The following is a 219,227-nucleotide window of genomic DNA, read 5'->3' as shown; positions in this document are numbered from 1 at the left end:
AAAATATTCTGTTCTGTGAGTTGAAAGAGTTAATTTTTCCTATTCCTTTCACATTGACTTCATAATCATATTGGAATAATGAATTAAATGCTATGTTTCTACTAAATGCTGCAGATATTGATATACGTATAACAGTGTTTTGACAGCATCTGTATGGAATACCTAAAAATCAGAATTTTTCAGAATTTTACTCTGAGAAGAATTGGGTGGGTTTTTTTTATTCTGATTCAGCATGAAAACAAATGTTGAAATATTAATGTTTCCCCAAGCGTGGAAATTCGCACTGGTTGCAATTATAATTATCCTAAATACTTTTGTTTCTGAAGCCAAATAGAGCAATAGCAGCTAGAATATGCTGGCCTACATGTTGTAATCTATTGAAATTCACATCTTATGCGTTTTATTTGAGCATTTCTCCTTAATTTTTTACTTTCTTACTGTATATGCAACTTATGCAAGACATATTTATTCTAAGATAGCTTTTAGCAATTTAAATATTTTTCCCTATTGTTTCTAACATCAGACATTTCAGCAGTGGTATCTTAGCAAAGCATAAGATGTCTGACTTTTTAGGACAACATTTGTTTGATCTGTTCCCTTCTTGGTTAGGTTATGAAATTAGAGAATAGGCTATTGATAACCAAAGAAAAATATGTATGGAAAGCTTAAGATTTTTCCAGTAAACCACTCAATTATGAGCTCAAATATTTTTTTGTATACTAGACTTCTTTTCTTAGGTATTGCCTCTTTTTTATGACTATGTCTAGAGATATTCATATCCCCAGGTGAGACCTGAGAGGATTTAAGGGGAAGAACACACCATCTGGAACATATTTTCAGTTTATGCATTTACAACATGATTTAGCTGTACCCATCAGCTCTGCAGCTTGGCTTGGGCTGCGCAAGTTGACTGGTGTTTTTCTAGCTGCTGTCCCATAGGATTTATGGTTCTGCAGTCCAAATCAACCTTCCAGTTACCTGCAACCCCACTGACAATTCATGATGTTGTATGAGGTCAGTTGAGGATATAATTTGTAGTTATGTGGAATCATGTGATGCCTTTATTTCCCTTATTTATTTTTTTTTTTACCTATGGTCACTTTCTGGAACAAAATCATGGCTTAATTACAGGGGCCTTATGATCAGTGAATAAATTGGAGACCCAAAGGCAGCGTTGCAGTGACTAGTGATAAAGTAGAAGAGTCATAGTTTGGATAATAGATTTTCTACATTTACATTTCAGTTGTCACTGGTTTTTTTCTGCCCTTGGGAAACCTGCCCCAAAAGCAGACTGCCCACTCTTAGGGCTGAAAAAGGCCCCAAGGATTTAGAGGATGAAGGATTGGCTCCTGTCTTGCTCAAAAAGACTACTGGAGAGAAACAAGGCCTTTTTGTTAGGGTTGATGGAGAGAAATATTTGGTGTTGGAAGGTCATTCTGGCTGCTGTTTTATTTTCTGTTTGTCATCTGTTTTTACAGACCTGAAAAAGTGCTGAGTATTTCCAGCCAGCCCTCCCTCTCCATCCTCCTTCCTACAGTATTCTTGAATATTCTGTGCAGCTCTGCCCTTTCATTTTACAGTTGGGTGTCATGTCCAAAGAGAATCAAAATCTACTGAGATGCAATCCATGGACTTGCTGGGCTTTGATTCTTGGCCTTCTTGCATTATCAGAGAAAATTCTCAGCCTAAGGAATTTATATAACTGTTGAAAAGATAATAACAGCTGCAAATTGGCTTTTCCTAGCCATAGAAACATAGAATCACATCGAACATTTCCAAGGATCACAACGAGTACTAGGCCTGGAGATAGTTGAAATAAGGGCCATAAGACCATGCAGCCTCTCTCTCCTTCCTCGAGCTGGACTGTATCCACTGGGGTTTTGTCATTCTGTGATAGAGAAAGTGACAGGTGAAGTTGAAACTTCATTTCAAACCTTTAACTTCTCATGTCACTTGACTATACCCTTGAAGGAAAGTGATTTATGATGCTGGTGTTGCCTTCCTTGCTCTACCAGGAGATGAAGTGATGCCTGACAGGGATATCCATCTTCATTGCTGATATTTTGATTGGAATTGGTGGGCGCTGAAGATGCAGGAGACAGTGACTGTGCCTTTCAAAATATTAGGAGGTGAAGAAATATGCTTGAGGAGCTGGCAGATTATCAGAGGGAAAAAAAAATTCAAAGAAAGAAATCTCTATCAGGAAACTGGTGTTTGTTTGCTGACTCTACTAATTAGTCCATAGGGGTTTTGTCATGTAATTGTCCCTGATCTTAACAGATACATTTCTTTCTAGGTACATAGTAGGAACTGTTTCTTAGTTTGAATATTTTCAATTGGTTTTTTTCCCTAAGCAAGTAAAAAAGGACACTGAAATACAGGCAAAGCCTAAGATTTTGAAAATCCACTAAGTATCACAAAATACAGGAGGATTTCTTCTGCTTCCAAGACTGGTGGAGATGGGTGGCAATTGGGAGTGCTTGGTATTCTGATAGTGGCCCTCCTCCCTTCACAGCCAGCTCCTCAGAAGAGTCACAAGATTGAGACATCAGAGTGTGGGTTTGGGTTTCTCTGTAGAGAGGTCAGAGGCAGCTGCCTCAAGCTTCCAGTGCAGGTACAAGGCAACAAAGAAAAATAAACAGAAGCTTTGCAGAGAATGGACTGAAGCAAGAAAATATAATAAATAAATGTAACACACATTTTTCTAATTTCAAAACTTTGCCTAGGTGGGCTGGTAAATAAAACCAGTCAATCTGTGGAGTGATTCCTAGACAAGAAAATGAGTTAATATGCAGCAGAGTATAGAGCTGGTGTGCACCATCTCTACCTGCTCATTTGTTTTCCCCTGACACAAATATTTCCTATATCATCACCAATGATAATTTCTGGAGGCACTAGACAGAGGTGATAAAATCACTCCATACTTCAAATACATGTGATTTTTAGTCACTAATAATTTATGTTAGTTTTTTTTACTGGTGGCTACAAGTTATCAAGAAATGTGTCATCTGGGTAGTGAAACTTATTCTCCTCTCATAAATGCAGAATAAACCTGAAGTGAGTAGTGTGCCAATGATGCATAGTAAATGTAATTGAAGATAATCCAATTTCTATTTGCAGGCACAATGCTAATACTGAAAGAAGAGTAAAGTTCCCCTTTGTGCAGGAGGCCTGAATGCACCAAAAATCACCTCCTGAGCACTCAAAATTATGTACTTCTTGTCCCTCTCTAGAGGTGTGAACGAATTTCATCCAAAGGATACAAACCAACCACATAAAACCATATCCAGTTGTTTTTCTTTGCTACTGGAATCATTGTAGTTTGTATAAATGTAAACTGGCTGGTCTGAGAATGAAAAAAACCAACTAACAACCAAGCTTAAGTAAGTGTACTAAGTAGGCACATCATCCAGTGCAATGATCAGAAAAATGGCTTGAAGATTTTTTAGGGAAAACCATTGAAACTATCAGTCTAGTGTATAGTAAAAAGCTCAAATATAATAGATTGCAGCAGATTGGTCTGCGTAAGCCAGAAATCAGCAGGGAGCACATCTGATTCTTGGTATATGGAAAATCACTTTTTTTTTTTCTGGGAAAAAAACTGAAGCTTCTATACAATACACTCAACAGGTGTGTTTATTTTCACCTATGATGCAGTTAGCAGCTTGTGTATCAATGTGTACATCAAGTGTTTGCTTTTCGAAAATTATAGTGGGTATTTTTGTCTTTTCAGAAAACCCATTGCAATACATACTGTGAGCATAGGGAATGACACAGCAAAAACAAGAGAGAAGTAATCAGCATGGTTTCCTCCCCCCAGCAGGAATAAATCATTATAACTATAAATCACACAAGTTATTACAGGGCTCACACATCCCTGAAAATTCCAAGTAGCAGAAGCAGATAATTAAAGAGGAACAGTTGAGACCAAGCCTTCTATTTAAACTGTTTCAAGAACTCATTGCAAATACCTTTCTTTTCTTTCTTTTCTCACTCTCTTTTAAGTGGCAAACAAATGTAATTGGAAAAAGAAAGTGCACCAAAAATATTACTTACAAATTGTCCTTAGCAGCATAATGGCCTAATTGGTGAAGGGGTGATGCAGTCCTGGAATATGGAGAATGGCACAGATGGAGAGCAGTTGTGTGTGCTGATGAGAGGGCAGATGCTCTCAAAGGCATTTTGCAGCATTAGATATCCTGGCTCGTCTCCATCGGCAGTACCGATCTCATCACTCTCGGCACATGAAGAGATTTCACCCTCTAATATCAGGGCTGCATGGCTGTAATGATGTGCATCAGTGCTGGAGACAGCCAAGACAGCCCAGGAGCAGAATTTTAGGAAAACATCTAGAGCAGTTGTCATCTGTATTTTCATATGACCTTGCAGTTCAAAATAGGGTAGACAGCAGCCTGGCATGACTAGCTGATTCTTGTGCAGGCCTTAACAAGAACATCCCTTGTTGGTGGTTCACTTATTACTCATCCTTTAGTCTCTGCCTAGTTTACACTTGCAGTTTTGCTCTATAAATATATGAAATACTCTTTGTATCGACACCTCTTATCTGTCCCTGAACTATAGATCCTGCATTCTTCCATATGCATTTCTGAAGCTGAGTAAAAATTTTATTTTCATAACATCATGATTTAAACTAACTTTTTGATTAGCAGCAGGAACAGTCAATAATTAATTAGGAAAAATATATTTTTTTTTACCTGCAGGTAAAAAAGAGACCATTTCTTTGGGTCTGATTACAGGCAAATTGGTGCACTTTTCTGTAAACAAACTGTATTTTGATGAAGCAGTAAAGTTCTCTTTCACTTCATATTATCTGTATTAATTCAACAGCAGCAAGAAAGGTGGCATCAGATCCTTGATTGCTATTAATGACATACTGTAAACAGTTGGTTGCAAGACAATGCAAAACAGGGGAGCAATTGATATCGTGACAAACAGAAACCAAGGGAAGCCAGATACGAAATGTAGTTTTTATCTTGGCTTCTCCTTGAGAAAAAAAAAAAAAGAACTAAACAAACAACTCAACAAAACAACTTAAACACAATGAATTGGCTGTTAATAGTCTCATAATTAAGAAGCAAAACCCCAATAAAAGTCAGCCTGGCCAGAAGTGAAAAGGGTGCAAGACCCAACATGCAAGTTGCAGGAAACCCCCTTGTTTTGCAATTAGAAACCCAGCTAGTGAAACTGTGAGCATAAAGCCACTCATGCTGTACATAATGTATGGTGTTGGTTGCTTGTTCTTCTTTATCATGAAGTAGTAATAAAGGCTTCTGGATTTATACTTTGGATGGATAAAAACTTGTTTGTTAGGGCTTGCAATTTGACTGTATGGGTACCAGGAGAATTTTGACTCCATTGCCAGTTTTTTTTGTAGCTAGTAAGTGCCATAACCAATATAACTCCTTTATTCAAAGTAGTAAGAATGCCATAATGTGATTTATATACAAAAATCCCTACTCTTTTGGGCAAAGAAGTAACAGCATAAACCAATACCTTTAAGCACTTCTCTATTGACTCCTGGGTGCAGGAAATGCCATTCCCCTTCCAAAGGCTTAATACAATTTGAAAATGTTATTCTACTCTCCTTACACATAAATGTGCATATACATTTGCAATGTATATGTATATACTTTCTTTTTTTTTATTACTGAAGTAGTCTAAACTCACTTTAGTAATCTAGATTTTAGATAAATCCATTTTGAAGTGAAGTTAGGGAGTAGGAAAACATCTTCTAGCTGGGATTATGGAAAAAAATGTTCTGTATTGATAAAGCAGCTTATCCTATACTTATCAATTAACAGAGTGACAGTTCTGAGTGTGCGATGGTATTTTTGCAAGTTTCTAGAAAACAAATAGCATAGCTTTAAGAAGTAGGTTTAAAGATTGCAAGTCATCTCTTTAATTGTTGGTTGGTTTGGATTAAGGCCTTTTACTTGATAAAAAATATTGTTATAAAACTGTTTTAAAAGCTTCTTATGCATGCAAAATATCTATGTCATTTACACTTGAATGCATGGACTTAGATGTACAAAAACACACAAACACCTCCGAACTCGAACTAAGAATTTTATACATATACAAGCAGCACTAGCTGAGTCCTTTAGGTTAGGTTTATTGACATTAAACACTGAATGTAAATGGCTGATATTACTGAAACAGCAGCAGCAGATTAGGACATAATACAAAGCCAAGACTAATCCAGAATCTGAAATGCATCATTTCTAACCACTGCACCTCATGGGAATTTGAATTTCATCAATCAGGCTCCAGCAATTTCAGCTCTCAGGAAAGCCAGAGGACTGAGAATTACCCACTTGGTTACATATTTGAGAATATCTAGTGAGAGATTTTAAAAAATGGTCTGTGTTTCATTCAGTACTGTCTCAGCAGACTGGGATGTGATGATGTTGAATCAAACGGCCGTCTTAATAGACTTTAAAATTAAATTATCATAAGTAATGGATTATATATAATCGAAATAGTTTATGACCTCTAAAAAATATGAAGACTAATATCATATGGAAAATTGGAATCAGACATAGAATCATAGAATATTTCAAGTTGGAAGGGCCTGAAAGGATTATTGATTCCACCTCCCTGCTCCTCGCAGGACTGCCCAAAAATAAACCATGTGACTAAGAGTGTTGTCTAGATGCTCCCTGAACTCTGACAGGCTTGGTGCCATGACTATTTCTCTGGGGAGCATGTTGCAGTGATCAATCAAAACTGAAAGTGTGTTCTTAACAGCTGTCAGGATGAGCCCTTGGCTTTTTCCATCCTTTAAATTATTTTTATAAGCAGAATGAATTTTCTTTGATAATTTCTAGGGCGTACATTCTAGAAGGTCAAACTACAATTCTGGAACATTTTGCACTTCCTCACAGACAAATATTAGAGAAAGTGTAAGGTGTGAACCCTTCTGAATCTTCTCTGCAGTTGTTCTTCAGGCAATTTGGCATTGATCACACTATGATTTGCTTTTACACTGACAAAAATGAGATGAAGAATGAAAAATAAAGCTCAGTGTTTACAGAGACTTGGATCATCCCAAGGACAAGGAATGAGAAATGCCTCCTCAGACATCACGTCTCCTCTTACCTTGTCCATGCCATATGCGAATTTGTCCTCAAGAACAGCAGGACTTATTATTTTATTTAAATTTTCCCTTTAACGTTATAATGTTGGGTCTGTTTCTTGGCCATGTGAGCTTTTCACACAGTTCCTTTGTGCTGGGTAAATTAATGTAATGCTATAGAATAGCCGAAGTCCAAACCAGTAGTGCACAAGCCGAACATAAACAAGTTATATAACACTGCAATCATTCATTTATTAAAGTAAGTGGAAAATTCAAGGCATACGTAATCTTTTTGGACAACTGACAGGCAGGTGTGATCAAGAGAACAGAGAATCCAGTGATTGTAAGCAGATAGAGAGACAGGTTTGTCTGGGTGATTAGAAAGTAAAGTGAGATGGAATTGGGAAAAATGGGAGAATTTGCTGTCCCAGGACAAGGAGAAGTAATAGTGCAGAGATTGCTGAAGGGGTTAGAGGAACAAGCTGCAGCAGTAATAAGTGTCTAGGGAGATTAAGGAGACAGGACCCATTGACAAAGAGTAGTGGGAAGCATCTGTGCCAGAGGGAAGGGATAAAAGAAAGGGTAAAGTGGGATTAAAGAACCATCAGACCATTTCCTACTCTCAATAATCCCCCAGTATATTTGATAAAGAAGGGAGAAAGATAAGATTGGGCCCCGGACATGTCATGCTCAGGTCACCATTGCATCCCTCCTGTTTGTGGTCCACCTCTCAGCACACCTCTGCCTGGGGTCAGCAAGGGGCAGCTGGCCCCTGCCCCAACGCTGTCACAAGACAGATGTTTTACTGCACCAGGCTTTTCAGCTCCACTTGCCTTCAAACATTTTCACCCTACAGACCAGAAAGTTGCCCATCTTCACCGTTCCCACTGCATGATATGATCTAGGTTAGCAGTGAGCTGGACCATTTTTTTTTAGCAAAGTTAAAAACAAAGTGAATCAACCTCTAGGCTTTCTCACAGTTCTTATCTTCTGTCACCTGCATGTCTCCCTTTGCATCATGTTTTGGCCTGATCTTCCCTCCAGCTTGTTCTGCACATCTCTTTACCCATCACTGCATTTGCTCTCTCACATGCCACAGTCTTAGAGACCGGAAGCTGGAAAAACCCCAGTCAGTCTTTAGAAACATCAACAAAAATAAGAAATGCTCTTCCCATGCTTGGGGGAGCACTGAGGAAAAAACCTGCTCCAGAGGAGCCAAGTGCAAAAGCAGTGTGGGTCCTAAAGAGATGTGTAAGAATCCAGTTTAAGAAGTCAATTGTTGCAACAGGAATACACATGGAAAAGTATCTTCACACTGATGTGAGGCACACACAGACTGGGGAACAAAGCCAGGTCACTTCAAGCTGGATGGAAAGTTCACAACAGGTATGAATTGCCCTCTTCTGGCAGCAGCAGGTGCCTCCACTGACTGTCTAAAACATCAGCCACAGTCCCAACCTCATATGCATGTGCATGGGGCACAATCCTTGCCACTTGGCCAATTCTGTCCAACTCTGAAGATCTTGAACTCCATCTCTCAGCTTCCTTGAACTGGTCACTCATCCATCGTCAGTGTGAGGACACCCTGCTTGTGGCATGAAGTCTTCTGCTTATCTATAGCTGACATGCCCAAAACCAAGACTCTCATGTCTTTAAAGGATTCAATCCCACTGTTTCCTGAAGCTGACTGGCCAGCTGCAACAGCAGTGCATGTAGTCATCAGGGAAGTGCCCACAAGCAGCACAGATGAGACCAGTGCACTGTGCTTCCAAACCTTTAATGCCAACAGTAGCGGTGTTGTCATAGTCCAGTTTGGATAAGGGGATGGGCAGGATTACACGTATCTGAAAACTGGTCTGCTGCTATATTCTCCCCACAAAGCTTGCCTTGTGCAATATTATTTTAGGTGGCACACAAATATTCTTGCAAGCAGATGCAACAAAAATACAGGTGCAGATCAACTCACAGTTTTTGAGGTGTGATTCTGCTTTATTATTTCCTTCATATAGAATGGTGCTAACCACACTTCTGATGAAAAATGTGTTTATCTTACAGTATTGCTAAGGAAGAGATCAAAGACATATGGAGAACCTGGGTGTCATGGAAAACTCTTGCTTTGGACCATAATAATCTTCCTGTCTGTTGGCTGAACCCTAACAAAATACTCTTAGCTATGGGTTGGGCACTGTTGCATAGGGAATGCCACAGGTACTTGCCGACATCCCTGTACAAACACTGAAATAACCACATGGCAGTTACTGACACTAGATGTTTTTTAACACAAATGAGCTAACTGTCAACAAAGCCATTTCTATAGTGGCCATAATTTTTGATGAAAATCAATCCCTTGATTTCACTCTCTGTGGGGTTTTGTTTTTATTCTTTCTTTATATTTGTTTCGCAAATATGCTGGTTCTTATCCCTGAGTGTTTATCATCCCTTGTGCGCAGGATTTTGTCAAAGGGCTTTTGAAACTTCATGTATGTTAATCAATCAGTTAATCTACTTAGAGACATTTTCCAATAAATCCAGGAATTACATAAGAACTGATTTCCACTGCTGAAATAATGCTGGTTGCATCTAGAATTTCCATATGTCTTGTTCTTCTTTAAGCCAAGTCAAGTTGCCATGTACAGTTGAAGCCTGTTAATACCCCTGCTCAATTCTAAATATATGTAGTATTTTTAAGTGTTTTGTGATAGAAGTTTTTAACAAAAGTTTGTGTATTTTTGTTAGCAGCTCACCTGCTTTATATTTAGGCCTCCATGTAAGTTTTGTGGGTAAACACATATTTTTGAGATTTTTTAATTCTTTTTTTTGGCACATCTTCTGACTCTTAAGTCTCTGAGTCTTGACTGAGCTGCAGGGGGGATGCTCAGAACTTACCTGATATGGAGAAGGCATATGAGGGAAGGGGAATGCAAACCCAAACCAGATAGATCCTGAAAATGTGACATACACTGAATACTTAGATATACAAATACAACAATTGCTACAGAGATGGTTGATTAAAAAAAACAACTCAGCAGGAACAATAAGCACACTATGCTTCTTGCATAATAGCTGAGTGGTTTGACATTTTGGGGAAGAGGGGAAGTTGTCCTTATTCCAAGACTCCACTGCACTTTAGTCCACATTTCATCCTGTTCTCTAGTCTAAAATGTGTAGATTCTTCAGGGAATAAGGATTTGAACATTGTTGCCTCATTCCCATTACTTAAAAGCTAGGCTAAAAAGCCCTCAGATTTCTTTTCTTTACTGAGTTCCTGAGTGTCACCTCCTTATAGCCACAGTGGCAATTCACTATTTTCTTGAAAAGTGGAATATCTGAAAAAGGCTGAGAGGGGCCAAATGCCATCCATCCCCCTTCATGGGAAACTGCTGTAGCATGGTTCTGTCACACAGAAGGTTGGTCTTAGAACAATCCACTGTCTATCTTCCCCAGTGTTACTGAAGAACAGTGGGCATCAGATGATCGCCCAGAGCAGAGAAGCCTGCTCTCAGTCCCTGGGACTTTCTACTCTGTAGCTTGCAGAAACCTCTCCCTTTGGCAAAGTTTCTTTCCCCTTCTAAGTAACTGACCCTCCCCAAGCTACTACAAAGGCTGTCTAAGAGTTTACTGCTCTGTATAATCCTGCTATGCTCAAGTGTCCAATATTAGGCAAGATGGTGTCTAGTTTGAGGGTACCTAAAATTACTCTTCTTGCATAGAGGAAGGGAAAAAAAAGCATATGTCAAAAAAATAAATAAAAGCAGCCTGTCAGAATTGTCTGCAGGTGGAAAAAAACCCTACCATGAATTCCAGATGCAATCCCAACTGACTGTTTCCCAGCACTGCCTATTACTGTGAGCAACTCTCTGCTGAACCTGAAAGCTCCTCAGGCATTTAACTATATTCACCCACACATGTTAAGGAGGTCCTGTTCTGGGAAGATAGGCACTTATCTCTTGCCTCAAGTCCCAGTACAATCCAGCTTAGGAAGACAGGCATTTAAATCCCTTCTAGAAGCCTGAAAAATTAGCAGCAGTCAGAATTACGTCTGGCTTTTTCCGACATGGGCCATCAGCTTCCACATCGGTGCAGAGGGCTGAGAGCATGACTTGAGCTAAGCACAGGAGTGCAAGTGTACATTTTACCATTAAAGAGGGACTGATGTGTCACTGACATCTTACAAGACTACCCCAAGTATTACACCATGCTTAGGCAAAAAACATCAGTCGCTCCTTCTGTGTGTGGATATGAGGAGTTGTTTGCTCCAGTTCTCATCTCAAGAGGAGAAAAAAACAAGGGGAGCAAACTCACATGTGGAAAAGATATGTAATGCAGGAGACAAGGAAAACAAAGCATAACCTTGTAACTGGTCACCCTGTGCCAGAGAGCATCTGGAATGCTAGGCCAACCTTGGGTTTTTGTCTTCTGTGATGTGGCCTTGTGCCTCATGTGTTCCAGGCTGCATAGGCGCTCAGCTGCAACACCTACCATCCACACTACCCGATGGTTGCTGATTATGCCATTCTGCTGGGAAGTTGGAGCTCAGGGCTAAATTAGTCTAAAAACATCACCCACTTCCTTTCTTACAAGTTTTTGCATCTTTATGTAAAATGTGGGTGGAAGCACTGTGATCTCATTAACGTCAGTCCTGCAGTAGGGATAGAGAGGCTGGATCCTGTGTCGATGGAGTGTTAGGAGTGTTTCAGATGGGTTTCCAAGAGGATATCAGTGCTCTAGATGCAGGCTGGCTTTGCTCACTGGCACTGTGAGTTCACTTGCAGTCAATGGAAAGAAGGAGGCACTCTAAGTGCCTCAAAGAAAGCTGTCATTTTCTGCAGGTCTTCAGAAGTGCCTCTCTCTGTGTCCTCTGCCCATACAGCAAACCTGAGGAATTAGATTGCTCCTTTTGTCCCTTCCAGAGCTAAGACACCTAAACTTTCATTGAGGTAATACTGTCTCAGTGAAGTATCTAAAGTAGATGGATGAGATTCCAGCCTGAATACTTGAGGCTTTGCAGTAAATGACTGCAAGAAAAAAAAGTGTCAATAAGGAGATGCAAGCTGTTGAAAACCAAAGAAAAGAAAGTATTGATTAAAATGAGGCTGTATTAGAAGACTGATTTAAAAATAATCAAAGACTACAGCCTTTTGTATTTACTTTCATTCCTCCTCCATGCCCCGTAAGCCTTTAGAAAAAAATAGTTTAATATATTGCTGGAAAAAATTTTCCTTATCTTTTCTGTGAGGCTGTACTCATAAACTGTGGAGGGCTGAAAATCATTGTAACACACTGAGAAAAAGCAGTGGGTCAAATAAGACTGTAATATTAACCCATCAGATTTCCCTCAGTCTAATTCCTTGGATAGCATTGTCTGAAAAAAAGACAGAGAAGTATTTATTGCAGTAGCTTGAATATGCATCAATTTATTTTATTATACTAGAAAACATGAGAAAGTATGGTTTATTTATATACAGATTGTGTAAATACACTGTAGGCAAGTTTCACAGTTTAATGTTGAAAGAGCTTTCATTAATGGTGTAGTTCTGAGAAAAGGATGTAAAGCAACATAAAAGAGTTGAGATTTGATTTTTACAGAGATAAGTTGAAAGAATAATTCACCTTTAGTAAAAGTGTTTCTTCTTTCATGTTGTTTTATGTGTTGCTCTTTCTACTACTCCATGCATGGTTGCAGAAAATATACATTAAGAATGAATCCCTCATTGATGTGACTTAATGATGTCTATCATTTATGTTTGCCTAATTCTATGTGTTAATAAAAAAAATAATAATCACCAGAGATCCATAAAATTAAATGGTTTGTTTTGTCCCAGAGCAACAACACACTATGCTTTTACTTTATGTGCATTTCTGACAGAAGATATGAAATCAGTTCTGCTGAGCAATGTAATCTGATACTGAAAAATATGTTGTTGTTTTTTTTTAGAAAGTATAGAGTGGGTTGTTTTTTGGTTTTTTTTTTTTAAGGCTAGGAGATTACATTTCAAATACACTTCCAGAACTTTGTATGGCTCCCCATCTTTCTGAGACAAAAAGTTACCTGAAGGTTTGAAACTGAATTTATCGGCCAACGTCCCCTATTGTTCAATGACCGATATTTGGTTTGTATCGATACTGAGGCTCATCTGCATTTTTGAAAACCCACCAGTTCTGTGAATGAAAACCACGACATCAGGACTAGGCACTCTATTCCTATAGTCGAGACCAGTCACCTACCAGAAGAACTGGTAGACAGGACCCACATTTCTGTCCTGAGTACTCAGACTAAGTTCTCAAACTAAGGCTGAGGACACAAAACTAACGAAACTTTCGAGTTACAACATGCGATATACCAGTTATCACTGTAAAGAAGGTATTCATCAGACAGGTGTAAAATTCCGGCTCCTGAGGTAGGAAGGCTCCGTACTCTGAACTACTTTCGGAGAAATCGGTACCTGCAACTGAGACTTCGAGAGGGGTGAGCCAGAGGGATGCCCGAGGTGACGGGGCCCTGCCCAGACCCAGCGATGCCGTGGGAATCCGCAGAAGCCCCTCATTTGTGCCAGAGCGAAGGGAAATGGTGAGACAACCCGATGAGCGCTTTCAGACACGGGATCCTGAAACAACGCCGGGTGCCCCACTCCGCCTAGGCACCGACCGCTCCTAGCTGTCACAGACCTGGAGGCAGGAGTCTCTGCGCCCCAACCCGGCGGCCTCCCCGGGCGGGCTGTCACGCCGCCGCCCCCGCCTCGCCCCTCGCTGCTGGGTCGCGCACGCCGCCCCTCTCCGTCTCCCCCTGCCCAGCTGCTCGGCCGTCCCGGCGGGGGCTGAGCCGCCGCGCCGTCGCTGCTACCGCCGCCGCCGAGGCCGGTCCGCCCGCCGCCGCCCCTTCCCTTCCCTTCCCCCGCCACCGCACATGCCCAGAAGGGCGGGAGCCGCGGCGAGCCCGGGCGCTGCGGTGACAGCGGCGGCGCTTTCCCTTCCGTGGGTGGGTGGGGGCCGCGCCGCGCCCCCTGGCCCGGCCCGGCCCGGCGGAAACAGCGCGCCGGCCGCCTGCTCGCCCAGTGCCTTCCCCGCCGCGCCCCGAGCCCGCTGCCGCCGCGGGGCGGGAGGCGGCCATGTCGCTATTGTCTGCGCTGGTGCCCTTGCTCCGGGTGTACTGCATCGGCCTCCGCGTCATCCTGCACCAGCTGCGCCGCCGCTTCCAGCCGCGCTGCGCCCCGGCCTCAGGTGAGCACCGCAGCTGGCGCCGCGGGGCGGGGCGGGGCGGCTCCGGGCCGGGGGGCGGCAGCCCCCGCCACGGAGAGGGGAAAGTTTGCCGCGCCTCCCCTCACCCACCACGGGCAGGCGGCAGTTCCGGGGCCCTGGGGCCGACACCGCGCGGCCCAGCCGGGAGCGGCCGGACAGTGAAGGGAAGGGAAGAACAGGGCAGCCACGACCTTGGCTGTAACGCGGGGTGCCCGGGCCGTGCCGCATCTCCCGCAGCGGGGCAGGGGCTGAGGCACCGCGGCGGCCCCAGCACGGGCGCCGCCGCCGGACTCCTCCCCTGCTTCCCCTCGCCGGCCGAGCAGGACCCGCCGCCTTCCCGAGGGCAGCGGTCCCGGGGGGGCTGCGACTGGCGGGGCGCCCTGCCCCTCCCCGCCGCACCCCGCCCTGGCTCCCGGCACCAGGCCCCGGCCCCACCGCCCCGTCCGGCCCCCGGGCCGCGGCCGCCCCGGACGCGAGGCGGGGCGGGGCGGGGGGCCGGGCCCGGGACGGGCGCCTGGCTGCACGCCGGCCTGACTTGTGGCCTCGGGAGGCGGCGTGGGGGCTCCGTGGGCCGGGGGTCCCCGCTTCTCCTCTTCCTCTCTTTGGCTCTCTGACAGTGTCTCCTGAGACTCGGCTCAGAGCCGCGCGGGCGCTCCCTCCCTCAGCCCAGGTAGGTGCTTGGAAGGCGGGTAGCGGCGGGCAGCCTTCCCCGACCCGGGCGCTCCTGCCACCGCCGCCCGCTGTGCCACCACCCCACCGGGACCGCCGCTTTCGGCTTCCCTGTCCCGGCTGCTTCAGAAGGGGAACATACCTGTACTCCAGAAGCTTAGTATTTGATACCGTCTGACAGTCGCTGATAGCCTTTAAGCTGACAAGTGAGTGACACTTGTAGCTTTTTCTAAGGGACGGTCAGGTTAGTCGTGGATTTGAGAAGTTAGGTTTTTGCACTTTTCTGATTTGGATCAACAGCGTGATAAATGCTGACTTAGGGGAAACTTTGTCAGAAAAAGAATGATCTGCTTACATTACTCTTGAAAAGTAAAGTGTTTCTAAACTTACAGGCTTAGAGCAAACTGTGAGTTTGGGCAGATGTTATCGTCAGAGCTGACCATATAGCTGCATTGATGTCCATGCCTTTAACTTTTGCTCTTTATCAGCAAGTGAGCCTTTGTGGTCCTGTCGATAGTTTTAACTAGAGGAGCAGTAAAAAAAGTAATATTGCAAGGGCCTAGTGTTTCAGTAAGGAATTCAGGCAGATGAGAACATTGGTATAGAGAGTATCTAAAGTACTAGGAAGGTGATGGAAGAAGTACACCACACATTAGGAGCTTATTTGTTCATTTTATCACATGTCACATCCCTGGGTAGTGTTTTGTCTACTTTTTTTTCATTCCTGATTCTTCTGCTGGGATTCCTTTTCTCATTCTCAAAAGGCAGCAACGAAACCCTCAAACAAATGAGAGGACCCTGGTGACAAAAACGGCAGATGTGCATATGGTTTGAAGTCATCTGAGCGTTTTTCTAGCATTAGCGTTTCTTGGCAGAGGAAATTTGGGTATTTTGCCTAGGGTGTGTAACACTTTCCAGATCTTTTTTCGAACCACAGAGAAACAGCATGACGAAAGTGTGACCCAGTGTTTTGTTGCACTGTGCTCTTTGCTGCTATTGAAAAAAAAAAGTGTTGAATTTGGAAATGCCAGGGAAAGGCAACAAAGATCCAACCTAGGAAATGTCACTTGCCTAAGTGGGAACAAGGCAGATTTGACAGATGTGAAAAGTTTTCTTTGAGCCCTGACTTGGGATGTTTTTTTTCCAAGGGCAAGTGGTTTCTTCCTCAGCTAGTTGTTCGTACGCAGTTCCCTCTTGGCAGTTACCTGCTGCCTTGCTTTCACTCGCTGTGTCCAGCTGTTGTTTAAAGTGATTCACCTTAACAACTGGAACCCTTTTCCCCAGCTGAACCATTATTAACTTCAAAACAGTGATGTCAGTGCAACAAAAAGCAAAACTCTTGTTATAACAAATTTGAATCAGTAAACTACAGTTCCTGTAAGAAAACCCTGAGTAGCTTTTTCAGATGGTAATCTAGGTGTGCATGTTTAAAATTTTCTGTATCTTTTTGAGGGGTTGTCCATAACTCTCAAAAGTGAAGGCATTTTATTGTCAGAGTGCCTTCCTGGGATGAGCTTGGAGTGGCAAAGGGGAGCTGGGAAGGACAGGACAGGGAGATAGAGATAGCCATTCCTCTGATCTTGGCTTCCTTGGCCCCACTTTCCATCTCAGAGTTCCCACTCTGTGCAGCAGCGCTGCAGATATCTCTTGGAAGATTTAAAAGAGGGACATGTCTGTCCTGGCTTGTCCTTTAGCTCTGTGGATGAGTGAAAGGTCTCAGTGCAGCCCTTCTGCCTCTTAATTTTCCAAGAAAAACTTGGTTTCTTATCCTTGTGAAGAAGTGCTCAGGAATTTAATCCAAGTAAACAAAACTAGTTTCACTTTTATTTTTCCTTATTCTAACTTAAGAGTTGCGTGCTCTTGGCACGTGTTCTTTTAAAAGTAACCCATGTATTCTTTCACATCCTACTAGAGTTAATCTGCTTTTTATTGATGGAATTCAAGACTTTTTTTGGGGAAAGAGTTTGAGGTCTGAAATCTAGGTTCAGTACAAAAACTTGGTAATTGTTTTGCGTTGCAAGCTGAAAAAATGGTAACATTCTCTATTCAAGTGAATATTCCCGACACAGAGTAGGGAAGTTCACCTGAAATTCTGATCTTGAAGCTCAGGGAAGGAAAATACAGAGCTGAAACTACATACAGGGTGTGCAGTCAGCGATTGCTTCACTAACTAAAATCAACATAGAAGAAAGTGCAGAAATAAAGGGGAACTTCAGTTAAACTTAAAAATATTTCTCCAAGTAATAATTGCATAAACAGTATAACTGCTAATATGTAGTTTTATTGTTCAGTGGTTTAAATTATTAATAATTTTCTTAGAAATTACTGCTTGGACTTCTTTGCAGTGCTTAATCTTGATTAATTGGAAGGAGGAAAAAAGCCCTGCATGACTAAAGTTCTTGATTAAAACAGTTTTTTAAAAACACAAATCTAATCAGTGGATTGATAAAAGATAAACTAATATTAATTGTGACACCAGGATATTACCAGTGGAAATGTGATCACCAAAAGTCATTCTACTGATAAGAAAAATGGTTCATATAATTAAAATCTTCTCAGGGAATTTATTTGGCATCTTCCTCCTGCATTTTTTCTTCTACTGTACATACTTAATTGAAATTTGGTAGGGGAAACCTAAATCCTGAGTGTTATGTAGTACTTTTGAAGTCTTTGTAGTTAAATTTGGAACCTGTAATGCCTGTAATGTGTAGAAAACTGTATCTGAAGATAATGGTTATGTGGATTAAGTTAAAGAGACCTAAAAGGTGACTCCTGTTCTTTTTAAAAGTGACTGAAATTTCATACTTTTTTTTATTTCCTCAATTTCTAGTTACTCAATATCCTCATTTGTACCAAGTTTCTTTACAGTTAATTGTGAAATGTTGATTTAGGATCATGCATCTCTTAATTTTGATTCATATTTTGAGGGTTCTTTATAGGAGCAAAGCGTAGTGAGAGCACTTCCTGCTCTAAGTTGTGTGAGCTCCAGGTTGTAAATCATCCAGAGGTGGGTAGAGAACTGACCAAGTAGGAAGGATTGATGGCAGGCAAAAATGCAGTTGCATCAAGCAGTTAAACCCTCTCCCCACGCATGCCCCTAAAAATGTTGTTAAGTTAGTTTCAGGATGAGGAATCACTTGCTTTATGGTTGCCCCTCTGCTGACTGAGGCAGAGGCTGTGGGACGAGGATACTCACAGGGTACCATTGCTGTGCATGCACTGGGAGGCAGAGGCGAGGCTGTAGGGTGTCTGCACACCCCACATTTTCTCACATCCCCACGCTTTGTCTCACAATCCAAGTGACTGTCATGCTGGTTTTGGAGCAGTTTTGAAGCTGAGCCCTGTCTGCAAGGGTAGCATGGCTGTGCTCCACGACACAAGTCAATGCTAGCATTAATCTTTTAGCCCAAGGCCTGCCCTGGAGAGGGAAGTCATGGGTTTATGTTAGGAGAATGAGACAGGGGGTCTGAGAAGCGAGAGGAGACAGCACAGCCTGCCCCAAGAGCAGCAGGGATGAGGTGCTAGGGCCAGAAAGTCTGGACTCTTCCTCCTCCTGTGGCAGCAGAGTTCACTGCAAAGCCCACAGAACTGATCCTCTCTGCCAGCTCTTAGAAGCCTTGGTCCCAGTACTGGTGGTGTTGGCCAGCTGCATGGAGGAGGCAAGGGAAAGAAACAGCAGCTTCTCCAGAGGTGCTCTCCTGTGGGTGGGAATTCAGGATTGCTGTTGATTTTGCCAGGACTAGACTATGAACACTGTTCCACTGAAAGTGGAAAAGTTTACCTCTTCTTGAAGTAAAATGAGAGGTGTGGGGTTTTTGATTTGTGTTTGTAATACCAGTTATGCTGTATAACACTTGATGAGAGGCAGAGATGATGGGAAGTTTGAGCTTTTACTAAAGGCTGTATTATACTGGCATATCCTTAGCTGTGGCAATGCTACTCTGGGCCACTATTGCCAAGTGCCTGATATATCACAAAATGAAAGCAAAGCTGTGACATACATACAGAATGAAGAGTGGGGTGAGTCTGTAACACTCCCATAAATCTGAAATAACTTCTACTTTGTCAGTTGGTGATGAACTTTTTATGATCTGAGGTGTGTCATACTAATTTTAAATATTAAAGATGCATCAACTCTTTTATTTCAGTGCCTTCCTCTTTACTTTCAGGAATTGCCAGGTAACTGCAGAGGAAACTATAAGATTTAATGAAATGCCATGACCCTCTGTGCTTCCAGGAGACACCATGTCGTGAATTGAAACAGAGGAGTCTAAAAGCTATGATGATTTGTATCGATATGATATGTTAGTGCGCTATCTGATGGCATGTCAGGGTTACTTCATTACACATTACACCACTTGGTCTTTCAAAATCATCAGTTTTTGTGGGATTGCATACCTTGGTGCTGTTGATATGCACATGTTTGGAATTAGGCAGCATTACCATGTTGAATCAATAGTTTATCCTGGCAACTTAAAGGCACAGAATGAATCACAGTAGAAGGCATGCTAGTAGGCAGAACATTGCCCCTCCCTCAGGAAAAAAATGCGAAGTGTCTACACCCAGAAGTAAATCTTAAGAACAAATCCAATAAAATGCTTGCCCTGCATCTCTCATTCTGCTTCTAAACCAACAGCTTTGTTTAGATAAGTATGTTTAGTATTGGTTAACCTGTCTTTGGTTTTCCATTCAAGACTTCAGAAAATGTTGCAAAATACCAGCTGTAGTTCAGAGGGAAAACTGTCTTTCCTTGCAAATATTCACCAACAGCAGAAAGCACCCCAGAGAAGCTTGCACATGTACTTTTTTATCTTTTTTTTTTTTTAAATATTCCCTTGCAGCAATATGAAAAAGTCAGTTCTTCCTGCCCTAACCAGCCAGTCTTACCACCTGAGGATTTCTGGGCTTGGGCACAGGTGCAGCTCCTGAAGAGCAGAGAAGTAGCAATGCTATTTTTTTCAGTCTAATGCTCCTCATGTTCCTCTCCTGTTCTCTTTCTCTGGATTTTTGTGAAGGGGGCTGCATCCATATCTAACTAATATCTTCCTTCTCCTTCCCAATGCTCCCCAAGGCCCTGGAAAAGGGCTTGTTACTGTCATGGTGATGTGGAAGAAATAGAGAAGTGTCAGGGTGCAATTGTACTGTGCTATGACTTGGCTTTTTGGTGTAGTGAGATCAGTTCTGGTGGGTGCCAGCTGCCAGCACTGTTCACAGAGGCACTGTAGGCCTCAAGTTGCAGTTGCATGTGCCTGCGCAAGAAGTGTTTTCCTGTGCAGATATCAAGATACAGATTGCCAACTTGCCTTATCACCACACTCATCTCTAGTGTCATCCCCTCCCAAAGGCTCCCTTCTGTAGCCTTTTGAAGAAAATGCAGCAAAATTATTTTCCAGCTGATGTGGATATTAACATTTATTAGTGCTTCCCTGTCTGCTTTTCCTGTAATTATAATACACTGTTACTCCAGGAACCATGGTTGTGAACTAGTACTTCAGGAGATGCCTTTGATTTCAGAAAGAGGAAGGGATAGGTGTCAGACACGTATTGTTTATCTGCATGTAGGTTCAAGCTCCTTTACCTTATATTTCAGTCCAAAAACATCTTTACATTTGAGAGGAGCAGATTATTGCCGTAATTTGCATCACAGATTCTTTATTATGGTTTTTTTTTTAAAGCAAAAGCTGGAACGGTTAGATCAAACTAACAAAACTTCTTTCAAAATAAACAAATAAGAAAACCTTTGCTCCTTCAGTATCAGGTTTCAGTTGGAATAAATGTTAACAGCAAAGTTCAGTAATTCTTAGGCAAGAGGATGTTGGTCTAGTTCTAACTAAAGAAGCAGGAAAATGCTATAGCATATGACCAATTTTTGTGACAGTAATTTATCAAGTCTGTGGTGGTGGTTACACTTTCTTTACCCAGAATTAGGAAATTCCAGAAAAAAATATTTACTCGGATCTTCTAGCTCAGTTTTGCAGAATAATGGGCTGTTTTAAAACCTCTTTTAATTTCTGATAATCCAATGGGCTTCTTGTAGGTCACACTTCCTGAAAATTTCATCTTTAAATTTGCAGATATAATTAGTGAGTAGGTTTCTTGATACTTTCACAGAAACGCTGATTTCACGTAGTTGAGTGTGGTCAAACTTGTGCTTTCTCATTGTATCTTTATCTTACTGCCTTTATCAGGTACTCATTAATGAGTGAAGGATCAAAAGGTGGGACGGTGGCCAAGAAGCAATGGAGAATAAAAGTTTAGAAGGTTCCCCATCTGACCTAAAGTTAGTGGCTCATCCGAGAGCAAAGAGTAAAGTGTGGAAGTACTTTGGGTTTGATACCAATGCGGAAGGATGCATATTACAGTGGAAGAAGATCTACTGCCGTATTTGCATGGCACAGATTGCCTATTCAGGAAACACGTCCAACCTTTCCTACCACCTTGAGAAAAACCACCCCGATGAATTCTGTGAGTTTGTGAAAAGTAACACTGAGCAAATGAGGGAAGCCTTTGCCACAGCATTTTCAAAAATCAAGCCGGAGTCATCACAGCAGGTTGTTCAAGATAGCCTCATTATGAAGACCTACCAGAACTATGAAAACAAAAAACATCAGGAGCTAACATCTGCAGTCATCAGCTTAATTTGTGAGGGCATGTATCCAGCCTCCATCGTTGATGAACCTACCTTCAAGGCCCTCTTGAGAACAGCGGACCCCAGGTATGAACTTCCGAGCCGGAAGTACTTCTGTACAAAAGCGATTCCTGAAAAGTACAGTGCTATTAGAGAAATTGTGCTGAAAGAGCTGACTGAGGTTCTGTGGTGTGGCATATCCACAGACATGTGGAGGAGTGAAAACCAGAACAGGTCGTATGTAACCGTGGCGGTTCACTTTCTCAGCAGCAGTCCTGCCAACTGCCTGGCTGTGAACTCGCGGTGTTTGAAAACTTTTGAAGTACCAGAGGATAACACTGCAGAGACCATTACAAGAGTCCTTTATGAAACATTTATTGAGTGGGGGATCAATACAAAAGTGTTTGGTGCTACAACAGATTACAGTAAAGACATTGTAAAAGCTTGCTCTCTCCTAGATATTCCCGTACAGATGCCTTGTTTGGGCCACACTTTCAATGCAGGAATACAACAAGCTTTTCAGCTCCCCAAACTCTGCAACCTTCTTGCCAGGTGCCGAAAGCTGGTGGAGTATTTTCAGCAGTCTACGGTCGCAATGTACATGCTGAGCGAAAAGCAGAAGCAGCAGAATATTCTCCACTGCATGCTGGTAAGTGACCGTGTTTCCTGGTGGGGAAGCACGCTCGCTATGCTGCAGCGCCTCAAGGAGCAGCAGTTTGTCATTGCGGCTGTTCTCGTGGAGGACAGCAACAACCACCACCTCATGCTGGAATCCAGTGAGTGGAATACAATCGAAGGGCTGGTGGAGCTGCTCCAGCCTTTCAAGCAGGTTGCAGAGATGATGTCTGCTTCCAAGTACCCGACGATAAGCATGGTGAAACCACTTCTCCATATGCTTCTGAATACAACTCTGAACATCAAAGAGAACGATTTGAAAGAAATCAGCATGGCAAAGGAGGTGATTGCTAAAGAGTTGTCAACCACCTACCAGCACACACCTGAGATAGACATGTTTCTCAATGTTGCAACTTTCTTGGATCCCCGCTACAAGAAACTGCCTTTTCTTTCAGCCTTTGAGAGGCAGCAGGTGGAAAACAGAGTGGTGGAAGAAGCAAAAAGCCTGCTGGAGAAAGTAAAAGAAAATAGCTTTAGAACTGAGGAGAAATTCTTCACTGTTTCAGAAGAGCCCCCTATGAAAAAAATCATCATCTCCTCTACTCCTCCTCCTACTAGTGTCATCAACAACATGCTTGCAGAGATCTTTTGCCAGACAGGAGGCGTGGAAGACCAGGAGGAATGGCATGCTCAAATCGTTGAGGAGTTGAGCAACTTCAAGTCACAAAAGGTTCTTGGTTTGAATGAAGACCCGTTGAAGTGGTGGTCTGACAGACTAGCACTGTTTCCAGTTTTACCAAAGGTTCTTCAAAAATACTGGTGTATTCTGGCCACGAGGGTCTTCCCTGAACGCCTTTTTGGTTCTTCTGCTAATGTTGTGAGTGCAAAGAGAAACCGGTTAGCCCCAGCTCATGTGGATGAGCAGATCTTTTTGTATGAGAACAGTCGCAATGGGTCTGAGGCAGAACCGGAGGACGAAGATGAAGGAGAGTGGGGTTTGGAACAGGAACAGATTTTTAATTTAAATGACTCGGTAAACATAAACAATAATTTCTTTAATATTCGAGACAGTGGGTTTGTTTAACAGGACTGCTGCGGTACATTTAATGACAAAGAAAAGAGGTATTTGTCTTAAGTTACCAAAAATTCTTCTGTTTTATGCTATGAATGCTGTAAATATTGAACTGTTGTAACAAACTTGATTTAGCTTCCATTGTCTGTGTTTTTCCCACTGTCTTAAAACATGAATGACTTGTGATCAAACAGCACTGAAATTAATGAGGAAATAAATTCTACAAAGACCGTGGTTTCTGACTGTGGCCCAGATTTCAGAAAGCACTTATCCATGTGCTTCCTTTCCACTTGTTTCATTAGGAGACAAACACATGCTTATGTGCTTTCTATCATAAAATTATTTTCCTGAGTTAGGACCTTGAGGAAGTTTTTAAAATTTATGCCTCCATTTGTAAATCCTGTGTGACTCAGGATGATAGCTTTAAATTTTGGATTTTAAAATGTTTTTTAAAATCCATAGATCTGAGCAGTGAATATTTTTAGAATATATTGTTGGTATGGAATGAAAAAAATCTTGAGCCTGATTTTCACTACCTCATGTCTTAGGTCTGGTCTATGCTAGAAAAGTTCAGCCGGTATAATTCTGTTGGTAGGAGACTGATGTGTTATTATTTTAACTGATACTGTGCTGGCATAGGCTGTAGTGTGGATGCATTTATACCAGGATAATTTATTTTCCTTTCCAGTGCTGTGTAAATGGTATAAACACTTAAACTGGTATTACTGTGTCCACATTAGTCCGGTTTTACCATTTAACTGCAGCTAAATGGCAAAATTGGTTTCTTGTTTGTTTTGCTTTGTGTCTAAGCAAGCCCTGATTGTAGTCTCTTGTGCTTTTGCAAAGTGGGAACCAAGTGTGGGGTTGAGACCGTGTTGTGTTACCTTGACCTTGTGCTGATGCCATGTGGTGTGTAGCAGTCAAGGCATCAGCACTTTGGTTAAGGGAGAGAGGGAAGGAGAGGGCAGGGAGACGTCTACAGGCCACGGGTCTAACGGTTTGTCTGTGTTATAAAATCCTTAACCTCTTCATTTTATGGGGTCTTTGCCCAGGGTAGCTAGAATATTTTGTTGGCAAGAAAAGCAAAATAAAAAGCTTTAATATTATGTAAATATATTTAAAAGAAGGGGACCCCTCCATTTTCTCTGATGTATTTAGTGAATCTTTAAAATTGTTTTTTTGTTATGTTAGCACTTAATAACTTTTTTTCACCTGTCTCTTTTCGATTCAGTTTGTAGAGTGGACTTTGGTCCTTTCCAGTCTAATGTTTGAGTACTGTTTCCGATTAGTTGTATATTGTAACTGCTCCCTTTGTGTCTCCAAGCATAAGTTTTTTAAGCCCTTTTGAGAACTTGACAAACAAGTAAAAAGAAAGGAAACCAACCTGAGACACCTCCCCCCCCACCCCGCATCTCTTGTGAAATACTGCAGTCAAACATGATCAGAGTTCACGCTAGACACAAAGTTGGATGCACCACATTTTTTTTCTGAGATGCTGTGGAGGACTCTTGGCATTTTCCAGTTACAATCAAGGTTTGCTTGGGGTTTTATTTCTGTTACTGGTGTCTCACCCCCCCCCACCTCTGTGTTAAGTCTACAACTATGTTGAGCAATATCTGTCTGTTACTCTTCTGGAGGAAGAAAGTTGGGGTTTTTTCACACTGTGGCACCCATGGACATTGGGTTGTAAAAAGGGCACAGACAGCAGGAACATACAGAAATGAGAATGGCAATGGAATTGAATCTATTGCCAAACTGTTTGTTTATGGTTTGGTTTAATCGCTTTTGAAGTTTGAGGCCCCTGTGTTCTTTGTAGGTGGTGGGAAGGGATGGGTGAGTGAGGAGGAAGAACAGAGGTTAGGCTGAAGGAACAGTGAAGTAAGTAATTGCAACTACATAAATGGAATTTTTTAAGCCTGGGAAAAATGCAGTCAGCAGATGGTGGAGCCTGTATTTGGCTGTTAGTAAGCCTGGGGTTTCACTTTCCAGCCTCCTGAAAACTAATTTGCACTTGTACACTCACTGTGCATCCTATTGAATGTTGCTATTCTCGATGTCCACTAAAGAGGTGTTATGTTTTCCAAGGTGCAAAACACAGGCTTGACCTAAAATCCCACAAGTATGTAGGCTATCTGTGAGGGCAACAAAATCAAATTATGGAAGGGAGCAAGATACCTGAGCTCCTGTGACACCCAGGAAGAGCTCTTGGTTTCTATGGTCATCAATTGCATCAGCTGTTACCACCACTGCAAGCCCTCCCTCCAGGACCTACACAAAATCTGCTGGATCTTATCTTATATAATTGAGCATACATACATGAGCATAATTTAAAGCTGTGCCCTCACAATCTAGGCAAAGCTCAGAGTACCCTTGGTCTGCACTTGGCCTTCCCCTGTTGGCAGTATCCATCTTCATCCTCCTAGGGCTGAACGTAAACAGCGATGCTTACAAGCAGTTTTACTGAGATCAGTGCAATGCACTACTCTCTTCCTTCCAGCTTCTTTTTATTTTTTGGTATCCAAAATAAAATTGTAGTCGGTTCAATTGATGTGTCTCAGCATTCTTTTAAAAAAAGGAGAAGAAAAAGAGAAAAAAAAAAAAAGAGCAAAACCATTGTTAGTCTTATCCATTGTCTGTGAGATTTTTTTATTTAATGTTCTAAGCCTGGAATATTGTTAAATAAACCAGAAAAATAAGTTAGTTACTAGATTATTTGTCTGATGTGTGGTCATATCTGCAGCACTTTATGACTTTGAACTCTTCCACGACAGGGGGAGGTTGTATTCTAAGGATTTAAAGCTATGCATTTATTTTCCTTTTGATCCTGTAAGTTATTTTTTAAAAATGCTGTACAAATCTTTTGGATTAAAAAAAAAATGAGGATGAAAAATGTTGGAAGTTTAGATGGTTTCTCTCACTTAAATACGTGTGGTGTTTTTCATTTATTGACAAGATTTTCTGTTGTTTAGTTGGGTGGAGAAGGAAAATTGAAGAGCTGTTTTAAATATTGCTACAACTTGAGTTAACCCTGGTGTTACTGCCAAGGGTGGGCCCAGAACGCATTTCCTAATAACGCTATTAAGTCAACTTTATGTTTGTGTTTCTTGACAGCTACTTTGAATCCATGGCCTAACCTTTCCTTTTCAGTACAGCAGAGACATCTTTTTGGAGGGGCAATAGAAGAACAAACTTCAGCTTTTGAGTACTTTCATGCTAAAAAAAGTGAATTTTTGAACAGGCTGTCAAAGTGTGTGTCAAAAAGAAGAATTGCCTTTATCACCAACTAGCTGTTGCCAAATCAGGATTAAAACTTAGTGGGCTAGGTGAGGTTTATTGGAGTAACAATATAACTAAAGGGAGTTTTGTGTTCCTGACCAACCTCCCTCTGCTATAAGGGATTATGTGAAGACAAAGAGAAAAGCCTGAACCATGCTGAAGTTGAAAAGGTGAATTTTTCCGGCAAACAATGTCTGAAGTGCTTTCATTTAAAGGAGGGCAATAATGTTCTGTATTATTTATGGAAAGGGTGTATTGTTTTAAGTTTCTAATGCAGCAGTCTATTAGATTAATTTCAAGCATTTTCTTTTACCGATGTCATGGTGTCCAATTAGATTTATAGGCATATTTGTAAGCAGGCAGGAATATTAAAAGCAAAAGAAACACAAATTGGTTGTTTGTAATATTTTATAGGATTTCTGAAAACTTAAAAGTGACATGTGGTTCTTGATTTTTATCCTTTTCACATGACAGCTTAAAAAGAAGGGGCCGCCTGAGGACATCATTTCTGAAGGAGGGGAAGTGCATGGGTATGAACACAGAAGTAGTGTGTTTTACATATTCCATGACAACTGGGGAAAGGAAACTTTATGCTAGAAAAATTACATTTTGGTCTCTGTACACTGTCTTCCACTTTCGGTAGTCTCCATTTCTGAAGATCTGGTGATCCTGGTTCTGGTGGCGTTATCTAGTCTAGACTGCCTTTTTAGCTCTGCTGAAAGGATTCTCAAGGTCTCTTAAGTTTTATGGTTTGTTTTTTTTCCTTTGGACCATACTAAACGGTTTGTCTTGCCTTATCTCCTACAAATTAATGTTCTGCTAAATTCAAAACATTTTTGTGAGACATAGGGAAATTATGGAAATTGGTTTTGCTTTTTTAGTAACATTTGGTGCTGTAGAGAGCATTTAAAGATACAGCTTCATTTTATGTCTGCCTTAAGAGCACATCAGTAAAGCATGTCTTAATGATACTATTTAAACTGTAATTTCAAAACATCTCTGCAGTTGCAGTTTATAATGCTGTTGTTATTAAGTAGAAAAGAGTTTCCTTTAGATAGAACAATAAAAATCAATTTCATATATTTTTACTGTTATTGCAGTCCCTTTCGCTGCCCCTGCAGTTGGGGGCACAAAGGAATGGAGTTTAGCATTAAAAAAATGGAAAAAAATTAAATAGTTGCAGCAACTATTTTCAAATAAGAGTCCCTCAGAACTTGGAATTGTTAAAATATTAAGATTTTTTGAGCATTTCTGCTGGCATTTCCACACTGAGTGGTATTGATTTTTCTTGCTGCCAAAAGATCACAAAAGTGGTGCTTGCCACCTGCAGTGCTTTGAAACGGTGATCAGATGTAACTTTTTTCAGAGGTTTTGAAAATACTATTACCTGTTACACACGTGTGCTGATTTCCTTGCATCATGATTTCTTATTTCCAGTGACTTTAGTTTTACCAAATCCTCTCTCCTGTCTTCTCTCCCTGACCCTGCCTGGGCAGAATGCTGGGAAGCAGCAGGAGAACTCCAGCTTCTCTCTTAGAGACTACTTTGAGACCAGATAAATTTCAGTTTAAAAAGAGTTTAAACTAGGTTCTTATTCCAATTCACAGGGGCTACAGCACTTGTGCTGTGGTGTGAAAAGGCAGAGCCAGTGATTCTTCTTCCCACAGTGATATACACTGGGATTCATGACTCAATTGGACCAAAATTGCCTGTGTAGGAAATATGCTGGGGAGTTGAGCTCAGCACAGCTAGGAAACTACATTCAGAGTCAAAGGCATAATAGGCATGTGAGTGTAGAAACAGTCTCTGTGCTGCTCTCCTTAGATAGAGGTTTAAGGTAAATACCGTAGCAAAGATACTGGTTTGTGCTCTACCCTGAAGCTGTTCCTGGGAAATTTTTTGATTATTCAAATAGTTAGGTGTTTAATGCTGACATAGGAAAGAGTGTTCTGTATCATTTAAATATATATTTTGTATAGACAATAAAGCTTTTTGATAGATATTTTGGGGGTAACATTTACAGTGGTTTTCCTGGAATAAATGCCACGGTTAGAGGTACACCAAGATTCAGCTATCAGAAGCAGTAGGGCAGGCATACTTTAATTTGAAATAAATGAGAAATGTTGTCTTTATTTTAACAGACTTAGGTGGAAGACAATTAAAATGCATCTGTAAATGTTTGTGATGCCCTCATAATTTAGATATATCTGTAGAGAATTAATCCATTTGTTTTGCTCAGTTCACTGAAAATATGACTGTATTTGTCCATAGATGCATGTGCATGATGTCATGTTCAACAGTGTTTCCCCAAACAATGCAGAATAAGGTTGTTTTTTAAAAAGGCAGTTTCTTTGATTACATACAATATTCTGTCTGTTCATTGTCCCCAAGTACTTGCAGTTAGAAATGAAAAACTCATTTTTTATTTCTCCAGTGGTTACTGCTTTGCTTTTAAATTTGAGACATTTTGTGTATCACAGTGTCTTTACAGACACTGCAGCTGAAAGGGTTTCATTCTCCCTTTCTTTTTGCTTTTTTTGTTTGCTTTTTTTCTCCTGAGTTATCAGTGAGGTTTACAGTGATAGGAATTTGCAGTCATAACAAGGAAGATGTCAACTCAGCATCAGGAGAACTTGTGCTAGAAACATCCTGTCCCGTGTCATGAATGCAGTGCTCCAAGGGAAACTTTCATCTTCTCAAACACGACCTTCTGATGTGTGTGAGAGAGAAAAATAAAGTGCTTTTGTAAGCAATGTACAGTTCTATGTTATGGGTACATTTTGGTGTGAGTTTGTGCTCTGGGGTGCACTCAGTGGTTTGGCACCAAATAAAAGTTTATTGAGCACACGGCAGAACTTATATGAACAGAAGGAATTTAATAACAAATGTGGAAAATGCAATTACTTTACTTAGGGGAGCAGATAGGAAGTGGGTCCATCCAGAGGAAGTAACTGAAAGAAAACTGAAAGAAATTTTATCAGGAGTCATCAGTTCCTGTCCAAAATCCTAATAGCATTTTAAAATGCTAAATTACTAACCTTCTTGTAGCCTGACATTTTAGAACTCTGTAAAACAATTGTTTTACACGCTTTTTGGTGTTCACATCCTGCTGGCATGTGAACTTTTTTAACTTCAAAAAACTCCTGCGCTCTCAAATGGCCAGGGAGGAGTTCTCATTAATGACATATTGGGGAAGAAGGGAGATTCAAGCTATTACTATGACCTGGCCTCCAGCCTGTGGAAGTGTGGGCCAAAGGGACTGTTTCTGGATGATATTTTGACACGTTGATCTACACAGACAAACATTCACACACAGTCCAAGAACTTGCCACTGATCGTAAATCTGGCTGGGCCCAAGGGAGCGAGTGCTGTGGTGAGAAAAGCAGTCCTGTGGATGAGTGGAGCATGTTCTAGTCCCTCATTCTATGTCCCACTTTATTTCCTGTGCAGGCAGCAAGTACCTTGGTGCTGCTCCTTGCTGTGCTGTTTGCTGTGTGCCTCCTGTATTTCAAGTGTAAGAACAGGAGAATGTGACTTGCATGTTTTCAAGCCTTGGTGAATGCAGGCTAGAAGTTCACCTGCACTGTTCACGATTTGCTGCCTGGTCTGCATGAGCAGTGGATTGAGGATAATACGGCATTTACCCCGTGGTGCTGCAAATGCAAGATTGGCACTGCTGCTCAGAGATTCCTGTGTACCTGCTCAGAGAAAGGAAGTGGGAAAAGCACAACTTTGTGTGTGTTGTATATGAAGGTATGACTCAAAGCCCAAGTGGGTTTAAAGTGCTCACATAAACAAGTTCTGCTGTAGCCTTGCAGACAAATTGCCTTGCACATGCTCTGTCCACATCACCCCACCTCCCCTTCATCAGTGTTCACAAAGATTTCACAGTTCTTTTTGGAGAGATAAATTCAGAGATAATACGTGAAACTATTTGTCAGTTGTTAAGACCATTGCAATATGATTTTTTGTGCCTTTTTTGGCAATGCATGCTAGAGCTGATGGATGATAACATTTTATCCCAGAGGCAGCTCTTCCCTGCAGTGAGGGAATCATCTCAGTCTGCAAAGTTGATCTGTTGGCTGAACTTCTGCCTTTTCTCTAGGCTGTTTAGGAAAGTTGCTGTGCACTGCAGAGGGAAAATCAGATTCCTCCAGAGTGTTTTCCCTGTGTTTTTGTGTTGCTGGGGCTGCTTTCTGGTCTGCACATGCCTGAAGGAAGGGGGTGGGACAGGGCTTTTGCTGGGATTCTGCTTCTTCCCTGGGCTGATTGGCCACCTCTAGAAGAAGATTGTGCAGAAGGTAACACTACTGGGTGATAAGTTTGCAAACACCAGGACTAAAAATGATTTGTTCATTTTATATTTATATTTAGGCTAAGATTAAAATGATACAAAATGTGGCCTTAAAAGGAGTCTGCAGAGTCTATGCACTAACTCCTTGGCTTATGTGTCTAAATACAGATTTAGGGATCTTATCTCCAGAAGCAATTAATTTTGCATGCTCTGCCTTCTGAACCTCTAAAAATGCCAGCATCACGAGTGTGTCTCTTTTAATATCTTTTAAATAATGATATTTTGGAGGGGACTGTGTATGAAATGCAAACCACAACTTTTTATTTTACATATGTCAATTTTGTCTTCTACTGTGCTTCTTAGGTTAATATCCATAGAATTATTCTGTCTGAAAAAGCTATTGAAACACTTCAGATCCCAAATGTAGGTGAGCTTCAGAAGTAAGAGAAATATTCTCCCCCACAATTCATAAGCTGGAAGGCCTAATTATTCTGTTGTTGAAAGAGGCAATTGTAACCACATTTTACCCAAATATGGGAGAATGTAAAGTGTAAATATTTACATTTTTTAGTAATTCTGTGTAAAAGGCTTAAATGTAAGCACCTCATTTTGTGCCCTTACCTGCATCATAGCAATATGGAACCAGACCCATGGTATTTCAGAGAGGGTAAAAGTGAAGGAACAAGCCTCTTTTACTTAAGTCATCCTTCTGTGTGTGAGATGTTTCAGTTTCAATGATTTAGTCATAACAAACATAAAATCAAGTTTCAGCAGATGTAAATGAGCATTCTATTGCGTGGATCGTCCTTCCTCAGTAAAGAGGAACTTGGGCTGCTTTGTTAATGTAAAACAAAGGAAAGGAGGCAAATGGAACACTTATAGATGGAAGGTTGGGTGTTTGCTTTTTGCTCATGCAGCTGAAGCAGTGATGGATTTCAGAGCCAAGTGATGGATTCCGTCTGTGCATTTCAGTCTAACGATGGGCAGATGGTATCTTTGCAAGGGATATATGGTCTTTGTCTCCAAGTCAGCACTCTGCCAAGCAATGGCTGGTTGTGCAAATTCAAGTCAGCACTCTGCCAAGCAATGGCTGGTTGTGCAAATTCAAATTTCTGGTTTCTCTTTTCTTCTGATTAAGAGTCTCTTAATCTCTGCAGTTTTGGGGTTAATTGGCCCAAGATCTTCTTTTTTAGGTGATAAAGCAAACTGTTAGCTTTAGCATCTCTGGTGCTTATGATGAGATGCTGCAACTCAAGAAAATGAGCTAGAAAATGTAATTGTTCTTTTACATCATAAAAAATGTTGTTTAACCAAATACCACTCAGCCACACTTCAGCTGGGGGCACTGGAGGTTGTAGAAACTCAGCTGAGGAATGTAAGAGCTTTACTGACAGGGCAATTGGGTGGATTAAGGTCTTGAGTCACGCAGGACTTTGTGTGGACTCCACCATGAGACTACCTGTGCAGGACCCAGAAGTCTTGTCAGAAGGCAGGTGGAAGTAGTCACCTAAGTATACCCCAAGATGGTATTTTTAGAGATACTTTTGTAGTATCTAAATACTAAGTCAGTTTTCTTAGACCATCAAGACCATGTCAGTTTTCTGGGACCATGCTGTCCCACCACAAATGCTTTACTTGGAACTCCCTTGCACAGTACTGAGGTAGTGTTGAAGTTCCATGGGAACTGATATATGAGTCTTGATTCAACTCAATTGTGGTAAAACCTTTAATGCATTGAACAAATGGATTCTTAGGAAATACTTTGATATCCGTGTCACTAAGATTATGTGCCTTGCTTTACAGACAGGGCAGGGATCAAGATTCATGCAGTTAAGAGTAAAAATGTTATATACATGCAGTCCTCTCAGTGTTTGCAGAAAGTGTCGCCTGCCAGTTTCAAGCATTCCATCATCAAGGTTTCCAAATTACAGATGTCATTAGAGACAGTGATTTGGGGTTTGTGGCTTTATCATACTGTATGAATAACTGCATTAAAGCTGCAGATGTGGTGGAATATAGCGAGATTCAAATGGGCATATTGCCAGCAAGGAAAGAAAATATTTGAGAGCTGCAGTTCCCAAAGCAGATAGCCAAAGAAACAGGGAAGTTTTGCTTCACATCAGGATTGCTTTTAAGAAAAAATAAAGCGAAATAGTTTTGTAATTAACTAATGGCATTTGTTTTCATTTCCTTGGATTTGTGCTCTGCTAGGAGAGCTTTGATACTTCACAGAACATGCATTGGGCAAGAAAATGACATCCCCCATCCTACCCAGAATATTCTCTGAGTTGTGTAAAGCTGAGTTAGAGTGCTTGGCTCTGATACACTTCTGCTTTTTGTTGTGTGCCTGCTTTTTTCCAGAGTATGCTTTCTGGGGCATGGACATTTTACTTTCTGAGGGAATGCCTACCCATGATTGCTAACTTTGCTCAATATTTTAAATTATCCTGGAGAGGTAAAGAAAAAAAGGAAAATTGGACCAAAAAGTACACTGAACTTGTTTCTGAAGGAGGATTTTGGGGGAACAGTTAAAACATTTTGTTGTTGTTGTTGTTTTTTTTGTTGACACATTGGTAACACTGGTAACATGGCTGGTACAAGTAAACACCTGAGTGCAGATGTGAACTGATGTGAACTTCACTGACGTGAGGAAAGGAAGTCACGCTAAATCAAAGCAAAGCTCTGCCACTTCCTGACCTCACATCTCACGCTGGTGTTTCTCTGGTGTACAAACCAGGGACTGAAGTTAATGAACCTTATGAGTGTTCAATGAAGTTAGGATGAAACTTTTAATCTGCTATGCTGTGGGCAAGGGTTTGATTGCTGGCTCTGGCTGCCCAGGTGTGATGTGCTGCAGCAGGAGGCAGGTGATGCTCCATGTTGGCCATTTGTACTGAAACTGCTGATTAGGGCCCCTGGGCCGTGTTCCTTACAAAGCCAACCCACAAGGCGTACTCCATTCTAGAAAGGTTATTTTTAAAACTGAAACAGATAGTTCTGTATAACAGTATTTTTTAACAAGCATGTCAACCAGTCCCGACTAAGGAAATTACAGAGGAGTTGTAGTCAGACCTCATTCTTTAAAAAAAGGTTCAGTGGTACCACTGCAAATGGCTTATAAAGTCTGCAACAGTCTGAGAATTACACAGAATGAAAGGACTTTGTAAACAAAAAATTACTGGCATTATACTTTCTGCAAACCAGGACTGACACAGTGATGACCTTGTAATTTTTTTACTGAGTGTATCCCAGTGAACAGAGTGCCTGCAGAGCGGTAACTGTTGTCTTTCTGGCAATTGGTATAACCTTGGTAACTGGAAATGGGACATTTTTGCTGAAGTACAAGGACTTCTTGGACATATTTTTCCAAAATAACAACTTGTTAATGAATAAAGTCATCCTGGTGAGTACAGATATCACCCAGTCTGCTGGCTGGAGCTTTTTCATTCTAATTAATACCACTACCCATATATGCCAGTCTTACTTGTGTGTTCCTAACTGGAATCTCTGCCTTGCACGGTGTAGAATTTTAACATTAAATAGTCTGCTGAAAATTAGTAGGAAAAAGGTCAAGAAATGCAAAATCCATGTTCTCTCAATGATGCTGTACTTCCTAATTATATATGATACAGATATTTGAAGAGCAACTAATTCGAGTCAGAAGCAAGTGTCAAGTGCTGCAAATGCTGCCATTGGTAGTGGCTAGTAGGTGCTAGCAGAGTTCTTTGCACTAGGTTGTAGTCATGTATTCTTCCTGTGGTCCTCAGGGTTTACTTTTTGAAGTCAATCTGTTAAAGATATTATGTGTAGTCCTCCAGAGCTCCCAGAGAGGAAAGGGATATTTACACATACAAGAAAGAGGATGTAAAACAACAAAATAGGTGGGTAATGTTGAGGCCTGGACTTCAGCTTGAGCATGGCCTTGTCCTACAGTGGTATATGGACCTACTAGTTCATGCTCTAATATAATGACCTTTGTTGCAATTTTTTGCTATTAACTGTATCTTCTATCCATCTCTTCCACATCAATTTTCAGAGTGATTTATTTTTTCTCAATATTTACTCATTAATACTAGTCAGAAAGTACTATAGTGAGGCACAAGTGAAAACCATGATGTTTTCCCCATCTTCTAATCCAGTTATCAAGTATTTGTTTTCTTCCCTAAAGAAGAAAAATCATATACCTACCCACATATGTATACAGAAAATTATTGCAATTTAGCAATGAAGTCCAGTGGTTTCAGCCCAGATTCTTCCAAGCTTCCACCCTTTGCTGTAAAGAACTAAGTTATCTTTGCAAGTTTGGTCTGGCTGACAGCTAGCATGTGGTTTTGCTGCGAGCTGTGGGGACAGGGACCGAGGCTGGGTGGCTCAGTTGTCTGGCTGTTCTGCCAGCAGCCTCTCTGCAGGCATGATGTATTCCTTGCAAAGGCATCAGGGTTTGTGTTGGAATGGCTTTGCAGCGTGCTCCTCTGGCTTGGCATGTGGCAGCTTGGAGGGGGAGATGCTGAGACCTCTCCTTCCTGCCCAGGCCCTGACACTTGCAACTACAAAAAGGGCTGGCAAAGTGCCTGTGCTCCCCAGAGAAATGCCACTGTTGTGGCAGAAGTGTAGGTGGTGGCATCCTGGTGAGTTGTTCTGGATGTCCCTCTTTGTTCTGACAGTGCTCCCATGTGCCTCAGGGTTGTCTGCAGCTACTGGTTTTTAACTTGAATGCCTCTCTCCTGGATAAACCTGCATGGGGCTGGCCGTGCTGGTGTACTCCATGGTGGGCAAAGCACTCCCCTGTAAAGTTACCACAAATATTAGCAGGGCAGCACTTGCAGAACAGCTTATTCAGTAAGATAATTATTTTCTGTTTCCCCAAGCCAAACAGGGAATGCTGGTAACTGCCTGAAGCAGAGTTTGGGCTTTTGCTGGGACAGCAGGACTGGTCACACACTGCATGAGGACACACACATGTTGGCCAGGTATCTTAGCATGCCTTGGGAATGAGGTAGTACTGTGGCTGAAATGAAGTTGGTGTGACCCTCAGCACTGCTGGATTTTCTGTATGGACAGTTGCAAAGCTTCAGGTGCAATAACAAAAGAAATGCTGATGTAAGGACTGCAGTAGCTGCTGGTGCAGCTTGCAGAGTTTGCAGGGGCTCACTTTTCCAGCAAGGAACTGTTCACCTTTTACTTTCTGCATCACCAGGATTTTTTTCTGGGAGAAGTGCTAAGTGGTGGCAAAGCCCCACCAGAGAACCGAGTGTGAGTGGGCTGGCTGTTTACACTGTGTGTTACCAGGGGCTGATAGATTGAGAGGATGGAGTCTGGAACAGAAATTGCATTTTAGGGTCATATCCTTCAAATCACCTAGAAGTCAGTGCACAGTGTAGTGCATGCGTTTCAAATGCTTTGTATATTTGTGGAAAAAGGCCTAAAGAGAAAAGTATTGGAAACAGCAGACAGCTGCCAATCAAACCAGTGCAAGCTCTTGGGCTTTTATTCCTCAAGCTCTTTTTTTTTTTTTTTCCTCCCCTTGATATGATTGCTAAGTTCCTTTATTCTTCTTAAAAAGAAAGCTTCATTCAAATTATTTTAATTATTTATCACTGAAGAGAATTTAAACACATAAAAACAAAACACATAAGCACAAAACATAACTTTGCTGTTTAGTGTGAGGTGGAACAAAAGTACTGTCTATTGGCTTAGAGTCATAGGATCATTTAGGTTGGAAGAGACCTACAAGATCTTCAAGTCCAAACATAAACCCAGCACCACCATGTTCAGCAGCAAACCATGTCTCTTAAGTGCCACATCCCCATGTTTTTTGAAAATTTTTCTGGATTGATGGACCAAGGCAAAAGCTATGAGATTCAATAAGGCCAGCTATTAGTTCAATTCTATTCTGATGCCTTCACCATTTTAGTGAAGAAACTGTTCCTAAGATGTAATCTAAACCTCTCCTGGCAAAATGTCAGGCCATTTTATTTGGTCCTGTCACTGTTACTTGGCTGGACAAGGTCCATCCTTTGAGAGGTAGCTCTGGGTATCAGCTTTACTGGAAATTGATTATCAGCTTGGCATGATGAAAATAGGACTATAAGATCTGTTAGAGTAAAGAAAGCATTTGGTGGTTTTTTTTATTCTCAAAAAAGAGAAAGGAATGATGCCTTGAAAAATATTTCACACCAAATTGGCTGTTGCAGAGCCATAACATTTCAGCTAAATCCTCCGATCAGGTGGAAAAAAAAGCAGGCGTGAAGCCTGTTTATGCTACCAGTGGTGCCTGAAAAGTGCTGGTAGTTCTGGGTGATGTCCTGAGAAGGACTGAAAGGATGCACTATGATGTACCAGTCTGTTTGAACACCTGGTTGAAGAGAGGGTTTGTAAAGTGGCTGTGCAGAAGGGCCAGTATAATTCATGTAGCTGTCAGCTCCCTTCTAAGAAGCAGAGTAGTTGGAAGGTGTTTGTCAAGAAAAATACATATTTCTATATGAAAGGAGATAATCCCTTAAAATTTTGGCAAGATATTTATGGAAGGTAATTAAATGTAGGGACAAAAATAGGATATTTGTGTCATACTCCTGGAGCATTATCAATAATGGGACTGGTTTTGTGAGTAGTTGCGCATTTCTTCAGAGGAGCATGTGATGCTCTATAATTGAAATATTAATAGCAGATAATGACACTGTGGAATGATGGCCTCTTAAATGGAGACATACTTTAACAGCTTTTAATCTGTGTGGTAAATGCATATTAAAAATCTTTGACAATTTCAATGAAGAGCAATTATAGAGCATGCACAGTAGCTGTTCTTCTAAGTTAACTAACTCCCTAAGTCTCATGAATCTGCACTAGATTAATGGGCTATAAAATTTCATTCAAAATTAAATTTTTTACTGAAAAATAAAAACATCTAATTTAAGAAATAATCTTTCAGAACAAGTGGCTGTCTTTATTGCAAAGTAGTTGCTTTCCTGTGAAAACTTCAGTACATATTTTATGAGGAACAAGAAAGATGAAAATTGAAAGAAAAGCCATGAGTGTGAGGTCACTCCAGCATGTGTTGAGAGAGAGGACTTTGAAGAGAAATCAGTTTTTTCCCAGAAAAAGGACTTTTATGAGAGAATTAGGAAATTTTATATGTACTACAGTCTAGACCTTTCTGTACTTGCACATTCATAATCCATTTGACCTGCTTGTGTTATCAAAGAAGAGAAAAATGAATAAAATTTCATATTTGGAACACAAATGTTGTAGCTGTCTTGAAGACAAAATATGTGCATGCTCCTTGTACTTTCTCATTCCAAGTTAGAACTGATTTTTAAGTGGTTTTGAGTATGAAACTGAGCTCCATCCAGAGGCTCGGGCGGCTTCAGTAAAACTATCTTTAAAAAAATATAAACTAAAAAAACCCCACAAAGTTCTGTTCCATCCAGGATTTTTTGCTGCTGGAGGTTGGGTGATGTCCCTGGGAAGGTGGCATGTGTCAGCAGAGGTTGGGCAGCCTGGTGCAGCGGGGACATCAAGCTCGGGCACTGCTCTGCAAGGGCAGCACCTCTGGGGCTGTCCAGCTGTGGGTCTCCAGCTCACTGGCTCTCTCTGCTTCCACACCGGCCACATGAACCTGGCCTTGCTTGGGGACACTGCTTTGGGCCAGACACCGAGAGACACACAGTGACAATCTAGCAGTGACAATCCCCAGCCAGCTTTTGCCACTGCCCTGACTCTTCACCAGGTGCTGGCCAGACGAAGAAATAAATGTGCTGGCCAGTAGTGGGTTTGAAGGGTGTGGAAGCAGGGCAGAGAGGGAGACGAAGGCATGTTCAGACTGTTTTGCATGTTTTTATTAAGTCAGTGGCATCTGAGGTTAATCTCACATTAATGTCAATGCTGTAATGGCTTCTGATCGTTAGTTGCTTCAAAAAATTTTAATAATATGGAAATGTGCTTTTCAACATTTTGTGTTTTCATAAATTGCAGGCATCTCAGGGAAATTTTTAGTACTGATTGGTTTATGTGCTATGTTTCCTGTTAACTAGATTTTTCCCAATATTCTCTAATCACCTTGTACCTCTCTTCCTGATTCTAATTACTAGAGCTTTGTATATGATAACAAGCACTTCAGATCACAAGTGATTGCAGTGTTTTGAAGTGAACTACTCCAGAAACTTTCAATTACCTTTTAAATTTTGTATACCAACTCGTGACTTCTGCTTACTTATTTGATGGAAATACTGTCACCCTGAAGCTGTGGGAAGCAGAGGGGACTATTTGAGTGTTTGAGTGACAGCAGAGCATTTTTGTTGGCTGGAAGAGGCAGATCTGAATGTGACCTTCAGGTGGATGCTCTTAAGCTTGATTGGGATATGGAAATTACATTATCTGTCTCTGGGAAGAGAGGAGATGCAGTTTAAATGACTCTTAATGAACTTTCCAATTTTTTTTTTTTCCTTCACATACACACACCCCTCACATTCCCAGAATATAATATACTATAGTAAGGGAATATTTAAAGAATCGACTTTCCCAATGTATTGGTTGCCCAACTGTATCTCTCCATCTGTGCTATGAGCAAGATGGAATGATTAATTCAATCTTTTAATAGCATGTGGTCAGAATAAGAGATGTTGGAATTCACAAGCAGTAAAAGTAGACGCTGTAAGGATGATATTGGGGGTTGTGATACAATATATCCTGTACTATCTAGGAATATGATGATACTGTCAATACTGTCATAAAAATAAAAGTTAAAATATTTTGTCTTTTGAAAGATATAGATCACAATGCAAAGTATAAATAGTTTTTTGTTGTCTTTAATTTCTCTGGTGGAGTGCTAAAATGCAGGTAAGCGATATTTTGCTTTTGGTTTGGATTTCTAGTTTGACCGTAAGTAGATCAGTCTTTCCAGGTTGACCATAAGTAATGAGATCACTCTCTGCTTCAGTTTCTGCGTATGAAAATGCTGATAAATCACAAAATCATCAAATTATTTAGGTTGGAAAATTCCAACAGTTAACCCATACTGCCAAATCCATGACCAAACCATGTCCCTAAGTGCCACATCTACATGGCATGTCGTTTAAATGCCTCCAGGGGCGGTGACTCAACCACTTCCCTAGACAGCCTGTTCCAATGTTTGATGACTCTTTCAGGGAAGAAGTTTTTTTCCCAATATCCAATCTAAACCTCCTCTGGCATAGCTTAAGGCCTTTTGCTCTTGTCCTGTCACTTATTACATGGGAGAGAAAAGATCTATCCTCCTCTTCCTAAAATGCCTTTCAGGTAGTTATAGAAAGCAATAAGGTCACCCCTGAGCCTCCTCTTCTCCAGACTAAGCACCTGCAGCCCCCTCAGCTGCTCCTCATCAGACTTGTGCTCCAGACATTTCCCCAGCACCATTACCCTTCTCTGGACATGCTGCAGCACCTCAGTGTCTTTCTTGTCATGAGGGGCTCAAAACTGGTGACAGAATTCAAGCTGTGGCCTCACCAGTGCTGAGCACAAGGGCACAGTCACTGCCCTGCTCCTGCTGGCCACACCATTGCTGATACAGGCCAGGATGCCATTGGCCTTCTTGGCCACCTGGGCACACACTGGCTCACGTTCAGCTGCCGCCAACCAGTGAGGATCCCCAGGTCCTTTTCTGCTGGGCAGTTTTCCAGCCACTCTTCCTCCAGCCTGTAGTTCTGCATGGGGTTGTTGTGACCCAAACTCAGGACAGCTGGCCTTATTGAATCTCATAGCCTTTGCCTTGGTCCATCAATCCAGCTGATCAAGCTCTCCCTTCGTAGAGCCTTTCTGCCCTCCATCAGTTCAACACTCTCTCCCAGCTTGGTGTCATCTGAAAACTGGCTGAAGGTACACTTGATCACTTCATCCAGATGATTGATAAATATGTTAAACAGGACTGATGCCAGTACTGAGCTCTGGGGAGCCTCACTTGTTACCAGCTACCAGCTGGATGTAGCCCCATTCACCACCACACTCTGGCTATGGCCATCCAGCCAGGATTTTACATAGCAAGCAGGATGCCTCTCCAAGCCATGAGCAGCCAGGTTCTCCAGGAGAATGCTGAGTTTCAGCAGATGCTGAATATCTGATTTTCCACATTTTCTGGGCTTTGGGCTCTTCAGATGTTCTCTAGACTTAAAGGTTTATGGTGGAACCTTCCATAAACGGTGTAGGGACTTGCCTGCTTTTTTTTCTACAGTATCTGGGATTAAGCCAAGAATAACAGCTGTTATTTCTTCTTCTCTTTCTTCTCCTTCTTCATTTTCTTCTTTTCTTCTCTTTCTTATATTTCTTCTATTTCTTTCTTCTTTTCGTTCTTTTTCCTTTTTTCTTTCCCTTTTCTTTTTTTCTCTTTCTTTTTTTTTTTTTTTTTTTTTTCTCTTTTCCTTTTCTTAACTCTCCGTTGTGAAATACCCATCATTTACAGTTTTCTGAAATGAGGTTTCTGCTCTGCAGTCAGTTATGACATTTGCTCAGTCTGTAATGGAGTGACAGCATCATCAGCTTTGCTGATTCATATTTTCTTCAGCATTCCAAATTTACGGCCATTACCCATTATAGATTTTGGTCAAAACTATAACCCAAATGCTGATTTTTCACAGACATACTTAGGAATACTGTGCCACATTTCATGCAGATAACTGTCAATTTTTTTGAGATATATGGGACGTGGTCTTTCCAAAGGAAAACCTTTTCTGAGATTACTCACATTGCATTTTGTTTGTTATTTGTGGCTTCTTCACTGGATTTCTGAACATGATTTGGAAAAATACTACATTTATTTGGGATTTTAGTGGGTGGGAAAAGTGTCTTTGAATGTCAAATGTTTGGTTAAAATGAAATTTTCTCTGTAGGGAAATAGCACTTGGAAACAGGGAATTGCACTTGGGAAGGCTTTTGTGTGCTCGGGGTATGGCTGAGAGCAAGGACTTGAAATGGTTCCTTACATCCTGAGGGATGTAAAGCATTGTCAGATGCAGCTGCTACTCGTTAGCTGTTTGGGAAATCTTGGAGCCCAGACATCTTCAGTTCCTGGTAGAGAATGAAAAAATAATTCTAATGTCTCAAACTTGTGCAGGATGGGAAAATGCATTCTGCAGCTACTTGACTATGCAGAGCTATTTCCATTACCCCTATTTAAATCTCCTGGGATAAGCTCCTCTTTTTCATCTCTCATTTCTCAACAGGAAAAAAGTATAATTACATGATGACATGACTTGAAGAGCATTGGGAAGTTTTACATAAAATGACATTGCCCAAGGTATTGCAGAATTACATTTGCCCAGAGGGAGGGAGTATGGGAGTAAGTATCAGTAAATCTGTTCAAAAGATAATCAGATGCTTTTTTCTTGATTTAAAGATACACCTGTACATAACTTCCCTATCTTTAGAGTGACTGGAGTGAAAGAGAAGAAAGCCAAAGAGTAAGACTTAATAGGTAAATATATAAAAAGAATGAAAGATAAGCAGAGCAGAGAATACAAATGGAAAAATCTGCTTCTCTGTTCTTGTGATAGTATTTTCCCATGTAAAAAATTATATGGGTAAAGGGAGCCTTTAAATATATGCATATGTAGGGAAGATTAGTTTCTTCTTGGAGCTAGCATCATGTTTCTTCTGATATTTTTAACAAATCCAGTAATCTTTCATATGCAGGCTGTGTCTGTTCAGTATAGTGTAAGGAATTAGTGGGATTTCTTCATATTATTGCAGGAACCCTTCTGCCCTTATTTCACAAAATCCAACATTATATTTTTGTGAAGTGCCTTTTATGACTGAGGCTGGAACTGCTCACCCATGGATCACTGTCGCTGAGCTGAGTTTGCTCCTTGTCAGTGGCAGTGCTGTCCCCCACGCCTCTCCTGTCCAGCCTCATGGCAGCAGAGCCTCCCTTCCAAGCTCAGACAATGTTTCCTGGCCTCATCCAGGTCCCCAGCTGGCATCTGTCCCAACACAAAATGATTGCACAGTGCAGCAAAACACGCCCTGTGTGGTGTAACACCAGCGGGTAGTCAGGTGCCAGATATTTTTGTGAAAGTTTGTCAAATGTACTATCAGCCTTTATCTGAAATAATCCTTAAGACTAGTGTTTCTCCAGAAAAACAAATAAACAAACAAACAAAACTGGCTTAAGCCAGGAATAGCAAGAATACGTAAGACAAGGACTAGTGTGTGCTGGCAGAAGTTGCTTGATGTCTGTTGGGAGCTTGCAGAGCGATAATTTCACTGATACAATTAGTACTTGTAGAAGTAAGGCAACTTTTCCATCTCATGATTCCTTCTCTATCACCTCATGGGATCAAGTGCTCTCCTTTTCCTACGCATTCAGCTGGGAACTTTACTCACAAGAGCAGATTGTGGGCAAACTTGGATTCCTGATTAATTTTTAGCAGATTTTAATGCTGCGCTGTGGTATTTTCCATCTGACTGATTTGTATAATGATGTGTTCAATCTATCTATTTGGCACTCATAAAAAAAAGTAAAATTCAAATATCTTATCGTCAGATGAATTTTGGCAAAAGGAACAAAGTACTCAGGAATGGCAAACATGGCCAGAAGTGATATTCACAACTCAGGAACTGCACCCTCTCATCTACTTTTGCTTTCTTTTACCTTAGGGCAGCTCTGTATTTGTTAGGATCTAATTTCCTAATATCTCTGTCAAAATCAGCCTGAACTTGTATTATAAAAAGCTCAGATATGTGCTTCATCAAACCATTTTTCAATGCAGCCTTATTTCCCATTGTCTGAGAGAAAGGCAATTCAGAAATGCCAAGAAAAGTTCCTGAATTAAAAGTCCTCTGCATTCTCATCCTCCTCTTTCTTGGGGAAGAGGTGGCAACATCCAGCTTTTTTTCTGTGTATGATCCATGATCCTGAGGCAGAAGGTCTACATAGGGTTTACTGGAGGAAGATGTTCTTCACAGAGTGAAGACAGCATAAATCAGCTTAGAAAATTACCATCTATATCATTTTTGAAAACTCCAACTATCTTTTTCTCCAAACAGCCCTTCTGCCAAGTCTAGCAGCATCACAGAGTCCAAGACTAACATTACTGAGCATCCTATTTGATAAATAAAGCAAAAGCACTCAGGCTTCAGTCAAAAGATGTGTGAAAATTTGTCTTCCCTTGACTCCTGTAACCAGGAAGGACTTTTTCACTTGCAAACACACCAGTCATATGCTCTGAAAAACAGGGCACTGAAAATACATGTGCAAGTGGAGAGGAAATATTTTTTTGATTCCTTTGGCAATAGCTGTAACTTACTTTTCTAGCAGTCTGTGGATCAGTGCCTTGACTTACCCCACCAAACCATGGCTGATTTATATCTGTAAGTACCAGTGCCTGAATCCTCACTGGGGTCATTTTTTGGCCTTGAGGACAATATCACCATGCAGAGATTTATGATTCAGGTGTGTTAAATTGCTTAGAGCTGTATCTCTTTCACCTAAATACCTGGAGGTGGGGGGAAGGTGAAGAGAGGGGAAAGGGGAATGAAGCACTTGAAAATTACCTCATCTTGACAAAAAACCCTTTTCCTGTGTCTTACTTGAAAGTCTAACACTTCCTTCTGCTTCCCCTTCCACACCCTGCTTTCCACACACACTTCTCCCTTTATCTGCATTTATGCTGTCTTTCCAAGAATCGCTAGAAGAAATGCAGATAGGTGTGTCATGCAAATGAAATTTTTAGTGTAGCTTTCCACTCCCCTTCCCACTGTTGCTAGAGAGGGCTCTTTCTATAGGTCTTGTATTTTTGAGTGCCAAAGCTCTTGCTCTGAACAGCTGCCTTATTTAGGGTATTGTTATTTTTCTTTAGCAAAAAAATATTCTTTTCAGGACTGTAATGCTGGCATCATAACTTTCATTTTACTACTGCACCACTTTATCTTACATTTTTTGTAATATGTGGGGGGTTTTTACTATAATTAGGTCTTGCTGTGGATACTCATGCTCCAAACTTGTGATATTGGACTCTAATAATACCTGCTGCTCTCTAATACCCCCTAAGGCTTCACAGTGTGTTTGTGAGTTGAAAAAGCAAGAGAGAAATTAGCTGTTCTGCTCATTTGTAGTATGACTTTCACATGTATTAAATGAGATATCTAGGAAAAAGTCCTGTAGTGGATTTTGGGAGCTTATATCTCAGCCTTCTGTGAAGGGCTTGTCATCTTGCCTGAAAATGTTATCACTTCATCCCTATAAGCAAGCTGGCATGCTTATCAAAAAGCTAAACAAATGTTATAAATTTAGAGCAGCCTTAAGTTTGGTTTTGGTTTTTTTAAAGTTGTTTTCCTTGGCAATTAAAAAAAAAAAAAAATCATTAGTCTGGCTCAGCAGATGTTTGCTGCTAACTCTGAAGAAATGTCACTTGTTCCTGTGTTGACAATGTCAGGAAGGGATGAGTATACACATTAGCTCCTTAGCTGGCTGAGCACTCTGCTTCTCTAGTTGGTGTATCTGCCAACTCCTTTGCTTTTGTGTCATTTGCTGCCTTGCTGCACTTTGGCCATTTGTCCAGGCTTTCTGGAAATGTGATGCCTTGGCTGGAGTTACAGCACTGGTTGGGTTCCCAGGTGTTCAGGCAGCCCAGACAAATTGCTGCTGCTGTGTGGGAGCTCTGCTATGTTGTGGAAATGTCCACGGGGCACAGGCAGTGAGTGCATTCCCCTGAAATACAGGGATGGAGCTTCTGTGAGTTTCCAGACTTGGTGTGAGTTGTTGTTTGTTGTTTCATTGGCATCCAGCAGGCTCAGTGTGTGCCTTGTGGATCAGTTAAACAAGAGACTTAGTCCTATGTGTGCCAGGGGTTTTGCTGTGCTTTTGTGAGCAGTCATATTCCCTGTCAATGGCTGCATGGGAGCCTTATTAAATGTCTTCCCCTGGCTGCTGAAATTCTCACAGCCATCTGACCGCTGACATTCCATTAATAGCACTTTGAGATACCTATGAGTTTGTAGGGCAAGGGACACATTTCCATGGTTTGGTTTCTCCTGCTCTTCAGGTTCCTCCACACCTTTCTCTTCCCATGAGTAACTCCAGGGCCAGCCTCTCTCTGATACCTTCATTTCCTCATGATTCTTAACAAAAGCTGGGAGGCTTGTGACCTATCTGATGCAAAACTCCAGTTGTGTTTGGGAGCAGATGCTGCCCCTGGACAGATAAATCTCCCTTACACAATGCATCCAGCCATTCGAGGTAGGTTGGACCTGTTGGCCGTGTGCCTGTGGATCTGCATGTGTGCATGACAGTTGTTCCCGATGGCCTCAGCTGCTGAAACCAGCAGGACACCTTTCCACAGAAGGACTAGTCAGGCTGGTTGCCACCTACCCGGTTTCCAGCCTTAAAGGCCTTCAATCTTGATGGCATATTGATGTTCATTAGGACAGTGATTGGAAGCAGCAATGGCAGAAAAGATTTTGGTGTGCAAATTTGGAAAAACGATTTGCATTTGAAAAATCACCTGCACAGGCTTAGGACAGGCTTGAAGCAGACACAGTTTGTCTGGCTTATCTGTCAGGATTTGAGTACCTAAATTGTCTTCTGTTAGGATAGTCCTGGAATGACATTTAAATCCAGACCCTGTTTGCCTGGTTTCTGCCAAACCAGAATTTGATGGAGACGTTTCTTTAAGGCACGCAAAAAAGGCTGTTGCTAAAAGCTGCATGGATTCCCCAGCAGTTTACTGATTGCCTCTCAGAGTGGGAAATGAATTATTTTTCTACTTCTGTTTAAGGACTATCATCTCAACATTGCCAGGGTATAAATCAGGGAAAGAGAGTTGGAATATTTTACAGTAGGATAAAGTACTCAATAATTCTGTGGAACACTGAGCTATATGATTTCTTTAATCCATCTAGAAGAACTTGATTGTGCCTTGTCCTGTGATGTTAGGTGAGGACTGGAAATTACAGCTTGCCCTCTTTTTCTCACTCAGTGTTGCTATACAGGAATGGTTCCAAACTTGGATCTTGTTATTCAGTCACGAAACTAAATATTCATTGTTGGTTCTTTTATTTATTTTTTTTTTCCATCTGTGCTTCTGCCAGTTACCTTCAGGCCTAATATTTGCATGTAAATTATTCAGTTATAGGAGGAAAGAAAAAAAAAAACCAAAACTGTTGGGATTTGTCTGTAGGGATCTCTCCAGCACAAATACCACCAAAGTTCCTGCACTACGTGGCCAGTTCAGGAGGTGCAGGCAGGTCCCAGCGTGGCATCTCACAGGTGGACACTGACCAACTTCTTGGATGCCTTCAGCTGTGCTCAGGTCTTGTCTGATAAGTACTGGTGACTGATTCAGATAATCTAAATTCTACTCTTGGCCTTCAATGTCTTAAAAAGAAGGTTAATGAGGAAATTAATATAAAGATATATTTTAATGTCCATATGACCCATAATGTGCCACAATGCAGATCCTAGGTTAGTAAGGTTGGAGATGGAACTTCGTAAAAATTTTGATGCAATTTGCTTTAAATAAACTTCTAATGCTTTTTTTTTCTTTTTTCCCTTGGGCCTCAAGCACAATGTGCTGTAAAGGTTTCAGAATACCAAAGCAAGCTACTCTCAAGGGAAGCTCTTCTGAGGTTTGCATTTTCTGTGTTCACATGGTGTATTCCTGCAAAAAAAGAGCAAGTTTAGTGCTTTTGTTTTGATTTGACTACTTCAATGACCCTCATCCCTGCCCCAGAGCTGAGATTTTGATGGCAGGAACTGGTCATTGATATGAAATTAGTCATTGATATGAGTCTGCAGACTGTTTAATTTCTCATTGATCTTTGCAGCTGCAGGGGAGTCCTGACTACCCTTTTTTAGAGTCCCTTGAAAATGAGTATTTTTTAAAATTACAGAATTTTCTTACATTCTTTGTAGTATTGAATTTGTGTGAGAATGTCTCTGTACGTGGAATTTATTTCTGCTTAAGGAGAAGCATATTTAAAAGGAAAAGAATTATTTTTAAATAGCCTCATATCAGGACATAATAAATCAGCCTTATTTTTCTGTTTTAGGGTAATCCACTTGCAAAGTAAACAGGCTTATGTCATCCAAATGCGTTGGAATGCAGGCAGAACCTGCAGCTTGAGAGAAGCTTCTCTCAAACACTGGTGTGATAAAGGAGTAGCTAAGGACTGCAGGCTGGTTTCTTTGAACACAAAGGGAAATTAACAGCTACTGCTTGGTCAGGGGATTTCATTAGCACAGGGCTGTACTGTTCTCATGTCCCACGGAAATATCACTGGCATTATGCCTCTGAACTTGAGATAAATATCTACCTCCTTACCAGGAGCAGAGGGAGAGAGGGAACTGGGGTGGTTCAAATGAGATGCAAGAAATGCCAGAGGGAACCTCTCTGGGCATTGCAAAGCCGGTGGGTCTCCACTGCCTCCTGCCTGCCTGGGGGGCTGTGAGGCTCCAGCTGCACTCAGCTCAACCTCTCACACAAAATAAACCAGTATTTGCTGAAAACCAGGCTGAGCCCAGGTCTGCTTTGAAAATTACATGCTGAGTTTCATCATGGAAGTGGTGTTTTAACAGTGAAAGTTGGGTGTACTGTGAACTCCACATGATATTGGAGTTCCAGAGGGAGCAAGGCATTAATAAACTGCCTTTCACTGGAGTTACCCTGGCTCATACACAGAGCCTGTGTTTGATCTGACCACTTTTGTTGACATAAATAGTAGCTGTGTCTCATTTCAATTCATTTTACATTAAGATTCATTTTACATTAAGACGTGACTTGATGGAAACGGTACATTTTTTTTTTTAATTAATAACAATTAAGAATTGAGGAGGTTTTTTTTCTTCCTGTCCCACTCCCCTCCCCGATGTATTTCAGTTTTTCTCTTTGCATTTTCTATTTTGACTGAAGTGAGTGGATAGGCTAAGTTGTGCCGTGCAGTGCTGTGTCTATTCAAAACCATGCTATGTGGAAGTTGTATACTGTACCTTTTGGAAATAAAACAGATAATCTCCACTTATCTGTTTGTCTGCAGCCCTCATTTCTCCCTCCCTGTCTGCTTTCTTAGGTCCTTGGAGCTAGCTGCTACAAGCAGGCCTGTTTTAAATCTCTCTGTAATGTAGGATCTCACAGAATGCATTTTTTACAGTGGAGTCTTTAAGTGGCCATTAGGACCAAAAAATTGTCCTTTTCTTTGCACTCACCATGGGCAGGACAGGATTGGACATCTTCTTTCATCTGCTAAATTGTGTCCTCTGCTAAGAACCACTTCATCACAGCAATTCCTGTTACTTTGCTCTTCTGACTTTCCATTTTCACTTCATGTCATTCTCCCTTCCCCAGTCCTGAATTCTTTTTCTCCTTTTCTTTCATTAATTTTCTTCTAAGTGAATTTTGAATTAAAACGTCCCTTTTTATTCAATAGGTAGGTATGGTGGTGCAGTATTGGAAATGTGTGACAGCACCTGTATGCAACATGTGAAATCCAAATGTCAGATCAGCGATGTGTTGGGAGGCCAGGAAGCAAGGGAGGCATGGGGAGGCAGAAGAGGAGGAGAAGGTACTCAGGCCCTAAAGAATGCATTTTCTCTTGATGAGATTTGGACATTTTGTTTGGAGTTTGTGATTGGAAGTATTTTTGGTGGAAATTGCAGGGCTGCTTATAACTAAATTGAAGCCCCTTAAGAAAGGTCCTGGGGAAGTTTTATTTAGCTTGAATTATATAAGTCATTACATCTATGTGCATGCATATCACTGTAATTAGATAATTAGAGTTAACCTTCAAAGAACTGTAAACAAGTCCTGTTCTTCATGGATGGGAAGAACCAAGTCTTACCTGAAGAGAAGAGAAATTCATGTTGAATCATGATGGAAAGAATTATGTGTTTCAGAAAAGGTGAAATGTGGATCCTTTTTGAAGTTGCTGTGAAAAAAGAAGCTTGTATCAGTGCTAATCCTGTGTTTCATAACTATGTAAAATATGAGTTGGTGTTGTACAACAAAGCAATCCCCTAAAAACCTAGAAATCAAAATAGAAAGTCCTTTGATAAATGAAAACTGGCACCTTTTTAACATTTGTTATCTATAGCATTGCCTACAGACACTGTGCCACAGCAAAAGGAAGTATTCAGTACCATTTTTCCTGTGCAAATACCTCATGGCTTCTACTCCAAAACAACTTAGAAATTCACCTTAGCCACCTAAGGACTACATGGTGCTTCACATGAAAGATTCTCCACCCCAAAAAATTGTAGTTGGCATAATTCACGCCTTTCCCAGGCGGTTAAGTTATAATGCCTTTGCTCTGCTTTGGCTGCAGGATTCCCTCCATGGTGGGAGGGTGCAGCCTGCCCCCAGTGTGAGAGCTTGTAGCTGGAACGGCAGCTGCTCTGCAAGGGCCAGCCCTGATGCTTCTTGGCTCACTTGGCAGGCTAAGGGCTGCCTGGGGATGCAGGAGACACAGGCTGTGTCTAAGCCACCCCTCTAGCAGAGGGAGTTTGGGAGCATTCCCTGCCTGCCAGGCTGTGTGTGGGTCAAGGAACACTTGGAGTGGAGGCAGAGGGAGGCTGACAGCGGTACCAGGGATGCTGGCTTCTGAGGGACAGGGCTGGTGTAGGTGGGAAAAGCACTTTTATGCAAGACAATTGCTTCCTCCTTCCTTTGGGGCTCAGGGCCTTGTGATTTTCAGAAAAGAAAGTGCTCAGGTATGCAGAGAACTTGGGTCAGCTGGTGTACTTTTGATGGCTCACCTTTGACTGAGGTCTTTCATCCATGTTACTGACAGAGGCCGGTCTCTTGTCATTCAAGAAATTTTCAGGGTATCATGCTGCCAATTGCAATTTTTTCCCTGTACACATGGAGTAAGTCATCCCTGAGCTGATGCAACTGCTGCCACCTTGCTCAGTAACAAAGTTATGGTGGAAATTTTAAAGGTCAGATGACTGCAGGATGATGAAATGCACGCAAATAGAAATGAGAAAATTTCTGAAGTGGGTGTTTGCCTTTTGTGTCGTCAACCTCAGTCTTCCGTGAACTGTTAATACTGGAAAATCGTAGTGCAGTAAATAATGGTGGATGTTCCATAGTTTTTATTTCCATACAGAGTTTGCTCCCAAGATTGTTTACTGGCTTGGCTTGAGCAGTCAAGTTAAGTGTACACTCTGTAAAATGCATCTAAACTTCTTAATTCTGTTACTGTTGTGAACTAACCTTGTGTTGTTTCTTTTTTCTCATATAGTTTTCCCTACACAAAATGGAAAGGTTGCTATAGTGACTGGAGGCACTAAAGGAATTGGTTACCAAACTGTGAAGCATTTGGCAAGACTTGGCATGCATGTGATAATAGGTAAAGTCATTATTTTCTTAATATACTTTTTCTTTCACAAAGTTTCTTTTTTTTTCTTTTAAGGTGTATTTTCTTTCCAGCATAAGTAAGGCTATGTCAGAGGAATGTTGGAGAATGTTTAGCTAGCATTTAACAAAAATAAAGATTGATTTATGTTTTACTTTGCAAGATCTTAAAAATAATAGTGGATGAGATTTTTTTCTCTAGGGCTTGGAAGAGTTGTACTACCTTATATAAGAAGTAAACAATAAAAAACCTTAAATATCTGAGTATTACAAAAATATTTTAGTTCCTTGTTACAGGGATGGATCATGCATCAGTGTTAGGGTGCACGTATTCATTAAGAGGAAAACAAATTAAAGACTTGAAGGAATATTACAGAGTTTAGTGGGGGATGATCTGTGCTATAAGGAGAGAGCCTTATAGCCCTTATAACTTCATCCACATAAAAATTGCACATTTACTTCTCAGTTTGTCACTGTAAGAGGCCTCTGTAGGCAAAACAAGGAAATAAATACCTGGAGATTCCGTTGTGTCAGTCTGAGATGGATAATTCACCTTCTGTAAGTGCCTGTTTCTCTCCATGGATAATAAAGAATTGATAAGGTGACTGTGTTAGAGTGAGACATTTGAAGTTAGGTGAATTTCTCTATGAACTCAAAAACCATCCTGTGTGCACTATTTCTTTCTTCTGAAGACACTGTTTAGGAGACTTCCTATTTTTTAAAGCTTTCTCTAATACATATATGTATATTTATGCACTAACATGTCTACTAAATCAGAATGTAGTATAATGAATACTTACACGTTTAAAATGCTGCATTTTCTCACTTCATCTTTCTTTAACTAGATTTTTACCTAAACCACTGTAACTTTTATTCCATAGAGTCACTGAAGACTGCTGTTTCATGGTACACTATCAAGCTGGTGATGCCGTTTTGTTCAACTTTTATACAGAATTTGCTCTCTCTAAGGCTCTGTACACATATCAAACCCAGTCCAAACAGTGGATTAGAGCATAGTAGCCATGTACTTTTAGTGTAGTGCAGTCAGTAACATTAATGGAGTTGTCCTGGAATCATACAGGTAAGTGGAACACCACTTACTCATACATATTTTAATAGATGTGTCAAACCCAAGCGTCTCCAAAACACAAGTAGATGCTGCTTTAATAAAAAACATCTAACATAATAAAAAATATCTAGCATAAATGCTAGATGTTGCTAATGTAACTAGATGTAGCTAATGATGTCAGCATTAATATTTCACTAAAATTGCTTTTCATCTTTAAGTTGGACTGCAAAAATGTCCTTAGTGGGAAAACAAAAGGGGTAATTTTTTTCTCTTTGCATAGGGTCATGGAAGCATAGAACATTCTTTTTTTTTAAGATTTATTTTGTATCACTTAAAGTTTAGTGTATTCCGTGTAAAAAAATTCAGTGTGAGAGTTTCAGGATTGGGAAGGTGAGGTTTAGGTGCAGAATCCCTAAATAAGCTGAATTTTTTCAACTCACACTCCCTCCTGAACCTCATTCACTCAGACTCACTTTCATAAGCACAAAGATTTGTGAACTCATGTGATCCTGTGAGCATCACCTGAGATGGGAAAAGGTCATACCAGCCACTGGGTCCTGATCCTGTCTCTGTGGTTCTTCTTGATCAGAAATGACAGGCTAGTTTATGGTCAGATCTACCACAGAGGCTGTGCAGTCTCCTTCTCTGGACATATTAACAATTCGTCTGAATGCGACCTGTATTGCTTTTTCTAGGTGAAACTGCATTAGCAGAGAGATTGGACAGAGCTTCCTTCCAACCACTACCATTCTGTGATCTTTTATATTTCTCAGTAGCTCTCAGTACATTTTTCCTTTTCTGCAATATATAGGCTCTATCTACAGACTATTTTTAGGCTGGGTTAACAGGAAAAGTAATGATATGGGTATTATGCTGTAACCTGGAGATGTTATCCTCCTGATGGCAGAGTGCATGGTCATCTGCTGGCCTTGACATGCACAGCACAGGAACAGTGTCCTCTAAACATGTCTTTTGTTTGTCCATAAAGGGCATTCTTTTAACACTTTGCTCTTTCTTTTGGTGCTTACACACACACACACTTCTGTTCACTCTACAATTGTATCAATCTTACTATTTGCATTAAGAACCCCTACAAATGTAAATTAATGAAATTAATTATAGGAAGCATTTGATGAGTAAGTCTTCCAGCTGATTCATTTCTTCCGAGCAAACTCTGACCTAAAAACTGAGCCCTGTGAGTCACAGCTATCTTCTTTGCCTGTGAAATTCTTCAGACCAAAGCAGCCCTGTCAGTAGAATGGATAGTCCCAGGCGCTTTTCCAGCTGCAAGATCATAACAGTCTCAAGAGCACATTAAATACAATGACCTTCCATCCTTGCTCATAACTGTTGGGCCCAAGTGTCCAGAGTATGTTTGAAATATCTGCTGGCACACTGGCATGCGTTAGCACATTCTGCTTCAGGCCACACAAGGCTCAAATAAGACAGCAAGTGTGCTCAAGCTTTCTCCTCTAGAAGTGTTTTCACCCTATGTTTGTATATAGACATGAACTTCTGTGAAAAAGGTGTGGATGTTAAGTGAATTTGGGCTTGCAAGAGAGACTCACATGTAGCTTGCAGTCAATCATGCTCAATCACTGAATGCTTGTTTCCCATTATAGGAACTGTAGCAATAAAGGATGATATCCCTGCAGCAGGCAAATGAGTCAAGCCTGAATGTCTGATGTGAAAAATGATTCACCATTTGTGATGGATGTGGTTTTGATTCAGTTTGACATTCTAGAGGAGTAAATATTTGAAGCAACCTACCTTTAAATCCAATCTACCAATGGAATGAGGAAAGCAAATAAGTAGAAAGCATGTTACCTTGTGGAACGTGAGTAGGCACTGTATGAAAAGGCAGTACGTTCACTCAGAGCCTTTACAACAAGTGGTTTCATAGTTCTTTTAAACCTCCTTCCTTTCCAGCCCCAGCACTGGTACACAAGACTCCATTCCCCCACCGATGGTTTTCCTCTGCAGGTGCTGCTCACCCTGCCCTCAGCCTCTCTCTGGGAAAGAGGTTTTGACAAATGCTGAAATGATGAAAGTACTTTTCTGTGTGTTTGTTGGATAGATTTCACTGAGGTTTTCTGCCAGGCTGCTTTTCCTGGTAGCCTTACTCACAGTCAGCAGGGCTTTTGCTTTAGGAAAGTCTCATGGCAGACAGAAAACCCCTGGTAGGGAAGACTGACAGCTGTGACAAACTTTTGGAATCAAGACACACGGGGAGCTCCTGCTGCCTCCTCTGTGAATTACTAGTTGATAAATAAACTTGCAATTTCATTTTCAGAGGTAGAAGGCAAATGACACACTGTATTCATCAGTGTCTGATATTGAGGTAGTGTTTTGTGTGCACTTACAAATAAATATGCTCTTCACAACAATGAGGACATTGGAAATCAGGGTATCCTGAACATTCCTATGACCTCCCCCAGCCCAGGGCATAAAAGCCAGTATTTTCAGCTCTGGTTCAAGGTGCTTGCCACAGTTTTGTGGGTCTCAATTTAGACTGATAAAAAAGCATGAACTATTCATATTTCTTCTATCCTTATTCACACCTGTTTAATTTTATGAGGATTCTGTGCATGCATGTAAAATTGTTGGCTCAAAAAAGAAGAGTCTTAATTTTATTCTTATTTCTTTTCCCTCAGTACATTAATAAAAGAAGGCTGAGATAATATGTGATAATATCTTATATAGAAGTTTTGATAATTCTATCTGAAAATTGTGAATAAAAATCAAAAAGTTTGCACCTTTACAGTGTTACACATATGCTGCTTGTTATAAAACACCAGGTTCAGAACAGTGCAATCAATCTTTAGTGTCTGAGTATATCAGTGTCACAGACTTCTAAGACATACTCACACTTTGAAGGAAAAAAATTCATTATATTTATATCTATGTATATATATTCAGGTAACTTATTTGAGCTCTGCAATTTTGGCTTGAGCCATGCAATTTTGGCATAAATAAATGTACTTCCATCACCAGATTCGGCATTTCTGTGTGACCCTGGTAAGCCCTGCAGGAGATCAAGCAAGAGATATTTCTGTCACTTCTTTCATTCCCATTAGTTTTCAATTTTCAAGCTGGATTCTCTGCATCACAAACCAGACAATTCTTATATTGTATAATACTACAAAGTGACTTTAGAGGGATAATGAAATCCTATCAAGATGGTGCAATTGTTCATTTTCAAAGACAGCTTGATTTAATTTCAATTACTGAAAATTTCTATGGGTTACTTTAATAGTCTTTTTTAAATATACATAGATCTATGAGATGCTTGGGTTGTTGGTTTTTTTTTCCTTAAAAAGTATTTATCTTCCTAATTTCTGCCAGGTTTTTTCAGCCTGAATGAGTTCCAGAGCTAGTCAGGAAGTGTCAAAATGTTACCAACCTATAAAAAGTGGGTAATGATTTCTTTTTTCTGTATAAGCATAAAGGAAATGCATGTGGCTTGCTTTATAATTGTAATTCAGTTTAGGTTCTATCATATCTGTGCACTGTAACCTGGGTTATGAAAAACTCTGTTTACAGTGCTGTTACTTGTGCACCATACATGTGCACACAGCCACACACAGTCTTCCAAATATGTATGAATTTTGTCACTTTAGTCCCTAATTTCTGTTGGAAGACTGTCACCCCTGTGCTTGTTTTAACATGTGGTGCTTTCAACAAATAATTTTGTAGGAGGAGCATATAATGAAGTGATAAGTCTATTGAATTGTATCAAACTATTCAGGGTGATAAAGACCAGGGATGTGTGAAGAATTGCAGGAAGACCATAAGAAGCTGAGTGTTAAAAGGCATGTGCAGCTCAATGTAGATCAGTATGGAGTGATGGAAGTGGGGAAACAACACCAGAAAAAGACTTTATGGATTCTGTGTTGACCATCATCACTTTGGAAGCAGATCTCAGGGTCAAAAGAAATCATTCTGTGAAACTCAGCAGTGCTCAATAGGGTGAAAATCAAAACAAATATTAGAAATTGTTAGAAAATGAACAAACTAAACAGACAACTTGAGTTGATTCAGCAGTATGAATCCTTTGTGGGCCAGAACCTTAAGTGCTATGTTGTGTTCTGGTCTGCCTATTGCAAAATAGTTTTAAAGGGTTTAGAGGAGAACAAGTTTTATCAGGGGGATGTAAAGGCATCCTTTTGAGGAGCAACCAAATGGACTTGGAGTCTTCAATCTGTTCCCTGTCTCTGAAATACATAAAATGAGAAGCTAAAAAGATAGAGAGCTTAAAATTGTATGGAGATAGTTACAAACTCAGTATAAATACAGTATTGTACATCAAAAAGAAATGAAAACAATCTAAAACAGTCCACTGTGATTAAAGCCAAAATCCATCAGAAGCGTAAAAGTATTTCTGGACCCTAAATCATCCTTGGTAAGGGAGAAGTGTAAGGTGAACAAATACAGGGGCTGGGCAGTTTTGGGAAGAACATTGTGCATAGGCCAGTAACTGTGTTTTTTATATTGAAAAGTAAGTCAGGCATTTAAAAAGATGTAGAGTTAAATATGTGTTAATGAATTTTGGAAGAGTTAGTGCATTTTTTTCTAGGCATTTGTTTTATTTATTCATTGAAATATTCAACAACTGTGTGAATTAATTTAATCCTGATTTGCAAAAGCTTTTGTTAAATTCATGCCAAAAGTTTTAAAGTGTCTGGCCTCTCTTGAGATAAGAGAAAGATCTCTTGTAGGTTAATAATAGATTAGGAGGCAGAAAACAATATGGAGAAATTATCAGTTTCGAGCTGTAGCAAAGATACTTGTGGTCCCATAGACAGATGTTCAGTACATTTATAAAAGATAGATACAGAATACAGGGTAAAGAGTGAGATGATGCATTTTTTAAGATAGGTTTAGGATATTCAAAATTATTTGACTATTGATAATTAAAGGATTTGAGTTCCTGGCATGAAAGGAGAGGCTGAGAGAGCTGTATTGAGTCTGAAGAGGAGAGAAGGACCAGAGGGATCTTTTCCAGTGCCTAATGGGAAAAAAATCTTCTTTTTTTTTCCTTTTTTTTTTACATTGTGGATGGTCAAACACTGGCAACAGGCTGATGAGAGAGGTTGAGGAGTCTCCATCCCTGAAAATACCTGAGATCTGACTGGACATGGTCCTGGGCCACTAGCTGTAGCTGAGGGTGAGACTGGGTGGCGTCCAGAGATGCCTTGTGAAATTTTAACTATTATGAAGAATAGGAAATAATATCCCAATAGTGAATGACTATGTTATGAAGGGGTGAATAAATACAGAGTGTTAGTAAATGCAAATACAGAATATGAGAAAAAACAGCCACACCTATGTATTTACAAGAATAGGACCTAAATTAACTGCTACTCAAAGAGTTAAATAAATATTGTGATTTACTGTTGAAAGCTCTATGTACAACATCATCGATATTTCATGCCAGTCATAAAGGCAAATAAAATTATATTACTTAGGAGGGAAGAAGATGAAAACAGGACAGAAAGCGTCCCTCTTCCTTTATAGAAACCATTGGTTCATCCTGTTGTGCATAACCAAAAGGAGTCTGGTTAAACTGGAAAAAACTAAAGAGTGATGGTTAGGAGTGCAGGATGGCTTTGTGCAAGGTGGGGCACAGAACAAAGTGCTGCTGCTTCCAAACAGATGACTGAGGTGTGGTATCATACAGTTATGAATGGTGTAGGAAGTGAACGAGAAGTGGTCATTCCCTGTCTTATTGTACACAAAGTAGAGAACATCCAACAAAATAAAAAAATACAACAACAAACAAACTACTGAAGTACAAACTTTTGAATGTAATTAAGTGTGTCATTAAATCACAAAGCCTGCTGTCCCAGGACTCTTTGGTGGCCAAGTGCTTGAATGAAATGAAATTGCAATTAGGGGAAGCAGTGCAGGCCACGTTTATTGGGAGTCTGTGTGTGACCTTTGATTCAGGAAATCTCTGAAACTTCTTGCTTCTGGGAGGGTGTATTGGAAAAAATCACTCCCAGGCTTATTGCTGTTATTTCTTTTCCTTAAGCGTCTGCTACAGGTTTGTTGGAATTGTTGGAAAGAGAACACTTGTCTAGATGTATCTTAGGTTTGAAAAACAGGGTCATTCTTAACCTCTTGCTGGAACAGATGGGTAGCTGAAACCTAAGGCAATAATGATGACTTTTTTCCCTCTTCGCAAATCAACATTCTCCCACTTGCTTTTTTTTTTTTTTTCTCAAAGGAACATTTACAATGTTTTTACCTTTCGTGCAAAAAAAGGCATATATTTAGTTGTGACTGCTGTATGAAAAATGACATAAGCTGGATGACAAAAGATGTGTGCTGTCTCTAGACACAAGAAAGTTTGTACCGTGTTCAAAATTTATTTTTCATAGCTGATCACATCCTTATACCTAGCTTTATTGAAATCCATGGCTTAAATGTTTTATGAATGAGATCCAAGGTCTGTATTCCTTTTACCTAAGATTTTATAAATTCCTTTAAAAGAAACCTTATAAATTCCTTAAAAAAACCTGCTCATATTTTATTGAGTTCAAATTTCTCATCCTTGGAGATTTTGGGGGCAATCATTCCTCTCTTTTAGGCATGTTTTATTTGTTGTGCACACTCATAAAATCATAATCTTCCTAACACCAGTTGATAGGATTTTGCTTTTCTCTTGAGGCACTGGGTGCCCTCACAAGCCCTGTCTTCAGGCTGGTGCTTCAAAGAAATCAGATCCCCTTCGATCATAATGAGTGAGGATTATGCTGCTCTGAGGAGGCATCTTGATTCAAATTTCCACTTGGAAACTTTCATACTCTGTTGCACAAAGACATCTGTCTAACCATCATCCTTTGCAATTCCTTAACCAGGTGGTATACACTTATGCAGAGTTGATTGTGGTACCACCAAGCTTTTCCTGGTAATGCACATATACCTAAGAGCTCATGGGCACCACTTGTGAGCCACTTGGGTTGCCTGAAGTCAGTGGTGGGGTGAGGGAAGGCCCATGGGGCATGCTGCACACCCTGGAAAGTTATCTGTTGTTTCAGGGATGAACAGATCCATAATCATGGCTCCATAAGTCAAGGGATGAGCGTTTATCTTAGGCACTGGTGAACGAGGGGGTCACACTTGCCAGCAGCTGATGTGCCAGCGTGGCTGCCCTGCTGTGAGCAGCTCTCACACCTGCCTTCCCTCCTGGGCTTCCCTGCACTGGGTTTATTGCAGGCTTTGTGCCCAGAGGGGGCTCTCAGGCTCCAAGCTGGAGGGGTCAGGTCTTTCTCTGGACACCACGTGCTGGTTGCCTTGAATCTTCTCAGTGCTCATCTCCCAGAGTTTTTTTTGTCTTCATTTTGTGCTATCTTACTGAAAGTGAGGAAATTTTTCCCTTGATAAACTTAGGTAAGCAAGAGCTTTTCAGATTTGTGGGTTTATTCTCTCCAGACAGCTTTAAGCTTTACAGGCTCTATTGTTGATCACAGACTATTTTAAATTTCTTTATAATGCCCTGAAGTACAATTCCTTGAAACATCAAGATTGCAAATACTTAGTTTTGCAAGACACCGTTTGGAAAACCTCTTGCTTTCTTTATCAGGATCAGTCATACATAAATTCAGTGTGTGAGTGGCAATTACTTGTTTGAAGAGATAGTCACATTCAAAGAAATTAAAAATACTGTATAAAAAATACATATAGATAGAACCCCTAGGCATAGAATCTCTTAACTATATAATGTGATATAATGTGGTTTTGGCCCATATTGGTTTTGGGTTTCTACAGGCCGTGCTTTTTTCAGCCTTGTTCAGACTGAGCAATCTCTGTGATAATTCTGTTGAAATCCCTGAAATAACTTTCAGAGGATCTGCTTAAGTGACTAAGATGACAGAGCCTGACATTTAGGATAAGATCCAAAGCCTATTGGTGCTGATAAGAATTTTAATATTTACTTCTCTGATGGCTTTATATCAAATTGCTTTGACTTGTGGTGTTTGTGTAAGTGAATGTGGAGGAGATAAGTAATTTCCTTTGAATAAAAGTTGTATTTAAATGTTTTCCTTTTTTGTCAGTATTTTATTAAGAATTATATTTTTTATGCCATTGAAATGATATCTGATTTTATACAAGTGCATCTGTTTAGAATGAATTTGTTTTTATATTATTAGGGTTTTTTTTTCAGAATTGATTTTAGTCAGTGTTGTTATCGGATAAGTCTCACCCAAATTTTTCACTACTCTGTGTGGACTAAGTGGAAAAAACCCATCAGGTAGGGCACTGAACAGCTTGCATAAACAGTTCTTGAGACAACTATATCTATTTTGAGTTCCCAGTAGACACTTTAAATTAGCATGAAAAGCAAGATTATTATGGTTTTGGGTACTTTGATGATCTAAGCTCCCAAGACAATGAATCCCTCTTTCTCAAAGCTTTTTTTAAGATTCCCTCACTGCATAAAATACATGATCTCTCTTCCGTTTCTTACCCTTCACTTCAAACCACTTGAATTCAGAGTAGGCAGATCTTATGCTAAGGATGCTATAACACTTCAAATGGATAAATTCTGGTATATGGAACATATGGAAATTATGGTGAATCATTGAAAAAATGTCCAGCCAGAGGATTATTTTGTGTATCAAAATTTTTTTTAAAGAATCATGACAAATATGATACTGAGGATTTAAACCAGCTGAAAGCAGTAAGAAATTTGCCCCTCTTCTAGTAAACCATTCTCCTCCTGAGTTTAGGGTGCTGTACACCTGTTCAGTGCACTTGAAGGTTGTGCCCTTTAGTGACCCAACTTCATCAAGGAGATGCAGATTAGTTTTGATTTTTCCCAACTCAAAGCTGACTGTGTTAGCTTGGTGACTTAAAAAGCTTTTTTTAAAAAAAATTTGAATAATTAATATTGCACTTAAAAGGATGTTGATCTTTTTGATGCCTACCACTCACTTTGCTTAGAAGATCCCAGAAGGATGTACTAGAAGGGAAGCAGTGCAAAAGTGCAATGTCCCTTTCCTCTCCCACCCACCCTTGGCAAGGGGCTGCTGATCTCCTTAACCTAACTCAGAAGCCTGGATTAGCCTCTCAGTTTCATGGTATCCTTCTGATCTAAGTGTCTTTGAACTTTTTGTAAAGATTTTGGTCATTTGTTCAATGTCTTCTTTCTTACAGAATTTTCTTTGAAAGAAAAATTTCAAAAACCTCTATTTCTGTGACAGTTTTCACTGAGGCTATTTCAATTTTGCAATACTCCCGCCTTCAGCATCTGATTTTCAAACTATGTTGAATCAGGCTGGAAACAGACATCTGAAGTGACTGCTTAGCAAAATAATTATATTTTTTTCCCAGTGGTCTAGAGTGAAAAATATGCAAATATGAATAAAATGAACTCATTTGGAAGGCACTGAGCTTTAATGAATAGCCATTTATATAACAGCAAAATAAAGCAAATTAAAATTTGTTGTGAACACAAGCTCTTTTAAAAGAACAAATTAAGTGAACATACTGAGAGTTAAATCAAGACACTGGAGGCTTTAATAAGCATGATCTCTGCATGAGAGGTGCTGAATAAAAGAGGAATCAAACAAGATCTTTACAGAATTGGGACAAAAGTATTTTTATTTCTCGCATAACACTATCCAGCCTAATAACAACACATTGAGTTTGAAATCCTACCCTAGTACATTACTTGAGATGAAACAGTGAGGAAAATTGATCTGCTGCCCATAAACCCTGTGCACAAATTTCCCCAGAAATGGCGGTTTCACTGGAGGGTTTGTTTGTTGACGCTTCATCTATATCTGGAAATTAGCATCAAACTGAATGTTTTTCTTCTCTACAAGGCTGGATGGCTTTAAAGGGGGAAAAACAGCAAGAAGAAAATACTGCAAATATCTGCTTTGTTGTTTTGGGGTTTCCTTCCTTCCTTCCCTCCTTCCTTCCCTCCTTCCTTCCTCCCTTCCTTCCTCCCTTCCTTCCTCCCTCCCTCCCTCCCTTCCTTCCTTCCTTCCTTCCTTCCTTCCTTCCTTCCTTCCTTCCTTCCTTCCTTCCTTCCTTCCTTCCTTCCTTCCTTCCTTCCTTCCTTCCTTCCTTCCTTCCTTCCTTCCTTCCTTCCTTCCTTCCTTCCTTCCTTCCTTCCTTCCTTCCTTCCTTCCTTCCTTCCTTCCTTCCTTCCTTCCTTCCTTCCTTCCTTCCTTCCTTCCTTCCTTCCTTCCTTCCTTCCTGCCTTCCTTCCTGCCTTCCTTCCTGCCTTCCTTCCTGCCTTCCTTCCTGCCTTCCTTCCTGCCTTCCTTCCTTCCTGCCTTCCTTCCTGCCTTCCTTCCTGCCTTCCTTCCTGCCTGCCTTCCTTCCTGCCTTCCTTCCTGCCTTCCTTCCTGCCTTCCTTCCTGCCTTCCTTCCTGCCTTCCTGCCTTCCTTCCTGCCTTCCTTCCTGCCTTCCTGCCTTCCTGCCTTCCTGCCTTCCTGCCTTCCTGCCTGCCTTCCTGCCTTCCTGCCTTCCTTCCTGCCTTCCTGCCTTCCTGCCTTCCTGCCTTCCTGCCTTCCTGCCTTCCTGCCTTCCTGCCTTCCTGCCTTCCTTCCTGCCTTCCTGCCTTCCTGCCTTCCTGCCTTCCTGCCTTCCTGCCTTCCTGCCTTCCTGCCTGCCTTCCTGCCTGCCTGCCTGTTTTCCTGCCTTCCTTCCTTCCTTCCTTCCTTCCTTCCTTCCTTCCTTCCTTCCTTCCTTCCTTCCTTCCTTCCTTCCTTCCTTCCTTCCTGCCTGCCTGCCTGCCTGCCTGCCTGCCTTCCTGCCTTCCTTGCCTTCCTTGCCTTCCTTGCCTTCCTTGCCTTCCTTTCCTCCATCCCTCCATCCCTCCGTCCTTGTTAATGGAATTTAGAGATAACAGTTGTACAGCTGTACGACTCTAGATTTTATGTATTATCTCCAGTATCTGGAATGTTAAATATATTTATTTTGACTAAATTTATTTTATTTTTTTTTTATTTATTTATTTTATTTTCCTCCAACTGTGGAATTCTTCGTTTTGGAAAAAGAGCAAGGGGAAGTCTGCTCTAACCTGTAGGGAAGTTTGTGTGGAATCTGGACGTGATACAATTCACTTTTCCCACAGACTCAAATCTCGAGTCTGCTCGTCCAGTTTTATATGGTCTATTCTATTTTCCTATTTTATATGAATAAATGAGATAAACTGGCAGAACTTGTGTGCATTGCAGTGCATTTGTGCAGCCCTCATTGAAGGCCTCTGCTGCCTGACAGAAAGCACACTTTTCCCCCTGAAACTTCATACTGGCTTTACACTGGGGTTGGCACTTCAGAGTGGCACTCCTTGAATTGATTGCATTGCTAATTTTTCATTTCCTGTCCTTTTACAGCTGGAAACAATGAAAATGATGGCCAAGAAGCGGTGAGGAAATTAAAAGAAGAAACTTTGACTGGAAAAGGTACCATATTATTTCCTTTCATTTAAGAAACTACATTTTCTGTCATCTCCTTTTATATGATGTCCCCTTGTGTATTGCTAAACTTTTTTATTAGAATTTGGGGCACCGGAACAGGTTGCCTAGAGCAGTTGTAGATGTCTCCTTCCTGGAAGTGTTCAAGGCCAGATTGGATGGAGCTCTGAACAAATTGGTCCAGTGGAAGGTGTCCCTGCCCATGGCAGGAGGTTTGGAACCAGGTGCTTTTTCAGGTCTCTTTTCACCCCAAAGATTCTGTGACTCTATGAACCAAATTCCTGAAATAAATCTGACTCAAGGGTAAAATGCATAGGATTTTTTTAAATAACTGTTTTCAGCCTTGTTTAACTTCACTGTTTGTCACTAGAAAAGGGTTGCCTGCAAGTTACAGTCTGCCTGTGGATGTGTATGTGGATGATATAATAGATGGGAAAAAATTCAAATACCAGTAACTTTTGTTAAGGGGAGGATGACAGCAGGTAGGAGTGTGTGCTTTGTTTCTTCTCCTATTAGGAGCTAATAGGTTTTTGAAAGATCAAGGCTGGTTGACTGGGTTGTTTGACATGTTAAGAGCTTAGAATACTTCGCAAAGTAAAACCAATAAATGGACCTTTTATATCATGCCTATATTCGCACTTTTTTGTGGTTCTCTGTTCTTTATCTGATGATCTATCATGTAGAGGTATATGGTTAGCATAGCTTGATAACTAAGAGAAAAGGCATGTTCCACTCTATCTGCTCTGTGATTGTAATTTGCAGTTTATGGTGGAGGTTAGTGCAGCTCATATTTTTGTCATTGGGTGTAGTTCCTAATGGTGCATGATGATTCATTCCTGCCACTTTGATGTATCATTTCCTGGCAAAATAATAGGGCAGTGTTGCTAGTTCAACATATTTAGGATCTTCATGGCTTCTTCTGAGATCTGATTCGGTTTTTGTGCCTCTAATAATTACTGTTATGATGATCGAAATACATGTTAATTATTGTGTTAAAAAACCTTTCATTAGGATTTATCTTTTGACTTAAATAAATGTGCATCCATTATAGCCTCAGGATACATGTTTGCTAGTTAAAAGCATCATAAATTAAGGCATAGTTAGAAGGATCATGAAAGGAAAAAGGTAATTATTACATCATTAAAATATTTTGCTGGAAGTTTATGTACAGAGACCAAAACCAGTTGGAATTAATTATGTCACATGACCTGCATGAAGCTGAATAAACCAGGGCCCATCTTATTTTCTCCCTTCTGCTTGATCACAGGCTTTTCTAGCACTCCAACATTTCTAGATTTTTTTTAAGTAAAGTAAGTTATAGCCCTCAGTTATAAACTGTTAAGATACAGATGTCAGTTTCAGGAAGCTGAAAGTGTATTTAAACTTGGCTGAAGTTGTTCCTCATTGTAATTATTTTGACTGAGGTTAAGTAATCTCAGGCCCTGATAGGTTTGCCCTAAAAATAATTTGGAAGAGTATTGTCTTTTCAGAATTTTTCACTGATTGAGAGAAATTTGTATTTACAAGTACAACATCCTGTACAGAAGACTTGTGCAGAAGTGAATGCCACCTCTGTGTTACTGTGTATCAATGAATTTGCGCTTTGTTTTTAATAGGATGTGTGTGTAGATACTGTGACCATGACAGGGCTGTGCAAGAGCATCACCTTTTCAAAAGCTACAGTTCAAAATCTGTTTAATCACTGCTTAAAACCATTATTGGTTGTCTTGGCCCTTTTCCCCTACTTTTTCTTTGAGCTTTGAGCTTCATGCCCCCATATGAAAACACTGCTTTCCAGAAACTGCTGTCATCAGGAACATCAGACTCTTGAAGGAGAACTACTCAAAATATTATTGTTGGGCAGCCAGTGTGGCAAGGATTGGGACAATATAGCTATTATGGACAAACAACATGAGTGGATGCCATCAGTTTGTTATCCAGATCTCACATCTCTTAGAACAAAGAGAATCTCCTATCAGGTTAGACAGCAAAAGGGAGCAAAAGACCTTGTCCTCTCCTTGTTGCCTGGCTGAGCCATACATAGCACAAACATCCCCAGAGACAGCTCTGGGAAAATGCCAGGTTTATTGAATGCAAGTAATTACAATGTTTTTAAGGCACTGTCATCCTTCTCTGTCATGGCCCACTGTCTGTCTGGGGCTTTGTCTGGTATCTAAGGGTAAGTAGTTTTACTTGACATAATCTGTACTTACTTCTGGGACAAGTGAGATTCAAAGCATTCACATAAGTAGTTCCTATGAAGCAGCTGATGAGCAATAATGTGCTAACAGTTGCAGAGGAGGATAAAGGACAGTAATAAAAAGGCTATGCATGCAGGTGATGGGATTTTTTTTTTTTTTTTGGTAAAAGCATGGCAAGACATGAAAAAAGGATGGACAGAACTTCTGAATACAGGAAGGCGGTTTCCCATGCTGGAGGCATGGAAAGCAGAGCCAATGCCAGAAGAGAGTAGAGTACTGGAGAGGAAAGCAGTTGCAGCCATTCCCCTACAAAGCAGAGCTGCTAAAGGACTCAGAAAATCTATGTAGCACTGCACCTCTTCCTTCCACCCATCCTCTCCCCTGGTGCTACATCAGAAACCTTCTGAATACTGAATCCCTGCTGATTCCAGACTGTTTAAGTTTCCTTCTTGGTTTTGGGCCCCTGTTCTGGGTAACCTAGTGCAAAGTGTAAGGAGGGAGGACTTACACGGGAGTGGAAGTAAATATGCTACAAACCCTTGGGGCATGATAGACCCAGTTAGCTTAACCATCAGAACCTCCTCCATGATAAAGAGATCACAGCCCTCAGATAACCAGAACAGGCCAGAGGTAGTGCTGCATTGTCATTAAAATTCTCACATTGGCACTATTTCCAAAAGACCAAGGGCAACACATTGCTACACCCTGAATCATAAAGCTAGGAGAAGCCAGGATGATGTGGACGTTTATCTTGCTTCCATTTGTTAAATTGAGAACTTGTGTTGTTAATAGTAGCAATTATATGGCTGGGAAAATCCTTGATGGCTCGGGATTGCCTCAGAGACATTCTAATTGGATAAGCCTGTGTAATTTGCACATAGGGTGTGTCTGTGTTAGTGTGTGCCTTAGATCAGTTGCGTGCTTTTCAGGCAGCCCTCAGCTCTTGGCTGCTTGCTGAGCACAGGTTCCTATCAGGAAGGGCACTGCAGGCCCTGGCTTGGATTCCCTGTGGACAGAACTAGCCTGGGAGGTGAGTTTCAGCAGTAACAGAGCATTGCTGCATGGGGGAAAACCCAAGAGTTTATCTGAACTAAGCCTTCCACAGACCTGCAACAAGTGCCTATGTCAGGTGCCCAGCGCAAAATGAGTTTCAGAAATGGACTTCTGTTGATCCTAACTGCTTGCTAATGCAGCCATAGCCATAGTTACCAGTTGTGAACAAACTCCATTGACTTGTAGAAATGGGAGGTTTCTGTAATAAACTCAACTTTCAGTGATGCTGGAAAAGAATCTCTCTGTTTACATAATAAAGTTATATCTCCTGACTCAGTTACCCTCAGCTTATGTCTCTGCAAATAAAAGCTGGCTCTAGCCTGATGATTGCAAACATACAAATGTTTAAAACTCATATATAAACATGAATGAAAGCTTCATTCATTCCAGCATAGGTTCATGAATGCCAATGGAATCAGCAATTAGCAAAACTTTATGCATAAATATCACATAGAGCAGTACCAAGGGAAGGCTCTCACAACTGGAGTGTAGGAGCTGGAGCTGCAACTAGAGTCAAAGGAGAAAAAAATTAACATTTAGTGAGAAAAGAGGGTGTAAAAGTCATATTAAGTGTAGACCTCTTCAAAAGGAGAAGCCTGCGTTTAATCTCACCCAACATTTTTGCGGCAATTCAAATAAAACCACAATTATAAAACTGCTAGCTAAATTCACAGTGTTCATGATACTTCCATTTGAAGTCAGGTGAGAAAGGAAGAAGAGACTTTCTCCCTCAGAGTCAGAAGAATGCAGAGGTTAGCACAGTGGCAACCAAATTGTATCATTTACAGTCTGGCCCACATCAAGACAGCGTGGGCCAAATAGTAGGATGGATTGTCTTAAAAACAATTCATGTGCATTTAACATGCCTGGCTTTTTCCCAGAGCTTTCTCTAGAGATGTTTATGCTACATGTGGCTCAGCCAGGGAATAAGGAGATGACAAGGTCTCTTGCTCCCTTTTGTAGTATAACTTTCTAATAAATAAGGATTTTTTCCTTTTTATTAGAGATCTGAGATTGAAGAATTGACGTGAAAGAAGAAGGGTTAATATAGCCAACACGCACCATGTGTAATTACAGAATAACTGGTGGGTGGTTTCTCCACCAACATTTGCTGTATGTCAGGCACCATTTTTAACAGAGCAGTCCAGCTTTTTCTGCTCTGTACCAGTTTGTTGTTAGTTTTCCCTGCAGGCTAGGGGAAGTCATCTGCTGAGTTCCCAAATTCACAAACTTTAAACTTGGTGGTGGTATTCCCAGCATGTTAGTGGGAATTGTCTTCAGCAAAGAGTTCATTTCAGCAAGGACTGATGCCTTGTTAATATGTGAAAAAATGTCTGCCAGGAGTTTTTCTTTTGCATGGCATGTCAAAGATGTCATTATGGAAGTGGTCATCCAACCAGCCAAAAATAGTGGAAAATATTTATATTTGAGACATATCTTATACAAGTATGCATAAGCATGCATGAGTTTATGCTTGTTTGTGACGCTTTTTCTTTTGTGGTGTAGTTTTGAGTTGTAAAAGCTTAACATCCTGGGCTTGTGGCTAGACTTAATGTGGCTACTTTGTCTCTTCTACCACATCCTGCTATTGGAATATCCTTTCTCTACCACTGCTGATGCTGAAAGACCTGTAGGATTGGTTAAAAGAGCTTCCTGACAATAACAGTGCAGTTTCCATCTGTGTGGTTTCTTTCCTCATGCTGGTGCATTATCTCCAGTTCTTGGCTTTGGCAGGTCAATGGCTGCCCTCAGTTAGAGTTGTACAGCTGAACTCCAGGCTTATGAAGACATCTTGAAAGTCAAAAATGGTGGAATGAATGAGTGTAAAGAAGTCTCAGTCTCACAGTATGCCACTTTGCAGGACTCTTTGTGGAACTGCAGAGCTTTTCTGCTTTGTCGCTTGATGACAGGCATAAGAACCTTGCCTAAACATTAAGATTTCTTTTCCTTCCATAGCCTCATCTGAGGTTTTATCAGGTATATTCAAGCCATCAGAAAATACTTGAATTTTGAAAAAATATTGGATATGTTAAACTTAATCTAAGTTTGTGACTGGATCCTCCCCATGCACAAGGGATGGAAGTCTCCTTTCTGGAGACCAAGAAACTGATGTATGGGCTGATACTTTTTTCTCTGTGGTCACAGCACTTACGTCCCTTATCCAGTACAGCTGATGACTTTTTGCTTCATATTAAGCAGGGAAGATTTTAATCCACAGAAAAGTGTCTCCAGAGCCCTCTGATAAAATTTCTTATGTGAAAAGCTTTCAAATCAATTGTCCTGCTTTTATGTTTTGTTTTACATAACTCTTTGATGCAAAATCATGGTTAAATTTGTTAAGCCTGTTTGCTCTACGTCTTTTCTTGTTCTCCTTTTGACTTCCAGTGTAACATGATATAAGATTTCCCCTCTCAGTTCTTACAGATACTTAAAACAGTAGAGAACCCCCTATTTTTCGGGTTTCTTAAAACACTTTGGAAATTGAGTGGTCATGTTAACAGTGTGGCAAATCAGAAATTAAGAGCAATATGAATATGGTTCACATAGTTGAAGATGAGTTGCTTATCTAGATACTGAGATGGAGATAAAGCCTTTCAAATGTGAAATGTATTCATAATGCAGGCACAAGCTCTGCCTGTTGGGTTCCTGAATTCCCATTTCCATTGGAAATGTGAAACACATTTCATTAACAGGCTCTGCCACTAGGAAACATGATTTTCTCTTATTTAAATCATCTCTAATTGAAACTTAGAGACAAAGAAGTGCACAGGTGTAGCTGTAGGCAGAAAAACAAAGTCCCGTCAGATGTCTTGAAATGATTTTCTGGCTGTAAATCACCAAAGCTTTGTGTGACTAATGGCACCAAAGCTCTGAGGTTAGGATTTTGCTGATTGTGCTGCCCTACTGAAGGCAATCTGGAGAAAGGCAGTTTCAAATTAAAATTGCCTCTTCAAGGCTGGAAAAAGCTCCCAATTCAGACTTTTACAGGATTTTGATCCTCTTGTATGCACTTGTAGAGTCATGATGTTGTGCAGTGGCTGAATAAAGGTGCTCCTGGGTTTGTCACTTCCTTTAATATGCCATTATTTTTTCCCATCTCAAGCAGTAGTTGCAGGTAGGTTGTGTGAGCTATTTCCAGACCTTGACTGTTTTCAAGAAAATTGCCAGCATATACTGAAAGACAAAGCCAAGAAAAAAGCAATTTGTTTTTTCTCTGGAATGCTTTCATATTTCTCTTCCAAGAACTACATTTTATAGACCCATCTTCTGTGGATTACACGTAGGGCTTTAGAAGTTAATTTGCTTATAACAAGTAGAATATTTTATGTGGAAATGGCATTGGCTTCTGTACTGGGGATCCAGCTGCCAAGAGCATGGAGAACTCGTGGGCTGAAGTAAACTTGGAATAAGCAGAACCTGTATGCTGTGTGAGCAATCTCCCAGGTATGAGCTGCACATCAAACAAGAGAGGCTGGTCAACCTGAGTGTGCTGGTCTTTTCTTGTCAGCTCCATCCTTACAGTATGGCAAAGCTCCAGAGGAAGTACAGCTAGAGAGGAGCCTCTGCACCTCTGAAGGGCCAATGCCAGTGTGCCCATATTTAATTTGTGCTTCAAGGATTATGTTTCAATGGAAAAGAACTGAAGCTCTGAATAGATGTCCCAGTTCTTAAATGAGTTTTGAGCCAGGCTCTCCCCAGCAGTGCCCAGTGGCCGGACCAAAGGCAATGGGCACAACCTGAAATGCAAGAAATTCCATTAAAAATAGAGTTTTTTTTAATTTTTTTAAATATTTTTTTGCTTTAGCATAAGAGCTTTTGGATATCAGCTCAGGTTGCCTAGAGAGTTTGTAGATTCTCCGTCTTGAGAGATGTTCAAAAACCAACTGAATACAGTCCTGGACAACCACCTCCAGGTGGCCCAGTATGAGCAGAGACAATCTCCTTCCAGCCTCAGCCACCCTGTATCTTTGTAAGTCTAGCAAATTTCAGCTGCCAAACCCAAATGAAAACCCTGTCTGCTTTGTGTGTCCAGACCTGAATACAGGTACTGTAGCATACACAGCTTCCAGGACTTCAGGTCCTTCCACAAGCTGTATCAGTGTTCACACAGTGCCAATATTAAGACTCTTAGGTTCATGTAGTGATAGGAATAGCAATAATTTGACCTCAATGCAGTCTTGGGAAGCAAGTATTTGAAAAGACCTTCATAGCAGTGTAAAATATCACATCTGTGCAAGTAAAAAAAAAAAACATTCTGTGGAAACAAAGGGAAGAAGTGTAGGAATGCTGATGTTTAGAGTAAGAATGACTCTGAAGCAACTTCCATTCTTCTTTCTTTAGGTGTTTTGGATTTTGGTTTATTCTACTGTTGTTGCCGTTTCTGTTTTTGTTGCTGTTGTTTGAGTCTTTTTTTCTTTGTTTGGGTGGTTTTTTGTGTGTTTTGTTTGGTTGGTTTCTGTTTGGTTCTTGTTTTCATTCATTGGGCTTTTTTGTTTGTTTATTTTTTGTGCAGGGCATAGACTAATATTTTTTTTTAAGACTTGAGTTTTAAAATATAGCTTTCAAATTTAATGTGTTCAAGATTACATAATGCATGTAGTCTCTGACACATTTTCATCATCTGACTGTAAATTATCATGCTCATGTACATTTCTAAACCCTTCTTAGCCTAAAGTCTTGCAGGAAGTGTGTAATGCCAGCATTTTTTAATGATCTTTTCTGATACCTGGTGCTAGAAAACCCTTGGTTGTAAAAAGAAAAAGAAATATTTCTAAAGATACTTAGAGACTTTTCAATTAAGCCAAACATCTTACATGAGTATCATTGCATGCCTAAAAATCATGTCTCAGTTTGGATTTCTCTTCATATATTGAGGCACTGTTTCTAAACAAGATGATGTGAACTGTTACCACCACCTGATTAATTTCCCCAAGATAATGCTCTGCTGTGTTTCATTCCTTACTTAATTTTAACATTATTTCTGCCACTGACTTCTCTTACCAAGATTACTGTTGACTTCAGGCTGCTTGGCAGGAGTAGCTCTTCACAACTGATGTGACTTGAGGAGACAAAATAAATCAAATCATCTTTCCAACATTTACTTTGACCTAGTTGAAAAATAATCCTTGCCAATGTTTTAGCTCTGAAGCATGAAAAACGTGGGCCTGTGGTTGGAGAGAGATCTCCGTGGCTCTGGGCAAGATTTGCTGTTGTTCTGTGTTTCCTCTCATTTTACTCCTATCTCACTTATGCTCACTTCCTTTTTTTTAAAAAGTAATTTACAGCAACTAAGCTTCCTGGAATATGGATCTCATTTAAATGATACTTTTGTCTCCTTTAGAATTTGATCCATATCAGGGAAAATAAAAGGAAGGAAAAATAATATAAGGAGAAAAACAATTTTGCCTTTTCAAAACTTTGTCGTGGCAGTTGGGGGCTTCTGAATGGGATGTTTGTAACAAGTTAATTTTCTAACCTAAAATATTGCAGGCTTTCTCCTAGCTTATACTCAACACTTGAAAATCAGTCCATGAAAAAACCCATGGCCCTAATTGGAACAAATTTTTTGAAGACAGAATTTTACCAAGAGATATGTCTGCTTGAATGGGAGTATTTATTGGCAAAAGAGAGACAGAAACACTTTTACACTCATATCTACAAAATAACACAGAGAAAGTGCAGAATCTCTGTAGAAGGGATTAACTTGAAAAGTGCCAGTTTGTGTTAAGCCTGATCCAGATCAAAGACTTTTCATCCTAACTGTGTTTCTTATGTCCCAGACTGCTGTACTATAAAAAACAATCTTTGTTTTACAATCTAGACCTTGAAATCTTCTTGAATTAATAAACTTCTGCTGATTAATGCTTTGTTTTGATTTGCAAATGCATGCTATAAATGATATGGGGTTTTTAACAAGAAAATGTTGCCAAAGTTTGTTTAAAAAAAAAGATTTTGTTTAAAAATTGCCTCAAAATGGAAATATCCTATGGAAAACACTTCTTTTGTGTGAGTCTGGACCCTTGTTCCATCAGCCTATTTATTCTGGTTTTTTTTTCTTTGAGCTGATGCAAAAAATAATTTTTCTGTCCCTAGCTATGTGAAGTCCTCAAATGGGATTTCCTTCAAGACTTTTTTTTCCTGAAAGTAGAAGACAAAACACATCTCCAGTGCTATGAAGGCCTATGCTTTCAAACACTAGCTATAGATAATAGATGGAAATGTCAAAAAATGTTCTTTTTGGGGATAGAACAAGACTGATATACTAAGTAGTTCTCCTGAGAATCTTAGTGTCTTCCTCCAGTTAAGGTGATCTCAAGTGGCTGGAAGAAGACTGCTATTTTATAAGATATATGAAACATCTTTTTAGTCTGTATTCACAATCCTGTAGTTACCTTGACAACTGCCAATGATACATAAGTGTATTGTATTTGCCTCTTCAGATGCCCTTTCAGTCAGCCCTACAGACACAAGAGACAGAATATTATTTGTTTGTTTGTTTGTTTTTAATTCTCTCTTGAGTCATACCTCTAAAAACATGCTAGTCAGAAAGCAGTACCCATTTCTGTGTTTCCACCCAGCAGGATAAAATAGTATGTTTGCCTTTGCTTGCAAAAGAGAACAATTCGTTGCAGTGTTCCCATATCCAATTAACCTTTTCTTCATCTCAGTGCAATTGGAAGTAGAGCATTTAGGGCCATGTTTGCATTTATTGGTGAGCATTGGGCCCCAGGGTGCTGGCAGTGTGTGTATTTGTGGAGATGGCAGAACATCGTGGCTGCAGCAGCTTTGGGGAGCTGACAAGCTCAGCTGAGAAGTCCTTCACCCCCTCTGGGCTCTGCCTCTGCCTCCTTGTGGGCAGGCTGTCCTGGGGCAGAGCCTGGCATCTCAGCCTTGTGCAGTGGGTGCACAGTCTTCAGGGGAGATAGACATCTTAGTATTTTATTTTATTTTATTTTATTTTATTTTATTTTATTTTATTTTATTTTATTTTATTTTATTTTATTTTATTTTATTTTATTTTATTTTATTTTTATTTTATTTTATTTTATTTTATTTTTTTTTTATTTTATTTTATTTATTTTTTGTTGTTGCTTTTTGTTTAGATGACAAAGAACTCATCAGGTAATGTAAATTGCTGGTGCCAAAGGTAATTTCTTGAGGGTAGTCCAGAAATACCATTCTTAGGCTGTGTGAAAATTTAGCACCTATATCCTTAGTCTCTTAAATATAATTTTACCTCATTTTCTGAAGATAATGCTTTGAAATAAAGCCATTCTTTTGTGCTTCCAAAGTGTTGCATGGGGGTTATTTTTCAGAAGCTGGATGCAAAATGGCTAATCCTGCATTTCAGCTGGAAAAGTCCTACCTGCCAGCCCCAGTTTTAGGGATTTGTAAGGCAGCAAAATGAGGACAGAACAGGGGATTTACTGAATTTCCTTCTTGTGCTCTGGGGAATTTGGATCCAGTGCAGCCTGGGGATTCATGGGGCACAGTTGTGTAAGGAGTGGGTGGGGGCTGAAAGGAAACAGTGGTTGTGGGTCCCTGCCTCAGTCTGTTCTCTGCAGCTTGATGGAGAATGGACCTAGGTGGTGTTTTCCCTGCTGCCTGGCTTCATGGACCCTTTCCACAAGCTGCCATTGCAGCAGCCTTTTAAAACACATCAACTTCTGGTGCTAGAAATTAGTGATGTTTTTCATTCAGTTCCTTTTTAGCACCAGGTGAGATTATATGTCACTGATGATATAAGGAGTATTCAGTCTCACAGGGATGGTATAAATTTATGCTACCAGCACTAAATTATTCTTTTACTTGAAAAGTATATTTTTTACTGACCCTTTTTATTTTTGAGACATTTTTTAAAAGAATTTATCTTTTTTTGCAGGTTAATTGCAGATTTTGCAGATTCATTTCAGATAATATTTTTTTAAATATAGTTTAATCTTTGAGTTAAATAAAAATCAGCCTTCTACTGCAATGGATGCTATAAAAAGGAATATGTACCAATGTGTTCAAAAAGTGACTGAATCAGACACATAAAATGAGAGAAAATGGGTGAAAAAAGGAAAACAGATAACAGAATGATAGGAGAAAATACCCCACAACATGAATTCTACATTTTATGTTCCATTTTCTTTTCAAATGGTTATATTTTTTAATTGAGTTTTAAATTTAATCCAAAATAGACAGTTAAGACACTAACATGCACTTTAATAAGCCAAAAAAATGGGGAGATACTAAAGGTTGAGAGGAAAGAGTGACTAAGGAGAAAATCAACACAAGGAGTCAAGAAGGATGAAGAAAATTAAGACAGAAGGAAGAATCTGGAAAGAGGTTGCTGCTTCAAAGACTTGAAGGAGCATAAGATCATATCCAGAAAATATTATGTGCTGAGTGTTTATTTAGCTAAGCAGACTTTTGAGCAAATGGTCCCCGAATAAAGAACTGGAGCCACTTCATGGTTCAGGATTTTATTGTTGGAAGTTGCATTTATTACACCAAGATGTTAGAGAAACTCTCAGAGAGTCATGTCCTGGTCAGCAGTGACACAGCTTTCACAGCCATACCTGCTTGCAAGGATGAGCTGGGCTAGCACAGTGCCCACAAGGCTTGTTTAACCCCCCCAGGCAGCATGTGTGAGGGTAAAGGCTTTATTTTAGCTCTCAGCTTGCATATTACCCCCTAATGCTCCATCGAGTCAAACTGTGTGTTTTCCTTTCCATTCTATATAATTAACTTTCCTTGTCTTCTCTGAAGATCTTCCAAAGTGTTCAACATTCCTGGCACATTTCTATTTTCATTTCTATCTCTGTCACTCTTTTCCCTTTCTCTCCTTTTCACTCTTTCTCTCCTTTCCTTACTCTATCTCTCTTTTTCCATCTTTCTTTAAAAAATAAAAATTTCAGAGTGGAAAATACAGCTTTGTAGCACATATCTGGCTGCTTCACATTATGTTTAAGATGGTACTAATGTACTCATAGGAGTTGCTTTGTGTTCTCTGGTTTGCATACTGCAAGCCAACATTAAAAATCAGTGGGAACGACCTGTAGTTTTATTGTGCTTTCTCATTTTCAATTTTAAAAATAATCCCAGATTAATGGTGCTTGTACAGTCAGAAAAATTGCACATTTTTAAATGGAGCAATGTGATTTACTATTCTCCATATTTCATCCACTATGCTAAGTTTTTTTTAGGTTTTCTTTAGCTGGTTTCTGAGATGGAGACATAGACCTACTGCCCAACCACGAGAAACAAGGGTCTTCATTAATTTTATACAGGATTGGAAGAGTCCACATGAATGATATAGATTGTATGATATCTTTTCTCTGGCAACTATTCTATTAAATTAGTTTCAAAGCTGTCAAATTAAAAAACACAAAGTAAGAGTGACATGTTATGTCCAGTGGGTGTTTTTGTCCTAGGAAGAGGTATCATGCTAGCCTTGGGAAAAGCCTGAAAGATAACTTCCATTATTATTCAACTGAAAAGCAGAAAAGAGTGACTGTATCATTAAGCTAATTTTCTCTGAAGGGGATGAAATAGCTGTTGATGGGTTTTCCTCTTTCTTGTGTTCCTGCCCTCTTCATCTCAATGTCTCCCTGGCATTTATGTTCCCACTGAACCATCCCTCTGTCCTTTTCCCAAACCTTCCTTCTCAAGTCCTGTATGTTTCTCTAAATATTTCTGGCTTCCTTTTTTTATATCTCAGAACTACAAATTCTGAGTTTGGCTGCCAAAGGCAAGGCAGAAATAGGTATCAGTGGGCAGACACAGAAATTTAAAGGCAGGAACTTAACCTTTACTTATCCATCTCTGTATTTTGATCTCTGCCCCCAGCCAGTTCCTTGTCAGTGTGGCTCTCATTTGCCTTTGACATGGGAGCTTTTTGCTCATCCCTTGCACTGATAAATGTTTTCTCCTTCTCTAAGTTGGGAAGGAAAGCCCCTGAGTTATGCTATGAGGAAGGACATCCAAAGCCTCCATCCATGGCAGGGAGGCGCAGAGCTTCCTCCTGCTGTTTAGGGACTGGAGACTCACACTGCTCTATATGTTTTGTACAATAGAGGCTGAAAGGGCATTACAGATCACCACTGTAGCCACTCTAACTGAGGTTAGAAGCCCTGTTCTTTCTTCCCCCTCTCTTTTGTGGCAGTTGCATTTGAAGTGCCTCTATCAGCATATATTGACACAATTCTCAAGCATTATTAAAATCTGGGAAGCTGTTTTAGTGGTTTTATTGTCATTCTGGACATGAACAGAAAGCAGGTAGAAATCTCTGAAACCACTCTGGAGCTTTAGGAAGATAGAATTAGAAAAAAAAACCCCAAAACATTAATGTTACTTTTCCTTTCTTGACTTTTTTATTTTTCCTTTTAAGTTGACCTGTACACTTCCCTGCTAGGGGCCAAGTAACTCCTTAAAAAGTGAACATTAAAGGAAAATAAATATAATATTATGGTCAGAAAAGAACTTATCCAGGACTATGAAGAACTGGTGAGTATTCTGTACCTAACAGTTTGTATGATTACATTCAATAAATATGACTCACAAAGCTACTTGATTGTTGCATCCATGTATTTCTAACCCTTGTGGGAGGAGTATTATGGCCTTCTAAATAAAGGGGTTTAAGGCTGCAATTCCATGTCTTCTTAAAAACAATGGTAAACTTACAATTGACTTTAACTTAATCAGAGATTCTACCTCATCATTTCAAACGTTCTGCCTTAATTAAAAGCTTGCCTCAGATTTATCAGGGAGGTGACAATTCCAGTAATTCTCTGGACAGTTACTCAGAGGTACTTCAGGAAGGCAAGAATTTTTGAATTTTGGTCCTAGCTGGCCGTAAATTTGTTCTGGGAGGTGAGTCTCACAGCTCTTCAAATCTGAATCATAATAAGTGTGCAGGCAGCTGTTATTCCCACCATGCACTTGCTACTAAAACACCCACAAAATAAATGTCTCTATTTCTTCAGTCACTAAGAACTGTAATTCAGCTACATATTTTAAAATGCCTGCCTTGTAGTATTTTTGTTTCCAATGAATTTACAGTTAATTGCAAAGATTTTTTTGAAGGCTTCTAAACCCTTATTTAGGCTGTGTAGCACTGAATAGTGGTGTGATTTCTGTATATGCCAGAGTTCATATATGCTAATCAGTCTGACTGCTTAGAAAACACTGCATAGCACCAGACTAATTTGCAGGGAGAGTAGCCTGTAAAGGTTGGCTATTAGCTGGTTTCAGTCACCTTTTGTCTACACTTTGCCTGACAAGCAGCTGGATTCTTGTGCGTTCCCAACAGTTTCTGTTCCAGTGCAACAAGGCTGAACCAGGCTTTTCTTTATTAAGGATGAAATCAAGCCAAAAATAGTCTCTGTAACTGCTGTTTTCTTTTATTCATGGTAGTTACAGGCAACAAATCAAAGGTCTTAGTTGTTTTATAGTATACACCCCTGCCTGCCATATACACACAATTGCAGGCATTTTGCAGTCCTTCCTTTAATGAGCTTCTTATTCTGAAGAGGTCACACTCTTCCAGGACATTGTTTTATTTTTCTCTGCTCAGGAGAAACACCTTGCACATGTCTGCAGTCATTCCCCTCTTAAGTGTTGTCTAATTGCCCACTTTTGCTCCGTCTTTCAGGAAGTTCCTAATGATCCTCCCATTCCTCTGTTAAACTAAATATTTCTGTGTTGTCAGCAACTTTCACCACCTGTCTATTCAGCCTGCTTTACAGAAAATTCCTAACACCTGGCACCTAGCACTTGTTTGGGTGTGAAGCAAATGAACCACTGTGTTTCTCTGGAGAGTGCTCGGAACTGGCAGCAGGTACAGGTGATGACTGCTCCTGGTGAACAGGACCATCAGTCAGCCCTAGAGACAAGTGAATAAAGAAAGGATAAAGAAAGGTTCTCCTTGGGGTCCAAACAAACCTGACACTGAAAACCTGGGCTGGCTTTTTTGGTTGGTTGGTTGGTTGGTTGGTTGTTTTTCCAGTGATGTGTATATAGAACAACAAATGCTCAAATAAAACAGACAATCATGATTTGGAAATAGGCAGTGCCTTTGCCTCAAATCAACCCCATCTTATAACAGCAGTTGTACTAAGCTCTGTGGAACTGAAGAATGAAGCTTGCAGGTTGCAAAGGCAAGGAGCTAAAGGCACCAAGAACGTAGCTAGGATGCCAGCTGCTGCTGCTGTGTAGTATCTTTGGAAAGAGGGTGTTTTATTCAGGAGTTCTCCTGTGTGTTAGCTACCTCAGTGTGTGGGTGTCAAGCCTACTGAGAAGATGGAAGAGCAAGCGGTTAGACACAGAGCAATGGAATGCTGCGTCGACTGATTGGAAACCTTGTCTGGAAAGTGAAGCTAATTTTAAGTGAAAGCAGCAAGGAAATATGTAGGAAAAAGTTGGATAAATTTGGAGGCTTTTTTTCCTTTTTGTTGGAGTAAGAGAAGGAGTCAGGGAAATATGAGCTGCCGGCAAGAACATCAGAAGACTTTGTAAAGGTTTTTATGAATACTGTGACATGTGCCTTTAACCTAGATGTATTGATCTAAAAGGGATGCAGATACTAACATGAAGATAGACAACTAGATAAATGTAAGATCTTTGAGCTGCTCTTTCATGGCTTAGAGGATTTTTATCTCACAAGGGAGAGTTTCAAGATCCAAGCTTAGGGATGCCTATAGTAATAATGGTGGAAGAGTTAGCAAAAGCTGAGGGATGACTATGAGGTCAAGTGCAACTGAAGAGCTGCTGGCTATATTGGACACATTAACTGTATATACACAGATCCTTCATGTTTTTTAACACAATAAATGAACAGCAGTTGGTATTGAATATCCATATTCAATTTCAAGAGTGATATAAATTGCTGATTAAATGGTCATTTCAGTATCCTGGTTCATTTTGTGAAAGTCTAAGAAAGCAGAGCAGCGTGGATGAGATACAGGAATGGTTTCTAAAGATGAGCAAATATTGGTCCTTTTAATTACAGCCAATTCAGCCTCTGAATTCATGAGTATGCTTTGTTCTATGAACTTTTTTTTTTTAATGTGCTATTTATCATTACAGTGAAGATCTAACAGCTTCATTTCACTATGTGAGGATAGGGAGAATAATAAATTGAGACTTATTTTGACTAGATATTAATATTTTCTTATGTAAGTCAAAAGTGAAAACTCAAAAAGAAAGCAATATTTTGTTTCTTCTGTAACATGTCAATAAAAGCTTGTCTTTGGGGATTTCAACCTTTCCAAATTCAACTTCAGCACTTACATGTTTACTTTACCTGTTTTAATTAAGAATTGGCAAGCATAAAAGAAAAAAAAAATCTATTTTATGAGCTGATATGATCTTAATTGAGAATGCCTGATTCTCACATTGTCATTGATCACTTATTTTTGTGAGTTATATCAAGGCACACATGAGGAATATGTAATACTCCCCCATGGCATGATTTAGCAGAAGGAGCTGAGAGAGCCCAGGTGTTTTAAGAAGGTGGTTTGAAAAAGGTCCAGAAGCAGTATGTGATTCTGGAATCCTTGGAGGAGGCAGGGGACAGCTTTCCAAACACCTGGACTCCTTGATCCACCTGTAGGATAAGCTTTCCTGCCTAAGATGTTGCAGCATATTAATCATCTTTGCCATGTTTGAACAATTCTTCGTGGTAGAGCTCCAGAACAAAGGTGCAATGTTTTTACACAGATTCCATAGAAACATTGGCCCATAAAAAGTATTCTTCCCTGCCTTGTTTCCTTCAGACTTGCAGAAAGATTTTGAGGGACAGGGGTCTGGAGGAAATGGGAAATAAGAGGCTTTATCATGTTTTAGAACTTCTACATCCTTATGTATTCTCCCTCTAGTTACAGAGGGAAAAGTACAAATGCTTACCTAAATAATGGCTTGGTTTTTGACTCAAATGCAGTTTCTGAGTAGAGCCTTTCAAAATGTGCAGTTGTGATAGATCAGACAGAAGCTGGGAGATGTTAAAATAGACAGAAGTGGGGGGTTAGCTGTTTTTGCTGTGCAGGAGGGAAAACATGGGCACCAGCAAAGAACAGGAAAAAGATGCAGTTGTGTCAGTGAAATAGTTTCATAATAAATGCATTTTTTGAAATGTTCATTTCAATTTTCATGTATTCTAATACATGAAAACTAATAAGCAAGCTAATAAGTCTCAAGGTTATATAAGAAAAAACAAATTATGCAATATATTGAAAAAGTGAGGTGGTCATGGATAAGATGGTCAGCAGACCTTTTCTTAGGTCTTTATGGGAAGAGGCCCCAAGACTACATCTGATGCAACTTAGGAAGAATATATCATGTGCAGTATGAAGTGCTTATTAGTTACTGCTATTAAAAAAATTGCCTGCTGTTGCCAGGCCTAACTTTTTGAAGTGCCTAACTTATATTTTTGAATCATGTTGTTCTTTCATCTCCAAGATCAAAGAGCCTTGAACCTATTTAGGAATGTTTAGACTGCAATAGGCTCAGTTAAGGTGCCTGTTATACAGTACATACCCATGTCATGATTTTGGGTGATATAGCCACATAGCTTTCTGAGGCTGAGAAGTATAATCTGGTCCAAATTGTTCCTGAAGAGCTATGTGTAAACTAAATGGCCAAGAAGATGCTTCTGACTGGTGGCATCTGCATTCTGTATCAGGGTCAGACAGTTGCACATATTAATGCCAAATGTCACCTTTGTTTTTCCAGAGAGGAAACTATGGAAATCTACTCAGTTCTGGATAACTAGGGTACAGTGAAACGTGTTCCCACCACATTACTTGAATTGGAAGTGGTCATCAAAGTCAAAATCTTTAGGGGCATGGGTGTTTTTTTTAAATATTCCACAGGGGGTGGGCTAGAATATGGTGAATGTATGTTGTATTAAATATTGAAATTCTTGAATTTCTGATCAAGATGATCAAGGGATAAAATCATACTTCAGCATTATGAGAGCTGGAGATTTCAAGAGCTAGCAATGTGGGTTTAGAGGGACATATATATCCTAGAGGTTTCTATGTAGCATCTCATCCACCCTGCTGAATCAAAACCTCAGTTTCATCTGGTGTAAAGACCTCATCTGGTAAAAGTTCTTCCAGATACAGGTTTAAAGTATTTTTCATCTGAAGATGTCAGGAGACACCGAGCATGTATCTCTTTCCTCATTCATGTAGCAGCAGTCTTTGTGAGGAAGGAACTCAGGCGTACTTCATGCATTTTTTATTCCATGAAAGAAGCAAGGCCTTTCATTACTCAGCGTGATATCCCCTTTAGAAACAGTCCTTTGGCATAGCTAATGCTGGGCATGCTATGGTCAGTCTGTCTAACCTCATCTATGCTATTGCTTAAACTCAGTGACTGAGAAAGCCTTTGTGGTCTGTGTTGAGTAACTCGGTTCTTCTCACTTGCTGAGGTGTCTCCGAGGCATAGCTTGGGCAGTAAACGTGTTTGAACTGCCAGAGCCTGGGAGCTGATGGAAAGTGCTGTGGGAAGGAGCAGAGACTGGTGAGCTGGACAAGCCCTCCTCCTGCTCAGTTTCAGCATCAACCACTGTGTAAAAAGCAGCTCTGCTGTGGCTCGCGCACGTTTGCTGCAGTTGATTGTAGGACAAAATTCACCTGAACTGGTCCTGGGGGACTGGAGTGCCCTTTGGTAGACCATGAAGAAATAAAGAAACCAACAATTGATGCTGCTAGGGAGGATGATTTTGGGAGCTTGAACTCAGGTTCCTGTGGTCCTGCACTGTGTTCCCTGGCACTATGGAATTCCTCACCAGCCTCAGCCATTTGAGAACTGGTTGAGTCCTTCAATCTCTTTACCCAAACACCTTCACTACTAACAGGAGAGAGACTGGCACATCTTAAAGGTGATTTCTGCACCTTAGACAGCTCTTTTAAAGACAGCAGCCTAAGTGGCTAGATGGAGCTAGACAGCTGATACCTAGGTAACTCTAGCTAACTGATCAACTCCATTCTTCCTGAACCTTTGCTGCCATGCATAATTCAGTCCTTTACAGGGAGAATAAGTGTTTGTTGTAATTAGTGAAAAAACAGATTAAAGGCTCCCAGGAAGATATATATGTATATATATTAGTATTTCCATCTGCTGCAAAAAAAATTGTGCCTCTGTAGGAAAATGTATATACTTTTTTTTCCATATGAGATAAGGAAGAGTAATTTAACAAATAGTAGATCTACCACTTCCAGACAAACTCAAAAGAGATGTATGTAGGGTAGATGGCCTCACTCCATTAGATATGGGTAACCCTTAACAAAAGGAAATCTGCTTAGCTCCCCCTCCTTATGCTTTTTAAGGCATTGATTTTGTGCCTTGATCCATTTATCCTATTGGACTAGAGTGTTTGTGGACCCAAAAGGGAAAGGCCACAACCTGCTCCAAGGTTATGTTTACCAGCCACCCCCTGCCCTCACCCAAAACTAACCTGGCAGATTGTTTTGCACCCCTGAACCCAGAGAATATTTCTTTTCTACACTTTCTGTGTGTTGCATGCCAGCCCTCACCCAGTCCCTTATCTTTCAACCTGGGTGAAATTTGTACGGACTCAATATGTGTCAGCCAGGATTTGAGCCCGACCTAAACACAGCCAGAGCACGACCATTATTGATCACAGGCACAGAAGGGATGGCTTAACCTTTGCAACGCTGAGAGTTTGTTCTTTCTCTAGTTTTGGTTTTACTTTGGGGGCCAGGGGGAACTTGGATCACTGAGTGAAACAGTAAAGGGCATGAGATAACTTGTGCCGCTTATGGAGTAAATAGTGTAGATAAGGACCCATCAGAATTTTTCAATAACCTAGCTGGTTATAAATCTCTGTAACAGAAATACATTACTGTGTGTTTGCTTCGTGCAGTGGGATTTTCCTTACTGCCTCAGGAAGAAGCTCTGACCTCTGTGTAAGATTGCTGGTGTGATGGCCACAGCTCCAACATCCAAGCCTCATACAGAAGCACATTTCTAGTACATGTACTCAGTATCAACATCTATACATGTTAGATACAGCTGTCAGTTCCTTAGCTTCCAAAAATGTAATTTCCAGGCTAGCTCAACAATGCCAGCTGTCTGATGCCAAGAGCAAAGGCCAAGTCTTTATTGTCTGGAATGTTTTGTCTGTTCTGCAGAGATTTGCACAGTGCTATGTCTGTACTTGCTGGTGAGGTGCCTGTGAGTAGCACCAGTGTAATGCAAATCCACCTTACCTTTCTTATTCCCTATTTCAGTCAGATGCTCCAAGCTCAATGCAGTGTCATCTGCCCCTTGCATGAGCAGAGGACCCCTGGCAGATGTGTTTCTTCCCATGTAAAGGTCGCAGGCTGCCACCACCATTAATTCTACAAATAGTTTATCTGAAGCCATCTTTAAGCCAGACAGAAAAATAAATCTCTCACAGTGGAAAGAGCTCTTCAACATGATCCAGATTGCCTCAGTACAGTCCCTCGGGACTATTTGTGCAGTGAGACACTCTTCACTGTGAATAGGAGTGACAAAATCTGGCCCAGAGTTAGTTCCCTAAAGATGTAAATATAGAAACTGCCACAGAAACACGTGCAAAGGCACAGAAGTCTGTTCTTTCCACCCGTGATCTTTCCCAGCGAGGACTCTGTCTCAGAGAGTCACTGCAGCAGTTCAAAGCTTCACTACCATTGAGGATTGACAGGGGGAAACATTGCTGATCCAGCCCAGAGAAGCAGGCAATTTGCTTCTATGAAATTACTCAGTAAAGCTTTTGGGATTTCATGTAGGCATATCTGAATCATGTGTACGTCAAGTGCTCTCAGTTATGAGAGGAAGAGGGGGTCATATGAGGATGAGAATCTCTTCAGACAGAGGCAGTAACCTTTATTGAAGTGCTCAGGCCACAGACAGGAAAGCTGTCTGCAGCTTGTGCAGTAATCTGGAAGTACTGATTGACAGTTTTATTGTCATTCACAGAGATTTGCAAAACACTGAAACCTGGAATACATACATCTGCCTTACTCCACAGATGCTGTGCTCTGGTCCCTGGCATGGTAGGAGGATCCAGGCTTTTGTGCAAGGGCCACATCTTTGGCAGGATGGTTTCTTCTTCCCTAGCTCTGCTGATTCTCAGGGAAGTCACTTCACTGATTGAAACTTCTCTCTGTGCCCAGTAAGCACTGTTAAACAGCCAGGGGAAACCAGGCTGAGGTTTCCTCTGTGTGGAGAATTGGATACCCTTGGAATAATGCTTGAGAACACTGAGTCAGCCTTAACCAGGAGCTCTCATCCCCACAGCATGAACTAACCTTGGTAATCTTTGCAAGTGGAGCCGTACGTAAAAAAACTGCTGGTCAGATATGGGCATACAGTGCTGCTTTTAGCAGTATGAATGTGTTTCTCTAAGAGTTTCATTGTGTTACACTCATTTCACTCATTTGCCAGGAGTTGTTTGACCTTTCATTTGTACGCTGTATGCATGCAGTGCACGGGGGCTCCATCTGCAGCATCAAAATTTACTTCTTTCTTTAGAAATACCTTTAGTGTTGGGAGAGATAGGGAATTTTGTTTTTGTTGTTGTTAACCTCACATAACTCTTCAGTTCTTTTCTTTTTTTAATTTTTTTTTTTTGCTTTTCAATGCCAGTTACAGATCCCAGATGTCAAATAGCAGCAGCAGCTGGCTGCGTGACAGATCCCTTAGGCTGCAGCTGGGTGAACACTCCTGGACTTATTCTAGCTGTGTCATATAGATGGTATGCAGATGATTTCTCTGAGCTGTCATGCTTTTCAAATGCCTCTAGCTTCTTTTTTTTCCTTCTTTTATTCTGGTAGTACAGAGAGCCTGGAAATTCAGCCTTGGAGAAATCTTGCATGTATCGTATACAAGGTCTGTGGATCCAAAGGATGACCTATCTGTGCATTATTCCTTTTACATAACTAAATGATTCAACTAATAAATACCCAATACTCCTAATAGTCTATTATATTGACTATGTCCTTCAATATTCTGCATTTGTGACAATAGCACTCTTGTATGAAGATGAAAGGAGAAACATTAATTCAGGAAGTCTGATCTCTCTTGAAAATTACGTACTCAGTGTCCAAATTGATTGAATAATACTTTTGGTACTTTTCATTAAGTCAATGTGAGTAGATTGATTCAATGTGAATGGCAGAACAGAGTTTCAGATTTCAACAGATGAGAGAAGTAGAAATAAGAGTAAACTTTCAACAGAAGTATAAGTACACAATGTGCTGTATTATCTAGAAAGAAGAGTTACTTCACTATATATTTTTAAGATCATCTGTGCTGGTGAATTTTCTTTAGTAGTTCTGCTGTACATTACTTTTAACTAAATCCTTTTTGCAATGTGTTGTAACTCTGCCTAATATTAATGCAATTATAACAAATGTATGGTTTTCCTTTAAACTACAGTGCATGTTTTGTAAAAGTAGTATAGTTTGAAAGAGAAGTACAATTCTGATTAAACTTTAGTATCCTTACTCTGAGTCAATAATACTTAGAGAGCTGAATTATTTCATCTCAGATAATTGGAACATATTGCTTAAAACTTCAAGGTAATATTTCAAATATCATTTTATAATAATTTCCCACTCCAGTACTGTCAAGGATATTAATCAAATCAAAACAGTTTGTTCTAGAAACAGAAGTGCTTATTGACTAAGCCACCATTTTTTCCCCTTTTGGGCAAAATCCAGAAAATAGATTTCGCCAAGTGGGGAAAATACACTTTCTCTAAATGATCTAATCACTTCTGGACTCTATTTTATCTCACATTTGTTTTTTCTAAACATTACCTGCAGCTAAAATAAAAGTGGTTGTTGTAGATACGTGAGAACCCTTCCCATTGCACCTTTCAGAAATTATTGATTTTGCTTGCAGACACAATGCAGAATCTAGCTCAGAGCTCTGGGAAAATGCAGAAGTGCCATGCAAAAGTAGCTATAAAACAATAGAATTTGCAGCACCAATGAAAGTGATTCCATTGTCATGTATTTTAAATTTAAAGATAGTGTATGAGTTTTTTTTCTTTATTGTCACTGATTTATGTCTTGTGCATCAGTTTTGAGTGGAATATCATACAGCCTACACATATGTGGCTTCCTGTAGCTACTTCTGCATAACTCTAGTTCATCTTGCTGCTTCCTAGTCACAACTTCTATCTTTCTAGAGACCTCTCATATTTACAGCTCTCCAAAGGACATTGCAAGCTGGGTGTCAATGTATGTCATTCTCACTTGAAGTTGTTAATGCTTTCCCCCCTAGCTCAAAGATATTTTTATTTTCCCTCCCTAAAGGAAATGCTATGTATTGATCACTATTGAAGCTTCCTTTTGATGAAACTATGCAGAGTAGACCTGTCCTGGGACTCTCTAAAAGATTAGTCTGAGGGCATTCTGTCCTTGCTAGTCCAGAATAGAATCCTCCTGTTTTTTCCTGGTCTCTTTTTCCCCAGCAGTATTTCTTCTCCAGTTGCAATTCTGAAGCAGACACTCAATGTTCAGCTCTTTAATCTTCTGTTGCCAGTAAAATTCCTGCTGGTCCTTTGTTGTGCTTCCAGTTGGTCAGATTGCTCATTCTCAGTCTCACAAACAAACTGACATGATAGAGAGGCAAAGTATCCTCACTGCTTTGAAACACACTATTGTAAACCTGCAGAAACATTATCTGCTAAATGTTTTTCTGTGTTCTGGTTCATGTCTTTCAGCAGGAGGCTTTATTGCAGAAGATCTTTCAAATTATTGTCTCTCTTTTTTTATTTTTTTTTTTTTTGTATCAGATTGTTTCTGATTTGGCTACATTCAGTTATATCTAAAAAAATTATAAGTATTCTAGAAGCTTCATGCAACACCTAAGGGAGTAAGAAGTATTCTGCTTAGAAATGAGGTTATAGTGAAACTTCTCTTAATTTTCCCCCCCACTTTTGTTTTTTTTCCCCTACTAATCATTTCATCTCCAAGTCTTATGCCTTATCTTCCTTTACGCTTATCTAAATTGCTGACCATCACCATCATTTTTTTCCCAAGTTACTGATCATATATGCCTCTATTTTCAGCCTTTGTGATGTAAATTCTTCTGATAATTCCCTTCAGCTATCTGATCTTCCATCTGCCTGCTTGATCTCCCCCTCCTATAAGCCCTAGTTTCTTACATCATGGTATGTTACCTAGCCTTACTCTGGGTCAATATGCACAGCTTCCCCTGGGACTTCAACCATCTTGATCATTATCCTTCCTTTCTTCATTTTGCTTCTCTAAAGCCTCCCATTGATGTAAATGTGTCTTTGACTTCAGCACAAAGAGTATCAAGCTCCACATGCATCACTGCAGGACTGCTGAAATAGTTGAGATTTGCTTTGTAAATACTTCTGATCAAGCAGGCTACTCCTCAGCTTATTCATGGATACTCAGTACAAAGATCACCTGATGTCAGTGAAAATTTATAAAAGAATGAAAATTTATAATGCAGAGTTTTTCAGTTAGGGCTTTTGTTTGGTTTGTTTGGGTTTTTTTTCTTCCCATCATAAAGCATCACTATAATACCATAAATTTTTAGTGAGAGCTTGAATTTTATGTCATGAAAGAAATTCGCCGGAGATGTGGGATTTGCAGTTCAGATATTATACATTAACTGTAGTATATTGAAATAATTCTTCTGAAAGAGCCCACTACAAATAGAATTGTAGATATCCCACCTTGGAAACACCGAAGACAGAGTGTGATATTGCAGCTTTCATGTTTTCACAGGAGGGAAGATGATGTTTTCTATGAAATATCTGGAAACAGATGGATTCCTCTGGCTTGTGAACCTGTATTTCTTTAATGGTCCCACTATTGTACAGAATCATAAAGGCAATTCCATAGAATTCCCTGTCTGAAGAAGAAATGTAAGTCAAGACAGGAAAAAAATCCAACCAAGAGAAACATGTCAAGATGGCATTGAGCTTATCCATGTACACTTCTGTCAGTGAGGAAAGAGCTACTTTTCTGTTCAAATCTTCTTGAAATTGGAGGCCTAGAGAAAAACATCTATCACAGGAAAACAGGGTTCTTGTCAAGTGCTAACAACTGTGTTTAAATGCTGTATTAAAATGCTTGAATTGTAAGTTTTTGTGGTGCCATGGTGTGACATGTCTGTGTTTTAATAAAGCAGGTTGAACCTGGGTTTGTGACTTAGCTAATATAAAGCATCTCTGCAGCTTGTTGCAGAATTCAATCCTTGTGTATGAAAAGTTCTTTTTTCAGGCCCTGTGGATGTATGTAGTAGATAATGAGGAAATACTGCTCTAACTACAAAACTACAAGGATCTGCAACTCATGAGAGTATCTCCTCCCTCACTGATGAGGGGAGAAGAAAACAATAGTATTAAAATATTTCTGTTCATGACAGAACCAGACATACTTGTGGCATACACCACATTGTTTATTCGATATATATGTTGGCTGCCTGGTGGGGTTTGGGACTCCTGTGAGTAATAGTACCTGGGTAGCAGCTGAGTGCTCCATCTTAATTCTCCATCAGTATAAAGCCACAAAACAAGGAAAAGCCAGGCATTAATTTGAATAAAAGATAGAGAAAGGCATGTACTCTGAACTGTGTTCTGTGACAGAGTCTTAATGTTGTAGAAGAATGCTAATTTAACCTGTTCAGTAATGTTGGTGAGCTTTCTATTTCTAATTCAATACCACTTATATTAGCATTTTATCCATTTGAATTCTCTTCATAAGTAACCATGTATTTTTAGGTTGTTTGGTCAGAGAGGTGATGCAACCCAAGAGAGCATCGGAATTTTGTGCAAGATGTACCGTGCACAGTAAATGATGGTGTCAGATAGACAGTTTTAAAAATATGATAAACAGGAAAACCTCCAAGCAAACTGGATTTTCAGTTTGAAATTCTGAATTAATTCTGCATGAAGTCACAGTGTTGTATAGTAATTGTTTTCATTTTCCTAGATTTTCCTTTTAAAATTTTTATTAAATGATTAATCTAGTTACCAATTCTATATTTAATCATTTTCATAGAGATCAAACTCCCTTGGAATATGAAGCACTCCTTAGCATGTATTTTGTAATTAGCTGTAAAAATTTACATAATGAACCAAGTAGTTAATTTCTGAATGTGATGTGTGTCTGTGTATATGAACCACTGGACCTATGCCCAGTGCCTCTGATAAGAGATTCTCAGCTAATCAGTTCCTGTTCTGGAGCTTTTGAGCCTTCTAGTTCATTCTAGTCACTCATCTGGACAAATTCACCATGGTTAAGGAGTAGCTAAGTGTTGCAAATTAAAATAATAGCTTTTATTCACACTTCTATTGCCTATGATAGGGACACTTCTATTGTCCATACTTACAACTACTGGGGCAAAACACAAGGAAAATCGGACAAACTGTGTGTTCTAAAAGATGCAATTTTTAATACTCTGACTACCTTCCTACCCAAATATGGTATAATCTAAGGAGAGTTTCTTGGTTTGGAACTGTTGCCTCCAAATCTTTTAGTACCTTCTAGAAAGAATGTTTGTAGTGTGGCATTCATTGCTCATGAGCCCTAGAGTGACAATGGTTGCCTCACACAGAAATTAGAGCCATTACAGCTGTTAACTATAATGGACAAGTCAGTGGAAAAGGTGTGTAGAACATGAGGTGTCACAGTCCAAGGATGACACAATTATTGACCAACTTACATCAACAATTTCTTTGAGTTTTACTAGAGGTGAAATAAAATATGTGAAAGGAAGAGTTTTCACTATAGGAAGTGATAGTGGTAGTTTCCACTGACTAAGATTATTCTGAATATTTCTTTAGAGCCAGTATTTGTTAACACCTTACTAGTTTCTGAAGTGCTTGGGGATTTTCTAGAAGGGGAAGAGGAATAAGCTGTCATTTGGAAAGTCCAGCTGAATAAGAAGTCACTTTAGCCATGACTCCTGCTATCCTCAAAGGGTGACGTACCCAGAGAGGAGTCATCAGCTAATCAAGACAGCTCTGCTAGGTAGCAAAGTAGGACAACAAGCAATGGGCAGAAGAGTGAAAAGTCCACAGTAAACTCATTTCATAATGGATTTGCTTCTCTGAGCACTGAGACATCCTGAAACTGGGGCTATGCCCTGCCCTGCCTGGATAGCACAACCAAGGCCTTATTTCTCTCATTTAGAAGATGGGTGTTCTTCATTAAGGCATGTTTGCTCTTCTTAATAAGCTGTGTGAATCTATTAAGTAGGGAGGCTTGACTTGAATTGATTTGCTTTGTTTAAACATGCTCTAGCTTTTGCTCATGTATATAGCTCATAAAAAGAAACCTGTTTGAATTTAGCCTACTATTCCATGGTGATTACTTAGATGTGCTGTCATAGCCAAGAGCTTAGAGTCTAGGATTTTGCTGGCAACAGTGCAGCTGCAGTAATTACAGTGATATGGAAAACTGAACCACAATTTAAAAACCAAAAGAACTATTGCAACTCTTACAGTACAGAGATTGCTGAGTAATGTCCATTCAATATATGTAGGTAAAATTTATGATGCTTTATTATTTTTAATAATTAATGTGGATCAAATCTGTTTCAGAAGCTCTAGTTTAAGCATGCAGATAGGTTTGTTTGGCTGTTTTGTTTAACCAACCACTTAAGAGTCAAGTAGAAGATTTAGTGAAATTAATTTTTATTAGTTAATACTTACAAAAACCTTTGAAGATATTTATTGCCATATATTTGTTAGATTTTTTGTCTTATAAGCAACTTCTCCTGTGAAAAGTATTTCAACAACTTTTTGGACCTGTCAGCAGTATTTTTTTCCTTGATCAGAGCCTGGAAAGACTTGGATTTTGAGTAGCTTCTGCCAGGGCAAGACACTGAATCCTTCTGAATGCTCTGTGCCATGAATTCTGATCCTTCATACTGACTAAAGCTGTCACACATAATAATAACGAAAACCAATGTGAATTTTGAATGCACAGCTGTGGCCTTGATTCAGTCAGTAAGGATCAGAAACAGTTTTTGAGTTGACTTTGACTAGAACACACAGAGTTGTATTCAGCACCTTCTCTAAGGCTGAATTCAGATTTCTTAATGGGATTTCTTTCAATGAAAAAACAGTTAATTTGCTTAGTTAAAATACCTTCAGTTGAATTATTTTCCCAGTTTTAAATACTTCTTATTCTTCTGCTGATAACTAGAGGCTGAATATACCAGCCTTTCACTGAAAAATCTGCCTTTGAATGTACCAAACTTGCCTCCATTTCTGCAGTTTATAGCCCATTCGTACTATAAATGCTTGGTTTGGAAAATGTTGACTTTGAGAGAATGATGTGGTATTCCAGGAGAAATGGGTATAATTTGATATCTGGATCCTTTTGTTGTAAGGATTGATCCACTTTGATTGTAATGTATGAACCAAAGAAAACTGATGAGCTGTGGGGAAGCGGTCTGTAACCTTATGAAAGAAGCAGTTGAAAAGGAAAATTAGTGTATCTTTTTTGGAAAAAAACCATAGATGATGTGACTGGTATATTTTCCCTCAACACTCAAATGTATGTCTGATGTAATCAAAGAATAAAGAAAAATGGCATTTCTGAATAATTTCTGGTAGCTAGTTTAAACAGAGACAGACTTATGGAGGCGCACTCTGTTTTGATCAACCAGTAATTGTTTCAGCTACACCTCACAGACAAACTTTGTCTTCCATATAACAGCAGGTTTGCCATCCTGTCTAACCAGGTTGTTTGGTAATGTTGAAGAGCTGATTTTCTGCTTTTGAGAGAATGTTTGAAAGCTGTGGATATGATTTTTATGTGTTTGGGCAATCAATCAATTTTATTGCTTGGCTGCTTTCCCAGCTCCTGGTTGCTTCTAATACCTAATTTTGCGATGAACAAGCAAATAAATGTTCTAATTGTATACAAAGAGAACTGTTCTGATTGTCATGTTTTGAATTCTTGACAACAGCTTAAAGTATTACAGCTGTATCCTATCAGCATATCATGGCAAGTCTTGCGAATTAATTTCAGTAATGAGTATGAGGCAAATGATACTGAAACCCTGCAGTACAGCTCTGACATATTTTTTTATAGCTGTTTCCATGTATTTTTCATCTAATGAGGATTTGTTTTCCTAGAAGATGAGTTTTTTGCACTGTTTCATCACAGCACAGTGTTTCCAAAATGTGTTTGGCTTGAATTGCACTAGAGCCTCCATCAGTCTTTTGCGGTTTGGGTGTCTTAAGGGCGAAGGAGACTGTCAGCAAGTTTGGTGGCTGCTGACACCAGGAGCAAGGGGTGTCTCTCCTAGCAGCAGAAGGAGGGTGCTTGTCTCACAGGCACCACGGGATAAAGCCCCAGTGGGCAGCACGCTGAGGAGCAGAGCCATGGGTGCTCGAACCCCAGCGTACAGCCAGCATCCCTGGTGTGAAGGAGGTATCATTCAGGAATTCCAGACTGAAATTTGCTGCAGATCTCAGAGACACCTGCCCACAGCAGCTACTGCTGCTTCATTTACCATTTGAATGTCTGTCACCTCCTCTCCTTTTCAGTTACTTCGTATCTTTGTGCTTGATCCCTCACTGAGGTCCATTACTTGGAAAAACTCAATTAAAATCTGGCCAGATGCTTCTCAGCTGCATGAACAGTGTTGATGCAAACTGCTGGCTAGAAAATGTTCTCTGCTGATGTTTCATTGGAAGTGGTTGGTTTCTGGGGGCAGAGTGAGGTGGGTCCAATTGGCAGAATTACAGTTTGGCCTGGAAAAGAAAGAAAGAATGAAATCCTACCCCTCAAATTACATACCTGTTAAATTGCTTTCTTTGCATTAGAGCAATTTCACTGTTAACCTTAATAAATTGGGATAACCCATAGGCCACACAAAAGTAGGCAAGTCAAGAATTTGCCTTAACTAATTTTCTGTGTGCTCCTGATAATTGTATGTATCAATCTCTTTGTTTCTAGGAAAAAAAAAAAAAAAGAAAAAGTGGAAAACAACCCTAAACTAACAGTGGATCAAAAAAATAAGACCCTAAGATTAAGGCAGTCAAGAATGCTTACTCTGTGAAGTACTGTGGAAAATCAAAGGAATGAGAAGCACTTTAAGTCCTTGAAATGATACTCCAAAAATCAGACTTGCTGCAAAAAAATATATATGTGTGTACCTACATACATTTATGCATCCACACAAATAAGGTACTGGAAAAACTAGGGAAAGTATAAGGATGGATCAAGGAAATGACTGAAGGAGAAAGTGCCTTAAAGGGAAAATTAGGTATTATCCAAGTGTTGGCCAAGCATATTTGCTTATGCACAACTGCATCAAATTCCAGACCAGAGCCAGCTTGCATCCTGACAGTTTACACCCCAGGCAAAAAATCTGTGTTGAGTTTCTGCCTGACCCTGTAGATTTTCCCTGTAATAGCACAGTCCGTTGTCATAAATTTTAAGAGAAGAAATGCAAAAGGTCCTAAAAGTAAAGGGTTGTTAGCATCAGTGGGAAAAATAAAAGGCACAACCAAAGCAAGTAAGAATATGTTAGGGAGAGCTGAAAAACAGCTAGTTGTAATACAACATTTTGCATTATAGCAGTATCATGTGTGGTCTCCTGTGAAGACTAGAATTAGATTGAAAAATTTGAACAGGGAGGGTATCATTGGATGTATGTCCCTCAGTTAAAGGCAGATAAGGTCAAATGAGAAATCGAGTTTCATAACAAGGCTGATAAAACAAAATAAATTAAATAAAAATTTCCAGAAGAGATGAATTTTTCATCTTGTCTAGTCTTAGATCAAAGTAGCTTTCCTCTCTGGAAGAGGGGTTTCTGGTCCTGAAATATAAATTAATGAGCTCACCAGCTGAGAAAATTGTTATGAGGTGAATAAGAAAATACTTACATGGGTCAGTGTGTTCTCAGCAAAAGAACAAAAGCTGGAATAGATAAGAAAATAAATCAATTTCATTTTTCGACATCATGGTAGAAGCAGAATACACAAAGAATGCAATCTCTCATGGATGATTATTATATCTGGGCACAAACTTTTGCAGCAAACAGAAACATCACAAAACATCTCCAGCTACCACTCTTTGAGATACCTCTGAAAAAAGTAACACTGGGGAAGTAATTTACTTTCTTAGTACTCCTATTCCATGTAACTGCTAAAAATTAGCATCTGAGAAAGTGGAAATATAAACATTTTTGTTTTCTAGTTATACTTGTTTATTCAAATTCTCTAGGCAGATAGTCACATTCCTGGATCCCTCTGACTTTCTACCCATTAATAAGCCAATTAAATTATGCTTTTATCCAACTGTTAGAGGGACCAAAAGTATTTTTTGATTGTTTTTATCATTAAATTTCCAATGATAAACACGTTAAGTATTGTATCAGGTCATTTCATACATGACTTGCAGTTAATGTATAATTAAATGTTATTTTAAAACAATTTCTGCTTGTTTCCTTCATGCATTTTATTAAAATCATTTCCAACATAATGGAATTTCATTAAGGGAAAAATAGATAACAAAGATCACACACAACCTACTTGCTGTTCATGCACCTAAACATTTTCTAATCCATAAGCATCGGGCCAGAGTAAGAATATGTTCACAAGTGACAGCACTGGTGTGTAGTGAATCCTGTGAGATGTCAGGGCTGGTTTCACAAGCTTTGAGAGGGTAGGGTTAGGGCAAGCTAGTCTATCCTGACCCCAGTCACAGGTCTGATGGAACTGAGATGACCTCTTTAATGTCTCACTGATTGCTCTGGGGTCCCCCAGGTCTGGCCCGTGCTGGAGAGGGAATGCACAGCGAGGTGTATGTTTAAATGACAGGGCAGAGACTTGGGCCAAAAGAGGGACATCTGAGCTCACAGGTGGCTGCAGGGAGCAGGAGACAAGATAGCGAGTTGTTGGTTTGGATGTAGCCATCACTCATGAGCAGATGGATTTAATTTACCTACCACAGCTTGCACAGAGCACGAGTGCAAGAGCTATCTGTACACTGGGAAAAAACCAATTCTTTCTGTGGCAGGTGAAAAATGTGAAGGAATAATGAAAAGCTTTGAATCACTGATTCCCTCTCCCGTTGTAACTAAGAACTTGGTAAAGAAGGAAATTATTTGACACTAGAAAAAAAAGTCATAAATCAAAAGGGATATGATGTATTGGTGGAAATTGTGATAGGACATACATGTTGGTAGGACAATATACAATAACGACAGAGGGAGTACAAAAAGTAAATAAAAAATCAATATAGTTTGTGTTAATATGGCTTATCGAACAAGAGTGAGGGAATAATCAAAAATATTAAAGAAGTTTGCGCTCAGGAAAAGAAAGTTTATTCTTGTGGCTATGTGGTTCCAGAACTGGAGTTTACTTGCCAGGATCTCAGCCAGGTGAGAATAGCTGCAGATTTGCTAGTTGTGATTGGGACAATGTGTCAGGAACACTTTGATTCCTCTGATTAGAATGCAAGTCAAAAATAGAGATGCAGCCCTCCAAGAGTTAAGTACTATTGATAAAACTGGAAACAAGTTTTAAGATAAATTATTACCATTAGAAAAAAATAGAAGAAAAACCCGCAAACACCTGCCTCCCAAAAACACCCAACCAAAACCCAAACCAAAACAATAACAACAAAACCAAAAACATCACCAAAGGAAGAAACCTCTATTGCCACAGGTCCAGACCAAAAAATAATACCCCGAACTCTAGCTGTCTTTATGCTTTTCCAACAGTTCCTCATAGTCACCAGACCTGTTTGAGAAAAAAAGTTGTTCAAAACTTTGCTGTTTAATTTATCTCTTTCCAACTAAACTTCAAGAAAAAGTAACTGTTGCTGTTGTATTATTCATATTACTATAACTGATTATACTTTGTGGAAACAGTTTTCACTTCCATTTGCATTCTTGACATGCTTTATCGGGTGTTTTTCCATTCAATGAGATCAGAAACCTTTACCTTGAAGCAGTGTCCTTTCTTCTGCTCTCCCATTTTGTTTCCAATACACCCCCCAAGACCAAGCAAAGAAGGGGTAGTGTGTTAAAAAGTTGCTGTGATATTTGGTGTTTTTTCTATGTGCTCTGCATGAGTATAAAGAGCATTATTTAAATGTGAAGTTTCCTGAGCCTGTCATAGCTGATTTTTCCGTGGATTGGTGTGATGAAACTTAAACGAATTTTAATGGCAGTTTTTCCAGCATAACTTAGTTGAATGTCTTGATATTAAAATTTAATCATCGCAAATGAAGCTCTGTGTGGTGCAGTGAAATTCAGCGGAAGTGTGCTGCGCTAATAAGCTGCAAAATTTTAATACTGAGATGGTTTTTTGTCTGTCTGGTATCAAAAGTCTTCCCTGAGCTGTAACATAAAATAAGATTTAGCTATAAACTCTGTTAAAAACAGCTGAGAGAAAGGAGGACATTTGTGTGTTCAGTGTTACTAGGATGACTAAAGGTGACAAAGAGAAGCCATGTCTGTAGTAGTTTAGGCTATCATATACCTGTGGAGAAGACAAATGATCCTAAGATGTATTTGGTGGTGTATACCCAAAGGAAATTAGGAAATATTCAACTTACATTGCATTCCATCTAAAATAAAAAATACTGTTCTGCTCCTCAAGTTCAGTAAAATGAACTCAAACTGAAATGGATGAGGATTTCTGAGGTAAACAGTTTGCTTTAACAAAGAAGGACTAAGTGAACTTGGCTGGTTTTGTCCAAAAATGATTAAATGTGAGAGAAGATGCTCTTGCTGCTCATGGATATGTCACTAGGACAAATAATGAAACCAGTAGAATCAGATTCATAGTAAAAGGCAATTTACAAAACCAATGAGGTGTAAACTAGCCATGAAGGTTAGAAGTTATTTTCCCATCAGCTGGGTAAGTGAAATTATGGCTTAGGCTTCCCATAATACTGCAAGAAAAGATGTATTTCAGGTAGAAGCTGATGAGTTTTTTATGAGATATGACATTAGGACATGTGGCTCTGCTCATGATTTGAAAAGGTCTGCTCACTCCATGCTCCCTAACTTCAAACAGCGATTTGTACATAACTTAATACAGTAAAATAAAAATAAATCTTCCAATCCTTCTGCTGTCTCTTCCACAAATGAACATAAACCCATGAGGATTAGATAATATCTTGCATTGTTTATTATTACGGTGATTTCTATAATTCAACCAAGATTGGGGCTCCCATGCGTAAATAGAAGGTGATTAAAGAAACTTGCAATAAACAATTTATCACTAATTAAAGTAAGTCAACTGTTAAATTAATTTAGAAAATTGCCATTGTATTTTCACTTTTAAGGGTTCTTAATAATTATTTTTCACAGATCAATTTTTGCATTTCAATAGTGAAATGATTAACTACAAGTGTATATAATTATTTTCCTGTATTTCACCTTTCCTGATAAACACTGTCACTTTTGCTTACAAAGCTGTTTGAAATCTTGGATTCAAGGAGCTCTCAAACTTTCAGATAGCACAGAATACCTTCCCCAGCTAATGCTACATTTTAATGGATCGAGGACACAGACTGCTGGAATAAATGTGGTAAGTGGCCAGGAAATGGCTCACAGGTTAGGGAGCTGTCTTTTGAGTGATCTAATGATTTTTTTTTAAGTTTTTTCAAAATTCATAACAGCTTTTGCCATTGCACTCTTTTCAGGTAGATTGGGTAAAGTGATATGAACGCTGGGTTAGTAATTTTTCAGTTCCGTGCTTTGTTGTGAATCTGATAATTGTACCATTTGTTATCATCACGGAGGAGTATTCATATCTGTCAGGCCATCCCTGTGCACATTGGTATGCTCTCCACATGGCCCTGCAGAAATGCAGAGCTGTGAACAGATAAGGGAAAGCCATAGCATTTGCCACACCAGTGTGTCATTATTTGACTACTTTGATGTTCTCGCACAGGATAGCTTATCCTTTGGCTTCAAAGGGATCCCACTAAATTGTAACTGCAGCAAGGGCCTACAGGATACTTGCTATTTGTAGAAAACAATCTCACCTTCTTCTATGGTTCTTCTAATCTTGTGATGTTTCAATTATATAGACCATATTTCACATTAATCTTTGCTGGCTTACCTGAATACTTAGGTCAAGGTCTTTCGTGACTAGTTGCTTTTCTAGAGCCGTGCTTTTTAAGGCTCTGCAGTCTGTGCTTCACTTTCTGAGTGTTTGAAAGTCTTCTTAAAATACAAAAGTGATAAGTTGGGACAATATTGGTGCTTTACCTGCTGCTTCTGTAAGTAGGCTGATATTGAGTAAAGTACCTTTTTAAAACCTTTTTCTTCTTGAATTCTTCAATTCTTGAAAATCTTTGCTGAGATACAAATTGCTTTACAGGCTTTTTGATACATTTTTGAAAGAGTCCTACATTAAAGTAGTATAAAATCATTGCTTTGAGTCACATCTTATGCAGACACAGTGCACACTTCTGCTTACGTTAATAAAATAAATATTAAAATATTAAAACCATCTTGACTAGAACTAAAGAATGTAATAATTTGGAACAATGCAAGTCAAGCATCTTAAAGGGTTTGTTTTCTGTTAGAAATTTAGATCTCTTAAAAAGCATTGCCAAGCTGTAACAAGCCTTTTATTCCACAAAAACAAAATTATGTGGAAAGTGAATATTGCCCTCCAGCAGAATTAAATTCCACGTTCCCCAAATGTCTTTAAATTGTTCTCTGTTCTCTCTGGCTCGGGCTTCCCTTTCTTTTTCATTAACTTCGCTGAGGCAACAGCAAAGATGTCTTTAGAGAATAAGAACGGAGGTTTTTTTTTAAATAGGAAATGCTCATGATTGATTTACCTTTTTTGCTATGACTTTCAGAATGGTTTATCAGAGGGTGGGTGTTAGAGAGACTGACATCTTTCCACTTCACCTCTTCTCTTTGGGAAGGTAGCCCTAAAACAGAAATGAAGGCTGAGTATGGTGTCACCCACACACAGGCTGGGAGCAAATGAAATGTTCACATTCTCACTGTGAAGTCCAGAAAGTTTAAAAATACATTATCACACAGATACTGAAGCCTTTAGGCAGAGAGAGCTGAAACACTGCCTGGTTAATATCAGGTGGATCTCTGCTTAATAGATGCCAATAAACCTGAAGTTTGTACATTTAAATATTTATCCAAGGAGACATAAAAAGAAACAAAGGAATTGTCCAGTGGTGTCATGAACAACTCTCCACCCCGCTGGTTATCAAGCAGCATAACCACTGTAGTCCGCCCTTCTCATCAGAGGACAGGGAGATGTAACCATGGTCACATAGGCTTTCTACATTGCAGGATAACTGGCTCATGGAGAAATAGCAGCATTATTGTTTCTTGCTAGTAGCTCATCAAGCTGTCCCATAGCTCATTGAGAAATTATAGGCTTGACTCAGGAGTGAGTGAGTATGGGGTCAGGCCCTGTGTCATGCAGGAGGTCAGAAAGATGAGCTGTACTGGTGCTGATCTGGGCATTCCTGAATTGTCTTCCCACCTCACAGTAGGTGATGTCTTTTTGAGCTTTATAGAAAGATTTTGAGGTAATTATGCCTATAATATAAGCATCCCACTTTAATTCAGGCTGAGACTAGTATCATTTTCAGGCTTGCTGGATAGAGGATGATATCTACCTGCTCTTACATGCAGCAGCACCTTGTGGCACTACTCTGTGCCTGCCACCTGTGAAGAGCAGCTGCTGGTGGCTGGGAACAAGATAAATTTCATGAGAAATCACCAGTTGATGATTTGCTGTAAGCACAAATCTCCCAAAGGAAGATTTTTCCTGGAGAGCATGGAGGAGAGGATCAGGAAAGATGTGGGAAGTGAAGTGAGTGTGTATGAACAATGACTGGATGGGGATTAGTTCCTCCTTTGATGATTTTGGAGGCTGAGCAAAAGAAAATACTTAGTTTTCCTCATCCATGAAAGCTCTTGGGACAAGCAAAATGCACAAGTGCACTTTGTACTTTTTTTTCACTCCAATGCAAGAGTGGAGTGATCCCTTGGGGGAGTACCCTAAAGTTTTTGAGGGGCTCATATTTGGATTTAGATAATATTTCTAATCCAAACAGTCATTTGTACACTAAAGCTGTTTCAGAGCCCAAGTGGCATCTGGACACTTGCCTCTCCGCATCCACTAGCTACCACCACCGTTGCAGTGCAGATGGCAGTATGTCTGCCTTGGGGTGTAACTTATAATAGGGAGTGAAGGTCTGCAGTTGCCAGAAATTGAATTACCAACAGCCAAAGGTCTGAAAAAGTGGAAAAATTAAACAGAGATAAATCACAGAGAGCTGATGGCCGCCATCCAAGTTGTCTGAAAGAACCAAACAACAAAGCGGCCAAGCTGCTAACCCAAATATATAATTTACCATTAAATTAGCACTCTACCTGCCTATTAGAAATGTGCTGTTCCAGAGCTTTATACAAGGCCAACCAAATTTACTTTGGCCCCCCAAAATAACAGCTGAGGCAATCTGTGTCACTCCTATGAAGTAACCGGAGGAAACACAAATGACGCCAGGGCTGGGTGGTTGCTCCAAGTCTCACAGCAGCCTCACTCCCCATTTTTCCCAGGCAGCAGGGTGGGTTTTACAATGCCTCCCGTGGCATTGGAGGCCAAATTCAGCCTTTTTCAGATGTAGAGCTGAACCATAAACACAGGCTTATGGAGGCACTTTGGTGGGTGAGAATCTGCTAAAAGCAGGCAGAGTGGGTTTTATATGTTATGACTTGCAACACTAAAATTTTGCATCACAGACTTTTGATCTTGCAGCACTATTAATCTGGAGCTCTGCAGCAATTCAAAATGTATTTAAACAGTACCATTCAGATCCAGACCTGCTGTTAAAGGTTGTCTGCTAGAATCTCATGCTCAAATGAATAAAAGGTATTATCTGATTTTTTTCCCATATATGTGTGTGGGGTTATCTTCCCCAAAAATGCTAGATTATCAATATGCAGAAATCCAAAACCTTAATGTTCTCAGATCCAGTATCCTACCAGGTGCAGATCTCTAATTCCCTTCCTTATAGTGTCAGGATCACGGTTTTCACTGAATTAGAAATAGTAGTCTATGGTGAGGAGAATTTTAGCTTTTTCATTAAGTAAATGCCAATAATACATCAGAAAGCGTAGGAAGAATAATTTCATACATTATTAATTCCCTGCAGAGGATGCAAAATTTAAAAGAGGTTTGTTTTTCTGTGTTTATTTTTCTTAGGTTAGAGAATGGGGAAAAATCCATTTCAACTGTATTGAGTTATACATGGGAATAAGCAGACTAATGAGAATCCATTTTCTCCCTCACCTCTCTTGAGGGCTTTTCCCTGAAGGGCGTGCACCATAGGAAAAAACAGTGCTGTGACTTTTGCCTTTTAAAAGACAGACCATTCTGATGCTGGTCTCCTCCCTGCTAAGGAGAGAGCAGGTGTGCAAAGAAATAGATTCATGCAATTCTTATGTGTTTAATTCTGCTATACATCTCTTTTCACCAATTCAGCAAGCTTGGCTGCCTTCACTGTAGTACACTGACACGTTGATCCATACTTCCTGTCCCTTCTGCAGGTGAGAAATTCACATCTGGAGACTATCTCACCAACATCTTTATAAAATTAATTTAGCTAATGAAGTATCTCTGTAAAGTCCAGAGACTGAATGGCAATGCAAAGACTTACCTGTGCAGGTAGTTCTTTCCCTAAAGCTGGTATGAAGGCAGTGGGAAAAGACTGTCATGCACAAGTTGTATTTTTGAGTAGGAGAAATATTTAAATATCCTCTTTTTGTTCACCTGGTGTGAACCAATCATCTTGGTGGATCACCTTCCCCAGGATGTACCTTTAGAAAAGACAGTTTGCTTTGCTTGAAAAAAGGGGGTTATAGGCAGCTAAAAGTATCTTTTTCATCCCTAAATAGTTCCCAAATGAGTGTACCTTTTCCAGCTGTACATAGCCTTCCCAGGGTTATTTTTTCCTAACAAAAGGAAGAATTTTCACAAAACATCTAATGAAAATACTTATCAATGTGAGTCAATACAGAATAATAGACAGGATGCATATTCTTTAGGCAAGAATTATAGAGATGTCCAAAAGCCAGCTTGCCTTCAAGAAGAATGAAAATACCAGAAGCACTGAATATTGAGATGGAGGAGAAGAACCCTGTGGCTCCTTGCTCAGTGGCTCTGGCTGACATTGCCTGAAATTCCAGGTCAGCATTAGCAGTGAAGTGCTATGAAAGATGATTGCTTTAAAGCCCCATCACTGACTAGGAACACCACATTAGAGTGATCATGTTAAAAGTTCTGGAGGACCAGCAGTGGAGGTAGGATCAGAAGAATAACAAAGCAACAAAACAGGATGGGGTGAGGGGAGAGACCTAAAGTTTCCTAAAGATGAATCTATCTCAAAGAAAAAAAAACAAAAAACCAAAGCCTTTTTATATCCTAAAAATAATAAGAAATGCCTCTTTGTATAGAAGTAAAAAGAGAAAGGAGGTGGAATCCATGTAGAGGGCAGCCTGTGAAGCAGCAATCAAGAGACTGTTTCTATTCTTAGCATTTTATTCTTCTACACTTCTTTTCCCTGTCACTTTGCTAGCCTGAAAGATCTCTGCGGCAGATTAGTAGCTGTGAGAGGTGTGTGATTTATAGAGTAGCAGCAAAGCTGCCAGTTCTCACCTGGGATGCATAGCCAGTGTCATTACTACAAAAATTATGATGTCTTACAGTTTGCTTGAGCTCAGTCTCAGTTACATGCATGTACACACAATTTCACTAAAACCAGCCACGACAATTATCTTTACCATATTTGACTCTCAGGATGTGTTTGTCCATTAGAGTGTGCAACAGTATCTCAAATATTCTGTTAAGAAGTCACAGTTATTTCAGAGACATTCACAATAAGGGAGAATTTAAACACTCCCTGCAAGACTTCTCGTCTTTTTCCAGCACGAATTTTCTTTGTTACAGCTATCTATGAGCCTTTGGCAAGATTCTTCTGGAAGTTCTCACTCTCTGTTTTTTTCCCAAATCTTGAGTGTGGTGAATAACACTGAGTCATCTGCACACATTCCCAGTTCTCTGATTTTTTTCATGTCTTTTCTGTTTGTTCATTAGTAGCTGAAACTGAACATTAGGATTCAAATCACCTAACTTTTGAGGTTCATGATGCAGAGATTTTAATCTGAGTCAGTGTCCCCAAGCCCCTTTTGCATTCTGTGGAGAGGAATAAATAGTTGTAAGACATGATTCATCTCATCTTAAACTAGATTTGTGAACCAGGTCAGATGAATCACATCTTAGAAGCCCTGTACAGACCTAAGCTTGCTTAAGCATGAAAGAGAAACAGTCTCATGCCAGATCTGAAGAAAAAAATAAGCCTATGTATCTTGATTCTTGGAGGAGTGGGAAGGGATGACAGCCCTGGTGTTCAAGGTTATTGATATTCCCTTACCATAACCCAGGTAACACTGCAGGTATAGGCTGGCATGAACCAGGAGAAGGAGTTGCACCAGCAGACCTGTGTGGGAGGATTGAAGTGGGGCAAGGATGTGAGGGGAGAGCAGCCACACCACTGGGTGAAACCAGGTGAGCTGTGATTAACTTGGCCCTAAATCTGAAGGGGTAGCCCTGGCCTTTTGCAGATCCTCCACCACTACTACCTGCTCCTGCTGCCTCCTCTCTGTCACATTTGCTACCTCTGCTGCCACAGGCGAGCAGTGACTTGATTATCCATGCAAAGAGTATCTCCAAATAAAGAGGAAAAAAAAAAAAGAAGAAAAAAAAGGGGATCTGAGAACCCCTCAAGCTTGCCTCATGAGCACTAGGACTGACATGAGAGTGAAAAGCAGAAAACCTCTGGGGAAAAGGTAGTCTTTGTCAAAGTACGTTTTATGGATAGTTCTCATGTCTAGATGTTGTATATTGGACAACTCAAAATTGTTTTTGCCTGAAGCTTGGAAATATTATTCCCTTTTATATTTTTTTTTTGAATCTGCAAGGTTTCTATCCTTGAAGTACTACAAAGCAGAGACATTATCAGCCTCTCTATTACCTCAGAGGGTGTGAAGCAGAATATTTGCTGAGGTGTTTTTGCGGTAATACCGAAGCTTATTACAAACATGCTTCTTCACACCAGAGGTTTTTATTTTTGTGGGTTTGAAAAGGTAAGCAAATATTCTCAGAAGATATATGCTCTTTTCAGGAAATGTAGCCAATTGGAGATCTGTTCTTGCCATCAAATAATGATTCTCCAGTATTGAAGTCTGGCCAGGAATCAAAATTTAATATTATCTATGAAATATCTAGGCAGACGAACAAACATCCTACTAGAAGTGATTTATTTCAGATTTCCAAGTAGATACTTGACACTGGCTTATGGAAAGAAGCTCCTGCATGACAGACTAGGACATGCTGGTTGCATTCTGAATTTTGACTGAAACATTTGATACTTAAATCTAGAATGGCAGGTAAAATTTAAAAGGCTGAAGGTTACAAGTCAGTTCACATCTTGCGACAATTGCATCCATGACAGAAGACAGACCTGCACCAGCAAAGACCAAGTGGCCCAGCTCAGTTCTGGGCTACTGTGGGAACTGGGGTATCATCAGCACTAAGCCATTTCAGTCCAAAAGCAGACTTATTGGATTTGGAGGTCTATTATTGTAGCAACTAAAACAAAAAGTCAGTTCTACAAACATTATGGCTCTGTGAGTGTCTGTAATTAAGGCCCCGTTTTAGCAAACCCCTCACTTCCTGAACAGCTTTTTTTTCATGGAAGTTTATGTTGATTCTCCCTCCAAAACGTATGCATTGGGAATATGAGTGCTTCTTTCACACTAAAAGTTAAATAAATTAGGGAGGCTGTGGGAAGCAAGATTTAGGGGTGTACAGATACAGGCAAAGTATCTAATGTGCAACTGAATTGAATTTGGTAGGGTTTGGCTAGCTTGGAGAAAATGTATTGAATAAATAAATAAATGCTTTTAAATTTCTTGTGAAAAGTAAGCTGCCTATACAGAAAAAAGTTCTACAAGTTGAGACAGAAACAGCTCAAGATGAGATCTGGTGCTTGTTTTAGTCAGAATACTCATCTAATAAAGTAATCTGAAGGAGAAGACTACCAGCAAAAGGTCTCTGGCATTAATTTTGCCATCTCTCTTTCATATGCCTGTGTGTGTCCTTGATCATCAAATCATGCAAGAGATTTGATATTTTAACTTCGAAGCTTTGCAACCCAAGATGCATTGGGAATGTGCAAATCCAGAGCTGAGAAACTGGAAGCAAATGACAGCTCCATATACTTGGCAAAACTACACCAGTTTAAATCAGTTGAGGACTCAGCATAATGTCTAGGAAGAATCATGCTCCTAGCTTGCTCTGAAGTGCATTCTCCTTTTGTCATCTTGTATAAGCCTTGGTGACTTTTACCTTCATTAACTGTTTGACTCTGTATTACATCCAAGAAGCTCTTCATTTGAGTTTCAGTCCCGACAGGAGTGTCGATAGAGGACACTGTGTTGTGTTCATCGCATATGTGCCATGTATTTTTAGGTTTTAAATGAGATATAAGTCACAGTGTAGAGTTAAGCCATTCCAAGGAGTAAATGTCACCTGAGAAGAAAAAAACAACCCATATCTACAATTCACAAAATACAGCAATGACATTTAATATAAAAATCTATTCACCAGGGAGCAAGAGGAAAATACAGTATAAAGAAAGTATCCAAAAAAGTATACAGAATCATACAATAGTTTGGATTGGAAGGGACTCTTAAAGATCGCCCAGTCCAATCCCCCTGCAATGAGGGTAATAATAGTAAAGAAGATATTCTAAGCCATCTTCTCTTCTGTCTATAAATGATGAATTTTGAGAAGATTGTTGTGAGCTCTTCTGTCCCCATGAAGCAGAGGGATTTTACCTGGGCAGGTCCTTTTGGTTTTGATCCTTCTGTTCTGGAGGGAAGAAAGCATGCTTAGCTGTTAACAGGAGGAAGGCTGCCTTCCTCAGTTCTCCAAAACAGATATGATAAGTATTTTCACTGCAACCTTTTTTTTTTTTTTTTTTTCCTTCTGACTATCAGGCTCAGACTGAAATTAATGTGGCCATGGCATTTTCCAACCCATTTCTTCACAGGGCTCTAAATGGTCCTATGAAGAGCCAAAGTCAAATTTCCTTTCAACTTATGTGGAGGCACATCCACAGATACTCAAAAGGGTGACAGGAGTTCCCAAAAAAGTTCTTCAGAGGGGTGAAAACAAAGTCTTCCCATAGCAATGGAAGAGGATATCAGAGGGCTTTGTCCCTCTACAGTAAGAAACACGGATAAGGAGCACCTGAACTCATGAGTAGAAAACATGTGAGGAAATTCTATGTGTATCTATTATTGTATATTTGCTATTCTTAAAAAGCTAAGCCTCCCTAGTGAATAATCTCGAGGAAATTTTACCCATGTGAAGCTGAGATAATCTTTCTACCCTGAGAGCTACTTGTAGATCCCACTGCTGCCATCACCTCCCAAGGTGACTTTATTTGATGAGCTGATGGTAGTTTATTTCTTCTCAAGCTCTGGCCACACTGAACATAAAATGTCAGATAACATACAGTAAGGCGCTGCTTGCATGTCTGGAAAACCCAGGGCATGCCATGCCTGTGTGAACTGTGCTAAAAAGATAACATATCTGAATTACATCCCACCCGGTATTGCAACCAGCAGAGTCACACTTGGGCATTTGTGTTGCATTAGATGGACTCCCTCCCTTCTGTACTGCTGTTAGGTCCCAGTACTCTGACAATGTGCTTTGTGGAGCTGTTCAGGGGTCTCTTCTGTGTTGAGCTGACATTTCAGCAGTAATGGGAGCTGCTGGTAGTGATGGAACCAGAACATTGTTCTTTTCCTTAAAAGAACATAGTTCTTTCCCTTGTCCATTTTGATTAACCAGTACACAAGAGATACTGGGGTGTTTCTTGAATGTAACAAGTTAAAGGATCACTGTACTAGGCCACACACTTCTCTTGTGGAAACTGAGAAGGCAGACTGTTCAATTTCTGAAAGCAAATTCCTTTTTTTATTTTATTCTTCCATCTCTGAGAAACAAAACAGCTTCCAGCTGAAGATGTTTTTACCCATTTCTTTTATTACAATGGGGTAAAGCTCTGTGTTTAAGAAATGGCACCACAAAGTGCCACTTTCATGCAGAAGCAAAAAAAAACCCCACAACATTAATTTCTAATATTTGCCTAATGTGATTTCTCTTTATGCTGTAACACTGATGTAAACCTCTTGTTCCCCTGAACTGTCCAGATGACACATGGAGGCTGTTTACAAGGGCTGACATTAGGCACAGGAAGTCAATCTCTTTATACTGCCTTTAAAGTTAGAGGTGCTAGAATGGATGACTCAGAGAAGAAGCAGCTGAATTTAGGTGCTCTTGCTTGCCTGCTGAAAGGCTGCAGACAAACTAGGCTGCCTTAAATTGTGAGTGTATCTTTTAATATAAAAAATTCTCAAATGGTATATCTTTAAATATGCTCACTATTTTGATCTGTGCCACTGCACTCACACACTTTGCCAGATGGATGTCTTCTATTTGACTTCTTCTTCAGTGGTATATCACAAGCATCAGCTTGAACAGTAAATCTGCTCTAGAGTTACCCCTGCTTTATTATTTCTGTTAATAGTCTGTGAAAGATCAGTGGTCTGATAAAGGGCCACAGAATTATTCAGGCTAATAAAAGACAGAGAATAATACTGGGGAGAACTTATAAAATGCCCAGCAAGCATTGCTCCAAGGTCACATGTTTATACTAATTTGAAGGACTAGAATCCAAAATTCTGGAAATTGTCACCATAACCACAACTGGAATTAAGCATCAATCGGTGCCATGGGTAGGATTGCACATACTAGGATTTTCTGTGTGTTAATGTTTTATCCCTGTGAATCTTGGTTTCTAAGGCACAATGGAGGAGATTATATAGTTCTTATGGTGTTGAGGCCAGAGAACTCATCAAGTGTGTGAAGGCAGGAGCATGGCATAATCAGGAGACACTGTGCTTGCTGCATTTATGTTGGCTATCTCTTGTTGTGCTCAATATGCAGTCGGTTGGTACGTGCCTTACTCACCTGAAGGATTTTGCTTGGTTTTGTTCACTGAGAAGTCCTTTTAAAGTAAGCATTTTATGGTCCTGAATAGCATGCAGTGTTCTGTCATCATGCCTGTCTGGGCAGAACTTGCATCACAGCCCTTGTGTGAGTCCCAGACAATGTAGGAAAATTCTGTTCATGGGAGTTGTGTTTTGTAGATGGGGACTTTTTGTGCTGCTGCACATATCCAGCTGGCAGAATGTGAAACCACAAGTTTGTGTTAGCAGTGTAGAACTGCTTTTGCATTTTCCACTCACAGCAAGGACAGCGGGATGAAAAAATGCAACTGGACTCCAGTCAGTGCTGCTTTATGTCTTCTTCTCTTCCCAGCTCTTTCTTTCCTGAGGTTTGCTCCACTTCATTTTCATGTGTCACCTTTTGGACAAATCTTCCCTGACTCTGCAGTGCAGCATCTAGCAGATGGTAGGTTTTTGACTCATCAAGGGTCCTTTCTGATAAACATCTTCATGGCACTGTCCACATTCTTAGAATCATGGTAAGTTGTTTGTTAGCAGGACAGCATTTCTTCTTGCTGCTGTGCAGATGCCAGAGCATAACCCTGCTGTAGACATACAGAAACCAGAATGCAATGTACCTGGGAGATGCTTTTTTGGACATGAATACCTGACTACTGAACACCGTTTTTTATTACCTTGTCTAGGAAGCATCCCTTATTCCTTGCTGAAGAGGTAACTCTTCCTTCTATCTTCAGACACTGGATAGATGGGTGGCAAGTAGAAACAGGCAAAGCAATCCTTTCTGTAGTCCTCAGCTCCCTGCAGTTCTGGGCAGACTTGCAGCTTTCCTTAGAATGTATCCCCTGCATGTGTTTTTAAGACAAAGGCTTTGAAAATAATAGAAAACTGCTGTGGCATAAGTACTAAAAGCAAGAAGCCTTTGACTTATGATTTCTGCTGAAGCAGACCTGTAGCTGTCCATAAAAATTTCAATGTGGTGAAATATATATAGATATATTATAAAGATATAGATATATAGATATAGATATAGATATAGATATAGATATAGATATAGATAGATAGATAGATAGATAGATAGATAGATAGATAGATAGATAGATTAGAATAAAAAATGGTACTTGGCAGGTGGCCTTATGCCATCTTAATCTGATCTAACCAAGCCTAAGTGGTGTAGTCCTTACGGGAATCAAAACATTGCATTTTCCTGTGTTCAGATGATCAGTAAATATCTCAGAAGTTACAATCCTTGATCCTTCACTGAAATATCTGTCCATTCTTTTTTGCTTCTGAATTTTCCTTCCATACCAGACTGAAATTCTCATTTCATGCTTTTTATGCCCTGTGATGCAGACACAGAGGAAATGTGCAGTCACAGTTAACTGTGCTGGTGTGGAAAGTAAAGGAGGGGAACTCTGAATGTGAAGAAAGGTGTGGTAATAGTGTGAAGAAGCAGGCAGACAGAAATGGGGAAGCTCAGGGGAGTCTGAGATCTTAGGGGCTGTCTCAGGCTCTCCTAATGCTGGGACTCCTGGATTTTGTGGGTCTCAGGGTGTCAGAAAGCTCTCAGATGTGTCTCAGGGTGTCAGGAGCTACCAGATGCCAGTCATTCAGGCTCTCTCATTTTAGTTGCCATGGCCAAGCAAGCAGAAGGTGTAAAATGCAGGAGCAGGCACTGCACAGTGCATGTGCTCAGCGGTGTCACACGTGGCAGCCAGTGTGTATGAGCCTCATGAGGTGCACCCAGAAAACATTGTGCTGACTTCCCTGTGGCTAAAAGGTTCCTGCACCAGGCAGATACATGTTTGAAAGAAAGCAATTAGGGAAAGCAGCAATTGTACCACCATTGTATACATATCTATTCATATGTGGTTAATAGCATATGTAACTGGCTGTCTTTGGGAAATTTTGCTCCTTCTGTATTTCAAAAGCTAATAACTCTCTGACAACTGAGCCATCAAATTAAAATAAAATAATAGAAAAATATTTTTAAGAGTGAAAATTTTAGCCAGTGTCTGACAGCTATGGATGTACTGCTTTCATTGGAAAAACTATTTAGATAAGAACACAGGACACATCCAGTTGAAGAAAGAAATACAGGCATGTCTGTCACTACAGAAGTACCTGAAAGCAAGTAACACAGGAAAAGGGGAGATAAATTGGGGTAAAGTTAGAAATTTGAATACTTCAGTAGCATTACCTGCAGATATTCTGTATGAGCTTATTCTGTATGTAGCTTCTACTCTCCATTTTTGTACTTAATAGCATACAGAAAATGAAAAGAACCAATTTTGAAAACTTATTAGATTATTAAACTCTAAAACAGAAGGCCACTATTGTGGTAAAAGACAAGAATTTTGGCATGTTACAATTTTCTTGCTGTTAATGAACATCTTCTTTTTGCTCATACCTATCTTATATGGAAAAACATTGCCATTTTTGTTTCCATGAAGTAATTCAAGTTACATTCTAAGTTCACAATCCAGTTTGGTCATTTGCTCACATTATTAAACACTGGTCTTTTCTAACTAAGGCATCTAAAAAATTGTCATGCTTAGTATATTTTGCTTAGTATATTTTTGCATGCTTCAAAATATTCTAAAATCTTACCATTTTTCTTAGCTTCTAACTTGTAGTTCTTCAGTACACTGATTTAAAAAATCACCATGGGACAAAGAAGAAGCTAAGTTTCTGATCAAGGCCCTGCCTCTGAGTCAGCACACGACTTGGAGTCACATTTTGGCACAGTTTCTCGAGGGGAGAGGCACCAGCGAACCCACCTCCCCAGCAAAGAGCCGCCACGCATGAATAAGCACCAACAGGGACTCTGGCTGTTAATGTTTCTGCCCTGTGAGCAGAAAGAAAAGTTTGGGGGTGGATTTGTTTGTTTGTTTTCCTTTCTGAAACCTGTTCCAACCTTCTGATGGCAAGTGCTTTACAAATACTGAATATGGTGACATGCTTTCCAAGTAAGCAAGTAAATAAGTTTGGTAATGACAGCCTTGGCCTAGTGTGCCATTAGTATGGGCACTGAACAGATATAATGAAGGATAGCATTTGTTGTGCAGAACTGAAAAATTAAGGGAGGGAAGATCAGACGCTGCAACAAAAAGTTAATTATGGGGAAAAATGAGACTGCGTTGGTCAGGCTAAAAATCACTCCCTTGGCAAGCATTAACCACCATTCTTGTTGGCAATGCAAGGTCAGATAAGGGAAGAGATTAAAATTTAGTTTAGTGGATGTCCTCAGAGGTCTGTTTTTCTTGCATATGTAGCGGCAATAGAGTCAATAACGTGTCAGAGTCCGTACTGGTGATGAACAAGGGGTTGGAGCCTGCACCGTGCCACAAAATACCACAGCTAATGAAGGCCTAATGCCTCCTGTACCAAGATAAATATTTCTTTATTGAAAGTGACTCCTCCATTGGAGGAGTTGCCTCCTAAGAAGCAGATCATACTTTCCCTAATCTCTTTTCTTGATGAGCTGCCTAATGAAGTAGAACAACAGCAGAGTCAGGATAAATCTTCATCTAGGTCTTCACTCCACTCATTATTGCACAAATTATTAATAACTTACTATGATCAGGTTTTGGATATCTGAGGAACTACAGTGCCATTCTTGTGGTTTTATACAATGGCTAGGCCACAGGAGGAATGGCCTGAGCAGCTCTCTTCATTGATAGAAGTTAATAACTTCTACATTTCCTTACCATCTCCATGTGCAGGCCTTCAATGAAATTAAAGAAAATTGCTGAGCACCTAAAGGTCTGCAGAGAGATCAAGAAATTTTCCACTTCTATTCATGGGGAACAGTGTTGTTGAAATGGTATAACTTTAGAGTCACTTTGAAAAAATGTATTTACACTATCTTACATTTGGACACTATCTATTACACTCTCTCATAACTGGAATCTAAGCATTCTTGTTTATTTGTTTGTTTGTTTGTTTTTTATTAATGGAAAAGATCACTGAATAATTTATATACATTCACTAAGACAATTTCAGAGGACTAATACAGTCTAGGTTCCAAATATATATAAGGATTATTAATGCCTCATACTAAGGGAACTAAAGAAACTGTTCTCCTGTAAACGAATCAAATAACAGTTGTGAATATTTTTCTTTTATTTATCTTGTTGTTGTGCCTGCAGGCCTTCCTAGTCTGTTACACTACTGACACACTATAAAGAGGCAGTATAGCTCAGAGTCTTGGTAGGGACAGGATAAACATCCCTGATGGACCAGGGAAGAGAGTAAGAGGAAAGGTCTCTTATTACAGCCTGCACTGGAGCCTATTTACCCAATAGTTTAATCCTCCTACCAGAAAGACATTTTTGAAGAACTGTATCTCTAATTTCCCCATCTTTCAAAGGCTGATTCTTTCATAAGAGGGGGGAACCCATGTGCAAGGAAGGCGATGGCTGTTCTTTCCTGTGGAGCAGGAGGAGGGTGGGCAGCAGGGAGGGGGGAAAACATGGTGAGCCTCTGAAACCCCAGTCCTTTGATGGGATGGCCAAAACCATCCTGGAGACTGAGCATCTGTGCAGAGCTTGGGAAATCTGGGAGCCCATTGAAACTAAACAGGACAGTAAGGGCTCACCCTGCAAGGACACAGTGATCAAGGGGAGATGTTTTGTACAGCCTTTGCCTTTCTCTCTGATGGACCTAGTCACAGAAGGTTACTCAGTATTGTTTGACTTTCTCAATTTGAAACACCATTTGCTCTTGCTTGTAAAATTCACACCATGGAGGAGGCTCAAGCAAATCCACCTCAGAGCCCTGGTATCTTTTCAGGGTGGAGTTGAGAACAGGTGGCTGATTTGGGCTCCCACAGTGACAAGTAGGAAACCAGAAGGGAGACTAATATTTGTGGTACAACATCCCATTTTCTTCCTTAAAACATAGCTAATGCTGAAACAAACCAAAAGCCAGACATGCAATATAAACTTTTTAAAAGGCTAAAACAGTTGGACGAGGTCATAGTTTTCTTTCTTTTTCACCTTTGCAGAGCTTGTAAAGAATTTGGACTGTTTGTGTGGGGACAGCTACTGCTGTTGGCAGGGCGCACTGCTTCTTCTCACTTCATAACTCTGATCAGAGCTTCATGCAAAGCAAGGCAATCGATGAGGCAGTGCTGTGAGAGCCCAGGGTGAAGGCTGAACAACTGCAGCAGAAGAATTTTAAGACCTGATGGGTTTAAAACTGCTGGGGGATTGAAATAATATTTTTTTTATTTTGACTAATTAATTTTGCAGCATTCTAGTGCAGGTCAATGGCTGAGTAATGCTTTGGACAAAAGGATGCTTGTTTGATATGCGTTTTCATGGAAATAAGGACATACTGGTATCAAATACATTTTGAGACACTGACACCCTGCTCCTTGAGCAATCTCATTGGTGAGGTCAGATTGCCAAGCCCCTGCCCCTGCCAGCCTGCCCTTTGACTGACATCAGCAGCATAGGCAGGATGCCACCCACAATATTCATGTGAGGTATGTTCCTCTCAAATCACACTGCCATTGCCAAAGCCAAGGGTCAACACAACTCTTACCCACATTTAAATGGCATTTTCGTGTCTGGTTGTTGCTCCCAGGTGACCTGGACACCAAATGTCCCTGAATGTCCACAGGAACCACATCATTACTTACAATGCTCTATTTCCTTTTAGTGATCAGCAGAGTTGCTGTGTTCAGGGTGTGCTGCTGCTCATCTCTCCCACTGGCAATAAAGCCTTGTTTTACAAACTATTCCAACCACAGGTACTCAGTAGATAGTCTGGGAAAAAAAAAAAGGGCAGCATATTTGCATCAGAAACACAGGGAAACCTTGCAGTGTCTGATGTGCCCTCTCCCCATTTGATTTCCAGCTGCCATGTCCTGATCATCTCAGTGCTGCAGCACTGTAGCTCCTCTTCCTGAATGGTAGCAGTAGTAAGAAAAATAGGGTAAAACCTGTGTGCTTCGTTTGATGCCCTCCTTCACCTCCTGACTGCCACTTTCCCCATATTCACTCTGGGAAGAATCAATATTTTAAGAATAGAAATGAAGGGAGGAAGGAGAAAGAAAGAACCTGAGACCAGCTTCACCCATCATTTTGAAAAGTCCATTTTCTTTTAAAAAATTTACTTTACTAGTGATGTTATCACAGGAGTCCTTGCTGATGTCTATGTGGTTTCATATCACTGTAATTGACTTTCTTTGTTTTTATTTCCTCTTCTCTTCCAGTGGAGTTTTTATACTGTGATTTGGCTTCCATGAAGTCTATACGGCAATTTGTGCAGCAGTTTAGAGCAAAGAATTGTCCACTCCATGTCCTGGTGAATAATGGTGAGTTCTGTTTTTTTCTTCACATATCTGCAGAGGAAGATGTGACAAATGGAGGTCTCGTCTATCACATCACATTTCAGATAGATTATCTGAACCATACAGCAGGTTACTGTAAGGCTGCATTAACTTTCTAGAGTTAAATTGCCTTTTTTTGAGAGATTGTCAGGTGAGCAGTCTGAACACTTCAGTGCCACACCTGCTCATGTTGTTGCAAGTCTGGTTCCTTTGCTGTGATTTTTTAGCTCTCCAGCACTAAAAATAATGCAATTATATAAGAATCTGAGCATCTCTAAGAAAAATAAGAAAGGAAAGAGAAGCTGTACTTTATGCTGGTAGAAAATCTATCTTTCCACTTCTATTTACTTTCTCTCCCCTTATGTTTTTCCCCATATAAAGACTTGTTTACTGCTGGTGGCTGAAGAGCTGGGATGGGAGTCTAATACACCTGAAATACAATCTGGCAAATTTTGCAGCAATCTCAGAGAAGTCAGTACATAGATCCAGTTGCTACTGGAAAGCTGTTCATAAAACTGCATCCTTAGTGGTCAGAGCACAAGTTAAAAAGACAATATTTATCTTGCATACAATTATCAAATAAATCTCATTATTCTTAAGGATTTTAGCCTTTGTTCTTCACATACTCGCAATCTAATTTTGTGTTATAGCCACAGTTTTGGAAACCAGCCTGTACTTCCAGAAACCATGCATGCTCTGCATGCACTGTCCTAAAGGGGAATTTTCACCAGTCTATTTAACTAGGGGAAAAACCTGCCAGCAACAATTTAGGCTTCTTTTAGAAGTTTGCTGCTTTTATACGCTGCTGTTTTTGTTTTCCCAACTATTTACATATGTTTTTATTAAGACATCCCAGAGAACATTTTTTGTTTTCCTGTGCACTCTTCAATCCTAGCGAGAGCAAACATGCTGTAAATAAAAGGGTTTGTTATAATCATGGATGCTGTAAAGAGCTCTCAGTAACACAAGTAAATACTGCAATAAAAATTCAAGGGTTTTTTATTTGCTGATTGATATGAAACATTTGTGAAATGTTCAGTTAAGAGTTCATTTTTCTTTGATTAGAGAAACAAGCCTACCATTATTATTTTAATTGTGCAATAATTAGAGGTGGGTATTTAAGCCTAGTCATATTTATAGTTAATTAGTGGATATTTAAGCCTAGTTACAAAATCTTTCCAGACTTACTTTTAAACATACAGAGTAAAAACTGTTACACAGATGGGAACAACACTATTTGAAAAAAAAGCATTTTATGTGAAAAGGGATTTTTAATTCTGTGTACCAATCAGGCATCCCCTGCCCTGCACTAGTTTTCAGCATGAGCAGAGCCAGCATTGTCAGCAGGGGCTTGGAGGACAGTTGGAAGAAAAATGATGAGGCTGAAGCAACTGGGAAGCCCTGTGGAATATAGGATTTTTTTCTACCCTAGCTGCTGCTGAATTGGGTTGGATGAAAATTAAATGTGTCTTCTTATCCAAGAAACAAAATTGTATGAAAATGGTTCTCTTAATGTTCCTAATATGTTACAAGACCAAAGAGTATAAGCCCAAAACTTCTTTTAAGAAAGGAGCTTGAGACTAAAATTTGCCTGATTCAGTCTATGTATTTGTGACTTGCTAGAAAACCATTTGATTTCACTCATACTTTTTCTACCAAATACAGTTGGCAAGAGAAATCTGTTGTTTGAGAAAAATCCTTTTAGAATCTACAATGAAATGAATGGTTCAAGTAATTTTTTGGCCTTAACAGAATCATGGTCAAAGTACAGGTAAAGAATCCCATAGAATTAGGTGAGTCTCTGGCCACTTCCAGGCAATGACTCGACTTCTAAATGCTCTTTCCTAACTTAATTTTTTTTATGTTCTTTTTTATTTGCTGTTGTAAATAATCTGTAGCATTTAGTTTTGTAACTAGTGAAATCCCACTTTCACTAGTAGCTTTTGTTCCATAGTAAAAGCCCAAATGTTTCCTCGCTACATAAGAGAAAAATGAACATACCTAATAGAGAAGAAATGGCCTGATGCAAAAACCACCAGTACTGAGAACAGTCAAGACAAGTGCTGACTGTCTTGGGTTATCTAGTTGGGCCATCTGGTTGACTTTTCTTTTTCCCTTTCCCTTCCTCTTTCTGCCTTACATATATATATATATATAAATATATTTCTGTATATATGTAGTCTCAAGGCACTGAGGAGGGTGATTCAATCCATCATGGACTGCAGAGCTGGAAACACTATTCTCTCAAAAGCCTCCAAAAGGCTCATCACAGTTGCCTTTCCCACAGGTTTTGAAAATCAGACTTTGTATGCATCCCAAGAGGTTCTGAATCAAACTATCACCAAGCTAGTAAAATTTTTTATTTCTGTCCTCATAGGACCAAGCATTTTATTACCAGGGCTGTACTCCTCTGTTACATTTAGTGTAAAAATGTAAGAACTGTTACACTGAAATTTTTGTACTACATACTAGAATTATGTAATTGCTTAAATCTAAATCTTTTAAATTGTTTGATATAATCTTGTGTATATATTAGTGAATTTTCCACATATTATCTCTTTGAATGTGTGTCCTGTATGTATGTGAAGGTATTCATTGAAGACTTGTGCAAACCTGTCAAAAAGCCAAATGTTTGAAGATAACTTGATAGAAGTTCCAGCATTCTACAAGAATGCAAGCTATGAAATTAACATTGAAATATTATTAAAGACAAGGGGTTTCATGTGAATTACTTTACTAAATAAACAATCAATACTACATTATTGACCTGTCTAACCTGAGATTGTTATGAAATTCAGCAGTTTTTAAGGTCAGTGGTGATTTTTTTGAAAAAATGTCTCTTTATCACTTCCTCTCTCTCTCTCTCCCTTATCTACCTCAAGGATTTAGTTGGAAATTAAATTAATACTAAAATCCTGAGTTTCAAAGTATTCTGCTAGAGCTAAACATCCAGGTCCCACAATAATCATGTGAAAGTTTAGATATACAGCTAAATGGAGATTACTGCACTAGTCACCTCCTCTTTTTGTTATAGCTTATTTTAGCATGTACATTTAACTTTCTAATTTCTAATTTAAAAGGAAAAATTTGGTTGAATGCACGAATTATTTCAGCTGACAAATAAGGGCCTGTTTTTCCATTACTATGCTTTTTGCATCAGTAATGTGCATGCTCAGCTCTTGGTTTTTAAAATAAACAAAACATATTAAAAATGCAAATAGAGTATTATATAAACTTTTTTTTTTAATATAATGTGTTAGTGTTAAAAGGACAAAAATGCTATGACATAGAAAACAAATTCATTTTCTGTAGAAAATAAGAAGTAAGCTAAATGGTTGAACAGAGCCACAAAAAGAGGGATGCAGTACAAACAGTGCAGAAAGCTTAATCTGACAGAAGGTCAGAAGAATGTGACTTCTAGTCTGCTAATTAGCAACTGGGTGCTAATTTTTAGTTTTGTTTTGGAAAGAACTGTGTCTTTGTACAGCTGAAAAGCATTTAGCAAATTACAGCATGTACACTAGTGTTAATTATTTAATACAGTCCTAAAAATGGCATTGCTGTTAAAATGCATTAGAAAGTCTGCTGTCTTCTTGTGGTTGAAAAAGGGACAGCTACTAAAACACTTTGTAGAATTCTATGACCAGTAGTTTCATGCCAGAGATGTTTTTTCTAGCCTTGAAGGCAGTAATTTTCTCTGTGTGCTAGAACTGTTTCTCAGCACTTTGTAGCTAATGCTTTTGCTTGTATGTTGTTTACAGAACTTAATGATCTTCAAACCAATAGAGCCAACACAAAAATCACAAGATATTTAGTGACACCAGAATTACTCTGGATGCCAAAAATGCACTGTCTAGCTCATTAACAATGAAATGCCAACTTAAGAGATTTCAGGCTATTATTAGCCTATTGCAGACAGTTTACAGTTATTATATTTCAAGTTGAAGCCTGTCTAAGCAAATTTAAAATCAATACTTCTGAACTGCTAGCTAATTCAGATGACCATATTTGGTACTTTGTGGATCATCTGAGAAATTATCAGTCTCTTGATAGAATGAATAAGTCTGTATAAGCTTACCTGTTCAGTTCCTAGAGCACATTAAAAGCTGTATCAGTAGCTGAATACATGAAATATATATATTTTCTGGTGCTACCTACACACAATCCAGATGTGCAGGTCAGTCATAATCCTTTGCCAGGAGTCCTTTGAATAGTCCCATGGATGCTGTCATGGTTGGTCATATATTAAATTATTCTTGTGTTTGAGTATTTGCAGGATCAGATCTTCAGAAGAGGAATGAAATTTGAGGGCTGGGAACAAGGGCATGTATCAAATGCAAACAATTCTATACATATTTACCTATTCACAGGTTATATTTATAAGTTGAATTCACTAATAGTTAAATAGTTTGAAATTATCACAGTGGGATCTTTGGAAAGATCCTGTCCCACTGGATTAAGTAAGAGCCAGCTCCTTTGCCCGTAGAAGCTTCAGGCTACACTGACTGTTCTGATGAAAAGGAAAGAAACCTCAGAGATGTGGAAATTCACTGCAGAAGAGCTTGAGGCAAAGTTTGTGAGGAGGGTTGTTGTTACTCCAGTGAAACTTGGATTTCGTTGAAATTAATGCTTCTCCTCCAGCCACACAGGAAAGCTGTGGTGAACTCAGGATATGATATCTCATTAAAGTTCTTCCAGTGTCTTGCTTACAACATCACGTTTATCCTTCCTCAAAGACAAATTAGAGGAATACCCAAGCAAAGCTGTGGTGGAAAAGATATAGAGGGACAGGGACAAAGAGAGAAGGGGATGAGCAGAAGAGCAAATAGCCTTTACCTGTAAGTCATGGATGATAAGTACTAGATATCATGGAAGAGCTGGGCCTCTGGGAGACGGTTTTACCTGGAAAAGTTAATTTGAGGTGGTGGAGAGACTGGTTTTCAATGGATCTTCCATGTATGGTAAGAAAAAAATGAAAGATTCATAAGGACCTTAACATGCAGTATTAATTTGTTCTAAAATTAGAAATCAGAAGAAACTCAGAGAGCCTTTTTTTTGGGTTTTTTTTTTTACAAAGTTCAGTGCATGACAGGTGCCATTTTCTCAGATTTTTCAGGAGAGATCACCTTTTAAGAGAGCTGACTGTGGGGAGTCTGTCTACTCACACACTGCTCTCCACAGGTATTAGGTGCCTTGGGTATTGGGAGTAACTTGTCTGGGCACACGTGTCAGAGCACCATGACACTGCTGACAGTATCCAGCCTGGCTCATTCAGAGCAAATGAGGGTTGTGCAATGCCAACATTTATCTGCCATATGAACTTTTAGCAGCAGTCGTCAGCTAGAGATTTCATTATACTTGGACAGCACTTTAGTCTGCCAGAATTTTATGTATCTTGCAAGAAGATGTCAGATTTCCTATAAAAGGTTTATTTTTTATTGGAAGAACTAATAAGTTAGAGGGGTAACCTTAGACTCTTCTGGCTTTCAAACTGTAAGGGTTTCATTCATGAAAATCCTGACTTTTGTTTGATATTATCTTTGTCTTTCTGATTATTTCCAAAGCTTTTTTCTCTGTCTGTAATATCAAACACTTTGTGAAAGGCGAAATATCTCTGGCTCCACATGTTGCAGGTTTTTGACCCATTTGCTTTTATGTCTTGAAAGTGAATGTTTTATCAGTAGAGGACAGTTACAAAATTCAGCCATTGATGGATTAGGAAACCCAACTGGTTCTACTTAAGTGTGTGGAACATTTGGCATTGGCTTTTCTGAAAGGCAGAAGTGAGCCATGTTTTATTTTTACTTAATCCTTTCATAGCTTTTAGGTAAAAGTATTTTTTATACAAATTGCAAACTGAAACGTTTTACTTCTGAGAGAATATCCTATTGAATTAGAAAGCTGTGACTGACTTTCTTATTTTCTGATTGTGAGTGGGCTGACTCACCATTGTGCCAACTCAAATAACCAAACAGTTACTGAGCATATTTTTAGGAGACAAAGGGTTTTTTTGAACCAGACCTAATTAGGAATGCTCTGATTTATTTTAGCGTAAAATCAGAACCTTGGTTATGGAATGTATTTACTTTTTTTAACTGACACATTTTCCAAGGATCTAGCTTGTGCTGTGCTCACGTGTAGTGGTGTGACATTGATTCAGAATATGAATCTGTTCTTACGGAGGTGTTACAGCTGGTTCAGTTTTGTTCTGTACCTACCAAGGTTTGGTTATTCTCACAGTCCTTGAATGTGGATTGTCTGCATTTTTTCCTTTTCTTCGCTTTAACCTACTGAGAAACTAAGAACTTGTTTTTTTTCTGGAAAGACACACCACTTTATCTTCTTTGGCAGAGCTAATACACTTCTCCCTTGTGAACATTATAGGTGGGTCTGGGAGCACCAGCAGTAGACATTACTCAGTTTTCAGTTCCTTTCCACTTAGCCAAACTGTTAGTGCTTGGGCTAAGAGTTTCTATGCCAAGTATTTGCCTTAGGCTGACTTTTTTTTCTTTATTTCATTTTCTAATGCCAGATCAAACAGTTTATCTGTTTCCAGCAACAATAAGACAAACATCTTAGGAGTTATTTTAATGTCAAAAATCATGGCAAGGTTTTTCATAAAGTCTGTGTTGTTATCACATAGTGTGGAACTGAATGCAGACAAGATCTTGCCTTTGTGTCAGTGGTGGTTGCATCTTTTGTGACACATGGAATATTCCCCTGTGCTTCAAGTCAGAAGCCTGCTAAGGACTGCACTTAAGAAGACAGCTTTCATGTGCTCCTCATGGAGTATTTTGCCTGTACCAAGAATATTCTGAGTCAAGCCTGAGCAGGTCTTTCTGTTCGAATCACAACCCTGAGCTGTGGTGGGAGGTGCTGCATACAGACAAATGCACCAGCACTGAGACTGGGCACCAGCATTCCATCTGCTCTTCGTGGTTGCCTCTGAGCTGGTGGAGATGGGCACCAGGTCTCACTTCAGACTCCTCCAGGCTCTCCACTGTCCACAGTGTTCCATGATCTCTGTGACAAGTTTCTGTCCCACAAAAAATGGGACAGAAGAGAAAAAACTCTTCAAAAGACTGTGAAGAGTTGATGGAATAAGACAGTTAGTTGGGAACTGTCAGGATGACAGAAACCTTGATTGCTAAACATTTGAATTTTCTGATTAAAAGGCTTTTACAGAGAATTAAACTATGAACATAGCATATATTCTTGTTAAATATCAGAAAATTAATAAGAGAGCAAATGCTGAGGTAGAGCTTGGGTGGGTAGTGAGGATGAAGAGAGTCATTAGGTATGTCTGAAATGTAGAAGATGTCTCAGTCAGTGGCTGGAAAGGCTTAGACACCGTGTAATTCACAAGGATTGAGGCCTTAACCTTGAGGACTCGAGTCTCTGTTGGGTACTATGTGATTGAAACTTTTCTCCATGAGGGCACTCTTGACTGATCTCTTACTTGCAAGTTTACTGATATTTAATAGAGATGAGAATTATTGCTCCTGGTGGAGGAGGGGTTTGAACCTCTCTTCTGCTTGATCACCCATTTCTCTGTAACTTGTACACAGAAAACTTGTAAGTTAGTCGCAGATGGTTGATACTGAAGTGGGGATGGAGAAGCTGGAAGGAGCCTCAGAGCCACAGATCATGGCTCCAGCAGGAAACAAGCCTCAGCAGAGAGGGGAGGGTGAGCCAGGTGTGTGACAGGCAAATGCCTGTAGGGTGCCGAGTGATGTGCGATTGAGACACAAAGGAGCTACCCACAACGGCTGGGTAAGAGAATTAGGGAGAAGGAACTTACCTTTTGCAGAGAAGCAGAGAGGTAGATGGAGCTGATATGCATGTCTGAGGCTGAACAGCCCCTCCTTCCTGAACACATGCAGTTCCTTGATAAGATCAGCATAGGATCACTGGACTGTGGGGGTAAGGGAGCAGGGGAGGCTGGGAAGCAGAGCACTGTCGTTGGTTCATCATGGCCATGCATTTTGCCCAGCACAGGGAGTTGAGGAAGCTGTCAGGAAAGGTAATCAGAAAAGGCAATGGGTGGTGCAGAGCGTCCTAGGAGAAGGGAGAAGGAGGTGAGAGCTCATGGGAACTTGTTCAGTGCTGGAGCAGAGGCTCAGGCAGACCCTTATGGAGAAGTTGTCCTGGGATGAGACAGGAGGGACCTAATCCTCTGGAGATGGTTCTTCTCCCCAACCAGGCTCAGTCCCTGTCCTTTATCAAACCTGTTTTACAGTGGCCAATACCTTCCAGGAAAGGTCCATGCACAGACATTGTTCCAGCACTGATGCCAGACAAACAGGTGTCTTTGCATCTCCCCAAGGGTCACATGCATAGGAGTGGTATCTATGTGTCATCCAGGTGTCATTGTCATGCCATGGGGTAAAAGTTCTTTGCTTTGCTTCATTTTCCTCCCATTTGGCTTTGGAAAATTGCATACACACATATAAAAAGCTCCAAATTATCTTAGGAAATGCAAGAGTCTAAGCTCCCTCTGGGAAGACAGGGAATGAGACAATAGCACTGGAAAGATGCACCAAGTTTAATTCGTGTTTTTGTGTTTTTCTTCTGAACTGTTAGGATTTTTATCTTTTCATTTCTCATACACTGTTAATCTGGCTTCTCTGTGTGGTCCTGTTGAGACTCAGAAGACTTTCCTGGGATACCAATAGACATGTGGCATACCTGCAGCACTGGGGTCTGGGTTAGGGATGTGGCTTAGTAAGCAGCTATGTCACAGCTTTTCCAGCAGTGCTGTAAATCCTCTGCTCTTCAGCACAGACCTGGCAGTAAGAAGCGGTACCTGTAAGAAGTAGTCATGTGGCACAGTTGTGCCTCCAGTAAGCAATGGGGGCAATTCTTACAATAAGGCATGACATGTTCTCATTACCCACTAGCCAGAAGAGACCTACAGGGCAGGTGTACTCTGGGATTGCACAGCCCAATTGAACAAGGTGGAACAAGCAATCTGGTATAGGCAGCCTTGCCAGGGCATGCTGCTGTATGGCTCTTCTGTTCAGGTGAGAAGTGGGCTATGCTATTTCACATGTAGTTACACCCAGAGGTGTTTTGTTGCAGGGGTGTGCAGAACAGAACAGTTTTGACATTCTGTGGAGTGGGTTGCCCCATGTGCCTGCACTTTTGGGATTGGAAATGATGCTAAAGGCATCAGCTAAAACAGTGCAAAGCCAGTACAGAGGAAGGGTTTTGTGCTTTAGAGGAAGTAACTGTCTCCTAATTTTTCCTCTTGGGAACATTTTTGGTACAATATGTATCTCTTTCTTGCAAATAACAAGAATTGGGTGAATGTGATTATAAAGGTTCACCTCCTGCAGTGAAAGTGTTACGTGTAAGTGTTTGTGGCTGACCTATTGATTTATCTCCCCAGCCTTTGGCTGTCTGGAGATAAAAGAACTTGTGTGAGGGGGATCTGCCTCCAAACTGTCTTCTGTGAGTCTGGCTGGGAAGGCAGTTTGTTCTGTATATGAAAAAGAGATTTTAAATTTTTATTTTGCAGTGAGTTTGAGTGAACTGACTTTAAAAACCACCAAGTAGCTCTCTGTAAATAAATCCAGATGAGTGAAATATTTGTGTTTTTACAGCTCTTAAAACACATTTTATAATGGAGATGAAGGATGTCTTTGCAGGGGGAGGTATGGGCATTAGAGCAATATTTGTCATCATCTGCAGTACGAGCAGGAATAGTGCAAATTCTCCTGCATAATTCCATAAAAAATGGGGTATGTCTAGCCTATAATATTTATAACTATCATAAAAATTTTTGTTATGCTGCATGCAGTGTCAGATCCATTTTGTTCTTTAAATTACATAAGATGGATCAGAAACCAAGAATTTCATTAAAACTTTTATAGAAAATTATCATAAATTCCTGCTTACAAAAACAGCCCTCTTGGAATGTATTCATTCTTTGAGTGAGAAATATGATCACTGGCTAGTCATAGAATTAAAAAAGAATATAATTTTTGTTATCCATTAAAGCTAATTAAAAATGTGCATAATTTGAACATATTACAATAAATGCAGAACTGCAGCACACTGGAATGTATTCCTATATCTATAAGAATAGTTGTTCAGCATAGTTTTGAAGAAAAAATATTTTCCTTATTCTAATTTATTTCTACCTCTGAACAATCACACATCCATGTTTTGTTTAGTCAGTTTTTTGTTCCCATACTATCTTTTGCCAGAACATTTCAGCAACAGCTAATCAATTACAAAGTAGAAGCTCATGTTCAGTTTAGTTATTCATTTTCTTATGCCATGATGTTATCAGTGATATTTTAAAACGGAATCTTCTGGAAACAATCCAGCTAAATCACAGGGAAAAACATATAAGAAGGTTATATCAGAACTGAGGTGTTTGGCATTAATGGTTTGTGTGCTGCCACTTCAAATTTCACATACACTCCGAAAAAATTATAAGGGTGACTATTGATAATTAAAATAAGAAAGATACTAAGTTGTTTGGATTGCATACAAGAAGAATAAACACAATCATTATCAGTTTACAATGAAAAGACAAGGAATTTGTTAACATTTCATTTTCAAGAAGTGTTGGATTAATTCAAGCAATTAAAAGTATAACCAGCTTTCATTTTTGAGTTAACATTTGGGACCTTTAGTAAAGCTGATGATGTTTCTGGATAAGAGAAAATAAATAGTATGCCACTGTGGTCTATAGTCAATAGTGCCTACTGAATGTTAGGTAGTTAATAATTTAAAAAAGGGAGCTTGCTACTACACTTACAAGGTTTTCCCTTTTGTTAAGGAAGGAGACAGGTTCAGTTGCCTGTTGGGTATTCCTCTGTATGCTCACTTTTAGTGAATTAAAAATGGCTTTTCCTCAAATAAGAGAAACTGCCCTCAAACTACAGGACATGATTATTTTGGCAGCCTTGATATGAACTATCTGAAAGATCAGAGCCTTTTAAAAAAATAAAAATAAAAAAGTCTTTCAAAGGTGTTTTGGCTTAACATTATTTGAGCAAGACAAAAAGGGAATTGTAGTAGCATCAGATGCAGGCAAAGGTGATTGTACCTCCTCAAGGACTTGACCAAAATTTATGTTCAGGGGATGCTCCTGAAGAATGAGCAAAAGAATATTGGGGAGTGTGTATTTTTACAGTTGTGCATTGTGTAAATGAAAATTCTTTCTATCTCCTGACCTGAGCTCAGATCTGTTTTTTTGCTTCCAGGATGTACAGCACAGATGGTGGAGACTAATTGGGGTGGAGGGCAAAGCCTCTATGTGCTCTTGAAATCCTGTGCCTCTCTGGAGGTCGAGGGTGAGGTTGCTGTGGCACAGGCATCCTCGGGGCTGATGTGAGCGGTGGCAGCCTCCCTGTGTTTGCCTGCTGGTCATGATGCAAAGCTGAACGGCTGCAGCAGCTGTCTAACACACTTCTCTCAGGACAAATTTCTCCATCCCTCCATCTGACTCAACCAACAGAAGTGTGTCCGTGCATGGAGGGGTCCTGTATTGAGCCCTGCAGCAATCCCAGCAGATGCAGAAGCAGCATTTGGCGTGCAGATCAGCCTTGCTGTGCCGGAGCTCTTTTATTTTGGCTGCCTTTGTTGGGCTTGTATTTTACTAGTGTTGCTGTAAACAGAACTCTGGCAAACTGCTTCCTTTCACCTTTTCCAAGTGTCAGAGCTTTGGAGGGCAGGATGGCTTCAGAGATATGCAAATAATTTCCTTGTACTAGCCCTGGTGCTCAGAGATGCAGCAATATTTCCATCTGCCCTCCAACAGCTCATGCTGAGTTCTGTCTGTGCTAAAACTTGCACTGTAGCAGGCTGAGACTTGGTCTGGGAGCTTGGGGTTTGTTCCATCCCTAAGCCATTCCCATCCTTTTCTTCTTCCCAGAAAAGAAGACTAAGTCACAGCTGGGCTTGTCTCACATTTGCATCTGTCCATAACCTTCATGCCAGTTCGCAGTCCCAGCCACTGTTACAGATTATATTATACACAGTTTACAGCAGTAAATGACATAGGGAGATGCTAATCAGAGCTTTTGTGGAGCCTCCTCATGTAATTTGTGTTGTGTTTCTTTTCACTGTACCACCAGTCAGCCTCGTTCGTGTTCGGTCTGAAGTACTCCATTTGCAGGCACGCTGTGTTGTACCCAAACCTTTTATCTTCTCTGTGGTCTTTTTGAGTTTCTTCCCCTCCCACTGCTTCTCAGGTGAATCCCTATGGGTGTTTGCCATACTAAAAGAGATCCCAAAAGTACCTGTCCTTTGGCCCAAGAGGCAGCAACAAAGCAGGACTGTCAGGTGGCAGGAACCCCCAAAGCAGTGATGTAGATGCACAGCATGTGCAATTTAAAATGGTCATTTAATGTGCAACAATCAGGTCAGGCTGACATCAGGGAATGGGATGTTAAAGGCTTTTTAGTGGGCACGTGAAGTAGTATGAGAATTAAGCTGACATGCTTTCATGTCTTGAGTGCAGAGGTGGCCTTTCTGCTGTATCATATTTGTGGGTGTTAGAGAGAAGCATCCTGTAACAGGATTCTCCATGAGTTACGTCCATCTACATTTAAATGACAAAGGTCATGTCCACTTGTACAGTAATTAAATTTTAATAAAATAAGAATAATTTATAGCATTCGAGTCTATGCTATAATTGAGCAGGGTAACTATCCCTCAGCCTCAATACATGATATAATTTATGCATGAGCTCAGAATTCTCTGTAAGATGCTGAAATCAACATTGCATGTTGAGGTTGAGGATACTTATTTTAGACACTGAGTTTGAAAATTGTGGTTTGTGGAAATTTATGCAAAAATATTGCCAAAATAAGCATTGAAAACCTAATTTCAATATGCAGCTGCTTGTAAGCATGGTAATTAAGATATATTGGGTAAATTTACTACATCTGTTCTCACCCACACCAGAGAGACAAAAGTTGCAGATTTCTGATGAGGACTCACCAAAGCTTTAAACTCCAGACAGGACCCAGGAGAAAGCTGTCTGGGGGAGCAGGTCTGCTGCTTAGCCTGGTCTTGTCTCCACTGCTCAGAGCTTTGATGGAGAGAATGTTGTTGGGATCGCCCAGCTCCCACTTCTTGAAAACAGTTTTCACAGATGAGCTCACAGTCCTGCAGGGAGGGAGAGAGACAGTCAATCAGCACGTTATCTGGATAAAGAAACCAGAGTGGGGGTTTAGATATTTCCTTGTCAGGAATCAATCAGTGTCGACTTTACATGCCCTCGCCAGTCACTCACTGCTCTAAATGCTGTGTTTACCCTCTGCAGGAGGAGATCTGTACTCTTTCTACCTTGCTGCTCCTCTGAAATAAATCAATGGGTTTTACCTCTACTTTTTCCTCTAGCTGGGGTGATGCTGGTCCCTGAAAGGAAGACGGAGGATGGGTTTGAGGAGCACTTCGGCTTGAACTACTTGGGACACTTCCTGTTGACTAACCTCCTCTTGGACACGCTGAAGCAATCAGGAACGCACAGCCACAACGCTAGGATCATCACTGTCTCATCAGCCACCCATTATGTAGGCAAATTGCACCTGAACGACTTACAAAGCAGGTACCGGTCCCTTTTTGGTACTCACTGATCTGTAGTAATCGTGTGCAGATTAAACTACAAGAGAATTGCTACTGACTACTGAATGAGCTGGGGTTTTGTTGCCTTTTTTTTTTTTTTTTTTTTTAAATATAACTTACGGTGCTTCTCAAGCACTTGCTTTATATATTTAATATTTGATCAAAGCTTGCAGCCTTGAGCCAAAGGTACAGGTAATTTATACATTCTTAACGGCGTCTTTTATTCTGGACTTTGAAAACCTGACTTTGCCTTCTGACTTATACTGCGGTGATGCTTGTGGTGCATGCAGGGCCTGGACTCGCCACTACCTAACCCGGGAGAGGCTCCATAGCCGGGGTGTTCGGCAATGGCTCGGATGGGAGCTAATAGACATGATCCCCATGAGGGTGAATGCAGAGGCCCCGCTGCTGCCCTCAGACGAGCTCAGCCAGCCGCCCGTGGCTGCTGGCAGCACAGCGAGGCTGGCTGGGCTCCGGGCCCTTCCTGCCCAGCTGCCTCACTCACAGCTGCTGTGCCGGGCCTCTGCTGCTCCTTCCTGCCCGGCAGCTCTGCCCGCAGCTCCCTCTGCCTCCGGCCGCCTGGTCCTGCCCCGCTCCTGACATCGGGGTCCCTGCCCCTGGCTTCCCTCACAGCCCCGCTCCAGCTGCCCCCACCCACCCCGGCCCCAGGCTCTGTCATCCTGCCTGCCCCTGCCCGACCCCGGCGGTCCTTGTCCTGGCACACAGCAGCCTGGCCATCCACTGCCAGCGCCAGGCTCCGGCCTGTGTCTGTGTCACCCCTTGTGCCTCCCCAAGAGCTTATCGAGATCCAGACTGTGGCCACCCTGGGTTTTTAATCCAGAGAAATGGGCTTAAATGCATGGATGACTTCTGACTTCCTGCTTTCATTTAGGAAAACTGCGGGTGAATGTCTCTGGGATGTTTGTAACATTAGGAAGACATCAAATGATGGGGTAAATGTCTCTGGTATCATACAGGAACTGCGTGGAGTGGTTTAGTTAGTGGAGGAGCGGGCAGAATAGCTGAGATAAATTTCAAAATTTCCCAATGCAGTCATGCGTGGCAATTCCGTGCTTACTAACAGGCTCAAGCACAGCCTGCCTTCTCCTGGGCTCCGGAGGGCTTCTGCCTGCCTGCATGGAGCCAGTCGGACTTCTGTGGCATTTCCATGAAAATCTGTCTCCATCCTTTGACAGGGACTTCAGCAGGTGATCAGAGGTACCTGGCCCAAGGTATCATTTCTGAACAAAGACTGAAATTAGAGGGCTGGGCTGTTTCCACTGCAGACATTTTACATATGAATGCTGCATTAGGCATGTCAAACTTCTGATTACATATTATGACATCAGTTTTATTACAAGCCATTGTTTAAACCTCTGCAGGGTAGTCACAATTTCATCTCTTGCTTGTAAAACAACCACAGGAAATTACCCTTACTCTTCACTGGATGTATGCAATCATTGTTTCTGATGGGCATGTGCTAGATGGCACCATGCAAGGGGGATAAGGGGATTAGTGTTTCTTTGGGCTAAAGTGAGGAATGCAGAATTAAATGTGCCTGTTCTATGTCTCTAGATAACAGTAGTTTCCTTGATTATAGCAGGGCCTTATACTGTGCCTCTTTAATTTAGGATCATCCCGCTCTTTGATTTGTCATTATTAACTCATGCTTTAAAGGAACCAGAAATGTTTCAGTTTGGAAAGTTATGGTTGAGCAAGAACATGACTAGTAAAAAATAATAATATACCAGTGAGATTACCTGCATCTTTTGTGTCCTTTACATTTCAACATTATTGATGTAAGAAAGGCCATAAAGGATGACAGACTCTGACTGAATTTGCCTGCTCATTCCCACACAGATGCTCTGAATCACTCAGGGGCAGCAGTGGTGCCTGCACATATGCACACTGGTGAAACCCAGAGCGGGCTGCAAAGTCAGGTCCAAACCTTTCCTTGCTTCAGGTGTAAAAAGATGCTCCTGGGTATTTTTTTTTTAGCCTAACTGCCAATAAACCCCCCGCCCCCACCAGGCGAATAGTTTGACATCACCATAAATAGTGCTGCAAAAACCAGTGCGATCACTTGTGTGTTTGAGTGTGTCCCTACAATGTGAGCCTGGGGTTTAGCAGGAGGACTGCTGCAGAGTATCATACCCAGGCATTGCCTACTCCATGGGGCCCTGGAGACTCCTTGTGATTCAGAGCAACATTCAAGAGCTTTAATGGATGTGGTAAAGACAGTGGTAAACAAGTTTCCTGGTGATGGCATGTCTCATTTTTGCTGGCTGGGAATGGGAAATCATTCCAAACATTTTCTATTTTTTTTTTTTTAATTTTTTTCCTTTATTTTGAGTTGCACCAGTTTGCCATAATTCATTTTACGACTCAGGTGGATGTTCCCAGGTTGGCTGGTAGTCCTAACCTAGCAGGAAAGCTGCAAAACCATCTGGAGCCATTATTGGAGAGAGGGAGGCTGTACTTTGTGCTGGGGAAATTACTGTTGGCAGCAGGCTGAATTGTTTACCATACTCTTGTCCCATTATTCCTAGATGCTAGTTGAGCTAGTGTCCTGATTAGAGGTGAGTGATAGTACTGGAGCAGGGATTCATCCATCAAGCATGGCAGAGAAGGAAAGGCAGCAGTCTTATCTTGACTTAAAGGAGACAGTAAACTTACTGAACTGAGGTTCAGTTCTCTGCTTTACCACAGACCTTTCTGTGGAATCCTTCTCCCACCCAGGAGACTCTGGGTTGGCAGATCACATTGCTTGTACTTGTTGCTGAGAGATCTGATCTGAAACTAGGCATCATCCATATCAGTGACCATGGGCAACTGCTTAGCAAATAATTGTTGGAAGGCCTGTCTTGCCCCATGAACAGTGTTAAACAAAGCTTGTGTTACTGTCTTCCATGTTTCCTCCTTTTTTTTTTTTTTCCTGACATCTTACCAACCTGATTTATCCCACGTTGCTCTGGTTAGCTCTTTTCAGTGGGATGGTTATTTAATTTTGTCTTTTTGCATTTTATATTGTTTTCCTTCCTTTGTTGTGTCTTTTTTTTTCATCCTTACCTGCTTCTTCATCTGTGTCTTTTGCACTTTTTTTTTGTTTGAATTGCCTTTTCTGTCCCTATTTCTCCCTTTTTTTTTCTTTGAGGCTGTCTTATTTCTACCCACCAGTTTATCTCCTCCTTTCCATTTATCTTCACCTTCTCTTTACCCCCTAGCTCCTCTCCTGTCTCTTCCCTATGAATGCCATTTCTCCTTCTTCCTGCCCCTCCTCTTCACACACACACACACACACACACACACACACACACACGCACGCACGCACACACACCAGTGGAAGAGACATGGTATGGGTACATCAAGGCAGGATAGAGCTTGTTCCAAACAGGCAGGGCACAGCTTGTTTCATGTGTGTTATTGCAAATGCAAACACACACGCACAAGAGCACTGACTGTTCTCCCAGTTCTTTTGCTGAAGGATATGTATGAAGAACATCAAACGCCTTTGTGGTCTTTTAGATCCAGACCATTTTCAGCAGCAGTCACATGAGTCGACAAGGGGATCCCTAAGGCAAATCATTCTCCTTCATCCCTACTTTGAACACGACTGTTTTCAGGGAGGTGAAAGTTTAAGAGAAACACAACCTATCTGCAAGCATTTCCTCAGTGGTGATTTCAGCAATTGCATGCAGAGGGTAGTACACTGTGTGCTCCTGCAGCATAGCTGGCATGGCCTTCTTTCCTCTTTTGCCTGCCTTAAGTAATACTTTCTAAACTGAGAGGAGAAAAAAAGTATGGTCACGAGAGAATACAGCTGTCTGGCTTTAGGAAAAGCTTGAACAATAATGTACCATCCACTTGGGTTGAGATAGACTTGAGCAGTGCACTGGAGTTCGTGGTGTTCTTTCAAGGCTGAGGTGTGGGACACTCCTTTGAGTGCTCTACCTACCAAAGTACGAAGGTATTTTTAAAAAAATAAAGAAAAAAAGACAGTATTCTCTTTCCCAGGCTGTGGATCACACTTGAACATGCTCCTTTCTCAGGGGTTAGCATCTTTGTGTGTTCTGTCTAGCTTTTTCTCCATGACTAACTATTGCTTTCATCATCCTCTCTTTTTGCATACCAAATGGGCCCTGTAATGCTGTGAATCACAGATCTATGAACTCCCCAGCCACAGTAACACAGCTCCTTTTCTGGTTCACATCTCTTGTATATATATTCAAGAACAGTTAGTCACACTTTTCTGCTCCCTTTCCTCTGCTCTCCAACTGCAGAAGGAGCTGATTTTTTTTGAAACTCTCCAAGCTGAATATAACATATTAGATATAATTTCTGTATTTTTCCCTGTAGCCCTAGTTCATGAATCATGTCAGAGACAAGAGAAGTTAAATGAAAAGAATTGCAAAATTCCCTGCTGCCACATGTGTGTCCTAGCTGGTGTAAAATAGGATAAACAGCTCTGCCCTAGACCTGGGAAGATTCTGGAGAGACCTGGCAGCTTCAGTTCATCTCCTCTGTAGGCAGTTCATAAGGAACTGTAACAGGAAGTGTTGGGTACTGATGGGAAAATCTGTCTAGCAAAGTGTCTGGAAACCTCCTGTTCTTGGAAGAGATGTGTCCTTCATCTTGTCTCCTTCCATATATGTAATGTTTGTTGGTTAAAAAAGTTGTATTAAGTTTGGGCAGAAAGTTGAGGATGTTTTTCCATCAGCATTACTGAAATTTTAGAAAATATTTTCCATAAACAGCATCTAAAAGTTAAGATGTTGAGTTACTTTTGGAAAATGCCTATCCATTTTTGAAACCAAAACATTCTATTTCAGTGTTCTAAAAAAAAAAATTTGTAATTATCCATATGAATACTTTGGTAATCTGATTTTGAAGTATGACAATAAAACTGAAACTTCCAACCTTTAACTTCTAAACCATCCTTTTCTAGTATCTCCATCAGTTTCAAATTACTTGTTCTTTTTTTATTTTTATTTTTTAAGCTGGATATTTGTATATTTATGTAAAATAGGTGGTTTTTGTTTTGTTTTTTGGTTTTTTTTTACCAAAAATGGTTTGATGAGACAACATATTTTTCCAGGGAAAGGCTTCTATTTTTTAAATATGCAATTAGTTCCTTCAGTGCCTTTTCATGATTGATCTGTTTCTTAAAGTTTCTTAATTCTCTCTGACTGGAAGAACTAGAAATATAACATCTTAAATTCAAGCAAAAACAAACATGAAGCTGGTGTAGCATAGTGCTGTTGGGTATTTTTCTATCTTTTTTTTTAAGTATAAAGGAAAATTTGTAAAAGTAAGTAGGAGAGATTTTCATTATTACCCCTTTTTTGTAAATCCAATTTAGTCAGTACAGAAGTCTTTCATAATAACATAAGGAGCTGTGTCACTGGACTGTGAAAAATACATAAATTGTAATCATAAAAGATTGTTCCAGATCATTAGATAGATACATATTATCATAGGATTTATTTAACTCGTGGAATATATGGTTTTGTTTGAGTTCTGCTGTTTAAGAAGCTTCTCCATGATGTCTTCTATTGCATATTCTGATTGTATTTGCAAGATAAATCATGTTGCCTTGAGAGGACCAAATACCAGCTTCAGTACAGTGCTGTATTCATTTAGACATGTCCTTCCTGCAGCAGGTTATCAAGTTTTCCTGTATAGAGTTAGATGATAAGTATTTAAATGCTTACTGTGCACACATACCTCCTTCTTTGCCAAATACTTTCTGTATAAATGCAAAAGGATTTGCTGCTTTGCAAAATGATCCCTTGCGTTTGCAGCGATTAGCATTAATTGCAAAAATTGACTGGCCTGGAAAATGAGTGTACTGGGGAAGGCACAGATCTCAAATTCTATAAGTTAATTTAAAAAACTAAATGGGCTACTGTATCAGCAGACCAATTCATCAATTCAAAAGACAGAGTTCTAGCACAAATGTATCAAGTGTTTTATCCATTCTTGTCTGTTCCTGCAACAAATAACAAAGAAATATTTAAGTTAGGATGCCAAATTCAGAAAGCTTTCATTTTACATTTATCAATGTATTTTCATTCTGTCTAATCGAAATGCTTTTAAGGCTGATTGACTTCTGGAGAACAATAACAGAGTGAAATACTGATACCACAAAGGTTGTGTCAGACTTGCATGTATTTGGGGATATTAAATGTAGCTACTTTTTTGTCACAATGTTAAATTCCTTTTTTTCTAAAAGAATCAATATTCTTACCAAAGGATTGTTAATAATGGTTATTGGTTTAATAGGAAACAGTGTTTCTGAACTGGTTCAAAATCACAGCATGCTGGGAAATGTGTGAGATGCGGGTGCTCCTTCTGCTCAGCCTCTCCCTGCACCATGGGTTGGGTGGGAGAAGCCAGCTCTGTGTGGCATTCAGGACAGTGGTTCTCAGAGGTGTGCTGTTTTCCAGAGAAGCAAGACAGTTCTATGGTGATTTGGAAGTTAATGTATTCATTCATGTGATAGAGACAGCAAAAGGGACTTGAAGAACTGGGAGCAGAGAGAGAGCTTGTTGCCCTTGAGAGGGGAAGGTTAGTTTAACATCTTTCTGTTAGCAAAAAGACTCATTAAGGTTGAATGAACCTTAAAAGCTTTGGACTTCAGGTCCTGGGTGATTATTCACATATTTTAAGCATTTCTCTCAATTGCATTAGCTACCACCATCCTCCCAGTATCTTGTTGGTGAAGTTGTCCTTTGGGCTGCCTAGCATAGCTGGGGAAGGCTGACACACATGCCTGTAAATCCCTGGAATAATGTGCTAAGAGAAATGGTCAAAATTATCAGCTCACCTTCCAGAAACCCCCTCCGGGTTCAGCCCTGCCGTTCCACCTGGTTCTTCATAGCCATACATTCCATGTCTTGCCACATGCATTAAGGATTATGAGGTATTGTTCAGGGAGCTGAAGGCAGATTTCTCCCTCTGTGATTTCTTAACTCTTAACCTTTTCTCTATTCCTCATCCTGAACCTCCCTATTCAGAGGAGAACTTCATCTGTTCAAGAGCAGACCAAGCAGTTGAAACTTAACACCTGTTAAGAAAAATTGGTCTTTTGATTAAATCAAGTTCTTGATAAAAAATGTGTTGTGAAAATTGCTTTCTAAGTAAAATGAATCTCTGTAAACATAAAATATTTTAGCCCTCAGGAGTTTTAATACTTCCAGAATGTTATCAGAACTGTCTGACACAGTCGTAGCTTTGTTAGTCTATATTTCTTCTGTTCTCATTATGTGTTGGGTGCTGTGGTAGCCCAGCATCTGTGCCATGGGAGATGGAGAGGGGCTGTACGCAGCAAAGTCTCAGCTTCCCAAGAGGGACAGAAACTGAGGAGCACTGTGGCTCTCAGCTTTAGGGGAAGCTCAAGAGCTTTTAACAGTGATGTTAAAGGAGTGGTGGGCAGGTTCAGTACCTGAATTTCCACAAAAATCAATCAATCAATCTGTCAAAGCAGCAGTTTCTTTACATTCTTTTTTCAGTGACGGCTGGGGTGGGGCAGCTCTGTGACTGTGTTGGTTTTTCAGGACATGAAACTTCTTGTCATTTCCTGGAAAGCTAAACCTGCCAGGTTTCACTAGGTTCTGGCATGTCTGCAAGTGTAAGAGATCTTAAGCATTCTGGTCCCAGGCCATACGATGCCCCTTCTTACCAAATGCTTGGTTTCCCATTGCAGATCCTTGTTTGCAGCATTACAGGGTGACGCAGTGTTGGGAAATTGATAAAGTGAACTCCAAAACTCAGCTCTAAAACCAAATGGTACAGGAAGTGATTACTGAGTGTCCTTTACAGTACTTAGAAATAACTCCTTTGTAATGCTGGTTGTGGACTGTTTTGTATCTTACTCCTTTCTTGTAGGTGTTTGTATTTTGCTGAAGTTGGCTCCCTCTTCCCAGGCCCCTTTCATATTTAAATCTTATTTAAATCCCACCTGATTTCTGACAGTGGATGAGTGATGCTGTTGATGTACAGTCTCACAGGAACAAAAGCCTTTCTTGCTGTGTCTGGACTGTGAGTCATTTCACGGATGCAGAAAACTTCCGCATTTTAATTCCTCTGGTACTTGCTGGCATTCAGCTGTATTTCTTCTTTAACCTCAGTCTTCCAACTGAGGAGAAAGCTTCTTGTAATGGCTTTTAACAAATAGCTGTCTTTTTTATGAGTTTGTTCCTGGTCTTAACTCATATGCTGGGAGTTAGTCACTTTTATCACTCAAATTAAAGCTGTGATGGTTGAAGTCTCACTACATAAGGAAACTTCTAAATAACTGATGTTGTTAAATTGTTTCAACAAGCAGAAACTGATTTTCAAATGTATGTTGTGATAGGTTTAGTAATATTTTGTTATTTCTGTAAACAAACATTGATGGTATAGCATTTTCTGCCCACTAGTTATAGATATCTCAAAGGAAAAAAGATTTTGCAGGCATATTTCCTCCAATAAGACAGACCAGTCCTTCAGAGTGGTGAATATTTGCTCTTGCAGAACACATTCAGCCCCTCCTTAAATCCAAGGCTGTGCAGTGGGTTGGGCCCACCACAATTAAACCTTAAATTATCTTTGCATATACACCAACATAGTCTACTGCAAATCTGCCAACCACAGATGGTGCACTGTTCTGGATTTGAAATGGCAGCACCTCATTATGCTTACTCAGACCCTACAGTTCCTTTTGAGTCCCAGAATGAAAAGCTCAGAACTTGCAGCTAATCTGCAAAAGTCTACACCAGTTTAAAAATGCTTTTCAAGAATATTTTGGATTATTCAAGTTATTGCTGGGACTTTTGTGGTCCTATGTGCATTCTGGTTGAAGCAGAGGAACCATAAAACCCCTCATTACTTCCTTGAACTTAAAAGCTCTATTGCATGAGAGGTAGGAAGCTTCCCACCACTGGGTGGAGAGCACCTGCGCCCATTTATAATCCTATAGATAGTCTTACAAGATGTGTGACAATCTAAATTGAGAACCAGATTATCCAAGAGATAATATGAAAAGATATGTGTCCATGTTGTTTCCCCATCCCTCAAAAGGGTCATGAGGACAAGGAATGTAGGTCTTGAAGTTGTGATCTTTTTCTTGGGTAAAGCAATGGAAACTCTTGCTTCCTTTTATATATTTACTCATTCATTTGTTTAATGGAAATTTTTAGTTGAATGAAGGGATACTATTATGCTCAGATACCATTTCAACTGTTAGCATGTACTTAACACTGCATCAAATGCCCTGACCATAGAAAAGTGGCAATTTATATCATTCTAAATAAAGATATATATTTCCTGGCAGAATGGAATTTCAGTAATTATAACTTGAATTTGATAGTGATATTTAAATTAATCCAAAACATTTGAAATTAACACAAACTGTACACAAACTGAAAAAATTTACTTCTTTAAAGGTACTGATTCTGGTGAGACTTTGAGAAGACCAGCCTTTGAGTCCGTGTTATATGCATTGAGAGCTATGCTGAGCACCTGGCAACTGAACTGCACACAGCAGCTCTCAGTAGAGCAGAATAGCTCTCGGCATCTCACCTCCTGCCATTAGGAGTAGTCATCAGCCAAATGAAAAATGATGCTCTGATTCCATCTGGATGACAGCACCTCCCAGGATGACAAGCCCTGGCTTATTTTTCTTTCCATAAATGATTTTAAAATAAAGACATTCTATGTTTCTTTACTAAAGGTAGTCCTCAAGAGACAGTAAGCTAATTTTTGTTCCCTCTGCATTTCCTAAAGGCTTTTAGAAGGATCTAGTCACTGAATGCTATGAATTTATACAGTGAAGTGCTAGAAGCTGGGAAGCATGGCTTTAAAAAAGAAACAAAAACCAAAAAACCACCCAGCTTCCAGATTGTGGCTCCTGCTGCGTTGTGGGTTAAACATGAGGCAGGAGTCACTGATCAGCTGAGATACCAGTTACTGAGACCATTACCGACATTTTACCCATTAGAGAGAGAGAGCATTTCCCAGCTCTGAGCTTTTACCCTTATACTCTAATTTTAAGAAGAAAAATGTTATTTTACGACAGTTGAAAGATGCCAGACAAAGCCTGGATTTGTCCAGAGCTGTATGTGAGCAACATGTGGAACCGAAGAAGTCGCTGCAGGAAGAGGAATGAAAGGCAAGATGAGTTGCTCTGCCACTGGCCTATGACTGCTTAAGTAACCCCCATGCCACAAATTAGGACTGAAGGATTTGCTTTTTACCTCATGTAGAACCACTGATTTCATGTATTGGTCTGGTAGCCTTCCTTTTGAACAAGTTCATCACAGGGGCAGGAGGGCTCTTCAGGAGTCCCTAATGCTGCATCCCTTTTTCACTCAAGGTCTATGCTTCAGCCATCTTAACTATTATATGTATACTGACACAATTTATTTTTTAAGGCTACACATCAAGATTTGTGTAAATATGTATATAATATACAAGAAATGTACATGAAGAAGTACATGAGAAGTTGCTCAGGAAGACACAAAATGCCCAGTCGTGCATTAGATGAGTGGCTGTGCAATAGCCTGTAGTAGTAGTTGGTAACAGGACAGCTGCTGTACAAAACATAACTACAACAACACCTCAAAAGCAGAAAAGTTAATACCTTAGATTTGAGCATTGTTTTACTAATATATATGTTTCATCCTTTCAATTGGTAAAATACTAGTTGTCACTGGTGATATACTTATTTTCATTTCTCCAGCTTAGTCTTTTCTTTTTGTCTGTATTGTTTGGGCTTTTTTGTTTGTTTGTTTGTTTTTGGTTGGTTGGTTTTTATTGAGCAAAAATCACAATTAATGAGACTCAGAAAATGTGTTCAGAGGATAAATATATGTAGTACTGCCAGGAAGCCTGCTTTAATCTAATAAACAATGTTTAGGACTCAAGCTTCATCATAAGAGAAGAAAAAGAAACTGCTTATGATAACCAGTAAAGACATGCTTATTTTCCAATATATTTCTCTAGCTGCTTCAAAATAAGCTGTAAAATCTATCAAAACTTGAAAAATCTTGTGCTGCATTCCCTGAAGAAAGAAAATTTAAGGCTGTGAAAGCTTCATGAGTGTTTAATAATAGACTTTTATAGTCTTGACTAAGCAATGGTGATGATGTATTGCAAGATTAATACATAAATCATTAGGAAGCTTTAGTCATTTTAATACAGCCAGCCTATGTTTTGCTTAATTCCCTGATTCATCCTAAGGCATATATTGAAATTTTGTGTGGCCTTTCATTAAAAAGCCCAGCATGTCAGCCACGTTTTGCATCACTTGTCTTTTAATGGAGCACATAGCAGCTGGGTTTTCTGCAGTTTGATCTTGGTGCACTCTGCCCTCCAGGCAAATTAACACACTGGAAATTGGGGAGAAGGGTGATGGGTGAAAGGAGGATGACGTGCAAGACAACTGTGAAAGGTTCACATCAAGAAATCACTTCAGTGCTAGCACTGGCTGGGTTAAACTCTTCTGTGTGCCAGTCGGGATGGTCACAGGTCCTCTGAGCCTTCTGCTGAAGCAAGATGAGGTGGGGCACAGGGTGCTGTCAGTGAGTCCATGATGTCTGTCATATGTGTGTGTGTGTGCAGCGCGAAAAGAGCGCTCAATGAGAGTGAAAAATCTGAGAGCAACAAGAGCCCCCCGTGCACAGGAGGGTGAAGGAAGTGATCTGTGCTGTGTAACATAGTTTCCTCTTTTACCCCAGTGGGTACCCTGACATCACTTAATGCTCTTTACTAAATATGGGATCACTGGATGTAAGTGGGAGACCACTGTAGAAAACAGACCTACTAAAGCCAGCCTGAGGAGAAACAACTAAGACTGCCAAGAGATGTGCTAAACATTAATCCAGTTTTCAAACTGGGATAGCAGCTGAGTCCATATTTAAACACCTAATTAACCACTGCAGGCTTCAGTTTGAAATTTGGCTTCTCATTACTTTTTGAAAATACATTCCATAGGGAGACTGCTGCTGGAGGGAGCACCATGGAGATAAGTGGCAAAATCAGCTAATAGGCTTCTGGTGAAAAAGAGAAAAAAAGAAGAAAAAAAAAAAAAATCAGAAAACCTCAAAGCACTAACTCCAGAATAGAATACCTACTTATTTTGTTCTTGCAAAAATTCAAAATAATCCCTTTCTTTTCTCCTCCCTAATTTTTTTAATAGTAAGTCTAACCTGCATCTTATATTGCAAAAAAATCTTGAGCCAGAAGTATGAACTTCTGCTAAAAATTAATTGGACACAAAATGCAGAACCTGTTTTATCCTGATCTCTTATTCATCAGTATAGAATCCATAAAACATTATTTTCAAAGGAAGGAGAAGGTCTTGTGTATTGGTGCTCTCTTGGACAGATTTCAAAGCAGTGAATTAAATTCTGCCTGCCTTAACTCCTCCTGTACTTTTCATAAAGTGAAAGTGAAATAAAGTACATTGCCCTGTTTTATCAGCGCTGACTCAGCAAAATGCTGTGGAGGGACATCCCCTGGGGGATGCCACTGTTTTCTATGGTAGGAAGTAGGAATAGTGGTCCACAGCCAGCCCCACTCAAACAAGGGAGTGAGCATGGACTTCTCCAAGCCAGGCATGCTGTGCTTTCCCACTGAACTTCTTCCCACCAAGTACTTGCTCCACTTTTCCTAGCTGCTGACTATGTACAGGTTTGTCATATCACAACACATGCTGTCTGTGATATCAAGCATCACCCAAGCTGGCTGAGCAGTATTTATTAGGATGTATCCCTGGACATGGAACACCAGTACCTCCTTAGCTCTCTAGCTGACTGACCAGCACCCACATTAACCACTGGGAGCTGGGACCTTCCAATTTTTTGCCTGGCCGGTTGCCTAATTAGGAGGCAGAGCTTCTCTGCCTAAGAGTCTGCTTGCCTGGCTATAAAGCATTGATACCCTGTGTTCTCAAAGCAGCAAAGGTGCAAGCGTCACAGGTGCTTTGTGTGCACTGCTCTGCTAGCACAGTTTGCTGTGTTCTGCTTGGATGGTTTACCTCTTGTATGCACTTTGATTTCAGAAAGATTTTTAGAATCTTTGGAGAATGTGGAAGTGTGTAACATCAATATTATTTTACTTAGTATGCAATTATACTTTTATTCATTGTAAAAAATGTGTATACAGAGCATAAAGTGCCGAGAGTAGCTGGATTTAGATTCATAGCCTTTAAAGCCAGATAATTCCATGTTTAAGAGTAAGACATTTTATGGTTTTAAACTAAAAGAGGGTAGATTTAGATTGGACAAAAGAAAAAAATTATGATGAGCATGGTGAGGCGCAGGAATGGGTTGTCCAGAGACAGTGTGGATGCCCCATCCATTCAAAGCCAGGTTGGCTGGGACTTCGAGCAAACTTGTCAGGTGGAAAGATGTCTCTTTTTATGGTAGGACTGTGGGACTAGGTGATATTTAAACGTCCAACTCAAACCCTTCTGTGATTCTACATGTGTATTCATAGAAGACAGAGTCGTGGTATAAGTACAGGTACCTATGTGGTCCTATTTTTCTGATACATAAAGTCAACACTGGATGTAATGAAGTCAAGCACTGATGATTTATTTTTTCAATGTGGCATTTAAACAACATGATTCTAATAAAATGGGGCCTGACAGACAAAACAGTTTTTCAACAGAAATCCTCATCAGTTCTGTGTCGTGTTATTCCTCTGTCTTATGTAGTCCATTGATGTCTGGTTTCTGGAAAGCAAAAAGCAGACACACAGAAATTGGGAAGAGATAAGGTAATCATTGCAGGGTCTGTGCCAAAAGATTTTGCTCTGTGTATCCAATTTTATATTCTTCATATCTATATTATGTTATTGAAGTCTGATTCCTGGCTGCCTTGCAGATCATTTGCATCTCTGCACTGTGATATAAAAGGCTTCCTCATTGATTGGGTAGCTTTTATATCTTCTCAGCACTCATGTTTCTCTGACATACATATCTATGCAAAATACAAGGCTTTGGAGGATCCAGCCCTTGTAGTTCATGCTTCATTGCCACAAGGTAAGTCAAAACAGCACTCTCACAAAATGTGGGAATGGGGAGTCATGGGGAGCTTTCAGCATCCTTCTGCCTGGCATCTGAAGATTACTGAAGGCCAGACCAGAGCCAGGCAGAACAAGTCAGAGTAGTCCCCAGCTCTGCTTCCCTGCGAGCTGCTTGCCAGACAAGATCTCTCTAGTTCGACTCGGGAGGCTTGTCCCGTGCCCCAGCTTGTGTTCAGTGGGGGAATGAATGGTGGTGCTGATGGAGGAGTGCCAGAGTTAGCTGCCAGCTGGCTGCCGGAGGCGGCTTGGGATGAATGCTGCTTCCCATGGGTAGTGTGAGCTCTGCCCCGCATGGCTGTGCACAGGAGAAGCTTGTAGCAGCTGAGAAGCTGGTCCTTCAAGTTAAAGGGGTTGGAATATGCATGAAGCATAAGGTGACATTTTGAGCATCTCAGATCAGAGCATGGACGTTACTGAATTTAAAATGTAACTGCAGTTTCCTGAATAATGCCAAGTAACTTTTATATTCATGCAGCTATTGTTCCTTACTCTTTAAATAGCCCATTTTGCCCAAAGGTGCAGGTGATATCTTTATGATAATGAAGCTATGGTATCCAGCAAGGTTCAGCTGAGGCCACTGGTTGGTGCAAGGGCCACCTATGATCAGCTGTCCTTTTTGGTTCTGGGTTTATATTATGTAGACTGCTTATGTAGACAAGTAGACTGCTTGTGATTTGCTTGTACAAGAAAAGAGACGGGGAAAGAATAAGAAAAGAGATGCACTGGAGGTTCGGTGTTCTTGTCTTTTACTTCCTGTGGCTAAGCTGTATTATTTACTGTGATGTCTCCAAGTTCTTGGGTCCTTTCAGATAACATGGACAGTTAAATTGCTTTGGTAGCCTTATACCTCTGTAGAGAGTCAGCCTGATTCTTAACATCCAGCACTTTCTGTGATGAAGTGCACAGGATATTGTAAATAAGATATTCAACAAGAATGAGATAACAAAATGAACTCATATGTTTACTATTCATTCAAAATAAAAAATTTGCACGTAGTAACAGCCACAGAAATCATAGGCAGGCTTTCCAGCAGAGTAAGAGCATCCCTAGTCTGGGAATTTCTGCACTTAGGGTGAAGGTGTAGAGGATGGAGCAGCTGCCACAGAGACAGGACAACATCTAGGGGAAAGGAAGGAACTAGGAAAGAGAGTTCACCCTCCTGGGTGGGCGCCCCTCTATCACCCTTCACCAAAAGATTAAGGTTCTGCTGATCCTAACCCCTGAGTCCAAGTGTGCAGCAGCTGCAGCATGCAGCATCACTTCCCCAGGCTTTAGCAGAGGCAAAACGGATGGGGACTGGAGAAATTTCACTGTTGTTCCCAGGAGCCTGTTGCTTTAGGCTCCTGCCTGCTTTGCCTGTGAGCTGTCTGTAATGCCACCACTTACCTTTGGTTCTGCTAAGCACCAAAAAATGTTAGATGAGAGGCTGAAGTAATTACAGGAGTGAATTGTTATGGCATAGGAATTTCTGGAAACGATGCTGAGGCCACAGTCAGGAAGAGCATTTTAAGTGACATACCTGCTAATTTGCCTGAAAATAGCCTGCTTATTAAAAAAAAAAAAAAGGTCCTTTCTGTGTGCAATGAAACTCAACTCAGCAGTTCCTAGAAAGCTTGACTTGAAATAAAGGCACATTTGACATCCAGATAAGAGAGGTGAACAGGAGTCTCAACAGGTAATGTTTTGCTTTAACTCCTGGAATTTGTGTGCCTTTGTCATACGTCTTTGGCACAGTCCCTGCCAGCCATCTGTGCTTTAAAGGCTGTATAGGGCCTGTAAACTGTCTAAACTGGTTACACTAGCAGCTGCTCTCCTTGAACCATCTTTTTACCCCTCTCTTAGCAAAGCACAGTCTCTGGTGTGTGACCAGGGCAGCTGCAATGAGTACCTTACTCATCTGTACTGCTCCCAACACAGGAGCTTTCAACTAGTAGGTACTGATGCAGTAAAAATAATAATAGCAACGAGAAGTAGTATCATCAGTGATGGATTTAATAAGTGGCAATAGGGTGTGTATGTTTGGAAAGAGCAGAGGAAAAGAGGGGGGAGAAGTTTGAGGGCCTCTAGGTGATGATAGCCCAGAGATTGGTACCTCGGCATTTCTAGTTTAAGGAGTTTGACAGAGAGATTCTGGCAGGTATTGTGTAATTTTATTTTAATATTTTTCCCTGCTATAAATAAGACTTGGTGTCTGATGGAATAATCAGCGAAACTTGAGTAAACAACACACCTGCCAGTGATAAGCTGCTTCTTTTGATGAATTAGTGTATATCTGGATATTGCAAAATGTGGTACATGTGATATTTGTGCAATTCTGTTCTCCTTCTGGTTATTTTTACGTGCATCTCCTTCTCTTTTTCTCTCCTGTGTACAGATGTTCGTATTCATCCCATGGAGCCTATGCCCAAAGCAAACTTGCCCTTGTGTTATTTACCTATCGACTACAGCATCTTCTGACTGCAAATGGAAGCCATGTGACTGCTAATGTAGTAGACCCTGGAGTAGTGAATACTGAGCTCTACAAGCATGTCTTTTGGGTTGTGAAAGTGGTGAAATGGATGACAGCCTGGCTGTTTTTCAAGGTATTCTGTTTTTAAAATAATTTTATTGCTGTGCCCTTGCATTGTGAAAGCTGGAGTCGGCCTGGAGAGCTGAAGGTGTTTCAGAGTTTGTAGTAGTGTATGGTATTTATTGCATTTCTCTTTGCTGATGAGATGTACAAAATCAATAAAGACAGGCTTTTCAGCAAACAAACATTTATTTTAAATGGAGGGAGCAAGCTGTCACAGTAGGGAAAGGGAATGCCTTTCACAGTCTGTGCCTGGTTATCTCTGTCCTGATCTATCCACGTGCTTCTGTGCGTGCATGAGGGCAGGACATCATCCTAGCATGGAGCCAGAAAATGCAAAGTGTTCCTCAGAAATGACTTGTACATTCTCTTACAGAGAAGCAGACATGATCTGGCATGGTCTACAGGTACACAACGTGTTACAGAGAGGAGGGCAAAGGGAAGAAGAAAGTTGCACAAAAGTTGCAGTGGGATATGGCTGTGCTCCAGGATGCGGGGTCCAGGCACACGTGCTCAGGGAGCTGGGACATTTTTTAATTAGGTTTTTCATTCTAACACATACTTGTAATGGTACTTGATTTTTTATTATCCAATCCTGGTCTGCACTAGGAAAAAACAAAAGTTGTTTAATTAAACTGATGCAGAAGTGGGGCGGACTCAGTTATGGGTAATGTTTTGTAGGGGTGTAAGTAGATTAAGCTGAAATCAGTTTAGCTGTGTAGGTGCAATCTCCTCATGCACACAGGCCTTTGAAGGGCTTGTGCTGAGAAAATGTACTGCTTATAGCTCTTTCAGAAAGTAGTTTTGGATTAAGTAAATGGAACCTGATTCCATTAGAGAAAATTAAATGTCCTAATTAAAATGAAGTATTTTACATCAAGGAGCATGTCCCACAAAGCAAATTAATTTTAAACTTTGATATGGAAATATCAGTTGCTTTCATTTTAGAAATGAACTGGAGGCTGGAAGAGTGACTGTAAAATAAGATGCAAACAAATAAACCCATATTTAAAAAAAATTGTATCTTCAGAGTGCACCTTGAATATTGCAATAAAATTGTAACAAGAATGCTCATAATCTGCAATGCATTCTTAAAGAAGCAGACTGCAACTTTGCCAAACCATGTACATTAAACTTGTTTTGCCTCTTGTGACTGCCATTTTAAATATCAGTCTTGGGTGGCAGTGTTTTTCTCATTGGACTTACTTCACCTTGCTAATATAAAAGTTTCATGTAGATTTTTAGTTTGTGCTTAGGATTTCCTCTGGAGAGACAAAATTCTGACTACATTCTTGCATCTGAGAGTGAGTTTCAAGTTTCTTGATGTTTACAGCACTCAATCCCACCCAGTTTTATTGATGTGCCCAGGAGACATTTTTGTATTCTTCTGGTGATGTGAATTGGATGCCATTGAACATTTAAAATGATTTATAACAAGAGGGATTCCCATTCTTACAATCCTAACAGTCCTGACACTGATAGTTCCTGATCATTTCCTTCTTCTTTGGATGAGATACTGCTCAGAAGAAATTCTGCCTTGAAATAAGTGACAGACAGACATACTTATCTGTCTGGAAGAGCGATGGCTGAAAAGCGAATGTATCAATTGCTGTCTGAGTCAGAATAACCTCAGGTTTGGATATCTGAATGCTTCAGCTATTGAGGTAGAGATTTTTACATTTTTGTCTAACGCTTAATGTGTTTCTCTGAAAATCCACAGGAGAGGGAATTCTTACTTTCTCTCTCCCCATCTTCCCCTACTCCTCTGAGCTACAGCTTCAACTTCTACTCTTTGCTTATTGCTTAGGATATATCTGTCTGTTTCAGAGCGCCTCATCCCAGAGGTGCACCCTGCTTGGCATCACAAGGAGATGTTCAGCTGCACAGCAGCACACATTGAAAGCCTGCCTGGCAATTTTAATAGTGCTCTATTGAGGGCTGTAGTATTCAACATTCAAGCCTGTGTGAGCCTTGTGTTGGTCTCATGCATTGGGGTAAATTTCCCCCAAGAAAAGTACAAGAAAATTCAGTTGTCTGGTAATATTAGCTGGTAGTTGGTAGTATGGATTTTTCTCCCCTGGAATTTTGTTCCCAAGCATTTATATGAATCTTCCTTCTAGGATTATGGCAGTAATGCAGTGAAAATGAGGTGATAGCTCTCTAATCATACTGACTTAACTAGCTATTGTCACCCTGAAGTATTCCTGAGTGGGTTCTAAGCATGTGCTGGAAATTGCTTCACTCACTGCAACGTGGCACTCTTGAGAGCCAGCACAGCCCAGAGAGCTTCAGTGAGGAAATCCATCACATCTCATTCCCTCAGGAGAGAGTCAACATCTTGTTTGATTTAGTTCCAAAATAAAGTGGCAGAGCCCCCAGTACCTTTCAATGCATTTCTGCCAGCTCTGGTTCCAGTTACGTTCAAGTCAAATACCTCTTAGGGATTTCAGCCTGGCCCCCACCTTCCCTGGGCTGCTCGTGTTTGAGGCAGACAAGGCTGTCAGCTCAACATCTGCCTTGGAGCTGCCTCAAGATATTTAGGTACTTAAAAAAATAGACCTACAGCCTTGTAAATAGGCCATGATACGTATGCATAATTCCCTCAAATATTAACAGCTTGATTTTCTTAAAATGGCAAAACATTATCTCCTGGACTTTATACATGGCTCAGAAAAGTCTTGGCCAAGTCAATTTGATGTTTTTCCCCCCTCAAGTTGCAGTGAGAGTCATTCCTGTAAATATAAGGTAGGCCAAACTAAAGGTTCTGGTGACAGTCATAAAATTTGTGGAATTTATGCCTGCCCTTTAGAAGTGATGGTTTCATTCTTTCTCGCCTGGATTTTTTCTCAGGAAAGTTATTGTCTGCTGTGGAACTCTAAATTTGCACTTTGCAAATGTTTTCTCTGTATTTTTCATAAACATGGACCACGCCTGTCACACAAGAGAGAAAATATGTTTATTCCTCAAAAAAAAAAAAAAATAAAAAATTTCTATCCCTATGACTTCTTGGTAAAGAAAGCCTGATGAGCTGATGCAGTTCTCTGCAGAATGCAGTGAAGCAAGTTACCCCTTAGTAATTTTTAACATAAATTAATCTTCTTTTTGAAGAGATAAAGTACAAAATAATACTAAGTATAACAACGTATACTAAGTATAACAAAGTAAATACTAACTAATTAATGAGATAGTAATAACCTAAAAAGTCATTCACTGATCTTCAAATTGCAATTTACCTAAGCGTACAGCACACCAGCTTCAGCATTGGGTACTGTACAAGCTGGAAAACAGGAAGTACCATTTCCCTCCCAAGTACTTCTGCTTCTGCAGCAGATACTGAATATTCATTCTTAAGCCAGATGGTCTCTGCATGTGATACAATTAAAATGCCTTAGAGCAAAACAAAAAAATTGACTCTCATTAATGTCTGATAACAGGGACTGTCCCACTTTGTATGACTTCATTATGGCATCAAAGTAGAGACATTTGACAGACAGCAGTGTTGTAAAGTTCCCCAAAACCTTGTTTATGACAAGCTTGGTGAACATGTCATTACCAGATATAGAGTATTTGGTCCCTTCAGCCAGCTCAGATTGGTATTTAGGAAGGCATTGTGGAAGGAAGGCTTTGCATCAGATCGTGTCTTAGCTGTCATTTCCAAAGACATAGTGCCACATAAGTGATTATTGACTGACAAACTGAAAATGAGTAGGATTAGTGACCCTGCCAGCCTGTAAAAATGAAGAGAAAGGCTTCAGGAACACAGGCTAGATAGACATCAACCAATATAAACTAATTCGTTCCCTTCAACTTGTCAAAATAGGCTTAACATTGGTGTAATTTTCCGATAACATTTTTTAAAAAATGCTTCCAGTCTGTAAGCACATCTAGAAAACAAGATCTAAATGACCTGGATTCATCATTCATGCCAGAGGACATAGTCATCCAGGTCTTATTGCAGCATTTCTTATTCAAACTGTCCCTTTGGCACTGTGAATATAGTAAATTTATTTCATCTTACCCCCCAGGTGTCAGAAGACAAACACATCACCACACAATAACACCAGCTGTAGAGAATGAGAGTAATTAAATCCCACAGCTGAAAGCAGCAATTCATCAGCATCAACATCTTCTGTGCATGAGAGTGTATGGTCCTCACATAAAGCTAATCTGGGCTTTTCTCACAAAATGAAAACTTGCAGAAACGTGTAATTTGCAGTTAATTTTTACAAAAGGTTTTTCTGGTCAAAAACATAGAGAAGAGAACAGTTTACTTGAATCCAGTAATGTTGGTCTTTCAGCAGATACCATTTTTGTACATAGTGGTACAGGGATTTAAGTTTTCAGAGCTATAGGTGTCTTTTTTTTCCATCTATTAAGTATTTTATTATTTGTACAGCCATAGAATGATTCTAGGGGGAAAGATGGAGGGACTGGCCTGAGAAGGCTAGTGAATAATCTACTATTAAACTCCCAAATCCTGGTGATCTGGGCTTCTTTCTTGCATGCGAACCCCTGGACTTGGTTAAGTATCCACGTCCTGCATCCTGGGGTACGTGGATGGAGCTTGGCTGCTTTATTTGTTGTAACTGCTGAGCACAGTGCCTTCTGAACACAGAGCCCTGTGTGTCTGTTCAAAGTTAGATCAGACCCCTCTAAGGTAGGTAGGCTCTCAGTGCCAGAGCGTTAGACCCTGGTCTCCAGAAAACCTGTGACTCCAGTGCATGCCAAGATATCACTATTTTTCTGCATGTTTTATAAGGTCTAAGTGGTTAAAATTCAATTATTTGAAGAGACATGTTGAGTTATGACAGGGTGCTTTGATGGCAGGAGGATGAAGGATTTGTGTTGCTTGCCTCAGTGTATGGCACGCAAAGGAGTGTACAGTTGCTGTACAGCACAAAATGGGTGGGATTATGTCACAGTGCATCACAGGGAGTCAAGGATGTTGAAGTCCTTGTTTATAACTTATTTGGAAGCAATTGCTGCTGTGACTTATCCCCAAACCACACCCAAGCTTCCTCTTGAAGGGTGCCAGTTGGAACAGGCTGAAACACAGTTATGGAGCAAGCAAGAAATGAAGTAGTGTGCACAGAGATACATCTCATGTCCTGTCCTGCAGTTTTAGTTGTTTAATTAAAAGAAAAGAAGCATCTCTTTGTCTTGCTTTTTTTTTTCCTTCTGACAGTGTGAAATGGGAAGATTATCTTCCATCTCTCAAAACTGTTCACAGGACAGGAAAACTTTCTCCATGTCTAATACTGTCTGCAGGATTCACCCTTTTTAGCCCAGGAAATGGTCGAAAGGAAAACAGGTTAAAACAACTCTGTGAACTATGTGAAAACCCATGCTTTTCCTGTGTGAAATTGTTTTGGGCTGGTAAGCAACTGAAATGTCAGAAGCTGTGTGTCTTACTATGTAAGAAAGGGTTTATCCTTAACTCTGGTGTGATAGAGGATTGCTGATTTAACCTGACAGCCTGGGAAGATTATTTCATTTTATATGAAAGCATTTAAATTTGTATCCAAAAATACAAATTCCTGTACTAGGGTGAGAGTAAGTAAACAGTTAAGAAATTGTGAAAATATAAGAGCCTTACCAGTGTTAGCACATCAGCACCTATCATCCTGTAATCTGTAACTGGTTTCATATTCAGAAACCACAGAGTTAGTTAGGAAAGATATTTTCCATCAATCAATCAATTCCTTGCAGTACTTTCCTAAGTATTTGATTAATACCTTTGTGTGGTAATCTTTTCCTAGTCAGACTTGTTGAAAATGAAGAAAACACAAAAAAAAGGAGGATAATTTTGCTTTGGATTAAGAACACATCAGGGACTCTGAACTGATTCAGTTTAAAAGAAGGTCTTCTCAATGCCTCTGATGTAAAGGTCTCAAAAAAGAGGCTGAAAGATTGGGGAATTAGAGAATCTTGTAATTTCCACTTGACAATTATCATACTCTTCTAAATTACAGGTTATAGCATCTCACTACTGTAATTCTTCCTCATGCATTAGAGAAATTCTAAGTCAATCACCATGTGCTTAAAATTCTGCTTTCTTCTGGTCAGGTAGTATAACAGTACTTGGAAACTTGAACCCACTGGCAGCAGAATGAAGAGCAGCCACTAATCTTTCTCATCGGTTTATCTCTCAGAGAAAGAGCAAAAGAGAGAAGAGACAATCCCAGCCCCAATAAAATGACCCATTCTGCAAGGGTAGGAACAGGAGTTGCAGGCAGTTTCTGTCTTCCATGTGAATGAGTTGTAAAACAGAGTTAAGGAGAAAGACCACTGGCTTCCCTTGGAAAATCCTCCAAATGAGCTTATGGGTGAGCAGCAGTTTGGAATTAAAATCAAAAGATGCAGAGGAGTGGGTGGTGGGGAGTCATATTCAGGTGTATATATATGTATATTTATTTATATATATTAATATATTTGCATAATCATTTATATATATGTATGGTCTATTCAAATTCCTCATTGCTTTCCTATTCTTGAGTTATGTGTCCTTAACAGAAAAAATTATGATAAAATTTGTTTTGTAGAGCCCCATTGCCTAAAGACCCTGCTCATTACAGAGAAAAATAATTTTAGGAAATTTTGGAGATTTACAGGCCCTCCTTTCCCCCTTTCTGATTATGACAGTGTGTAAGTTAGCAGTAATTTAAGGAGACTGGAAACCCTTTCAATGTGAAGTAAGGAAATTTTTCCATGAACAACACAGACACAATTTTTGGTTGATTTCCTGAGTTTTCAAAGGCTGACATAAAATGTCAGGTTCTAACAAGAAGCTGAAAGCATTCCCTTTTCTAGAGGTCTAAGCTATCTATGCCTGAAAGTCACCTCTGACAGATCTCCTGGTTCATAAATGTCTGCAACATAAATGCCAGCATCAGAGGTATGATTTCCTCATGGTCATTGCTACTACAGGACCTTTCTTATCCTAAGATAAATATCTACAGTTGGGCAGCTGAATTAAGTCCTTCAAATGCCAGTTTATCCCTGTGAATGACAAAGGGGTCCTCTGGTGACTAGCATAGCTGTAGATATCTGTGCTGTATAAAGTTGTTTAAGATGAATTCTTTCCTAAGGTACATAATGTTAATTTTCTAGTTTTTGGGTTTTTTTTTAATGAATGAGGATGGTAGGATTTTGGATGTGCACAGGAGAGAATAGAAGCTGTAAAGGTTTGTTCCTAGATCTGGGGCACAAGTTATCTGCTATCAAGCTGGTTTTGCAAATGGCAGCTCTCAGGTGTTAGACCATTTCCCATAAAAGTGGGAAATGAGCTCGTGGGCAGCTACAGATGAGGAAATACCAGTCACTTATGAAATGCATTTCTCATGTATGTTTATAATCTATTGTGCGCCTTCACTAAAGCAGCCCTGGGTGAGGAAATCCCTATTACTTATGAAATGTATTTCTCATAAGTGTTTACAATCCATGATGTGCCTCCACAGTTTATCAAGCAGATATCGCCGTACATTTACATGGGTAGTTATGTGTACTCCCTGCATGTATTTATAATAGCCTAATGTCTGCAGCAAGAGAGAACCATGGGAAGCAAGCACCATCTACTACTTGAGGACAATCTGGAAACAGTAAACACATATTTTTTATATAACAGCTCTGACATGAGTAATGACTATAATGATCATGATGGTAAGCCACAAACTTCTGTGTTGCATTTTGGGAAGACTACTGAGATACTATGAGATGTAGTTCATATGGTTCTTTTTGTTCTTAGTATGTTTTGAGCTAAATACCTGGGATTTGGTGGATTTTAATAGGTAAACACAAGAAGAGACTTTGGTTTAGTGCCTCTAGTCCCCATTTTTCCTACAAGGAAACTGATACTAGATGTGGCACAAGCACATCATTAATCTCTGAAGAGCTAGTGGTTTGTGTACATTATTACATATTTAAGCATTCTGTTTAAATTGTGAGTCTGTTTAGGGCAAATGACTACATCTGTGTGGTGCCATCTCAGTGCTGGAAAAGGGGAAGTAACCACAGGGGTTACATTGCCACAGACAAGGCACTCTGCAGGAAATATAAAACATATGCAGAAGAGGATTTGGATGAAACCAGAGCAATGTGCAATAAAACAAGAATGAACTTGGACAGCTTATCAGAGATGGGATTTATAGTGGTATTCATTTGGCCCCATTCTGATGACCTACTTTTCTATCGTTGGAATAGGAAGGAGGTGCTGCTGCTGGTCCTAGGCTCAGGCACTGTCTGAAAAACTGCATTGCTCCCCATGTCTCTTAATTGCTCATCAGTCTTGGAGCTAGCCACCACCAACTTACGAATATTTTACCAATACCAAACTTTACCAATATTTTACCCAATTAAGTGTACCTGTTGGTTTTTGAATGAATAGCAAGGGCCAGAGCTGGTGCTGTGTGCCTGGCAGGCCTGTTTTCCCAGGGCTTTGCTGTGAGAGGCGCTGTGAGCCCCAGCCCAGCCGTGCCACATCCCAGCAGTATGCTGAGGCATACTCAGGAAGAGGCTTATTCAGTGTTGTTGCCTGCCAAGCTTAAGATACAAAATTCAGTCTTCCACAGTCTGTCACTTGTCATATACTATCCTAAGAAGATTAAAAATGTAGAAAGAGAAAAGCTGTCTTGTTGTTTTTGGAGCTCACAGTGTTGAAAATAAACTTATACAGACTGTGAGTATATTTGGGTGCCTCCCACCTGGAGTGCTGCATCCAGCTCTGGGCTCCCCAGCACAGGAATTGTATTGAGCTGCTGGAGCAAGTTCAGAGGAGGGACACAAAGAAGATTAAATGGATGGAGCATGTCATCTACAAGAAAAGGCAAAGAGAATTAGGATACTTCAGCCTGGAAAAGATAAAACTGCATGGTGGCCTGTGGCCTTCCAATATCTGGAATGAGCTTACAAGAAAGACAGACAGAAACCTTTTTTTTTTACAAGGACATGTAGTGACAGGACAAGGGGAAATGGCTTCAAACTGAAAGAGTACATTTAGATTAGATATTCAGAAAAAATTCTTTGCTGTGAGGGTGGAGACATGCTGGAACAGATCGCCCAAAGAAGTTGTGGATGCCTCATCCCTGGAAGTGTTCAAGGCCAGGTTGGATGGCACTCTGAGCAAACTGGGATAGTGTAAGGTGTCCCCTGGAAGTTGTGTTGGAACTAGGTGATCTTTAAGATCCCTTCCAACCCAAACTGTTTTTTCATTCTAAAAATTATGTAGGGAGGACACTGTGGGGCAGTATACTTGTTTTTTCTGTCAGGGCTGTACATTGCCCAGTTACAAAGGCTATTTTTATAACTGCCCAAGCTGTGAATGTAGCCTGGTAATTTTTCAGAAAGGAGTTCAGTTATCACAACTCTCATGCATCACAACCAGTAACAAGAACTTTGGTCCCCATTTTCCTTTGCACATGAAATGATGACTTCCATCATCATGAAGTTTGTGGTACTTCATCAGTGGCTTTACACAAAATACACTAATCAGAACTTGCTAAAGAAGTAAATAAGATCTGAACATAAAAGCATCTAGGTCTGAATCTTACTTCATATTCTTCTACCAAGGATTATCTGATTTGATTTCATATCCTCTGTGGAGTAGTGTTCTTTTGTAAAGCATGTAAGACATGTCTGATCCTGCTCCTTAGAGGTTCTCCTTGATCTGGGGCTGGCCTTTTATTTTTCTTGCCTGGTTTAGGTTTGTGGCACATGTGTCCTATTTTATATGCCTGTTATCTCAGGAAGTGGATTAAGGCTGGCACAGATACACTGAACCCTAATCGCTTTAGAGGGCCTGCAAATCTCCAGAGGTAGTAAGTACTTCAAATGTTTATATTACTAGGTTCAGCTGATGTTGCTTGAAATCCATTCAAGATGATCTGGAAGACAGGAAGCATTGCATTTTACACAGGGTTTGTTTTGTTTCTTTTTTTTTTAAATTACCCTGTTAATATTATGTTATATACACTTAATGCTCAGTTTTAATTTTAGTGAGGTTTTTTTTTTTCTCCTCATTGTAAGGCAAGCCTCAAGCACTATTTTCACTGCAAAATATATCTATAACCCAGTATCTTGGTTAGAGTACAACTTCTCCCATGAAAGTTTCAACCCACTTGTTATACTTCTAGGTTAAAGGCAAATTGCTGGTGTCATTATTTCCATCTTTTTGAAAAAGTGATAAAATATGAAATGTTTTTGTGGTCAGGTACCTGGATTTGTCATCTCCAGGTCACTTCACAGTGGTTTACTCAGAGGAGCCAAGGGAATTATAAAGTACCTCCAGTGCTCAGAAGCAGCCTTGTACCTTTGATGTACAATCTGTCACATGCTCTCCTGGCTGGAAAGAAAGAATTTGCAGTATTAGAGTCATTAGGCTTTGTAGATGTGAGCAGGTACCATTCTGCTCAAGGTTGGAACCAGTGCTGTCACTCTTACAAAAAAGACAACACAGCTTTTGTGAGCTGGTTTCAGTTTGACTCTGTAGAAGCTCTTGGCAATTTTTTTCTTCTTTTTATTGCCAATTTATATCATGGTATCTAGCAATAGTCTCTAACCAAACAGGAGTAAGAATGCTTTTAGGGAAACAATTTACTCAAGACAAAAATGAATTGGAGTGACTGGAAATGTATTTATTTTGAGAAAATGTGAAAGAAATAAGGAAAAAGAAGAAACTTGCTTCTAATCTTTGGAATCATACTCTGGGAATGACTCCTACAGTGTGGCAGTTATAAAAAGAGTCTTGTATTTGTGATGGAGTTTAAATAGGTTTTGGAGAAGAAGATCAGCTGATAGATTATCTGCAAAATTAGATCAGAGATGTCCCAAGATGGATTGTTGCTTCTGAATTCTTTTTCTATTTAGAATCCTTTATTTTTTGCTCCAGGTTTGCCTGCTTTGTTTTCATGCTGAAAAGAAAAAAAGAATCCAGTGTAAGAGTATATAAAAGAGTGTAAGAGTACAAAAGTGAAGATTTTCCAAGAAATGTCCATTTGATTTTGAACTTGTTGAGCATCTAGCAAATTCTCCTTTAGGAAAACCTTTTGTGAAGATGAGCCATTTCTTGCACTCACCTCCATCCTTGCCTTTCTTGACAGTAGTTCTTCCAGTTTGCTGATGAGCTGTGTTGAATTGTCCAACAGTCTAGTCCTTGCTTTTGGTTACAGCAGAAAAAGGGAAGATGACAGATATATGGATCAGTCTGAAGAGTCTTCAGTGGAAATTAAATCTTTTATTGTCCTGGTCAAAATATCTGTGCATGCTCTTAAAAACAACATAACCATGATAAATTGCAAATGGAGCTGTACAGATAACTGACATAGCCATGTAGTTGGTATCTAACCTGCATTACAGCAGTGCTTCTCACAGTTTGGTCAATGCTCAAGAGACCCCTCAGCAGAGAGGCTGGGCAACCATGGGCCACAGTGTGACCCTTGAATGAGAGACCACGGCTTCTCGTTTCCAAAGACAGCTCAAGGCCATTGTTTGAGGTCTTCCCAAATGCCTGGTTTGCATATAAATCTCCTTCAAGATGACTAGTGTTAGGGAGCCTTATAATCATACTGGAAGTCAGCTGAGATATTGAATCCAACTGAGGGTCCAGACTAGACTAGCCAGAGTTAGAAAGACAAAGATTTCCATTTCTAAAATGTCCACAAAAGAGTTTGGTCAGGATTTTTTCTAAGGGAAGGCAAGTTATTGCAATCCTCTTTTGTGATGTCAGCTCTCCTTGACCTGAATTGGTGTGTTTTCACTGCTATTTGCCATATTTTTCTTATGGAGAAATTATACTATGTTTTAAAATTAAAAAAAAAAAAAAAAAACAAACAAAACCAACTTGTTTGTTTGTTTGTTTTCTGATCTTTTGGCCTTTTTAATTTAAACAATGATGTGATGTTATGGGGAGGTCAAAACTGAGTGTTTGGTCTTTTTTGGTGGGTCTTTCAAATCAGAGCAATAGACTACTGCAGACTACGGGTCATGGACCTGTTATGAGAGCTAAAATCATGTGTCAGTGCTCCAAAAGACTGGGTAAAAGTCAGTCCCCTGATATGAATGACTGTCTAGATTTCAAAATAAATCCTTTGGATTGTATAGAAAATTTGAACTGTCAAGAAATAAATGGTGTGGTGAACTGAAACATAGGTCTCAAGATACCCGCAATTTAGCTGCATTTCAGTAATCTCTCATTCACCTTTCATTGCTGTCAGCAGCCTGTAGAGTTTCCCTTATATTTACCATGGAAATATCTGTCAATGAATCATGTCACTGAGATGCATGTGTTTTTTCCACTTCAAGGAATTATTAAACACTCCATAGTTTCTGACCACATTGCTGGGTCATTTGTACTATACTTGGTATTTCTTCATGTAAGCATCTTCCTTGCATAAAAAAAAATCTTTATTTTTATGTGTGGTAGATAGAAGGTATTTTTGAATATAATTTTATTTCTTGTTTTTACAATCAACTTGTATTTCTGTAAAACTTTGGATGACAGTATTTATTTACAGAATTTTGCAATGATTAAGATGGTTACTTAGTGCCTATATCAGAGAAAAATAGATATACCTAAAATTCAGGAGACTGGAGTACCTCTTATGTTTTGGAGTCCCTTTGCTTAAATTTGTGGAGATTAGATAATTTTCATATTAAAATATTACTTACTTTTAAATGTAGAACTTCTTAATAAACAAAAATATCTTAATAAAATGTAATTTCATTTTTAATCATATACTAAATAAAAATGTAAGCTTCTGTGGGCTTACAAGTTAAACAGATTTTACTATGTAGTTTTCAATAATATTCTTCCACTCAGCTTTACTCATCTGCAGTACCTAAGAATTTTTAGGAAGGATAGATAAATAGCAAAATGCAAAGCACTGAATATTTTGGGAGACTGCAAGATCCTTTTAATTTGATCTGCGGTTTGTTATTGTCACTGTAGATTATGAATGAGAATATCTGCAATTGTCCTCCAGTTAATATATTTTTGAATTAGAAGAAAGGGCAGAGCTACAGAGCAGCTAGCAAGTGGTCAGTTAACCTAAATTGCAAATGTTTAAAACACCTCTTCAGTGGGGCTTCTTAATGATGAAATACGTAGGGCTGGCTTTTCTGACAACTCGTGGAATGAGATCGATGATTGTAACCTTTTCTCTAAATTAAACTGGAAAACCAGGAGCCAGCAGGGCTGTGTGCTCAGAGCTTTAGAAGAGCAGCTCCTTTCCTGCTCATCACCCCATAAATACATTTTTAATGTTTATTTTTAAATTATGTGAATATATTCTGGGCTATGCTCTCATCTCTATTTCGTTGAGCCTACCTCATCGTTTATAGTTTTGAAATAGTTTTATTTGTACTTATTTAATGTAGCAGCAGTTAGCTCCAGCCAGAGTACTGTCTAGATTTTATTTCCTTTTCAACACAAAAGTAAGCTTTACGAGATTGAGCAGCTCTCTACTACTTGCAAATGAGGTGTATGCTGAGACAATTTTCAATCTTACTTTATGATTTCTCGTGCTTGCCTAAATAAAAGGAAAAAAAATTACCGTGAGTGAGCTCTTTGGAAATGAGTTTATATTTGCAGAGAAGGAGTTAAAGACCATATTTGGCTCAGGTATCTATTTTCACTTAGAGAAACGCGTTGTGTAAAGATGTGCACCTTAGTGCTATTTTCTCTCCGGATTTCTCTTAGTGCTTGTTTGTTGTTTGTCATGCTTTTGTTCTGCTGTGGTCATCTGAAAATATTTGTAAATTCTTCATAATATTAATTTAGACTAGGAGAGGAATGTCCCTGATTTTTCAAGAGCCAAACTTATTTTTCTCATTTTATTACATTAGTAATTAAAAATGATTGCTGTTTTCTTATGCAGAACTGTAGCAAGACACCCAAATGTGTTTCTAGTCACAGCTGGGCATGTATTCTTTTGAAAATCTGTCCCTCCCATCAGGTGCTGCTGGTAACTGTTGTCAGATGTTCGAGTAGCTGTGCTCTGATGGCAGGCATGATGTTGTTTCAATTCATTTTCTAAGCAAGGACCAGATGTTTGTTCTGGGCTAAGCAGAGCTGATTTGCAGTTAAAACCTCAAGGAGTATCATATCAGGCTGTAAACTAGCCATGTCTCAAGCCACATGTGAATCAAAAAGAAAAAATGTGAGAGCCAGTGGTAATCATCTTCTTCACTGGCCTGTGCATCTCAGATATTTGTTTATGCATGTGAAGAACAGCTGTGTTGTTCTCTCCCTTGCGTTAACAAATAAGAATTCAGATTTGTACCTTGGACTGTTTCATGATTTTCCATTGCTCTGCACAGAGGTAACAATAAAAACAAGGCAAACGGCTATATTTAGAGAATTAGGCCAGTGGGAATTCATTGGTTCCCTGTAGGAGCCAGTGATAAATCTGTCTCCTTGGTACACTTCAGTAAGCTGTGAGGCACACCACCTCCAATTCTGGCCACCTCATGTCCTTCCACTTGCTCTCAGCAGTAAACCATTGGAGGCAGAAAACGCAATGAGGAAGACTTAAAAGAATTGAATTCCAGCAGAATTATAGTGGACCTTTAAGAGGTGAGGTCTTGATCATCCTGTGACAAAAAATGGCTTTTGCAAGAAAGAGCTTTGCATGGAATCCCATGGCTACAGCGTTCTGGTAATAGTCAGGCCGCTGCTAGTAGTTGGATTTATCCATCAGAAGTCTAGCTTTTACATTTTATTCTAGCTGTCATCAACATATTCTCACTAAACTTTAATAAATTCACAGTGTAACAGGCAGGAAACATTACACTGGGACTAAGGAACAAAGACAAATATTGGTGAAGAAATTTTAAATAATGTGCAGATCTCTAGTGGGCATTGATTCATGTGTTTCATGATGTCAATAATTGTTTGTGAATTGCAGTCATTTTTTTTCTCTGAACAGAGCATTACTCCTGAAATATAGTCATTACCTATTGATTAGCTGTGTAGTTATTTTCATGCATCAGTAGTGCCAGTAAAAAAATGACTAACACTTATTTTACACCAATGTGTAAGGTCTGTACATTGTTCATCAACAAGTGAAAAGTGTCCTTAAGATTATGATTTTTTTTTAATTGCAGAGACCACATCAACATTTTCACTAGCCATAAGTCTCAGGATAAATGGGAAAAGTCTAAAGGGCTCATTTGGGTTTTAAAGGCTTTTTTAATCAGGACATTGTAAATGTTCTGCTGTATCAGGACAAGGGTGCAATAAGAAGGACATATTTGTCACTGTTTAGTGCTAATGTAATTTCCTGTTTCCCCTACTGTATGTCTCTCCATTTAATCTCAATTGTTGGTAATGTGCTACTTTTTGATTAAATGATGAGAGCTGAAATTCACCAAGGAGAAAATAATTAAAACTATTTGTTTCGCAGACTGTCAGCAGCTATTAGGAAAATTAAATGTATTTTTCCCTGAACCATGTTATAGACATTGCAAAGTTCACAATCAGTTGGGATCATCTTTTATGAACACAGATTTAAAAGCAAAGGTCAGTTTTGTTTTGGACAACAAGGAGTTTATGCAATTGATAAAACCCGATTTTTAGGTTATTTTTATACAAAGATTGCGCTGCTTGGAAACCCTTCCTTTTTGACTGTGGCATCCTTGTAGCCACATCAGCTCAGCAGATCTGCAGAGTAAAGGGGGTTTTGCAGCTTGTCCTCCTGCTGCAGGAGTGTCCTGTGCCCTGGCAAGGACCAAGCAGCAGCAGGGATTGTGGCTGATGCTGGTGGCTGGGGACCGGCCTCGCCTGCAGTCCTTTTCTGCAGCCCCACATGTCCAGCAGTGTAACATCCTGTGTAACCAGTGTAACACCACTCTTTTGCTTCAAGAGGAGCCTTGTTGCCTGACCTGCTCTAGCGGTTTGGCACTGCTTGTGGACCCATCATTTCCCCTGAATTGTCAGTTTGGTTGGCTCAATGTATTCACAAGTTTTCATATGGTATTTTCCTCTTCTTTTTCTACTACGATAAGACTTGGGCTTGCTCCTTTGTTTGCACCACAGATTGTAAATACCCAAGAGCTTATGCTTTGAAGTCTGCTTTTTGGTCTCTGAAGGGGCTCAGTGACATGGATGGATGATCCGAGGAGGGTGATTGTCGGTGCTGCACTGGGAAGCCCCCCTACCCTGAGCCCCTTCTTCCTCCAGATAACATATGGGCTGCAGAAAGGGATCTGAGCCAGTGGGGCCACTGATGTGGCAGCCACACTCAGGGAGCTTGCAGTGAGAGCCTGGCAAGAGGCATTTAGGAATTCGTGAAGAAAAGGGAATAAAAAAGCACTGGGACTGTCAGTGAGATTGTTGTGGGGCACAATGAAAAGGCAGGTGGAGAAATGGATGAAAGTTTTGTCTGCAGACATGCTTTGCATACCACACAGAGAAACAGAAACTAATCTTGATTGGAACAATTCAATTCCACTGTGAAGTACACGTTAAATAACAATAGGCGGCTGCAGAGCTGCACAGACTTGCAGGTGAAGAGCAGAATTTTAAGCAAGCTGCTGTGCGGGCAGGAGAGGCAGAGGGGAGGGCTGGGATAGCACTGGTGTTCGAGCTCTGCTCAGACCTCAGCCTGTGCTTTTACGAGTTAGAAGCAGTTGCTTAAACCTTAGCACAGTTCTGCATTAATTCAGCTGGATGTTTTCCTGGGAATCAGAAATTTAATCATCTGGAGCTTTTCTGCTTGCAGTGTATCACCTTAAGTGAGTGGGGGTAGGGGGAGCTCATTGATTGAACTATCAGGCCCAAAGGATGTGTGTAGCAAAATGACACTACCAAAGAGCATAGTTCAATATTGTGCTTCCTAAATAAAGTGAATTATTTCAGCACCAGATGAATCAGTAAAATGTATTAATCAAGCCATAAAACCTCACGGTATTTGTTTCCCATTCTAAACGAGTGCTCTAACCTTTATGTCAAAATGCCCTATGAATTCCAGTGCAACAGGAACTCTCCTGGGGAGCTTAATGAAAAGAAAAGGTTAATTCTTGCTGGTTTATTTTGTCTATCAATCGTTCTGCAAGAGCAAGCCTCTGGGCCATGGCTACCCAAGCCCTGAATTAGCCCGGTATCAAAACCCCAGTCAGAAATTCTGCAGAGACAGGAGATACCTGAAGATGAAATAAAAGGAATAAGAAAACTTTCAGGACAATTGCTGGTCTTTTTAACATTCATGCCTCACAACTCATATTTGCTGGGTGGTTGTTTTGGGTTTTTTTGATAGTTTTCTAGGGAAAGATGGTTGGTGTAAAAGGGTTTGGTGTTTGGTGTAAATGGTTTTCTTCTTTCCAGTTTTCCATTGTCCTGTTTCAGTTAATGAGATTTGATCATTCTCTGTGGATCTCATTTTTGGAATTTGAACCAATTCTTCCTCCAACAAAAGCTGGGACAGTCAGTGTGGTCACAGGAACGGGGTATACTGTGTCACCTGTACAACAATGTGACACCTCTGCTGTGACTTCTGTCATCCAGAAAAGGAAAAAAGAACATGGCAAGGACCACATCTGTCACCAAGTCCAATTCTGGCTTTTGCAATGGATACACATTTTTTTTTTTACTCCATCTGCTACGTTAATGAAGGTTTCCAAGCCTAGGTATTAAATTTGAAAATTTCAGTGGATCGTAGATCTGTGTCTTTCTACTTAACAGTAGTTAGCAATTTTATGTACATGCATTTTCATGCTTTCCTTTACCTATTCTGCTGGAATTGATGCTTGTTTTTCCTTTAGAGCCCCTGAAAATGAATAATAATAATAATAATATTGATAATACTGATAACAATATCACCTCCCCACAGGCTTATACCGTCCTCTGCATTATGAGTACCAGGCTGCCCTTCTTTCAGACCATTTGGTTGATTAAATGTGATGAGCTTAAACTCCTGAATAATTGTCTTCAAGATGAAAGTTTTTTGCTTCTGTTTCAAACCTTGGGAATCATTTATGTGGCTGAGGGTCTGCATGTTTTCTTTCTGTCTAATGAGCTCTGCAGTTAAAGATATGATGTCTCAAATCTCTGATATAGCTTGAGAGACTAATCTCATTGAAATCAATGGCACTCTTTGCCTGTCTAAAGTTATACATATTCCTTGGGTCTCTTCTGAATTTAAGCCATCAATAGATTCCTTTGCAGATAGTGAAGATCCCTGGGGTTGATTGATTTAAACAAAAGGATTTAAGTTACAGAGCTTAAATTCAGTTTCAGTCTACACAACAAAAAACTCGATTTGAATAATCAGATTCAGTCATCCTTTACATTTGCATTTTTGGTTATTTTGTTAAAAACAAGTTGATTCTGGTTGGTTAATAAGCATTCAGATATGCCAATTTACAACTGAATGTAGCCTTTGCCTTTAAATTCAGAACTTCTCTTGGGAAACAAAGGGCAAGCTATATAGACAGCTCCATAATGGTATGGTTTCAGAATCTATCTGTTATTTTATGACTTTAGCAATCTGATAGTATTGTGATAGAAAATGGGAAATGGTAGTTCTGTTTACAAGATGACTTTTTATTTATTTATTTATTTTTTACAAGCCACTTCCTGATAAAATAGAGTTTAATTAAAATGAAGAGAACTGTAATTTTTCAAGGGTTTTACTTCTTAAACAGAAAAGCCATGAGATTATTGGGCAAAATCAAGGATGTAAAAATCTGTAATTACTTATTTGAGCTAACTAACTATCTGTTAAAAAGATATGATTAGAAAATCTGAGCTGCTCTCACTTAAGTCTTCCACTAAAATAACTGTAGAAAATAAGTCTGGTCTTCTCGTTTCCCATCTTTATGGTATGCTACTAGGGACAGATGTAAATTAAGCCTCTTGTTTAGATCTTTTTGGTTTATCATTCAAGATTAAATGATGAAATTTCCAGAAACTGCAATTATGTGAAACAAATTTCCAGAAAAAGATTCCTTCCCTCCCCACCACTTTTATCTGTCTTCTAGATTGGACTTTCTCCTCTCAATCTGGGGAACATCATGAAACTATAACTTAAGCACAATAACTCCATAAAAACCAGAAACTCAGAGCATCTGGGACACGGACAGTTCTGGTTCTGTTTGGATAGCTCTCTTCTGGTTTGGGCTGAGATAGAATTAGTTTTCTGCTTAGCAGCTGGTACAATTTTGGATTCAGTATGAGAATAATGCTGATAGCGCACTGATGTTGTAGCTGTCTCAAGTGGTGCTTACGCTAAGCCAAGGACTTTACAGTTTTCTGTGCTCTGCCAGTGAGAACATGCACAAGAAGCCATGAGGTAGCATGGCCAGGACAGCTGGCCCAAACTGACCTAAGAGATATTCCATACCACAGAACATCATGTTCAGTGTATAAACTGGGGAGAGTTGGCCAGGAGCCACTGATTGCTGCTCAGGGGGCCTCAGTCAGTTGGTAGTGAGCAATCATGGATTTTATCTTCTTTTGACTCTCTTCCCAATCCCACTGGGGATGGGAGGGGAGTAAGTGGCTTAATTGCCAGCTGGGATTAAACTGCAACAATGGTATTTGGTGATCTGCTTTAAACTCCTTTCTTCCCAGAGGCTCAGGGACAAGGAGACAAAGGCTGAGTCTCAGGGTGAGGATAAGCACTGCAAGGTAAAGGTCTTCATCCATGCAGGAGCTTTGTGTGGAGCAGACCCATCAGCATGACATATTACAGCCCAGCTAGCTTGCCACTGCAATGTAGACCTAAGAAATTTGGGGGAAAGTGTACTTTTGCTTTCTTCTCTCCCATCTTCCCAGACATATTTTCATCTTGCATGCTATTAATGTAGTAATAATAGTAATGTAGTAGTAATTTTGAGTTAGATTTTGCACCTCACTAGTTCTGGTCCTCATCTTTGGCAGTGCAGGCATATGGCCTACCTGAGTCCCAGGGGAGAGGGATCCTCTGCTGACCCTACCTGGTGATCCAGGAAAGGATTTGCACTTTCACACCTCCACTGTCTGTTTTCAGGAGGTGCTTCCACTGGGAAACCAAGGCTGGCAACCACCTTCTCCCAGCCCTCCTCCACCTGGCTGAGCCCACAGCTGGAAATAGTCCTGCTGCTGTTTGGGGTGCAAGATGGGGGTTGTAGCGATTTAAAACAGAAGAGGGTGTGAAATAGCTGCTGGCTTATGTAATTTTGGGTTATTTCATTTTGTCTGTTGCTTTTTGATCTCATCATAGTTCATAAAGGCTTTCTATATTGTGGTTTTCTATTAAATATTTAGGAGTTCTATGCCCATGCTGAGTTCTTATAATAATTAAAAAATTAATGTCATTATAAGAAAGTTGTGAAGTGGGAGATGTGTCAATTTCTATTTTCTAACAAGGGAAAACAAGATATGTGAGTTGTCAAATATTAAACAGTAAGTAAAAAAATAGAGATGATGGTATATATATATATATGTTTTATATATGTTTTCACCAGAAGCCAGAAAAGATATTTTACTTTTCATGAGCAGACAGGTAATAAATTGTTCAGAGGTATATGGACTCAGGAGCATTATCTTCAGCACTTTGAGCCTTGCTGTGTCTCCTGTTCTCTGGGGCTGCTAAAAATGCAGCTACCACTTCAAATACTTCTGTGTGCTTTTCTGTGTCGTTTTGATTGCCAAAATCTATTTTCTTTGAGAGAATTCAAGAAACTAAGGCTGACCTATGTAGTTGTGTAAGATAATACAATGAAAATTCAAGTTGGAAGTAAAAAAAAAATGATGTGTTTTCCTTTGCAAACACAGGAATTACAGACTAGTGCACAAGGCATCAGGATTAGGATTCTGGAGACTCATTCTTTCCTCATCTCTTCTAACTTGCACATTTGCTTCAATAAATCTCTTGCAGGCCTCTGAATAGAAATGTTGCAGAAAATTCCAGATTAAGTGAGGATATCCAGGACAATTCTCGGTGATTTAACTCAGGCATCCTCAGCAATAGGTGGCTGCAGGACATCACCTGGTTTCCAGAGAACTCATTAACCAGACAGAATGTTGTGCTCCCAGAAGAGGCTTCAGTATTTTGTGAAGTACATGTACTTTCTCAGCTCTCTCTGCCTCTTATTGCCTGTCTTATTTCCTAGAGACTGGATGTTCCAGCAAGTGAGTGTCTCTGGTCGTATGTTTATGCAATGTCTGGGGCAGCAGGCTCCTATCTGTCAAATTTTGCATACAGTTACCAAGCTGAGGGAGGTAACAAGTGTAATGTGATTTCAGTGGCTGCAGTGATATCTCAGTTCTGACTTTGAAGATATCGCTGTCTGCTGCAGAGCAAGCTCAGGGATCAGCCTCTAGGCAAAGTAATATTCCTCAATGCACTTGACAAAATGAATAAAGGACTTAGTCATGATTAATGACTTTGACCCAAAGTTTCAAGTCCCTGCTCAAATTCAGTAATGTAAAGTTGGGTTTTTGTTCCTATTTCAGAATTGCTTAAAAGTGAATATTGTTCTTTTAGTGATATATTCAATATCTTAGAAAATGCAAAATATGGATCCACAAACAGTCCTGTTCACATCACCAGTGTTGTATTGCAATTCTAACCTGAGAGACATTAAGTTTGAAATTAAGACCAAAATATAATTTTATTATTTTTATATGTATTATTATTTATAATTTTATGTGTTGTTATTTATATTACCTACAAGTGAGTTCACTGTTGGAGCTGCTCCTTGAAATCAACATTGTTTTCTTCAGTGTAGCCCAGAAAGCTGGCCAGCCAAAAGGAGGTTCATTCAGCTGCCTGAGAACACAAATATCTTGTGTTATTTGACATGACTCATGATGTCCTGCTGTTGTTTAACACCAGCCAGCAGCCAAGCCCCATGCAGCAGCTCGCTCACTCCTAACCAGTGGGACTGAGGAGAGAATAGAAGGGGTAAGAGGTATAAAACTAGTGGGTTGAGTTAAAGACAATTTAATGGACACAGGCAAAGGAAAATAAGGAATTTATTCTCTGTTTCCCATTGGCAGACAGCTATCTCCAGGAGAGTTGGGGCCCATCACATGTGTTGATGACAGCTATCACTCCAAATATCCCCCCATCTTTTCTCCCCCCACTTTCTATCCTGAACATGATGTCATATTGTTTGGAATACCTCTTTGGTCACTTGGGATCACCTGTCACATCTGTGACTCTACCCAACCTCCCACAAACCCCAAGTTGCTTGCCAGCATGGCAGTAAAAAGCAGAAAAGGCCTTTTACAGGCTTTATAATCCCTGCTCAGCAATAACAGAAATATCTCTATACTATCAACTCTGTGTTCAGAACAAATCCAAAACAGCCTCTTTGAAGAAAGTTAACTCTACCCCAGCCAGAAGCAACACACCTGCTTATCCTGAAGTAGCTGCTTTAGAAGAAGAGGGTTCAGAGTCATGGCAGCTGCCTTCTTCAGTAAAGCTTTGCTCATGTTTTGAATCTGCAACAAGACTCACCCCATGCTTCAGAGTAGAGCTACTTGACCATTTTTCAGCAAAACAGATTCCCCAGAAGGCGTATCTCTGACACAAAACCAATTAAAACCTTCTACAGCCAACTCTGTTGAAAGATTCATAGGAAATGAGGCTTTTGGACCTGGGCATGTGCCTGTGTCTTGGGTTCCCTGAGCAACAGGCTGACCCTAACAGTCTTTTGAGGACAGTTCCTTTCTTCCATAGTCTGTCTTATCTACAGGCATCCCAGCCACCTATGCAGGAGCTGATGTGAAGATAAGATGGGACTTCCCAGTCTCTCTGTGTACCTGAATTTTTTTTCAGGTCTTTCCAGAAAATCTGCTTTCAAAAGAAAAGGAGATTTGGGATTTGATACTCTCTGTGTCTATTTGCCAGCTGTATCTGCTTTTGTTCTGTCAGTATCTTGTGCTCAGGGAAAACTTCTTTTTCCCCAAATAGTCATGAATTATTCAGATTATAAAAACTCATTTCCTTCCAAATTTTGATGCATTTTTAGTGTAAAAATTGCTTTGTGCTCCTAATTCATCAAAGTTTTCTCTTTTATTATATATTTATATCTTTGATTAAGAAATTATTTCTCTGTGGCCACAATGTTGTCAGGAGAAAGGCTTGACACTTTAACTGAGCCATTTCTGCTATTTCTTTCAAAGACAAAATCTGAAGAATTTTATTATGGAGTGAATTTATTAAAGAATTCTCATTCCCACAAGTTGGGAATTGAAGAGAAATTAATTTGGTGGTGCTGACTGGGTATCTAGGGAGAACTATATTCAATAAAATATATCTTTCTAGTCTATTATCAAGGCAGAAATTGCATAGAAATAGCATAATAGCAAGCTACAGATGAAAGAATAGAAGCAAGAGAGAATGCAGATGGAAACCAGGGCTTTTGAGTGAAGGCAGAGATTACTGAAAAGCTGTGCTGACACAGTTCTCTGGCAGCTTTGGCTTCCTAGGGACCCGACAGTTGGTCCTGGCCCCTGGTCTCACCAGGATATAAAGTCAGCTGCTGCAGCCTTATTTATCAAAGGTGGCTGAACATGTCCACACACTGTGTTGTGATTTTCTTTCTAGCCTTTTCTTCACACTCAGTATTTCAATGGATTACTTTTTGTCTGGAATTTTCAAAGCAGCAATCTTGTTAGGAGGTCTAGACAGTGCAAGTTACACAATGCACACTGAGCACACATAGCCCCTGTCTTCACCTGGAGGCTGTGGCTCTACAGCAGCTGTTGTTATTTCACCTTGGACTCTTGCAGCAGAAAGTAACCTGGTGTCTTCCCAAGACACCTGGCTTTGAGATGATTCAGTGGTTCATAGATTATAGTAATCAGTGTACTCTAGAACAAAGTAATTTGCTTCTCACAAGCTTGTTTGCTGTAATATTCATGGGAACACAATCCCAACTACTCTGTTTCTGAAATTTTTCACACTATTCCATGTTCTGTGTTTTCCTTTGTTCTTGAGAGTCAAGCAGTGCATTGAGGGTGATTTGGGTGTCACCCCTCCACTAGCTGCCACCAAGTAGAAGACTTTGCTGTACTAGCTAACGTTAATTTCATGTTCTCTTTGTTGTTGCTAATCCATACAGTGTGTATGCATAGTACTGTTCAGGTATCACAGATGATCATTGTCTCTCCTGAAGGAAGACAGAAAAAGAAGAAAACTCTGCATGTATATTGCATGTACAGAATTTTTCAGTACAGAAGCAAGTCAGTAATATAGCAGCATTTAAAAAATATTATCAGAATAATTACCATCGAGAAAGGCAAAGGAACACAAGCAAAAGTGCTTGAGTACTGATGCCCAGAAGATGGCTTGTTCAGTGCATTCTGCATTTTCCTAGCTGGAACCAGGGAATTTATTACCCCCTCCAGGAATGGCCTGATGGGGCTCACTCATTTAAAAAAGCAAAGCCACAGAGCAAACACCATCAAAAGGTGTTTGTGGCAAAAAGGAAACCAAACCAAAAAACATCTGTAAGCTCATTTAACTCATCAACTCATGCATAGATTTTCCACATGAACTGAAAAGTGCATGATTTAATGAATGGTACATGAGCTAAGACCTGTGTTATAAGCTCGCTTTTGATGAGAGTTCCTACAGCAGTCTACCTAATGTTGCTGATGAGGATTATTCCATCAATACTTGATGTATTCTGCAGCACAAATTATGTTTTAATATGTTTTTTCTCATCATTAAGTGATCTTCCAGCTTACCAGGCAGTCCTGTGTGCACATCTCTCTGACCCCTTGCGCATGTCTCTCAAAATGTGTGAGTGAGTGATTCTGCCAGCTGCTCTCTGTCCTCTGTGCCCAGCTTTCTCTCCTATAATCTCTCAAAATGGCAGAACCCTGAATTAATGAAATACAAATCAAGTACAATTTTCTGATTGAGTGGGATGAGGAGAAGCTATTCCAAAGTCCTAAGTCCCCTGATACCACAGCTTGTATCACTACTGCTCTTTCAATCATATAGCCAACTCTGTTAGCCAATACAAATAGACATATATGCATGCTGTCCATTCGAGCTATTTGTCACAGTTAAGACACAGAATGTCACTTTTTGCTGGTAGTTGCTGCAAGTGAGAAAATGAAGGGTTTACAGAGAAGGAATTATAGGAGCTTATTAATTTTTCTGTCCAGTTTTCTGTGGTTTCTGAGGAACATAATGCACTGTCTACCCTGGACTCTGAGCTATGAATTCAGGTGAAGGTGGAAGTGGATGAGTACCACAGGATTATCATGGAAAGTACCACAAAGCCATCATGTGTAACTGATAACACAAGATTTCTAGAGTTAAGATGTTGCTCCTGTTTTAGACAAATGGAAAGGATGTAACATTTCATGGCAACATGGCTGTAGGAACTGACTATTGCTAGTTAACACATTTTGCAAGAGTTAGCACCTCACTTAGTATGGACAAAATTATATGCCCCTGAAAATTGCATTAATCAAAATGCATGAACTAGCAAGTCCTAAAAAAGCAAAATTAAAATACAAACCCTCTTAGCACTTGTCCCAGTTTTCCTAGAGCAGAATATTCCATTTCATAGTGAGAGAAAATTATTCTTTGTTGATGAGTTATAATTGATGAATATTTAAGAAAAAAAAATAAAAAATCAGAGCTTCTGTAAAAAGTAAAAGGCCTTTTCTTTGGGAATATATAGTGTCAAAATAATGTCATTTTTATGTAGGCTACATTTTGCTTAAATAAGCTGGTTGCATGCTATGTTTTCTCTCCTTCCACAACTTACACATCTAAGGAGTAAAGATGTGTAATTTGAATCAGACCGTTACTTACTGTTGAAGACAAACATAAAGTTAATTGAAAAAGAAAGTAAAAGTTGTGATCAATACTATAAAATGCAAAGAGAAATACAGGTTCAGAATTTCATTAGGAAAAAGTTAAGCAGCAATCATTTTTACTTGTATACTACAAAGACATTAATTACAATTCCTTGAATGCTAATATAACAGTTTGTAAACAAAAATCCAATTAAAAAAGAAATTTAGCACCAATATGTTAGGAACTGAAGACTGAAGAATCTTTGTGCAATTTATTGGCGTCCCTTTCTCTTAGGACAAGTCCAGTCAATTAATGAACAAAATGTTACCGATTCTGAACCTATGAATATTATTCTTTTACTATTTTTAAGGCTTTTTTACACTGGCAATGTGTAGAGAATCCTCCCCTGCCATTTGGAGTATACTAGTTATTACTTCCTGTCTACCTGGAACTCTTGGTACAGTACTTCATGGAAGAGACTTTCAAGTACATCTAGTTCCAACCCTCATGCCATGGAAAGAGACGTCTTCCATTAGACCAAGTTGCTCAGAGCTTCTTCCAACCTGGCCTTGAACACTTCAAGTGATGGCTAATTCCTTAATGTAGTGTAGTTGGGTTTTTTTCATCATATGTTTGTATAGAGCATCGTGCCAAATATCCTGAGGTTTTATAGGTCAAGATATTTGTCCACTGGCTGGGGATTTCTCCTGTTCTTTATTGGGTGCTCCCCTTCCTAGAAGGCCACTGGCATCAAAGGGTGGGTCAGATGTGTTGCTTTGACAATAGTCTCCTGTTTGTGGTTGTTTTCTTTTCCAAGGGCTTTGTGGTTCCTCCTCATCTTTTGATGGCCTATCATGTGGTAAAAGAAAAGCTCTTCAATGGAAAGTTGGCAACCAGGAGTGAGTCTGCCTCTGCTGGAGCAATTCATCCTGCTCCTTGTCCAGATACACATTAATTGCTCCAGTGGTTGCAGCCTGTTGCCAGCTTTGCCCTTCCCAAGAGGTCCTCAGGCACAGGTGCACAGACAGGATGTCTGCGTGTGTCTGTGTGTCTTTATTTGTTGCAGTTGATCTTTGGGTGTGTAGTAGACCCAATGCTTTCCCAGAAAGAGTCTCAACCATGTTTGTGTGAATGTGCAGCTGCTGTTATGGTAGGCATGGGCAAGATACAGAAAAGCAATGCAACCCATGCTTTACTTCCAGCCTCTCAAAACAAATAGGCCAGCCTCCCAGCAGGAGGCTCCTGGTGCAGGGTTTCATTTTTATTTTCATTAAAACAGAAAACATGCCAAAACAGTGAAGAGATTATAAAGAAAGGGAAAATTAAAACTTTCATCATTAATTAAGCACTCAGAAGATGGAATAAGACGATTCATTAGTCATACACAAGCAACTCACTCTCTGTTGCACTGAAAAACTTTTTTTCCTTATTTCCATATACCATTTCCGTATTTCCATAATACCTAGAATCATAGAATGGCTTGGGTTGAAAGACACTTTAAAGACTATATAGTTCCAACCCCTCTGCCATGAGAAGTGACTTTTCTACTAGATCAGGCTGCTCAGAGCTTCATCCAACTTAGCCTTGAATAATTCAAGTGATGGCTAATTCCTAAATATAGTGTAGAGTTGGTTTTTTTTCCTTGTATATTTAGATAATTGCTTCTAGCAACAGGTGGTAGAAGCTAAACAGGAATTTTGCAAAGAAGTTTCAACTCAGCATATTATATATGGTGGATGGGAGGAGCAAAGTAAATCATATGAAAAGTTATTCAAGCTGACTTCAATAGATGGTCAGTGTTACTGTGTGTATAAGTCACAGTGTGGGTGTGTAAGCACCTTCAACTGATGCATAACCTTTATTTAAAATATTAGAATAGAATAGAATAGAATAGAATAGAATAGAATAGAATAGAATAGCATAGCATAGCATAGCATAGCATAGCATAGCATAGCATAGCATAGAATAGAATAGAATAGAATAGAATAGAATAGAATAGAATAGAATAGAATAGAATAGGACTGTTTCAGTTGAAAGGGACCTACAATAGCAGTGACCAATTCATGACTGACCGAATGATAAAGCACATTCTTAAAGGCATTGTTCAAATTCCTGTTCAGATGTCACTGACAGGCTTGGGACACCAATCACCTCTCTAGGAAGCCAGCTCCAGTGTCTGACCACCCTCTTGGTGTAGATTTCCACTGGTGGGGAACTTAACTGGCATATCATCAACAGTAAAAATATGGAAAAAATCTACATATCCTGGGAGAATCCTATTAAATCATCAGAGTCAGCATGTTATTTCTGACGCTGTAACAATATACAGACCAGTCTCCGAGGCTGTAGAGAGCCCTGCTCATAAGAACATAATCACATAAATTCCACCCACAGACAATTTTTCCAAAACATTTTAGTGCTGAACTGTTGTCATGAAGATTTGGGGGTTATGATATTGAAATTTATGCCTGTTTGTGCTGGAGAGCTGTTAAACTCAGGAACATAAAGTCCAGTGAACCATCACATGAAGTAATGATTTTTCTGCGTCACTACTTTTTTAAGTAGAGAACAAGAGTATGTAGAAAAACTTTCTGTTTTTCTCTGTCATCCAGTACAAGTTGCATGAAATACAAATGCTCATATTCATCGTTGTTCTGCTACTTTTCAATATCAAGGTATTTTATATTGCTGTTCATAGTTGATCATTATATTACCTACTCTGTGAGCAAAGAATTGTTAAGTTCCTTTATGTTATTTACATAATGTACTGGGTATGAATAGCACTATTTTCCTTAGGATAAAGAAGGGTGAAGTAGTAGTAGTAATAGTAGTAGTAGTAGTGGAGTACTAAACCAAGGTAAATGAGCATTTTTAAGTGATTTTAGACAGAATATCATAGTAAAATAATTTTCTAAAAAAACCCCAAACATAACAAAAAGCTTCCAATTACTTAGAATTATTGGTTTTAATAAGGCACTGAGTAACCTCTTCACTACTGTCTTATTCATCAAGTGAGTTCTTCAGGGAAAGACATCCTGTCAGGTGCTGCAGAAAAATCTCTGAGCAGCATCAGTACTGTTAATGCCTCAAATAATGACTGCAAGGATAGCAAAATGATACATTTTTATCTAGCAGGCATTGATCATAATTATATTACTGATAAAGGCAAAGCATAATAAATATTGTGTTTTAAATAGGTCCTTTGATTAGAATAAAAATGCCATGGAAATAATTTCAGTGGTAGCTGTGTGATCCTTCTGAATGCAGAATGTAAAAAGTTTGCATATTCTCAGGATGAAAGGAGTTATCACTCTAAGCTATTCACTTATTAATTTTAATTTAGTATTTGTGGTATATCAGACATTATAGATTGTTCACCATTTTGCTTTATGACAGAGAAGAACCCTGATAACTGTGCTGTGTCTAAAATGTAGCTCCCTCATTTACCTGCCTTCTTGGACTGAACTGCAGAACCTTAATTGGCTGTCATGGTTTCCATGATCCTTTTCTCATGTGACATTGTGGTTACAATGAACACATTGCATGTACAGCAGAGCCTTCATCTTCTTAACACAGAGCACAGACCCTTTCATCCTTGCAAAATGAATAATTAAACTAGGATTTTAATATTTGTGTTTGCTTTTGGGTTTATTAGCTTTAACTGTGAAAGCTAAGCAATTATTTTGCATGCTCCATCTGACTAAGTCTTGAAAAAATAGACTGAAGTTATCCATATATCTGTTCTGGCTTTAAGCTATCTTCAAATAGAACTGTTGAAGAAATGGACTCTCCCAATTGAATAAGTGGCTTTCTAATTATTGCTTTGGGTTTGCATAAGGTCCAGAAGTGCTAAGCAAAATTAAGGAAGATGTTTGTCACAGATAAGGTCCTATGGTGGTAATATAATTCCTCTGCTCTACCTGCCTCACTTGAATTTGGTTTTTTTTGTTTCTGCAGACTCCAGAGGAGGGAGCCTCTACAACCATCTATGCAGCAGTATCGCCTGAGTTGGAAGGAGCTGGTGGCTGCTACCTTTACAATGAGGAAAGGACAAAGTCGGCTGATGTAGCATATGATGAGGAGCTGCAGAGAAGGCTCTGGACAGAAAGCTGCAAGATGGTTGGGATTTCTGATGAAGCCAGCAGGCTTCCCTAGAAGAAGCCACTTTCAGCTGGGTAAATAAAATGCATTGAAAAGCATCTTAGGCGAATTCTTGCAGCATCAGTCATCATCCTGGAAATCACTGTTCAGTCACAAAGGCAAACGTGAACAGCTCTGTTCTTCACTTGGATCCCTAATCTGCTAGGGTGTGGGGGAAATATTCCCACAGAAAGGTGTAGTGGTTGGTTTTAAATCTAACCATCAGTTTTGTAAATCATTCTGTTTCAGTCCGTGATTAAAATACAATCTTTAAACATGTGCAGAGATGAGTTTTCATTGTTTTGTTCAACAAAAATAATGCTTGAGCATGTTGTTCTGGGAGGTTTTGAACTTAAACCACCTTTGTACATATAAGTTAGTCTTTTAAATCAGTTTTAAAAGTTGCAGCTTTATTTTCTTAAGCTTCATTAATCTTTAAGACACTTTCATCAGCTTGTTCTAATGCAGAAATTTGGCTTTCATGATCATGATGTTGTTTCTGTCTTAAGGTTAGTTTTATATGTCAGCTTTTATCCAGAGGTATTAACTGAAGGTCAGAACAACAAGAAAAAGTAATAAATAAGGTCTTCTTCAAACAGGATGTTGAATTCACTTGTTTCCAGCTTAAGTTCATCTCTCCTATAAAGGTGAAGAGGGATCAAACATCATAATGGCAACACTGGCTTTGGCAGAGGATGCAGTTGACCTATTGTCTTTGTCAGTGGGCTGAGATTACTTCTCCCCTTTTCCCCTGAACCCCTGTAATGTTGCATCTGCAGTTTCATTTATTTTCTTTGACAAGGAGAGTCATTCATGTACGGTTTCATAAAAGGAAAGGAAGAATCTCCTCCTTTTGTTGGTTTTGATCCTATTTCATATTAGTTTCAGAACTAGAGTTCATGATTTGGAAGAGACAGCAATTAATGCCAGCCCACTTTTTCCTCTTCATGGAAATGTTCCCTAAACTGTATCTTTGCCATTTTTAAGAGTAGGCCCTGCCTACTCATCCCACTTACACAGGAGCAAAAGGGTATTTTCCTTTAGCTGTGTATGTCTTGCCTAAAATTTCCTAGCAGCTGTTTCATTTTTAATTCTATTTGACTGTCTCTGAGTGTGGAGCAGATATACTTCATGAAGCTATTTTCAGCAAACACTAGGGTTTCCCCTGTCAGTGGGATAGCACTTGGTTCAGATGCTGTCAGTTTTGAACACGCTTCAGTTGTGGACATTTCAGGGAACTCTACCTATGTCTACCAAAGAGAGTCTTTAAGAATGATGTTAAAAAAACATGGAGTTAAAAAACAAAACAGACATTGGGCAGTACAAAGATAGCCCGGATTTATACAAGCTCAAATAACTAGAAGAAAAAATTGGATTGAAGACAGAAATATTTTAATGGGAATGGTGGTAAACCATGAGAATAATTTGCAGTGAAACTTCCCTGCACAGTTGCAGTCAAGATTGTAAGTCTCATAAAAACATCTGGAAGTGTCTGGGGAAACTTTACAGCAGCCTTAGGGTACTTATAGGGGCATATACAGGAAAGATGGAGAGGGGCTTGGGAAGTGCAGTGACAGAATGAGGGGGGTAACAGTTCTAAATTGAAAGAAGATATAGGTTAGACATCGAGAAGAAATACTTCACTATCAGGGTGCTGAAGCACTGGAATAAGTTGCCCACATTAACTGTGGATGTCCCATTCCTGGAAGTGTTAAAGATCAGGTTGGATGGGGCTTTGTCTAGTGGAAGATGTCCCTGCCCACAGCAGGGGAGTTGGAAACAAATGGTCTTTAAGGTCCATTCTGATCCAAACTGTTCTGTGATTCTTTAATTTCTTCTCAGTGAGTCTTTCCAAGAATGGGATCTGTGTCTAGGGACCTTGAGGTCTTATTTTTAATGGAGTAAGGACTGCCCTACTCCCATCTGGTTGATTTTAGGTGCCATCTAAAAAACATGCATAGTCCTATAAATATCCTTGCATTTCCTTTTTTCAGGATACACAGGGAAAGTGACTTATAGGTGGACATAAAGCTTGTATTCATTTTGAGGAGCTGGAAATCACTGCATGAGAGAACCAAGTGCAAACACAGTGTTGTGCTCTCATTTGCAGCAGACTAGAAACAATAGGAACATGTTCCTATGCACTGAACCCTGGACTAATATCCCTTTTGGGCTTTTTAGCTCAAACTTGGTACTTCACTCCAAGTGACCTTATCTCCAGCCTTTTGTTCAGAGGAAGATCACATCTAAGTGGAAGTAAGCATGCTCATATCTCCAGAGCCTAGGAAAAGATGCACTGCCCCCAAAAAAAAAAAAAAAAAAATCATATGAACAAAGAAAAGCATCTGGGAACAAAAATAATAAACAAATTGAGGGAGAGCATATTTTCTGTCTGAATTAAGCCATGCATGATCTATTTTTAACTTCTTAACATATACAAGGGTTCATATCTCAGCAGGAGATTTATCACTCAGTCACTATAGCACTTTTTCTGTATGACTGGCTGACTTTTTTTTTTGGTAAGTGAATGTAGTGCTTGTGAAATGTGCCAGACTGACACTCCAGGAACTAAATTCCTCTGTTTATTCACGGATCATGCACAGGATGCAGTAAGCCTGCCAGACAGCCAACATTTTGATGTTGCCATAGCATTCCCATGGAACATTATTGCTGCTGTAAGTGTGTCCAGGATTACTCAAACTAGATGGGATGAGATTACCATTAGTGTTAACTCTCTAGAAACTCCACAATATTTGCACAACCAGTTTCAAGTGGCATAGAGATTAGTGAATTAGCAAACAATAAAGAGAGCTAGTCACACTTTCAGTGTAATCTGAACCAAATTATTAACTGTCCCAGTCCAATGAAATCTGTTTAAAACACTGAAAACATGGTTTGTGAGAACCAAGAACACAGACATAGCTGAGTGAGGGGTAAAATAAAAGCATGCTACAGCCAGGGATTTCCAGAGCATTGCAGTTCATGAAAATACAGTTGAGCTAGTTGCAAAACTGTTATCTCTGGAACTAAAAGCAGAAAACTGTGTCAGCTTTGCAATGTCACATAAGCACGTGAATTTATCTGGGGCAAACCCCAGTATTGTTATAAAGTACTCTCAGTGTGAATGAGAATAATCACTCATGATACTGCTGCAAGAATCCAAAATAATTTTTAATATATCTATATAGGAAAAAAGTATATGAAACATGTAAAAGATGACAATGATTTTACTTTTGCACAGATAAATGGTTAGAGATGATTTAATTTCACATTTTAAGGTAATGGGATTTCCAAAGATCTGAGCAAGGCTGTATTTCACTTCAGTGAATACATTGCTGAGAGGTGGCTTTGTAGTTGGTACATAGGTATAGAAAAAATACCTGAGAGCTCTTTAACTTTGCAGAGAAAGGCTAAACAAGCCCAAGTAATGGTAAATTGAAGGTAAACAAGTCAACCTTCCAACATGAAAGCAGATCCTCTCTGAGAGTGATTTCATATCGGAACACATAGATCTGATATCTGAAGATAATTAAAAGATGCCTCTGACATGACAAGTGGCAAATTGGCCAGGTAGGCTCCTAAGAAAAGTAGGTCAGTCACAGTTAAGTCATACAGATTCTCCCTCATGTCCACAATGACAGCACTTCTTTTGATTAGTATGAGAGTAACTCATTGCTCAAAACTTCTAAAATGTATATTTCCCTGCCAGTACTCTTCCCAGGCTAATATTTACTTCATAAATCGAAGTCCCTCTTCCTCGTCACAAAAAGGCACACCAGTTCAAGTCTGAGATAAACAGAAGCATCCACTAAGCACCAAGGTCATCTGAACCTACTGCCTTTGGTAGCGGAGTGAAACCATGTCAAATCATTTTTTCTCTCTTATGAAAGGATTACAAATTTAAAAGTAAAAAAAAAATAACCTCTAAAACAGGACCAAAAAAGATGACTCCTGTTATGAAGGATAGTTCAAATAAACATAGATCTTACAAATGGATCAGCAAATGGATCTTATGAGAACAAATGCAGTTGTCTAGGAATTTGATAAGGCAAGGTTATGTAAACAATGAACTTGTACAGGAAATAAATAACTTGCTGACAAAAGAGCTCTAAGTTTCTTAGAAAAAAATAAATTATAATTTCCTCAACAATTAACTATTTTATTTTTCAACTGTGGGGAAAATATTTATAAGATGAAAAGGTAAGTGCTATAATTTGTGTGTGAATACACTGTTATTTGCACATAATGAAGTAGTTACATTCTTGCTTTCAGTTCAATACTGATTTTTGGATCTACATATGGAGCCACCAGCCACACTTCCAAAATGATATTTTATAAATATTTAGACTTCATAGTTGACTCTTTACACAACAATCAATTACTTTAGTACACAGTGAGAACTGATACTGTAGAAACAAAGGACTTTGTTATGTAACATCAGGTTTGCTGCCACATCTTCCAAATGCACAGTAGTGTTAACTCTAAATATAACAATACACAGAAAATACTTAAATGCTCACCCTAAATAAATTTTCTACATACAGGCTCTTGTTCAGCTCCAGTGTTAGGCTGCCCTTGCTCATTCTGTGAAATGGTTTCCACTTCATCTGCCACCATGGAAGGACAAAAATCAGATTCCTGTGAATGTAACATGAAATCTGTCACAGATAAGATAAAACTCTTGTGATTTTAAGAGACTGAAGGCTGAGTATACTGACCCATCTGCAATAACTGATGAAGTCAGTGCAAAACATATGTTGTACAACATCAGGCCAGGCAAGATGGGTAAGCCACAAACAATTCTTTGAAGGTAATTTTATTCCTTTTTAAAACAAATGTGCTAATCTTTGGCAATCTTCTGTGGCAACACAGAAGAAAGGTAAGAGGAAGAAAACAGACCAGTGGCCAAGAGTGCTGTTTCCAAATACATATAGTTACTGGCTTCTATATTGTACCCATCAAAACTTGTTGGCTTCTCTCCCTTTGAAAATGGACCTTAGCCAAGAATTCCTTTCACACAGGCAATCAAGAAGAGTCAATATGTAGTGCTGACTCATTTACTTAGACAAACTGTTTAGATTGAAACCAATCACTTTAAAGTACAAGATTTCCTAATCTCAGAAAAGAAATAGTAAAGAAAAAAAAAGAGCCAAAAGTCAGGCCATGGTACTTTTTGAGTGATATTAAACCTGGTCACCTCTTCAAAGTCAGAATGCAAGACACATTAAGATGGTAAGCAACTTTATGTCCTTTCCAAAGAACACAGGTCAACAAACATTTCTTTCCCTTCTATCTTGGCATTGCCAGAACTCTGAAAATTAGCTCAAGTAACATCACTGTTTGCAAACAAGCAAATCAATTTAATCTATCACTTATCTTCCCTATTTTGAAAGTAGAAACAAAATTTATTTCAGCTTGCCCACATTTACGGAACTGATTATTTAGTCGACATTGATCTGCATATATTGAAGATGTGTGCTGAATCTCATGTGTTTTTAACAATACTGAAGGAAAAGAATAAATTCATTTTAAGATTAAATGATAAATGATAGCTAAGGGCCAAATCCTGCTTTTTGTTTTGTTTTTTTTCTCAGAGAAAACTTTCATTGAAGACTATGTCAGTTCTTTACAAGGAAAATAAGACCATGCTCAAACAAGTTATTGCACAGAACTTTTGTCTTAACTACATTGCACAGCTCTACTGAAATTAATGAGACATCCCAGAATCACTGTACAAAGACACATAACTTAATAGCAGAAGTAGCTATAAAAACCTTGTATCATTTAAATTTGATAATGCCTCAGAGCATTATTTCTGGAGGGAAAGATACTTCATGCTTCTAGTATATTATTTTAATGTATTAAACCCTCTCTTTGTCTCAAAGAAATTAGTCTAAAACATGAGCAATCTAAAAATTCCACTGATATGGTGTGGAGAGAAGAGAGAGCAGCATTTATCTCACTTAAAATCATCTAAAGCAGGATAGATGGTCTAAGCCTATGAGTTAGGCTCCATCTGTGGTCAGTGAGATACTCCTATGGGACAATTCCTCTGATCGCTATTGGAGGGGGAATTGTGTCATGATGCCATGTCTCTGAATGTCCAGAGGAGAGGGAAAACAGACTAGTAGCCTAAGGTAAATGTCCAGTACCTGTACCTTGTAGAATCACAGAATTACAGAATCAGCTAGGTTGGAAAAGGCCTTTGAGGTCACCAAATCCAAGCTAGAACCCAACACCACCCTGTCAACTAGACCATGGCACTGAGTGCCTCATCCAGTCTTTTCTTTCACACCTCCAGCGACGGTGACTGCACCACCTCCCTGGACAGCCCATTCCAGTATCTAATCTCCCTTTCTGTGAAGAACTTGTTCTCAATGTTCAACCTAACCCTCCCCTGCACAGCTTAGGACTGTGTCCTCTTGTCCTGTCGCTGGTTGCCTGGAAGAGGAGACTGACCCTCACCTGTCTACAGCCTCCTTTCAGGTGGTTCTGAAGAGTGGTAAGGTCAGCCCTGAGCTTCCTCTTCTCCAGGCTAACCAGCCCCAGCTCCCTCAGCCACTCCTCCTCATAGGACTTGTATGAGCTCTTGTTGGCTCAGCCAGTTCTCCATGTACTTAAACTGCCTGGGAAGAAAGTTTTTCCTTTTCTGTTTTTTTTTTTTTTTTTTTTTGTCTTCCCCTAACTCCTCTCCCCACCCTTAGACCCCCCAGTTCTTAACCCAAAAGGCACCATAGATAATTTTCATTAACTTTGATCTGCACAACAAAGATCATGTAACTCTGATTTGAACTGGCTGGATTCCACTTCTAGATAGTTGCCTGCCCAAGTTTAACGTTTTCCAGTGAAACAGAACACCTTAGACATGTTCTTTCCAGCAAAAAAATGTTTTCATTAAAAAAAAAAAAGGCGCTTTATTTCATTTTTGAATCAGAGTAGTTTTTCAGCTCCCAGCTATTTGATGTAGTTACACTTTCATCTGCTGGGCTGAAGAACCCATGTTCTGATCCTGGTGGAGAAGGACAGGCAGTGAAGAAGGCATCTCTTGGCATATTTTTGATAAATTAGCTTGATCAAGCTCTTTAAATCTTTCATTGGAAGTCATGTTCAACATTTTGCAACCATCTTCTTATCACTTTGTGAATCTTATCTGATTTTTCAGCTTTCTTCCTGCTCTTGAGATTTTAGCAGCTGCTTTTGATATACACTGGTAATACAGACTCACTAGTCCAGCTTATTTTTAATGTTCCTATGCCCCAAGACCATATGGACCTCCTTCCCTGAAGTATCATAGAAGAACTCATATTTGAAGATCCTAAAAGCCTTTTTCAGACACATGAAGCCTTATCCTGTAAATACAGCCCACTTGATTGCTTTCAAGATGCATGATCTAATAGAACTCTAAATGCTTCTTTTATTGTGATTTATTTCCACCATTAAAGCCCTAAATCTGCACTAAAGAGTGCTTGAGAAAATTCTGGAGCTATTGAGTCAGGAGATTCAACAGGGACTGAGAGTCAGAGCACTGACATCATGAAAACATGCCCTAGCTCAGCAGCTGAAGTCATAGATAAAATGATGCACATTGACTTGCTTTATCTGTAATATAACAAATTTCACCAAATCAGTAATTTCCTTTGTTTTAGAAATTATTTCTGTTATTTATCACTCTGACACAATCTCTCAGAAGATGTTTCTCTCTCATCCCAGACAGAACTAGCAGGATAAATGCATACTGCTCTGCACCTCTGAAGTGAAGTGATCCCCCAGCAATTACACAGTACTTCAGCTTCAGCAGCTTGGCTACAAACGTTGGCTCTAACTGTGATTTAGAAAAGCAGATTAGGCTCTTGGAGATTTTTCTTTTTTATAATTTAGTATTAATCTTTTTTTTTAGCTTCTGTTTTCCTCTCGTATGTGACTTCTCTTTATGGCTCTCTGTAAAGGGGGGCTCTTCTCCCAGAGCTGATGGAAACAAGTTTTGTTCTACACAGTCACTTGGCAGAGCAGTTGTGATTGCAGTATTATAACTCCCTCTTGCCCTGCTGGGTCTTATTCCCGGACACTGAATTCAAGCTGCAAATTCACAGCTTCTCTGCTTATTATGAGGAGAAGCATTACCATCTGTATTATGGAACTCTAAACCACATTTCATACCACATTTACTTGATACACAATTGCTGCTGCATTTATCACCCATCTTTTGGTAGAGCAGAAACCATTTTACCACCAGCTCATTGTATGAAACACTGAAAAGTACAATTCGTGTCTGAACAAAAACCCAAGATGCAGGTGTTTCCTGCAGAACACAGGTTCTGAATGATTTCTTTTGGCAAACTGAAGCTGTCTAGTCCAAAGGTTTAACTTAGATAACATTGAAAAGGCAATAATATTATTAAAATCTTAAAATACTCAATATTCCAAATTTTACTCAAGTTTGAAGTGATCTGGATCAATACGACTGTGTTTCTCATATTTTATTTGGTGCAGTATTTTGCAATGAAGTTGTTTCTTAAACAAGTTCAGGGAAAAAGCCTTTAGTGAAAGACATGTCTTTCATTCTGCTCTGAAAATTAAATTCTGCATCTATAGCAATTGTACTTAGAGGAGATTTTCCTTTTGACAATGATGACTTCATGACTTCAACTATAGGAGAGGATTCATTGCATAAATTTTTTTTTTTCTACATCACACTTCTGGGGTCCATGAAGATCCAGAAAGGAGGGTACAATACATATGCTTGATTATTCATCTTTTCTCCCTCCACTTGTTTTATGTCTGATGGCTGCATGAAAACAAGAGAAGGAATTTAGCAGCAATTTTCTTCCATTGGAAAAGAGCAAAAATAAAAGAGCAGTTATCCAAATCTTAATCAGACTAAGTACTTCATATACCTGATGTGTTCACTGGGAATTTTCTAGGTTGGATATCAGAAAAAAATTCTTCATGGAAAGAATTGTCAAACATTGGAACAGGCTGCCCAGGCTGTGTCATCGTTCCTGGAGATATTTAAAAGACTTGTAGATGTGGAACATGTTTTAGTGCTGGACTTGGCAGTGTTAGGTTTGTGTTGGATAAACTTGGAGATCTTATCCAACCTAAGTGATTCTGTGATTCTATATCTCAGTTTTGATTATGTTCTTGAAGAGAAGTTCTCGGCATCAGAGGAGTTGGGAAATTTGGTTCCATCTGCTAAGAGAATGACTTATCCTCTCTTAAAATGAATCTTAGCTTCTGTACTTCTTCACCTTTGTTTCACCATAGTGAGTAAAATGAAGTGGCTGCTGTTTCCAGTACGGCTGAAAAGGTCAAATGCTGGGTGTTGCTCTTTTTTGAAATATTAACCTCTTAATCCCATGACAAATTCATGCAGAATCATTAAATTATTTTTTAAAAGGCTTTCAGGTCTGGAGACAGCACCACAGTTATCTAAACAACATCTAAACATTTTGAACTTGAATATCTGCAAAGTAGTTTTATTCATGTTTTGATCCCACAAATACCTTTCTATCCTGCATTCTTGTAAAGCCAATGAAAAGGTCTGGGGAATAGGTTAGACTGAATTTGTAATTTTTTCCTCTCCATGAAGTTCCATTAACCTACATGACCTAATTGCCCTGAGAGTCGATGTTTTGAGACACTGCACTTAAAAAGCACATTAGTATAAAAGCATGTGTTTGAGTATATTCTAATAAGTTAATTTTTTTAAGCATATGTTCAAATTTCTGCATATGCTTTGCTGACTTGGTGCTACAGTGTGTTGAGCTGCAAAAGGGGGACAGGTGACAAAAAGGATTTGAAATCACACCTCAGTAGGTATAGTACACAGCACGAGTTAGAAGTCTAATTTTTCTCTGAAATAAAGACCATGACAAATGGTCTCCATGTTTGAAAGTTTTTTCATAAACACCAATGCTAAGCAAAAGCCTTTTAGTTCAATCCATTGCAATCAGAAAATCATTATCTGTGTAATCTCCAGAGAAAAGACATTAAAATATATTTTAAAAATAGAAAACCAAAACTAGTCCTCTATTGCTGAACAAATGGTCATATACCCTAAGTTCAAACCATCCATCAAAGATGGACAGATCTTGTCTAAAGACAAGAAGGACAGATTTTTTATGTACAGTACTACAAAACAACTCAAACTCCTGTGCTTCTTTACAGGGACTTAAACTGGAGTGGTAACTTTATGCCTTTGTAAAATGGTTATTTCACGAATGGAGGATCCATTCAGAACCATTTGGTTTTCATATGTTCAAAACAGTTGGTTTGCTGAATACAGATGAACACTTGTACTTCCTCCTATTTTTCTTGTGTCCTCTTTCATTTTTAATAAGTCTTTTGTTAGTCAGATGCGATAAAAAGCTTTAGATCAAATCTCATGAGGTAAAATCCAAAACTCTGGGGAAAACTAAGAAAGATTGATTTGTTTGGTTTCTAAAAACATAACCACATTGCCAAGAGCCTCCAGCTGGCAGGATAGAAAAAAATGTCTCTCCTGATTGCAAATTGCCAATTCTAAAATGGCACAGCAGCAGCTTTCCACCCTGACTACCTGCAGCTGGCCTGCTTTCCACCTTCCCCCTGCCAGGCAAAATAATAGCTGCCTCTTGCCATCTCTTCCATCCACCTCCCCAGAAATGCACATCAAGTTATGAAACACAGTTAAAAATTGTGTGTTTGAGATGAGCCTGTACTATAGCTGTCGGGATCGCAAACAGGAGTGAGATGAAGTACACATCGTTCTCCAGACCAGCTGGTATGGCTGTGGGGAGAAACAGGCAGGCTTGCAGCTCATAAAGCCTTCTATGGGTCTAAAAAAAACCCCAAACAATTACTGGTCTTGAGACTAATTGTTCTCAGTTTAACTTCATTATATTAATCAATGAAAAAGCTTTACTGACAGCTATGGGCCTGAAGAAATCTTCTTGGCAAAAGGAAAAAAGAGCTTTCAATCCCAGGGAATGGAGATAGCTGTGCAGAGGAAATCATGGAGCAGGACAGGTTTTTAGTTCCTTTTTTATGGGATTTAAGTGGCCCGAATGTTGCTGGACATGAAACAAAAACTAAGAAATCTTCTGTGTAGGTGTTAGAAAAAAACGGTGAGTCTGGTGGGGTGAGATGTGGTTAAGATAGAGTGTGAATTCTCTTAGTAACAATGAAAGTAAATACAAGCTTAAAATAAATGTGTGCTGATTGTTGCTCCAGACAACAGGAAGCAGCAGGGCTGGCATCTCCCTGATGCAGGTGAATGCATGTTCGGGAGGCTGCAGAGCTGCAGACTTACTGCTTTGCTTTTCTCCTGTACTGTGATGTTCCCCATATTGTGTTGCTCTGCAGCCTGGCAGAACTTCAGCAGTGGCTGTGAAAGAGGAGCCCACCTGCCCAGAGCACTAAATCCTTTGTTGTTTGGGCTGTGCTCCTGGAAAGAGGGAGATATATTGGGAGAGCGAGGAAAGAGGGGGAACTCACTCCCCTAACACTGAAGAGGTGGTGAGCTTGGTAATTTTTGAGCAAAACAGTCCCAGTGCCTGTTGTGGGGGTCCAAACTTTACAAGAGAAACAGGAGAGCTCAGAATATAGTTCAGACTGTAGAAGATTTAAGCGTGGATGTGCCTAATTCCTGGGTAAAAAAGTTCATAGAGGAGCATCAACTGTCAAGATGGAGAAGGTCCATGTCACGCACTTTAGCAGAGCTCTGGGTGCCTGAGGGAATCCCAGGTGACACAGGGAGTCTTCTAATGAGTTAGGCTGCTCCTAAATTTAGACAAGTCCTCAGCAGGACAATTTTTAGTGGGATATTTTTGATATTATGCTACTAATCCATGTCTTATTTTAGCGGTTTTGTTTGGTTGGTTGTTTGGTTTGTTTTCACTGGAGCATAGTGCTAGAGCAGCCAGATCTGAGACATTTTGCTTGCTGGCAGGAAAGCTGTGCAGGGCAGTGGCTGGTAGAGAGCTGAAGGGTATCTGCCTGCCCTGGGCATCCAAAAGCCTCCCATGTTCAGAGCATGAAAAGAAACTGCAGAAGACACAAGGAGCAATCAAGCCCAAATTAAATGTCCCTGGCAAAAAATATTGAGTTAATACAAAAGCAAGGGATTTTACAAAGGATGATCATTACACTCTTTCTCTGTGTGTTCTCCTTCCCTCTTTCCTCCAAAAGAATACAGATAATTACAAACAGCATCTGTGCCAGGTGAGACACAGATAATAGGTGTCTAAACACATCCCAGCTGCACTGGATACAGGAGTGTCTCTTTGAAACAGCACAGTGCCTGTCTCTCTGTAGAGAAACTCTATCTCTAAACACTGTGGCAAAAATGAAGAGTTAAGTTAAAATACAGGGGTATTTTTAGCTGTACAGGGGTACCACCACAAAGAGCAATAATTCAGTGATGGATAAATAAGGCTGAACAACAGTAGAAATTTACTTGGGATCTGGAGTTTTGTCCCAGGAATAGTTTTAATAGGATGAGGAGAATTAAAGAAATTTAAGTATTTTTAAACCTGGAGTTCCATTAGAGCAGAGGTGGCTAAATATGCTGCAATGGACCTGAGATTGATGACATGAGTGGCTTCTTGTAAACCTCAGTTCTTTGACATATTTAACATCACACTTTCTGGAGTGCAGTCTGTATTCTGGTGAATGCTGGTTACTTGCGAAAACTGTTGAAGGATTTTTAGGAATGACAGCCCTGGGCAAGCCTTCCACTAGCAAAGATTTCTTGCACTGACTAGAATTGCAACAGAAATGAGAAATTAGCAAGGCTCCTATTAGAAATGTAGTTCAGAAAGCAATAAAGACTCTGGCTTTAAACCACGTTAGAGGCTTGTGCTGTAGCTCAGCATCCAAGTATAGCCAGGGAACAAAGGAATTCCCTACTTTCACTCTGGAGATTCCTCTCTTTCCAAGGGAACTTGGTCTCTAGCACATTACAAAGGTGCTCCTGACCAGAGTGTCTGGACTTTCCCTGTGGTGACTTTTCAGTCCTCATACAACCATGAGGACTGAAACAACCTGTAAGCAGTTGATTTGTGTCTGAATTAGCCTTCTCAGGGCAGGAGGAGAGGGAGGGAATGGGGAGTAGGGTCTGGTAAGAATTTAGTTTAGCTGCTCTTGAATTCACATCCTGGTTTTGAGTTCTTTAAATCTACATTTACATAATATAGATTTTGACATATTCTGACCACATCATTGGTGATTCTTTTGGGAGTAGAAGGTCCCTAGAAGCTATGTGATGTTGTGAAAGCCTGGTGCTCTCTATTCCAAGAAATTGGGAAACCTCCTGTGGTTAAACTCTTTCAGCTTTCCTACTGACTTCAATCATACAGTTCTGAGAATTTTTTGTTGTCTAATTTTATATAAAAATACCTCTTCCCTTCCCACACTGTCAAAGCTGATTATTTTCTTGGTATTAAGTTCTCAGATATGGCTGATGAGGTGCAGCGAGCACACTGTGCTGCCAGCAGGGACTCTGGAAAGCTGGGGCTGGCAGGGTACTCCTGATGTCCCTGCTCATCTTCTGCAGGTGTGAAAGGATGAGGGTAGTTACTGAGTGATGGTTGTTTGTCAGCATAGATCATATGAGTTCAGATCAGATTATAATTTTTTGGTACAGCCTTTGCCTTGTTAACTTCTGCTATGAGTAGAAATAGGACAAAAAAACCCCATATTTTTGGGCATGAAGGGTAGATATTAGCAGCTGAAAAATGGACTAACACATGGGAGTTTGGGTCATTCCTAACATTGGGCAAAATAGATGGCACTTGAAAGAAGGAAAAATAGAGCAACATTTTTGCTCTAAAGGCTGCAATTATGTATCCGAATTACATGTGAATGCAGGAAGACCAGGAGATGCTCTTACTGCATCCAAGTTACTTTTCCGGTGTAGGAACTGTAGCAGAGTTCAGAGACTGTGCTCTCCTGTGGTGTCCCAGTATTGCTGCAGGGCCAGAGATGAAGCTCTGAAACATAAATGCTTCAAAGAAAGAAGGTATTATGTTCAGATGTGAAGTGTTCAAACCAGCCCAAGTTTGAGAGGGGCTTTGCTGTCTGTGCAGGCACAGTTTTAAAAGGGATGTAGGAACTGTTGGAGGAAAAAAATCTGGAGAAAGCTGGAGGATACAAGTGAAAAATAGTAGAAAGAAGGGATTAAACTTCAAAAAGTCTGTATGACAAGAAATATAAGTTCCCCTCACCCAGTTTACTTCCAAATTCCAGAGTCTTAGTGAAACCAGCCTCTGAACTCCAGTAACTCCATTGCTCACCACAGAGTCAGTGGAGGCTGAGAGGAGTCTGCAGTTCCCCAGAGGGAGATCTTGTCTGGCTGTGTTAGGTAACTGGAGCTCACCAAGGGTAAATTGGAATAGGAAAGTGATAAAAGACAGAGAAGAAAACAAGAGTAAGAAATAAGTTTGCTTGCTAAGGAACAAAACAAGAAGTTGGACAGCAATTTCTAAGAAAGGGTGAGATAAAAAAATATGAATGATGCAATCCATGAAGGAAAAAATAAATTGTCAGGGATAAAACAGACTGTGGAGAAGGCAGCTGAAGAAGAAAAGAAAATATAATGCCAGCTAAGCACTTTGAAGAAAACACAGTAAACAAAGCAAAACCTTCTGATTTTCTTGAAAGCCTGCTTCAGACATTGCTGCCTGGAGAGCAACACCCTTTACTAATTATTATTTTATTGCAAAAGAGTGAGAAGCTCTAATTATTCCTGATGTCCTGTTTGTTTTGAAAGTAAATCCTCACATGTTCTGTTTGCTTGATGCACTTTTAAATTACTGCCCTGATCCTAGCATTAAATCTGAAACAGGGAACCGAAGCAAATATTCTCTGGATCTATGCTTCTGAAACTGAAAGAAAAAGTGAAGCTTCAGTTACTAACAGACATTTAACTAAAAATGGTGAAACAAACTACAGCTCAGTGCTGGGTTAGTCTTCTTCTCAAATTTCAATCCTGAGATCCTCTCCTCCAATTTGCTACCGCATTGTTTCACCAAAATACCTTAGAAGTTCCTCAGCTAGCTTTAATTATGTCTCTGCCCACATTGTGCTCTCAAGCAAGCTTGGTGTTTTCTTCTTGTTTGGCTTAGGTTGAAATCCCTGAACCTGGGAAAGGAGCTTTTCTCTGAGGAGTTAAATAGGCTGCAAGCTCTATAATAAGAGGAGAAAATCACACAATTCACTTTTAAAAGCACTTATTTCTTTTTGGCAGGCTGAAGCCTTCTGAGGTCCCGGTCAGATAGCCAGCCTTTGGGCTGGATGAATCTCCCTCTCAGAAAAAAAAAAACTTCTCAGACTTTCTGAGCAGTACCAGACTGCTCAGAGCAGCTTAAAGATAGCCTGGGACTGAGAAAACCAAGCAAGGTTTCCTTGAGCCAGAATTCATTCTGCTTTGAGCAGATGGTTGGACCAGGTGGCTTTTAGAGAGCCTTTCCACTTGGAAGGGCTCACCAAAACTATGAAGTCCACATCTGCATGTCCTGATGGCAAACTTTGTCCTTTTTGAAGAAAAAGGAGGAGAGGGAATAGGAGGGAGGAATTCTGTGGGACAGGGAAAATATGGCTTGGGGTCCAGTCATCTTCAACTGGCCATTAAGTCAGGAGCAAGGAGGGGAAAAGTATGCTAAAACCAGTCAAAATATAGTCCACGGTTCCTAAACTTTGTGTTAATCATATGACAGGAGATCTGTCCTGCCTAACCTGTAGTCTAGGTGAGACACTAGTGTCCAGGATGTAAGGACTTGAGGATTTAAAAAAGAAAGATTAGCCTTCCACTTCAACCACCACAGAAATCTAGCAGTGTGCCTTTTTCATCCTTTTTATGTGAAGGGTAACAGCATTTAACGTTTATGACAGTCTTCTGGGCTACATACCTGTAATAGAGACATCTCAATGCAGAGCTGAATAAGGTACCTGGAAAACGGGGCTCAAAGTTTCATTAATGCAAACTCAGACAGCTCCTGACTCAAACAAACCTTCCCTTTGTAAGGGACCAAGTTTTAACCATAACAGAGACTTATTCAGAGGCCTGGGTTCAGCTTTGGAGGACCAAGAACTTCAAAATTGACCATGAGACACCAGGGTCTTTGATCAGACCAGGGTCTGGGAATCTGACTTCCATGTTTTCCATCCAAAACAAGAGCTCTGCCTAAGAGATTTCTGTTAATTTTTTCCTCATGGAAGGTGCTTCAGTGCCAGTTGATCCCATTCTGCTCCTTTCTTCCATATGTGACCTTCCCATACTCTTGCAATGCAATCCACAGGGGGTGTGTGTCTAACCATAAGCAAGTTCACATTTGAATCTTGTGCTGCAGGATGGAAAAATTATAACAAAAAGGGAAAATAAATTAATGGCATAGAGTCTTACAAATGTTATGAGCAGAATCAGAGTCTTCCTCTTCTGAAACAAGGGCAAAAAACAATTTCTTCTGAAGGAATCTCTGATGAGTAAAATGTTGTTGGCAATAGAGCCACAGAGGCTAATTATGAATTCTCTCTTGCAGTTTTCACTGCTGTCTTGGATAGTTGGCTGGTATCATGGAAAAATTGTTTCATTCTAGATGAAGAAGTGGAAAAAAGGGTTTAAGGCTAGATAGAGTCAGACCTGTCTTATCAATTTATAACAGTAAATCCTATCATGGAAGTAGGTGGAAGTGGATGAAGCTATACCAGTTCATAATCTGTTACTGTGATATTATGTTTTTATGGTATGTAAAAGATGGGGGAGATACATACAAAATAACACAAAACACATAATGGTTCTTTAATAGTAAATGTCTGTGATTGCCTCACAGGAGCTTCCAGGTATTTGCACACTTATCTTCTGTTTTCCTTCTCAAAGCCATGAAAAGTGTTTGTATATGTAAAATGACATAAAAGTATGCAGTCATCTTCCCTACAGACGTACCGATTTTGGAGGAAGATAACTTTGGCATGTTCCAGGCTACGTGTTAACAATTCTTTGTGTAAAAGACAATGATTCCTTCTTTCCCCACAGCAAGATCAATGCTCAGAAAGGCTTTTTGTTCTATTACAGCCATACGTGGCGGTAATGCATTCTGTTCTGAAGCTCTTTCAAAAGGTGTTTTGCTATATTGCCTCTCAATTATGAACTCATAGCACAGACAGGAGGGATGGGGAGTCTGGATAAAATACGTGTCCACAATGAGAGCATTCTGGCATGGCAACAATGGGTTTGTGAAGGAGCTGAGCTGCTTTAAAGGTCTGATCTCATGAGAATAGCGACCTTCAGCCTTTGAGAAACAGTGGTCTATTCAGGGCTTCTTTTCTAAACTTTCTTCCCTCTTTGTGTATGTTCCCAAACACACTGATTTTGCCTCAGAAATAAAATGCATGGAGGGCACAGGGGGTTCTTTCATTGTTGGAAAGAAAAAAAAAGCTGAACACCTCTCTCCATGTGGATGCCAAACAAGGACAGCCATGTCTGTATTCCAGTCATGTTTCCTTATTGTTTGTGCTGTCCTGCCCATTACCAGAGAACGGGAAACTGCTTAGGGGGATGTAATTCTGTTTAAAAGTCTGTCACTATGAATTACCAAGGGGAAAAGGCAAATCACAGGGTAGCATAGCAGTACTTTGGTGCCAAAAAAAATCCTAGACCTTTGCAGTGTCAGGAAATAATTTGCAGTGAGTACCCAAGCTCCCCTTTATAATTTTCTTGAGGCTAGAAACATGCTAATATCTTCTATTTAGAGAATACTGCATATTAAAGGCAGATTTGAAAAGAGAAGACAGCACTTGCAATTTCTACCCCTGCCAAATTTTAGTCCTTGTAACATGCATGTAAATAAGTGCCTTGCATCTGACATGATCACGTCTACCTGTTCTGTGTGAGGTTTCCTCCAGTGACACAAGAGCTGTTTGCCTCAACCTTTTTTTTCATCCTTGTTCAAAAGTTGCATAACTACGTTGTCTCCAAGAAACAGGATGTTTATAATATAAAAGCAGATGAGCCTGGGGTACTTTGGGATACTGTAGGTCACATTTAAAATAACTTTCATATAAAATTATTCAGCAGAAAGTTGTAGCCTGGAGTGAGTCAGTGGTTCAGATACTCTCTAGTGAGTTAAGCAACCTAGAAAATTATTATTGGTCTTTTTAGAATTGTCATTAATCCCTGAAATGAAACCAATTCTACTTGTATCTTCAAAAGCTTTATTCAGGAAGGTTGTCCCAAAGGAAAGATCAGCAGAAAGCCAACAACATATCAACAAAATTTTATGCTAATCTTCAGAAGAGGGTAGCAGACGGATAGAGGTCAAGAATACAAAGTAAGGAATATACCTCATGATGCACAGCAGCAGATTTCATTTCTACAGAAGCCTTTGAAGGGGAAAGAGACCCAACAACAACCTCCCTCTTTCATTAATTGAATAATAAGTAGAACTAAAGTTCAATTCAATTCCAGCCAGTAGACAGAATGTCCAGAAAACGCCAATGCCAACAGTCTATTCAGACAGATTTGGCTAAGAACCACACCTCCTTCATGGCCATTAGGTTCCTTAAACTTTTGTAAAATAAGATGCAATCTCATTACAGAAAAGTTTGGGGATTTGGGGGATTTTTTTAGATAAGGGTTGTAATGATGACAGAGCCATCACCTATTTGCAAGTGTCACAATATCACTTAAAACCAGAATCTCCCATTTCAAGCAAACTGACACAACATCATGTGAATGAATTTTTAGAAACAGAGAGGATGGACAATAGTTTATTTATTAAGTGTAAATGAAGTGTTTTTAAGTGTATATGAAGGAGTTTCTTTGCCTTCAAGTGACTTAAGGCTTGCTCTTAATATTCAACAGAACCTAAATTAGATTGATGTTAAATGATTAGATTTTCCAGTGAAAGGATTGGCCTTGAACTGCCTACCAAAAGTCTGTCAAAAGACTTCATGTTTTGTCCTACTTATGTCCTTTCTGTCCAGTCTGAAAAAAGCTAACTTATTTTACTGTCAGATTTACAAATTAAGCAACTTTGTCCCAATGAATGCAGCACCTGACTGAACAGGGCTGTGCCATTACAGCACAAAGTAATGAAACTAGTTTAAAAAAACATCTGCTTCTCACACTGTTTGAATAAAAAAAAAGAGAAAAAAAAAAGGAAAAAGTTGTGTTCTTAAAAATTGTAAAAAAAAAAAAAAATCCCTGAAATGAACATTTTTAGCTTCCTTAATTCTTTTTTAAGCCATTTAATTTTTTTCCATCCAAAAAGTGATATTTTTTTCTCTGTGTTTAGTTCAGTGAAAGAAGGTGGGAATTTGGTGTGTGATTGTCTTTTTTTAATAGTTTTTTTTAAATTACTCTTCTTGTGATTTTTCCTGCACTTACATGTTTCAGACTTTGAATTTTGCATTCTTGAAGAATCATAGCATATCCTGAGCTGGAAGAATCCACAACCTTCATCAAAGTTCAACTCCTATTCTCTTAATGAATGAAGAAAAAAGGAAAAAATCTTGAAGACAAATATGTTTTAAAATTTGAGTTTTTTAAAAAAGAAACAAAAAGAAATTACATATTTTTTTAAAAAAAATATCTTTTTAAAATAACCTATGTTTAAAATGCACTTACAGGGTGAAATATCCTTTGAATTAATATTTGCTATATCTGATCTGGGCATGTTCTTTCACTCTTCAGGTGTTTACAGCAGTCACTCGATCCCATAACTATGACGTCTCTTTGTAAATTCAGTTTTCCATTTTAGTTCCTCTACTAATTTTAAATAAATCAGCAGCTTCACAGTTTGCAGTGAAATCAATACTATGCACAACAGCTAAACATCTCTATCAGCTCTTAGATAGGCACTTCTATTAATGTTTTATGTTTTAATATGCTTTAATATATCCAATATCCAAAATGCTTTTGCAGGGCTGGTTCAAGCTAAGAAGCTTCATAAATTACTTTATAAGAATGTTGCATAAAATTGAAAAACATTAGACACAAGAAAGGATGAAAGAGAAAATTATTTTGATTTGTGTCCTGAAAGATAATTTCAGGCCTTTGAAAGCAGAAATTATTCAGCATCTCAGAAACAGGCTGCAGGACTTGGAGAAAAGCACAAGATTGCAGTGTAATTATAAAGTACTGTTTTCTGCATTTGTTGCCATCAAAATCGGTAAAATAAATTAATTTAGCATTAATCAAGAGAATAAGCTAGATAATGAAGTAAATTGCTCCCATACCTCATAGAGATGTTGCTATGCTATTCCATGTGATGCAGAGGTCTTTGGCTGACCAGTGAGAGACTGCAGTGTTCTGGATGGTTGCAAACTGCAGAGAGCCCTTTGCCTTGTAGGATCTACTCCGGGGCAAGGATGTGTTTCTGTCTCTTCTGTATTGCATCACACAGTCAGGAAAAGAAAGTGCCTCTGTCCAGGTGTGCAAGGAAGGTCATCCCTTGTGGATCTGCTGCCAGACATCCCTTTGGGGGCTGGCTTGGTGCTCTGAGCAAAGCAGGGAGGGCACAGCACAGCGGCTGCATTCCAATGGGGAAGGTGTTGCCTCACGCTCCCTGTGAACCATGAAAGCATGAACCAAGTGAACCATGAAACGTCTAACAGGAGCATAGGGAGGAAAGCATGTAACAGGGGGTGATGGAAACTGAAGGCAACGGAATACTTCACTTCTGCACCTTTCTCCCATCTCTTAAGTACAATCCCATGGCTGCCCAAAAAATTATAGAAAAGAAGCTGCCTTGGCCATCTTGGATACTTTCCGCTTTGGAGGTATGGGAAGCTGGAGAGCAGTGTGTCCTGGTCAGACTGTCATTGCTAGACTTCTGAGTGAGAGGTAACCATTGTCATTGTCCTTATCCAGCCTTTCAGAGAGTCAGCTAGATGTCAACCAGTATCCTTTCCTCTCTCGAGACCCTTCTCCCACACCCTTGGTATTCAGAGAGACTGATGAGCAGTAGAGGTCACAAACACACAGTTCCTCAAAGGTGCCCACCTCAATGGCAGGGAAGCACCAATGAGCAGGAGAGAAGTCTGTCCCTTCCTTCGGCTCCTTGATGAGCAATTACAAATCTGCTTCTTCAGACCCTATTGGAAACTGTGATATTACCATAGGCAGGCAAGGACTTCTAGGACTCCTTCCTGGCCCACAAGAAGAGGCATTTATTTCTTGTTTCCCTGCTGGGCACAGAAAGGCTAAATCACCTTTTCTATTTACACCATTCCCCTGGTCTGATGCTCAGTTGCCTGAACAATCCCATGTTGCCTGTTCAAACTTCCCTCAGTTGCCTACACAACCAGCTACAACTACAGCTAGGGAAGCAGCCTGGTTGCTCTGGAATTTTTACAAGACTAGATATGTCCACTGAGACAGACTCTTAAACTACAGTCATTTTACATTTAATCATCATGTTTAAATATCTTTAAGCCACTCATGTGCACAGATTTTTCATTACATTTTCAATGGGCTAATAACCACTCTGAGCCTGTGCCCTACTTGTGCACATTTTGCCAACCTAAAATGCCAACTGGCACTACTTGGTCATTTTCAAATGCAAAGGCAGATGTCTACTCTTGTAGGCAACATGGCCAGGAAGGTTTTTGTTTTTGTTTTTGTCTTTTTCCTTTTTTTTTTTTTTTTTTTTCCCCAGGGTTTGTGTGCACAATCATCCTTTTCTCTGATACAGGAGTATTTTTCTGAAATGAAGTTTGGCTTCCTGGTTCTCATGAGCTCTCCTTCATAAGAGAGCAAAGGGGGATTCCTCATTAAAGAAACAAGCCTGTGCAGATATAGAAGAAAGATGCTGGTATTTAATTTTCACTTTTTCATTTGGTTTGCCAGAACATTTTTTGTTTGTTTTCCAGCCACCAAAGAAGATTGTACTGAGTGCCCTGTGTGTGACTTGACTATTATTATATTATTTAATTGGCATTTTATTGATCTATATAGAACAATTTATTCCTTCTGTCTGAAAAAAACCTTTAACAATTGCTCCAAGAGATCCTTTTCTGTAAAGCACCTTGGCACATCTGAGCTCAGCATCACCAATTTGTTACGCTGCCAACATTAGGCAGCTCTGGGCTCTTGGGAAGCATGAGGAATGTGCCACCACTCCCCACAACAGCAGGAGGGGACTGTCATTGGGGAATTCACTGGTCTGCTGCTGCAGAACTTCTTCCAGCTAAATTGCATGTCAGGAGTGAGGCTTCCCTCTCCTGTGATACCAGCTCCTGGGACACATTCCTGTTCCCCCTACTCCCCTTCCTCTTCCCCACCAACTTTGTGCTTTTTTTTCACTGGCTTTTTATTGCCATTCTTTCATGGCTTCTCCCCTCTGACTGCGAGTCCTTTTTCCACGAACAGAGGGAGCATCTTCCCACAGCTTTAGTCAGACCACAACTAGGATTTCATGCTGTGTATACTTCATACAACACACAAACACAGATGTATGCTTATTTGTCATATTACCTTGACATATGCAAAATAAACAAAAAGGGCCCTCAGGGACCTTTTTCTGCACTCGTTATTCTTCCATTTTACTTATCCCTCTCCCATCCATTATATGCAAACATGGATTATAAACTCTTTGGGACAAAGTGATTAATTTTATTTGCCTATTGGCAACAACAGTCATCTTCATGAGGAATGAATAAGCAATTACATTTTTTAAGATAAGAGTGAGCAATGCAGGGTTTTTATTTTTATTTAGAATACAAATAATCAGGTAAAAAGCCCCCATCCTTTGCTTTCTGTAATGGCTCTGGAGAACTCCTTCAGGGTTAATTTCAATTTGTGGGAACCTTTGTTAGAGGGTGCTTTTCTTTACCACTTCAAGGTAAAAGATTATTGTCATAAAAGGATCACTCCTCTGCAATTAGAAAAATGTATTTTAAAGAATAAACATGTATTTTAAAATGTCATGTTGTTAGTGAAATTGAAGATAAGCTAATCATCTTGTATTTTCTGTCTTTCCTGCCCTGTTCTAAGAGCTTAATCTCCCTCTAGATTACTAGCAAGACAAGAGTTAGACATGAGATAATTTACCACATCATTTATTTACACATTTTAATGAAGGAAAGATCATAGAAGCATAACAGGGCTGAAGTTATTGTCAGTTGGGTTGGGAAATGTATATAAATTCCAGGAATGACTTAGTCAGTACTGACACTATTTTAATTTTAAATGGAAATTATGCATCTAACAAGTCATATCCTGTATTCTTATGGCTGTTGATCTGCAAAGCAAGAATCCTAGAGGGCATAATGGAGATCTCACAAAAAGTACTTCTCAGACGTCTAAACTGATGTGTAAAACTAGTGCACTGCTGCACTAGTGCAAAGAAAAAAAAATTAAACCAGGTATTTTAGCATGCCTTTGATATTTAATTTTCTTATTTTGCAACCAAATAGCGTGGAACATCATCTTGATTCATATCAAATCATTGGAAGTGTCATCAATGGAATTAATTAAGCACAGTGGCATCAAAACACTGCACAGCTCCTCTCTCACACCCACATTATGCCATGCTCTCATGGTGGGATGGAAAGAAGAATTGGGGAAAAAGGTAAACCCACGGGTTGAGATAAGAGCAGTTTAAACATTGAGGTAGAATGAAAATGTTACTTCTACCAGTATTAGTAATATAATTGTAACAAAACAGGCAACAAAAAGAGAGAGGAATGAAACCTTAGAAAAACAAGTGCTGGCTACCTGCTGACCAATGCCCAGGCTGCCCTTGAGCAGTGATTGGCAGCTGCAGCCAACTCCCCCTAGTTTATAGTCTGAGCATGACATTCTGTGGTGTGGAATATCCCTTTGGCTAGTTTGGGTCAGCAGACATGCCATTGTATACCTGGGCAATGAAAGACCTACAGATAGGAGCAGGTGGGAAAGCTTTAGAGAGTTTATAACTACTTGGTTTGGTGCTTCTGCTCCCTTGTGCATAGTGCTAAAAATATGTGTGATTAATGAGGGCAGTTTTTAAGTCCCTGGTGCAAAGTAGCTCCCTTTAGGCTTTTGTCCCATTCTTCTGATTCCCTCAGGAATCTTCTTCTGTGACAAGTTACTGTTCATGGTGAGATAAGACACACATGAAATCTTTGTATTATTCTATACTTACAAACCAGATGACAGGTAATTCTATCTATTCTGTTACCTCTAAAAAGGGACAAGGATTAATTAATCTTCTCTTCCATTTTCTCAGTTAGATTTTCTATTTTCTGATTAGCAGCCAAATAAAAAATTCAGCATTTTATAGTTATTCACTTGGGAAAAGGAGATATGAAGATAAGGAAAACATGTATTATAGTTATTTAAGTTAAATTCTATGAAATCAGCAGAAATACTGAGTCTTGCTCTTTCATTTCTGCAATGGCAAAGTTCAAGTTTAAAAAGAACAAGTGTAGGTCTTCCATGATACTTGTGATTTATCATTTCATTTGTGCCCGAAGTTATCGATCTGAATCTTCACAGCCTTGCCAAGAAATCCTTTCCATGACCTGGGTTTACTTTCCCATATTAATCATCTTCATTTCATGACATTATTTCTTTGCTAAACCTCCTAAAAATTCTCATCCTTCCCTTGGCCCATTTATTGCAGCAACATTTGGAACCCAGACCTTGGGTGGTCTGAAATCTTCATTATCATATCAATTATTTTTCCAAAACTGAGGCCATACTACTCAAAATTACATATTGGAAAAGTGTCACAGGGTTTGGTTTTTTTCCCATGTTGCTTCCTTGGCATGGCAGAAAACTCTGCAAAGTGATTTCACTGTCCATATGCAAGTTTCCTCTCAAAACTTACCCTAATTGAAATGTCAAAAGTCTGATGGTCAGACTGCTGGCATGTTATAACTGCTGTTTTTCATTACCTACCAGACTGAATCTTGTAACAGAATCATAAAGTGATGTGGGTTGGAAGGGTCCTTAAAGTTCATCTAGTCCCAAGCCCCATGCCATGGGTGGGGTCATCTTTCACTAGCCCAGGTTGCTCAAAGCCCCATCCAGTCTGGTTTTGGACACTTCCAGGAATGAGGCATCTGCAGTTCATTCGGGCAACATATTGCTGTGGTTTCACTGCCCTCGTGGTAAAGAATTTCATCCTGATATCTCATCTAAACCTACCAAAGGATGTTCTAAATTCTCCCCAAAGCCTTCTCTTACCCAGCTGTACAGTACTGGTGCTCTCAACCTGAATTCATGTGAGAGGTGCTCCAGCCTTCCAATCATCTTTGTGACCTTCCTCTGGACTCGCTCCAACAGGTCCATGGCCTTCTTGTGCTGGGGGCCCCAGAGCTGAAGGCAGCACTCCAGACAGCGTTTCATGAGAGAAGAGCAAAAGGGGAGGACCCTCTCCCTTGCCCTGCTGGCCACACTGTTTTTGAGTCAGCCCAGGACACCGCTGGCCTGGCAGTATCTCCTCCTGATAGAAATATCTGACCCCAAAGCAAACTACAACAGGATAAGAGAAGTGCCTGGAGCCCTTGAAACAGGTACATTGCCTCTTTTATGAAGTTATTTACCCCTCTTGAATCAGGTGACATTCAACCCTCTATCAAAGCATTGTTCAAGCTCTAAAATAGTGGTATTAATAAATCTAGCACCATCATCTGAAAGTATTATACACTACTAAAATATTCTAATGTTTTCATTATTGCAGATACTGTAGTTTTCTTTTAATAGTTTACAACTTCCTCATGAGGGGAAGAGAGGGGCAGGCACCAATCTCTTCTCTGTGATGACCAGAGATAGGATCCAAAGGAATGGATCCTATGCATTAATTCAGTTGTGTCAGGGGAGATTTAGGTAGGATATCAGGAGAATGTTCTTCACCCAGAGGGTGGTTGGGCACTGGAAAAGCTTCCCAGGGAAGTGGTCACAACACCAGGCTGACAGAGTTCAGGAAGTGTGTGGACAATGCTCCCAGGCACATGATGGGACCCTTGGGGATGGTGCTGTGCAGGGAAAGCCAGGAGCTGGACTACATGACCTTGTGGGTCTCTTTCAACTTGGTATATTCTGTGATTCTGTGTTTATTTCTTCTGAGAGCATCATACTTCATTAGTGAAGTATCATTTGAGAAAGGTTTCCCTTATTGGTGGTGCAAGCAGATTATGATTAATGCAGAGGGAAAATTCTGTGGTTACAGACGTAAGCAGTGCACAGGTTTTATGGGGTTTAGTAGATTATTAAGATGTGTCTGTTTTAAAGTCTGAGAGATGAAGTAGTACAGCCTGAAAGCACAGCTATGGCCAGGGATCTTCTAAGGCTAGCTATCACAAATATACTCAGCTGTGAAAAGCAGGTACCATTAATGGTCAGAAATGAGGTTAAAGAATCAATTAGTACTTTTTATTTCAGTTATTGTAAGCCTAATCATTCAGAACAAATCTAATGAGCACAACAAAACACATTCATCTGCTTTCTGCAGGAATTAAACAAATTTAGGTAAAGAAGTAATTGTAGTATGAGCTAATAAACAAAATAACCTCACCATTTGAAGTTAGTGTTCTGAGCAGAATCAGTAATTCTTTCACAAACATTCCTGTGTATCTTGTTCCCAAACCTTCATCTGTCACTGTACTCAGCCTTCTTTAAAGCTGGCTCTGTCCTCACAACAGTTCATCAAGCAGCTCTCCTTGAGCTGCCAGCTAAAACTGTGCTATTTCAGTAATTTGTCAGAATTTTTTTTGCTACCTTTTTGCCTTAGTTCAACTTTTCTAAAGAAACAACAAATGTGGGTGACATACCCTTGGGCAAAAAAGTACAGACCCTGGGCATGTGTCCTGCGTTACTCTGCTTTTACAGGTGGCCTCCCCCACCTCTGCCCAATCCCTGACCACTCCAGAGCCTGCCTCAGCCTTGCCTTGAGTAGGAGACTCACAGCAGCTTTGGCCAGAGTATCAGTACCTGCAATCAGTTTTGAGGCAGAGGTTTAATTGCAGATGAGCAATACACTCTTTTAGTTGTCTCTACAGCCCTTTCTGATAGATTTGGCAATTAGAGCTGGGTGATAAAGCTTTGATGACAAGCAGAGGAAATGCTGACTTGTTCAAGCTTCTGATGGGAACATATGGTTGCAATTAAATTTTTTCAGAAGGATTCCTCAGGGCAGAATGGACTTGTGGTAACTGTGACAAATGGTTAGGGCACTCACTTGAGGTTAGGAAACTGGTGGGTGCAAGGTGCTGATGGCACCATATGTAGAGCAGCAAAATCACTCTCTGTCTAAGGCTCCCAAACTTTTAAGGGCACAGTAGTTTGTCAGTGATTCTATCAATGCCTTTCTAATGCATGAACTGGTTTCTAGAGCTTTATCTTTCTGTGTAAGCTCGCCAAAGATTTATTGTTTTTATTATTATTAAGAGTTATTTTGTCTTTGATCTTTCCTAATTTATTAGAAGAGAGCATTTTAAGCATGGCCCTTTTGCTTCCACCTCTCTAATACATTGTGAAGAGTAGCTTTTATTTCAGCAGCTCAGAAATGTTCTTCTCTGCATAATCACTCCTATGCTAAATAATCCCCACCAAACCGAGAGGCAGAGAATTATGTGGAATAACTAGCTCCTAAGCAGCTTCTTCCCCACTGGAGTGCCAGCCTCCACATCCAAATTAAAACAAATGCTGCAAATATTCACAGCAAAGGGAAAGGAGACAATGACAGGCAGAGAGGGATACAAAACACTGTCTGTCATTAAACAGGCACAATATCCAATTCCAAAATCAGCATCAATGAACAGAAATTAATGAGTGACATGCCCATGACCCCTTGCCCATTTCACTTGTGTCTTTGATCCCTGATGTAGGTGCAAACTTGATTGTGCTGAGCTTAACCATTGCCAAAGGCAAAAGCTGAGCACAACAGGTAGCACAATGATAGCCTCAAGAAGTGTGCAGCTGCCCTTTTCTTTGCACTACAGTATCAGTATGCATGTTTGAGAGGTGGTGTCTTATTTCCAAGATATCCACCCCTAGCAGAGCCAGAACAGATGATTAATCAGAAACAGAAAAGGGTTAATTCTGCAAATTCTAGAAAACATTTCAAGAGGTTATGAATGGGTTGATGTTGCTGGATGTCTGAGCCTTTCATTTACAATCATCACATATTCTTTTTGCCTGTTGAACGAGGACTTTTGAGGTCACAGAGTAACACAGTCTTACTTTATAGCTGTATTTTACTTGTCCAGACATTTACTGATGTCCCAGTATCAGTGTTTTCATAGTCCTGCTCTGTCACAGTCCTTTGATGTCTAATGCCCCATTGAAGTATATATTCTATAGCTGTGCCTTGAGCTATTGTGTTTAATAGGCTTTCTGGTGGCTTTTTAAAAACATTAAGCATATATAAAGTTTAAGGAGATTCAAAGGCCAGAAGGACAGTATGCACATCCATCCCCTCCAAGGCTCAGCATGAGAAGATGAAACAACTTCAAAACTTCCAAACACAGAATTCAAAAGGCTCAGGAAGCTTTTGCCTGAATCTAAACTTGTGATCAAGCACTTTTCCTGAATTTTCCAATGTAAGGTGACATCCACAAGTGTGGCTATTGTGATGTTCTTACTCTGTCATATCTCTTTGCACTTAAAAGCTAAATCACATTAAAACAAATTATGAATTCAAAGCATAGTCATTGCATCTGAATTATGCCATAAGTGGATGCTGCTGTTGCAGCATGGAGCATGAGTTGCTCCTCCTCAGCTGGAAGCTGGACCGAGCCCAGATTAGTGTAAGGCACTCTGGAAAATAAGAATACTTTCATGGGAGCCACAATTCCCATTTTTTTTGGTGTAGAAATACACATGAATGTGTACTGTCAGGTAAAGGGAAATTGTTTTCTTTTCTATTAGAGAAACCAACAGAACAGTGACAATTCTTATTTTCTCTGTAAGATGAACTATGAAAAATCAGTGAATGGAAGGGAATTCTGCCCCATTGTTTAGGTCCCTAACTGAGGACCCTTATCAATCACAGTCACACAATTAATGAGGTGTGGAAGACACCTTTGCATTTCTCCAGAGGCAGCTCAAGTCTGTGTCATTTAGTATTTCTCTACTGCATAGAGAACTCAGTCACCTACAGAGGTTGTTCTGGTCTATTGGACTTGAGTAATGTCCTCAGAGGGTTTCTAAGAACCCCTAGAAAATATTGACTGCATTCATATACCAACATTTGTTCTCCCATGGTCTGAGACAGAGGGGAAAAGAAGCAAGAATAAGAGTGTGTGTGTATTTTGGTTTTTCTTTCTTTTCTTCTTTGCTTGTGGAGCTTTTCTTGAGCAATCCATGTGTGTCACAGCATGTCTCCTGAGGTGATACTGACCTGTACTGCTGTGACATTGGTCTATTGGGTGCTCAGCTCCTCCTGAGAGCTGCTAGTAGTCAATCCTTTATGGTCAAATATGTGCACCTTCAAATGTGTTGGGTCTGGGAGTGCTCCTGTCTCCAGCTTTAACCACTCAGTAAGGATCTCTAATTTATTTGTTTGTTTTTCCTCTGGGACTCCAAAAATGCTTTGTGAAGGTAAAACCCCATGTTCATGGTGGATTGGTTTCTGCTGATCTGAGCAGTTACCAGCATAATAAAGGAAGTATTAATTGAATTAAGTTTTTCTATTATTTAACAATCCTGGAAAGATTGACTTTTTTGAAACTCCCACAAGAACACAGATATGTAAGCTCTACAAAGGCACTATGGAGCCTGACAGGATTCTACTGGAGTTACTGCAATATACAATCAGAAATTAACTGTCAAAAATCAAGAAGTGCAAGGAAGATTAGATTTCTTCTATTACATTTCTGTCAAAAATATAATTTATTGATATTTTCCCAATTTCTTCTTCTTATGACAGGTGATACTTGATCAAAAAAGATATTTTCGTGATTTTCAAGTTTTAGGTGTCACAACTACATCTTGCAGATATTCCAACAGGGAGAAAGAAAAAACACTGCTAATAGCAGTGAATGGGAGTTTGAATGGAAATCACACAAAAATTGGTTTTGAGTTATTTCATCCTTCAAGTATTTTTGTGATAGTTGATTCCATGGGTGTTTTCCATTTGGTTTGTTTCAGGGTTATGTTGTTTAGTTGGTTTTTTTGCCAGCAAAGGCCAAAAATCTGGAAGATGCAAAGTCCAACTAAAGTGCTTGCAAATTTATAGGTATGAAAATAATCTGCCATCAAGAGGAACATATTTGTAACTGGTGGTTGAGCATTTCAATTTACATTCCTGTGCTTTTCTCAAACTATTTCCTCTTAGTAATCAAGACCATCTCAGTGTTATTGATCCCTAACTTAAAAAAAAACCCCAACAACAAAACACGAACTGCAACAGACCTTGTGTCACTCTTCTGTTTTCTTGCCTTTTTGTTTCTCTTCCCATTCAATTTCTCATCTACCATTCTGCATTCAAATGCTGCTGAGTTCAAACACTGAAGTACCTGAGCCTCTTGAGAAAACATTTTCTCACAGAAACCCAAGTATTTATAAAATGATGTGCCGAAACCAATGTACTGCTAGAAGTGTGTTGATTGTGATGTATTTTCAGTAGAGCAGAGGTACAATTTTTATGGGAAGGCCTTTTTTCTCAACATACAGAGCAAAGGGGAGGCCAAGATTTTGCTGTGATACTGGGGAAGCCTCGCCTACAGGTCACAGCCAGTTGGCAGCAGCTGGAGCTTGTAAGCTTTGCATCTGCTGAAGGCCATGATTTTCTTTTTCCCTTTCTAAATTAGGAAATTTTTTTTTCAGATTGTTTTTTTTCTGAAGAGCACAACACTTAAATCATCTCTGTTTCAGACACTATAATCTCCTTTTCCTCCACCACTCATATATGGATGTTCCCATACTAAAACTGATACCCATTTTACTGATTAAGCTAGAAAAAGTTGAGGAAATGCTGATTGCTACTAGAATTTTCCATGTTTAGAAATCATGCTTGTAGATGAAGACAATACCTCTTCAATGCTTGTATAAAGAAGCATAAGGAAAAAAGAGAAAATACAACTTTATTCTAATGTTCCCTAAAATTATCAAAATTAATTACAGCAGTTATTACTAAGATTTTTAAAAATATGTTGAGCATTTAATTTAGAATTAAAAGGAGATTCAGTTATCTTGAATAGAAAGTCTACCCCTCTCCTACCGTGAACTGGTGCACGATTGAACAAAAAAACCCAAAACACTGAGAAAATTTCAGACCCTTTAGCTTTTTTCTTCCTTCTTTTTGATAAGGTAGTTTTAAACCACTTTTTTTTAATCTTTATTCCAAGGCACCACTTACTCCTAGGAAATATTTATTCATGACTTTTTGTCTTAATATGATAACCATTATTTGTTCCCATCTCTCCACCCATCTCTTGAATAAATTGTGACTGCTAGAATAATGAAATAAAAGGGGAAGTAATATCCAAAAGAAGGGATTTTATCAAATTATGACTTTATTAGCTGACAGGATGTTTTGTGTATTAAGAAATAATGCATTGTTCCTGATTCTAGTCCCAGAATTTGTGCCTCCATGCCTTGAAAAGTAATAAAACATTTATTTTTTCCAAACTAATTTATAAAAAACCTTCAAATTAATGTTTAGCCTCCAGAATCCTAAGAGATATTGCTCTGGTTAGGAAGAAAATATTGGCAGTATACAGTTGGGGTTTTTTTAAATAATTTTCTGCTCTGACAAACCATACAAGCAAGCACACCCTCTTATTTCAAGTGTCCACAGGAGTCTGGGTTGCACACTGCTCTCTTATTGGGTAGGCCTTCTACATCTTTTAGAATCATAAAATATCCTGAGTTGGAAGGGACCCATTAAGATCATCGAATCCAACTGCTGGCCCAGCATGGGACAGCCCCAAGAATCACACAATGTGCCCAAGAGCATTGTTCAAATGCTTCTTGAGCTCTGTCAGGCTCACTCACAGGTGCTGTGACCGCTTCCCTGGGGAGCTGTTCCAGTGCCCAACCACCCTCCAGGTGAAGAACCTTGTTCTAATACCCAACCTAAACCTCCCCTGGCACAACTTTAGCAGAAATGCACCTACCCACCCTAGACACAGCAGAGTCACCACAGTGGTGGAGACCATCCTCAGTTTAGAGAGCACCTCACAGATCCCTCCAGTGATTGTAAGCCCATTCAGAACACTTCCTAACCACCTGGGCCTTTCCCTACTTCACTAACAAAAATGTTTTGCAAGTCCATGTGAAAAGAAAGACAGAGAGGGGGCAAAGCCCTTACTCTGATCCCTTCCTGCAGTCAAACAGAACCTGTTGATGGGGAAAGCAGTGATGCCCTGCTGTGCTGCTCTCTCCTCCATGGACAGAACCAGGGAGAGAAGTGCCATCAGCCAGTAAAAAATAAAAGCTGCCCACAGAAACAACCAAGCTTCAAGTTCACTCAGCATCATCTGATGACCCCATAGAACAGGTGATCAATATTCATCAGCATCACAGTTCTCCTGCTAGTGATAGTTAATGGGCTGATAATGCCATCTTCCTTGTAGCCAAATCCCATCAGGGACCAGACAGCTGGAGCTAAAGCAGAAAAGTTATCAGATCTGGCAGGAGACAGTTTAGGAGGCTAAAATTAACCTTGAACCGTTCACAGAAAGAACTAATCGTTTGTGACTGCTAGATTCCTGCCAGTGGCAAAGGTTTATAGCTGCATGGATCTTAACCTGATACTATCTTTACTGCAGCATAAAAAAGAAAAAAATAAAACAAGTAGAAAAATATATATACCTGTTTTAACCCCTCTCCCACAAAGAAATATAAATTACCTTACATATGTTAGAAATTAAAGCTAAAGACTAAGGCATTTGTGCTAAAATCATTCAAAGTGTTTCAAGACTCCATAAGATAATGTGAATTCATGAGCTTGACAAAACCTTTGTCATAAAAAAACCAGTCTCTCAGTAAAGACCAAGTCTGCTGGATTACTTTATTAAAACCTTTGGTGATATAATTTCCTCCCCTTTTCCTGCCAGCAGTATACAAGTACACATATTGGCTTTGGCTGTAGAGTTATCATCTGGAACTCAGTAAAATGAAAAGATATAAGTGGCATAACCAGAGGTGGTGACAGACTTCAGGAGCTGAGGATGTCCAAGAGAGGGAAGATGTAATACTTGACAATATGATTGAGCTGTAGATCTCTTGAATCTTGGGCATATTTATGTTCAGCAAATGTGCTGCATAGCAGAACTACAGGGAGAACTCCAGAACAAGAAAGAAACACAGGAAAAGAGAGAACTCAGAGCTGGAGAAGAGGTCTGCTTCATGGAAGAAGAAAAAGAAGAGGTGGGAACACAGGATAAGTTGGAAAATGAGAAGACAGCACATTTAGTGCACAAAAGAAAGAGAAATGGGGAGCCAAGGAGTCCTTGGTAGCTGGTGTAGAGAAAACCAAAACTTGTACTAGGAAAAGGCCCTAATTATGAAAAGTTAAAATTAAAATCCTATTACAGGAGATGATGTAAAGAAAAAAAGAACTGAAAAGCAGGTTTGGGTATGGGTTCTTGAAAAAATCAGGGAGGACTCTACTGGGTGTTTTTGGCATCAGGACATGAATTTACACTGGAGTGGGTCAAGACTTTCTACACTAGGCTGAAATGTGCAAAGAAGAGAAGGTTTAAGTTATATCTCTGGAATTCATTTATTTCCAAGAGAGGAATCTAAGTGCATAGCAACAAGAATTAAAAACAAACATGAATTGGTTATGATGAAAAAAATCTGACTTCCAGTAACAGGGAGGCAATCAGGTAAAAAGAGTTTATCTTGAAGGATTGACACCATGCAAGTGTCAGGGATACTGGACAGTGATGTAGATGACTTAAAAATGAGAAATGGAAGAGAGGAAAAGTGAAGTGGCATATATGAATCGCTGTAGGATTAAAACCTGGCTGAAGAGGGCTCAGATGAATAAGGGTTCAGTAGCAGATTAGAAGTTGGAGAGTATGTAGGAAAGAAAGTTAATTTTTTTTTTTCTGAGACAATTTGATGAATCACTGAAAAACCCTGAGGGTTAAATATATACATGGATCAAGGATCTCTATATTATGACTGTAGTTATGTCTAAATACTGAAAGTTATGCCCTCGATGACAGATTTAATTAGTAGATGTTTATCACCTGAGATTGAGGAAGGTGAGAACTGCCTGAGGTCAGCAGAATTGCACATCTGAAAGATATTCACAAAAGTGAATGAGTTCTTTACCCATAAGAAGCAAGGAAGAGGATGGAAATTAGTGTCATTTGTTTCTACCTACCAAAGTGGTTAAAGGGAGCAAGGAAACTGAGAAGTGTCTTTACTGGTCTTGTCCAGGGAGCCATTATGATAGCTGATTTCTTTGATGTTTTTACTCAGAAACATCAGTTAGCCATAAAAAGAATAAATGGATGACAAAGTCAGTTAGCAATACAGCTTCCAGTGTTAAGCTAAACCACTTGTAAGAGCAGTGTTATCTCCCCATCAGAAGCAGCTTGGGCAGACATACAACAAATCAAATTTTCAAACAAATGTCAAAGCCTGTGTTTGAATGGCAGAGGCTGTGTAAGGCTGGTGGAGATCTATTATTTCATCTGTATCTCTAACACAGAAAGCACACTGAAAATAAGCAGAAGAGCTAAACTTCTGGATTCTGGTTCTTGAAGTATGTATTTGAGGTTACTCCATTTAAATTTCTTTCAGCTGAGACGTTCATGCATGGCAGAGGAGCAATTTCTTCTATGTCCCACTCAACACCAGTAAGATCACCTGATAAAGAAAGGTAATCATGAATTTATTTTCCTTGGCATACATTCAAAGGATGAAGAATTTTGGGCTTTTCCTGCACCGTTATTGCTTCTTTTCACTACAAGCCAAGATCATACTAGAAAGTGTTGCAGTAATAACAATAATTCCCTGTCCAGAAAGAAATATGGCTGTCATTAATATTATATAATGATGGTAGAAGATGTATTAGATAATAGTTAGGGAAATTTAAATAGTTATATTATGGAAACACTTCAAGCTAACTCTTTCTCTCTAGTGTGCAAAACAAACAACAAAAGTAAGATGTGAAGCTAATTAATGTATTTATAACTTAGAAGTGGAGGTAGCATATAAATACCACCCATATTCAGGCTATGGGTATGAAATATTTAATTTATAGAAAATAAGAAAAGGTACTTTTTAGTAAAACAGAAGAGAGAGACCAAGCCATACAGAAACACTTTCTTCAGTGTTGGCATGCAAATGAAATGCAGAGAATTAAAAAGGTCCAAAGTACTGCAGATAAACAGAAAACACAACAGGAAGTCATGGACATCAGTCAGATTTCTATGACAAACACAAAAATAAATTGAAGGCCCCCTACCAACCCTCCAAGCTAATAGAACCAATATTTTCACCTGGAGAAATGGCAATCAATTAACCACTCCTCCCCAAAACCACATCATGCAATTAAAGCAAAGTTCATTGGAAATATTTTTGTCTAAAATTGTCTACTTAAAGTTATTTCAAACTCATATGATTCTGATGATAAAGATTAATTTTGATAAATTAATCATCCATCATTTAGAATGGTTATGAGGAAGAAACCCCAAGACAATATGACAAAGTCCAGTCTTAATAAAATCAACCAACCACACACACACACTTCAGAGCCTACATTTAAAGTGGGGTAATAAAGGAGCAAATTCATTCTAGTACTGTGCATGCATTCATTTATCTATAATATATCACCTGGCTTTTATTTCATGCTCAAGAACTTGCAGAAAAACAAAGAAATCAAATTCTCGTTGGTTCGGGTAAACAGCAATATATTTTGATGGCAGACACTTGGATTTAAAAATATCCTGTTTGTTCTAACAGTTAGCTCTGCTTCTTTCTTGGTGGGAGTAAAAAGAATTCCTTCCCTGTTCGGAATATTTGACACTTTCAAGCTGTGGCTGTGACCACAATTGGCTTTTGATTGGTAGTCAAAAATAATTTCTAAGTATTTTTTCCCAAATTCACTTCAAACAATTTTGTCAATAAAATCATCTGATCAAAACAGTGTGGATAGGCAAAATATTTAACTAAGAACACTTTTAAAAACCCAAAAAGCTAATTTTATAATACATCCATCATTGAACAGCCTCATTGCTGGACTACATGAGATTCTGTGTTAAAAGTTATTAATTTTCTGCTGCTGCAGCTTTAAAATTTCTCATTAAAGATTTAATAGCAAAAAGAAGTATGAACTGAAATTAAAACTCTCACTTCTCATGGAAGAACTCTAACATTTTAGATGGCTTTCAGCTCCTTCTTTCACAAATAAATATTTATTATTTCTCCTTCCATGCTGCCTCCAGATTTATTGAAATAGCATTGAAATTTTTTGGAGATACTTTTTTTTCAGGACATACCAAGATGGTTTCTTTCAAAGTTTCTTATATATAATATCTTATATATAATTTTATTTTGAGAATCTGACTAGAATTTTAAAATAACTTTGAATCAACCTAAACAGTATTTTTGTATCAAATTTTTAAATCACTGGGCTCTGCTCATGACAACTCACTTTTGTTAGTTATTTTCCATACTGCATCCAAAAATATCACAGCTGTTCCTGAAGGGGAAGAGAACAAAAATAACCCTGACAAGTTCATTTTGAAGTGCTCCTCCTACAAGTCTATATACTTAGATAGTCAAAACAGACAATTTAACTAAATAACATTATCTGGAAAAAAAATTCTGCAAAACTAGTGTAGAACAGAAGTTTTCAAAGTATGCAATAGTTTGCATATTGAAACAACTTTCTTCACTTTTACTGCTGATTTCTGCTGGCTGAGCTGTACCTGTGCTAAATGTCAGAACTAATAACAAGCAACTTCAGACATCCAAAGGCCAAAGTGCTAACAGTAGGTTGCCTTCATGTTCTTTATCATTTGTTATTCAAGTGGCTGCTTGTAATATTTAACCTCAGCCAAGTCATAACATTCACTGCAGAAACTCATTAGTGCTCATTAATTTATGACCACTAACCTGCCAGGCAGGGTAAGTGGCAGGGGCAGTGTACCAAGGAGAACGGGTTAAGTGACAGAGACAGCTAAAAAGAGGAAAAAGCTTTTACCACTCAGAGAAAATTGTTTCTTTGGTCCTACCAACAGCTTCACAATTGCCTGTAGGTTTTTTGCTACTAGAATCATCTAGGGCTCCTTCTAGGAAATAAATACTTACATAATTTTAGAATTTCCCATGTTTTTAGAACCCTGAGATGAAAAAAATAGGTTTTGGACAGCAGTAGCAGGGTTCAGGTGTGTGCTCATATTTACACCGCAGAACCCAGGCACATGCATTTTGTGATATAAGTTCACATTTCAACTCCAGTTCTTCTTAATTGTAGGACACAAATAGAAAACATTCTAGAAACGCCTAAACAAAATACCTCAGAGGCATATTTTCCTTTTACTGTTCATTCACTCACATTTCTCCTGTGAGGGACCAATAAAGCTGCCCAGCATTATTGGCATTTCAGACTTAGACTACACCAGCCAAAGACTTTGTGAGATTTTAGTTACTCAAAACCTTTTCCTTTTCTGCCCCCAGGTCCCCCAGCATTTTGAAAAAGCACAGACTGGCAGCTGATAACCATGGCTGGGCACAGGGCTCATCACAGCCACCACGTGCCACCTGAATCCTGGCATCAAGCCTCTAATTGCAGTTTGGCACCTGAACTTGCAAGTATTGATTGGTGAAGCATTTTATGATAATCGTGTTCAGACTTTTAGCTGGTCACTCCTTAACAATATTACTGGAAACATTCTGTAGCTCATTTGGCATCCCCTTATCTTGGCACTTAGAGGCTTCACCTTCATACAAAGAAGGCCACACTCCACAGAGGATTTCACACCTAGGCTGACAGATGCCAGCCATTTACACAAATGTCTGCTGCTCTGCATAGAGCTCATTTTGTTCCAGCAAACAGGATGATTTAAGAATGTAGAGAGATAAGTATATGCTTAAACACATATATACATATAAGTAGGCTCATAACTGGACATAAAAAATGGAACAAAGATTCTGAATACAAAGAGAAGGGAATGACAGGAAAATATAAAACTGTAAAATAAGGACGTTACAATTTTATTAAACTTTCACTTAAAATCACACATGCTTTTCTATTTTTTTCAATGACTAATGGTAACTGTATTCAAAAGTGCTCATCATACAGAAAACATTAACATGCGCTAGTACAATTACCACTGTTACCTCTAAAGTCTCATCCATGCTGGTTTGAAAATGTTCTGTGTTATTTGGATTCCCACAACAACATTCTGCAAAATTAACAGTATTTATTTTATATTTAAACTCTGATAACAGCAAGGGAACAGAATGAGAAAGGTTCTGTTGTGCTGGGATCCCTAGCAGCAGCATCCCATTCTCAAAAAGGTTAATCCCAGCACATCCTGATGCTTTGCTGACAGTCCCCACTAAAACTGTTCAGGTGTAGCTTTCTGCAAATTCCTAAAGACAGAATGTGTCTGGTTTCACAGAAAGGGAATGTTTCCTTATTTTGAATGATAAAATTAAAATTGTTTCAGTAAAAAGTCAAAAGAATTCTACAGCACAAATCCTCTTTTCTTGTATGTGTGAAATGGATTTCACTAGAACAATGCACAGAGCCATACAGCAAGCTGCTGAAGACAGTGGGAATTAAAGTTTGAAGCTGTTCTCATGAAATTATCTAAGCAAAGACTAGGGAAATGTGTATTTAAATAGTATATTAAAGAAGTAGATAAACTTTGAGACAGATGCTTTATTTCCAGACTTTTAAAATATGTCTTCATTTTCTCTGCTTTATATTATATTACCAATAAAAAAGAGCAGGTTGTTTTTTAATTGCACATAAGCTGCAGAACATCAGGAAATATGCCTTGTGTTCCACGTGACTCAAGCATGATATATGAATTTTCTCTGCAATTTTGCTAGAGTTCTAAGCACTTAGAGAAAATTCCTTGAATGTTAGGAGCCAGTGTTACAGATGGAAAACAGCTGCAAAGAACTGAATGGATCTTCACTGAACAGGGGTGGGAGCCATGTAGGTGTTTCTGCTTGATATTTTTGTAGGTAAAAAGCATACTTAGCTCCCTGTTTCAGGCATCTAAACCACCCTCCCTTCTTAGCTACAGAGAGCAGTTTTATGGAGATGCAAGCTTTCCAACTATAATGGCTGAGGGAAGGTTTTAAAGGAGCCTCTTCTTCTCGCTGCCTAGAGAGGAAAATGTAACCTAACACTGGATGTTTACAGTATCATGAGTAAGCTGTTGGCATTGGTACTATATCAGATCTGTCCAGATTCTAGTGATTCTGCATGCAAAGTCTCAAGGACTTTATCTAAGGGGTACATTTTCATATGGTTGATGCTGCACACTATCAAGACTAGAGAGAAATTCAGGAGAGGAGTCAGTAATCCACATCCACTTTCCCAGGATGTGAGCTTCACAGCCTTGTCCTCAGAGTCCTGCTCTGCTGCTTCTCCAAACGGGAGTTCTGCCAATGAAGCCTGGCAACCCATGCTTTTTGTGTCCTCTCCCTTAAACTGTTCACTGTCGAAAAAACAGCTCAGGAAAGTCACCGACCCCAGGCACGCACACACACACATTTCCTTGCTGCAGTGGAAAGCAGAGGATTTTTTCTGTGGGTTCTGCCTGTACAATCAGCAAACAATGGGCTTTGTCAGCTGCTGCTATCCCTGTGCTGCCTTGGATGGCCTTGAAAGAGAAAGCAAAGAATACCAGGGTAGGCTACAGGTTCTTACCTGAGCTAATTTACTCCATTTAGTTTCAAAACAGTTTTCACATAATTGACAGAAAGCTGTAGAAACTCCTTACTAATGTGCGCTTTGATTGGCCTTTCAGCTTTATAAATCTTATGAATTCCTCATAAAGTTATTTATAGACAGCAAACATTTGGTAGAGTATATATGCAAATTGCTACTTGCACGTCCAAAATGTCCAAAGAAATTTTGTGTCAACATGTAGATGACTGTTAAGATTCTTTCCTGTGTAGCATGGAGAAAAAGAGCCTGATTTGTAGACCAGCACAGTAATGGATTTGGTTTTTTGTCATAGTTTGTGCCAACAGTATCCTTTGAATACTCAGTGAATTAGAGCTGTTTGGTTTTTTTTCCCAAGCAAATCTGCTGTCTTAAGAAACACAAAGTTCTGTGAAACTTGCAGTATATAGAACTATTTCAGTCATTGTCTATAAATCAAAATACGTTTTAAAATTTAGATGTGAGTCATGCCAGAATTGAAGATGTTTTTAGCTCCAAAAGGAGCTGACAAGAAACAAAACATATTTGAAAGATACCTTCATTAGAATACCTCTTGTTACAAGAAATGAAAAAAAAAGACTCCTTAAGCTTCAGAAGAAAGAAAAAGAAAAAAGAGAACAAGAGGTTCTTTATTTATTATTATTTTATTTTACATTTAACACTGAAACTTCCATGTTTTTGTTTCAGGTATCTGAAGCCCAGTTCTCCCACAGAAACATCTAAGATTCTGTGTACTGCCTGGCCTGAGATCCCTGCTAGCCAAGCCTCAGGTCAGGAGAACAATTATTTATTTTTTTTATGTCACTGATATACTGTGGTGGGTCTGGGAAAAATCAGTGTCCTCAATGTGATTTGTTATGTTGCAGACTAATGTTAATGTGAACGTGACACACAGTGAAGACATCCAGCCTATTGCATGTATTCCAAATTAACCTGTGGACTCCCTGTTAATTCTGTTGGATGTATCTGGAGGTACAGCTCTGCTCTGGGGATGCCTGCCATGACCACTGATCACAGAAGGAGCCTGATCCTCTTTCAGAGGAGATGTCCAACTGTTTCATCCACATAGGCTAGTGGAAATTGAAATTTGTATTAGCAGTGGAGTTAATGGGCACCCCTTAAAATAAAATATGCAACGAGCGTGTGGGTTTCCTGTGCCACAGGTGGCTGTTCAAGTATGCATGCTCTGGATTAAAAGTCTTTTAGTGAACTCAATAAAATGAAATTATTCTCTTTATAACAAGCTAATGCAGTGCTGGTTCTGTTTGGAAGAATTCTCAGAAATAGTTACTGAAAAAACTGGAAAGTTAATTGGGTTTTCTGAACCTTTGATATTGGATTTCACAACAGGATCTACTGTAAGCACACTCTTTTATATGTTAAACCACACAGTTATATATCCTACCATTCCTATTCTGCTTGACTTCAAGATTTTGGAGACATCCACTGACTGCAGCATCTTGAAAGTGTCTTCTTAGATCCTCTGTATTCCTGGATTTTCCCTAGATAAAACTCCAGTGATGTCTTATGAGGCTGCCTGGAAGAGAGGCTGGACAGAGTTAAAGCAATAAAGTAGGTATTTATTGTAACTTCTCTAATTCTTTTTCTTCTCTCGATTCTGCTGTACTTCTTCTGTGTTTTTCTTTACTCCTGGATTTCTCAGTCTCCTTTTGGCTGAGCTCCTTTTATCTAGTTTTAACGGTTGTTTTCATGAAAACATGCTCATAAATTTCATATTGTTTGAAATTCAGATCTCAGAAATTGAGATCATTTTTCTGGATCTCAGAGCTAAGTATCAGAATCAAGGGCACAAACTCTGTGTCTCAGTCTCCAACATTTATTAAAAAGCTTTCAAAGGATACACCTTGGGCAGTACAAGGGCCTGGCCAGGGCTCTGCCCAAGATAGACTGAAGACTGACTCTAGATGGACCCCAAGTCATGAGTTTTCACACTTTTATGAGTTTGGGTCCATTTACAGATTTGGGTTAATTGTCCAATTACAGCTTCAGGTTATAAAGTCCCATCCTCCCAGATTGCCCTCCTCAGTTTGCCGTTGTTTATACTCCTTTGGGCCTGAAGCTGCAACGGTGTTCTTGGTTCTCAGCTGGGAAAGAATTGTTTTGTCTAACTATACTGTGAAGAGAACTTGCTAACATTTTATATAAAGTTCAGAGCTATATACTAATGCAGTACAGAATCTGAGAATATGAAAGTTAAAACTTAAGGCATCACCAAACACCCTGATTATCTATATACCTCAGATAAGGATTTTTCCAGTCATACAGAACTTATTTATGTTACATCTATCCATGATTTCAGCCTCCCACATAGCAGAAGAGATATGACACGGTATCAACTAGAATGGCTTTTTTATTCTTTACTGTGCAAAAAACTACTACACCTAAACATTTTGAGTTTTAAAGATACTTGAGTTAACTTGATACAGACTGCATAAATATTTATTTTGGGATTTTGATACATCCTATAGTCTGTCCTTAGCTTCTTGGTATCTTGACTTCACTGTTGTCAAGACCCAAGCTGGCAAGTTTAAGAGTCTCTGCATGCTGCAATTTATCTTCTAAGCTATGTCTTAGACATAACCTTAAAAATAAGAGGGTTGTCTGTTCCTCTTTGCAGAGGAGGGTCAGTTTCTGGCTGCTAGAGTTGGGACCGATGCGATGTGCCTGACAACTGGAATGGCAGAAACGTGAAAAGTAATCTTCTGGTATTAGAAAAACACTTACAATGCCATATGGTGAAAAAGAAAGTCAAGTCTAGGTAAATAACAGATAGCAAGGGAGCTTAACTGGTCAATAAAAGTGAAGGTGATCAAACACACTTAATCCATTTTCACTCCATACTGCAATCTAACTTGATACTTGTTTTGAATGCTTTAGCATGAGAAAGGGAAATAGTGGCTGAAAACCTAAAGAAATATGGGTGTGACTCAGGTGTTAATTTAGACAAGTGGCTGGAATGGAGCTATCTTCCTTTTTGGTAGCTCGTGTAGTACTCTTCTGAATTTGGGACCAAGACAGTGTTGATGGCATAGGGCTGATTTAGCTCTTTCTGATCAATGCTTACTCGCTATCTAGGCTCTCTCTGTTTCTCACCCTGTCCTGCCAGAGATCAGTCTGGGCTTTAGCAAGAATCTGGAGTGGGACACAGCCAGGATACCTGACCCAAACTGGTGAAAGGGACATTCCATATCATGTGGGATGCATAAAAACTGGGTTAAACTCAATAAAAACTGGGGAGGGGGACTAGATTTTCCTAGGTAGTTGCTGCTCAGAGCCTGACTGAGCATCAGTCTTGTATTAGGAGGCAGTGAGCAATGGTCTTTGCACCATTTGGGCTTTTTTTCCCCTGTTTGCTTCACTTCAATTGTCTTTATCTCAGGCTTCAAGGGTTTTTTGCCTTTGATTTTCTAATTGTGTCCCCAGTCCCTTTAGGGGAGAGTGAGTGAGTTGTTGGTTGGTGTTTAGTTGTTGGCCGGCATTAAAATCAACCCTCTATGTCTGTCTGTTCTGTTTTTTTAGGGAACTATAAAATAGGAGACAACAGCCTAATTATACATCCAATCTTTTCTCATAGTTGTTGTGGAATAATGTCACCCTAATTGCTGAGTGTAAAAGTAAAATATATTTAAAAATAAAGGGTTTTCAGCCTTCTCCTAAACAAAAAAATGATGGAACTGTATAACTATAGTATTATCTTATATAAAAAAGGTCATTTTATGAGAGGATAAGGTATGTGAAGACCATGTGCATGCATAAAATTTATTCAGAGCTTCAGTTTATATTCCATATAGTATATTACTGAAATAATGAACCCTGTGCACTCAATTTAACACCTTTGACACCTTCTGCTTCCTTGGCATTTTTCAAATTGGAAATCTTTTTATAGAGAGTTCTTCCTTTAAATTGCAGAAAGTTGACAA

At 39.6% G+C, this 219,227-nt stretch overlaps 2 protein-coding genes and 5 long non-coding RNA genes across 12 annotated transcripts; 6 read left to right on the top strand and 1 right to left on the bottom strand.

The window, feature by feature from the left end:
- Positions 1 to 14,021: 14,021 nt before the first annotated feature.
- ZBED1 (zinc finger BED-type containing 1) lies at positions 14,022 to 26,206 on the top strand. 2 transcript variants are annotated; one of them, XM_086880719.1, is made up of 2 exons: positions 14,022 to 14,314; positions 21,190 to 26,206. In XM_086880719.1, exon 2 carries the CDS (start codon positions 21,241 to 21,243, stop codon positions 23,326 to 23,328), a length of 2,088 nt encoding a protein of 695 aa, XP_086736845.1. In that variant the 5' UTR covers positions 14,022 to 14,314; positions 21,190 to 21,240; the 3' UTR covers positions 23,329 to 26,206. The 2 variants fall into 2 exon arrangements, with proteins under 2 accessions (XP_086736845.1, XP_023804096.1); XM_023948328.2 differs by lacking the exon at positions 14,022 to 14,314 and adding an exon at positions 14,812 to 15,002.
- On the top strand, positions 14,198 to 175,787 carry DHRSX (dehydrogenase/reductase X-linked). 3 transcript variants are annotated; one of them, XM_086880724.1, is made up of 8 exons: positions 14,198 to 14,314; positions 51,086 to 51,193; positions 63,626 to 63,694; positions 115,280 to 115,381; positions 126,616 to 126,705; positions 128,759 to 128,966; positions 145,428 to 145,635; positions 175,322 to 175,787. In XM_086880724.1, exons 1-8 carry the CDS (start codon positions 14,203 to 14,205, stop codon positions 175,517 to 175,519), a joined length of 1,095 nt encoding a protein of 364 aa, XP_086736850.1. In that variant the 5' UTR covers positions 14,198 to 14,202; the 3' UTR covers positions 175,520 to 175,787. The 3 variants fall into 3 exon arrangements, with proteins under 3 accessions (XP_086736850.1, XP_086736851.1, XP_086736852.1); XM_086880726.1 differs by lacking the exon at positions 14,198 to 14,314 and adding an exon at positions 14,914 to 15,002; XM_086880725.1 differs by lacking the exon at positions 126,616 to 126,705.
- Positions 85,585 to 92,865, top strand: LOC111945682 (uncharacterized). Its single transcript, XR_002871764.2, has 2 exons — positions 85,585 to 85,693; positions 88,710 to 92,865. It is a non-coding gene; the product is annotated as an uncharacterized LOC111945682 (long non-coding RNA).
- LOC111945675 (uncharacterized) lies at positions 91,603 to 129,873 on the bottom strand. Of its 3 annotated transcripts, XR_015284412.1 has the most exons (10): positions 128,741 to 129,447; positions 128,357 to 128,524; positions 123,198 to 124,202; positions 114,704 to 114,830; positions 109,734 to 109,901; positions 106,367 to 106,549; positions 99,762 to 99,857; positions 96,606 to 96,694; positions 94,835 to 94,868; positions 91,603 to 93,697 (listed from the first exon to the last, which is right to left on the bottom strand). It is a non-coding gene; the product is annotated as an uncharacterized LOC111945675 (long non-coding RNA). The 3 variants fall into 3 exon arrangements; XR_002871760.2 differs by lacking the exons at positions 91,603 to 93,697; positions 94,835 to 94,868; positions 96,606 to 96,694; ... (1 more) ...; positions 106,367 to 106,549; positions 128,741 to 129,447 and adding exons at positions 107,982 to 109,643; positions 115,181 to 115,408; positions 129,489 to 129,614; XR_015284411.1 differs by lacking the exons at positions 91,603 to 93,697; positions 94,835 to 94,868; positions 96,606 to 96,694; ... (1 more) ...; positions 106,367 to 106,549; positions 128,741 to 129,447 and adding exons at positions 107,982 to 109,643; positions 129,642 to 129,873 and having other exon boundaries at positions 123,198 to 124,182.
- Positions 165,758 to 169,212, top strand: LOC147654076 (uncharacterized). The gene is made up of 2 exons (XR_015285439.1): positions 165,758 to 165,996; positions 166,472 to 169,212. It is a non-coding gene; the product is annotated as an uncharacterized LOC147654076 (long non-coding RNA).
- A 10,624-nt stretch (positions 175,788 to 186,411) lies between the features above and the next one.
- LOC147654075 (uncharacterized) lies at positions 186,412 to 196,244 on the top strand. The gene is made up of 2 exons (XR_015284413.1): positions 186,412 to 186,609; positions 194,877 to 196,244. It is a non-coding gene; the product is annotated as an uncharacterized LOC147654075 (long non-coding RNA).
- Positions 196,245 to 215,973: 19,729 nt separating this feature from the next.
- On the top strand, positions 215,974 to 216,519 carry LOC147654074 (uncharacterized). The gene is made up of 2 exons (XR_015285438.1): positions 215,974 to 216,056; positions 216,153 to 216,519. It is a non-coding gene; the product is annotated as an uncharacterized LOC147654074 (long non-coding RNA).
- Positions 216,520 to 219,227: the final 2,708 nt, after the last annotated feature.

This window comes from Cyanistes caeruleus, chromosome 3 (assembly GCF_971803275.1).
Source record: "Cyanistes caeruleus chromosome 3, bCyaCae1.hap1.1, whole genome shotgun sequence".
Lineage (NCBI taxonomy): Eukaryota > Metazoa > Chordata > Aves > Passeriformes > Paridae > Cyanistes > Cyanistes caeruleus.
Note: the sequence above shows the minus strand (reverse complement) of the source record. Positions and strands in the feature narration are given on the sequence as shown.

What these genes read in the sequence shown, in the direction of transcription:
- DHRSX (XM_086880724.1), top strand. Translation starts at nt 14,203, where the DNA reads ATGTCGCTATTGTCTGCGCTGGTGCCCTTGCTCCGGGTGTACTGCATC. An exon ending in TGGCATGCATGTGATAATAG is followed by an intron (nt 51,194 to 63,625) that starts GTAAAGTCATTA and finishes GTCCTTTTACAG; the next exon opens with CTGGAAACAATGAAAATGAT. An exon ending in CAGCCTGGCTGTTTTTCAAG is followed by an intron (nt 145,636 to 175,321) that starts GTATTCTGTTTT and finishes TTGTTTCTGCAG; the next exon opens with ACTCCAGAGGAGGGAGCCTC.
- ZBED1 (XM_086880719.1), top strand. Translation starts at nt 21,241, where the DNA reads ATGGAGAATAAAAGTTTAGAAGGTTCCCCATCTGACCTAAAGTTAGTG.